This window comes from Styela clava, chromosome 9 (genome assembly GCF_964204865.1).
Source record: "Styela clava chromosome 9, kaStyClav1.hap1.2, whole genome shotgun sequence".
In the NCBI taxonomy this organism is placed as follows: Eukaryota; Metazoa; Chordata; class Ascidiacea; order Stolidobranchia; family Styelidae; genus Styela; species Styela clava.
This window is the reverse complement of record NC_135258.1, coordinates 16,329,394-16,617,751: the sequence shown is the minus strand read 5'-3', so window position 1 is coordinate 16,617,751 and position 288,358 is coordinate 16,329,394. Positions and strand designations below refer to the sequence as shown.

Genomic DNA, 288,358 nt, shown 5'->3' with positions numbered 1-288,358 from the left:
AGGTTTTGTTTTTTACTGGTAAAATATCCCACATTAAATTGAAATTGAAGGTTTTCATATAGTTTGCCAGAAAATCATTACTGTATGAATATTCTCACATGCAATATTTAAATTACAATTGCGGATTTTAAAGTCAGGAGACTTGATAGCCTTCCTTCTGTGACACAGCTATTTCTACACCAATTTTTTATTACTGCAATTAAATATAACTCCCATGAGTGATCATTGAATTATCTGTTTTATATTTAAATTTCCAAAACACAACTGAAAACTAACGAATATAGTTCAAAAACGCGAAAAAGGGGATAAGCTTACGACAACGCCTGAAAATCTATCTGAGTGAGTAAATTGTTTGAGCTGATGCGAAAAGGAAGCATTGTTAGGTCACTTTCTGCAACTTGCTGATTGGCCAATGTCACGAAGTAAACAAGGAAGTCGATGCTCGGGAAAAGGTCCATAGCCTCTTACACACTTGGTCTTTTACTACTCTATATGACGTTATCGCAAAACAATCGAAGCCATTCTCAGATTGAGAATTCGTTAAGGAATGTATATTATGTATTGTTTAGGTTACCAATGTTTTACATCCGAAAATAAAAGAGGTGTTTGCAAAAATAACCTGTCAAGACCAACGACTAACATACCATGTCGGCGAGCTTGAGAACTCTATAGCGGAAACTTCAATTGTAAATGCGGGAAGATTTTCATCGTATTCCTTGGCGCTTGACGAAAGCAAGCTGACATTAGGGTTGCCAACTATGGAAAGTTTTAATGAGGGACAAGGACCTTTCCCCGAGCATCCTTTTAGTAGCATTTAAGTAGTTACATAATTAATTTTATAATACGGTATGCATAGAAATAGAAAAACATTTACACTAATTAGATAGGTTATCGATCATGTTTGATCAGTTGAAGGGGGTGATATTCAACCCACCCAACATGAAAGTTTAAATGGATGAAACTTTTCAATTTTAAAACAAGAATATCGGTCGGAGACTGAAGACTTATCGATCGACCGAAAAAAATAATTAATAACTCGCTAATTATACGACATAATTAACCCAAAATCAATAGGCTTCTGGTCCGAGATATGATGCATGCACATGCAAAATTTGGAGCAGATTCAACTTAAGAAAATCTTAAGATCAATAAGTAATAAATATTAGTACTATTAAATACAGTTATAAATAGTTGAGGTAATTTAGTCAAGTTGAAACATATTTCTCTAGCAATGTTCTAACAATACTTTGCATGTATCTCTCTTTTTTGTATGATTCCCCGAGCATCCACATACTTGTTTACTTCGTGACATGTGTGAAGTAAGTGACGTAACAAAGCTCCATTTTCGCATCCGCTCAGACACTTTTCTCACTCAAACAGATTTTCAAGCATGGTCGTAAACATTACCTCGTTTTCGCGTTTTTGATCTCTATTCGTTAGTTTTCAGTTGTGTTTCGGAACCTTAAATATAAATCAGATAATTCAATGATCACTCTGTCTTCATGGGAGTTTTAATTTAATTACAGTAATAAAAAATTAGTGTAGAAATAGCTGTGTTGGATTAGGCTAATATTTTTTACCGGTACTTTTAAAAGACAAATTGTGGTATGCGATGAATCATAATGATGGTTTGAAACGCATACCCCATTTTACAGGCGCAAAAGCGCTCTTAAAATAGCCCCGAAAATTTTGCAATGGTAAAGTAAAAGAAGAATTTAAAACAATGAAATAACAATTATATACAAGCAGGGATGGCCAATTCGAATAAAGTATTCGAATACCTCGTTATTCGAATATCGGAATTAGCGTTCATAAGAATATCGGATATTTGTGTGACGTCACACATTTTCGACGCCGCTTCCAAGACGCTTCCGAAACTTGCGCATCAGCGTAATGTGTTATTTAGGCCGTAAACGCCTTTACGTTTGTGTTATTTTCTCTAAGACGAAAATTTTTCACAAATTTGTTCCACGATAACGATGACAATTATTTTATTTTTGTACGCGCACGGAATTGTGAATCTGGTAAATACGTCATCGGCGGCGAGTTTCTAAAGACAACGCAACTTTTTGATTGAAAAGCGGCAATTTAAAATACTGAAAATAAAACCGCAAACAATATAAGTTTTATTGAGGCCCGCGAAAATTTAAAAAACGCTTTTCTAGGCAGTGAAAATCGCAAAATTTCGTGGGCCTCCCGTACACATTATGATTGGAAACATATCGTCACGAATTGAGGGCGGGATTTGCCTGATTATTCATTACCGTAGCCTACTTTAAATTGCCGTCGAATATTTTCGTGTTAACATTATACAAGGTTTGAAACGCGACTTTTTCCCGGGTTGTGAGGATGTATATAATATAATTAATCTAAAGTATATTCAATCAATTTTATTGTGATGAAATAAATTTTACTCTCAGGTGTTACAGCAGATTTATGGATTTTTCGAACGGTTTTATCTAAAAATAATCAGAGTGGCGGCATTTCGATTGAGCGTTGTCACTGTTAACAAGTACATATAAATATCTGCCGAATTCGCAAAATACGGATCTGAACATTTTTTTATCGGGCAGTTTACCACACATTTTTATTCTTATGATTGCAATGGTATATAAGAGTGGTGAGTATTTTATATTGTCGACGCAACCGCAGTTAAAATTGAAGACAATTAAATTAATAAAGCAAGACATTTTAAATATGCCTGTATCGGTCACGAATTCACCACTTTGCACAACAGAAAAATATGTATTCGTTGACCGTTGTTATGTCATTTGTTGTAAAAGTCGACTCTTTTAACAGGTGGCATGATCGTGGCGATGAATATGTATTTTTAATTTACTGCTAAACTTTATATGTATATTCATTGTATGAAATGAATTATACACTACACTTAACAGGATTTTATATCCTTATTTGAGATTTTTCTAACGGCGATACCGAGTTGGCAAGATTGCAAAAATACGTAATAAAATTAAATACATCAGGCAGTTTATCTCGTACTTTTAGGTCACAGATCGCTGTGGACCGAATAATAATGATTTTTTTTTGGACGTAAGAAGAAGCAACCGCGAGTTACGTTGGACACATTAAATTAATATATAAAGCTATTTTAGAATCTCGTAGTTGTCATGGATTGAATATTTCATGTAACACGATGATCAATATACGCTGAAAAGACGGCTCTTTTAACGAGCGCGGAATCGCGGTGGGTGTTACAGGCGGCAATGGGAATTTCCGATTTCGAAAATCCTGGCTGCGCGGCTGGCAGTGGTGGTCATCTATCCTCTACTAATTTATTTCTAATTTCAAACACAACAATATGTTACACATAATAACAATATGGTTCACATAAATTAATATACAAATATACTGGTAGGTTGTAGAATACTCTAAGCTTAAATATTAGAATTTTTATTGACATAATGGATTTTCGATTGTTGTTGCTTGTTTCAGTTGCCTGTATTGCCAATAAATTTTATTACTCACAGAAAATATACACAGTTATCTGAATACAAGTAGTATTTTTGTCAATAGACTTGACTATTATCGTAATATCATGTTACCAATGATAGAAAGCGTCAGACAACTCCTTGGCTATCTTTTCATATGGTCATTTGGACAAAGTGAATAATTTTAATAAACTGACTGTGTCACAAGTTGCTATTATTTTTTATTGATAACTATCAATTACTTTGTGTACATATACTGTTGGTTTGTGGCTTTATTCTGATATTTCTATTGAAGCTTATTTCCTAATTTACTGGGTTTTAATAAACTAAAACAAAATGTGTTATTTTCGATTTTAGAATGTATTCGGAATAGTTTAGTATTCGGAAATGGCCATCCCTGTATACAAGCTTAAAAGATATATTATATTAGATATATTAATACAATTTTCATGTGTTTTTCTCTTAATGTTTATTTAACATTGACCCAAACAATGTTAATAAAATTGTTATTTCTTTGTCTGTTTGAGCCGGACCAAAGCGAAATTAAAAAGAATAATCAAGATCTTGCAAATACATAAACGAAGCAATTTTAAAAACGGAACAATATTAAACACAGTACTATAACTATTTGCAAAACGACGTTGGAAAGAATAGAGGACAATTAGCATGTTTTCTAAATTCTGAAAAGGACTAAGGACTAAAAAGCTTAATTAAAGGATTGTCATTTGAAATAAAAGACGGTTAGCAACCCAAACTGACATCAAGATTACTGCTCAGTTGGCGATCTTTTTGCGGGGAGTTAATAATGATTTTAAAATTACCGCAGAGCTCGCAGCCATTGTTCCTATTATGGGTACGACTGGACTAGAGGCATTGGTCTGTTGGAAGCTCTGCTGAAAAAATCAAGCGTCTTGGCTTGGCTTTGGCGAAACTTTCGGAAATAACTACTGATGGCGTCCCATCAATGGTTGGGAAACAACAGTTTTTTGTGAAATTTTGTTGTGCGGGTATTGTTTGTTTTTCATTAACCTGTAGTCAGTGTAGCAAACTTAAACAAAATGCCATGTTAATTGGCCCGCGCTATTATTAGCAAACTACATGTGGCAATTCGGCCAAAAAGGTTGGACGACCCTATTTAGGGCATCTAGGGCAGTCGTTCCCATCCTTTTTATATTGCGGCACAATATTCAGCTCTTTAAATATTCGCGGCACACCTATAACAATACATAAACATTTTCTACTCATAAAGAGTGCGATAGTGCAAATGGTTAGTAGCTACCGGTAGGCGATATTACAGCTGTTTTCTTACATTGACGTAAACGAGAGCATCTTCGGAACACCTCACATTATTCTACAAGTTACTAAGAATGATATAACACAGCTTAACGCCAGGGCTAGACATTTCAAACACAAGAATGAATAACGAGCACGCAAATAGATAAAAGCAAAAATATTCACTTTGTCACGTTAGGTTAGGTCGCTGTAGGTTAGCTGCGCCTTGGGCATCTGTAAGCTGCGAATTGCGATGTAGTTGCTATTATGAAAACGCAATTTTGTCCTTGATCAGGAAAAAAAAGAAAATGTATTTTGTTTAAGAATTATTCTTTAATTGAAACGGCTTACAAAATTAAGTACGGCTTTTATCCGAAAAATTATGTTGTTCTTGTTAGTATTTCTTTTTTTCTTGAAAACCGCTTTTCTTTTTAATTATTGGGCCAATTGCTTTGGAATTTTCAGTGGTTAAAGATTGTATTTTTTGCTAGACGGCTAGTAATTTTATTTATTTTACCATTCTATTTCTGTGGGCTCTATGTAATTCGTTTTTGTGAGCGATGAAAGCAACAAAATTGAAAAAATGCGCACTTTGTTCCGGTTCCGCTTCCTGGTGGTCACGTGGAGACAGTGATACCGGTAGTCTACTGTGAAAGATTGCATACCTGTATTACTTTTTTTGGCTTTAGTGTTCATATATTTGATCAATGCCCTCTTGTTTCAACGCCCGATGGACATAAAGAGCTATTTTATTAAAACTTAAAATGTAAGCTTACTTCTTCTAAGAATTTAATTATTTTGATCGTGCGCGTATTTAAAGATCTCGTTTGTACCTTTCCAGCAAAACACTTGGCTCATTAAATCAGCAGTGATAAGGGGATGTTTACATTAATTAAAACACACTGAATTTTAACAAAACAAAAAATTGACAATGACTCAACCGTGTGATTATATATATCATTTTAATTGCAAAAAAAATCACACTCATTATACTTTACAACACGTATTATAAATATTCAACATTTGCAAGGCTAGTATTCAAAACTGGTCCAAAAAGCTATACATAAACCTTCTTTCGTATTATTAATGAGAAATTACAAACCGAAAAAAGGCAACGCAGTTCGATCATTTACAAAAAAATGAATCAAAGTAATAATTTGAGCGTGTAAACTTCATAATTCAACCAATCACAATTAGTAGTTTTTAAATATTCGTCTTCTTTTACGTTCCGGATATTCTGGCCCTCGAGACTGCCCCTGATATGTTGTATGGAGATTGTAGTTTCTTGTTTCTACCTCCGACTGAGGCAAGTTTCTTTTTAGAGAAGATCTGCTTTGTGGCCTTCATCAATGTACTAATAAATCAAGAATGAACTAGTTTCAATGGTGACAAGAATATATAACCATCTCATTTCGTTATACCTAACTCATTTTTCGTACATTGGTCAAACTTTCATTATTGACAAATGTAGGACTCTTTATTTTGTGTGATTGAAACAGTCAATTATCTAATCGCTTAAAAACAATCTTTGCGAAACAGTTAACAGTCAGTTTATTTCGCACTTCAAGTTCATAAAAATTTACTTACTCAGAACCAAGGCTGTAGAAAACCGGATTTAGACATTCACTCAATCTCAGTAGCAGGTTACAAATAAATGTAAACCAACTCCTTGAGACCAGAGGAAATGTGTATATGGGCAACGATACAAGCACTCTGTTCACTAAAAATTAAATGCAATAGTCAAATTAGCTATCTACTCGTAACTCAAATGAGATATTGAATCAAGAGTTAGTGTAAGCATATTATGCTCAATCATAACATCCACATGAGGTATGATCTATTTAGTGAATTTTCTAACCCTCAATAAAATTACTCCAAAGAATTCATCTATATAATGAATGTACATAAACATCGACGTGTGAGATAAACAGTAAACAAAAATGCCATGCGGCTCTAAATCTACGTTAATGAGACCTGTGTGCCTGTTTTACTTAGTGTTTATGGGTTGTAGTAAGCGAATGAAAAAACTGAATTAACTTTTTACATCTCATAATTCCTCCCAATCATTCACTGTTAACACATTCGTGATGAAGCGAAGGTTAATACCAACCAGCGTTTCCTAGGTATCCCAGTAGAAATGAGAGAACAATGAGCGACACCTGAAGGATAGCTTTGTTTTCATTTCGTAATCTGTTGGGACTTGGTGTTCTCGAAACTGAAATTAGTTGTAGTGTGTTAAATCGAGGAAGACCATTTTATATTTAGAAAATGCCACACAAAAATGTTCTATATACATATAAGACTATTTCTATCAACGTTTTACATGAGTAGACTCACTATCACAATGGCGCATTCTGTAAATTGTTACAGCAAGATACACTGCACAACCTATTATTCCGAACATCGGTAGGAAAAACATGAACGGTACCGTGAATTTGTGCAGTTTTAAAGCTTCTTTCCTGTGAAAAAATATTAGAGGATTTCTCTATTAAAGACAGGTGGAAATTGAGATCTCTAGTAAATTATGCCATGTTTTGTAAACAATACTGAAGTGTTTACAAACTGAGATTGAATCCAACCTCGACTCATTATTGATATTTATTCCACATATATCAATCTTTTCCTGTGAAAGTAACATAATAAACAGTTTTACGTCTGATTTTCGAACTTGAAAGATCAGACATGGTACTACGTTTAATTTTTTCAAAGATTGCAAACATATTCCATTCGTACAAAAGCGGAGTTATAAGACTGCACCTACCAGTACTCTATTGAAACAAAATGAATTGATGTTTTAATAAATTAATTTCAATGAAATTGCTTTCTTGAAAAAACACATTTTGACCGGAAAATCGGATTATCGAGCACAATTGGAAATTAAAATACATGTATGTCCAAAATTCTTGGAATTAAACTGATGCGGCAATAATATTAAACAATATATATACATTGATTTTACAAAATCAGATTTATAAAATAGTTTCGTGCCACAACTCCACAAGGGATCTCATCCGAATTTAGGTATTTGTGAAATTTTCTAAATCCCCAAACCAAGAATAATATGAAGAAAATATGATTGTACAGAAAATTTCATTACATTATTACCATTCCGGTGGCACTGCAATGCAGCCCGAGTATTCTGAATCTGGTTGTACTGGATAAACAGTCGGAAATATATAGCGAAATATTGCTGCTGTTAAGAACACTTCCAACCAAATAACAGCAGCCGTAATCTGAAAATATAGATTTAGTAATATTCTTATGAAAATAGGTTTACGATTTAAACCAGTGGTCGGCAACCTTTTTCAATTGACGGACCGGTAAAGCCTGACCAAACTTTTGGCGAACCACCTTTATACAAATAAACTAAGCCTATGCAATAAATTATACGCATTAGGAAATTTACTAAAAACGACTGTTGTGCTATTTAATGCGATATCTGTATTTGTTGGATGGCCATTAACTGTTCCCATATTCGAGACATTGACACACGTAACATGTTTCTTACATCTGACCTACTTCGATATTATATCGTTTTTATAGTTATCAATATTGATAACCAGGCCTCACATTAAGATTTCGGGTTAACAATGCTTGCATCATATTGTTGGGAGATCTTATTCGGACTGATGAGAGACATTCTTATACGGGCGTAGAGAAAAAATTGACCCAGCAATATTGCGACATACTGACATGGCAATTGTTTATGAAGTCAGACTTGCTGCTCAATAGTGTTGTGCAGGGGTCGGCAACCTTCATGTTCTTGCGGGCCAAATATACACGTTTTCGGTAGCGCGCGGGCCGCAATATTTCCGCCTTCGAACAATCGCTACATTAATTAAACTTCAAATTATGGCGCATTCGCATTTCTGCCCTTCTATTGCTGTGTTGAAAGCCTGTCCCAATGAGATGTGTATGTGGCGTTTTTTTAATATATTATCCAACGATACATTGTTTCTATTTATCTATTATTAATGTGAAATATGATGTTTTTATGGCAACTCGTCGTCCAAGTGATGATCTGACAAGCGAATACGAAATTTAATCTAAGTTTAATGCATTTCAGATAAAGCTGCTCAAGGCCATATGTTCTTCCGAACGTGGACTTTACACTTTTTGCCCTAACGCACAGATGAGCTGTGGCGCAGTCCCGGGTTTCGGGATCGAATTTTCGACGACTCGTTTCGTAACGAGTTTAATTAAAACATTGAAACCCTTAATAACTGCGATGCTGACTGGGCATATCAAGCAAACTGGTTTTGTAATGCCCAAGAAAGAAAATACTTTTCCGTACAAGCACTTTGGAATGCTCGACCCTTGTCGCTCCGTTTTCCGGACATTTTTAAATTTTAAAAATCGAAATTAACTCGAACGACAACAACAGAAGCCACTTGTTACATAAGAAGCGCCGTACAGCAGCATTTGTCACCACATAAATTTGTGTAGAGACAATAATAAATTTGGGATCAATTTTTGTTTTATGTATTGAATGTCCAGTGGTTCGAGAGTCGCAACAGATTAGCTCGCGGGTCGCATTTGGCCCCCAGTTTGCCGACTCTTAGTGTTGTGTTTGTCTGGTTTACTGTTGGGTGCTGTTTTTTAGTTGTAGGGCTTGTGGTTAGATTGTAGAGGTTTTATTACGGCCTTGTCTGTTTTTGTGTCACCTCTCTGCGGACCGGCAGTAACCTTTCAGCGGACCGGCGATGGGCCGCGGCCCGGTGGTTGCCGACCACTGATTTAAACAAATTGACTAATTCATCTGTCTCAAATTGTGATAAAATCAAAACTCTATAAAATAAATAAATATACCGTTGCCAGGCTTGGTGTAAACACACGTTTGATACGCATTGGACACTTCATCGCATACAGACGAACAATGCTGAATATTAGGATATGTTGTACTGTAGCATATTCTGTCCAAACACGAACACTATGAGACAACTGAAACAAAGATAAAACATCTTGTTACAATAATTTTGAATATAACTATGTGCTAAGCAAGCGCAAAATCGTTAGGCGGATGCAGATGTGCCTACAGGCTTGGTATACTGTTCCCGTAGCAGCTGATGATACAAAGCAGTCCTTCTTGTTTCTACCTCGCCAAACTCGAAGCATCGGATTGCAAGATATGTCTGTATAGTTATCTGCGTGACATGTGATATTCTGCCAGAATACATGCTTGCGTTGAGATATTAGGGTGTAAAGAATTCCACGATTCACAAATCCAAATTTTGACCAGCGCCTATTGTACCTACAGTTTGTTGAACCATTGTGCCTGGTTTAGAAAAGAAACTTATTTCCACCAAAGTCTAATAAAATAACATTCTGAAATTCTGCCATTGTAAGAAATTAGTTCAAACCTCACGTCCATCCTACACAGTCCGATAATATCGTGAAACGGCTCATCTCGTTTGTCCTTAACGCAGGAGTTTCCATTTCACAAATTTCGCACAGTTATCATAATATAGATATTTCGACACGATTTCACAGGAACTCACTCAGAAATTAAAAGGAATGATCCATGCGCAAAGCTACGGGCGACCTCTAAGAGGTACTGACACTATAAAGAATTATAGTTTGAGATTGCGTGTTAGTGAATACTGATTAGTCGCGAGACTTGAAGCAGTTCGTGTCAATACGACCAGGAAAACAGCTATAAGGTAGAAAATTTATCTGGTACATTGACCGTAAACGAACTTGAGTTCACATCCAACCGTTTTTGGCGGCCGAAATCATTTTTCTGAGGGACAAGTTCCGAAAGTTTAGATGAACACAATTCATTATAGTATCTGTAAAATATGCGCGACACTCAAGTTAGATATTCATTTCAACCAGACAAAATTGGATGATTCTAGTTATCTTTCCTCCGATATTCCGAAATCAAACCGGTTTAAAAAAAATATATTTATTTAATTTTTTAATCAGATTATACCTTTCCTAATCATTGGGCCACACCTCTCTCGAGACTAGGAAAGGTTTTTATTACTTCGGGGTTTTCTGGTGCCATGAAGTTTAGCTTCGGCTCCGAGTTTTTGATGTGTTGTCGAATTCAACTTAATATCCTAGCCTGCCTGTAAATAAAATGTACCAATTCACGCAATTATAATTAATCAGGTATGGCGTCATAATGTATTTTACATAACTGCGAAGTACAGTTTTTCTCTCGCGTGTATAATATATATATATACACACAATATGAACACGGAAACTTTAGTCCTCGACACAACAACTTAAATGGAACATAAAAAATACAAATTTCGTATCGATTTTATTAAGAATGCGCCCAAAAAGCCTCCTATTTGGCAGCGGTGGAATTTTTCGTATGTGTGTGTGTGTGTGTGTGCATTTATCTGCATATTCAGAACCCATTCGTTTTGTGTAGGACCGTATTGCCGATCAGTCGATCGCGAGCTATTTCAAAGATTTTAGTCGATCTCGCGGTCGAAAGCAGATTGGCCACCTGTTATATTTATATACCATAGAATCGACCTTTTCTGTGTAGGAATCCGGCGTCCTAAATTCTATCAAAAGGTCAACAAAATGCTGGAATCCTCTTTGTCAGAATCGCAAAGTTTTCCAGTGATGAGGTATTCCTATTTAGTGAAAAGTCAGTTTATTTCACCCATGGACAATGCATCTCAGACTAGAACATGTTGTTACACGTACTGCAAAAGTGCTCGTCTTGTATTTGTGCAAAATATCGAGACTACAAATACCGTGCCGTGCGGTTTGTAAAAATTAGATGCAAAGCTATATTTGATACGAAGACAATTAACCTAAATGCTATTTGCTTTCATATGATCTAATATAAGAAAATGTGTACATTTGCTTTATCTATATCATTAACCATACTGTAACATTCTGGATAATCCTAACATTTCCTTCTGAATCTGCAGATCTAAAAGTTGAACTTCAAGATCAATTCATCGACTTGCAAAATTATGAAGAAACCAAAATAATTGTTACAGATATTTTGGTGTTAATTAATGGTCATCTGACAAATATTCACTCGTTTTTGACGTTTTTTTGACGACTCTTTTTTCACTCGTAGAACCGTTGAATACTTAATTTCTAATATATAGGCTATTCTATTTGGTAGAAAAGGGTGTTTCAGCCTTGGAGCTATCACTAGTAAATCAAAGAAATCGCTTTTGCATCAGCAGTTCATTTATATTGAGGTGAAAATACTTTCATTTAATTTATTTCTTTATAAAGGTTAGTTCTCTTTTTTTACGAATTCTGCATTGCTCCTGTACGTGGAGAAGGTTACTGGCGAAGGTACCGAGGCGATGTTGCAAAACAGTTTGAAAACTGTTGGTATCATATGACCTGATTGTACATTGATCAAAACCCTGATAACTTCATATATTCTCAAAAAATTACCTACTAGTTAGTACAGTATACTATGGCTCCTCGAGTAGCATTTATGTTGGTTTTTATTTGCAGTATACCATTGTGATTTGGATTTGAATTTACATATTTATCCCGGGGAGAGGAAAGCCGATAAGACGGCTTATTCATATGACGAACCACGGGCTCTCGTCCGGTTATCATTCCAAGTCGGGTATGGGATTAGTTATATTGTTTGTTTTCGGAAGCATGGACTTGGTGGTGGAGGAAGCCGTAACCGACCAGCGGTTACGTGAACCACCCAACGACGGCGAGGAGTCCAGCAATCCTCTCGCACATAACCATCCCTGCATGGGATTCGAACCTGCGAACCCACGCAGAGTAATTAGAGGTGCGGTGGCGAGCGTATTCCTAGCGCTTAGCCCGTTGAGCCCGTTGAGCCACACCGCCGCGCCATAATGATGCGCCGTGATGAAATAATATTGAAATCTTCACTGGCTTCTTCTGGGCAATTGCAAAACTCGATTAATCGACTGATTGTGCCCAAGTAATTTTTCTCAAAGTCATTCTTTAAATTTGTTCAAACATTACTGAATCTACTTTTACTGACTGCATGAAGCGTGCCATCATTTCGCTAAAAAAGCTCCTGTGTCAAACATTCAGACCCAAAAAGAATATCAATACAAGTCTTTTGACGTATATTACAACTTATTTGAATCACATGTATATCAAAATAGCCTAATACACCGTGCCTAATTACCATCCTCCAATAATTAATTGTGTTTCTTCAGTGAAATTATACACTACCGAATTGTTCACTTAAACAACCAAAGAATATACGTGCCCCGGATCGCCCTTATGCAGTCCGCAGCTTTGGAAAAAGAGGCGTGGACGGTCAGAGTTCGAGTGTCGAAATTAAGTTTGTGGTGATCATTTTTGCTATCCTAATTCAAGTCAGTTATCATTAGGAATTGTTGTTTGTGGTAACTGAGGCTCGAGAATTTGATTTAAAATCAACTTTCACAAAAAAATCTTTAAAACGTATGGAGTATTTCATTTGCATAGACATAGACGATAATCCATAAAGTCATAATTATACCCTATACGACCTGGTCTTAACTAAGTGATTAAGATATTGATGCTCAACAATATATATCTCATCATATATTTTGTATTATGATAATATATCCCATTAATTTTATTTTGAACGAGTAAAGGCTGACCAGATCGAACACAAAATTTTAGAATCGTCAGTGACCTAATATTGTTCCATCAAAAAAGAGCTAAATGTAAAATAAAGAAATCAAAAAGTGCATCTGCGAATTTTCTTACCTTACAAAAGAATTCTGGTCCAGTGTATGCCCTCAAAGACCATAACAACCTATAGGACTGAATAGAACTATTAGAAGCAGAAAGGAAATCCGAGATGCAAAGACTCACAAGAAGAATGTTGAATGGAGATCTGATAAACATTGAAAAAATCGAAAATCAGCTTTATTCTAATAGAAATACAATAGAAAATAAGCATAAAACATATAAGTATCTACTTATGCCACATATTAAACACGACTATTAAACCGTAAGGTTTTCTGTAATCTTCTGTTGTTGCCAAGGTTATTTATTGCACTCATCCAGTGCCGGTGTAGGTAGTGACTCGAAAACAAAAAATCTCCATCTGAATCCATAAATGTGTGACTACTTCTTTGAAAATTGAGAAAAACACACTTGAACTACTGTTTGCTCATGATTGGGCCAAAAGGTTTCAGTCATCGATGACGCTTAGCACAGAAGTTATTATTAATAACCCTTCGACAAATATTGTTGTCTGTTGTAACTGAGGCTCGAGAATTTGATTTAAAATCAACTTTCACAAAAATATCTTTGAAACGTCTTTCTAAAATTTATATGTCCCATTTGACTGTTCTATTTTTTGTTGTTGTTGGGGGGAAGGGGAGTGGCTGTATTATCATCGATTGTATTGTACCATATTCGACAAATCGGGAAATCACTGTAGCGATGGCTTTTATGAGAAAATAAGCCAGTAGTAAACTTATGACATTTTCGTATACAATTGATAGCAAGAAACTTAAATTTTGTCATAACTTACTTTTTAAGCTTTTCATTCTTCGTGATCACAAAAATTATTACCCCGTTTGCAAATACTCCAAACAGACCCAGAATGATAAATACAGAAAAGAATATAATACGTTGTGTGGGAGTAAATATCTCCGTTGAATACCTAAAAATTTCAACTTCATAAAAGTGGAGTTTATTATACCTTAGCTTAGTTAACAGAAATAAAATTCGACTTGTTCTAAATAATTGCTTGTCTAGAAAGAATACAGTTGCATGTCGAAAATGTATCTAACCCCAGATTCACAAGCTAATCATCTCTAAAAATTAATATTCATGGAAATATATATACCTGATAAAATTAAACCTATATACAATTTCGTTCCACAGAATATTATATTTCATTTTTCAATTAAAAGAATAGTGACACATACCAAGTGAAGGTATCTGAATCTTTTGTATTGGATTCTAGACTGCTTTCGAAGGTGTTCACACTTTCGTATGCACCGGTTGTATCCATGTTTTGAATGTATTCTTTAATCTTCTTTCACCAACACTCCAACAGCTTATTTTTTTTTAATTTTTTTTTATCTTCGTGGGTTAGTAGGATTTTAGTAGAAACTATAAAAACTTCTTACTATCTCAATAATAGTAGCAAGAACAGCACCCTGACTCTATCGTGGATACCAACATTTGCTGATACCTCAAAGATTCTTCGAAACGCTTAGGATTGTATGTACAGTGCAATACAAGAATAGTTCATCCAAGAAAGGGTTCCAGTATCATTTTCGTTACTAACACCCTACTTCAAGATATGGGCGAAATTTGTTTTGGGGTATTATGGGAGCAAATGTTAGCTATTGCTGCTGTATGAATTAACTTATCAATTTGTAAACGAAACGTACTACCACATAATAACTAATTGCTGAGTATATAATGGTACCTATCCCACGATGCTTAGCTAATTGAACGAAAGATATCGCTCCGATTTTATACACACGGCTGTACACAACTAAAAGCTAACAATTAGCATACATATAACATATCTTGTTTTCCATACATAACCATTACAGATAATACCATGTAGATGAGAAATAAATTCATTTATATATAAGCTCCCTAGTACCACACCTTTAGAAACTATCACTTCCTCGCCATTGTTATCTAAATATCACAAAATTACGCACCAATACATTCGAATTAACAAATTTAGAGGGAAAAATAAATACATCCATACACAAGCTCCCTAATACCACACCTTCAGAAACTATCACCTTCCCTCGCCTTAGTTATCTAAATATTACACAATTACGCACCGATGCATTTGAATTAACAACATTAATTTCGATGATTCAGTTGTTTCGGTCAAGATTACTAAATGGAAATCCTCATTATGTAATTAGAGGTGTAACATGATTTATGATACAGAGTTCGATATTTCACCCAAAATTTCATTGTTTTATTTTAATTCATAAGGAGAAATTTTGATAGTTTACTTGGCATTCTATTTCGACTAACCTGGTGCTCAGCTGCGGCCCTACCGGTACCAACATGAAACTATTATGGCAATTATTAAATTACCCGTTCAATGTCGATAGATAACCCGAACTGATACTTCGACCTGGACTTTGCTGATGACTTCGAGAAATCAAAAATTTAACTCTATAATGAAATTGCGTATATGTTAAACATTCTGGAAACTCTGTTGTAATTTTTAGCTTTAGACTTTCACTCAAAATACCCTTGTCCCAAAAATTCTCTTCTTGTATATTTAAGAATAGAGCGATGCGTTTTAATTTATTCCGAAAACAAAAATAACATGTTATGAAATCCTTATATGGAGAAAATGACAGACGGAGAGAGAAAACTCTTTTCGATATCAATGTAAGTACCATTATTACATTACAAGAAATATACATGATTATGCTCACGGGATGCCTGCACAGGACTGAACCTAAATAAAACGAAATTGTGCAGCATGCACCCCTCCATAGATAGGATATCTTACAAATTCCCATATCGTCACACTAATAACCGAATTGCGTAAGTCATTTTTGGCAATTTTGAATTTTTTTTTATTATAAAATAGGTATCTATGTAATGCTGCGCACCTGTCTGTTAACTCAGATTTTATTTTAAGAATTCCGAAGCCCATAAAAATGGAGATTTAGTATGACATGCACATTTGTGCAATTGTTTCGTCATAATGAATTATCATTGTTACCGCAGGACTATTGTGGCGTCACAAAGGCAAAAATAAGCTCGGCGAAGTATTTTCGAGTTTTTGCATCTCGGATTTCAGCTTAGCGCGTATTAATTTGAAATTATACCACAGTATAGGAAGACGTGTACTTGTGATATTCACTGTCCTAGTCCAATTCACCTTGGTTGGCTTTTATATTGGGTGCATTGCTGTTTTATTCTTTATATTTAATCTTAATCTTATCTCGGTGGGTGTGCAGAACGTGTTATATTGATGAAATATATATTTTTAAACATAAAAAATAATGTAATTGAAACTGATCAGCTATTTTGGGGATTAGACATTGTAGATACTAAGAATTACATTCGTTTTTGGAATGTTTAGTTTTCAGGACTGGTGCATATAGTAAAGTTGCAAAATTGCGTATGTCCCCAAGTCATAGACACATTTCTGTCTAAGTCACAGTGCGCCATTATGACGTCACTTAACTGCGTCATACAAATTAACTTAAATCCGGCTACGATCAAAAAATTGAACCATGGAAAACTATTGACTCTCAATGGCATAACAATATCATTAGAAAGTTTTTTACGTTTCTCTCAAAACTGCTAAAAGTGACTCACGCAATTCGGTTATTAGCGTGGCGATATACTGTATATATATATTTCTATTTTATCGATTTGGTCGACAACACGGGTCTATTTTTGCTGTATTTGGGCGACGGGAATTTTGGGGCGACATATTGCTGTAGCCCAAATAGTTTGGGCTTTATTTTCTCCAAGAATCCCTCAAGATAAAGGTCTGAAACTTTTCGTCATTTTCAACATTGCCCTCAACCATCACCACATAATGTTGGATAAGAAATTCGAGCAAATAAACTCTGTTTTTTGCCGACAGTTTCTAGGCATAGCTATAACCCGTGTTGCTAGTTTTGCTAAACTGTGGCTACAAAAATAAATCATGATTTTCTCTTTTCTAACCCGGTTATCTTTTGGCCAGAATTAGAGGATTAACAGAAAAAAAATTTCGCCATCGTATTGTATTCCAATAATTCACCGGAAACTTATCTGGAACTTGGTACACTGTTATGGTAAATTTCACCTTAATAAAATTGCAAACTTGCAGACGGGACTTATTACGTCATATATAGTCTGAGTCCGCTTTGTCAGATGCGATGGAGGGTTGATTTTATCCATCAAATTAATAATGAATTCAGTTTGTAGAAAGAATCGTGCTTGCTTTACCGTGCATAACATAGGTTTTCCATTTGTATTGGAAAAGAGGTCGATGGTTTGGTTGGCAGAAATGGAACACCTGTCGCTTTGTAGTACAAACGCTCCAAAATACGGTATACAAAGACATAGTTTTGGATATAACCTTGGGTAGACCTACCATACGTCCCTGTTTGGCCGGGACAGTCCCGGTTTAAACGCCTTTCCCGGTGTCCCGTCCCGGTTAGCAAAATGTCCCGGAAATTTACTTTAGTGAAATTTTCAAAATTAACTCTAACCTGACGCAAAATTATGAAATAATTCCGTCCCAAAGGGCATAACTTTGCTTTAAGTCGAGTCTTATTTTAATATCTTAATTTTTTTAGCTTATTAGGTTGAGTGAAATATCACACATAGCCTGAGAAATCTTTTAGTTAGGGAATAATGAGTGACGTTTATTGCGTCATTATTCTATTGAGTTCAATGAAACTACAGCAACTGCTGCATTAGAACAAATGTCTGATTTGTGACTTAGTGTTGCTTAAATTTACGTGCATTTTCCTTTAAATAAAGAAATAAAAACTTTTATTCAATCTAAGTAGAATACTTTATTATGCAATATTAAAGCTTATAAATATAAATATGGAATAAAAATTTGCCAAGATCAGGCCTTCGGCCTTTCGTCCAGTTATTTCATTCATAGTTTTGAGTTTGTCCCGGATTATGCCCAAGAAATTATGGTAAGTCTAACCTTGGGTATCCCACTACCTCACTATGGGAGCTTCAGGAATATAAGCAGCATTCGAGGCAGTACCTTCCGAGGCGGCATAACAAGTTTCGCATTAGCGATAGTTTCTTCGTAATAGTGAATTCAATATTCTGGGATAGTATATATGGGCACTGTTTTGAATAGCCAGCTGGTTGCGTTCCCTAAATTCTCATTGGCAGGTCGGTGGAAAATAACCGGATTTTATGACAATTACTTATGTATAATAACTTTATCATGTTGCTCTGTTGTGCGAAATAATAAATATAGTGAGTAGCATAATAATAGTTTTTTTTAAACAACTAGACAATATATATATATATTCCTAGTTCCTTTATTTGGTCGACAACGCGGGGTTATTTTGCTGTATTTGGGCATCGAAAATATTTGGGCAACATTTTTCTGTCGCCCAAATAGTTTGTGCTTTACCTTCTTTATGAATCCCTTCAGCAAAGAGTCCGGAATTCAACTTTGCTCTCAACAATCTATGACGTAATGTTTTCTATGAAATTCGAGCAAAAAAGCTCAACTGGACAATACTGTATATATATATTTATAGTTTCTTTATTTGGTCGGCAACGCGAAGTTATTTTTGCTGTATTTGGGCGTTGAAAATATTTGGGCAACATTTTGCATTTTTCCCACATAGTTTTGTGTTTCACTTTCTTTATAAATCCTTTCAGCAAAGAGTACAAATTTCAACTTTATTCTCAACAATCTACCACATAATAATGTTTTATTTGATATTCGAGCAAAGAAGCCGAAAGTATTTAAGCATAGGTATCTTTCCTGTAGTTGTTTTTGCTACATTGTGGCGACAAATATACATCATTATAAAATTGTTAAAATAGCCCACATAAATTCTATTTATCAATGTTTATAAATACTAGCGTATAAACATATTTATCGTAAAATTTCCCGATATAATACTAAATCTTCGAGGTTTTAGGCTTTAATTCCACGTTGCCCCGTCATAAGAAAAGCATGGGCCTTTCCCCAGTCATCGATTTCCTCGTTTACTTCGTGACATTGGCCAAAAGGCAAGATCCAAAAAGCGACGTAGACAACGTTTTTACATTTAAGGGAGGGGGAATAGGGGGGCGCGCATTTTCAATACGTCACCGGTACCTGATGGGGTAAACTATAGAAATACTTTGAAATACGGAGCAACAGCAGTATTTAGAATTCCTGTGACAAATTCACTACCGGTACCGGTATTATATCTGTATATTGAACATTAATATAGCTACGGTACTGACATAGTACCGTACTGTAGTAGCATTATTCATTACAACATTAGTAGGTCTGTAGGTACGGTAGCCTATTGTTCTAAAACAATTATCTTGTTTGAAATAGCACTATCCCTGTATCCCAACTGGCAGACTGGTCACATTCCATTACTGTGGACTGTGGTTGGCTATAATATAATTTCAGATCAACTCCAATGTCAGAATGTGGCGAAAAGATTAAAAGATGATAATTCTTCCTACAGTTCTATGCCACAGGTTGAATGTAATTGAAAGTGATAACGTATGTCTACTTAATTTTGCTCTCTTTCCACTGCCTGACTGTTTTATCACAATATCATTTATAGCTAAGTACCGGTAGCCTATTTCTTTTTTGGCGTGTTAACAAAATAATTCATATTGACTATATACAGATATATATAAATATAACTGTTCCATTGTGCTTCGCAATCTCCAGAGTAAGATCAGTACTAGTTTTATTTGTTTGTGTGGACATTTCCAACTATTACAGTATTGCCCGTGACAGAAAATGGATGACTCTCTACTTGGAGTTGAAGGTGGTTATAATTTTTATAACATAATATAGTGTTAATATTTCCACCATTCGAATAACAATATCGCTTTATATACATCAGCAGTGTCCAACCCGCGGCTCTCGAACCGGTCTCGTGCGGCTCTTTTCGCCTTGGTTATTTTATGGAAAAAATAAGTTGCAAACTACGATTTTTAATTTTTGATTAAACACATTATGAGTCATTGTGCATTCTTTTTCAACGTTGAAGATACACTTTCATCCACTTTACAATGCAATTGTTCTTTATTTGGTCACAATTAAATTCTTTGAAGACGTGAAATCAAAGCATTAATTTGTTATGATGAAAACCCATGTAAAAGAACTGCTTCGATTGACTACAACGACATATCATAATTCCCACTAAGTAGCATGCATAAAAATAAATGGCTTTCAAATTTATGTCATAATCATGTTGGTTAGTGATATTTAATAAAATAAACCAGCATTGTCGCACAGCTGAATATAGGTATATCTGATGTTCATGTATGTTCCGGTTTACAATGCGGCTCTTCGTGTTATCAAAATACGAAAATGCGGCTCTTCGTTTCTGGCTGGTTGGCCACCCCTGATATACATCTTGAGTGTAGTTATTGCAAAAGTGATTTAATTCGTTGAATTTGATATTTTTTTTTAATTTGCAATACAAAAGTTGCTTAATAGTGTGATGAAATATAGCTGAAGCCAAACCTTCAATTATCAGTTTCATTTATAAATGTATAGAGAGAAGATAGGGAGTTAGTCTTGTGCAACCCCAACTCAAAAGTTTCATTCATAATTGCCAGCAAGAATGCGGCCAAAATTATTTAACAAACTGATCCTGTTTATATCTATAATTGACTGAATCATACGGGTTAATTTTTATATTTCACTCTTCAGATAGTCAACAAGAAACTCCTGTTCGACATGCAGTTCAGATCAGACACTACTCACACGATACAGGTATGTATTTTATCAATCCTCAATAATTCATTCCTTTCTGGAATGAATTTAATTTTTGTTTCCATGTTAAGATTCAGAAACTGAAGATGCTGTTATCAGTGACTATGATAGTGAATTTGTGCCTCTGTCTTCCACATCTTCAAATTCGCCATATGATCTACTAATGGTCATTTCCGATAGATCAAGGAAAAGGAAATCCCGTAAGCAAAGAAATGAAGAATTGAAAAAAAAAAAAAGCCGAAGCGTCCTTGCTTATATTGTGGGAAACTACGAAGCCAGTTAACACGTCATTTGAGAATGCGTCATAAACATGAGGAAAGGGTAAAATTGGCAATGTCTTTGCCAAAACATTTACAAGCCTTTGAATTTGAGAAAATGCGAAAGGATGGTATGATTGGGCATAATATGAAGATGTTAAAGGAAAAAAAAAACCTTATTGTGTGAAAGAGGCCAGATGGAAGATGGAGTCAAAATATGTACTCAGTGTAAAGCTTTTGTGCGCAGAAGATATTTTTTTAGTCATTTAAAAAATTGTGGGAAAAAAAATGGTATACAGGGAACAAAGGGGTTAGCTGCAACATTGATCAATAATGATACAGATGGGTTGGAATTCACTGATTTGCTATCGAGGTTCAGCGGTGATAGGATTGGTAAATTCTGTCAGGGAAAATGATGTAATTAAACTGATTGGAAGAAGCCAGTTCAATAAACATAAGCGAAAAAAAGACAAACTGGCTGAATCTCGAAAGGCAGTTATGTAAAAAATGCGTACACTTGCTAATCTATACTTCCATTTTATCTCTTTTACAAATGATAAAACTCTGCCAATTGAAGAGATGTTTCGCAGGCAGAATTTCCCTGCTTTAGAAGAGGCTATACAATCAATGACAACCCATGAAGATGGAACACTTAAGGCTGGTCTTAAAGTGAGTGTAGGAAATTTGCTCAAATTGTCTGCGAAGGTCGTCAAGGGAAGTTATTTAATTGGTGATGATGATTCTAGCGCAGATTTAATCGACAAGTTTGTTGACGTACTTGAACTAAAATGGATCAGCATATTTGGCGATGCTGAGTATTTACTGCTGCAAAACCGCAACCATAAGCAAAGAGATCCTGGTAAATTACCAGACGAAGACGCTGTGAAAAAAATACGAAACTACACTGTAGATAAATTGCAACAGATTGTGAATAATCAGTATGATTTTTTTTGTCCAGAAACATTTGTATTTATTCAGGACCTCACAGTCTCTAGACTCACTCTTTTTAATGCTCGACGAGAGGGTGAGTCATGTAGACTCCAAATGAGCGATTGGTGTGATGCCAAAACGGAGAAATGGATTGACTCTCAAAGAGCCAAATATGTTAATGACGCTGAAAAAAAACTTCTTAGAACATTTAAAATAATGTACCAAGGAGGAAAAGGCACCAACCGTATGGTACCTGTTTTGGTGCCACCCGATTGTGATTCAGCATTAGATATGCTTGCAAACTCCGAAATTCGAAAGGATTCTGACATCAATATTCGAAACATGTTCCTTTTCCCAAGCACAAAACAATCCCTAGATCATTGTAGCGGATGGCACAGTGTGAAAAATGTAGTTGATGCTGCTGGAGTAAATTCACATATCACAGCAATGCGCCATCGAGCTTCAACTTTATATGCCAGCTTGGAAATACCGGAAGATCAACGCCTAAGTGTTTTTCAAGCACATGGGACACACAGAAGATATCAATAAGAATGTATACCAGTGTCCACTCGGTATACAAGAGGTTACGAAAGTTGGGAGTTACTTTGCATCATTGGATGGCATGCAAGTCGAAGGTGAGAAATTTGGTATGTTATTATAATCATGGGTTGGTATTGATGAAACTTTTTAATTCAGGGACGGAAGAGCCAGACATAACAGGAGATTTAGAAGAAGGAAATAGTGTAGAAGGAGAATCATCTACAGCATAGGTTCTCAAAGTGCTCCGTACGGAGCCCCAAAACTCCGCGGGAAGAACCTAGGGGCTCCGCGTGCTATTCTATTACTTTTCACAATACTGACCTTGCTAATTTGTATTTGTTCACAGAAGCAATAACAGTTTTAATAAAATTTGACAACAGTATAGCCTCGAAATATTTTCGCGCAACATTCTTCACAATTAAAAAAAAAAATTTTCAGCGGATAACGAGGTTTCTGTTGCGTAAAATATTCAATTCATGACCATTGCGAGCAACATTTAAAATGTCTTGTCATAATAATTTAATTGTGCTTATCGTTACTCACGTTTGATTCGAGATTACTAAAATAAAAGATTACTTTTCTAAAATAACATAAAATACGTGACAAACTGCCAACAATAAATAAATTGGAATCGTATTTCTGCGATCTTGAGATTTGTCAAACTTGATTTGTTCTTTCGCATTCGAGATTATTTTTAAGCAAGATATCACCGTTACAAAAAGCCCTAGGTTAACGTTAAAACTCAAAAAGTACAATTTGCAATTGTGCAATCTATGACCGATGCGGGCATATTTAAAATGACTTGTTCGTTGGGTTAATTAAGTTCAATGTAATAAATCATTACATCTCAAATTACCACGGCAATCCGCAGACATGAAATGAGAAACAAGGTTAAGTGAACGAAGTTCTTGTGGACTACCGTATATCCTGAACAACGCTGTTATCATAAGTCATATTGCCCACAAAAGAACATACCTACTACCGATGCCAGTAGTTTGATAAGATATTTGTGCCCTTCCTGATTAATTCATAATCGTAATCATGGCTGATTGCGTGGCAGTGTGGCAGATTTAGCAAATTCGACAAGTCTGAGCCGTTCTTACAACACTAACTCCTACCGCGCATGCCTGTCACTCATTCTTCGCAAGATATCACCGTTTAAAAAATGAAAAGGTTTGGGCAAAATACGAACGATGGAAATTTATGTTATTGCATGCGGCTCTGTCGGTAATCTCAGAATGGATAAAAGGTACATCGCGCGTATAATTGACTGTATTTTGATTTCAGTTACTACGATGAATAACCAAAGAAAACCTAACATAACACCAAACTTTGGGATTTACAATGTCTAAAAAAGCGTTAATCTGCCGTGAAACTGCTGAAACATAACTTATAGTGTTATACTCCGTTTTAGTTTTAATATTTCATAATGCCGCTTTTCAATCAAAGAATTTGAGTTGCGGATTTACCTCTTTATTGAATATTTCCCCCCTCTCCTCACCGATCAAGCAATGACTATAATGTGGTAACGATGTTTTCACATCGAACCAATAATTCCCCACGAGAACAAAAGAGCAATTATCGTCGTCAATGTGGAACAATACATGTATATGCCGTAGGAAATTTTTGATTTAGGGAAAATAAGCACCGACGTAAAGATGTTAAGGTGTGAAAAAAAACACGCCTCGCTGACGAAAACAATCGGCGATTGTAACAAAATGCATTTGCGCACGTTATTAGCGACCTTCTAGGTCTTTTAAAAATATCAAAAGGGACAAGATTCGACCCCTAATTTATTAATATGTTTGTGTCGAATTCACAGCCTTTATATATATATTTTATCTCTGAAATTTAGATATGTTTACGACTTGTATTATTCCCATTAAAAAAGGTTTAGCTTTCAAATTCGTAAAGTATCTTTAACTTAGTCAGGAATATGAATCGGAAAGTAACAATTTTAACATTTATTTTGGGGCTCCGTGAATAATAGTCAACCGCTTCACGGGCTCCGCAAGACCAAAAGTTTGAGAACCCCTGATCTACAGTATCACAAACGCCGGGTGTTGAAAATTTAGAAGAAGGAAATAGTGTAGAAGGAGAATCATCTGCAGTATCACAAACGCCGGGTGTTGAAGATGACAGTATGCCATCAGGATTGGGATTGAATACTGAATTTGAGATGTGTCATGGTAAGTATTTCTATCCAAGTCTTGAAAAGTGCACTAATATATGAAACTACGTATAAAAGCTAAATAGTGTAAATAGTTTGGAGTTGGGGCTAAATTTAAAAACTTAAACATGTAGAAAATCATTTAATGAGTGTGTCATTTATTTGGTTTCAGATATGCCAAGTACTTCAACTAAGAGCAGAAAACGACAATATGTTAGATGGTCAAGCAGTGACACTGCAGCTTTGTTAACTCATTTCAAGTCTTGTATTGAAGACACTTCTGGTGAAAATAATACCGGTAGCTTACCAGGTAAAGTTTATTTTTTGTCTGTTAATATCAGTCAGAAAATAGAAAGTTTGTTGGATGACGAGGACTTGAGCAGTTTACATTATTCTCAGACTAATGCGTTCTAAATTGCTATGCAGGTTACAAAGACATTGAAGAATTTCTCCAAAAGGAGAATATACTGTCAGGCGTTAAAGACAGGAAAAGTAAATTGAGAATAATTCATGCAAAGCTATTTAATGAGAGAAAGAAATTCAGAAGTGACTTTAAGAAAAGGCTTGCAAATTTAAATTAGACATCAGTGGCAGCAAATTTATCAGAAAAACAGCTGACAGCATTAGATTGCATCAAAAACAGATTTCTTTGCTCAAAATACAATATTGAGCAAATACATTTATTCTAATTAAAATACTGACAGCATTAACTTAATTAAAACGCTAACATAATTTTGGATTTGCCAGTAGAATTACAGAATGGATTATTCGAGGGGGAGGTTTATGTATTTAATTTCATAAATATACATTCATCATAATTTTTGTTGAACTTAGCTTTCTGTGAATAAAACCCTCTTCGATAGTTGTGAAAAACAAGTATCATGACTGAAAACAAAAAAGCGTTTTACACTCCATGATAGTGGTTCTCAAAATTTTTAAGATGAGCCCCCTTTTTAGAATTCTCAAGTTTTGCAACCCACCTTAAAAATAATTGTAGCTAAAATAAGCTATGAATAACAGATAGTAAGGCGTATGTATGTTTTATTCACAGCATGTGTGGATGGAACATATATATTCAAAATAAGGCGGGCAAATTCAAATCTCACATATTTATTCAATTAAGCTTTATACCCCCCTCAAAAATTGTCAAAGACCGCCAATTCCCCACCCCCATCGTTTGAAAACCACTTCTCTATTATATCATGTTCCGGTGGAATACTTAAATTATATCGATTATGTAACATTTCTTAATTTAGTTTTATAATATTTTTGTAAAATCATGTCCAAACATCGGACCTGTGTCAGTAATTTTTTTTCATATATTTGTATGCGAATTTCGTTGACGAATTAACTTATGTGTGACGAGTTCTACTCGCTTACTTATTTTTATTAATAAATTTGTAATTTCATTTTATAGTATTTCTGTAAAATCATGTCCAAACATCGGACCTGTGTCACTAATTTTTTTCCATATCTTTGTATGCGAATTTTGTTGACGAATTAACTTATGTGTGACGAGTTCTACTCGCTTACTTATTTTTATTAATAAATTTGTAATTTCATTTTATAGTATTTCTGTAAAATCATGTCCAAACATTGGACCTGTGTCAATAATTTTTTTCCATATCTTTGTATGCGAATTTCGTTGACGAATTAACTTATGTGTGACGAGTTCTACTCGCTTACTTATTTTTATTAATAAATTTGTAATTTCATTTTATAGTATTTCTGTAAAATAATGTCCAAACATCGGACCTGTGTCAATATTTTTTCCATCTCTATGTATGCGAATTCCGTTGACAAGTTAAATTGTTTGACGAGGTCTACTCGCTTACTTGAATTTTTTAATAAATTTGCTTACTGTCCGTTTCGTTTTGGCAATAAAATGCTTACAATGAAAAAATTGGTTGCATTGGAATCGAGGGTCGTTAGACATAACAGTCATTAAGTCACAAGGTGCACCACAAACAACATGTGTCCTTTTGCCGTTATGGTTTGAGGAGTGAATGATCTTGCGGAACGATGTTCAAACATGCAAATTTACAGTGACAGCTAGGGCATACATTGCAAACCGATTGATTTTTTCTCGTTTATTACCTTTGAATCATGGCTGGTACAATCCCAAAGGGTATCGGAGAATGTGGAGGTAAGGGCAATGATGGAGATTCTCGTTGCCTAAATAGAATTCTATGGAATGTTACATTCAGCATCTTTATGCGTATGCGCAGAAAATGGCATTGTGGTGTCACATGCATTTGCTCATTTTAAATAATCCTCTGGACTGCTCAAACGATACTTTATCTGCAATGTCATACATAAGCCGTTGTGCAGCGATTTTACAATTATTACTAAGCTATTGTCGAGCAAGCCAATGCCAAAAATCTCTTTAGGTAACTTGCAGTCACAATTGTGGTGAAAATATTATGCCAAAAAAGAAGACAGTTTCAGTGATTATTTCAGTGATAACAACTGAGATACAACTTGTTACTGAACTTGCATAGGACGCAAAAAAATATGACATGTATATGTCGTCGATGCTGATATCGTGTTACAGGGGAGTATTCAGAAATTTTCGAGGGGGGTTCTGAAATTTCTATTTGCCATGTTAAATCGAAACAACTAGCGGGCTCGACCAAACGCCGGAAAACGTGTGTTCTCATGGAGTCTCTGGGATATAAAAAGCTTTTCGACCTATGATAAATTGTTATGTGTAATACAAAAAAAAAACACCACCTGGCTACGTCCCCGTTGTATTACTTCGTTTTTACATTCTGTTTTTTTTTTTCGTATATTTTTTTAGATATCTTTATCGTGGTAACTCACAATTGAAAGAATATGGAATAATAGGTGAGCGAGCGCGTAATACCCTTTTAACAATACCTTTCCATCGGAAATCTGTGCGCTTTTAACCTCACTTGTGATTTTGTTAGCTCACCCGATCCTATATTCATCTCATTTATCTTGTTTTCATCAATTATCTTATCGTCCATTATGCGGATTATGGGCCAGTTTATACACCGCAGGTCAATTAACCCATGCAGATGCCAAGTTATTTCTTTTTCCACGTTCATTCCCTTTGTTCTCCAGTTTTAATTACATAATTATGCAAACTCACGGTCATCACAACAAGAAATATTGCATTAAATAGGAAAAGATATTGCCTTACTAGGCCGGTCTATTGGACTTAATTCTGCGGGAATTTGAGTTTTCATACGTCACCAATTCCTCTTCTCGTTCCCGATATGTTAACTATATTTTTTTAAGGAAGGGGTAATAATTCAGGTGATGGTTTGATTTAATATTATGAAGTACCAAAATACTAGGTATAGGTATATCCTGCTCAGATAAATACTTTCAATTGCTAATACAATAAATTATCGCAAGACAACTTAATAATTATGGCGAAAATTGCGTTTGCGAGACCTCACCATCATAAATCGATATTTTCTAGTTCCTTTACTTAGAAGTGGTGTAAAGCACGTGTAATGCACTCATTATAGTCAAATGTATTTGAATGCAACAAAAAAAAACGATATTGAAAGCATAAAATTGTGATAATCGATGAAACCCTAGTACCTTCAATACGCGTAACTTGTTTTCTAACCCCATTTATTTGCAAATTTCTAAATTCTCAATTTCTTTTCTAGAAATCCAATCTTATCGAGTAAAGTATCGTTGAATGCGTCTCTGAAAGACCAATTGAATGGCATTAACATTTTTGGTTTTCATTGTTTATATCAAAAGTTATGACCAAAAAACGGTGAAAAAAAATAAATTTTAAATTCAAATTTTCCAAAAACTATTCAACAAATTTTAATGATAATGACATTTTTAGCTTTCTTATGTCAAAATCTATCCGAATATACCAAAATTTTTAATCTAAATGCAACAGAAATTTTCTATGTTGAGGTCAAAGGTCAAATAGTTAATTGGAACCACTCCCTTAAAATATAAATACAAAATTCCCACATCGACTGATGCAAAAATTTTTAAGTTTGACTGAGAATTCCCTGATTTATATGTGTTTTAAGCTTAACTCACGACTTCCTAACTTTCAGCAATAAGTCATATATCAGACAATCCAAATTATGAAATTATGGAAGTTTTGTCATCTGTTATCTTCAGGTTACACTTTGGCCTACGTACATATATATATATATATATGTGTGAGGGAATCGAGAATTGAAGATACAGGCAATCAAAATCAGCGGCGGATGAATATCACATCGCTCAGCGAGCGATCAACTGTGACGCCAAAATAACAACATATCATGCTGTAAATAGTGTCAGACGCCAAGCCTCAGCCACGCCCTAAAACATGCAAACCACTGTTCTTGGCTCTTTCAGCGTACAAATTGTAACCGGGGTTAAATTTACCTTACAAGCAAAGCATTTAGCGGTAGCTGTGAACGATTTTAATGAGGGACAATGAGTAAATAATATTCAATGACTATATCTATTCCTTGCGGTGACGACCATATCCAATAATGTTCCTCATTCCCGCAAATAGGCTAAAAAAAAATAGTCTCTCGGAATTGGGCGACGACGATTGGGCCCCAACTCGACTATATTTTAAACAAACTGTATTACTTGCGTGAAATTTTGTCAAAACATTTCCCACTGAAAACCACCCAAATTAACGCTGTGAGTAGCTCACTATATGCCACAGAAAACGAGTGGCCCAAATGCAGCAAAAAATAATATGTAACCTCAATGCAGCAAATAGATATATAGATATATATATATACAGAAAATTTGAGCAATGCGAATAAAATATATTTCATTCAAACTAGTTCATTCAAATGTTACTGAATCAGGATATTTTATGTGGAACTGCCACAGATTTGTATCGTCACAACATGAATTGATTTTTTGCGTGTATCCTGTGCGTCCTCTGACTCAGAGAATCTTCACCCAAATTATAAACAGTTCATTTTGACGTAAGGTAAACATAGAAGGGTAGAACAAAACAATGAGTAATATTCTACTCAAGAACAATGAAATGAAAAAGGGCCTTGGGAGGCATAAAAGCAGCACAATAGAATATAGACTATAGCAGCATTCACATTGCAGCTATGTGAACAACAGTTCATTCTATTTTTGGTTGTTTCATTGAAATAAACTTCTAATTTTTGATAATATAGTTGAGATGTTTTGAATAAGGCGTTTTAAAGAACCTTTGTTTGATACATATAATACAGATGAACTTTTATACAAAGCAAACCCATATACGAACAACACGTTTTCCTATTTGTTACAGGTTAATTAGAAAAATCACGAAGCGTTTATGGTCATAATGAGCATGATTTCAATTGTTGAATTACTCTTACTATTTTCATCAATTGCACTGATAACAAATGCAAGTCAGTTACAGAAAAGCTGTATTTCAGAGGGCATGGAAATCGATGCTGGAAAGGTACGGTGGAGATGAAGATAACAACTCAAATTGAGACTAAATTATAGAAGTGTGTTGAACCCACTTGTTTTTGCTGATTTTAATGAAAAACATGACTCTTTAAGTTAATATTAAAGTAATTACTTCCAATCCGTTATTAGTCAAAACCATTTTTGTGTAACTAGCATTAAATTCTAAGAAACCAATGCTAACATACACCGTGTTTCCCAAATATAAGACAGGGTCTTATTTTAATTTTCTTTCGAAAAATAACACTAGGGCTTATATGGGAGGATGCCATTTATCAAAAACAAAATTACGAAGTAGAAAATTACGAGATTTTCAAATATACAAAATATGAAACCCGATATCCATTTACTTAAAAATAACACGTTTTTATTAAACAAAAAACTGCCATTATTCAAAATTGACCATATCATCATCCTCTGGAATGTCATGCCAGTCACTAGATTCATAAATTCCAATGAAGATTTTACTCATTGAACCTTTTCCTTTCTCACGCGTTTTAGTTTAACCATTTGAAACGTGTAAGAGAGTTTTCTTGCCTTCGATTAGGTCAAAACAAATTTCACGCTATCGGCTAGATCTTATTTTAAGGGTAGGGCTTGGATTCAAATCATTTTTAAATTTGGGCTAGGTCCTATTTTCAGGCTATAGGACTTATTTTCGGGGAAACACCGTAATTTAGGTTTTTCCCATTTTGTAGTTATCAAAAACTACGTGGTATTCTGGACTGATGAAACAACGTCTAAGGTCTCTTGTGCCTGATTCACTAATATCACGTCTACAGAAACTGGATTCCAAGCTGTTTCAAAGGAAAATGGGTCCAGGTAAATATATGAAAACAAAAAGCAAAATCTACAGAGTATAAATGTGTTACAATAAGTAAAATATTGTTGAAAATAGCTAAAATTAAAAATAAATTATTTACCTATAGTGATTCTTCTACATTTTCATATGTTGTTTAAATTACCAAATCTACCTGAGAACTCGTCCAAGAGTTACGAGTCTATTTCCTCGGATCTGATAGCATACTAATTAATAATGCTTTCCAATAAATTCTCGAAAACACAATTATAAAATTAGATAACAGGTTGCATAAAAGGACAATTTTTGTAACACCGTTTTATTTGCCAGATATGTTGAATTTGAATTTCATGTTGACTATGAAGGAGATGGAACTTATCATATTAGGAAATCAGACGATGGTATGTTGTGTACACAAAATGTATCCCAATTGAATGCTTTCAAAACGTTGTGGAAAGTTATTGATTAGCATAACAATGAAAAGTACTAGTAAACTCTTTTATTATTTTCCTTTTAATTTAAGACATTTGTTAATTTTTTGACACAAATTGAACGTTTGCAGAATTTATTCACCTCGAGCACGGAGAGGAAATGAACGGACTTGCGAATGAAGCGGTGTCAAATATGGGTAAAATTACTAATACATGTACATATATAATATAATATTCGATATATAGATAAATTATTATTCTTTTGTTGGTCTGCAGTTAAACTCATTTAATTCTATTTGTTTTAATCAGACAACCTTTTAGACAATGCAGCTATAGTTTTTCTTTCTGACTATGAAAATTATTTTGCGGCTTTGTTATGTCCACTCGACAAAGGTATGAAAACTTATATCAAACTTTTTAAGTACTGGAAGATATTGTAAATTAAATTACCAAGTCGAAGTATTTGTTGTTGCATCATGAACTAGTACAAATACCGGAATATAAATACTCCTTCCATTGAGTTCAAACGTTTGTTCTCTACCCATTGTGGACATGAACAGCAGTCTCGTTTTGCCTTAGCTATATATATATGCAAGGTCTGGTGATATCAGAATCTTATCGAAAAAACTTGTGTGCTTTACTTTGTTCAGATCATCAGGTGATTCGTGGATTTTTTCCAAGTCCAAATCCAACTTTGTGACAGGTTGCAGCCTTCATTAACGTCTTGCATGATGTCGCAATATCTGCAAAATTTTCTCCTTCAACATGTCCAGAAACTGACTGAAGTCATTATTTGAGCTAACCAACTATTATTTATCAATGTTAGTTACATATCTATATATATATATATATATATATATATATATATATATATACTAATTTCATCAACAGTCCTCGATGTTTGCTATTATTCAGAATATTGTATTTTAAAAAATAACGCTGATTACGTTGTTTTATAATTATCTAAATATATTTTATCACACCCGTATATGAATGAAAATAATGACTAACTCGTAACCTGTAAGATAATATCACTATTTGACAATTTAGCCATTGATAAAAAAAATGCTAAAAAATACGTTAAATATAATTAATATGACCAAATTTATTGTTAATTAGGTTTTGATTTGGGTATTTTGAGAATTTCGAAAAGTATTGATATTACGTAAAGCGAACTCGCCACGAATTAGCTTGGCTTGGGACAAGATTGTGTTGTCAGTTTAGTTCATGCGATGTGACTGCTATACGTTTCTTAATATAGACGCCGTCGGTAAAAAGTAATGTTCAGAAGGATTGGCAAGATTTACACACAAGCCATTCACAAATTCTCACTTCTCTTTTTATTCACGTTTCTATTGCAAAATATACTAATAGTTTTAAAAATTCGAAATCTTCTTTACGGTCGATAGAGTATAGTCAATAATTCGAGAAAATTCATTCCAGTATATATACATGCTCTTATCCTCTACGTTCATAATGGTCTCCCGGCAGCTTATGCATATACGTACGGTTTCACAAAACATTTTCATGCTTCCGAGTCTTATTCCTCTGTTTTAAATTATTCCTATTTTTACATGTCAATTTGTCGTACTATTTTCAACTTGACAAGCTGGATATTCATCAAGTACATCCGCTTGCTGTTGCCAACCTCCGTTTTTTTCAGAGCTCCAGACGTATATGCACCAAGATAGCGCACATCCTGAACATAGTATTTGTACCAGGTTATGGTTCAGGTTGTGCGCCATCTTGGTGCACATACTTCGGGAGCGGCGTTTTTTTGATCCTGCTTAAATATAATTTTATCAAAATATTAAACCACATTACAAAATATCATTTTGTTTTAAATTTTAGCATGAATATCAATCGAAAACAAATTTAGCATTTAGCCTTAGCCATGATCCATCACAATTATATATACCAGCTTGGCAACAGAATTTCGCAAGTAAAACCAGAGCCAACCTATTTTTAGAATGAGAGCTAAATAATGACAAAGTTATTAGTAGATTATCAGTAGCATTGTGCATTTCTTTATGTTTATATATTTATTGGTATTCGTTATTCACCATATACTTTCTTTTCCTATAGTGGGTAAATTCTTATTTATTGATAGCCTAATAAACAAATAGTGATATATAATTATCTATGATTTACCCTATGTGGGATACCTTGTGACATCAAGATGCCAAAGATCAGATGCCCAATCAACGAATGTGAATTTGAAACAGAGGATGAGATTCCCAGTCCACAGACGCCATCAGCTCATATCGAAAGGGGCGCATTCAAGTCAAGCCCACATCCGATAAGATGCAAGCCACATGTACTTACTGCGGAGAAACAGGACACGGCAAAAGTTCTCCACTGAGAATCAAATAACGTTCCTGTCCTGCTTTCAACCAGACTTGCTACCACTGCATGAAACTACACCATTTTGAATCAGTTTGTAGAGGCAAAACATCGTCAAAAATGGTCAAACCATCACAGGAACCTGATGACATGGAGAACTCTATGTCCAATCCATTACGCTCAGTTTACAAGAATTCATCCAACGGAATGGCTCTGGACCACCACCAATATGTGCCAAAGATGGGAAAAACGCAAGTCAGATCCACAGCTATTTTTTGATATTATGATCAACATACTGCCATCTGACTTTGCTAAATTGGGGTTTAAAAAGAATTTCAAACCCCAACAACAATGACTGCGACCAATAACAAATGGATACATATCCTTGGCGCCCTAGTTGCAATATTTTCAGGAACAACTGATAACGGGAAAATAGTTCGTTCCCGTCAGATCATTTACATTACCGACAGCTCGGAAAAGCTGTTCTTGAGCAGGAAAGCATGCATTGAACTTGTTTAATTTTTCAAAGATTGGCGGAGTCAACAGGGAAATGACATCAAATAACATGACGGACAAAACTTTGACAGGGACTAAAAATGGTGACATATAAATATGCACATGTCCCCGCCGCAAACTTCCCCCACCAATCCCAACGTCGTTACCATACTCGCCGAATGGGGAAAACCGACAGAAGCTACAGGAGTATCTAATCGAATATTACAAATCTAGCACTTTCAACACCTGCGAACACCAACCGCTCCCTATATGATGGACGGGCCGCCAAAAAAACTTATGATAGACCCTGAAACAAAGCCTGTCGTTCATCACACACCAGTACCCCTCCACTGGAAAGAAGAGGTAAAAGCCGGCCTAGACAGGGACACTTATAGGACTATAGTTAATAGATTACGTGTTTAAACTTAGTCACTCTAATCTTAAAATTAGAAGTAATATCTTAGTCATAAAATACGTAACAATTAGACGTACTGTAGGGCAGGGGTCCGCAACTACGGGGTCGCGACCCAAATTTGGGACGCGAAACCCCCCGCTCTGGATCGCGAAACAATTTAAATTTTCCATAAATATGAGCATTGCGTCTGTGTAGCGTATTTATGTATAACAACTTTATAAATCACTGATTATAATTATGAATGTTTCCCCGAGTATACACTTCCTTATTTACTGTCGTAACATTGGCCAATCAGCATAATTGCAAAAATGAAGTAACAATAAACGTTTCAGAAACGCTCAGATACTTTTTCCATTCAGATTTTGCAATGGTAGAGTGTAGATCCAAGAGAAATAATTCAAGAGATCAAAAGTCGAGGAAACATTCGTTACTTAGTTGTTCGCATTGTTACATCCTACTACGTAGACTTTAGGTTTTCAAAATGCTTCGTACGCACCCTCAGGACTCCGTTAAAGACACTTAGACCTCCGCGAGCTATTCGTTCACTTGAAAGCTGTCCTCGACCCACTGCCCTACATCAATCTACTTATCTATCCTCGACCCACTGCCCGACCTCCCTCAACTTTTCTATCATCCTCAACCCACTGCCCTATCTCCCTCAACCTTCCTAACCACGACCCACTGCCCCATCCCCCCACCTTCGCATCCCCGAACCACCACTCTATCTCCCTGAACCTTTCCCTTCTCGACCTACTGCCCTACCTCCCTCAACCTACCTATCCTCAACCCACTGCCCTATCTGCTACAACCTATCTATCTTTGACCTACGGTGCTATACTATTCAGTACTATTATTTACTACCCGATCGCCACACTGAACTTTACTATCTTGCGACCAACTTCCATGGGTTAAACTGGTCGTGTATGCCAATGAAATGATTCAATCGTACGTCGACAAAACAGGATTGACGGCATTTGTATAATATGTAGGCTGAAATCTCAAATGGTGAACAATAACCATAATTGACAGTTTAAAAATGTGTTACTAATTGGGCTACTGATGGTTTCTTGCTGGGAATGACAGTTTTCTAAATTTTAACAAGCCGTTTTATGCCCTTAATAATTGGCCATGTCGTGAGTCTTGTGATAATATGATGCCGATCCGAAATGAGCAATAGTGCTCCTGTTCGTATAAAGTATTTTTCTTTGACATTTTATAGTAAAAGCTGCGTCCTTTGCAGCTTCATAAGTTTCAGATAAGATAAGCTCAATTTTGGAACTACACGCTGGATTGGAGGGCAGTTGGCAACGCTAGCTACGACAAAACATTTCACGTCTTAAAAATAGTTTGGAAGAAATTACACTCACTAAGCGACTTATATTTTTGACTGTTTTTGACTATTCAGCCTCCTCAGCCACGTAAAAAAAATTTGTATATACAACCAGGAAATGGCAGAACATTCGTTGAAAAAGACTAAGCGTGCAAATATTCGATTACTCCCTCGTCGTTTTGCCCTGCACGGAAATACAGCCGACATTAAATGAGTTTCTGAGAAGGAACTCAGATATTTCGATATTGAAAGGCCTGTTAAAATTTTAAAAACAGTGACTCCAAGCCCGATGCCATCAGTAGCCTAATTAGTAGCACATTTTTAATCCACTAATTATGGTTATTGATTACCAATTGAGATTCCAGCCTACATTTACGAATGCCGTCAATCATGTTTTGTCGACGTACGATTGAATCATCTCATTGGCATACTCGACCAGTATAACACATGGGAGTTGGTCGCAAGGTGGTAAAGTTCATTTTGACGGTCGAGTCGTAATTTTAGCGCCGTTAGGTTAGGTACTCAGTGGTATAGCGTCGTGGGTCAAAGATAAGTAAGTTGAGGGAGGTCGGACAGTGGGTCGAAGGTGGGAAGTTTGAGGCAGATAGTGCAGGGGATTGAGGGTAGAAAAGTTGAGGGAGATAGGGCAATGAGTCGAGGATAAAAAAGTCGGAGGGGATAGGAAGGTTGGGGAAATAGGAAAGTGGGTCGAGGATAAGAAGGTTAAGGGAGATTGGGCGGTGCGTCGAGGATAGGGAGGTGGAGCAGTTGGCCGAGGCGAGGGAGACAGGGCAGCGGATCGAGGATAGGAAAGTGGAGGGAGATAGGGCAGTGGGTCGAGTATTTGAGTTGGAATGACTGTATAACTTCACTGGCTCTAAAGTCTAAATCAGAGGTCGGCAATCTTCTGTCGTTCGAGGGTCAAAATAAAGGTTGCAAGTCATTGGCGGGCCGCACGTATTTTAGAAAGTTAAAAACCAAAGGAATGACCAATGAATCACATTTTTTCACCCAGAAATTTCAAGCAGTGCGCGAAGACTGATTATTTGAATATTTTTAGCGTCATTAAACCATTTGCGCTCAGCATCAACTATAACAACGTATAATTTAGTTTCTCAAAACAAATTTTGACACGTAAAGAATATATTCGTCAATAAAGCTGTTTTGTTAATATAATTCAGTGAAGCGTCGCGGGCCGAATCCGAATGTGGTTTGCCGACCCCATATTTAAACCCTCCAATGGAAGTTTGATCATTTTACTGTGTCGGTCGATATTCGTCTCATCACTGCATCTAGAAATCACTGATACATTTATGCATAGACCGAATTCGATATGAAAGTATCAAATATAATTGGCTTCATAATCATAGCTGCAAACTCTGCCTTAACAACGAAACATTGCGATAATCCTAAGTGCTGAAAGAGCAACTCAAAAATACGATTTCAATCCATTCCTTGCTAGTAGACGGTTAAAAAAGTATTCCAGGTTCCAGGTAGTGTAGTATATTAGTCAACTCAAAGGCGAGCAACGATGAACACAATTGAATTGATATGACAAGACATTTTCGGCCATGGATTGAGCGATGAGTGTTGCTCGGGAATTTTCTATTCTGAAACCCCTCCCTTATAGACAGGGTTGCCATACCGTGCCTTTTTCTAAGATTTTTGCTTATTTTCTAGCCCGCGTCTTATAAAGTAACGATGTGCTTATTTCTAAGTAAAGTGCTTATTTTTGAGTCGCGTGCTTATTTGGTCTTAGAAACGTGGATGACCAATACTTGTTTTGCGTACAAAGCTTGCGTGGAAACGATGGACGAACTTTTTCTGTCAACAATGGGGTTTGCGGTATTTCCAGGCAAACTGTGACACACACAATAGTTGCTGCTAGTTTTTAGGAATACTGTTTTTAGGGACAAACTGCAATTTAGAGTAAGCGTAACCATGAGTTCTGTTTCAAACATGAAAAGAATTTTTTTTTATTAACTACGGCTATTGCGACATCGAGAAAGGTGGAAAACAGTAATCGGTGCCCACAATACTACCATAAAAACACAAGAAGCATTGTGGGAAACCAAAGTATGAGGACTTTAGGTTAGAGGTCGGCCGCCTGCGGGCCATATCCGCCGCACGGAGTAAAATAATCCGGCCCACAGTGCTCACTTAAACCTACGGATCGTTGTTATGTTATTCTTGTTCTTCATTAATAATTCGTTTTCCAATCTTTATGAAAAAAAATCGCTTTTGTTTTCAATTACTTAACCAAAATAAAATTTTCCTTGCAAAGAACTAGGATTAGTGATAGACATTTAGAAAATTTCGATTTTATCTAGTGTGTCACCTAGTGTCGCATTAAATATTATTTGTAAATATTTTGTATAATAAGACGACTTGAGTCAACGAGTTGTCGCAGTGTTCGCTCGCTATTAAAGTCCGAAATTTGAATTTCTAATCTGTATGAATTATGTGGTTCATCAGCCACCCGTTCAGTTTTTAACTTTATTGAAAAAATATGTGGGGCCCGCCAAGATTCGTAACACTTGGCTTTGGCTCGGGAGCGACAAAAGTTGCCGACCCTTGTCTTAGAGATTGCGTGTGGCAGTGACTTCGTCTCTTTCCATAGCTTTTTGCAATTTTAGAGCTGCGTACAACGTAGTAGTATATATTTACGGTACAACCATGTTCGAAGCGACTTCTAATGATAAAAAGTGGGAGACTCGTGTATGATTTCATGCCTATTTTTGGCTCTGGGTAGATGGCAACCCTGCTTATAGAAAACCATGGCTGCTGCGCCCTTAGTTATAGATAATGTTATATTTGAATCACTACCACATTTTGAAACCACCGTCGTCAAATTTTATTAGTGATGGTAATGCTTCTTCACAGATACAAAATTAACCAAGTCAGTTTTCCAAGTGAAAGAATAGCTCGCGGAGCCCTGAGGCTCCCTAGGGAGCACTTATAGCAGTGGGGATCAACGCCCGACAAATAACTCATCTTTTCACCCTCATCGGATAGAAATACATCACTCAAACCCTAAATATAAGCGGAATAACAGCGAATATTGTATAAAGATTGGTTCCACGTGTATCTTACAGCAAAGCATCCAAAATTCATTAAAAAAACAATACATTTTCCCGCCTATCAGCGTTTTCATACATAGAATACAATTACAGATCAAGGCTAGAGGTAGAAAAATATCTTCGAGTTGCTGTCTGCCAAATTAAACCTCGATTTGATATGTTGTGTATTATACACAAAGCTTATAATTTGCATTAGTCAAAATAAACGCTATTATTCACAATTTTATGTGATAAGTTTCATATAATTTTGTGCAAGAAAAATGCTAGTGTCGACAATAGTCTTAAAATCGATAACTAATTACATGTTTACCAAATGCTTGGGTCGCGAGAAGTTGAAATTTTTTTGGTCGCGCTAAAATGTAGTTGCGGACCCTTGCTGTAGGATACGATGACGATAATGCGTCATGCCCTAAGGATACCAAAACCAGCATAAAAGCGACCATTCGTTAGAAGAGAAAAAGGGGATAACGATAGACAAGTAATTAACGAACTCGGGCTCGCAGTGAAACTTGGAACCAGGAGTATGTCTTCATAAGATCAGATCAGAGAGCAACAGAAATAGCCAGAAACAACCGCAAATACAAAAACAATAGCAAATACTCATTAGTTCCCTAAACACTCAACTAGGAGTAATCGAACCTGTCCCTATCGATCACACGGTACCACGAAATGGTTATATGCGCAAAGAAAAATGGTAAGCCTCTACGAACTGTTGATCTACAGCCCCTGAACAAGTTTGCTACTTGCGAAACACATCACACTTTATCACCTTTCTACCAAGCTCACCAGGTACCTCGTATCACAAAGAAGACAGTTTTCGATGCTTGGAGCGGCTACCATAGCCTACCCATACACAAAGATGACCGCCATCTAACAAGTTTCATCACACCTTGGGGCAGATACCGTTACAAAACAGCCCCACAGGGATATATTGCATCTGGCGATGGCTACAGCAGACGTTTTGACGAAATCGCCTCTGATATTTCTGACAAAACGAAGTGTATCGATGACACATTATTATGGTCGGACAGCATTGAAAAAGCATTTTTCCAAGCTGTTCAGTGGCTCGAGCTTAACCGATGCCCGGTCCTGGTTTGGCATGGTGAACCAGGTATCATACGCTTTTGCATCAGATGAAAAGATGTTATCATTCCGCCAATAGCTCCAGCCGTCGACCAAATTTGTCTGGACGGAAGAACTCAACCAGCTCTTTGAGGAATCCAAAAAAACAATCATCAGAGAAATTGAATCGAAATCTATGACAAAGATAGACCCACATGCCTAACCACTGATTGGAGGAAAACCGGGATAGAATTCCGGCTTCTTCAAAAACACTGTTCATGTCCCACACAAAGCCCATTCTGCTGCAAATCAGGATGGAAAATAACACTTGTCGGTATCACGCTATGCGTCAGTAGAAGGCGAGGCCCTAGCTGTTGTTGACGCCCTTGAGAGAGCGCGCTATTTTGTTCTTGGGTGCGAGAACCCTACAGTTGCTGTTGATCACAAACCACTCTTGAAAATATTTGGAGACAGATCACTGGAGAACATTTCGAACCCTCACCTAATAAACTTAAAAGAAAAGTTGCTACGCTATCATTTCAAAATGATACACGTTCCAGGCCTAAAAAACCTAGCGGCTGACAGCATGTCAAGACATCCAGTTGGTAAAGCAACAAAGATGACATTGATTGATGACATATCTGCATTAGATAACGCAATCGAGCATTCTAATGATCATAATTCGATACCCTTTCTACCTGGTTCTTTCATTGCTAACATCTGCATATCTAATGAATCAGAGAAATTTCTCACATCCTGCGAAAATGCCACCACAATCCATGCTCTCAACAGCCTACAATCAGTTACATGGGACGACGTAAAAGTAGCCACTAATAGCAACCCAGGCATGTCAAAACTCATGACTATGATCAAAGATGGCATCCCAGAATTCCGTATGAACTCCCCGTGGAACTACGCGAAAATCATAGATTTCGTAACGACCTCCACACTTACGACGGGTTAATACTGTACAACAGGGGTGGGCAACCCCTGGCACGCGTGCCAAAATTGACTACAAAGAATTATATTATGACGTAACAAAAGAGTGAGGTCCCGAGAAATTTTGTCGAGAAGACCGCAGCATTCATTTGGCTACATTCTTACGTAATATAGTTCGTCTGTGCTGCCCCTTTTCTTCATTTCTGCCTAATTTATGAAGTATAGCTCATGTTGGTTAGAGTTACTATTTGCTACCTTACTGTTATAAATTGATTTCGAAAGAACTATAAGCGATTAGGGTAGGGAATACAAGAGAGAAGTGCAGAAAACGAATTATTGCATGATTGGAATGCCATTGCCAAAAATATTTCGTGTCTTAAAAACTTTGCAACTGCATTACTCATGTATGTTTTCATTTACATATGCTTGTGAATCTCTGTTCTCAGTTATGAACTTTATTAAGTCTCGTAACAGGAGTATCCCAAAAGATGAAACGAGTAGTTTGTCTATTTTTTTGAAAGTTACCAAATATAAAACCAATGTAAAATCTCCATCAGCGGTAATGCAGCAGCAGAAGGCTCACTGATATAGAATAAGAAAAGTAATCAAATCTATTTGCCGGACTGATATTTTACCGAATAGTGGATCTGTCTGTACATGTTTAAAAAGTTTTTTGTTTTGACAGTAGCAAAGCATTGTTTCTATATTGGTAGGCACGCGGAAGAATTATGTCGTTAAATTTAGCCGATTTTGGCACCCGAGCCGAAAAAGGCCCACCCTGCTCTACAAGAACCGGATTGTGGTTCCACCGTACCTCAGGGAACGCATCCTAAAATCCACTCATTCTGCCCATCAAGGGTATCTCTTCTATGTCATGACATCACGAGCAGAGACATCCGTTTTCTGGCCAGGCATCCCAATTGGTATCACAGCTGCGAGGACAAGATGCAAGCACTGCAATCGTATGGCACCATCTCAGCCAAGCAACCCACCTACGCCCACAATCCAACCAGTATATCCATTCCAATTTATATGTGCAGACTATTTTCGCTATAAAGTGTTTAACTACTCTGTCATAGTCGACAGATATTCACAAATTGAGAATTATACACGGATGCATTCCAGCGAGCGATGCTACAATATCGCAACATCCCAGATCAGGATACTAAAATGTCTCCGGCCATGAGGTGTTTGGTAGGCCAATTCGGGACTTTATTCCTATTCCACCCGGAAAATATGTACCTCAACAGACATGGCGAGAAACAAGAACAGCCAGGGAGGAAGCCTTGAGGAATCGTCACATGAAGGCTGCGGAACGCTGGACTGAACACATGCGACAACTCCGTGCCTTGGAAATCATGTCCGAATCCAAAATCGAACTGGCACACATCCGAATAAATGGGATAAGACTGGAATTATCATAGAGGTGAAACAGTTTGACCAATACATGGTTAAAGTTGACGAATCTGGTCGAATTATCATGAGGAACAGAAAATTTCTTAGGTGATATGTACCAATGTATCCTAGGAGCCCAATTATCGACCTCTTTCAAAATATGGCATCCCCATACATGCCACAAATTCAACATGGCCGCACGTCCAAAAGCGTTGACCGGTCACGAACAATACCACCTGATGATGAAGCAAAAATCCGTACTCCAGAAGAATAAACACCAGAGAGCAAACCCAACCACCCGCAGAAACCAACAACTGAGTCCCCGATGACACCAACATCTTTGAACTATAAGAAACTACCTAGAGCAGAGTGGTCCAAACCCAGCCCCGCCGCCGCTTCATTATCTGTGGCCCGCGTCACATTCGGAGAGTAATCAATAAATCGCATTTCGAGTTGTTTTGTAATAAAATTAATGTGAAAAACATATTGTTACATATTAATGATACATATATTTGACACTAATGTCACTGAATTGACTATAGTGTTATGGCTATCTGAGGCAATTGGCGAAATTGAATGATGTGCTTGGCAGTCTAAATTATTATCTGGCTTTCTATCTTTTTGGTCGGGAATATATGCTAACAATATAGGCATCATAGAAAACTGAAAATCAAATGCGGATTCTATTAGCCTGGGATGGCTATGTCTGATAACTATGTGTTTGCACAATAAAAAAAAGCGTTTGTTTTGTATTGCACTGTTTACCTATTCTCGGCACTATTGTGGCCCGCAAACAATAAAAAAATAAATTTGTGGCCCGCGGAGCCGATAACCTTGGATCACCATGACCTAGAGCGTTATCCAGGCTTCAACCTTATAACAACCCTGGTCTACACGAATAGCCACGAATAACTTCACACAGGCCTAATACCTTGCCAAATCAAGATCTACCACTTCGGTCATTAAGACACAAGAAAACCGACTAATGACACAAATTTAAAATAATTTGCAATTATTGATATTGCAAAATTGTGTCAAACATTTATTTGTCACAATGCTCATTTATATATCAGTCTTTGTCTAAACTGGAACGCTATCCAAAAACTTGGGAGCGCATAGTGGATTATCAGTAGCATTATGCATTTCTTTTTGTATATATATTTCTTGGTATTCATTATTCACCATATACTTTCTGTCCATACATTGTTTACTGATAGCCTAATAAACAAATAGTGATTTATACTTATCTAGTTATAGTCGTCAAACATCATAACTTTACTTGAAGCAAAGATAAAAAATATTCCGTAAGAGAAATATTGTCAGACAAGCCAACTCAATTTGAAAACCTGCATACATTTTGTGATTTTCATTCAATGCTTCGGTAAGATTATGGGTTGATGCGACAGAATGTGCAAAGAAGTTGACAAAATAACAAAAGTAAATTACCTTAGATAATTAGGTCCTCATAATTAGCGTCTATATAAACAGTCAAGAGTTATTTGTATTCATGTCAAATAGTCATGAGGCGAGTTTTATCATATAATAGACCATGCCCACAATGAACGAATTCATGAATATAAATTTCGAAAATCGAATGAGGCCGCAAAATGTAAAACACTGACTAGGTGAGCTACTGGTGCCACCATGTCTTTCACGTTCGCATTTTTTTTTTTCAATTTTCATGATATCCAAAGATGAAGAATTAGCCTTGCTGTTTCCGGCGGAACCTTATACATGCATGAGAATCAAATATTTCACTTTGGCCATTCATTTGCGTCCGATATTCAGATAATAAACATATATAGAATGGCCTTTAAATTTTTAGCAATTTTATCTATGTTCGATCAAGATTCGTCTGAATATAGAGGTTTCATCTGCGTCCGAGAATATTTTACTGATGCAATAATGGCACAATCTGAACTCAAGCTGTGAACAACCAAACCAAATGCGCAATTGCGCAATCTACCTTACGCAAAGCGTTACGCACGAAACGTCGCGTGAACGTTATCACGACAATGTCGTCGTCGCCCTTTGCGTTGTTACGCAAACTTGGCGTCAAAATAGTTGATCAATTTTGTTCACAAACCATTGGAATCGATAGCAAAAATTATGCGTAATTTAAGAAAGTCATCCGTATATCTCCTGATAGGTAATTGAGTATACTTTTCAAAATTTTATATAAATTGATGACACATTTCTAAAAAAGTTGTCAAATCTTACCAAAATACAAAAAATTTGTAGATGGGGCTAAAAATAGGCTTACACATCTCATTGAAACATCTCGTAAGAAATGATGCCAGTTATAAATAAAAGACTAGATTAGCTTTTATAAGACATATTACATACCATCTGATATCTGATGGTTTAGAAGTTACATTGATTTAAAATAGGGGATATTACAAATTTTTAACGCGTCGAATTGAATAGACGCCGTGGGATGTCAGGATGAGAGAGTAGCGTCGTTCTGGGGATTCAGAGTTCAAGGAGTTAATATACTGCACCAGTCTCTCTCGAATTTGGCCAGTACAAGGTTAGAAAGACACCATTTAGTAGCAAGCATACCGTTTATCAGACTTACCAAAAAACGCCTAAAATCAAGATGATCGTACACAATATCATCTTCATCCACAAATATTTTGCTATATGGCGCATATTCATCAAACTTCAAAGATATGTGTTTTTATGTTGTTTACAGTCGGTTCATGTTCAAGAAGTCGGCAATTGCTTGTTTAAACTTGTGGTTGTATCGCGCGAAATATCTGTAGTATTATCAAAAACATAAAACTAAATCTCTCAACATGCGACTGCGACTAATGATTCAACGTGTTACTTCAATACAAACTCAAACCAGAATTTGAGCTAATATCTGTGTTTTTATCTGTACTAATTTTATTACATTTAATTGGAAATACATAGCATACTAATATATACATATTTTGAGTTTTAAACTGCACCAGAGTATAAACGTTGTATTCATGATTTGAATATATTTTAACGCTCCAGATAATGAATATATTCGAGAGGGTAATATTAGCCATCAATTTAATTCTTTGGTATAATTGTCTAAGTTATCAACATAAACACATTTGCAAAAATGCAATTTCACAATTTCCCATCCATTCCCTATTTCAATCATTTTGTTGAAGACTCGCAACAAATCTTCTGCTGTCAGGTGCCGATTGCGCATTTGTAACCAAACACTTCTCGAGCTTGCTTCGATATCATTGTTAATAAGATTTCCCGTGTATATTATATAATTTTCGTAATCATTATGCATAGAACACATCAGCGTCGGAAAATCCTCTGCGACTTTTTCATCAGTTGTTTGCTGTTCCGACGAAGATGCGTCGATGTCTTTTGTTAATTCACTTTCAAACCTGTTCCGATCACCATTCATAATTCGATATCTGTCGTCTCCTATATAATCAGAGATTAGGGAAATCTTTTTAAATCTTATCTTTTTGATATTGTAATCTAACTGATAAAAGAATCTACCACGTTCGGTTGGTTTATATTCGTTTGCTGCAACACACCCTGAGATGCTGTCGATCCTTAGGTTAGCATTCAGAACATCGAACCATTTACCGTCCAATCTGCCCCAGTTTATCTGATACGCAGTATCATGTCCCTGAACACTTTCCTCATTGCCACACGTTGCTTTTCTTACAAAAAAAATACAAAGCCCTGTGTTACTTCAAGACAAACTCACCCCGAATTCGAGCAAATAGCTGTGATTTACTTATATCCGTTTCATTACATTCACATGGAATATATATAGAGTTACCATATTTTAATGACTTCAAAGCGGGACGCCTCCAAAGACCAAGACCTGTTAGCTGTGATTTTTTTGACTTCACATTTTCCGATTTCACCACATAAGCCTACATTTAAAGCCATCCCGGCAGTCTTCATTGACCATATTGTAAACGAGAGTTCATGCGCATATTCTCTGTCTAAATATCGGATTCAGTTCGAAAATAGCAAGGAATTGACTTTAACGATACAAAATAATTTGAATTTAGATATTTTTTATGTACAGCAAAAAGAAAAAGAATAATAAAATTGCCTGCCGCTTTCAAGCAATGAGAATTTACTTATTATACTCTATATTACTGTTTACTAACGATACAAAATAATTCGAATTTAGAATTTTTTATGTACGCTTTCAAGCAATGATAATTTACTTATTCGCCCAACCATATTGTTCTGTAGATAACACCTTTTTAAAAAGACGTTGTTCGATGTTACATTCTTGCGTACGACTTTTACGTCCTGCTGACTAGCAACCTCTCTAGCAACGTACAGGGCTTACACGTAACAAATTGTACCAATGAACCGCCAACAATGTTAGCGGAAAACAACGGAACAAACAGAACCGCCTTCAGTAAGTATAGGCTTCCGGCACGCTACACAGCAACAACAGTACCAAGAACATGCTAATTGGTAATGTTCGTGTATTATGCTGACTTAACGCCAAACCGGAACTTTTGGCTGAACGGTCGGGACGCCGGGACAAGACGTGAAAGTGGGAATGTCCCACTTAAAACGGGACGTAAGCCTAAATATAAAGCATATATATATACAGGGTGTCTCAAAAGTAAGTATACACTTTTAATTATGATTTTCTTTTCAGGTACTCATCATAGAGCGTTCATTTTATCAGGAAACATCCTAAAAGTAAAATTTAGATATTGTTTGCATTTTTCATCAACCCACAGAATGACAAGGAGATTGACCCAAGAAATAAGGTGAAAAATTGCTGTTTGGCAAGAAGCATATAAATTAGGAAGGCAAAGTATTATTAACTAAGAAATTCCCTAGCGACACACATCTTTTCACCAAAATGCTTTTAAAAACGTCTGTCAAGTGTTCCACTTGTGGGACACATTCGGACAGGCCCTGGGGACATTCAAAAAAAAACAAAAAACAATGATGTAATATTTAAAATAAAACCGGCATTTATATATTACCAAGCAAAATTTCTAATTCCGGCCAAAGGCAAGTTATTTACTTTTTCGAACCTGCATCAAAACAAATTGAATCTGGTTTACATTTCATATTGAGCTATGGGTCAAAAGGTAACCTAATAGTGCTCAAAACATTTTCTAGACTTCCAAGCACTTGATGAATCAAAAACTGTCAAATTGTGCCCAGTGGAGCATGTCCCACTGAACCCCGGTCCATTGTTCCCCACAGTGAACAAATATTTTCACTACCCCACGTCGAGATTAGGAATGCACATCGAAACGCCAACGTTTTGAATGTTTTACAGCGGACTGAAGCTGAAAAATATCAGCCGTTGGTTTGTCATGTTGGAAAGGCTATGGTAGAAAAACAATAAAACTTCAATGCTAAAATTTTAGTTTCAACCCTCCAAACAAATTTTATCCCATAACTTACGTCGCTCACAGCCGTTGTCCGTTTGCGAGGACGTTGTAACTCAACGAAGGGCGGATTCAAAAATTGAACCGCATACCTGATTTCGGGTATAGTATGAGTGTGAGAGTTGATTTTCTGTTGTGCCCCGTGACCCACCTTCCCTTACTTACTTTGAGGCACCCTGTATAATATATATATCAAGTATTTAACTACACATCAAAGATAAAAGTTGACTTGAATATATTTTAACACTCCACTGAATATTTTAGAGAGAGTAATGTCATACAACACATCGTTCTTCGGAAAAATTATTTTTATTAGTTTTCTACATATACAAATTTAAAATACAATATTATACGGCATTCCATCCGTTTCCTATTTCAATCATTTTGTTGAAGACTCGCAAAAAATCTTCTGCAGTCGGATATCGATTGCGCATGCCTACCCACCCCCTCTCGAGTTTCCTTCGATGTTTTTGTCAATATATTTTGCATTCATTATGTAATTTTTATAATCAGTATAGATAAATCTATATCTTATCTTTGAATAATTTTCGACAAGTTCTTCTTCAATTTTACGTTGTTTTGGTAAGATTACATCAATGTCGCCTTCAAAGCCTGTTTCCAATTTCTCCAAATTTTTATGCATAATCCGATATTTTCCGGCGTCTATATATTTGTAATGAACTTAAACTTTTTGTATTTTTCTTTTTCGATGTTATAGTCAACCTCATACGCAAATCCTTCGCGCTTGTAATCGTTTTGTAATGCATCCAGTAATGCAAAATCCATGATGCCTCTTCCAATCCATTTCTCAAGATTGAGAGTGTGTGCACTAATTAGATTCGTTCAGATTTCAGAATAAAAATTTATATTTGTAGTGCAAATTCCCGTGGTTTGCATGGATGACATAGATTATCCTATAGTTGCTGTGAGCAGGTGCTGCGTGTCAATTGATTAGCTACATACAAAATTATGCGATGATAGTGTATGTTTTTTGAGATTACAGACCCTGTACGAAAAAATGTTGCCGACAAATCATTTCACGTTTCTTTTGCAATCAATAAAACGCGCAAACAAGGAACATATCATGATTATGCCCTTCTTGTCGTAGCGACAGACGCAAGGATTCAACAATTTAACGTTGGTTGCTAAAGATGAAAATAGATATATCATTCACAAGTTTGCTGCTATTTATCCTTTGTCTGGATGGTACCCCTGTCACCTGCATTACTAAGGATAAAAGTATGTATGGCAATGGGCAATTACCAATCACCCAAGCGCGGAGGATTTGCTGATACGATTGGCACAACATCGAAAGAAAAAAATCCAAAAAATTCCAGTTTAATATAAATATATAGATGGCGGAAAATATCGGTTGATAAATAGAAATTTAGAAAAAATGGAAATTGGCTTTGAAGGCGGTATAGTTGCAATTTTTTCCAAAACAACGAGATATTGAAAAAGGACTTGTCGAAACTTTTTCTAAGATAAGATATAGATTTATTTATACTGATTATAGAAACTACATAATATACGCAAAATACGTTTGAAATATGCATTCAAGATATGCCCAAAATTGGTTCTATCATATATATGCCTAGAAAACATACATCAGATGGTCGTGTGAATTCACGGTATATCGATATACATTCCTTGCTTGAAAAAGTTTCATCCATGCTTGAATCGCACATAAAAAGCGAGATGTACTGTTTACCCTTAAGTACGTCTTCAATATCATTACAATCGGAATGAAAAAACACATAAAGCAAAACGACATGTTATTCTCTTGCATCCAGCAGCATTGAGTTTTCACAGGTTGCCCTGGCAAACAACTGTACCCGAATAATTACTAATCGATCTTAAGATCGGTAAGTATATTGATAGGTATTTGTCTGTATGTGTGTATGTCTGTCTGTTAGATGCATGCGATATCTCACGAAGGCGTGGTTGAATCTGCTCCAAATTTTGCATGTGCATTCATCATATCTCGGACCAGAAGCCTATTGATTTTGGATGAATTATGTCGTATAATTAGCGAGTTATTAATTAATTAGTGATGAAGAGATCTGGATTTTCACAAATCGAGAGATTTTCGAGACGCGCTGAATGTGTGTGTGCGTATCAGATGCGCAAGTTTTCACGCTAGTGAGTCAGAGCGAAGGATACACACCGCTAGATCGTATCTCGTGATTAATCTTTGAGCCTTGTCTATATCTCTCTTGTAACTTTGACGTCGTCGCGATGCGCAAGTTTCCTTCGATAAATTTTCCACACTATTGAGTCAGAGCGAAGGATACACGCCGCGAGATCGTATCTCGTTACTTATAATTACTCCTTAAAGTTTAAGCAATGTCCATATCCCTAAATCAGGTTCGGGGTTGCAGAATTCCTCACCAAAATATCGCTAGGCTGTGTTTGAATAGCCGTCGCAACCTGGGTTAGCGCCGTTGTATTTAACACAAACTATAGGATTGGTAAATACAGAAATAGGCTATTGGCTGGAAACTAATCGAAACAATCCAGTTCGGATTTGCAGAATTCTTCATAAAAGTATTTCCTCGAGTAGTATTTCGACGACATGGGGAGTTGGCTATTGTTTCCTACATTTCTGATATTAGCTGAAAACTAATCAAAACAATCCAGTTCGGGTTTGCAGAATTTTTTGAATCGAAACCGCAGTTTCTGTTTTGGGGGATCCCCTAACTTTCGATCGATAAGTCTTCGGTCTCTGACCGATATTCTCGTTTTATTGTTGGTTGGTGAAGATGGGAAGGAACATTTTATTTTTTGGCTTCATGTTCTCTCATGTTCTCATATTTTTAACTGCAACGTATGGCAGCAATGAGTAAAGTGTTCAGGGACATGATTCGGCGCATCAGCTGAACGGAGACATATCAAACGGAAAATGGTTCAATGTTCTAAATACTACCATAACGATCGACAGTATCGCAGGATGTGCTGTAAACATCGACTATAAATCAACCGAACGTGGAGTATCATCACATTTGTACGATTACAATATCGAAAAAAGCAGTTTTAAAACGTTTCTTCTACATTCTGATTATATAGACGGAAAAAAATATCGATTCATGAATAGAGATAGGAAGAAATATGAAAGTGACTTAACAAAAGATATTGACCGGATATCTTCACCGGAACAGCAAAAAAATGATAAAAGTTGTTGAGAACTTTCCGACGCTGACGTATTCTATATACACTGGGTACATGCGGGCCCCACAATTATTTTTGTATTGTTTGCGGGCCACAATAGTATCAAGTATAGGTAAACAGTGCAATACAAAACTAGCACTTTTATTGTCAAAACACATTGATCGTTATTTGTCATTTATCAAGCTAAAACATGCAAAAACTACCAAAAAACTCACTAAAACGTACAAAAATCTCACTATATCTACATTTAGTGTAAGATTTCACACTCATAACTGAGAAAGTTTCCGTTTTAGATTGTCCATTTCAATTGGTCAGCTTTATTTTCATTAATATTTAGTTATCAGGCATAGCCAACCAAGGCTAATAGATTCCTCATTCGAATTTAGTTTTCTATGAAGCCTGCTTTGTTAGCATATATTCCCGACGAAAAATCAACTTCTATTCAATATTTGTATAGAATATTGTCCAAACACATTGATCGTTATTTGTCATTTATCAAGCTAAAACATGCAAAAACTACCAAAAAACTCACTAAAACGTACAAAAATCTCATTATATCTACATTTAGTGTAAGATTTCAAACTCATACCTGTGAAAGTTCCCGTTTAAGATTGTCTGTCTCAATTGGTCCGCTTTATTTTCATCAATATTTAGTTATCAGGCATAGCCAACCAACGCTAATAGATTCCTCATTCGATTTTAGTTTTCTATGAAGCCGGCTTTGTTAGCATATATTCCCGACGAAAAATCAACTTCTATTCAATATTTGTATTTGCTGCCTCATTTAATCGCCGAAGGAATTCATTTATGATATATTCCTCATCGGCTGGGTCATACGAATTCTGGAAAATAACGTCATTAGCATCTTTAACAGGGTTGATGAACACTGACAGCATTATATAATTTTTGAAATGATTGAAAACGAATTGGATGGGACAAGTTCAAGAGATTTTCACCGCCAACAATATTTCTTCCCTGAACAATTTTGGTACAACACAGACCGGAGTTTTCAACTGTTTCACTGACCCATTGCGTGTAATATAAGATTATATTCTGAAAAACAGAAGAAATTTTCATTTTTTTGTTTGTTTTTCAAATTGAAACTCAATTCAAACTAAAAATGATTCAAAATAGATGTATTTGATAGTGTATAGCAAATAATAACAAAAAAATATTTTTTAGGAATTTATCAAGTCAAATTTATGGCTATTCAACGACAATATCCCAAATGTAATATTTTCCTTACCTTGTAAATTGCTCCTACAACTTTAGTAATAACTGTTATAGTGAATGATGCATCATTATTTACCTAAAATGAAATCTTGCTATTTAACTAAATTTTTTAATGTTGTTGCTCTGTAGCTGAATTTCACATTCTGAAGTTTGCAAATAACTCTTGCTAAGCATAAAGCCGTAAAGAATTCTTTTGAAAATCAAAAACTAATTGGATGATTTTTTTAAAGCTCCTCAATAATTCACAAAACAAATGGTGCTGTTTTGTTTTGTTCCTGTAATACATTCTTCATGTAATTTTGATTAATTTCGTTTTGTCTGTATGTCAACCGCAATGATACAAATATTGAACAAGATGTTGGAATGTCCACAATAGCTTTTTTAATACCTCGTTATATGCTAAGAAGAGTTGAACTATATCTCCAACCCTTTGCGAATATTTTTCAAGCCCATTTTTTCCCTGAAAGAACAAATAATGGGAAATATATATTATATTGTAAAAATCATAGTTACATACCGTGTTGAGTCATATCAGGTCAACTTAAAAGTAAAAAAGGATAATTCTCGCATTACAAAACTGAAATGTCAAAATATATATGAGGTAAAGAAAAGGCGGGATGCACGTATTTATTAGAAACTAAAACATTATAGTGCGTTTTAATTTTATCAAAAATTATATACGAAAATAGACAACTTCTACCTAACTTACAACGGCTCCTGTCACAAGTGTTAAAATTCATTATGCAGATCTTTGTACAGGGTAAATTACCCTTTTGTGAATTTGCTTAATTAAATATTGCCAAAGACTTATCTAACTTTCTAAAATTAAACGATTCTTGTTTAATCATTGAATCATCATGCCTTGAATCATTATATTCCGCGAAAAAGTTGGAAATTCAATGCTCGAATCTAGTCAATGAGCCTGGTCATATAGTTACGCGGTTTGGAAATATAATATACTTTCCGTACAGACTGTAGAAATTACGATATATATTAAAATTTTGATAATCACCGTTCTATATGCTTATGGCTTTTCTAATTATTCAAGACTTCGCATTAGGAACGAATAACCTGGGAACTATCTTTTTTTATTGATTCGGATTGGCGACTTAAATTAAACTTGGCCAGTTAATTGACTCAGCTATTCAGACACATCAAAGGAAAAGAATATTTTTCGAATTGCGACACATGAACAAAGACGAGAGTTTGAGGAATGTCAAACTTCTATAAATAAATGTGTTTCTAGATTTGATTTTACCCTGTGATAATATTTTTCATTATACGCCAGCGTTCTTACCATATCATTATTCCTTGATTAAGTTTGTCTGCATTGAAACGTCACCAAATTATATTATGCCAACACCAAATTAGAAAAGCGCCAACAGACTTACTCAACGTATGAGTCGCTCGCTATACGGAGTCTAGTAGAAATTTACTGCATTGTATACTTTGAAAGTCGATTTACTGCGATCTTTATTTCGCTTTGCACTTTTTTCATGAACAAAGCATATTGCCTACAGCCTATGCGCTCTAGAATGTGCCACTAGCTACCTCATTGCTTCAGCCAATACTTCCTTGCAGTATATTGCACCGTGGACATACTTACACGTCAGCAATTACTTTACCTCCTTCTATTCATCTTCACCATCAGACTATATTTGAAATAATAAAAGAACGATACTCAAATAGATGGACACGATAGCCGGTGCTCTCTAAGTATGCGTAACAAGATGGCGGACACCGGAACGTAGTATATGTACCACGTTGGGGTTAGGCCATAATTTCAAGTACAAATACTACGAGAGTATCTTGGCTAGTCCCCTAACTTGAAATAAAACAAAATAAGGAAAATTGGAATAAAATTATGGCCTAACCCTAACCTGATACACATAATTCGTCCCGGTGCCCGCCATATTGGTTTACATACTTCGGGAGTACCGAAGTCGAATACTTAGTCATATATTAGGTGCAAACGTTATGTGCAACACGTTATAGGCTTCTTGTAGAATGTAGATCCTCATCATAAGTACTAAGTCGCTTATACCCTACATATCATATTGACACACTCTGTTGTATTGCTCAACATATATGTACAAAACTGCGTGTCGAAATTGGTTGGTATGAATTGTCACGTTTCTGGTTTAAACATGGAGATCGTCGCCAAAGTGACCCTAGAAAGAAAATTTTCTATAGAAATGATCACTTGCACAAGTATACATGCGGAATGAGATATACTTGTGGTGGTGTCTCTCTTTTGTCAAATATAAATTTTATTGGGTCTCCTCAAGCACGACTCTCTCGTCAAATATTTATTTTATCTGATTCTTCCCAAGCACGAAAAACGAATCCCCCCTTCATGGTTTTTAACTTGCTATACTCCGTCATGCTAGTCAGCAATTTCTTTGGTGTATCTACGTTCACCCATGCATGAAGTTACAAAGTAAAACTGACTACGCTCACTCATGCATGGCGTTACAAAGTAAAACTGACCATGCTCACCTATGCATGACGTTACAAAGTAAACTGACTTAGTGCACTCATGCATGACGTTAGAAAGTGAAACTGACCACGCTCACTCATGCATGACGTTAAAAATGTGAACTGACTTCGCTCACTCATACACGACGTTACAAAGTGAAACTGACTAAGCTCACTCATGCATGAATGACGTTACAAAGAAAAACTGAATACGCTCACCGACGCATGAAGTTTTATATTAAAACTGAGTATGTTACAAGGTAAAACTGACTACGCTCACTCATGCATGATGTTACAAAGTATAACTGACTATGCTCACCCACGCATGAAGCTACAAAGTACGCTCACCCCATGCATGAAGTTACAAAGTACAACCCCATGTATGAAGTTCCAAAGTAAAACTGACTATGTTCACTCATGCATGAAGTTCCAAAGTAAAACTGACTACTCTCACTCATGCATGAAGTTACAAAATGCGTGAAGTTACAAAGTAAAACTGACTATTCTCACTCATGCATGAAGTTACAAAGTAAAACAGACCACGCTCACCCATGCATAAAGTTACAAAGTAAAACTGACTATGCTCACTCATGCATGAAGTTACAAAGTAAAACTGAATATGCTCACTCATGCATGAAGTTCCAAAGTAAAACTGACTACGCTCTCCCATGCACGAAGTTACAAAGTAAAACTGACTACGCTCTCCCATGCAAGAAGTTACAAAGTAAAACTGACTACGCTCACCCATGCATGAAGTTACGAAGTAAAACTGACTTGCTCACTTATGCATGAGGTTACAAAGTAAAACCGACTACGCTGACTCGCGCATGACGCTATAAAGTAAAACTGACTACGCTCAATCATGCATGAAGTTACAAAGTAGAACGGGCTACGCTCACCCATGAATGACATAACATTGTAAAACTGACTACGCTCAGCTATTCATGACGTTACAAAGTAAAAATGACTATGCTCACCCATGCACTCATGCATGACGTTACAAAGTAAAACTGACTACGCTCACTATATGTTACAAAGTAAAATTGACGGAATCTGACTACATTCATCTATGCATGAAGTGAAGTTCACTCCTGCATGAAGTTACATAGTAAAACTCTCACCCATTCATGAAGTTGCAAAACTGCTATGCATGAAGTTGAAGTTAAACTAACTATGCTCACCCACGTTTCAAAGTAACACTGACTATGCTCACCACCCATGCATGAAGTTGCAAAGTAAAATTCACCCATTTTCTTGAAGATCTTTCAATGCATTTCTTTTTGTAGCCTTTCGGGAACCCTCATCAATTGCGAACTTATAATATTTGTCTAATACAGACAATTGCTGGGTAGATTTATATAATTCAATAGCCCGACTAGATCTGACATTTCGATACGGAATAGAACAAAACAGTCAAAATCGTTATTTCATTAAACAGATCTATTTTTCCATTTATTATATATATGCAAAATACAACTAAAACATATTGCAAAGTAAGTGCAGTAGTCACATATTTAATGAAATATTAGGTAATATATATTCATTGCAAATAGTAATATTGTATTTTTTAATAATTAAAATAAAAAAGTATTTTCTAAATTGTCAAAATAAAATACCGATCTTCCATGTGGACCCAAGAGGTGTCGGTTTTTCCACTCGTTAGGACTTGTTGATGGGGTCCTATCGCGCTCCAGAAAAATCTGAAACGCCCTATGCCCATATTTAAATTCCAAACGAATTAACTAATTTGGGATACAAGACTTTACCAATATTATAAAAACCCAGTCATTAATGCATTATATTATACCTTATCGTGATTGTCTTCACAGATATTGTTCGGCTTCTTCTATTTCTTGGTAAGTAATCTTCTGAAAAAAATATCATTTATTAAAATATTCAATAAAATCGAACTTACTAATAAAATTCACCTAATTGAACTTCTTATCATAAAAAATATCTAAGCCTAATAAATTTGGTAAAAATATTTACATGTAATTTGTAGATTTTCCTTGTATCCGTCTTTTTTTGAATTTTTCAGTCCCTCCATAGTTCTATGCCTGAGAAGCTAGAATAACATTAAAAATATCTAAGCCTAATAAAAACCCTATTTTTCCTATTGGCGGGAATGGGTCTAAATCTATCAATAACAAATAAAATGTTAATAGTGAAAAAGCCATGGCGATCCCTGTTAATACTTTTCTTCTTTTGTCGGTGTCACAATATCTTGTTTCCTGTTGAAAATATCTCTAAAATAGAAGAGAAAATAATGATTATGACAAATAAGATAGGCAAATATGGATACAGCATATTATCAAAAAAAGCTTTATTAATAAATATTCAATAATGATAATAACATATTTACCGGTATTATAGATTTGTCTCTGGTTCCGTCTTTTTTCAATTTTTTCAGTGCCCTCAAAATTCTGTGCCTGAGAAGCTAAGATAATATTAACAATATCTAAGCCTAATAAAATTGGTAAAAAATATTTACATGTAATTTGTAGATTTTCCTTGTATCCGTCTTTTCTTAATTTTTCCAGATCCTTCATAGTTCTGTGCCTGAGAAGCTAGAATAACATTAAAAATATCTAAGCCTAATAAAAACCCTATTTTTCCTAATGGCGGGAATGGGTCTAAATCTATCTATAACAAATAAAATGTTAATAGTGAAAAAGCCATGGCGATCCCTGTTAATACTTTTCTTCTTTTGTCGGTGTCACAATATCTTGTTTCCTGTTGAAAATATCTCTAAAATAGAAGAGAAAATAATGATTATGATAAACAAGATAGGAAAATATGGATACAGCATATTATCAAAAAAAGCTTTATTAATAAATATTCAATAATAATAATAACATATTTACCGGTATTATAGATTTGTCTCTGGTTCCGTCTTTTTTCAATTTTTTCAGTGCCCTCAAAATTCTGTGCCTGAGAAGCTAAGATAATATTAACAATATCTAAGCCTAATAAAATTGGTAAAAAATATTTACATGTAATTTGTAGATTTTCCTTGTATCCGTCTTTTCTTAATTTTTCCAGATCCTTCATAGTTCTGTGCCTGAGAAGCTAGAATAACATTAAAAATATCTAAGCCTAATAAAAACCCTATTTTTCCTAATGGCGGGAATGGGTCTAAATCTATCTATAACAAATAAAATATTAATAGTGAAAAAGCCATGGCGATCCCTGTTAATACTTTTCTTCTTTTGTCGGTGTCACAATATCTTGTTTCCTGTTGAAAATATCTCTAAAATAGAAGAGAAAATAATGATTATGATAAATAAGATAGGCAAATATGGATACAGCATATTATCAAAAAAAGCTTTATTAATAAATATTCAATAATAATAATAACATATTTACCGGTATTTTAGATTTGTCTCTGGTTCCGTCTTTTTTCAATTTCTTCAGTGCCTTCAAAATTCTGTGCCTGAGAAGCTAAGATAATATTAACAATGTCTAAGCCTAATAAAATTGGTAAAAAATATTTACATGTAATTTGTAGATTTTCCTTGTATCCGTCTTTTCTTAATTTTTCCAGTCCCTTCATAGTTCTGTGCCTGAGAAGCTAGAATGACATTAAAAATATCTATACCTAATAAAAACTCTATTATTCCTAATGGCGGGAATGGGTCTGATAATACTTTTCTTCTTCTGTCGGTGTCACAATATCTTGTTTCCTGTTGAAAATATATCTAAAATAGAAAAGAAAATAATGATTATGACAAATAAGATAGGCAAATATGGATACAGCATATTATCAAAAAAAGCTTCATTAATAAATATTCAATAATAATAACATATTTACCGGTATTTTAGATTTGTCTCAGGTACCGTCTTTTTTCAATTTTTCCAGTCCCTTCATAGTTCTGTGCCTGAGAAGCTAGAATAACATTAAAAATATCTAAGCCTAATAAAAACCTTATTTTTCCTAATGGCGGGAATGGGTCTAAATCTATCTATACCAAATAAAATGTTAAAAGTGAAAAAGCCATGGCGATCCCTGTTAAGACTTTGCTTTTTTTGTCGGTGTCACAATATCTTGTTTCCTGTTGAAAATATCTCTAAAATAGAAGAGAAAATAACGATTATGACAAATAAGATAGGCAAATATGGATACAGCATATTATCAAAAAAAGCTTTATTAATAAATATTCAATAATAATAATAACATATTTACCGATATTTTAGATTTGTCTCTGGTTCCGTCTTTTTTCAATTTTTTCAGTGCCTTCAAAATTCTGCGCCTGAGAAGCTAAGATAATATTAACAATATCTAAGCCTAATAAAATTGGTAAAAATATTTACATGTAATTTGTAGATTTTCCTTGTATCCGTCTTTTCTTGATTTTTCCAGTCCCTTCATAGTTCTGTGCCTGAGAAGCTAGAATAACATTAAAAATATCTAAGCCTATCAAAAACTCTATTATTCCTAATGGCGGGAAGGGGTCTAAATCTATCTATACCAAATAAAATATTGAAAACAAAACAAAAAACATGGCAAGCCCTGTTAATACTTTTCTTCTTCTGTCGGTGTCACAATATCTTGTTTCCTGTTGAAAATATCTCTAAAATAGAAGAGAAAATAATGATTATGACAAATAAGATAGGCAAATATGGATACAGCATATTATCAAGAAAAGCTTTATTAATAAATATTTAATAATAATAATAACATATTTACCGGTATTTTAGATTTGTCTCTGGTTCCGTCTTTTTTCAATTTCTTCAGTGCCTTCAAAATTCTGTGCCTGAGAAGCTAAGATAATATTAACAATATCTAAGCCTAATAAAATTGGTAAAAAATATTTACATGTAATTTGTAGATTTTCCTTGTATCCGTCTTTTCTTAATTTTTCCAGTCCCTTCATAGTTCTGTGCCTGAGAAGCTAAAATAACATTAAAAATATCTAAGCCTAATAAAAACCCTATTTTTCCTAATGGCGGGAATGGGTCTAAATCTATCTATAACAAATAAAATGTTAATAGTGAAAAAGCCATGGCGATCCCTGTTAATACTTTTCTTCTTTTGTCGGTGTCACAATATCTTGTTTCCTGTTGAAAATATCTCTAAAATAGAAGAGAAAATAATGATTATGACAAATAAGATAGGCAAAATTGGATACAGCATATTATCAAAAAAAGCTTTATTAATAAATATTCGATAATAATAATAACATATTTACCGATATTTTAGATTTGTCTCTGGTTCCGTCTTTTTTCAATTTTTTCAGTGCCTTCAAAATTCTGTGCCTGAGAAGCTAAGATAATATTAACAATATCTAAGCCTAATAAAATTGGTAAAAATATTTACATGTAATTTGTAGATTTTCCTTGTATCCGTCTTTTCTTGATTTTTCCAGTCCCTTCATAGTTGTGTGCCTGAGAAGCTAGAATAACATTAAAAATATCTAAGCCTAATAAAAACTCTATTATTCCTAATGGCGGGAAGGGGTCTAAATCTATCTATACCAAATAAAATATTGAAAACAAAACAAAAAACATGGCAAGCCCTGTTAATACTTTTCTTCTTCTGTCGGTGTCAAAATATCTTGTTTCCTGTTGAAAATATCTCTAAAATAGAAGAGAAAATAATGATTATGACAAATAAGATAGGCAAATAAGGATACAGCATATTATCAAGAAAAGCTTTATTAATAAATATTTAATAATAATAATAACATATTTACCGGTATTTTAGATTTGTCTCTGGTTCCGTCTTTTTTCAATTTCTTCAGTGCCTTCAAAATTCTGTGCCTGAGTAGCTAAGATAATATTAACAATATCTATGCCTAATAAAATTGGTAAAAAATATTTACATGTAATTTGTAGATTTTCCTTGTATCCGTCTTTTCTTAATTTTTCCAGTTCCTTCATAGTTCTGTGCCTGAGAAGCTAGAATAACATTAAAAATATCTAAGCCTAATAAAAACCCTATTTTTCCTAATGGCGGGAATGGGTCTAAATCTATCTATAACAAATAAAATGTTAATAGTGAAAAAGCCATGGCGATCCCTGTTAATACTTTTCTTCTTTTGTCGGTGTCACAATATCTTGTTTCCTGTTGAAAATATCTCTAAAATAGAAGAGAAAATAATGATTATGACAAATAAGATAGGCAAATCTGGATACAGCATATTATCAAAAAAAGCTTTATTAATAAATATTCAATAATGATAATAACATATTTACCGGTATATTAGATTTGTCTCTGGTTCCGTCTTTTTTCAATTTTTTCAGTGCCTTCAAAATTCTGTGCCTGAGAAGCTAAGATAATATTAACAATATCTAAGCCTAATAATATTGGTAAAAATATTTACATGTAATTTGTAGATTTTCCTTGTATTCGTCTTTTCTTGATTTTTCCAGTCCCTTCATAGTTCTGTGCCTGAGAAGCTAGAATAACATTAAAAATATCTAAGCCTAATAAAAACTCTATTATTCCTAATGGCGGGAAGGGGTCTAAATCTATCTATACCAAATAAAATATTGAAAACAAAACAAAAAACATGGCAAGCCCTGTTAATACTTTTCTTCCTCTGTCGGTGTCACAATATCTTGTTTCCTGTTGAAAATATCTCTAAAATAGAAGAGAAAATAATGATTATGACAAATAAGATAGGCAAATATGGATACAGCATATTATCAAGAAAAGCTTTATTAATAAATATTTAATAATAATAATAACATATTTACCTGTATTTTAGATTTGTCTTTGGTTCCGTCTTTTTTCAATTTCTTCAGTGCCTTCAAAATTCTGTGCCTGAGAAGCTAAGATAATATTAACAATATCTAAGCCTAATAAAATTGGTAAAAAATATTTACATGTTATTTGTAGATTTTCCTTGTATCCGTCTTTTCTTAATTTTTCCAGTCCCTTCATAGTTCTGTGCCTGAGAAGCTAAAATAACATTAAAAATATCTAAGCCTAATAAAAACCCTATTTTTCCTAATGGCGGGAATGGGTCTAAATCTATCTATAACAAATAAAATGTTAATAGTGAAAAAGCCATGGCGATCCCTGTGAATACTTTTCTTCTTTTGTCGGTGTCACAATATCTTGTTTCCTGTTGAAAATATCTCTAAAATAGAAGAGAAAATAATGATTATGACAAATAAGATAGGCAAATTTGGATACAGCATATTATCAAAAAAAGCTTTATTAATAAATATTCAATAATAATAATAACATATTTACCGATATTTTAGATTTGTCTCTGGTTCCGTCTATTTTCAATTTTTTCAGTGCCTTCAAAATTCTGTGCCTGAGAAGCTAAGATAATATAAACAATATCTAAGCCTAATAACATTGGTAAAAATATTTACATGTAATTTGTAGATTTTCCTTGTATCCGTCTTTTCTTGATTTTTCCAGTCCATTCATAGTTCTGTGCCTGAGAAGCTAGAATAACATTAAAAATATCTAAGCCTAATAAAAACTCTATTATTCCTAATGGCGGGAAGGGGTCTAAATATCTATACCAAATAAAATATTGAAAACAAAACAAAAAACATGGCAAGCCCTGTTAATACTTTTCTTCTTCTGTCGGTGTCAAAATATCTTGTTTCCTGTTGAAAATATCTCTAAAATAGAAGAGAAAATAATGATTATGACAAATAAGATAGGCAAATATGGATACAGCATATTATCAAGAAAAGCTTTATTAATAAATATTTAATAATAATAATAACATATTTACCGGTATTTTAGATTTGTCTCTGGTTCCGTCTTTTTCCAATTTCTTCAGTGCCTTCAAAATTCTGTGCCTGAGAAGTTAAGATAATATTAACAATATCTAAGCCTAATAAAATTGGTAAAAAATATTTACATGTAATTTGTAGATTTTCCTTGTATCCGTCTTTTCTTAATTTTTCCAGTTCCTTCATAGTTCTGTGCCTGAGAAGCTAGAATAACATTAAAAATATCTAAGCCTAATAAAAACTCTATTATTCCTAATGGCGGGAATGGGTCTGTTAATACTTTTCTTCTTCTGTCGGTGTCACAATATCTTGTTTCCTGTTGAAAATATATCTAAAATAGAAGAGAAAATAATGATTATGACAAATAAGATAGGCAAATATGGATACAGCATATTATCAAAAAAAGCTTTATTAATAAATATTCAATAATAATAATAACATATTTACCGGTATTTTAGATTTGTCTCTGGTTCAGTCTTTTTTCAATTTCTTCAGTGCCTTCAAAATTCTGTGCCTGAGAAGCTAAGATAATATTAACAATATCTAAGCCTAATAAAATTAGAAGAAATAATTACATGTAATTTGTAGATTTTCCTTGTATCCGTCTTTTCTTAATTTTTCCAGTCCCTTCATAGTTCTGTGCCTGAGATGCTAAAATAACATTAAAAATATCTAAGCCTAATAAAAACCCTATTTTTCCTAATGGCGGGAATGGGTCTAAATCTATCTATAACAAATAAAATGTTAATAGTGAAAAAGCCATGGCGATCCCTGTTAATACTTTTCTTCTTTTGTCGGTGTCACAATATCTTGTTTCCTGTTGAAAATATCTCTAAAATAGAAGAGAAAATAATGATTATGACAAATAAGATAGGCAAATATGGATACAGCATATTATCAAAAAAAGCTTTATTAATAAATATTCAATAATAATAATAACATATTTACCGGTATTTTAGATTTGTCTCTGGTTCCGTCTTTTTTCAATTTTTTCAGTGCCTTCAAAATTCTGTGCCTGAGAAGCTAAGATAATATTAACAATATCTAAGCCTAATAAAATTGGTAAAAATATTTACATGTATTTTGTAGATTTTCCTTGTATCCGTCTTTTCTTGATTTTTCCAGTCCCTTCATAGTTCTGTGCCTGAGAAGCTAGAATAACATTAAAAATATCTAAGCCTAATAAAAACTCTATTATTCCTAATGGCGGGAAGGGGTCTAAATCTATCTATACCAAATAAAATATTGAAAACAAAACAAAAAACATGGCAAGCCCTGTTAATACTTTTCTTCTTCTGTCGGTGTCAAAATATCTTGTTTCCTGTTGAAAATATCTCTAAAATAGAAGAGAAAATAATGATTATGACAAATAAGATAGGCAAATAAGGATACAGCATATTATCAAGAAAAGCTTTATTAATAAATATTTAATAATAATAATAACATATTTACCGGTATTTTAGATTTGTCTCTGGTTCCGTCTTTTTCCAATTTCTTCAGTGCCTTCAAAATTCTGTGCCTGAGAAGTTAAGATAATATTAACAATATCTAAGCCTAATAAAATTGGTAAAAAATATTTACATGTAATTTGTAGATTTTCCTTGTATCCGTCTTTTCTTAATTTTTCCAGTTCCTTCATAGTTCTGTGCCTGAGAAGCTAGAATAACATTAAAAATATCTAAGCCTAATAAAAACCCTATTTTTCCTAATGGCGGGAAGGGGTCTAAATCTATCTATACCAAATAAAATATTGAAAACAAGACAAAAAACATGGCAAGCCCTGTTAATACTTTCTTCTTCTGTCGGTGTCACAATATCTTGTTTCCTGTTGAAAATACGAGTATCTCTGAAATAGAAGATAAAATAATGATTATGACAAATAAGATAGGCAAATATGGATACAGCATATTATCAAGAAAAGCTTTATTAATAAATATTCAATAATAATAATAACATATTTACCGGTATTTTAGATTTGTCTCAGGTTCCGTCTTTTTTCCATTTCTTCAGTGCCTTCAAAATTCTGTGCCTGAGAAGCTAAGATAATATTAACAATATCTAAGCCTAAGAAAATTGGTAAAAAATATTTACATGTAATTTGTAGATTTTCCTTGTATCCGTCTTTTCTTAATTTTTCCAGTCCCTTCATAGTTCTGTGCCTGAGAAGCTAGAATAACATTGAAAATATTTAAGCCTAATAAAAACCCTATTTCTCCTAATGGCAGGAATGGGTCTAAATCTATCTATCTATAACAAACAAAATGTTAATAGTGAAGAAGCCATGGCGATCCTTGTTAATACTTTTCTTCTTTTGTCGGTGTCACAATATCTTGTTTCCTGTTGAAAATATCTCTAAAATAGAAGAGAAAATAATGATTATGATAAATAAGATAGGCAAATATGGATACAGCATATTATCAAAAAAAGGGTTATTAATAAATATTCAATAATAATAATAACATATTTACCGGTATTTTAGATTTGTTTCTGGTTCCGTCTTTTTTCAATTTCTTCAGTGCCCTCAAAATTCTGTGCCTGAGAAGCTAAGATAATATTAACAATATCTAAGCCTAATAAAATTAGTAAAAATATTTACATGTAATTTGTAGATTTTCCGTCTTCCCTTGTTTTTCCAGTCCCTTTATAGTTCTGTGCCTGAGAAGCTAGAATAACATTAAAAATATCTAAGCCTAAAAAAAACCTAATTTTCCTAATGGCGGGAATGGGTCTAAATCTATCTATAACGAAACAAATATTTAAAAAAAAGCCATGGCAATCCCTGTCATTACTTTTCCTTTGTCTTCACGATATCTTGTTTTCCTGTTAAAAAATATCTAAAAATACTATAGAAAATAATGATTATAACAAATAAGATAGCCAAACATGGAAGTAGCATATTTTCGAAAAAAGCTCAAAACAATAATATAAATAATAAATCAGTAATATACAATAACAGTAATAAAAATATAAATATAACGTAAAACGAAAGAAATATTTTAATTTTTTCATACCAGGACGTCAAATAAACGATTGCATTACAGGGTGTTAAAATACAAATAACAATTGTATTCAGTTTTCTGAGCTATAATTCAATTTATTAATGAATATATAATCAAGAATTTGTTTGCAATTATTCAAATTACATAAATAGTTCTTAACGGGTCGAGCCATGTTGAACTTCCGCTTATAATCCTTTTACAGTGTGTATGGCATTTTTGTATAGTTTTAAACAACAGTCTTATTTGATATAAATACATTCGTGTGTACTGCCCAGTGCATTTGTTTGCGACCACATATTGGTAATCAGTGCACATGCATACGATCTCAAAGTACGTATGACAATGGGATACAGTTTCAAACCAACAGTCAATTTTTCTATATCAAAGTCTTGTGTGTGGACTTTGGCTAGCACATCTTAGTTATCTTCAATAAAACTCTTCTTCCTATTTGAATAATTGAGTTTCATTTTCTTTTGAAAAACAGAAAGAGTCGTCAAGTTTCATAATTGAGTAATCCTGAAAAAATATATATACATTTAGTTAATATGCCTTTTTATAGTAGAGGAAGTAAATTATGAGAAACTTATTACGTATGATGAGGCTCTACAAGGCGCCTATAACGTGTTGGGCGGTGACGCTGCGCGTCATCAACTCCCTCAGACTTATAACCTTCTAGTTTTACAATATTAACAACTCCACAACTTTGAATATGATTGTAGTCCATTACTGGCAATGAAATATCCAATCTACATGAACAATGTACGAGAGACGAATAATATGTGATGAAATACGACAAATAGTGTGGTCATAAAAATGATTATTGAGGTCGAAACGCATATTGTAGATGTATAGGGTTGCTAAAGTTTACGTCCAACCTAAGTATGTCGACAACATACTTAATTTCAAACAATAGCAACATTAATAATTTATGTAATATGAATGAACCTATTTAACCAGAATATAAAACAAGCAAACAATCCGTTTATTACGGCAATTAAATTAACACTACTTAAACGACAAACTTCTAATGCAAGCATTAACTCTTAAATAGCCGACTTGCAATGATCCGAAATACCGAAATAATAATAAACAAACAAGAATATGAGAAGACAAGACGATACAAGATTTTGTTTACGCCAACATGCTTATTTTCTTCCCACGAACAGGAGATTAAATTGCCTTAAAGGGAGTAGTCTATGAACGGTCATTCACCAAAAGTACAATGGCCGATAACTTTCAAAATAACCTCGGATCAAACATATATACGGAATAAAACAATTAAACTTTGTCTGTAGCTGAGGTAATGAATCTTACTATCAGTATGTGTAACCAATTACATGCTATTGTGGCATAATAAGGGATGCTATTCGATATCATACGAGTTTTTAATGTTTGCAGTAAAAGAGTACATTGTTTTACAACATATCATTTGATACAATAACGCATGGGATGGATGTCTATTTTAAACATAACATTAACGTCCATTACATTATACTAGAGATTCCAACAAGAGAGATGTACCGATACCACTTGTCGCCGATACCGATCCGACAACAACGATAAAACGCCGATATCAATATTTTAAAGCAGAAATTGCCGACATTTACATGCTATGTAATTATTATTTCAAGTGTGCAGTCCAAACTAGTTGAAGTAACAGTTTACAAGCATTATTCATGCCACACAATTTTTCAGTTTGAAAGAGACATATTTCAGATAATAAGAAATTAATATTTGAATCCTGATACGTTTTTTGGTTTAAATACATTGCACACTGACGCTAATAATATCGGTGTTCGGTTAGAAAACTCATCGGGTTTGGCTACTGTGGGGGGGTAAAATAAATAAATGTTTACTCACTCTATCTAACTGATACATCGAGTTGCGTGCGCAGAATTTTATGCCATTATAACGTCGTATTTTGTATTTTACAAATCTAAAAATCCCCATTTGATATATTTCCTCACAATTTCCATGTAATGTTAAAAATGTCAATATAAAAAATGGGCTGCAAAAATAGCCAAATTAGTTGGGCTGATAAATGGCTAAAATCAGGTCATAATCCTATTCCCGTTTCTATTCGCGCGGTTGGGAAACAGCATTGCTCATACTTAACGAGGCTAATACCGTGAAAAGCAAAAAATAATTTTCATATCAGTATTTCGAGCTACTTTTTAAAAACATGCGAGCTACTTTTTAAAAACATTCTGGAATTGATCAAAAAGTTACTTATCGTGGAAATATCAGTCTACATTTAGCCGATATCAATACGAATACCGATACCAAATATTATCACCGATGCCCGATATCTTTTACCGAAAGCCTTTTAATTTAGTTTTGACCAGCACTGACTGTATAACGACATTGATGTTTGTTTTAAGCAGAAGGTAGAACACTCATTTAACCACTCCAACCCGAAATTGAAAATAATGAAAAGCCAATATACCTCAATTAATAATGAAATAAAACAAGTAAACAATACACGATAGTAATATGAACATTCGTTAAAAAATTAATATTCAAGCCAGACGATATTATTGCAAAATGAACCTAGCAATTTGTGTTAGTTTAGCTGCCCTCAGTTAATATTTGGACGTGTTTCAACTTAAAATTATTCTAATTTGAATCGAGCATTAAAATTGGAACCAAGTTGAAGTAATAAAAACGAGACTATCAGAAGACGACCCGTAAGTTACAATTACATTATATTTTCATGGCATCGTGATTCCAGGACAAGTTCATAGATGACCTCTTATTAGGGGGAAAAGGAGAACAAACGATAAGCAAGAGACTCAAGTAGAAAGTGCGTGTAAACATTCACAATAAATGGTCTTTTTAAAACAGAGAGAAAAAAAAACTGTAAAATCAAAAACGATCTTGACAACAACAAAAAATGAATAAGTCTGAAACGCAAGGAGCTACAGAAAAAAATGTGGAATGGACAGACATTTTTCTTCTTTACATGTATTCCATATTTTCCTCTGCATGAAAGCAAGTAGAATCCGCATTTTTATTTTTTCAAATGCTCAAAGTAGTATAATTTTGTCACAATTACAACCAACAAGGCTCATTTACGCAACGAGCGTATTTTTATTTATTTTTTGGCGCCTCAAATTTCATTAATGTGATACGAAATGAATAAAAGCAAAGCATTTCCGTCGGCGAAATTTAAAACTATCCAACGCCAAAACTTTGTCTTTCCAAACACAGTTTAGCGCCCGAGCACATTCTGTCTCATAATCATTATTTTATCTCGGCTTTAAATTATGAATTAGTTTCCTTTTGTGTATATTTTTCAGTGCACGCACAAGTTTAACCAGTGCTAGGCATTTGTAGCAGAGGCATTATCCAGCATATTGGGTGAATATAAGCGCCTTCAGTTAACAGTTAGTTGGACGTGTTTTAACCTAAAATTAATCTAACACTATCCAACATTGAAATTAGAAACAAGTTAAAGTAATGAAAACGCGGCTATTTGAAGAACTGTATGGTAATACGATATTATAGTGGCATGCCCTTGGTATACCCAAACAAGTTTTTAAATGTCCACTTATTAGCAGAGGATCAGCTAAAATAGAATAACAAATGATTAAGCGAGGGCTTAATTAATATGACTGGGCATGTGTGCAGTCTAAATTGGATATTTTCTGGCCTGCCAGCCTGTTTGGAACTGTTTTCTATGCGCTCAAAAATATGAATATCCAGTGTAAGCGTCAAATATGCAACATTGCAGCCTTCAACAGATTTGGCAACCAATCACAAGAAATCACATTTCTTTGCTACATTAGATACCCGACAGACGGACTGCACCTTTTGAAAAGGAGTCAAAAACATCAACCGTTGGAATATCAAGCGCACAAACCCAGGATAAACAGATCGAGTAATAATCAAACACAACAATTTGATAACAATCAAAAACTATATGAATGTATGTATTATTATTCCTTTATTATCTTTGGTACACCCCAGCTGTTTGATTTACATTTTTTACCACCAAAACTATGTCGTGTCTGACATTAAAACTTAACGGTTCTAATGAATTTACTAATGGAGACAAAATCCGAAAAACTTTCGCTTTCAATTAATGTTTTCAGTCAAATATTTGCACCAATAAATTGGTCTTTTTCATGAATCTGTTGTTGTGCATGGCTTTCAAACATCTGATCAAGCTTTTTGTTATGGCGGAGATATAGTGTGGGGAATCTTGTATAAATAAAACATGGTATTAGGAACAAGAATTATGCAGTTCATTTTCATCTCTTCACCACGTAGCTTAAGATTTTTGCAAAATACCATTGTGTAATAAAGCATTGTTCTGCAAAAGTACTCGCAAGCTCTAATGAAAAACAAACTGATCAGTATCAATACGACAAAATCAGAAAATTCTAGAAAAATAAAGAAAAGTCCTCATGTTGCGTGTTTTTAAATCTACCAATTTATTACGCTTTATCAGAGAATTAGAGGTGACCATTTAATTTCTTTCTTAAATTCGTGGAAACGTTCAGCGCTTTTTTGTTGATACGTTTGCTTGCATTTCTCCAATATTTAGCTTAACATTATTACTTTCCATCTTTACTGTTTTACTTAAGTAAGAATAATAAACATCTTTGGGCATTTTCCAATGTATTTTTTTGTACGGCTAAGACATCCATGCGACAATGACTTAGAAATAAATTATTATTTATCAGAATTTTTTTCTATTTAAATAAAAATTCAAATTCACCAAACACAAATCTGAGTCGGGCATTTAAGATTTAAAGATTAAGATTCGACAGATTTAAATTCAATTCAATGGAAGAATTAATTTCAGAAAAAAAAACACATCCCTGAATAAGATTTTAAATTTTTGAATCATTCCTAACCCGATCCCAAGCTGAACAACTACTAATTTGTTATGCCGGGAAAGCACTTAGGTGCTCATAAAAATGTGACCCTAATATGTTTGTTGAGTAAGAGTTAATATCCTTTACGTATACGTCTCATCGTGCACTAAGTCAAATAAGTAAATCAAAACAAAAGCAATAAGAAACTTTTGCGTCGTTTTCAAGCATGATATATGCTTGTCCGATTGTTTGTGGCCACGGTAGCACGTAATTTCTCTTTATCATATTTTCAATTCTCCGAGTTTTATGTCTGTAAGTATTTCAAAGTTAGAAATATACAGAGGAATAGGTTATTACTTGAAAGAAAGTAATTTGAGCTAGCGAGCGATCGTTTTCAGCGCGTATATAAGCTAGTAATCATTACCCGCACAATAATAAACAAACATTAAATGCGTTCCCTCGAAATTACTCGCGAAAACATGCGCCCTTTGTTAATTGAATATTCACTTTGCTTCAAAAGCAAGGTTTGGGCTTGCCAGAACGGTGACGTAATTTTTTCTTCCGTGAGAGACTTTGTTGTCGAGTCGATTTCGCTTGTATTTATCAGAGCGGTACCAAAACAAAACTACTTTCAAAAAAATAAAAAATAAAAAATTTCTCTCATTTTCAATGCGACACGACTGAGCGAAAGGCACACGCGTATCGGGAAGCGTCTGGCACAAAGCGCCCTAATCAAGTTTTCCGATGAGATTTGGCACAAATGGAGGGAGGGTAGATTGAGTTAAGTTAATGACAGATTTAAATTCAATCCAATGGAAGCATCAACTTCAAAAAAAACACCCGAATGCAGATTTCAAATTTTCAAATCATTCCTAACCCGAACCATATAACCCCAGCTGAACAACTATTAATTTGTTATTTTAAAGCGAGCGGGGGTGTTTTCCGAAATCTCATTTTTCCAAAGAAACATTTTCAACTGTGGTAATATACTTAAATATTTAATATACAGTGCAAACGAAATTGAGAATGAAACACAATAGCGGGGGAAAATTTGAATATTTCATTAAATCGAGCACTAATATAAAAAACTTGATTCAACAAAAAGTTGTGGTGGCTCAATGTGATTAACTTTAAAAAAATATTTAATTAATTTGATCTAATTTCGGCTGGGGGGTAAAAATTTGAATGTACCAATAATTTTTCGAACTATGTCATTATGTGAACTATATGAACTATTTCAAGTTTTGGGTTTATGAATGACAGAAAATGTAATGTAATTGGATATATTAACAAAGCAGAAAAATTTATTGCATACCGGCTAAAACTGCACACATGCCCGTGAACGTAGTGGCGTAGCCCGGGGGTGGTTTTGCGGGTCGACCCCCTCCCCTCTTTTAAAAAAAAAAAAAAAGATTTTTCTGTATCATAGATGGCAATCTTCCGTACCTTGAAACGCTTTTTAGACTCCACAAAGACTGCTGAAACACGCGTATTCTAGCGTTCGATCGGACTCGCTAGCTTTTTCGATCTAACTTGGCGAAAAAAAATCAGAACTCCCCCTTCATTGTTGTAAACTGCTTGTCTGAGGAAGTCTGATTTTGGTCAGACGAAACGTTACAGAAATATATTTGTGTTAGTGTGCACAGCAGACTCTTGAATTTCATATTATGGTATTTTATTCTTGCTACAGCATCCTTGCATTACATGCATACGGATACACTAGAGCAAAGGCATAGAGAAAGGATTGGGAGTTAGTCTGGCGCAATCTCTACTGATCGTTATATTAGCCTTTCCGCGTGACTTCTGTATCCGAATGGATCCTGCCAAACTCCGGACTCGACAACTACCACAAGAAAAGAATTTAGAAGCAATACTAAAAAGAATTCAACGCCTTTAAAAGAATCACATTAAAAGGACCCTGGCTATCAAGATCTGAGCCTAGAACACATTGATAAATGTTAAACACATTGGTAAATTCCACTAGCGCAAAGGCATAGAGAAAGGATTGGGAGTTAGTCTCGCGCAACCTCTACTGATCGCTAATTTATTAGTTGTTGAACGTGTAAGTTCTAATGTCTGAGATGAACTGTAGCTAAATTTGCATAATTTGTAGACGATGTGATAGAAAAGTGCCATAATATAAAACTGTGTTAATTTGAAGGACCCTCGTCGAACCCCTGGAACAGCTCCAACGAACACCAAAAATTCGATTGAACCCAGGTAAAAAAAAACTACTGTTCTAGACCAGCGTTTCCCAAACTTTTTCGGCCACGGAACTTTTACACTTTTTATCTCGCCTCGCGAAACAAAAATGAAAGAGTAAAATTGATAAAGGAAAACGGTCTAATGTAGTGGTTTCCAATGGATAATATTTTGGACATCTTGTGCGATAATTGGAATATTTGCAGCTCTTCCTGACTAGCGGGATTGAACATGATATATATATCAGTTTATACGTGACAAAATATGAATTGAAAGATTATAAGATTACATATATACTTGCTCTTTACTCTTTAGACTATATAGGCGTCAATCTCACTCCGTGACGCACCAGACTATTAACAATGTCGATTCTGTTTGATGCAATGACTCTTTCAAGCAGTGTTTTAGAAAACTGAAAATAAATATATAGTTTCATTATCAAGTTTGGGATTTGTAGATCACAAAAAGTGCTGTTTGGCAGAGGTAAAGCAAAGGTAAACTTATATTAAAAATACATAAAAAAAAAATCAATCCAATGTTATGTTCATGTGTATACCGAGTCCATCTAACTTTAGGTGAAACTAAATTTTGTTGACCTAAGACACTATCAAGTTATTTAAATCACAAAAAATGCTATTTAACAGAAATACAGAAAAGAGATTTGGTTAAAGACATAGTCTTTTAAACTATGTCCTTATTAATCTTTGGAGTTGTAATTAACAGGAACACAGAGTAGCTAAGCTTATACTAGAAGTTTAAAAAAATAAAAATATTAATTTTTCGTTTAAATAAAATTATTTGCTGATTTGCTGCGTTACAGTATCGCCACTGGAAACGATATTTTATTTTGGGGCTTGCATGGCGTAGTTAACCAATGCCAAATCGTATAGAATTCACATTGATACACTCGGTTGGAATTACTTATTAGCCAGAAAAAACGATAGTTGTCCGAATCATGATATTATACAGTATTTAGACTAGAGGATTTTCCAAAATAAATTCCATTTGACAGACAAACCAAAGCTGAGCTTATACTCAATATAATAAAAATAATACTTTGTCAGCAGGTTTCTCGAAAAAAATGCAGATATTATTTATTGATAGATATACAAGTAATTTACACGAGACGCGAGATATTCCAAACTTGAACGGCTTAAAATGTTTGTGTACCACAGGCATTGTGCGTTATATTTACCTAATATTGAGGTCCTCTAAATTAGCCACAGGGATTGTAGACATTCTACATTCATTATAAGAACATAACATATTAATACTCGAAATAAACTATGAAGAAATAGGGAATATATTTCTAGATTTGAAAACTTATGGACATGAGGGGCAGGGGTTCTAGGAACACTACCAATGAAGGTCTATACTGGTTATAAGGTATTTGCGGCTATAGTATATCATAGGAAATTTAATTTTAGGACACGAATTTTGGGAGAGGGGATTAACAACTACATTAATACCCTCTGGTGAAAACTGGTTCCAAAATTAATAAAAAAAAAAATGGTATATGGTATGCAGAATGATAAGGACATGTGAGCTTTGGTACCTCATGATAAACGATTTTAGAGTCGTAATATTTGCAATAATAAAGCGTCATACATATTACATACACGCATGAATATAAGATATGAATACTCGCACTTAATAACAGCGCATTAGGAATATTGCCAGCTTCGAACACTTATCAACCTACTTCGAACACTTGAATCAATATGAATCGTATGGTTACTTGGACTACCATGGATTGTCAGCTTCGAACACTTATCAATATGAACCGTATGGTTACTTGGACTAACAAGAATTGCCAGATTCGAACACTTATCAGTATGAACCGTATGGTTACTTGGACTACCAAGGAATGCCAGCTTCGAACACCTATCAATATGAATCGTATGGTTACTTGGACTACCAAGGATTGTCAGCTTCGAACACTTATCAATATGAATTGTATGGTTACTGGTAGTACCGAGGATTGCCAGCTTCGAACACATATCAACATGAAACGTATGGGTATTGGCTACTAGGACTACCAAGGGAAGTATAAGTCGGGTGTGTAGGATTTACGGCTACATTTGTGCAATTGGCCTAATTTATATATTATCCTTATTGAAAATTTCAGTTTGGGACACAAATTACATGGTTAACCAGTACCGAAGTTAGTAATATTCACGGTTATATTAATGTACTTGATTAACCTCACTCCAATATTACCAGTATTGAAAATTTATTGCGATTCTGGATTGGAACATGAATGGCATGGTTATTAACTGTTTACTACCAGGTGGTATGAACCAGTGATTCCCAGAGTGGGCGGTTATAATTATATTATAACTTGATAATTTAGGAACAGTTAATCGTTTAACGATCCTACAATTTAAATATAATTAGACGAATGGGAACACGCTGCACAGGGCAGGGTTCCAACAGCGCAGAAAATATTTATTTCAAATGGAGCTCCATGAAATGCAATGAAATGAGGAAATAAAATCCATATGTTATATTTGAGAAATGCATCGATACGTGATTTTTATAAAGATGTATCTTTTTAATGAAAATCTCTCATAATTTGACAAACCATGCAAAAAAGGCAGAAGTCAGAAACCTGGATTCTTTCATTTACGAACTCGTTTGTAACAATGATACGAAAATGTCACCAAAAATTAAAGAAAAAAATACTCTCTGGAACAGTGATTTTTCAACCTTTTTTGTACCGCGGAACACTTTTTTCAATTTAAAATTGTGGCGGTACTCCAAACGAGATTTTTGAAAATAAACTATATTATGCAATTAACTGACGTCGATCATTTCGGCATGAAAATAAAATACCGAAATCAATAATATAGCTTGTCAACTTTAGCTGGGAAAGACGTGACACATTCCGATTCAGAGCTACAAATAAATGTTTTTGCAAGTTTGCTCATGAATACTATGATTACGGTAGCTAGAAACAGAAATGGTATTTTATTGTGATATTTAGGTCTGTTTCGATGATTTTCAAATATTTTATTCTGTAATTGTGGAGAGACAAACACGCAGCTCTTTCTCAACAGCTCTCAATCTCTCGCGTTTTTTTTATACGCAAAAGGAGTTCAGAAAGGAGGTCGGAGGTCGATTTGGAAATTATTAGAAACAATGAAAATTGGCAGCAAAGCGATTTTTACTGTTTAATTTCGTCATTATCGCTACTTTTTTTGCCCCCTGAACGTTTTCATATTACCACCTTTGTTGTTCTTGTGCGCACGTATTAATTCTTGCCGATCGGCGGAGATCGAAGTTTCAAATTTTTGTAGAATTATGTGCGTTCACATCGGCGACAGATGTTAATGACATTAAGGAGCGCTTTTAAATTCCAATTTTATTCAACTTTTATCTTTTGCGCTGGCTTGTATCTAACTCATCGCCGTTGGCAAATTAAACGTCCCAGTTTTAAGCGAATAATATTATCGCACACATTTATTGAGACGGTAATTGAGTTTCTTATGGTCCATACTGGTATCAGTGTTATTTCCGGAATAAATCAATTAGATACTGTGATAAGATAAATCTGTGATTACGTGAATCCTGAATGTTGATTTAAAAGCTGAAATAAAGGCATTTCTACGTGGTCATTAGGCGAGATGACGATGAAGAGCACTTCTTTAACGATATCTTACATGCGCGACCTGATGCCAAAAAAATTGCTTGGTGCTGAATTGCCCAATTGCTTTTGTGGTGATTAGAATTAATCAGCTCGAGTTTTAACGTTTTCTTTTCCAACAAAACAATACCGCGACCATTATCATAGGTAAAATCGTTACCGAGAAAGTCACAATTTTATTTACGGAATTTGCTAATTCAACACTTGACTTGACGATTTTGATGATGCCACGCCCTAATTATTACAGCAAGAAAAGCTTCAAAATGCAACGAATGTAATCTACTCCGATGATGACTCCATCCATAGTCGAGTATAATGGTCACATTTTTGAAACATTATTTGGTCAAGAAAGGAATGTATCACTAAAAAAAGGGAAGAAGATAAAGTCCATTAAAAGGGAATATGGCCTGTCATTTCTTATCTGATTACAAGTTTTTTATACCGACTTTCCAAAACTCTGACTCCCCGTTTTCAAATCGACGCTATTTATATTATTCAAATGACGTCATAATACCTCGAAAGAGCAATTTTTCGCGGAACACCTAGATGTCTCTCGCGGAACACCAGCTGAAAATCACTGCTCTGGAAGACCAATAAGCTAAAATATCTCGTTGAAAAAAACACTATAAACTATGATTTACCTTGTTTATTTGTTATCTGACCTCAAATGTTTTTGTAAACTGGGTGGGTATATATTACTTCAAATAAAAAGTTTAGGAACCACTGATATAGACCATGATAATTTACAAATACATTTCTGCGCTTAGTCGGATTCTTTTTTTAGTATGATATTATTTTGTGGAAAAAAACAAGTGAATTCTACGCAGAATAATCAGAACCATGTTATCAATAACGTAATACCCGTATAAATAAAACGTAAGAAATATAGACAAACCCGTGTATTTATTCTATTGCATCATTTATATAGATGTATACACATAATAACCTAACATATTAGTACCTGCAATCAACGATATAGCAATAGGAAATATATTTCTAGATTCAGACAGTTATGAACATGAACGAAGTATTACCAATAGGATTTACGGCTATATTGATACGTTACAGCAGTGGTTTTCAAAGTGAGCGTCGTAATTTTTTTTTTTTGCGGAATCTCTTTTGCGGCGCGTAGAAAAAGTAATAATACAAGCGTGAAAATGATACTAAACAATAAAAGGCTAAAAACGCAAGTATGACGTAGGCTACATTGACTTTGGATCGTTCAAGAAGTAAAGCTCCGTGATTTTTGTTGCAACTGGGAATGCGATGATACTAAATGCCGTTTGGGCTTATTAGATAACATGTTTCACTGGCCAAAATCTTGCTTCAACAATACATTGCTGCTTTTCTTCGCCGTTTTTGAACGGAATCGATGTAAAAAGAAATTTGGATTTTCTTCAATAAGGATTATCTCCTTCATTGGTAAAAAAAAAGCGTTGCGCACTCTGATCCCTTTTGCGACTTCGTATTCATGCGAATCAGGTTTTGCGACCATGGTCGTAATACGCACAAAATATCGATCTCGAGTGAGAGAGAAATGCGTGCGGCTCTCACAAATCTTACCAAGTAACAGTTGTAAAAAGACGCAAGTATTCCCATCCCATTAAATGCAATTTCACTGACTTTGAAAACTCATTGCAAAAAAGGTCCTTCATTGAAAGGTATTAAGGCGGTTTTCACGGGGAGTCGCAACTTAAGCATATTTTTCGGAGGCCGCCACAAAACAAAGAAGTTTGAGAACCACTGCGTTACAGTCGCCACTGGAAACGATATTTTAGTTTGGGGCTTGCAGGGTGTGGTTAACCAGTGCCAAATGGTATAGAATTCACATTGATACACTCGGTTAAACGTACCTGTATAACATCGTTATCGAGAAGCTAATGTAATTCTGGCTTGGAACACGAATAGCACGGTTAACTGGTTACTACCATGGTCATAGACCAGGGGTCGGCAACCCCTGGCACGCGTGCCACGGGAGGATTTCTCATGGCACGCCAAGTGATTTGAGGCAGATTCGGATATTTATTTTAGTAGTTCTACAAACATTCTACATTTAAACAAAAAATAACAATTCGACAAATACATTGAAAAAACATGCAATATTCAACCGCAAGAGACGAGAAGCTGAAATCTGTACGCGAAATCAGTGTAAATAAGCGTGTGCGGTGCGGTTTGCCACATTTTTCTACTTTCGGAAAAGCGATGGATCAGAGACCGAAATCTGTACGGGAAATCAGTGTAGATAAGCATGTGCGGTGCAGGTTTGCCAGATTTGGCTACCTTCGGAAACGCTTCGCTAATGAAACTACTCGTTCAACTACTATCGGCTTTTTATACTACTGTTGGGTTACCTTCTGCCCTTTAAAAATCGTGATATATCAAATATTATTTTATCAATTCATACTTGGGAAATTTGTACAGCTTTTCGCTAAAATCGCCCATTGTTTTTGTCAGCGGGACGTGTTATTTAGGCCGTAAACACTTTTAAGTTGGTTTTTATTCTCCCCGAATCACAAAAATTTTTTCACGACAACGATAATATTTACTTTCTTTTGGTACTCGCCCAGAATTGTGAATTCGCTGAGAATCGGCGACGCAATTTTTTTTTATGGAAAAGCAGCATATAAAATACTAAATATGGAACCGCAAACAATTTGTTGTAGGAGACCCGCGACAGATTAGAAACGCTTCTCTAGGCATTGTGAATCGCACAACTTCGTCTGCCTAGGGTACACATATAAGTTTGGGCTGCGTTGACAATAATAATGTCACTAGAATCAAATTCGCACAGTTAATTGTGTGCGGATTTTGCCTTTTTATCCATTACTTTAAATTGCCGTCAGAAATTTTCGTGCTAATATTATACGTTTCATATTACAAGGTTGGAAACGCGACCTTTTCCTGAGTCGTGGTGATATTTAAGATATTTATTTAAAATATATTCCACCAATTTTTACTGTACTAAAATAAATTTTACTTCATGAAATTTTATAGCAGACTTGGGATTTTTCTAACGGTTTCATCTTGAAAATAATCTGAGTGGCAGCATTGCGATAGAGCGGAGTCATTGTTGCAAATACAGCTCAGATTTGTCAAATTCGCAAAATGGCAAAAATATGGATCAAAACTAGATATAACCGGGAAGTTTACTACACATTTTTATGTCCGCGGATTGTCGTGGTATTTTAGGGTAGTGATTAGTGAAGCATTTATTTTGTCGACGCAACCGCAGGTTAAATTTAATACAAGTAAATTAGAATAAAGCAAGACAATATAAATATGACCGTATCGGTCATGGATTGATTACTTTGCACAGCAAAAAAATCCTTCCGCGGGACTTCGAGGCAATAAATATGTATTTTTGATTTACTGATATATACTTTAGATGTGTTTAATTGTACTATGTGGGATTTTTATTATAGATCTTGAGATTTTTCTAACAGCGACAACGAATTCGTGCGATCACAAAAAAAGTTTTGAAACTAAATACAATTACCGGTAGGCATGTTTATCTCATATTTACGTCAACAGATTGGGCGGTATTTTAGACTAGTGTAACAGCCGTTCTTTGTGACCTGGACGACACCGACTGCACACTAGATGTTTATTAACAGTTCAATAACGCGGTCTTCCAAGCCCCAGGTTTGTATCCTCAATCCAGAAAATCACACAACTCGAAGTATACAGTTGACACGGTTATCTTAATACAAACGTAAAAACAAATCAGCACAAATAAATAATCATACACAATTCGGCCTTTGGAAAGCCTACTCAAATTTATGAACACAATTATCAAACATAGTTAATTACCAATTTGAACCAAATTACCATCAAATAACTTGCAGCTTCGCAAATTAGATAGAATTACAAAGTATAACATACCGAATTTGTCTGCTATTCCAGGCTTAAATTATCATAAGTTGAACATGAAATCATTCGTCAATGAAATCCGAACAAATCAATTAATTAAACTATAACTGTAAAAACAATCACAAAGGCAATATAATGCTCATAAAATATCCTTGAACTAGGCCTATGTGGGGCAGCCATAATCTACATTATTCAATCGTCCTACTGTCAAAACAAAAAGTCAAGGTCGCTGAACAATTTTAACTTATTTACAAACTACAACGAAACGAGCGCCATTCTCTGCGCTATCTAAAGCAAATTACTGAAACTATCCCTGTCTAAGCGATACATGTCTGGGCAAGCAGTTGCCACGAAGACTCTCCCAATTGTTTTGTAATAGTGTGTGTAGAAGCACACTGTCAATCAAGGGAAATTACGGCGTCAATAATAACAAATAAATTACTACACAAGTTAAACGGACGCAATGTCCAAGTCAAATACAAAAATCAAGTGAATGCGATTCTCGATGTAACAACTAGTAATGTTTATATTTTGACGAAAGAAGACGCAACCGCGAGTTACGTTGGACACAATTATATCAATATAGAAGAAAGTTTTATAGATTCTCGTAGATGTCGTGAATTGAATATTTTACGCGACAGAAAAACCGGTATGCACTAAAAAAGTCTTCTTCCGAGCGCTTAATCGCGGAGACTGTTTCAGGAGGAAATGGAAATTTTCCATTTTTACGACCCTGCTTTTTGAAAATCCTGGTCGCGCGCCTGGCTGACTCGGTACCTCACTGAAGCCAAAGTTTTGATCATTTCAGCGTTCGCTACATGTATCCCTAACAAAAATGATGGAATAAATTTTCTTTTCTTTAGTATTGACGCGTTCACATCTTTTCTGGCTACAAAACTAATCGTGAGTGGCCTTCAAACCTAATAACTAAGTCGTGCAAAGACAGGTCGAAGGTAGAGATGCCGTATGCCGAAATCTCATGTTAGCTAATTTCCATGTACGTTATCCTAAAAAATAAATCTGTTTTACATCCTCTTACTATTCAAATCAGGTAGTTGACTATGCAAACCAAACACATAAAAATGTTTGGCACGCAGTAAATCCTATGCAGGATAATAATAACTATGCTATTAATGAAGGACGCAATATACTTATAGAAATGACACAGGATATACAGACATGCTTGTATCCGCAAAACTCAGTGTGTGCTCAATTTAATTCATTATACATAGAAATGAGTTGCCATGTTTAAGAATTAATGTAAATATCCAAAAAATGCCATTCCAACAAACAAAAAATAGATTTAATTATCTACATCCTCTCTCAAAAATTGTCTACGCCCATTTTACAAGGCGCGCCCCATCGTTTGAAAACCATTGTCCCAGTGAATAAATGCTGATACCTTTTTAATGCTAAATTACAGTCAGTTTTTTGGAGTAGAATATTAAGTTTCATGCCGACGTAGAAATGAACACGGGTCCGGTTCTAAAGACTTTGCCATATAAAACTATGAGAGCGCTTTGGTGTCTAAACTAACATCATTACTGCAAACACAAGGAAAAAAGTTCCTTCTCAGGAATGACAAAAATCTGACAAAATTTGGAACAAAGTAATGCAAATTTTAACCCGAATATTGGGCAGTAATATGACAAAAACACGATTTTATATTGCTAAAATTTATTCTTGGGCTTATTCGCTTATTAGCCAGAAAAAAAAACGATGGTTGTGCGAATCATGATATTATAAAGTATTTTGGGGGTTTTCCATAGAAAATTTCTTTTGACAGACAAACCAAAGCTGAGTTTATACTTAATATAATAAAAATAATACTCTGTCTGCAGGTTTCCCGAAAAATTACCAATAATATTTGTTGATAGATATACAACTTACAAGTATAATTCACACGATTGGAAAAAACAAATCAGTTTCAAAATGAATTTAACAAAATAAATAACAATATATGATTATGCGACACATGCTAATAAATATAGACATAAGCAGGCCTGTCCTTGGATCATGTTTTTTTGTCCCATTCCCATCCCATCCCATGGGATTCCCATTGTAATAAAATTCAATAAAAATTGTTAAATTTAGGTTTAGCGTCTAATAAATAGAACTACATGTAAGAAGAGACATGCAAAACAACTACATTTACGGACTTTGTTAACTTTATATTCATATCTATGTGTCAGCCCCTTCACGAAGTATATTGTTGAAGCTGTATAGTGTATATGTTTTGCTCTTTATACCTAACAAGAGGGCTATGCTCAAATATATGAACACGGAATCCATAATGAAATTTTTTACTACCATTTTCCCGAAAATCATACTGATTTCGTGTCCCACGTAAAATACAAATGTGTAGTGTCCCATCCCATGGGACGTTCCCATGGACAAGCCTGCCCATAAGGTAACTATCGCGATAATGCGTATCCATATTAAGTTTTTGGCCATTCGGAAGCGTTGCCACAAAATCCCAGTGAATATTTAATTATTAGATGCAAACAGCTAATTTTCAAAGAGATGCTAAAATTGTACAATATTCCGCCTAAACATCAGCTATTAAACATGTACAACGATACTTCAAACACTTTTACGAAAATTCTTCCCTGGTCTATTAAGGCATAGGTTCTCAAAGTGCTCCGTGGGAGAAACTTAGGCGCTCCGATTACTTAATAAAATACTGACTTGTCCAATTTTGTGACTGTCCAAAGAAGTAATAACACTAATAAAATTTGACATCAGTAGTGTCGAAATATGACAACGAGCGCAAATTCAAATGTGACATTATATATAAGTAAGATCGCAGAGGATAAAAAGTTATCTCTCGAGTAAAATATTCAATTCATAGCCGGTGCGAGCATTCAAAATATCTTGTCATAGTAATTTATTTGTGTTCTTCGTTACTCGAATTTTAGACGGGAAAACTTTTACGATTATTTAATAAATGAAAAAACACTATTTGAAAATTGCACGAAATACGTCCCAAACTGCCAACTATAAGTAGACCGGAATCTTATTTTGAAGTTAATCAAATTTGATTTGTTTTTTCGGCACACAAAATTATTTTAAAGATATCGACAAAATACGAACGATTGTAATTTAAAATATTGCAAAAAAAAAATGTTCGATATATTTTGCATTAATTAACTTATATATCGTCACATACAGAGAAAAAGTCGTATTGGGCTCCATCGGTAGTTTCAAAATAGACAAAAGGTACATCGCGCGAACAATTTACTGTGTTTCCATTTCAGTTCCTATATGGTATACATTTTGAAGAAATCCTAACATAACACAAATTTACAATGTCTGAAAAGCGTTTTCAATCTGCTGTGAGACTGCTAGAACAAAACTTATGGTGATATCTTCCGTTTTAGATTTTAGTTTTAATATTTTATATTGCCGGTTTTCAATTAAGAAATTGGGTTGCAAATTCACCTGGTATTAAGCCTATTAAAATGTTTAGCATTTAAATTAAGTAAAGTAATTTTAACTTATTTAGGAATAGTAATAGATACCAATTTTAAAATTGATTGTGGGGATCCGTGAATAGTGGTGATGAATGTAAATTAGAAAGATTCAAAAGATTTTAATAACATACTTGCTCTTTAGACTCGAGGCAGCCACGTCTCTCAGTGATGCATAATCGGACGAATAACCCCGCATGTCTTTTTATATTTAATGATGAATTGTCTTTCCCTCTTTCAAGAAGTGTTTCAGAAAGCTGAAATTTATTTGAGATAATGAAATGTAGGTAAATTTTGTATGATATTGATTTGAATTATATATAGATGTTCGAACTACGTCATTATTAAGTTTTGAGTTTATAAGTTACAGAAAATGTAATTTGACAGGAGCACAGAGAAACTATGCTTATACTTTAAAGTTTAGATACATAAAAATGAAAATATTAATTTTCAGTTCATTAACAAATTATTCACAGATTTTCCCCTAAATTTATAAATATTACTTTGGAATGATTTGTCAGCGTATAATATTGCAACACATCATATAAAATATATTTGTATTCATGAAGAGCACGTTGAAAATACGGCTACATATTCAAGAATTGAAATATTTGAAATAAGGCGGTAAGATAAAATTTTTCCTTTACGCCCCTCAAAAAATCAATAAATATTACTTATTTTGAATGATCTGTCAGTGTGCTATGTTGTATCTCATTATCTAAATCTTAAATAGTTAATAGTTTATTAGTGTGTTATATTTTACCTTCAAGTTCTCTATAGTCTTTCCCTCCCAGCAACTTCCTGAAAATATAGGTCAATAAATAACTTCAGCCACAGACATTGTAGACATATATATATATAAATAGGAACAGGACAGATTATTACTACGGAATAAACGATAAGGAAATAAGAATTATATTTCCAGATTCGAAAACTTATGAACATGGGACGGTATGATTACTGAGACTACTAGCAACGGATATATAGGCTGACTATAGTAGATTTACAATTTGGTGGGATCTCATGTATATAGTGATCTTTAAACTGGTTATCGAACAGCGACATCCAAGTTTCTAATATCTAATTAAAAAAGTAAGAATTCCAGAGATTTGAAACTACTATATCTTATATTGACGGTGTGTGCCGTATAAACGATTCAACTAACACCATTCAGTAGAGATTATAAACGAGAGTTTATATGAATTAAGCTTTTCACACGTGATTAGGCATAACACGACGTGACCTGCACCAACAATAGGGAAAATATGACATATATTTCAATGTCTCTAAATTTAAACAGTCATGAACATATGAATACTTAGCACTTTTACCAAGGGGATATGGACCAAAAAAAGTTTACACTTGGTTGAATATAATTTACACAGTATCGTTTTTGAAAATTTTAGTTGGGATACGAGTTCTTTAAGGTGTAAGATTAACGGCTATCTTAATACACTTAGTATGACTCACTCTTATAATATCATTATTGGAAATTTGGGGCGATTTCAGTTTGAAGTATAGTTGGGAACATCAATGACATGGTTATCAACTGTTTACTACCAGAGCGTGCAGGTCACGATGAGCTACAGTTAAATTTAAGAAATTAGTCTTGATTACCATTACCATTTGTGGCAAAAACGCTCATCAGATTAATAAAAAAAGGCCAGGACTACGATTTCAACAAATTAGGCATATTAGTGTGTATATGGGCACCCTATGATAAACAACAAGGTAAACAATAAGTTTTAATATTTGCATGGTTATTAAGTTGGGGTTGTGTTTAAACCGAATTGCACTCAACGAGGCATAGTTCAAATCCTTTCAGCATCTCTGCAGATAATCAGTAATCAGTAATTTATTTCTTCACCAAGCTGAAAGTACGAATTTTACATACACAAATATAGAAAATATAAAAGACCGCATTCCAGGGTGAAAGGAGACGCCGAAAACCAATTCTGGTTATCGAGCGGCGGCACCCACGGGGAAGTCTAACAAAAACGTGATAAATATAATTAAATCGAACAAAATATATTACTTAATAAATAAATAAAGAAACGCAATCGATGCGTCAAGGCGACCCGGTAAAAACCAAGCAATCGCCGTTTAAAAATAAGAAAATCGACTCCATGCACCACAGTCTAGGTAACCATGGAAATTATTAAGTGAACCAAACAGACTTGCAGTGTGGTCATGGCAGGTAAATAGTTCGGCTACAACACAAGTCGATTGTGTGCATATAAGTGTTCAGATTGAAATAAAACTGGATGTTAAGAGTACACAAATTGTAAAAGTATAGAATACCGTACCAATCAAGTATGCAATTAACAAAATATTGACACTTTGAGGCAGAAACAAGCTAGTAGTGTGAAAGCTAAAATGTTGACCTGGACTAACAAGTGTTTTGATGCTGGAGTCAAAGATTCACATACGGGAATTGTATAGACATGAGGAAAATATACATCGAAATATTCAGCAGTATTAATACAACACAATGAAGTGAGTATCATACCATAGAAGTAGACTAGGAAAATTTAAAAAAAAAAAATTAAGTTAATCAAAAGGATAAAAACAATTGACCTGGATCACTGTTACCGAGGCATTATAAATAGTAAAAACAAATACAACATTAGGCTTGACTGCCCATAATGAAAGTAATCAGAAGGATGCCAATTAAGTTTGGATCCCAGTTGAGGCATGTAAAATGGCATGGTAACAATAAGTGTATTTATGGGCATTGGACTGTAGGCATGAATTTGTCATTGGCAGTTAACAGAATAGATATCAAGAAATTACACACTAAATAGGAGACCAAGATCATTGAGGAGCGGGCTCAATAGTAGGGCAAAAAGCCTGCAATATTTTTTTGTTATATAATTTTAGTAATATAATTTTTGGCTTTACCTCAACCCACAATGTGTTGGTGACAGAAACACTTAGATATACACTGCTGGATTAACTTATAGTATCACTTTAAAAAAATTCACTGTTTGTAGTAATCACAACGTGACGCCCTATTGCGATGAAACGCCTTTTATTTATGCTGACCCAATGAACTTTACCTAAACTGACATTACAAGATAGTACTTGGTCTTTCGGTTTGGACGATTAAACGAAACAACAGCAGATGGGACAACACAGCAGTTAGCCCCTGAACGTGCAGCGCTATACTGACTACGCCATTAATCACCGGATATTGCTACAGTTAATTTGTAGTACAGAATAGTTAATTTCGCGATTATACTCAAAATATTAAAAGTAATAATTTGTCTGTCGATTTCCCGAAAAATACAACATTATTTATTTATAGACATGTAAATTGAAAGATTTCAAATGATATGATTACATACTTGCTCTTCAGACTTGATAGGCCTCCATCTCACTCAGAGATGAAAATCTGACACTTGACGAATTTCTTTTGGTGCAATGATAAATTGTTCTGTCGACTTTCAAGCAGTGTTTTAAAACGCTGAAAATCAATATATAGATCGTGATTTGCCAATTGTAAATTTGAATTAAACTAAATTTCGTTGAGCCAACTATGCCATTTTCAGGTAGTTAATTCCAACAAATGTTATTTGACAGAGACACTACAAAGCTATGCTTATGCTAAAGATACAAAAAACCAACTATGTTATTCAATTGAGGTCATTTTCAACTATGTCGCTGATTTCACCAAAATTACATCCTTCAGTTAAAATGATATGTTAGTGTATCATATTGTACCTCATTTTGTATTGTTAAAGTGAGACTCTTTTCTGAATATTTTCTTCTAAAAATATACGTAAGTTTTAATAAAATACGTAACGGGTAAATTTCGACATTTAATTTCATAAAATTTAAAATTTAGAAAATTTAGACGAATAGACGAATAAAATTTATTCAGCGATTGACATTAAATTTCAAATATAAACTCTATAACATATCAGGTGTAGTCTTCAAACTGCACAAATTGCAAATATTACAATAACAATAAAATACTCAATGAATTTATTTAACTCTTTCATGGAGTATATGACTAATTAATTACCTCTGATCAGTAATTTGAAGCATTATCACATTGTTCACGGTAGAGATCGCAAACTGGGGATCGCTATCCAGCAGGGAAGCGCGCAACGAATTTTAGGGGTCGCAAAGAGTACACCAATTTGATACAAGGTACTATATTTATAGTACTTTTTTGGACTCTGCTTCGAAACACAATTATTAAAACTTGTGCAAAATCTAAATCTTACAATTTCGATAGAATGCACAGGATCAAAAAAGCGGCATAACAATGTTCGGACCTCCTGAGGTATGCGCACCAAGATGGCGCACAACCTGAACTCAGGTCGTGTACCTGGTTAGGGTTCAGGTTATGCGACATTTTGGTGCGCATACATCAGGAGCACCCAATGTTGGCTCGCATCGAACTATTTAGCATTTTAAACCCAGTAGTATCTGACTTTTTTGAAATTTTGAATCGAAATACAATTAAACTTGTGAAAATATAAATCTTACAATTTCGAGAGAAAACACATGATCAGATAAGTGGCATAACAATGCTGACTCTGATCGCAAGACCAGAGACGCGGTGCGCTCGCATCGAATTTGTTAGCATTTTGAACAAAAACAGTGGTATACAGGAATCAATAGGCGTCGGAAGTCAAATAAAATGTTCAAATAATATTTACTTGTAATATTCCTCGTCCGTTCGTTCGTGTCTTTGAATCTTTAACCTTCAATATTTCTTCATCTGAAAAAAGTTAAGATATTAATAAATAAACTGTCGCAGAAATGTAGCTAGCATAATCAATGGACAGTGGGACTGAATCTATCGGATCTTTTGCACAAAGCTCCCGCCACGTTTTAAAATGACATATTAGTAATTATCCATTTGGGGTTAGGAATGATTTAAAAATTTGAATTTCCAGTGCAATCTGCATTCCTAACCTAAACTGGATAATTACTAATTCTCTTATTTTGAACGTTCGTAGGGTCTTTGTACAAAGATCCAATCCATACACAATAATATATTAAAGTAAAAAGGCTATGGCGAATCTCTATTAAACCATGGATTTTGCGCTGCATTTGCGAAAGTTTTGAAAGTAATGCATTACATTCATGTTAAGCGTACCATGTTGAATGCAGCTTACGTAGTTACGTAGATCAATGTGTTACGTTTGAGTTTCTTCATGATAAGCTTATGTATTGTCATATAGGTTTTAAGTTTGGCCTATTTGTGAGAAAACGATGGAACCCGCTGTTAGTGAGTTGGATGCAGAAGAGAATCATCCATCAATCTAGACTTCTGTATTAGTTAATAAGTCCAATTCGTATAGGCCCGAAAACCTCTAATTTACCACTTATACAATAGTAAATTGAAAGCAATATAATAGCAATGAAAACAATGGGTATAAAGAACATTTAGCTCACCTGAATATTGTTTCAAACTCGCTGTCCTAACCCAACAGTCAGCCTATCCATACATCCTACACAAAATCAAATCTTATCTTATCACGAACATTTGTGACTGACTGAAAGCGATGTCGCTTGTGGCTTCCCGCGCAAAAATATCTGACGAAAAAAGCTATCTGATTGTTGGTAATCAAATGTTTTTACCTGATTACTTTAATTACTCCAGGTTGTCGTTACGATCCGATCACGCTTCTGACGCATGATCTCAACGATGCAGAATGCAAATGGCGGTTGGATTTGCTTTATTCATAGTATAATACCTAGTTCACAGTAATATTCTCAGGATCTTTTGTACCAAACACCGCCCCAAAACAACACCCCGCCAACGCTCGAATTAAATAAAAATAGTACTTATTCAGTTAAGGTGAGGGATGCAGATTCAGCCGGAAATTCAAATTTTCGAATCGTTCTAACCCAAAACCCTAACTGCATAATTACTCATTTTTTATTTTAAAACTTGACAGGGGTGTTTAGCTCAGATCACACATTTTTGCATCAGTGACGGGAGCTTAGTACAAAGAATCCAGCAATTCCATTACATTTGTCTGTTTACATTTGTCGAGTAAACGCGCACGTGAATGCCATCAAAAATGTAACCGTCCTACAACTCAATGAAAGAATAACGGCGTGTACAGGTTCAGCGTTATATCAATGCATTCTCTGCATTGGCGTACAAATCTTAGCTCATTAACTGGCGCAGCCAAGAATACTTTTGAGTTTTCTTACTATAACGTGCGGGCGATGTCATTAAAAGGGAGGTCATAATGTGACGTTGTTTCGATGCCTACTATATAGTAATTTCTTCGCCCAAACCAAACGGCGGAGACATAACATCAGCAACAGGATTAATCACGGTTCTATGTAAATAATTGACTGCTCAAGACAAGAGCATACCGACGACAACAACTGATGATATATAGATCAACTATTCGAGACCATTCAAATATTTGGTGTTATGGAGCTCGTGAAGAGGTGGACTGTTATTGACGTAGCCCCACAATAAGAACGTAACAAAAACAAATTGCTACTTAGCGATCAATATTGATGGGTGAATTGAAATTACCCTATTTAATACCTCGGATGTATTTGCTGCTGCTTAAATTTTATTAATGCCATTTTGAGTAGACGAATAGATCGCGGAGACCTTAGGTCCGTTTGAAGCACTTTGAGTCTGTCTCTAGATTAGACCTCTTGGTAAAGAACGATCATGATACATGTATGTAAGGCCGTAAAGAACAATCCTGAGATTACAACACCCAGGGGAAGGGTATACACGTATTATAATGTATTTAGTATCTATGTCAGCCAGTGCACTGCAGCTGACTACGTTTGCGTTGAGTGGCGCATCGTGCTAAGCCCTAGGAATGCGCTTGATTTCTAACCTAAGATTACCCCGCTTAGATTCGCAGGTTCAAATCCCGTAGGGAATAATTTAGTACCAGAGGATTGCTGGCGGCTTCCTCCCGCCACCCCTACCCCAAGCCACAGAACACTTGCACTTTTTAGGTCGCTTCGCGGAACATCAAAAATGAAATTGATAAAGAAAAATGATGCAATGCAGCGAGTTGCTAAATGCGCCGCGAATACCTAAAATATGATTGGATATTTTTGTTTTGTTTTTTAATTTAAATGCTGGGTATATGAATTAATAAATTATTTCACCTTTCTATGTCGATTACTTTTCATTGCGTAGTGTGTGCCTTTAATGTTACGTAACAATGGAGTACTTTTATTTATCTGCTCAATCTATTATTATTTATCCACTGAATCGAGTTTAGCAAACATAAGTAATTTTTCCCGCATTTTAAAGTGTAACCAGGCAGAGGTGGGGGAAGAAAAGTCGACCTTTTGCCATTATCCTTTAGGCATGCATGTTTACCTACAGCAAAACCAAAGCTGTAAACTTGATATTGAACTTGACAATCAAAAAGCTAGGCCGACGGTTAACGAAAATGTCACCACCCGCAAAAAATTTGTCAGCTTTAGGCCGACGGTGACGCGATATTCAACAGTCGTTAGTTGGGCGACAACTTTACGATGACGTGATTGACATGGCGACCAATTTAGCCCTAAGCGAACGCCATATAAAAAAGATGTTTTCTTGTAGGCTTTCCCACTACCGGAGGAAAAAATCTCATTATGTATAATTTTTGCAGCCATAGATTAAACATTTACATAAAGTCATCAGCTCCACGAAACTAGGGCTCAACGTCTCAACTTCATAACTTTGGCCGCGAGTAGGGCTAGCCTAAATTTTACTGGTTGGCAAAATTGGCCCGACTTCGCTCAGTTGGATGATTCGTGTCAACCATAACATCGACTGATGGATTTCATTAATCATTTTGCACAATTTCATTGATCATTTGAAGGCTCTTTCCCAACTTTTCAAGCTAAGGAAGAACGCAAGAGAATCGATTCCGGCTCATTACAAGTTGAAGCAGTGAGAAAAGCTTACTTGTGCTTTTATGGGTTTCGCTTTGGGTAGGATCTTCATATAAGCGCGACTGGACTGAGGTCTGAACTCTGGATCTCCAGTTGGATAAAGTATATTTAATACACTGACTTGTAAAGATCCATTTGTACACTCAGTGTCCAATGAAAGGATGAGCTGAAAAAGCCTAACTTGGTAACATCACGCGCACTCACTCAGAAATACAGGAGACCGATATCTGAGCAAAGTTACAGGCCAACACACTAAACTGCCAGGAAAGACTATAAAAATACATGATATACTCGACATAGTCGACCACATGTTGGAAGTACAGTAAGTTGGTCTCGCGCAATCCAACTCGTAATCCATTTAGAATCGCCAATATTATAAAACTTACGACACTTGCATAAATATAATTTTGTGTCTCCAGTATTAGATTTCTATATGTAGCCTACTATTCAAACAACTGAACTATCGCACTATTGGATTCCTCGGGCCCCTTAAATGTTCCACTGGGATTATGCTTCACCAAAAAAAAAAAAAATTCAAAACCACTGGGTTGCATCAATAAATGATTCCATGTTTGATAACTTGACTAACTGGACAGCATAACCGATTTTCAATCGCATAACCCACACGAACTGGCAAAAGGGCGTGGTACTCAGGTTTGATTACGCAGTCATTTCGGCTTTCATCACCCCCACCGGATTGTGTGTGGAAATGCTTTTTATTAAATTTTACAATTTATTTTTTTTTTGGAACTTCATCGCTTTTGGCAGAATCCAAAAATCAAAAATACCTTAGAAGAGTGAGTAATTTGATACATAACATTATCACATTGCACCAAAACTTGTAGGGTCACATTTTTGCCAGTACAGCCATAGACCACTTGTAACACTATCACCCTTGTGTGGTGCATACCATATATGTACACACCCTTTAAACTTGACCATTTCCCCGTTTTATAGTATATATGTGGTATCATCACTCAATGGTATTGTACTTACATCCAAATTCTTAAACTTATTACTATATTTACATGCAGTGTGTTTCATGTTGTGTTGTGTCTGTATTTATATAGATGTTGTTTTGTTATACAAACTCCTTTGTACACACAGTTTTGGATACTCCACCCTTACCTCTGTTACCAAACCCACCACCCTCCTTGCACAACTGTCTGTATAAAGGACCATATTATACGTATTTGATGTACCGTAATATAATTCATACATATCAAAAAGGGGGTATGACGCACATTCGTGTTTTAGGCCAGTATGATCTTGTGCATACATACCGTATTCAGTATTTATAATTACTAATTCTTTTATATTGCTTTTACGAGACGAATAAACATACATACATACACCGGACCAATATGTGGATCCTATCCCTTTCTTACAAACTTTTAGTAATAATACACAATAAACATATATAACCGCACGAACAAACGCAGCATGTTAATTACCGAATTTGCCTCGACGAAAATCTGCCTATAAGAAATATTTTGACGGCGGTGTCCTCGTCAGTCACCGTAGCGCAGGGGTAGCGACTAGGTGCCGCTGAGCGTAAGTCTTTGGAGGATGAATTGATAGTAAGCCCCAAAACAGCCAAATATCAATGAATAGCTCTAGAATAGAGCAAAATAGTATTGAAAAAGACGTTCTTACCACTTTGTGTCTAACGTTAAATGACATGAAATCGTTTGTTTCAAAATTTCGGATCTTAGGGCAAAAAATAAACACACTCGCTACCACTCAAAATTAAAAAAAAAAAGATTGCGCAAGAAATTCCAATTTTCAAATTATTCCCCTAACACTAACTAGATAAATTTCAATTTTTAAACGATGCGGACCATTTGCGTGTAAAGCGAACGTGATGACCACTACACTACAGAAACGCATACGCCGGAGGGTCATATTAAAATGAACAATACTCTTGGGAGACTTCTATATAGGGAAACGTATACACCCGTGGTCGTGAAATCGGCTTGAAACCGACCCTGATGTCTTTCCGTAGTGTAGTGGTCATCGCGTTTGCAAACGGTCCTTCCAAAGTGAGAAACATGTTTTCCTGTTAACATTTCGCTCTAGCCTAAAATCTTTGACGGATATCGTTCATCGCCGTAAGAAATGGTGCATATTATGAACTTAGGTATCCTTTTTAAAGTATAAATTAACCCTTCGTGGTAGATTTTTACTTCCTCCTAATATCTCGAAATACTTTTAAGATGAAATGAATATTTGCTCGAACAATCGATAATAACCGAATGTATTTTTATCATAATTATCACATAATTATTTAGAAAAATGGGTTGAAATGCTGAAATGAATCAGTTGTTAAAAACATCTCAAATACAATGAGTAATTAAAGTTTAACTTCAGTGGGAAGTATTGCGGTAAACTTATAAATGAAAATAGTTGTCAAATCACCGACTTTTTTTTTAATTCTAGATAAGTAATTTTATCCGTTGCTAAAACGTGGTGATAATGAAGATAGACATTTCAAATGTCAAGTTGCTCAATTTAAAGCGTAAAAGTGTGAAATCGAGTAATATATGAACCGATTAAAATGAACAGGAGACGGATTAAAATATGCAGTGGATCTTGAGAAGACTTCGAAATTTTTTAAAAACCCAAATAACACGCATATGTAGTTACCACACACCCTGCTTCTATACACGGCTGTTGTGAATTAAGTATTTTAGGTTCGAAACCTGCTTGGTCTAGCAGTATATTCCTACCAAGCCGCAAGTTTCAGATTTTTACGTAAGAGTTACAGTTTCCGTGAAGCCTCGTTCTGAGTGGAAATACGAAACACCGTGAGAAAATGACCGCGGAGACTTATCATAACTACATTCTCATTCGTCACATATACAAATCGTTACGTTGTAAACGATCCATCCAACGTGAATCTAGACCGCTAGGGTTGATATCTAACTTTTAAGTGTTTCTTCTTTCATGTCATTTATTTTGCCGTCATATCCATTGTGCAAGGCTGGCTGCATTCTGCGTTATTGGACACGTTAGTGGACATAACGATCGTTTTGTTATTATGTTGTTGTTGTACTTGTTCTTTGTAGCAGAAAAAAACTCTTTGATTACTGGACTAATCAATTTGAAACTAAACTTTTCGCTAGAACGCTATTACTTTTATTTATTTCAAGTATCCCGGTGTGCTGTATGGGATTCGTTTCTTCGTGTGATATGACGTCATCACAATTTTGCCACTATGTTGCGCTATGTGCTCATAAATTTGAGCATAACTCTCTTGTTTATCGCCATTTGATTGTTCACAGCGTACTCAATTATAAATTTTTACCCACTGTCTAATGAACACAATTGCTACGACACCGTCACTCCCACCACTTCAAGGCAAACCATATGCTTATTTTGTCTCATATTCTTTTGAATGATGTATAGGACTGAAACAAGTGCAGGAACGAAACATTTAGGTAACTTGCAAACAGCTGTGAAGATTATATCTCATATTCGGTAAACGAAGGTTTAGAATTCGAAGTTTTATAAGATTTTCATATTCAGCAAACGAATAATTCAAATTTTACAATTGCGGTAAATTTTGAATTCGACAAACAAACATTTCAAAATCTAAGTTTTGTGATGAAGTTTTTATTTTGTGTTGCAGTCCTAACCAATTACAATTCTTATTTCTACGCCGTGATTATCTTGTTAAAACGTGTAAAAACAATAAAAAAAACCGTCAAAAAGCACTAGAAACCTTGCTAAAAAGTGCAAAAATGTATCAGAAGTTCGCTCAACTTCATTAGTCTCTTGTAACTTTGCTCAGAGATCATTGTTCTATATTTTTGAGTGATGCGCGTAACTTTGCTTTCAGTAAATTTGCTAATACAAACACACACACTTTGCTCTGATTGCATATAGAAGGAATGCACAAACTTCATGTGCGGCGAGCACCCTAATCATCATACACGAGTAGCAGACGTAAATTAACTCTTCGCTATATTTATCTCGGGAACTGAATGCCAAGCCCTGTATTATCCCCAAGATTAACAACTGAATAAAAAAAAAATATGGCTATGTATACTGATTTATATTCTTCGAGTAAAGTTGTAAATTGATGATGTTTTAGCATTTTTTGATATAATTCGTACACTTTACCACAATTTTCACATTACTTGAATTTCGAATACAATTTATTGGAATGGTCGTGATCACAAATGTACTGATTGACTCGACATGGTTTGCAATACGCTAATCATTGTTATCAGATTTCCTATTTCCAGAGGTAAATAGTATCTTGTGCTACTATAATAGAAACCAGTCGAACTTTACATATATTATTGCGATTTTGAGGAAAATTCATAACATGCACTGCGATTAAAACTTCAGCTTTCTCCTCTTATGGAATTAGTTTGAAACGAGCACGCCAAAACCTGACAAAAATAGCACGTGGTGACTCAGTATTCTAAATATCAAAATTATGTTGAAACCAATGCACCCATCGAAAATATTCATAACGGTCGGTTGTAAAATAGCAAATATGCAATTTATATATATGTGATCCTATTTTATCGATTTGATCGACAACACGGGGTTATTTACGCTGGGCGACGGTAATATTTGGGCCACATTTTGCTGTCGCACAAATAGTTTGGACTTTATTTTCTTTAGGAGCAAAAAGTGTGAAACTTTTTGTGATTCTGGTTCTTGTCGACAGTTTCTAGGCCCAGCTATCTATCTTGTAGTTGTTTTTGCTAAGTTGGGGCTACAAATATATATCATGATTTCTCTTTTTAGACTCGGTTATCTTTTGACAAGATTTTGAGGATTAACAGGAAATTTTTTTCGCTATCGTATTGTATTCCAATAATTCGCTGGAAACATATCTGAAACTTGGAGTACTGTTATGGTAAATTTCACCCTAATTGTGCAAACTTGCAGACTGGACCTATTACGTCATATATAATTTCAGGAACAAATACTACGGGACTCACTTGGCTATTCCCCGACCTTGTAATAGAACTAAGGAAAAAAAGAATACAATTATGGCCTAATCCTAACCTGGTACACATACTACGTACCGGTGTCCGCCATCTTGGTTCACATATTTCTGGAGCGCCAAACATTCATACCGGTACATTATTATATTTTCCCAAACCAAATCAACAAAATCATTTTTTTGCTGAAGATGCATTTTAGATCAAATAACGTTAGCGTGGTTTTCCTAATCGCAGATGTGGTGAATTACGATGTTAACAAGGAAACAGACAAAAAACAAAGCGCTTTGCTTCCATTTTGAGGGTTTAATAAATGAAAGACGTTAAAGCGGTTCAATAAATGATTGAAGAAATATGTGCTTCATTGTACAGTATATAAGATAATTCGGAGTCATTCAAAAACATGTGGAAGGAAAGATGGTATTTGGAGAATGAAGAATTCGGTGAGAATAAAACTAGTAAATATCGCAAGAAAAATCATATGGTTGATCTGAAAAAAGAAGTTGTTCAGCAAATATCGGAAAAAAGACATATTGGCCAAATATCCACAAACCGTTGGTATGATTGGAAAGTTATTTATCAGCCAAACCCCTCTTGTGCACTATAAAAGTTTATCTATTACCATTCATGAATATAAGTGATATAGCATTGTAAGCTGGCCTCTAAGTGAGTGTTGATTCTGAGTATGCCAACAAAACTACAATCGAAATCGGTGCGAGCCTGGTAAAATATGTTGGTGATCGACAAGGAATGTCTTTTTTTAACATCTGTATCTAATTCTCAAACTCAAAATTTATGTACCTATACATGTACCTTATGCTTTATGAGGAAGTGAATAAGCGATTGGTGTGAAACTAAAAGTAAATGAGAAATAAATTTACTCTTACATTCTCTCTTAAAGATACTCAGGTTATTTTCTAATATGTAATATCGCCCCTCTTTTCTAAGTTTCTGATAATGCATCTTTCAATTGGTTTTTAAATTCTTTAAAATTTCGGCACGAAACACGCGCACCAATTTTTGATCTACATAATGATTTTCCCTTATCTTAAAAATGAAACTGGATTCTGAAACCATGCCCATTTTGGCAAATGAATATAGGTTATTTTTATTTATTTTGTAAAAATTGTTCGAAATACCTTCATAACGTTTCTGGACTTTGAATCGCTGACAACGAAATACTAGAAAAAGTGTGGTGCGTGATATATAGCGGTCATCGTGATATTTATTCTCGATTACTGTGTACTTTTACTAGGATTTTTCCGCATTGTTGTAAACACATAATATTAATTACATTAACTGGCGTAACTATTTTTCGATTATTAAATAAGCAAATCAGTTAATGGCCTATACACTGTGGAGTGTGGACTAATTTGGACGCATCCCACTCAGATATATATATTGCCTGAAATTGAAATTCAGATTAAAAAGATCTACTTAGCTCTTGAAATTTTTCTAACGAACTGGAACTCTGGCATATTTAAAAGCTCATGTTATTCTTTTAGCGACAGCATTCCTAATTAAACAAATGGGGTACAATTTGTTGCTGAGACTTGTGGCAACGCAGGAATTAGGACACGTCTATGTACGGAAAGTCTGAATTGCTCCTGACGATGCCGAGTTATTTCGTTTTCCACCCCCGTTCCCTCTGTTCTCCCGTTTTAAATATATAATTATGCAACTTACGGTCATCAGAACACGAAATATTGCATTTATTAGGAAAAGTTTCTGGTAATGGTAAAAGTTTTCTGGAAATGGTAACTATATTTGAAAGAATATATTTTATTTCAAAGAACGGGTAATTATTCAGGTGATGGTTCGATTTAATGGTGGGAGGTACCAAAATACAACGTGTAGTTTTAACTTGCTCATATAAATACTTTCAATTGTTAATACAATAAATTATCGCAAAACAACTTAATAATTATGGCGATTTCAAGACCCTCAACATCATGAATCGATATTTTCTAGTTCTTTTGCCTAAAAGTGATGTAAAGCACGTGTAATGCACTTATTATAGACAAATACATTTGAATACAACAAAAAACGACATCGAACGCACAAAATTGAGATAATCGATGAAACCCTATAGTAACTTCGATATGCGATAATTAGTTTTCTAACCCCATTTATTTGCGAATTTAATGCTTCTCTGAAATACCAAGTGATTGGTATTGACATCATTGGTTCTCATCAAATAGATCAAAAGTGATGGCCGAAAAAAACGATACGAAAAACGATAATCCAATTTATGAAATTATGGAAATTTTGTCATGTGGTATTCAAAACTCCACTATGAACAACTTTCAAAATATCGCTATTAGATCTCTTTTCAGGTTACACTTTGACCTCAATAAAATAGTCTATTCTATTTTTGAAATTGCAATTACTTCGCAAAATATAATTTTGTAGACGATGAGATTTTAGTTCTGAACAATTCCTGAACAATACTTTTCAGTATGTATACTGTCAATTTATTATTTTTCCATGTGTGTCATCTATTACGAGTATAAAAATAATTAAATGAGTAGTCTCATATTTTCATGTGCATGGTCTAATATCGTCTGTTACACGAGAAACTCATTTGTGATTAGGCAACCGAGAGCACTTCAGTTCGAAAGCGCAGTCGGAGTCAGATGTCGTTACGCACGACGAAACTTGATACGAAAGTATATTCGGGGTTTCGGGAACAAACGAACATTTTACAGGGAACTAATCCGTGCCAAACTTGGCAAGAAGGTCTGTCACGATGTCTACAAAACCCACAAAAATGATCAGGCCAAAGGAGGAGGTTTATTTTTTGCAAAATCGGGTTTTTGGGTCTCGGATGCGAGTACCCGTCAATCTAGTCACACTCGAGTGATTTCAATGTTTACAGGTCATTGAGCTCTGTTTCCGGGCAGAGCGTTTTGCAGACTATATTTTTACAAATATATTCAACAGGTGGGCAGTGGCTTACAAGCAAAGCATTTAGGGGAAGCGTGAACGTTTTTAATGATGGACTATGATTAAATAGCCAGCTCGCGGTGTCGACCATATCCAATGATGTTCCTCATTCCCGCAAATAGGCTAAATAACGTAGTCCCACGAAATTGGGCGACGACGATTGGGCACCAACTCTATCAATATTTGTCATTTGACTCATTTATCAAGCTAAAACATGCGAAAATCACAAAAAAAAAACTCACTAAAACGTGCCAAAGTCTTTCTCTATACCTACATTTGGTGTAAGATTCAAAACTCTTCATAACTGAGAAAGTGCCTCCGCACGTGTTTTTAAAAACATTGCTTCCTAAAAGCAGTATGCCAGGAAGTCGCAATTAGTTTGGTTGTCGCACCTGTTTTCTCTCAGGTTTGCTATCGATTTTGCTTCAAACTTGGAGTATGGTATAGTTATCCATTATTGCCGAAACCGGAAAGATATGGCAGAAATTGTCATTTAAATTTGTAACGAAATTTATATAAGCCTATCCTTTGAGAATCTCAATATTAGAATGAGTAAACATTGTTTGAATATGAATTGTCATTTCTGTTGAAAGCTACAATTTTAGGCATTTACCACGAATGACTAACTTTTAATTCATTTGTAATTGATACCTACATTTTAAGTAATTTACGTCAATGCGGTGAACTGCCCAGTAGTTCATTATTTCTTCACCATACTTAAAATACGCTAAACAATCTTGTAGCTTTGGCAACGTAGGCCCGGATATGAGATAGCAAAATATGTGAGTGTTATCGGAAGAAGTAAACGACTAGTTTGAAGAGAAAGGTGTGAGAAAAGTGAGGGCACACGATGCACCTACCGTTGAATGGTTACGTCCTTTATTATCGGCTTATAAAATGTAGAAATACTGTCTATATTAGTATTTATATATATATATATATACAAATATAACTTTCTCATTCCTTACGCAATTGGATAAAGTACAGAAATAATATTCATATATATGAGAAACTTGGTAAAAACATACTACATAGAATGTGGATTCATCGAAAACTGCCTCGATGTAATACACTCTGATGTGTTGCTCATATTCGAAAACAATCTACCGGTACATCATCAAAAAGGTAGGAAATACATATTTAAATCAACCCAAACTACTTTTTTATACAAATAAAAAACAGAGTTAGTTTATTGTTTACCTTTTCATGCCCACAGTGTTGCATCTACAAATCATGCTCAGATATGTCGACAGCAGGACATCTCGATGAAAGGAAGAAGTTTGCTTTCACTAGCAGACTATACTAGAGAAGATCGTCTTCATTTATTGAGCAGTGCTGCTGACCTAAAGTTAAGGATGAAGCAACTGAACAAAAGGTATTACAAATCTTTCCCAATGTCTTCCTTTGTCGTGGAAGATTGAGAAGGGTAGGAATAGGGTAGGGTTTCTGTGTTTATCCTGGGAATCGAAAAGATGATAAGACAGCTCAGTCATATATATATGATGAACTCTTTGAATGAAGCTTTTTTGAATCCCTCTCGATCATACTCTAGGTCGATTTCATTGTAGCATATAGTTCTAGAATCTAGATGATGAAGGAAGCAATAACCGACTAGCTGTTACGTGATCCAGGAAAACTTTCATAAGTACACTTAAGCATCGACATCGCCTTTATAAATGTTATAAATAGCGGGGCCACAATTTATGCATTATGGTTTTTATAAATCTATTCAATTTGGTATACGCCCATGTATGCAAAAGTATATTAGCGCAAAATAGCAATTAATGTTTGTGAAGCTAGTTATTCATTGCAAAGAAATATGACAGGTACGCGGATTGGGAAAGCTTTGAATTATGTACAAACTAAAATACTCTCAGAATCTAACGGTAATAGGCTCGGGCTCCGGGCATTGTCGTTGTTATGACAGATGCTAGACATCAGGATAGCATTGATGAACCACTTCAAAAATTATGGGACTTGAACATAACCGTGAGTTAGTTTTCTCTTCATTTTCTATTCTTCAAAAATGATTGGCTTTCGAAAAAATGGTTAATAATTTTAACTTTCGATCTATGTTTCTTATACGTATGCTGTTTGGTTGAAAAAGAAATTGGAATGAATTTGTTAGGAGGACATTCTTGCGTCATACCATATGAAGACGTTCGGAGCAACGCTAATGGAGGGTCGGTAATTAATTAGAAGCAAGCTTTCGGATCTTCCGGGAACTCGTTTATGAATATTGATAAATCAATGAATTTAGACAATCGTTAATGTATCTGCTAACACTCTCGCTATAGTTCATATATATACGATGGAAATGAGCAGTGAAAAAAAATACTTTACTCTGTCGATATATATATATATATATATATATATATATATATGTTGATACAATCTATAATTATATGTATAGGCACTAAATTTGGCTGTAAATGCGCTGGCAACCAATTCAATCAATCCAAGAAAATTTGTAGGTGATAATTATTTACATATATTTATATATATATATAAATTATGAACTAAGAAAATGGGCGCTATTTAAAAATTCAATGTGTCGTCGTAGTCAGTTTATTCACAAGTCTGATATATATATAAAAGAGGCACTGTACAAGCACGTATTGAACTGTTCGCTATGGGCACTACAAAAATATTTTTTCGTAGCAATTCACATAGCTACTTGAAATATATATGTGAGAATCTGTAGATTCTACATGACGCACATTTGCGCTTTATTTTAAATTCTGTGCCGGCATCCCGTCAGCTTAATCATGTACATTTATTACAATTCATGACGAATGTAATAATGGTATTTACACGGATATATATTGAAAGAGTTCTTTCTCTCCACCTGACATTTTCTCCATATAAGTATTTATAACATGTTATTTTCGCTTTCGGAATACTTTAAAACTCATCGCTTTATTCCTAAGTTGGCTCTCAAATTGTTTTGTGTGGGAGTCGTTATTCTAATTCACCAAGAGACGAAAGAAAAAATTTGCGTCCTAAAAGTTTCCAGAATGCTTACCATACGCTAATACATTGGAGTTATTACATTGAATTAGATTTCTCAAAGTCATCAGATAAAGTGCAGGTTGAAGTATTCAGGTTACTTATTTACATTGAGCATTTAACTTAATAATTGCCATATTGAGAGAGTTTACTATAATATTGGCGCCTTGTCGTCCTAGTCTCTTGCGATGTTACCGTACAAAACATAGCTTTTGGTCTTCACCTTAAATCTAATGCTGCTATATCTGCACAAAGGTTATTCCCACTGTATCTATGGCTGGCTACTAACACGTGACACAAGTAAAATGATAAAAAAGGGTAAAAAATAAATGAATGAATAAATAAATATGAAATAACAAACTGCAGTTTCACGTGGTAAATGCACGTTCAACACATGACCCTAAACAAACATAAATTCCTATTTGAATTGCTTATAGGCTCAGTTGTGTAAAGTATAAATCAGTAAAATCTAAAACAAAATTGAAATTTGAATAATACTATTATTAAAGGCACCCATTTTCATTATATACAATGAACTTTGATAAATAATCAACTGAACTTAAAAAAAATCGGTTATGCGTTGAGTCTACAACACCTGTTGTCAAAATCAGAATTTGCATACAGAATGAAATTGAATCTGGCAAAAACATAATGATAAACGAGGTGTTGTTGACAAAGGCACAACTGAATCATCAAATATTTCAGAAGAAACAAAGATTTCTCTCTACAACGTCTCTCTCTGTGCTGTCATTGTCACAGGATCGTCACCAATCGGATGTAGTAACATAATATACATAGTCGACTTTGTCTGTAAGATCAAGAGAGAAAAGTGAGGTGTGAGTGTGGAAAGTTACTTTAAGCTGTGTTATTGAAAAAAAGTAATAAACAATACACTGTTTGTAATAAACAATACACTATCCTGATAAAATTATATTGTAAATGAAAACAACCCACCTGTATGACTGATAACAAGCTTATAGTTAGACTTTTCATTTTCGTCAAAATTGTAAAAAAAATCTGAATACACAATCTTGCACTTATTACTTCTGACAAGAGTATAACAAAATTTAAAAGCTTCCTATAATCGCTGTCAGCCAGTCAATTGAGTAAAAAAATCCAATGTTCCATTGCAATTCATTGATAAAATTCCTAATTGTATGTATTGAATTCTTGGAAATAAACACGTCAAGAATGTTTTCACAAAAAGCCGTTAAAGAATCATATCGCTCCGTATTTTCGAATTTGAGATTAAAGTAGAAAAACATTGTACATATGCAACAATGCTCCACTGCAAAATAAAAAAGAAGGCAAACCATGTAGTAGATCTAACTATAAATACTTGATAAATAATATATTCACGAAATTCAAAATCAATAAAATATGTAATATGTTTTATATGACAGGTTTCAATTTTGTACAATGAAACATAATTGATTTGCGCTAAAAATTAAATTACATGAAACGGGTGTTGCTAACGAGATATTTATAGTAGTACCAAGAATGATAAAAATACTTCTTAAAATATTGTTGGTCGCAATTGCGCGTATGAGAACGGAACCTATATACTGATATCGAACCGCATTATGAATGTGAGATATTACCAAATTACAAATGTTTACTGAAGTCAATAAATATACATATATAGACTAGAGTATAGCAGGCTTGCTGGGATGGGACAGCACACATTTGTATTTCCCATGAGACACGTGGTACACGAAAACCGTATGATTTTTCTCGGGGAAATGATGGTAAAACATTTCGTTATTGATTTTGTGTCCATATATTTGAGCATAGGCCTCTTGTTGGTTATAAAGAGCAAAAAATATCCAGCATCAACAATATACTTCGTAAAAGGGCTGATGGACACATGTATAATAGTTATGAATATAAAGTTAACAAATAGCGCATGATTGCCAGTAGGTATATTCATGTCAAAGATAAATAACGCACAACCGGTGTATAGCAAAACGATATAATTTGCCGACGTTTCGAATTTCTATTCAGAAAACTTCATCAGGGCATGATATAAAGAGTACACTGTCGTACATATATAGAGTAGAAAAATAAAAAAAGATAGTAAAAATTAAACGGCGTGAAAAACTGAAAAAAGGGGACAATATGATAATAGATCCTAGTGAATAAGCGCAAGTTCAAACAATTACGCGACTATCTAAACAATGATTTATATACATGCGGGAACAATGTAGTTTCTTTATCGTTCATTGAATTTTTCTCTTCGTTGATATGATAAGATTCGAGAAATAGTCTTTTTCTGTAGTGAATTTCATGTTCCAATATCCTGCTGTTATCCCAATCAATGCTGTGATCAGTAGAAAGGGCATGTTTCGGAAGGGCCGATTTTTCAAATTTCGCAGCAATCCTCTCGCACATAACCATCCCTACATGGGATTCGAACCTGCGAACCCACAGAGTAATTAGAGGTGCGGTGGCGGGAGAATTCCTAACGCTTAGCCCGTTGAGCCACACCGCCGAGCCTGTTTGAATGTTTGAATTTATTTGTGTATTTGGAATGGTTTTGTTGGTTGAAATAAATGAAAAGATATACTGAGGCATTAGGATAAAGTAGGGGGTCGTGGCATCGGCCAGTCATCTTTGCGTCGGTACAATAGGTTATCAAAGTGGAGTAGGAGCAGAGTAATTCTGTGTTCTGTGATTGCATTTATTGGATAGTAATTGAATATTTATACCAGGATTATAACACAAAAGTAGAAATCCAGTTTTCCCAGGTAGGGAGGGACGATTTGAATCCCCAGAACTCCGCCTCTTCGGCTCCGTATGTCAATTTTTGTATTTCGAATTTATTCTCTCGCGATTACACTTGTGTTTTCTCGCAAAGTGCCTGCAAACGCGTTTGCGGCAGACATCAAATATCGTTATCTCAGCTTGTATATTCAGAACGCGAAGACGGCGTTATCGCGCCATTTTATTATTGGTGCCGACTGCCTGCCCTCTTTCAGGCGTTTTTCCGATTGCAACAATCTCAATTTATTGAAATAGTGAAACATTCTTGATGTTAAATTAAATGACTTTCTAGTTCTTCCGGAAAATGATGAGTACCCGACGTTAGATGATAAAACATCATTTGCGATTAATTTAGGTCAAATTTTGCTTTCCACTACACCCGGTTTTCGAAATACGAAGTTATAACGCAAAACAGTGCGTTTTGTTACATTTATTTTGCGCTCCCAATAAAATACATATACCTTGAATTTCGTGCCGCTGATAAATCCGTTCCTATCGCCCAAGCGCGGCACACGCCTGGTCGAATGTCGGGCGGTATTTCAGTCGACGATAAATTAAAAAAGCCAGATAGCTGCGTTGAGAGAATACCATGACGCATCACTCAAGCGTAACGAGAGATATGTCTAACTTACGGTACACAATATATCTTTATTTATATTTCATTTATTTATTATTTACATATTGAATAATCCACATTGTGGATCCATTTAAAAAAAAAAAAAAAAAAAAAGTCGAAAAAAGCGTGAGCCAACTATATTAAGTTAACTATGGTCAATGCGACGACTACCATCGGCTTGTGCAACTGTAAAGACCACTGTGAAGCTAGTAGCACGCCTTCTTCTAATTTTACGCAGTAATGCGTTAAATCTCTCTTTTGTACTTGTCGGAGATCGGTGGTGCGTAATGCGGGCGAGTCTTCATTTCCACACGGATAAATGACTTTGGTTTATAAATAAATAAGTAATTCAACACTATAATAAGTAAATTTAAGTGTATTTCACAGTAAATTAAGAATATGAATTAATCGTCTGAGTGTAGTAGGGACTTTCGCTATTTTAAGCCAACTAAATACTATTAATGTACACATATTGCTAGGTCTGAAATTTTGCATTTTATGAGGTAATAATAAGACATCCTCGTATCTTAAATTCGTGCGAAAAAATCAACCAAATGACATTTGTTATTCTCTGTGTTTTCAATAACGTGTGCAGGGGCGTAACCGAAATTTTTCAAGGGGCCTGAAATTTCATTTGTTAGATGGAAATAGCTAGTAGGGGTTCGCGACTCAAGGGATACTTGGATGATAGTCGAGTTTTTGTATGATGCTGTTTTTTAATATCCTTTATTACTATCATGGGAAAATGCGTGCCCATTGAAACTAAACGCCAATTGAAACGTAGATTTTCCCTGAGCTTGCGTTGTCGTGATTTTGACGCAACAATGTGAAAATTCAAGGCTTTGTGTACAAACTGTGAAATCTCTAAAGACAGCGTGCTGCGAGCAATGGAGAAGTGATTATGCTTATTGTAATCTGGGAGATATTTTAATAATTCATTAGTTAAGCATGCGACAAGGGCAACAATATCAACAAGACGATTTGATTTAGTTACATATGGTCATTAAATTGGTGTTGCAACAAATTGCTAGTCAGTGTATCACAACTTTCTTCGGTGTCTGATTACCGGGGGTTCGCGTTGATTGTTTCGTGACTTGGGAGGTACTTGTCAGAAAAAAGGTGTGAGAACCCCTGAGCTAGCTGATCCGACCGAAAGCCGGAACAGGAGTGTTTTCAAGAGTCTTGGATGTTTAAAAACAGTTTCAAGCTACGAAAAATTGCTATGCAGCTACAGAAAGATGCATTTTTACCTTCCAAAACAGGAGAGGGCGGGGGGCACGCATTTGGGTAATTTGAAAAAAACAAACATTTCGCTTCTATGTGTATTCTGTTCCTGAAAATGCCCTATTTCACCGAAATCGACACAGGCGAAAAAAACGTAAAATTTCACAACTTTCAGGCTGCAGTAGGATATCTATCCGATTAAAAGGAGAGAGATATTAATTTTGATAATTATTTTAGTATATAGACTCTTCATACCACAAGTTGAGTTGTTGGAAACAAAATTTTGCAATTATGTACATTCCGGTACTCATAATTCCTCAATTCGTCGAAATCTTCATAGGCAAAACAACGTAAATTTTCACATTTTTCAAATTACAACAGCAAGTCTTTCCGATAAAGAGGGGCGAGATTTTATTATTGAAAAATATAATAAGATATACACTCTTCATCCCACAAGTTGAGTTTTGGAAACAAAATCTTGTAATCATGTGCATTCCGTTACTGAAAATGCCCTATTCCGTCGAAATTTGCATAGGCGAAATAACGTAAAATTTCACATTTTTCAAATTACAACAGCATGTCTTTCCGATTAAGAGAACGAGATTTTATTATTGAAAAATATAATAAGATATACACTCTTCATCCCACAAGTTGAGTTGTTGGGAACAAAATTTTGAAATCATGTGTATTCCGTTACTGAAAATGCCCTATTTCGTCGAAATTTGCATAGGCGAAATAACGTAAAATTTCACGTTTTTAAAATTACAACAGCAAGTCTTTCCGATTAAGAGGGGCGAGATTTTATTATTGATAATTATTTTAGTATATATACTCTTCATCCCACAAGTTGAGTTGTTGGGAACAAAATTTTGTAATCATGTGCATTCCGTTACTTAAAATGCCCTATACCGTCGAAATTTGCATATGGGCGAAATAACGTAAAATTTCACATTTTTCAAATTACAACAGCAAGTCTTTCCGATTAAGAGGGGCGAGATTTTATTATTGAAAAATATAATAAGGTATACACTCTTTATCTCACAAGTTGAGTTGTTGGGAACAAAATCTTGTAATCATGTGCATTCCGTTACTGAAAATGCCCTATTCCGTCGAAATTTGCATAGGCGAAATAACGTAAGATTTCACATTTTTCAAAGTACAACAGCAAGTCTTTCCGATTAAGAGGGGCGAGATTTTATTATTGAAAAATATAATAAGGTATACACTCTTTATCTCACAAGTTGAGTTGTTGGGAACAAAATCTTGTAATCATGTGCATTCCGTTACTGAAAATGCCCTATTCCGTCGAAATTTGCATAGGCGAAATAACGTAAAATTTCACATTTTTCAAATTACAACAGCAAGTCTTTCCGATTAAGAGGGGCGAGATTTTATTATTGAAAAATATAATAAGATATACACTCTTCATCCCACAAGTTGAGTTGTTGGGAACAAAATTTTGAAATCATGTGTATTCCGTTACTGAAAATGCCCTATTTCGTCGAAATTTGCATAGGCGAAATAACGTAAAATTTCACATTTTTAAAATTACAACAGCAAGTCTTTCCGATTAAGAGGGGCGAGATTTTATTATTGATAATTATTTTAGTATATATACTCTTCATCCCACAAGTTGAGTTGTTGGGAACAAAATTTTGTAATCATGTGCATTCCGTTACTGAAAATGCCCTATTCCGTCGAAATTTGCACAGGCGAAATAACGTAAAATTTCACATTTTTCAAATTACAACAGCATGTCTTTCCGATTAAGAGGGGCGAGATTTTATTATTGAAAAATATAATAAGGTATAAACTCTTTATCTCACAAGTTGAGTTGTTGGGAACAAAATTTTGCAATTATGTGCATTCCGTTACTGAAAATGCCCTATTCCGTCGAAATTTGCATAGGCGAAATAACGTAAAATTTCACATTTTTCAAAGTACAACAGCAAGTCTTTCCGATTAAGAGGGGCGAGATTTTATTATTGAAAAATATATTAAGATATACACTCTTCATCCCACAAGTTGAGTTGTTGAGAACAAAATCTTGTAATCATGTGCATTCCGTTACTGAAAATGCCCTATTCCGTCGAAATTTGCATAGGCGAAATAACGTAAAATTTCACATTTTTCAAATTACAACAGCATGTCTTTCCGATTAAGAGGGGCGAGATTTTATTATTGAAAAATATAATAAGATATACACTCTTTATCTCACAAGTTGAGTTGTTGGGAACAAAATTTTGCAATTATGTGCATTCCGTTACTGAAAATGCCCTATTCCGTCGAAATTTGTATAGGCGAAATAACGTAAAATTTCACATTTTTCAAATTACAACAGCATGTCTTTCCGATTAAGAGGGGCGAGATTTTATTATTGATAATTATTTTAGTATATATACTCTTCATCCCACAAGTTGAGTTGTTGGGAACAAAATTTTGTAATCATGTGCATTCCGTTACTGAAAATGCCCTATTCCGTCGAAATTTGCATAGGCGAAATAACGTAAAATTTCACATTTTTCAAATTACAACAGCATGTCTTTCCGATTAAGAGGGGCGAGATTTTATTATTGATAATTATTTTAGTATATATACTCTTCATCCCACAAGTTGAGTTGTTGGGAACAAAATTTTGTAATCATGTGCATTCCGTTACTGAAAATGCCCTATACCGTCGAAATTTGCATAGGCGAAATAACGTAAAATTTCACATTTTTCAAATTACAACAGCAAGTCTTTCCGATTAAGAGGGGCGAGATTTTATTATTGATAATTATTTTAGTATATATACTCTTCATCCCACAAGTTGAGTTGTTGGGAACAAAATTTTGTAATCATGTGCATTCCGTTACTTAAAATGCCCTATACCGTCGAAATTTGCATATGGGCGAAATAACGTAAAATTTCACATTTTTCAAATTACAACAGCAAGTCTTTCCGATTAAGAGGGGCGAGATTTTATTATTGAAAAATATAATAAGGTATACACTCTTTATCTCACAAGTTGAGTTGTTGGGAACAAAATCTTGTAATCATGTGCATTCCGTTACTGAAAATGCCCTATTCCGTCGAAATTTGCATAGGCGAAATAACGTAAGATTTCACATTTTTCAAAGTACAACAGCAAGTCTTTCCGATTAAGAGGGGCGAGATTTTATTATTGAAAAATATAATAAGGTATACACTCTTTATCTCACAAGTTGAGTTGTTGGGAACAAAATCTTGTAATCATGTGCATTCCGTTACTGAAAATGCCCTATTCCGTCGAAATTTGCATAGGCGAAATAACGTAAAATTTCACATTTTTCAAATTACAACAGCAAGTCTTTCCGATTAAGAGGGGCGAGATTTTATTATTGAAAAATATAATAAGATATACACTCTTCATCCCACAAGTTGAGTTGTTGGGAACAAAATTTTGAAATCATGTGTATTCCGTTACTGAAAATGCCCTATTTCGTCGAAATTTGCATAGGCGAAATAACGTAAAATTTCACATTTTTAAAATTACAACAGCAAGTCTTTCCGATTAAGAGGGGCGAGATTTTATTATTGATAATTATTTTAGTATATATACTCTTCATCCCACAAGTTGAGTTGTTGGGAACAAAATTTTGTAATCATGTGCATTCCGTTACTGAAAATGCCCTATTCCGTCGAAATTTGCACAGGCGAAATAACGTAAAATTTCACATTTTTCAAATTACAACAGCATGTCTTTCCGATTAAGAGGGGCGAGATTTTATTATTGAAAAATATAATAAGGTATAAACTCTTTATCTCACAAGTTGAGTTGTTGGGAACAAAATTTTGCAATTATGTGCATTCCGTTACTGAAAATGCCCTATTCCGTCGAAATTTGCATAGGCGAAATAACGTAAAATTTCACATTTTTCAAAGTACAACAGCAAGTCTTTCCGATTAAGAGGGGCGAGATTTTATTATTGAAAAATATATTAAGATATACACTCTTCATCCCACAAGTTGAGTTGTTGAGAACAAAATCTTGTAATCATGTGCATTCCGTTACTGAAAATGCCCTATTCCGTCGAAATTTGCATAGGCGAAATAACGTAAAATTTCACATTTTTCAAAGTACAACAGCAAGTCTTTCCGATTAAGAGGGGCGAGATTTTATTATTGAAAAATATAATAAGGTATAAACTCTTTATCTCACAAGTTGAGTTGTTGGGAACAAAATTTTGCAATTATGTGCATTCCGTTACTGAAAATGCCCTATTCCGTCGAAATTTGCATAGGCGAAATAACGTAAAATTTCACATTTTTCAAAGTACAACAGCAAGTCTTTCCGATTAAGAGGGGCGAGATTTTATTATTGAAAAATATATTAAGATATACACTCTTCATCCCACAAGTTGAGTTGTTGAGAACAAAATCTTGTAATCATGTGCATTCCGTTACTGAAAATGCCCTATTCCGTCGAAATTTGCATAGGCGAAATAACGTAAAATTTCACATTTTTCAAATTACAACAGCATGTCTTTCCGATTAAGAGGGGCGAGATTTTATTATTGAAAAATATAATAAGATATACACTCTTTATCTCACAAGTTGAGTTGTTGGGAACAAAATTTTGCAATTATGTGCATTCCGTTACTGAAAATGCCCTATTCCGTCGAAATTTGTATAGGCGAAATATCGTAAAATTTCACATTTTTCAAATTACAACAGCATGTCTTTCCGATTAAGAGGGGCGAGATTTTATTATTGATAATTATTTTAGTATATATACTCTTCATCCCACAAGTTGAGTTGTTGGGAACAAAATTTTGTAATCATGTGCATTCCGTTACTGAAAATGCCCTATTCCGTCGAAATTTGCATAGGCGAAATAACGTAAAATTTCACATTTTTCAAATTACAACAGCATGTCTTTCCGATTAAGAGGGGCGAGATTTTATTATTGATAATTATTTTAGTATATATACTCTTCATCCCACAAGTTGAGTTGTTGGGAACAAAATTTTGTAATCATGTGCATTCCGTTACTGAAAATGCCCTATACCGTCGAAATTTGCATAGGCGAAATAACGTAAAATTTCACATTTTTCAAATTACAACAGCAAGTCTTTCCGATTAAGAGGGGCGAGATTTTATTATTGATAATTATTTTAGTATATATACTCTTCATCCCACAAGTTGAGTTGTTGGGAACAAAATTTTGTAATCATGTGCATTCCGTTACTGAAAATGCCCTATTCCGTCGAAATTTGCATAGGCGAAATAACGTAAAATTTCACATTTTTCAAATTACAACAGCATGTCTTTCCGATTAAGAGGGGCGAGATTTTATTATTGAAAAATATAATAAGATATACACTCTTTATCTCACAAGTTGAGTTGTTGGGAACAAAATTTTGCAATTATGTGCATTCCGTTACTGAAAATGCCCTATTCCGTCGAAATTTGTATAGGCGAAATAACGTAAAATTTCACATTTTTCAAATTACAACAGCATGTCTTTCCGATTAAGAGGGGCGAGATTTTATTATTGATAATTATTTTAGTATATATACACTTCATCCCACAAGTTGAGTTGTTGGGAACAAAATTTTGCAATCATGTGCATTCCGTTACTGAAAATGCCCTATTCCGTCGAAATTTGCATAGGCGAAATAACGTAAAATTTCATATTTTTCAAATTACAACAGCATGTCTTTCCGATTAAGAGGGGCGTGATTTTATTATTGATAATTATTTTAGTATATATACTCTTCATCCCACAAGTTGAGTTGTTGGGAACAAAATTTTGTAATCATGTGCATTCCGTTACTGAAAATGCCCTATTCCGTCGAAATTTGCATAGGCGAAATAACGTAAAATTTCACATTTTTCAAATTACAACAGCATGTCTTTCCGATTAAGAGGGGCGAGATTTTATTATTGATAATTATTTTAGTATATATACTCTTCATCCCACAAGTTGAGTTGTTGGGAACAAAATTTTGTAATCATGTGCATTCCGTTACTGAAAATGCCCTATACCGTCGAAATTTGCATAGGCGAAATAACGTAAAATTTCACATTTTTCAAATTACAACAGCAAGTCTTTCCGATTAAGAGGGGCGAGATTTTATTATTGATAATTATTTTAGTATATATACTCTTCATCCCACAAGTTGAGTTGTTGGGAACAAAATTTTGTAATCATGTGCATTCCGTTACTGAAAATGCCCTATTCCGTCGAAATTTGCATAGGCGAAATAACGTAAAATTTCACATTTTTCAAATTACAACAGCATGTCTTTCCGATTAAGAGGGGCGAGATTTTATTATTGAAAAATATAATAAGATATACACTCTTTATCTCACAAGTTGAGTTGTTGGGAACAAAATTTTGCAATTATGTGCATTCCGTTACTGAAAATGCCCTATTCCGTCGAAATTTGTATAGGCGAAATAACGTAAAATTTCACATTTTTCAAATTACAACAGCATGTCTTTCCGATTAAGAGGGGCGAGATTTTATTATTGATAATTATTTTAGTATATATACTCTTCATCCCACAAGTTGAGTTGTTGGGAACAAAATTTTGCAATCATGTGCATTCCGTTACTGAAAATGCCCTATTCCGTCGAAATTTGCATAGGCGAAATAACGTAAAATTTCATATTTTTCAAATTACAACAGCATGTCTTTCCGATTAAGAGGGGCGAGATTTTATTATTGATAATTATTTTAGTATATATACTCTTCATCCCACAAGTTGAGTTGTTGGGAACAAAATTTTGTAATCATGTGCATTCCGTTACTGAAAATGCCCTATTCCGTCGAAATTTGCATAGGCGAAATAACGTAAAATTTCACATTTTTCAAATTACAACAGCAAGTCTTTCCGATTAAGAGGGGCGAGATTTTATTATTGATAATTATTTTAGTATATATACTCTTCATCCCACAAGTTGAGTTGTTGGGAACAAAAATTTGTAATCATGTGCATTCCGTTACTGAAAATGCCCTATTCCGTCGAAATTTGCATAGGCGAAATAACGTAAAATTTCACATTTTTCAAATTACAACAGCATGTCTTTCCGATTAAGAGGGGCGAGATTTTATTATTGAAAAATATAATAAGATATACACCCTTCATCCCATAAGTTGAATTGTTGGGAACAAAATTTTGCAATTATGTGTAATCCGTTACTGAAAATGAGCTATTTCGTCAAAATCCATATCATAGGTGAAAAAACCGTGAATTTTCACAATTTTCAAGCGAATGTAGTATGCCTATCCGATTAAGAGAGGCGACATTTTATTATCGAAGAATATAATAGTATATATGTGGAACATCATACAAGTTGAGTTGTTGGGAACAACATTTTGCATTCATATGTAATCCGTTACTGAAAATATTATAAATACAACACATGTGGTATATTAATCGGAAAATTCGAGTTGTTGGTAGGTACATTTTTTATTTATGTGTAAATCCTGATTGACAATGCCCTATTTTATCAAAAGTTGCTGACACCATGAAACGTTGAGTTCCACAATTTGAAAGAATTTTATACGTAATTGAAAACACGACTGAAAGTAGAACACGAGTTTCGATTTTGCAAAATCTCGGAACGAATGCAGGTGCGTACTTTTCTCAACCACCCGACTTCATCCTTATTTCTTTCTAATAGACTAGGTCAGCAACACAGTAAAATGCGAAGTCGTCAAATACCGTAACATAGATTGTACTGCACGGTAATATGTTTTAGTGGTTAAAATTTCTATATCCAAATGCTTTTAAATTTCAATATTCGAAGTTTCTTAAAAAATTTTATGTCAGGAAATTTTCTATCACGATTTTTGGTTGCACGCTTAGTTCTGTGAGTCCAGTAATAGTAATCGCCGGTTTATTCAATTGCAATAGTTAGTAATTGTGGGATAAAGTTGCACTAGCTTGACAATTTTTGGCATCTCTTTCATTGTGTACCGCATTTTAGTTCTCGATAGTCTCGCCGACATGAATGACGGATTTATTCGGTTTGGTTAATAATTCATTGTATATTTAAAGAATTTCAGAGAGAACATTCTGAGATATAATATATTAGTTTGTTAACAATATGGCAAAAAAAATGGAGGCAGGCTTTCGAACAAAAGTTGTGCCATGGAGACGAGGGGCAAGCGGGAAGCTAACGGAATATTTATTTTCTGCTCGATCGCACGAGAACCATGTTCTCTTAGTTACGGACAGTAATGGTCGAAATTTAGTGAATCCACAGGTATGTAAAAAGAATTACTTTAATATTTTAGGTGTCTTTATGTAATATAACTAAATATACTTGGCTATTAAGCGTTATATTCATATATAAAATCTGGGTGTGACACATTGTTCGTTATACTGCGTCAGGTGTAGAACCACTGAAAAAAGTTAGAAATTATCGGGCATCGTCTCCAACTCCAAAACAGGTAACAGGGCATATCACGGCGACATCCCAGGCATATATGGTTTGTTTGATGAAGCTTATTTACGGTTAATCTTGATGAGAAATTCGAAACGGCGTTTCGCAACTGCTTAGTAACTGCGAAAATTTGACTTAAAATGATTTGAAATTCGAATGTAATTTTAGATTCATTTTGTTTGCGGATTTTTGTTCGGAATCGAAACTCGCCTCCTATAAAATACTGTCAAAAAAAAACGAAAAACATCATTATATTTGTTTTATGAATGTCGTAGCTGGTGAAAAAAATTCATTTTTTATTTTATACTAGAATAAATTGTATTTTATGTTATTGCTGATATTCGGATTTTTTAACGGCGATATCTTAAAAATGATATAAAGTTGACGAATTAGCAAGCTGCGAATTAAAATTAATAATTCTATAAAGTCAAATTAATATGCAAATTCATTTTTAAAAGCTCTCATAGACCGTGGATTCAAAATTTTGCACAACAGTAAAATTATTATCCGCTTAGAAATTCGGTTCTTCTAACGATTCGCGTCATCTGCGCGACTGTTTCAGCAACCATTGCATGAAAATTTAATATTTTAACCCTTTTGAAGCTTTTGAAAATCTTGGCTTTGCCTCAGATAACTATAAGATATAATATTATTATATATTTAATATTAGGTCGAATTAAAGATTATTGCAAAAATCTTAATTACTTTATTCTAAATGTTCAGGTTGTCAGAGTGCCAAAAAAATGCAAATTCGACCTATCCGTGGTGGCCATTCCCGGTGGTCGGATTTCGCATGGGCAAAAAGAAATCTTAGATGGTCGTCACTTTGAAAAGCTTGATTTTTTAATTTGTGCCTTGGGCAGCAACAATTTTTCGAACAATTGCCAAGAACACACCATCGACATTTTGGAAGAATTGGAATCCTTTACAGCCGCTGTGCAAATTATTTATCCTCGTGTGAAGGTGATTTTTATATTTTTTTTAATTTATGTGAATATCAAAACAGCTTGAGAACAAAATCTCGTTTATCCTTAATCAAAGTTCTCATACTATTATTTCTGGCTTCAAGAAATTTTACACCGTTTACGATCTTATGTCATTTGATTAAAATATTTATACAAAAAGCACATTTAACAGATGTAACGTCTTCGTATTTGAAACATTATATATATTTGCATGTTCATTATCCTCCAATTTGGGAGTGATTGAAAAAGCTTTAGCATGAAATTTAATAATTTTGTTATGATTGAAGTCAATATATATCAGCGCAACGTATATTTTGTTCAATAATTTTCACTTTATCTATAGATTGTTTTTGCCAAAATATTGGCGCAGACTGGCAGGCATTCTAACTGCGTGGGAATTGTGAATGCAGAAATTCAAAAATATGCAGAAAAGAAACAAACCCCCGTTCTCGATTTTCAGAATTTAAATTATAACACTGACAATTGGAGCAGGGACGATGTCCATTTGTCGGACAAAGGACTGTTGTTTTATACTAATATTTTGATACAGCAAATGGAGGAAATTATAAGAAAAGGTGAGTTTCTTTTAACGACTTAACTATGGGACGTGTAGTTATGGCGACCGTAGAGCCTTCCCTTTGTCATTAAATTAATCTCTCTAGGCTCCAGTAATATATATTTTATCAACTCCACAAATCTGGTCATATCATATTCATAAAATCTAATTTTATTGATCTAGTGTTAGTAAATATATCACTAATAACCAGGCTTGTCCATGGGGCATATTCGTCTGTTCCATTCTTATCCCATCCCTTAGCAATTATGCCTGTCCCATCCCATCCCATGGGATTCCCATTGGATTAAAATTCAATAAAAATCGTTGAATTTAGGTTTAGCGACTACTAAATAGGACAACATGTACAAAGAGACATGCAAAACAACAAAATTAACTTAATATTCCTAACTATAATACATGTGTCCATCAGGCCATTCACGAAGCATATCGTTATTGCTGAATACGTTTTGCTCTTTATAGCTAACAAGAGAGCTATGCTCAAAGTAAAGATATGAACACAAAGTCCATAACGAAATGTTTTACCATCATTTCCACGTAAATCATACGGTTTTCGTGTCACATGGGATATACTTATGTGAGCTGTCCCATCCCATCCCATAGGACGTTTCCTATGGGAATCACATTCCCATGGACAAGCCTGCTAATAACTCATATTAATCAAAGTGAAAATTACTTAAGATCCGACCCATCTGCCTGTTCAACAACTGAAGGATGAAAGACAAACTACACCCAATATATCATCGGCCCACCAAGAAGTTCTAGATTTGGTAAAAAAGGAATTAAAAAGGTATTTGAATATTTTATTATACATATTGGTTAAATAGTCAACGTAAACACAAGAAACATGAATTACAGAAGGCGAAGGCTAAAACAATCGCCATCATCACTACTTCGGACTCTTTTAAATTTCACACTGAACTTCAATGCTGCAGAAGCTCGAATTACTGACTTGACTCGAATTCAACCTGAATAACCATTTATCAATGATTTGAAGCAACTCGAGTCATCAAAATAAAAATTACTCGGCTTTGTACTAAATTAATTTAGTGATTGATTCGAAAGGAATTGATTCATTATTTCCCGGCGACTAAGTCTACGCGGTAAATAAGACGAGGCCCGTTTTTAAGTCTCACTGCGTATAACCTCCCAAGTCGCTGCGTTTGCGAATTCATTGAAATAGTCCATAATGACGTTTTCTGTTTTCTTGTAGGGTAAGGTTCAATCTATGGCAGCCAAGGGAATTAAAACTATCTTTCAATTTTAATCTAATTGTGCTCAAGTTAACTTGCGATTGCGTCCAAAGACATTGCTGATCTAAAATAACCCTATAATCTGCTGACATAATAATGTGAAATAAACTGCTTGATTATATTTAGTTTTGATACATATTTTTGCGCTCTTGCGAATTTGTTATCGCCGTTATAAAAATCCCAAGATCTGGTATAAAATCCGAGAAAGTACAATTTAATTAAAGACAATGAATATACATATAAAGTGTATATATCAAACATACATCTTTATCACCTCGAATCTCCACGAAACGAAAGGTGTTGCTCCAGTAATTTAATTGTGATCAATTTAATCTGTGATTGCGACAATATTAATAGTAGCACTGCTCCAAAATACCAACGCAATCCGTGGACATAAACATGTACGAGTATATGTTGTTTTGATTCGTAATTTTGCAAAACAAAAATAGATCTATATCTGTCACTTCATCGCAATTCCGCCACTCATTATTTTGAGGATATCACCGTAAGAAAAAACCTTTAAGTCAGCGATAATATACCACAGAGTAAATTTATTTTAAAAAATGAATCAAATATACTTTACATCAATTATTATATATATATATATATATATATATATATATATATATATATATTATAGTCGTACAAATTTCATGGTCAGTAGTTGTAGAACACAAAATGTTTGCAATGTCTAAAAATCATTTATGATCTCTCACGGGCCATCCTAAAATAAATGGCGTTTTCCAAATTATATATTGCGGCTTTTCAATCAAGAGAATTTGGGTCACGTTTTCACTCCGTTATTTATCTTAGTATCTTGTCACACATGATGATGTAACTCGTATCTCACAAGTGCCATGGTTGTTTGAGAGCAATAAAGTAATTATCGTCGTCCAAAACATATCGAAGATAAATAAGGCACAACCGGTGTTTAGCAAAACGTTGGTTGTACTTTATTTATCTCCGAGTGAATATACTTGGTGGCAATCATGCGGTGCCAAAAACGTACGTTGAGAGAAATTTGTGATTTAGGGAGAATAAATGCTGACATGAAAGATGTTTACGGCTTAAATATACATCATGCTGACAAAAACAATTAACGATTTTCGCAAATTGCAATGCCACGTGTATCGGTAATAGCCCTTCACTCGTGATTCACAGCCACAAATGCGGCAACTTCAAATATGATAATCACAGCGTAGAAATTCCAGATTCACAGCGCGAGATCGCCGATTTATTTAATCTGACTTGATCGGAACGTTTTGGGGATGCTTTGACCCAAGGTATTTTATGGTCGGAATTGAATAATAAGCCGACCCCCAAAAAACGAAAATTAATATACCTGCCCAATAAGACGCCCCCCCCCCCCCCAATCAGGTCAAAAATTTAGGTCTAGAAAAGCGAGTTATTCTACGGGAAATACGGTAATTCATTCAAGATATTATTTTATTATGTCCAAGTGCACTATTAAACACCCCCCTATTTTTAAAATCTAAAATTTCTAAAATCCCACTCCGCTTTACAGTCAAATTGGGAAACTCCACAATATGTCATAATATTTAGTGCAGAAACGTTTAAATGATATTTGCACTATGTGTATCATTTATTATTCTTTTTATACGCAACGTTTAGTTTTGAAGATCGGATTTATGCGGAGATGTCGAGCCTTTTCCAAGTATACTTTGAGATATCAGACCATGTACTAAAGAAAAATTATGATGCTGCATTTCGCATGGTAAGATTGATGTATTAGAAGTTGGGCGAGTGCATTTTCAGCAGTGTCATATTTACTAGAATTTTAAATGTTAAAAGACTCTTGAAGAAACAGTTCAATAATTACCCAACTTTCACGTGGCGTAATGCAAAAAGTCGCCATCTTGATTAATTTAACAATGAATTACCCATAAGGTAAAAAACGCTATAAAATGGAATTAACGTTAGTGAGATGCTTTATTTTTTTTTCCTATGCAGGCACTTTCGAAAAAAAAACTTGAATTGTTGATTCATGTTTGCAAATTGGTAGATCCGTCAAAAATATTCTGCAACCCATCGCCATATCTACAGCAGTCAGTTATTTTATCGTTAATCCGTCAGCTGTCGTGCGACCTACATCACGATACACTATTAAAGTTCAGGTAAGTTCTTAAAATTCAACAGAATCACGCATCAGGCAATAGGACACTTTTAAATAATAGACTTTTTTGTCGGCATGCAGAAGTTATATGTTTACTACAAAATGCGCATGAATGCCTTAACATTGCCAGTTGCCTGTAACCTACGATAATTTATCCCTTTATCAGATACCTTATCAAAGCTGTTGCGAAGCTAGACTTTTCAAGGGAAGTCACAAAAGAAAGGGGTAAAGTGGTTCTCAAAGAGGTTGCTGAGACATTGAAAATACATATTGCAACCCTGGATATTCGAGCCGATGCCCAAATTTTTATCGAGGCAAGCAAGTTAGCCTCTGCTGTAAAGACAGTCATTTTAGTAACCTCGTTATAATTCTTCACGTTTTCTGTAAATAAACAATTTCTGTTACGTCATGTGATATTTTTTTGTAAATAAACAATTTCTGGTTACATTGTGAGATACTTTATTGTCTGCATCATTATGTTCAAAAATAAAACCAAAAGGTGCGGACAAAGCTAAACCAAAAAGTACATCGAACATAACACTATCACTAATAAGGACGTGTGCACGAATTTCTAGACCCAAATTATTATGGCAAAATTATTTCAAACTGAGGATATGGACTTGAAATGCGCTATGATTCTGTGACCTCATTTTTTCCTCATCAGATAACCATAATTCATCTTCTGCTAAAATTTTGTAAATCGCAACTCTTTGGATGAAGATAAAAACATGATTTGTAAAAGAAGTGTGTTGTAGATAAAAGAAGTGTGTTGCGATCACATGCCTAGATGGAAATTGTGCGTACTTCATAGTCGTAGATAACAGTATTATGGATATTGATACCAATCAGCCATTTGTGTGATTAATCTATCCAAAATCAATAGGCAATGAATGAATGCACATGCAAAATTTGGAGCAGATTCAACCTCGCTTTCGTGAGATATCGCGTGCATCTAACAGAAAGACAAATACCTATCAACTTACTTACCGATCTTAAGATCGATAAGTAATAATTGGGAGATAATGCGAAAATCTCAACAATTTGTTGTTACACCACACTACAACTGCTACGGCAAATAATCCTTTAAATATATTCGTTCAAAAATGTGCCAGGTATTCGAATGTGATCACTTTTTCACGGCCGATTCGCTGTAACTAGTATGAGCCATACGTCACAATAAACGGCGTGGTTCAAATTTATGATTTTGTAATTTAGAGAAAAAGGGAGTATCAAGCGCACTGTTCATTTGAAAATAGCAAAGTCTTTTTAAATTTGGCGCCGAGGAGTCAGATGTGCATAACCGTTTAAAAAGCTCGTTCATACAAATCATCTATATCTAGTTTTGAATCTGCTAATACCCACAGCCTTTTTAAAGGCTAATTCAACCGGCAGCTTTTTTCAAAGCTGAACAAACTTTGTTCTCAAGGGAACTCAATTTACTGTCAAGAAAGAAGTAATGGACTACGAAGCTCATGACAATGAAGTTGGGACGCATGCCAGCGAATGTAGCGGACCACAATGTGTCTACCGGGATGAACAAGGTGAGAATACCGCAAATTTAGAACTTTTTTGCCTATTTTAACAAATGTTATATCCATCAAATTGTTTCAAATTTATTTGTGCTGCTTGCTGTGGGCTCGATTGTATAAAGCTATTGAGTATTTGATTCGAAATCGCCCATGCTTAGTAGTGATTTGCCGCTTTTATGTTAACCATCATCCATAATTTATACTCTGAAAGACGTTTGGAAGACAGTAATTCAACGATGTTTGGTTGTACAAGGTTAATTAAGTAAGCGCGATTTTACTTTTAAACTCCAGGGCGTTTGACGTCGCCGCGAATTGCAAAATCGCGCTGCTTCGGTAGTCTACAGGGGTGTTTAAATACATGTTTACATTTTGAGAGCCTCTTCATAGGTTGTTCCTTTATTACCTATGCGCCGTGACTATGGATAGCAAATTTAGAATAATTCACTATTCTAGAATGGTTAAATCAAATCCAGAATACCGAATCCTATTTTATTTCCTTCTTTTTCAAATAGTGGAAATATTCCACATTGCTGGATTAAGATGTTAAAAAATTGTAAATGTATTACTATAAATGCATTATTTATTTGGAAATATCCTTAACATTGTATTTCATTTGATACTAAACAAGCATTTCCCAGGACAATAAAATCTAAGAATATTACAAGTACAACATTTTTTGCCTTCAATTGTTCCAAATGTATGTAGTCTCTAAATACTGATATTCTACATTGAGACGCGCTTTGCACACTTTGACCACATGTGGCCTGCCGCTTCATTATTTATGGCCCGCATCACATTCGGAGAGTAATCAAAATATCGCATTTCGTGTTGTTTCGTCATAAAATTAATCAGAAAAATCTTTTGACGTATTGTCATCACTATTGTCACTGAATTAAGTAGTGTTATGGATAGCTGGGGAAACTAGCAAAGTTGAATGATGTGCTTGGCGGTCTAAATTATATGCAAACAATATAGGCATCATAGAAAACTAAAAATCGAATGCAGATTCTATTAGCCTAGAATGGCTATGCCTGATAACTATGTGTTTGCACAATAAAGGTGTTTGTTTTGTATTGCACTGTTTACCTATTCTTGGCACTATTGGGGCCCGCGAACAATGCAAAAATAATTTTGTGGCTCGCGGAGCCGACAACTTTGGACCACTCAGGTCTAGTGTACTAAAACACACCCGCTGAGAATTAGGAATATGCAGCCGACAGGGATGGCCATTTCCGAATACTAAACTACTCGAATACATTCTAAAATAATGTTTTCGAATCTGGAATTCCAATACATTCTAAAATGGAAAATAACACATATTTGTTTTAGTTTATTAAAACCCAGTAAAATAGGGAATAAACTTCAATAGAAATATCAGAATAAAGCCACAAACCAACAGTATATGTACACAAAGTAATTGATAGTTTATAGCTATCAATAAAAATAATAGCAACTTGTGACACAATCAGTTTATTAAAATTGTACACTTAGTACAAATGATCATATGAAAAGATAGCCAAGGAGTTGTCTGACGCTTTCTATCATTGGTACCATGATATTACGATAATAGTCAAGTCTATTGACAAACATACTACTTGTATTCAGATAATTGTGTATATTTTCTGAGAGTAATAAAATGCATTGGCAATACATGCAACTGAATCAAGCAACAACAATCGAATATCCATTATGCCGTTACAAATTCTAATATTTAAGCCTATAGTATTCTACTACCTACTAGTATATTTGTATAATATTTAATGTGAACCATATTGGTATTATGTATATAGCATATCGTTATGTCTGAAATTAGCAATAAGTTAAGAGGATAGATGACCACCACTGCCAGGCGCGCAGCCAGGATTTTCAAAATCGGAAACTCCCATTGCCGCCTGTAACAGCCAAAACCGTTCGAAAAATCCATAAATCTGCTGTAAAATCTCAGAGTAAAATTTATTTCAGCACAATAAAAATTGATTGGATATTTTTTAGATTAATTATATTATATACATTCTCACAATCCGGTAAAAGTCGCGTTTCAACCCTTGTATAATGTAAACACAAATATTTTCTAAGTGATTCAAGAGTCTTGCTGCACACTAACACAAATATATTTCTGTAACGTTTCGTCAGACTTCTTCAGACCTTGGTCAGACGAAACGTTACAGAAATATATTTGTGTTAGTGTGCAGCAAGACTCTTGAATCACTTAGGATAGTTATCTTTACTCTTGCTACAGCATCCTTACATTATATGCCTACGAATCCGCCGACACAAAAGAATAGAAGAAGGATAAGTAGTTAGTCTCGCATAAACATATTTTGTTTACAGTTTTATTTTCAGTATTTTAAATTGCCGCTTTTCAATCAAAAAATTTGCGTTTTCGTTAGAAACTCGCTGCCGATATTTCGTGCGAGTACAAAAATAAAATAATTGTCATCGTTATCGTGGAAAAATTTGTGGAAAATTTGCGTTTTAGAGAAAATAACACAAACGTAAAGGTGTTTACGGCCTAAATAATATCTCCGCTGATAAAGCAATCGCGCGCAAGTTTCTATCGAGAATGTTTTCATTCAACGGAAACGTCTTGAAAGTGGCGTCGAAAATGTGTGACGTCACACGAATATCCGATATTCTTATAAACGCTAATTCCGATATTCGAATGACGAGATATTCGAATACTTTATTTGAATTGTCCATCCCTGTATGCAGGACCAGCGTGTGGCCACTGCAACCTATGCGGCCGGTGTAAAATATTAAATTTAACCATTATCAATTTAAATTTAACATTTTATTCTGTGCGAGCAAGACTTGCAAAGCAAGGTTTCCGTGAACGCGATTTCGTAGTTAGTTATTAGGTAATAACATCTAATCACGAATTCATTTTCTATTTTTATCGTTACATATCATTATCTACCCAGACTTGGCCCTACTTAAACTCAATACGTAACTATATTTTTATGAAGCCGATAGTTAATTATACTTTATATTTCTAACGCGTCTGTGTTATTTTTGCATTGGATAAAATATTCCATCGCCATTGCACGAATCCAAATACTATTCTGGGTTGAAATGCTGATTACACGAATGACAATAATGGCGATTCTACCGGCAAAAATGAAATTTCCCTCCTAAAATTCATCGAAAATTTTATAGAATATCTTATTATCTTGTTTGACTGAAATTTCACTGAAAAACTTGAAGCAGCTATAATAATTTGAAAGTGAAAATTTCTTGATCTTTGTAAAATTGTTTTTAAGTATGTCTTCTCATAAATTAGCTTGAATTTTCTCCCAAAATTGATGACCAATAATACTCAAAATGTTAATAAGACCTTAAATAAATAATTATTTTTCAAATGAGCGGTTGTTCATGCAATTCTAAAGTATTTCATAATCGTCCGCACCGAAATTAAATCAATGGTAATACTCAAAATGTTTGATTTCAACCATGATCTAAGCTTTTTCGCAACTAGTCGTAGTGTAGCAATGTGTTTTTGCGTCGCTATGGGGGCCGAGATTGTGAAACGCATTTGGATTTGTAAAAGATTAAAAATATACAACGAATTTATGCTTGTTTGACAAGGAAAGTAAACGACAAGCTCTGATATATGCATTAATATATCAGGTCTGGCTTGGCATTTGACTCCAGCTATAATCAGCTTGGCGAATTATTTTTTTTTCTATATTAATGACTTCCACTAATTAAAGCTAGTGATGCAAAAGTTTTTTCGTACAAGTAAGTGAATATTCGGATAACAGTTTGATTGCTCGATTACTTCGCGATGCTTGGCGTTGCTAAATTGGCACCGAGGTCTGAATGCTGCTGTGCATCACCTGGAGAAGATCTCAACGACGCATGCTTTTGTTGTGCGTCTTGTGGCCGCCTGCAGGGTCGCAACAAGTTCATATCACGGTGGATGTCAAGACGAAGCTCTTGAATATAATACTGTTCTTGACTGTTTTCTGGTTTAGGTTTTCTGGTTTAGATTTCCAGATTTCTGAAACTTGCGAGATTTGACGGAGCGCTTTCGCGATGAAACGGAACCGAATCAGCAAGAAGTGTGATTACTCGGCTCCAAGACGTCGCCGGTCGACTAAACTCCACTTATCAAAAAGTAATATGACGGTGGAGGAGTAATTGCGTAATAAACCAACTTAACATTGTCTTTTCGGCTTCGATAAAGCGATTGAGATGGCAACAAAATGAAATTTCTGGCGCACCGGCAAAAAGCTTCGCGGACCGACAGCGGTTCGTGGACCGGCGGTTGGAAGCCACTGCTCTCACTCTGTTGTGCTCTCTTGGAAAGTATGTGCACCAAGATGTCGCACAACCTGAATCCTAACCGATACACACATACTATGTTCAGGTTGTGCGGCTTGTGCCCCATCTTGGTGCACATACGTCTTTCAATGTCCCTAGCTCACCTGTTCATATTTTCAGAATGTTTTGTTTCTTGGCGGAATATATCTGGTGGAGGAAAAAGTCATCATCAAAAGACCAGAAGTGCAACAGGTAAAATAATTTTGACGTTTGTTTTTCATAGTAATAATCTACCTTGAAGTGCTTTGTAGGGCCTCAAAACTCTTAAATCCGCTCGCTTGTACATTCTAACCTTGAAATGCTATACGAAAATATTTTATTCCGCTAACACACCATGACCGAATCACAAGACTTTTCTGAAAAGACAAATATCATTTAAAGGTCCCTAAAAATAGTATTTTTCAGAGATGCAGTTGAGAGAAGTTCATATTGTTCACGATAGACACCCGCTAGCTCAGCGTTTCCCAACCTTTTTTGGTCGCGGACTATGTTCTCACTGGCGAAAAACTTTGCTGACTCAACGTGAGTTTTTTGCAACCGTACTCTGTGTGAAGAAGTAATAAAACCAAACACAATAGAGTTTTTCCGAATTTCAAAATCGGAAATGCTACGCAATTACGCCTTCATTAAAAGGGCCGACTCCTTTAGTGTATAAATGGTCTTTTCTGTCGTACAATATTCAATCCTTGACAACGACAAGAATTTAAAATGTTTAACTATTTTAATTTAATAGTGTTCATGGTCACTTGCGGTTGGGTTGACTTATGACAAGATGAAAGCATTACTTCTTTTAAATGCCACGGCAATCTGCGAACATAATAATGTGAGAATATATTGCCCGGTTATATTTAGTTTTGATTTAAATTATTTGCGAACTTGCGAGTTTGTTATCGCCGTTAGAAAAATCCTACTATCTGCTATAAATTTCTAGAAAGTACAACTTGATTTAATACTTATTAAAAATATAATTAGTATATTATTGAATAAAAATAAAGAATATTCATCGCCCTGATTTAATATTAACTTTATTGTGATCATTTTACTCTGCGATTCGTATTTTTGTGAATTCGACAAATATGGACTGTTCGTACAACAGTAAAGCCAGGAGTCGGCAACATTTTGTCGCTCACAGGCCAAAATTAAAGGTTGCAAGTCATGAGTGGGCCGCGTATATTTTTAGAAAGTTTAAAGCCGGGCGTATGGCCAATGAATCACATTTTTTCATACAGATCAGAAATTAAATTTTAAGCAGCGCCCGAAGACTGACCATTTGAAGATTGAATCAATTGCACTTAGCGTTCAACTTTTCTGCGTTTTGTTGCCATTGAATGTCTAATTATAATTGAATTATAGGCTCATTCAACGTGTAATTGTGAATTATATATATACTTGTTAGGTTATGATATTATTTAGTATAAAAGTGCCACAAAATAAATTCTGTCACGTAAAGAATATAATCGCAAGGAACAGCTGTTTTGTCACCACAATTCAGAGAAACGTCGCGGGCCTGATTATATTGCTCCGCTGGCCGTAGGATGCAGAGTGCAGACCCTGCAGTAAAGCAAAGAATTCCGAGAGAAATGCCCCGATACAAATACTACATTAGCACCCGAAATTTTGCAATTTGCAACATGTCTAAAAAAGCGTTTTTAAAAAACTTATGGTGTTTTCAGTTTTATTTTCAGTATTTTGTATTGCCGCTTTTCAATTTAGAAAATTTAGGTTGCCACCATTGATACCTACCAGAAAAATTATTCCTCGAACAACAGAATCCAGAAATTATTGACTCGATTAATGTTATATGAATAAACTTGCTTTTTAGGTTTTATGTAAATTCTGACGTAAATCGTGGCTGATGGTTAAGTTTCGCAAAAACGTTTGCGACCCGCAGTGAATTTTCGGCTCGTTGCGGACTCATTCAAACGCTCCGCGGACTCATTTGAAACCGCGGACTCGGGTTGGGAAACACTGCGCTAGCTAGATTATATTTGCTCTGTGCACTGGGGTTCGGCAACAATAAAATTTTTAATAGATTGATAATTTATATGATTGTTTTTTGTGTATATATATCACATGGAGAATATTGAACAAGTCAATCAAACATATATCTTATTTAAACAGAGAAGTCTACAGAACTTATGAACTGTAAAGAGAAAACTGGAGACGCATCAATGAAAAATAAAGCTAAGTGTTCTTTATATGTTCCCAGTTGTGAGGAAAACCAGACGTTGGAAAAAAAAACGGGCAATTCAAAGTTCATTTTAAAAATTTCCAAAGCAATAGCTCGATATCTGATTCTACATAGATTAAATGATTTGAATGTCATTTCTGATCAAACTAATTTTTTAACTTCTGCCACATTTTGGTGTAAACTTCAGCTAAACGATAGACTATCCTGCTTATCAAATTTCTTGGACAAAAATCAATCTTGTATTCACGATGAATTACTGCGCTTTTCCGAAAGAAAGCACGAGTGCCCTGTACAGCGGGGGATAGTATTAGAAAAACTTGAGCATTTGCATATGGCTCGTAGTAAAAAAAACATTATTAAGGAGATAAGAAAAATTCAAAATCTCGTGACTAAAAAGCCCGCTACTGATCTTTGCTTTGCTAATCAAGATGAACAGGCCCACAGTGATATATCATTATTAGATAAAACAGAGTCATATAATGTGTCTGAATATAGAGGCCAAAAATTTTGCGAATGCTTGAAAGAATGGACAGGCGATGATATGATGGTTGAGTGTGAAAAATGTAACGAGTGGTTTCATCCTGAATGTGTCATTCAAAAAAATTATTTGGAATATGTAGGCGAAAAAGACTGGCGTGATATATTACTTGTTTGCGCAGAAACAAAGGTTGCATTCCATGATAAAAACTCGCGTGGTTATATTACTGAGGGAAAATGGATAACTAAAACTGGAGATAGAATTTCAAATATTTCCCAATCTTTTCAAAATAAAAACACACAGACAGAAGTTTGTGAAATGCAGAATAAAATCCCTTCAGTAGGTACTTCTGAAAAAATCATTGATTTTGAAATTTTGCCCAACAATGTTTGTTTTGAAAATGTTCAAACAAATAGTTCATCAAGTTCACTAAATTGTGATTTTTCAAGTACTTGTATTGAGAAACCGAAAATACATTCTCAATCCGAACTTATACCTGGAAAACCAGCAAGTCCTTTTAGCACGTATTCAGATGTAAACTTGCACAGTGTTTTTCGTATTCCTTCAGAAATTTGGCATCAAGCCGTGAATGAACGAACGGAGCATCGCTTCAGTTCTAAAGGGTGTTTTCAAATGCGGGCTTTCATCCTTGATAAATTTCAAAGCATTTATAAAAGCTGCGTCCCTTCAGCTCGTTACCATTACCTATATAGCACCGAAATCAGTAGCAAACCAATAGAAGTTGCTCCATTACATTTGGGATATATAAAATTTCAGTGCGCTCATCACGCGTGTTGCGAATGCTTCGTTAATTATTTAGTTGATTTTCATGAAACATTACGCGGGATTGAAGCGTCTATCAAAATTTTTGGGCAGCGAAAACATCTTGTTGGCTGCAAACGCAGCCTTTATATCCGCGGAGATGCTAGAAAAAACTTTAGGGATAAAATGCGTTTCATCCCACCTTCTGTCCAATTCAATGAGTCCTATAATAAACTATCGCGGGAAGAAAGAGATTACGGTTCCCACACAAATGCCCCTTCAGCTGACGTTTTGCGAAAAATTAAAAGCGAAAAAAAAGATTTTAGAGCAACAAGGTATTCATCAATTAATTTGAAAAAAATGATGGAAAATGAGGGTAAAAATAAATATATCAGGTTTATTGGAACAGAGCCACCCAGTGTAACAATTGTCAGTAGAACTCAATTGAAGTATTATACAATGCGATCACAGGAAGACATTGTTTATTTTGATGCAACTGGTAGCATCATCAAGCGTGATAGCGAAGGCAGAGACTTTCAAATTTATACACTTCTAATTAGGAATCCGTACCGAGGCAACATTTCCCTGCCAGTTGCTACCTATGTAACATCACGCCATAGAGCTATAGATATTAGTTCTTTCCTTGATCAAGTACAAGCTCTCCAAGTCTCTGAATTAGGTCAGTGTAAAAAACCCCGCCAAATAATGATAGATGGCTCTATGGCGATGTGGAATGCTGTTTTAAAGTCATATTGTGGAGAGACGAGAGTAGATTATTATAACAGATGCTTTCGTATTGTGTCTGGCAACCCAATTCTACATGATTTCAAACTGCCTATTATTCAGAATTGCTATAGCCACGCCATGCGCGCTGCACAAATAATGTGTTTAAAGCACTTCCCTGTCAACGTCACAATTGCAATGGCCTGGATGTCAAAATTTTTCAATTGTAAAACACTGGGTGAGCTGGATATGTTAGTTGAAAATTTTTATGTTGTAACCAATCTCCGTAGAAACACCGAATATGTTAGAAATGCGCTTTCAAATTTGCTTGTTGGGGGAAAATGCACTATTGAACACAATGGAATTTTAGACAATGTGGCTACTGAATCTTGTGATGAATTTTTTATTGCAACAAAAGATGTTGACACGAAACAAGAGGAACGATCACCGTTTTATGTCAGATATTTTGCCATGTTGAATGCTTTTCATTCTTCATCAACGTATCTGACTCATAAAAATTGTGACGATATCAGTAAAATAAATCCTTTTTATAACGAAAATTTTTGCCAAGTTGTCATTAAATATGTTTTGAGCCGAGTTCCAGCTACCTCTGCTCTCATGATTGGTGACCTTTCCCGACATAAGAAAAATTCCTCCACTGATACTCAAAATGCTAATTTTATTGGATTTTCAAAATCTTACACAGAGCTGAAGAAGCGGCATGTGCAAAACATTACTTTGGACAACCGAACACAAGGCCCTATTGAACAACATTTCGGTTACATGAAAAAAACGTTTTTCAATAACTCTAGAGCTTCTGGCCTTGATGATTTTGTTCATAGATATGTTGACCAGTTAAAAATAATCGAAAAACAGTTTGAAGATTTGGTAAAACACATGGGTTTTAATCATAGAAAACGAAAACAAATTTCAAAAAATACAAGTCCAATGGTTGAATCAAAATATAAAAAGCGAGTTAAACGTCGTGGAAAGGGAGCCTATAATGATAATCTTCTGGCAAAAATTTTCAAACGCTATAGTTCCTCAGACAAGTATATATCGAATGAATTGAAAGATAAGCCAGAAACCGAAAAAGAAATCCAATTAGACAACTTTTCAAGTCGACCCTATAATTTAAAGAACTTTACCAAAATAGTGTCCTGTGATGTTGGCGGAATTACTGTTTCAAACCAAAGTCACGAAATTACTTATAAAACTGATGAATACGTCTGGAATTTAAGTTGTTCCAATATGAAAAACGTCATAACATTCTCCGATAATGTGTGGAAAAAAATAATAAATTTGGATATCATGTCAGAGTTAGCTTTTAGCACAAAATTTGGACCACTTTCTTGGACCGATATATGTTCAACTTGCCCACCTAATAACGAAATTATAATATCAGCTCTCAAAAAACAGGCAGTGCATTTGAATTATGAGCCTGGACAGTTAACTGAAAATGTTGTTAGTGCTTATATTTCCTGCACTGTAGCCTACCACAACAATTTGTTTAGAAGTACATTGATCGGATGCACAGACACTATTTTTGTAAGACAAGTTCTCAATGGTCAGCAGTTTAAAAATCCCCAAAAATCTATAAATTCTATTGGGAATATGAATTCAATTGAGATTATACTTTTTCCTTTGCGCTGGGGTACTCATTTCGTTCTTGCTATTTTGGAACTGAAGCAAAAGCGTCTCACTATCATTGATTCTTTGGGTGTCGTGAACAAGGATTTGAAAAAATGTATACATAATCGCTTTATACCATTTTTAGAAAAAAATGTTTGTAATGACGAAAAACTCGAATGCACTGAAAAATGTATGATTCGTCAAAAAGATAGCAGTAGCTGTGGAGTATGTGCTTGTATTGCTGCTGATATATTGTGCTCATTTCAAATTCCACCCACTTTTGATTCGACAGTAGTGTATCAATATAGGCATTGGCTAACATACCGATTGCTTAATACTGTTGGCAGTGAAAATTGCAATATATCACTAACATCACCTGGTATTTCGAATCAGAATGAATACACTGAAATGGTAAATAATTGGAACAATTGTTGGTTTAACTCCGTGCTGCAGGCATTCGCATCAATTGTAGGCAAACTAAATTTAGACGTTGAAGGAAATTCTAGCAAGAACTGGTTCGAAAAACATATCTGTGGTATTTTGGAAATTTTAATTGGACGTGAAAAATTGGAAAAAGATTTCCTGTATTTGGCCTTAGATATTGTGTGCACAGAATTTCAGTTGAAATTAGGAGAACATCAAGATGCAGCGGAGTTTGCTATTTTACTCATACAGCGAGGTATTTTGGAAATGTTTGGAATAACAACAAACTGTATTTATTCATCAGCTTCTAGGTGTGGAGTTTGTGACCATTCTGAGAAATCTGTCAATGACACATTTTTTTTCAAAATTTCAGTTCAGCAGGGAAGTACAATTTCTCTGCAAGAGAGCGTCAATAATCAAATAAAACCCGATAACCATACATGCAAAACATGCAGTAGCACAATACAGTATCAGAGCGATCTTGTATTTACTCCACTACTGCTGACTTTCAATATTATTAGAAATACAGGGTCAAGTAAATCAATGCAACCTATTGTTGTGAATGAACATATTACCCTGTACGATAGTTCATTGGATATCACCTATAAATATGAATTAACTAGTTGCGTTGTTCATCTAGGTCCTAGATTCGATAGTGGTCATTTTGTGACCTACACGTTCACTTCAAAATCTTCTGCTATGTTATTTGATGATTCTAAAATTGATATCATTGCGCGAGATAAGTGCGGCAAATTAATTGAAGACAACTGTGTTCTTTTATTTTACGCCAGGGTTTCATATAGTACCAAGGAACAAACACATTCCCATACACCTGTTCAAATGAAAATTGTCAAACGAAAACGCAATTTAGGAACCCCTTTTTTGGAAAAGTTCACCAAAATATAAAGTTGGTAGTAAAGATGAAAGAAAAGAAATCATTCCCAAATATGAGATTGATGAAATTTGGCAGTCTATAGAAAATTCTACATTAGAATCAATATGTACAAGTTTAAAAAAAATGATGAACCGTTCATTCGCAGAATCAAAACACCTGCACTCTGGATTTCGGCACTCTTTATTTTTAAATAGTTTCAATAGACTATTAGCTTCAATTAATTCGAAAATCAAGATGGAGGTCAATGAGGCAATATTTTTAATAAATTTTGATAAATATTTGCAATCCAAGTTTTGTGAAATGAAAATTACCGCATGGCCGAGTGCAATGAGAACACAGCCTTGTCCCCCCAAAAAATTGGTGTACAAATCAGACTGTTTTGAACCTGGATCAGAAATTCTGCGGCTTTTAGAATCTGGTGAACAACACATACATAATTATATAAAGCAAGTTCTTGTTCACGAAGCACTCATTTATTACCGTAACCTAAAAAACAATGATGGGTATTTGGCAACAAGTAAAAATCTGAACGTTTGTTACACGTTTGATAGTTATTTTAATCATCTTTAATGAAAGCACATTTTCCTTCAAATATTATTCTTGTTCTATCTGTCTCTTCTCTACAATTGCTCTGTCTTTTAATATAGCCACATTTTATTACTGAGCTTTCCTGTCGTCGTTCTCCTGTTGGTCTTTCTTATTTCTAATTAATTTTTTAAGAAGTTACTAGTTTGGGTTGGATATTTCCATCCACTGGGAGTAGAAAAGCATAAATGGGCAAACCTAGAATTACGTTCTCGGTTTAACAGTTCAGGTATCTCACCACGAAGTTGTGGTCAAAGTTGTTTTTCAGCTGCAGCTACAATTGTCCCGCAATTACGAATATAGTTGAAGTAATAGATATCAAAGTTCCGGATGCGTAGACGTGGTTCTGGAGGAGCAACCGTTCACGCTTGACCACCTCTGAGAAATCTTCACAACGATTTCGCGAAAAATTCCCATCGAAAGTAGCCTACATATATATATTTCTACTTTAACAATCACTTGCTCAAAAGTTGACATGTGGTGATGTGATCTGCACTTAGTAGTTTTCTTTTTTAATATTGTTCTTTCCCTAATTCCATATTCTTTCATGTAACTGAACTTACTTCCATCTCTACTCTGTTATTCATACCTGATGTTGTTTGTTTTCAGCGAGGCTAGATTTTTTTGTAAAATTTGGCTATGACATCATTCAATCTTCCTATACTAACACAAAATAGGAATTATATATCCTGTGTAGGGGTGGGCAAAATCGAATATTTTTTCGAATCGAATAATTCGAATATTTTTAACGAATACCGAATAGTCGAATAACGAATATTTTTATACACAACAGGAGGTCCAGAACGTCGGTCGATACCCCCTTTGGCATTGAAAATCGGCTACAAAGCGTTCTTTTACTGGGTTATCCATCGTCATAATCGCAGATTGTTTTTGTCACCGCGACCGTTTTTGCGGCGATATATAATCTATATCCACGCCCTTTCTGTTTTTTGCAAGTATTATCAAATCTTTCGGGTCGGTGGACATCGAAGTTTATATTCCGGGTTTACCCGTTCGTTCACATTGGCAACAGCTGTTAAAACCATTAAGGTTTGATTTCAAAACCCAAATTAATATTATTCTAATCATTTTCATTTGCGTTGGCTTTGATATTACTTATCAACGTTTGTAAATTTACCGTCACAATATTAAGCGAACGGATAATATTATTATCGATACCGGGATGCAGATATTTATTAAAGACAATACCGTAATTAACTTTGCTATACTTTTCTATGGTGTCTATGTTACGTTACAGATAAACCTCGCAAAGCTGCGATTGCGTCAATTCCGAATGTTGATTTAAAATAGTGACTAAATAATTCGGCAATAAAGGCATTTCTGCGTGGCCATATGACGAGATGACGTTAATAAACGGCGCTTCTTGAATAATAATTTACATATGCGACCTAATGCTGGAAAAATTTGCGATTTTGTACTTTTGTGCCTAATAGATGGCCAGGCGCTAATTATAACTTTCAAGTTCCGGCGTTTTCTTTCAACAAACTCCGCGATCATTAAAGCTAATATCGTTATCGAGTAATTCACAATTTTATTTACGGAATTTGCGAATCCACTTTTACTTCTCTTGACGATTTTGATAATGTCACGCCCTATTTATTAGTGCAGAAATGCTCAAATTAGAACGAATGTAATCATTTCCGATGATACAACAATTCGTAAAGGAGACAGTGCGCGTTGTTACATCGAAATTCACGATTGATTTTACGTTATACTCCTGTTCAGGATTTCTACACTCCACCAGCCATGCATGCCCGAGTAAAATGTTTACATTTTCGAAACATTATGTCGAAGGGATCACTAACGATATATTTGAAAGTACATTGTAAGAACTAGGTCATGTCATTTCTTTTCTGGTCATGGCTTGTTCGTGTTATATTATGTATGGTTTCATGCGAAAATTATTTCAACTTTCAATTTTCGCTAAACAAATTTATGTTTCGTTCATGCATGAAACGACTAATCACGTACTAAGTTTACGTCAATCATACTAAGTTTAAAATCTGGGATATTTATTTTAAATACCTCATCTGATTTGACGTTTCTAAATTTAGGGAACGGTGTCGGTACCTTCTTTTTTTGTAAAATAGGGAATTGAAATGAGCGATTGAAACGCAAAGAAAACAAATAACACCACAACGCAAAGACGATTTTTAAATTTGTCGCTTTTGTCTGTTAGCGAGCGTTGTAGGTGAATTCTCGGGCAATTCACGATCGGTTCAGTGACGTTCTGTGTCCAAGTGAAGCGGCGCAGATCACGTGGTACCCGATATTCGAATAGTGAAATGCTATTCGAATAATTTAATATTCGATTCGCTATTCGTTATTCGAATATTTTGCCCAGCCCTAATCCTGTGTAATTGAACAGATAAATAGGTTCAATATTTTGGTGAAAAATTTCATCTCATCCTTTTACCAGTTCAAGTTGATGTATTGAATGTCATAACTAGCATTTTGTAATCTTCAGCACAATGAGACAAATCAGCGTGACTTCTATAGTTAAATATTTTTTTTTATTTTCAAAAAGTCAGCTGGAGATTTGTCTGGAGTTGGATGCACTGTGCAAGCCTATTTACAAATTTTGATGCAATATAAAAAACAATAATCATTGTTTGAGAAAATTTTCTAAAGATTCTGAATGATTGAATTATTCTGACGACTCAAAATTGGACTCAGCTCATTGTCAGCTCAGTTTTTGTATTAGTAGGAAAATACGATAAATACCGATTGGGCACGGCATTTTTTATTTATCCGGAGAGAGGGAAGCCAATAACACGACTTGGTTATATAACGAAATAGCCCATATTATTGGATATGTCGTGTGGGAAAATAGTTTACAGCTTATCCATTTCAGATGCATAGGGGTGATAGCGGAGAACGCCGCTCTCCGAGCACCGGTTTCGTGCTATAATGGCGAGGAGTCCAGCATTCGTTTTATACGGGAATACGCGCTATATAGTACGAATGTCATATTCTTAACTTTTAGCTCGTTTCGTCAACTGTTGAACTGCAATTTAAACGCTAATTTAAATTTATTTAAATTACAAAAATAACTTGCAAAATGATAGCTACGGATCTAATTTTACTTATTTCTGTCGCTGATATTTACGAAGGTTACAAAATTTCTATAGAAAGAACACACATGATCTTAAATCAAGGTTTTTCAAACTCTTTCGAAATATTGAAATTGATACAAAAGGAAGTTGCGAGGCATGCGGTCTCATTATTACCAGCGTATATTTGTTTGTAGAAAAATGATACGTGATTTCTTTTTAAGGGATGAATAATTTTTGATGAAGATGTTGGTCATTTTAATGCAACAGTGATGAAATATCGTCGAATTATATCACCAGTCGCATTATACTAATGTAAGTTGAAGAATTTATTTTTCTAATTTTCTAGTATACATGCGCCACCAATCTTTCGCCAGAATTATAAAAGAGAATTGATGATTATGTAATTAATAAATAAAGTGCAATCACCACTCCATACTGTTTGCCCATTATTTAACGAAAAGCTAGCGGGAAAATAGGCTGTAAACGTGTTCACATGCATACTGTGTACATTATATTGCTCCTGAGTCTAATAAAAATATCAATAAGTTGACAAACCAACCGAGTAATTTTTTTTTCTTTTCAGAAATTATGTGGAGATGAAAGATGAAAGGGGCGTGGCTTTACTGTTGACTATCGGCATCAGTAAAGAATGGAGTCTTAAGGCAGCTCCATCCCTCCACAAGCCTGGGGGCTCACCTTGGGTAAGTGACAGCACCCCCTAAACCTCCCTAACTGGGGTAACAAGTGAAATTTGTCAACAATGTTTCTGCCAAACAACTTTTTGAATTTTTTTCTCATCGCATATTTTTTTTGTCAGTATGTAGCATTACATGAATATACCATTAAATTTGCTGAAAAAACTTGGTCAAATAAAATATTTTTAGATAAATGTAATTGTTTGTTCTATCTAATCATATAATAAGAAGTATATCGCATGGTCATAATAATATATATAGAGTATTTTTTCCCTCAGGAGCTCAGGTATTAATATGATGCGAGTTTTTATGATTTTGTTCACACAAATTTTGATCAAATATAGTATATTAGAAAATAAGTTGAATCTAAATGCAAAATTTCGTATTCTTATGGAGAATAGCGTGTACACTATTTACGCTTACATACAATAAAAGAAAAACTGTGAAAGAAATTTGTGTGTGTATCGGTCGGCTGGCATTATCAGCAATGTTCACAAAGCAACAGCTTGTATGATTTGAGTTTATATAAACCTTATTGGAATAAATAATAATTAATACCAGCTTTGAAAGATAAGGTTATGATGAGTATGTATGTATTATAATGATAACTGCAACTCCGCCTTTATATTGGAAATATCTGCAACTTCGTTTTTAAAGAAATAAATTTCAAACTTTCAGAAAATTTTAAAGGGTTTTATCGTTTTGGGGGAATAGGGCATTTTCAGTAACGGATTACACAGGAAAGCAAAATTTTTTTCCCAAAAATTCAACTTGTGGGATGAAGAGTGTATATCTTATTATATTTTTCAATAATAAAATCTCGCCACTCTTAATCGGAAAGACTTGCTGTTGTAATTTGAAGAACGTGAAATTTTACGTTATTTTGCCTATGCAAATTTCGACGAAATAGGGCATTTTCAGTAACGGAATGCTAATAATTGCAAAATTTTGTTCCCAACAACTCAGTTTGTGGGATGAAGAGTATATATACTAAAATAATTATCAATAATAAAATCTCGCCCCTCTTAATCGGAAAGACATGCTGTTGTAATTTGAAAAATGTGAAATTTTACGTTATTTCGCCTATGCAAATTTCGACGGAATAGGGCATTTTCAGTAACGGAATGCACATGATTACAAAATTTTGTTCCCAACAACTCAACTTGTGGGATGAAGAGTATATATACTAAAATAATTATCAATAATAAAATCTCGCCCCTCTTAATCGGAAAGACATGCTGTTGTAATTTGAAAAATGTGAAATTTTACGTTATTTCGCCTATGCAAATTTCGACGGAATAGGGCATTTTCAGTAACGGAATGCACATGATTACAAAATTTTGTTCCCAACAACTCAACTTGTGGGATGAAGAGTATATATACAAAAATAATTATCAATAATAAAATCTCGCCCCTCTTAATCGGAAAGACATGCTGTTGTAATTTGAAAAATGTGAAATTTTACGTTATTTCGCCTATACAAATTTCGACGGAATAGGGCATTTTCAGTAACGGAATGCACATGATTACAAGATTTTGTTCCCAACAACTCAACTTGTGGGATGAAGAGTGTATATCTTATTATATATTTCAATAATAAAATCTCGCCCCTCCTAATCGGAAAGACTTGCTGTTGTACTTTGAAAAATGTGAAATTTTACGTTATTTCGCCTATGCAAATTTCGACGGAATAGGGCATTTTCAGTAACGGAATGCACATAATTGCAAAATTTTGTTCCCAACAACTCAACTTGTGGGATGAAGAGTATATATACTAAAATAATTATCAATAATAAAATCTCGCCCCTCTTAATCGGAAAGACTTGCTGTTGTACTTTGAAAAATGTGAAATTTTACGTTATTTCGCCTATGCAAATTTCGACGGAATAGGGCATTTTCAGTAACGGAATGCACATGATTACAAGATTTTGTTCCCAACAACTCAACTTGTGGGATGAAGAGTGTATATCTGAATATATTTTTCAATAATAAAATCTCGCCCCTCTTAATCGGAAAGACTTGCTGTTGTACTTTGAAAAATGTGAAATTTTACGTTATTTCGCCTATGCAAATTTCGACGGAATAGGGCATTTTCAGTAACAGAATGCACATAATTGCAAAATTATGTTCCCAACAACTCAACTTGTGGGATGAAGAGTGTATATCTTATTATATTTTTCAATAAGAAAATTTCGCCCCTCTTAATCGGAAAGACTTGCTGTTGTACTTCGAAAAATGTGAAATTTTACGTTATTTCGCCTATGCAAATTTCGACGGAATAGGGCATTTTCAGTAACGGAATGCACATGATTACAAATTTTTGTTCCCAACAACTCAACTTGTGGGATGAAGAGTATATATACTAAAATAATTATCAATAATAAAATCTCGCCCCTCTTAATCGGAAAGACTTGCTGTTGTAATTTGAAAAATGTGAAATTTTACGTTATTTCGCCTATGCAAATTTCGACGGAATAGGGCATTTTCAGTAACGGAATGCACATGATTACAAAATTTTGTTCCCAACAACTCAACTTGTGGGATGAAGAGTATATATACTAAAATATTTATCAATAATAAAATCTCGCCCCTCTTAATCGGAAAGACATGCTGTTGTAATTTGAAAAATGTGAAATTTTACGTTACTTCGCCTATGCAAATTTCGACGGAATAGGGCATTTTCAGTAACGGAATGCACATGATTACAAAATTTTGTTCCCAACAACTCAACTTGTGGGATGAAGAGTATATATACTAAAATAATTATCAATAATAAAATCTCGCCCCTCTTAATCGGAAAGACTTGCTGTTGTACTTCGAAAAATGTGAAATTTTACGTTATTTCGCCTATGCAAATTTCGACGGAATAGGGCATTTTCAGTAACGGAATGCACATGATTGCAAAATTTTGTTCCCAACAACTCAACTTGTGGGATGAAGAGTATATATACTAAAATAATTATCAATAATAAAATCTCGCCCCTCTTAATCGGAAAGACTTGCTGTTGTAATTTGAAAAATGTGAAATTTTACGTTATTTCGCCTATGCAAATTTCGACGGAATAGGGCATTTTCAGTAACGGAATGCACATGATTACAAAATTTTGTTCCCAACAACTCAACTTGTGGGATGAAGAGTATATATACTAAAATAATTATCAATAATAAAATCTCGCCCCTCTTAATCGGAAAGACATGCTGTTGTAATTTGAAAAATGTGAAATTTTACGTTATTTCGCCTATACAAATTTCGACGGAATAGGGCATTTTCAGTAACGGAATGCACATAATTGCAAAATTTTGTTCCCAACAACTCAACTTGTGAGATAAAGAGTGTATATCTTATTATATTTTTCAATAATAAAATCTCGCCCCTCTTAATCGGAAAGACATGCTGTTGTAATTTGAAAAATGTGAAATTTTACGTTATTTCGCCTATGCAAATTTCGACGGAATAGGGCATTTTCAGTAACGGAATGCACATAATTGCAAAATTTTGTTCCCAACAACTCAACTTGTGGGATGAAGAGTATATATACTATAATAATTATCAATAATAAAATCTCGCCCCTCTTAATCGGAAAGACTTGCTGTTGTAATTTGAAAAAAGGGGAAATTTTACGTTATTTCGCCTATGCAAATTTCGACGGAATAGGGCATTTTCAGTAACGGAATGCACATGATTACAAGATTTTGTTCCCAACAACTCAACTTGTGGGATGAAGAGTGTATATCTTAATATATTTTTCAATAATAAAATCTCGCCCCTCTTAATCGGAAAGACTTGCTGTTGTACTTTGAAAAATGTGAAATTTTACGTTATTTCGCCTATGCAACTTTCGACGGAATAGGGCATTTTCAGTAACAGAATGCACATAATTGCAAAATTTTGTTCCCAACAACTCAACTTGTGGGATGAAGAGTGTATATCTTATTATATTTTTCAATAAGAAAATTTCGCCCCTCTTAATCGGAAAGACTTGCTGTTGTACTTCGAAAAATGTGAAATTTTACGTTATTTCGCCTATGCAAATTTCGACGGAATAGGGCATTTTCAGTAACGGAATGCACATGATTGCAAAATTTTGTTCCCAACAACTCAACTTGTGGGATGAAGAGTATATATACTAAAATAATTATCAATAATAAAATCTCGCCCCGCTTAATCGGAAAGACTTGCTGTTGTAATTTGAAAAAAGGGGAAATTTTACGTTATTTCGCCTATGCAAATTTCGACGGAATAGGGCATTTTCAGTAACGGAATGCACATAATTGCAAAATTTTGTTCCCAACAACTCAACTTGTGAGATAAAGAGTGTATACCTTATTATATTTTTCAGTAATAAAATCTCGCCCCTCTTAATCGGAAAGACTTGCTGTTGTAATTTGAAAAATGTGAAATTTTACGTTATTTCGCCTATGCAAATTTCGACGAAATAGGGCATTTTCAGTACCGGAATGCACATAATTGCAAAATTTTGTTCCCAACAACTCAACTTGTGGGATGAAGAGTGTATACCTTATTATATTTTTCAATAATAAAATCTCGCCCCTCTTAATCGGAAAGACTTGCTGTTGTAATTTGAAAAATGTGAAATTTTACGTTATTTCGCCTATGCAAATTTCGACGGAATAGGGCATTTTCAGTAACGGAATGCACATGATTACAAGATTTTGTTCTCAACAACTCAACTTGTGGGATGAAGAGTGTATATCTTAATATATTTTTCAATAATAAAATCTCGCCCCTCTTAATCGGAAAGACTTGCTGTTGTACTTTGAAAAATGTGAAATTTTACGTTATTTCGCCTATGCAAATTTCGACGGAATAGGGCATTTTCAGTAACAGAATGCACATAATTGCAAAATTTTGTTCCCAACAACTCAACTTGTGGGATGAAGAGTGTATATCTTATTATATTTTTCAATAATAAAATTTCGCCCCTCTTAATCGGAAAGACTTGCTGTTGTACTTCGAAAAATGTGAAATTTTACGTTAATTCGCCTATGCAAATTTCGACGGAATAGGGCATTTTCAGTAACAGAATGCACATGATTACAAATTTTTGTTCCCAACAACTCAACTTGTGGGATGAAGAGTATATATACCAAAATAATTATCAATAATAAAATCTCGCCCCTCTTAATCGGAAAGACTTGCTGTTGTAATTTGAAAAATGTGAAATTTTACGTTATTTCGCCTATGCAAATTTCGACGGAATAGGGCATTTTCAGTAACGGAATGCACATGATTACAAAATTTTGTTCCCAACAACTCAACTTGTGGGATGAAGAGTATATATACTAAAATATTTATCAATAATAAAATCTCGCCCCTCTTAATCGGAAAGACATGCTGTTGTAATTTGAAAAATGTGAAATTTTACGTTATTTCGCCTATGCAAATTTCGACGGAATAGGGCATTTTCAGTAACGGAATGCACATGATTACAAAATTTTGTTCCCAACAACTCAACTTGTGGGATGAAGAGTATATATACTAAAATAATTATCAAGAATAAAATCTCGCCCCTCTTAATCGGAAAGACATGCTGTTGTAATTTGAAAAATGTGAAATTTTACGTTATTTCACCTATGCAAATTTCGACGGAATAGGGCATTTTCAGTAACGGAATGCACATGATTACAAGATTTTGTTCCCAACAACTCAACTTGTGGGATGAAGAGTGTATATCTTAATATATTTTTCAATAATAAAATCTCGCCCCTCTTAATCGGAAAGACTTGCTGTTGTACTTTGAAAAATGTGAAATTTTACGTTATTTCGCCTATGCAAATTTCGACGGAATAGGGCATTTTCAGTAACAGAATGCACATAATTGCAAAATTTTGTTCCCAACAACTCAACTTGTGGGATGAAGAGTGTATATCTTATTATATTTTTCAATAATAAAATCTCGCCCCTCTTAATCGGAAAGACTTGCTGTTGTAATTTGAAAAATGTGAAATTTTACGTTATTTCGCCTATGCAAATTTCGACGAAATAGGGCATTTTCAGTACCGGAATGCACATAATTGCAAAATTTTGTTCCCAACAACTCAACTTGTGGGATGAAGAGTGTATATCTTATTATATTTTTCAATAATAAAATCTTGCCCCTCTTAATCGGAAAGACTTGCTGTTGTAATTTGAAAAATGTGAAATTTTACGTTATTTCGCCTATGAAAATTTCGACGAAATAGGGCATTTTCAGTACCGGAATGCACATAATTGCAAATTTTGGTTCCTAACAACTCTACTTGTGGGATGAAGAGTGTATATCTTAATATATTTTTCAATAATAAAAGCTCGCCTCTTTTAATCGGAAAGACTTGCTGTTGTACTATGAAAAATGTGAAATTTCACGTTTATTCCCTTATGTCGATTTTGACGAATTAGTTTTCAGTAACTCTGGCTGGCGAGATGCAGACTGAATATAATAAAATTATTATTAATAATGAAATTCCCAGTTTTTGCTTACAACAACTCTCAAATACCCATGTAATGTTGTTGTTAATTCCATTTGCGTATTTGTTTGGTGTAGCGAATTTGGCTCCGCCCATAATTCTGCCTCCATATTTGACCTTTTCGCCTGGTCGCATACAAAGGTCACCGTGCTACTAGCTTCACAGTGGTACTGTAAAGTGCGTGTTATTAACGTTTCAACATGTTTATTTAGATAGCTGCTGAACAGAGGACAAAATGTCATCACGAAATCCAGGAATTGAACTAGGTAAGATCTTAGATAAATGTGAAGTTTTCCATTATTTGCATTCCGTTTGTACATTGTGACTTTGACAGATTGGTTATGACGTTATGTGCAGATACCGGTAACAGGTATGGTTATTACAACCGATTACCGGTACCGTACCACAATACCAACTAAATTAAATGATGCTGCAATCACTCTGCCAGTACTGCAGTACCGGCATACCGGTAATGCATGCAATTGTCGGATTGTTTTGCTGTTCTTACAGCCCTATGTTAATATGTGGAAAATCGTTATAACTTTGGCCTATTACAGATTTAGACTGGGTTCAACGAACTATAGTAAATCTTCCCGCTGTAAATAGAAGAGCAGAAACGTTGCCAAAGAAAAGAACTGTGAAAAAAGCATGGCAGGTGCGTTTGATTATATTTTAAACATTTTTGGCCATAATTATCATTTAAAATCAATATCCACGTTTATGAAACTTGATATATTTACAAAAAATATTTCAGGAATCGAAGTTTTTGGAAATTTGTTCAAACACAATCATATATCAATCACATGATATTATTTTCCAACAGGCGGCCTGGTTATTACGAGCAACAACATGTATTGATTTAACGACTTTATCAGGAGATGACACTTTTTCAAATGTACAAAGACTTTGCTATAAAGCTCAACATCCAATCAGAGATGATTTGATTAAAGCGTTAGACATGCAGGATGCTGGTGAGATATTGCTTTGCAGTACTTCTGTTTCTGAAAATTCAATCTAAAACAGTAAAACAGGGATTCTCAAACTTTTTAAGGAGCCCCCTTTTTAGAATTTGTCTAGTCTCGCACCCCATCTGAAAAAAAATAGCTAACAATAATCTGCAAATAACAAATAGTAAGGCGAAAGTATGTTTTATTCAAAAAACATGTTGAAAATGCGTGGATGGAATGTGAATATACAAAACAAGGTCGTATTTTTTGGGATGATTGACTACAAATTATTGCATAGTCATTGTCATTCTTACTATTTATCATGTTCAGTAATTTAATGCAGGGGTGTACAACCTGCGGCCCACGGGCCAAATGCGGTCCCCAAGGAAAAATTGTGCGGCCCACGTAGAAGTACCAATTTTGAATGGTATGCGGCTCGCTAAACTAGTTTTATTTGAGTTTAGTCTGGTACGTGCGTGTAATTCCAATCCAATTTATTATCAATGCCTATGGCGTGACAATGCACTGACAACTAGCTTGTAAGAATCGTACATCACATGTCATAGGCTTATTAACCAAGATTTTTGTGCCTGGAACCACTAGAAACCTATGTTAAATAAAGGTGCGGCCGGCGGTCGCACAATGTTATTCGTTTCTGGCCCTCCTGTATTAACAGCTGCACACCTCGGATGTAATGAATTGGAATTTATCTCTCCAGGTATAGCAGTAGGAGCTGTGTGTGTCTACCCGGCCAGAGTGCAAGAAGCAGTTCAATGTTTGAAAGCAGCTGGAATTAATAATATTCCAGTCGCATCAGGTGAGATCACATTTCAGTTCAATGGTTCTAAAACAGTTTGCCTCTACGTCTAGAAACTTGATATGCTTTTATACAATATATTTAGATCATTTTATTTAGTTGGCATATTGCAGTATTGCTATAATCATTACTAATGCTTGCTCTTGAATCACTGTCTACCCAGCCTGGATTTGAATTACTTTGTTATATAGTCTTTACAAAATGACTATGACCAAATGAAATGGTCCTTTGTTATTTTCTAGTTGCAACTGGGTTTCCTGCAGGACAGACTCCATTAGAAACTAAATTGATCGAAATTAAGAGGGCAGTTGAGTCGGGAGCCTCTGAAATTGATATTGTGATTTCCAGAACAAAAGCTTTACATGGAGATTGGAAAGGTTGGTCGGATGAAAATGTATTTTAAATTTATTTGCAATGAGTGTCTGTGTTGCTTTGTATCGGACTCGCACTCTAGCCGATTTTTACATATTAGTAACTTATGCGCAAGACAGGATGGCTTTACCAAATAGTTTCCTCTATTCAAAAATTTTATAATTGAATTATTTTTCATAACCCATCTTGTTTTTGTTCAAAATTCTAATCACACATATGTCTCATGTGTACAGTTTCCCTCTGTTTTGTTACTTTGATCCATCTGCAAGTCTTTTTATGTCCATTCATTTGAAACAATAGGATAGTTACTTTCCTAAGTAATATCAGTCTGTGGTTTGTCACATGCTTCTTATTGGCTTCCATATTTATCCTAAAATATGATACTGCTTTCAAACAGCTGTACAAATGATTCTAAACATGCCGCTTCATCACTAATATTTCTCTTAGCACTCCTGTTGAGTGTAGAGAATAAAGAAAAAAGCACTCTTACGATCCATACATCATATCAGGCAACTGGTTACAACAAGGCCACGATCAGTTTTTGATTTAAAAAAGTTCGAAGAGCGCCTTATGGTCGGTAAAATACAGTAAATACGGTAAATCATACAGTATTTTCTATTTACGATTCAACATATTTTTCAAGATATTTACAACGAGGTCAAGGCATGTAAGAAAGTGTGTGGTGAAGGTGTTCATATGAAAACAATACTTGGTACAGGAGATTTGGGAACTATGACAAATGTTTATAAAGCAAGTCTAGTAGCAATGATGGCTGGTAAGTATTGTAGGATAGGATTTACATATTTATCCCAGGGGAGAGGAAAGGCGATAAGACGACTTAACCATGTGGCGAACCACGGTCTCTCGTCAGGTATCCAGTCCAAGTCGAATGTGGGATTAGTTAGTTATTTGTTTTCGTAAGCATGGACTTGATGGTGGAGGAAGCCGTATCTGACCAGCAGTTACATCTTACCACCCTACGGAGCGAGGAGACCAGCAATACTCTTGTACATAACTATCCCCGCATGGGATGAGTGGATGAACCCGAGAGCCCACACAGAGTAATCAGAGGTGCGGTTCCTAACGCTTAGCACAATCACGCCTAAATTGACTAAATTCCAACACAAACTTCGGAATAAATTAACACATAAATATACAAGCTTTTAATTTTTTAATTGATTCAAGTCGAGAGTCTTGCTGCATATATGCCAAGCAAGGTAAGGTAGTTGGGCTCGGGTAACCCCAACTAATAAAACTCAGTGGAGTCACACTGTATAACAAAAATTATAATAACTGTCAGATGGGTTACGCATATGCATCTACTCGTGCAAAACAGCAAGAAAAGTCTTGTGTACCCCATCTGATAGTTAATCTAATTTTTGTTGCACATTGTGATTTTGACTCACGATTTCTAAAACAGACTCCGAAATGTTCAATTTCACTCGTACTCGAAACTATCAGGGATTCAATTTTTACAAAAACCTAAAGTTTTTATTTTTACCATAATCACAGTACACAACCCTGGTCTCCGAGATATGCAATTGATTTCAGTTTCTGAAACTATTTCAGCCATTTTTATTTCTTCTACCAGGTTCTGATTTTATCAAAACATCAACTGGCAAAGAAGGTGTGAATGCAACTTTACCTGTTGGATTAGTGATGGTTAGAGCTATCAGAGAATATTATCAGAAAACAGGGTATAAGGTATGTTTTGAAAGTCATCTTTTGTCATGTGTTATATTCAACTCTCATAAGTTTGAACATCTTTTATCGTTTGCTTTTCTTTATAAACTACTGTGAAATGTTGAAACTGCAGTGGTTCCAAACCTTCCATATCCTGTTGCCCCCTTTCGGAGGCTCTCATCACTCATGGTCCCTGTTTATCATTTCAGTGGTATTTATTATAGTGTTACTTTGATTTGTAGATTCCAAATCCATTATGTTCAAACAATTCATGCGCAACAAAGAGAAAACACCTTGTAGAGTAACTTTATCAAGCAATGAAACTAGGAAGAAAGTTTTTTTTCTAATATAAGGAAAAGTGAAATTAGTTTTGCACCCGCCATGGTGACCCCCCTCTGACTGCTCTGTGGCCCGTTGGTGGGCTACGGACCCCCGGTTGGGAAGCACTGGTTTAGAGCATTTATTCATGCCTGACTTTGTTTTCTCAGGTTGGATTCAAACCAGCAGGAGGAATCCGTAGTGCGAAGGACGCTTGTACTTGGCTTGCCTTGATGAAAGAGGAGCTGGGTGATGAATGGATGAGAAATGACTTGTTTAGGATTGGAGCTTCCTCATTGCTCACTGATATTGAAAGACAGGTAAAAAAAAATTGAGAAAAATATTTTGCCAGGTGGTTCAACATAATGGTTCTCATAATTTTATCTACCTCACGGGAATATTCATTATCATCAGCTTTCTGCAATAAAAAAAAAAGTGAAGTTTGAAATAAATTCATTACAAATCAAAATAACGAATTAACGAACTTGATGATGTTTAATAAATGTTTCAATATTTGAAGACATTTCGGTCAGGTACAATCTAAAATCACCCTAGTTGTGCAAGTTCTAAGAACAGTCTTTATTATCACATCACAATTGAAACATATGTTTCATGGCCTTAGTTTAATGAATATTCCGTTGAAATCCTCAAAATATATAGTTTCCCGGGATTGTAATTGGAATTTTGATTGCCAAATGCGAATAAATGCATTCATTGAATAAAGATTATCTATATCAGTTCTCAATCTGGGGTACATTGAACGAATTTTGAAGTTGTTACTTGTTAGCAAATTCAGAGGGTACGTAGTATATTAGGTTCCATTACATTTGAACCCACGTACATTTGAACCCATGGCAATTGCACCTGCATACTATTGCACTTATGAATTGTTTTTTGTTTTACGGATATTTGAACCCATACTCACCCTAACCCATGGGTTTTAGCACCCGCATATAGATTGAACCCGCGGATATACGCATGGGTTCAAATGTACGTGGGTTCAAATGTACGGTCACCAGTATATTACCAAGCTATAAAGTTGTGCGGCCAAAAATATGATGATATGTAGTGGGTACACAAGCAAATTTAAATTTCCCAAGGGGTACCGATGGACAGAAATTTTGGGAAACCCTGATCTATATGATTCTATGACCACCACATAACAGCTCTAATTTAAATACTTAGCCACATATTCCTATTTCAGATATATCACTATGTAACTGGGAGATATGCAGCTGCTCACCAGCTACCAATGGCATGAGTTGTGAATGTGAAGATATAATCCCCTCTATTAAATTCCAATGTGAAGACTATTTTAGCAAAGCACTTTGGTTTTTGAGCCCAATTTGCGTAGTGTAGTAAGTAGTATGAAATGAATAACACAAATTAATTTTTGGTTGTTAGATATGTTTAATCATATGTTTTATTGGTGGATTTTCAATTGTGTGCAAATTTTACTCAATACAAGGTTTAAAGATGCAATAAATAATATACACACTTTATCATTTCTATCATTTTTCTCTGTTACTCATAGTCTTGTTTTGTTGAGGATTTTTTTCCATCACGGGTAGAAGTTTGTTGGTAGAATGTCCTAATCATACAGTCCACCACAGCCTCTCGTCTGGTAGCCTTACATCAGTGGTTCTCAACGTGTGGTACACGTACCACTAGTGCGGGCAGAAATTCTCAGCCATGAAGGCAATTAGAATCAAAAGCCAAAATTGCCTAAATGAGCCTGAACATCATTTCCGATGTGCTGTAAGTTGGTTCATACTCCGCATAATCCAAATAGTAGGGGAAAACGTCGCAAATCTCGCCTTAAACTATGCTTTCTTTTATTTTGGACTAGGTTCGGCTAGTCGTGACAGCGAATAACGCCGATTAAAGTGTAGTCGCCTAAGGTTTGCGATAAGCGATGATTAAAGCGTTTCAGCTCTGACGGTAGACGACACAAATTCTCCCTCGATTTTGCACGCAATTAATACTATGTTAATGCATATAATTAATACGAAACTTTGCTACTGGTTATGATTTGTCCCTACATGAAAGAATGGGATGCAATTGGATATTTTCCACAGTAAAGCACTGTCAAGCTTCGCGCGAAGTGGCGTTACTATTTGCAAAAAATTCGCATATGATAGAAGCGCTAGTAAAGCCCTGCACTTTGAAAATGGCAGAGTTGATTTTGGTATAAATTAGTGCCAAGAAGATTCAGCGGGTATCTTTATTGTGTGTGTGTGTGTGTGTGTTCGCATTAGACCCGATTCTAAATCAGGATTACAATTTATTACATTTGTCGCAATGTAGAGGTCCGTGACTACATTGGCGAACCAAAAGGCCACAAACAAAAAAGGTTGAGAAACATTTCTCTAGAGGTTTCCCCATGCATCGATGTCCTTGTACGGCCTACAATGAAGGATAATCAGCAATGTGTCATAATAAGTAATGTAGACATTGAAATTGTAGTAAACAATCAGACAAATTTTCACTCCGCTTAATTCAGGTACGACGGTTGATTGTACTGTACTAGCTTTTGCTACCTACTTATAAATCAGTTTTTAGTTTTGTTGCCAAAATGTGGCAATAATCAAATAACTTATAAATAGCAATTAGAATTTTAGTTTAATTGCAGTAATCAATAAAGTATTACCAAAAAACTGACAGATTAGACTAGAGTAGGATATTCGTACATTTAAATGGCATTCATTGAACATTCTGATTGAAAAAGATGAATATGAAACAAGTTTGTGTTCGCTAAATCTGGGAAATATTCTCGAATTTTGCATAAATTTTTTTGCATTGGCAAGATATTCGGGAAAACATCCATAACAGTGACTCTTGAACTACAGGATGACCCAGAAAAAATGGAACCAATACAATATGTTCCAAAAGGATTGGGCTCCGTTGCTTCTGGGTCACCCTATATAAAATGTGCTGCGACATAATGCTGTAGACCGAGAAGAATTTAGTATTAACAGTAAACAGTACAGCAATTCTGGTTAGTCCGGCGAAATATAACTACAATTATTCATGAAGCTTGGTTGGACATTTATTTTTTTTGATTTCTGAATATTTAACCTTTCGACTCTACTTGATATTCAGTTCTATCTAAAAGTCCAATAAACTCTTACCTAATTCAAGACCAAGTCAGATAATTCTGGCTAATTGCCAACTTTGACAAATTTTAATATTACTGTAAAACTGATAATGTTGTTCCCTATACCTAACATCAAAAATAATAACTCACTCCTATAACGTGATGCCCGGGGTGGCTGCCTCCATGGCCCTCTCTAGACACGCCCCTTTTATATTTATTGTCTGCTAAACTTTAAATAGGAAGGAAAATGAAAAAAAGTTATAAAGGTAAATAGTTATAAAGTCAAACTTTATAACTATTTGGAAAATATTAAAACACTTATGAAACACGCTTATGATTGGAACTTGTGTAGAAATCGCTCAGCAAAAAGCCTCGCATAATCTAGGAGAGACGCTAGTAAAGCCCTGTGCTTTGAAAATGGCAGAATTGATTTTGGGATAAACTAGTGCCAAGAAATTCAACTGGTATCTTTATTGTGTGTGCATTTTATGCATGGCCTGACTTTTTTGCATGACCTAATTTAGAATCACAATTTATTAAAGTTGGCGCTGTTGTAGTCCGTGGCTATGAACTGTTCCCCGAACTTTGACCCCTGGAAAATTCTTCCTATATTTTACCATTGCAAAATTTTCGGTGGTTATTTTAAGAGTGGTTTCGCGAGTTAGCGCCTGTAAAATGGGGTATTTGTTTCAAACCATCATTCTGTTTCATAGCATTCAACAACCTGTTTTTTTTTAAGTACCGTAAAGAATTTTAGGCTACTTTATCACAGATATATATTTCTACACTAATTTTTGATTACTGCAATTAAACCCGTAATAGTATATATTTACGATTAAACTGAAACTCCTAAGAGGCAAAATGATCATTGAATCATTTGATTTATTTTTAAATTTCCTAAACATAACTGAAAACAAACGAATATAATTCAAAAACGCGAGAACGAGGTAATGTTCACGACCACGCCTTAAAATCCGTCTGAGTGAGAAAAGTGTATGAGCGGATGCGAAAAGAGGCTTTTTTGCATCCTGATGATTGGCCAATGTCACGAAGTAAACAAGGAAGTCGATGCTCTGGAAAACATCCGTTACGTGACTGAAATAAAGTTCATAACTGAGAACAGAGATTCACAATCATATGTAAATGAAACAAGAAAAAGTAATGCAGTTATATAGTTCATACAATTATCAGCTCGAGAAAAGCCTCGCTGCATATAAAGTGACAACATCATCAAAACTTCGACAAAATAAACAAGTGGAAAAAATAAATTGACAGCAAAAAGTTGCCATCAAAGCCACTGATATAATATGGGTACCTGTTAAAATAGCAGAAAAAGACATCTGGAGAAATGAATACAGAATCAGCAGTATTAATAATATTGCATAAATATTATCCAAAAACGGGAGGCTCATACCATTGATACAATTATCTATTTTTTAGCGTTGAATAACTGTTTGAAATTTCAACTGGTGGACAAAATTTCACAAAATTGGGTTTGAATTCGTGTAAATAGAATGGTTTATGACAGTAATTCCCAAACTTTTCTTCTTCTGTACCATCCAGAGATTTTGTTCGGCGTTCGAGTACCACCTATAGAAAAGGTAAATAACACAAAGAATCACATTTTAATGAATATTGAGCAAAAGCTTTAGTTTGTAAAGATGTTACAAAAAATGAAAAAAAGCCTATCTGATTTGAATAAAAACACGTGTAGCCTACACGTGAATAGATTCCATGAAACCTAAACAAAACAGAGCCAATTTTGCGAAAAACGTGCAAGAAATATATAATGGAGGTATTGGCATTTTATTGTTTGCTCAGAAGGCCAATTTTATTAAGACATTAGAACATAATTTGGTGCGAAAAGATGTGAACAATAAACATAATGAAACAAAGTTTACAAATGTTGTAGTATGATTTTACGGAATGTTTACTTACTTAAAGTGATTATGACGCAATAATGGGGAACTGTGACGTGCAGCGTGAATACGTTGGTCGCTGGTTTCTTTGTCTGAGACTGTTGTTCAGTTGTCTGTGTGTTTATATCGTTCTGAATCTTTCTGTATACTGTTAAATAAATACCGTTCGTCCGACTGATAAATATTTGGATCAAGTTTATTGTAAGTGTATAACACCGGCCTAATCCTGGCAACGATAATAAATCTTGACAACAAATTCCCTTCGTAGAAATTATTCATGCCCAAATTTTTTTTCTGTACTTCCCCAGTGTTCATGTATATTCAAGTTTCATGAAAACTGCAAGCTATCGTCAGTCGATTCCACAAACAGTCCTCCGACACAGCTTAACAGTACCTGTAGCAGATGAGGTGCGAACATTTTATGACACGAAAAGCGGATTTGTAACATTATAGTTTTAGTATACACCCTTACTAGTGTATACATACACTACTAGAGTGAGCCGGCTTTTATCTACAATGGAGACAAGTTTCAACATCTTTGAATCCAAATATTTAATTTTCTATGAACATTTTTATGGTGCATGTAAATGGAAAAGTTAAAATTCACTTTAAAACACAATACTCTCATAATATTACATTCTCAGTTATGTTGCTTGAAATTTATTTTGTGTCGTAAACTCCAACATTTACATTCAAATAGGCGGCGAGATCGACGTCAACACTTTTTATTAATCATTAACCTGTTCATTCAATAAATTGCTTGCATTACAATATGCATTATTTCTTTGCGTAACCGGTGTACCATCGCGTAGAAACTATATTGTAATAAAAAACGAATTCGGGGTATATATATAAAATTTATGAATCTGCAATTGGTATACAATGAGAACGATAACGAAATTATTTCAGCGGGTATAGACTGTACATAAAGTGCCTAACCGTTGGCATTTATCAGTATTCAATGTTTAAGTCGTGAGATAGAGCGGAATGTTAACTATGAAATGCCATTACATTTACCTAAATATGAAACAACGATATTACGATGCATGATGCGATTCGACTGTACCGAAGAGTGAATAGGATTCATGTATATGGGGATTATTTTGTGATTGATATTTGTGAAGTGATTAATTATACCAGTGACGAATAGGGAAGTTCGTGTGTATATAGGGGTTCGATACAGATATATTCCAGAGCCTCATCGATAATAAAATTACTTAAATTTCATTAATCGACAGGCATCAAAGTAACTAGGAGACTTGACGAATTCATTCAGGCAGATACGTGTACCAAATGAAAACAGGTAGTTATGGAATATGAGCTGCGGAGAATAGGTAACAAATTCCGTTTATAAAAAGGTTTATAAATTTGGTGAAATTGGAGGCACCAACCATATTATCTATCTATATTACAAACAAATTTGTTACGGAATGACTCAGTTGGTGTGAATGTTTTAGAACAGGGGTGTGCAACCTGTGGCCCGCGGGCCAAATGCGACCCACAAGAAAAAATTGTGCGGCTCTGGTAATTTGGTACGTGCGAGTAATTTCAAGACTATACCCGAGTCCAATTTTTTTTATCTGTGCATATGACGTTACAATGCCCTAGCAGCTGGCTTGAGATACCAAAATTTTTGTGCTTGCAACTACTAGAGAGTCTATGATATCTAAAGGTGCCACCCGCGGTTTCACCCAGTTATTTGTAATTGGCCCTCCTGTATTAAAATTTGCACACTCATGTTTTAGCATAACGATTGATATCTATTAAAAGAATTTATATTTAACCCCCCCAAAAAAGAATAGGTTTTCACAATTTTGTATCCCAAACGGTAAAAAACAATTCTGTACGACTGAATCGCAATCACAAAACTGAGAAAGTTTTGTTTTCACTTTCTAAATCCAATTAAAATGTGCCGAAATAAAAAAAATACGTACATTAAAGATGGCAAATATGACGTTTGTATAACCCAACAAAAAAAAACCTACCGAAGCATATTATTTGAGTACGAATCATAATATCCTGTAATTTGTGTGCAACGAACTAAAAAAACACGTCATTTTAATAACGGAATAATGTAAAGGTTTTCAGTGTTCTCCAATATAGTCTAGTTACATTGATTCCAAGATATGAAAAGTAAGAATATGTGAGTGACCCAACAAACACTAAGGGTCTATTAGACTGATTACAAATTTTCAATGTAATATGGCGGATACTCAACCAACGACCGACACACCTGATGGACAAAATCCTTCCAGTCCGGAGAAAAACACAGATGGTGCGACGCCTCCAGCAGTTCCTAACAGAAAACGTCGGTCATCAATGCGCAAAGTGGTTAATGTATTTCGTGCAAGTTCTAGGCTTCGTGGAAAACCTTCCATTCAAGAAATTATCACAGAGGAAGAGTCTGGTTTGTCTGCCTATTTTTGATGTGTGATTTAGTGTTGAATAGTATGCATTTACATTGAAAATATAGATATAGTAGGGCATGCTCCATTCCGCAGTAAAATTATATATGTTGTACACTTCATTCATTTTTCTATTTATTTGTTTAGTATCTAATCAATGTTGTAGTAAAAAATATGTGGAAGACTTTCGAACCACCTAATATATATACTTTATAATTTTGTAAAATTTGAAAAATGGCCCATCCAAAACTAAGATTATTTTATGCAGAATATATAGAAATTTTAGTAACATTTTTAGTATTTTTTAAATACAGGCGAAATACCCGACAGTACAGAAAAAACTGTTGTTCAAAACAAATCTAATTCTTTGCGAAGAACGAAGACAAAATCGTTTTTGATAACTGGGAAAAAGAAAAAAGCACAAAAATTATTGGTATGATATTTTGAGCACAATAAGATTTTGAGCAAATCTGTAGCATTGGACGTTCAACGGCCCTGCTAACATGAGCTGCATCTTGCTTGATTGGTGAAGGACAAGAGCAATTGAAAGAAATATCGGGGCTTCCGAAGTATGCGAACCAAGATGGCGGACATCGGAATGTAATATGTGTACTAGGTTAGGGTTAGGCCATAATTTTAGGTATAAATACTACGGGAGGCTCTTGGCTAGTCTTCGAACTGATAATAGGACTAAAATAAGGAAAATTGGAAAAAAATTATCGCCTAACCCTAACCTGTTACCCATGTTACGTTCCGATGTCCGCCATCTTGGTTCGCATACTTCGGGAGCACCGAAATACCATTATACTAAAAAACTTTTAATCGAAATCGGCCTGGACACCGAGGTAAACGAATTGAAACTTGAACTCCTGTCCCAAATAAGGATGCTAAGTATGACTACTTACAAGTATTCGATTCTTATCCGACTTCTAAATTTTCGATTCCGAATATCGATTCCACAACATATTACCGTGAAAACATACCCACCTAAGCAATACCATATGAAATCAAACAAGAGAGCGATGTTAAAATATCTGGACGAACAAGGAGGCCAAAACTAAGTAGGCCTAGTATGTGTATCCAATCTGTCACAAGAGAGAAAATCGCACAAGAAAACGAACACTTAACAGAGATCACAGAGATTTTAGAAATAACTAAGCGTAAAAGCCTTCTAGCGAAAAATATATATATAGTGAAGTTTGCGGCGTCGTAATAACTCAACATAGCAGTAAAGCAGTTGATATATACATATATATATACGTGAAGGAAATGGCACAAAACGTTACACATTGCAATCCAAATTTTGACCGCGAGAATCGATTCCGCGAAGAATCGATTCTGTAATCGAATCCGGACTCGATTCCGCTTTCCCTAGTCCCAAACTACTGGATTACGAAATATTTAACTTTGGTGTAGCCTATGCTATTTGTAACTCAAACCAAAGATCCCAGCCCAATACTAACAACATGCGCTAACATCAGATTTAGAACGCAGAAATATATCTCATTACATTGATACCGAAAAGATTATGATTAGACATACCATACAAATAAATACAATACATCAAATCAGACAACTTATCGTAATTCATATAAGTTGTATCAAATCGGCTTCCTCCAACATCAACTCCATGCTTCCGAAAACAAATAATTGGCTAACTAATCCCATACCCGACCTGGACTTGTAACCGGACGAGAGGCCGTGGTTCGCCATATGATTAAGTCGTCTTATCAACTTTCCCCTCCCCCGGGATAAATATGTAAATCCTATCCTATCCTAAAGTAGGCTCGCCTTTATCATGTAGGCTAGTATCTTTTCTTCAACGCATTCTTTAGTAAGTTATGTCGAGTAAGTTATATTAAACTCAGTTCACTTGTCCAAGTCAATCTGTAGTTTGTAGTAATGCAATATATACCTTATCAATTATATATCTTCAGGTTCCAAAGAAGGAAAAGCAAGAAGAAGAGATAGTCAAAAATGAAGTTTCCGAAGGTAAATTGAATGAGCATTCATTGACATATTAAGACAGTTGGTCGCCTTATCCTTACAGAGATCATGTACGATAAATTGCATTAAAATATACTCTTCCATTTTTTAAGTTGAAATGTAAACTGTTATATAAAACACTATTGCTATCTTTCACTTCTCGCATACGCGATGGTATTTTATATACATCAATGGCAATTCCAGCATCAACAATTTAGTAAACGAGCACAAGTAGCTACATTTTGCGTCCTATTTAATACTTTTCGATTTACTTTTAGGCCACCTTGTATATATATAAGCACCATTGAGAATATTTTCTATACTTTCCCAGTGAGAAAATTATGATGCTTATTTTAAGGGTATTTAAGCGAGTAAGCTTGTGAACGGGTATACTTTTACAAAGGCACAATTTGTTTCAAAATATTGAAGCAACTGCCGTGAAAATGTAATGATATTTAGTTTAACCTAGTTTATCTCAACTCTTTCCGAGCCGTTTTAGTAAAAAAAACTACGACTGAGTGATTTGACTCACAACTATATTTACGGCACATAACAATAAACTGGCAAACGACAGTTAAAACAAAAAAAACGAATCAATGTTTACAACTAGACTCGAAGATCTGTCCCTGTGTCTGAGCGAAATGCTAAAATTTCAGTTATGCGTAACCGTTATGATGATTTGACCATGGTTAAACAAGGAAGTCGGTTTATTAGGTATTTCGAACGTTATGAAATTTTTAAATGTTATAGAATGTTTTCCGGACACAATAACGAAATGTTTCGAAACGATCGATACCAGTGTAAAAGAAGATGATTTCATGGCTGACATAGAGCAAGAGGAAGATACTGCGGAAGACTCCATGGTTAAGTTTGTGATGCAGGAAATTGAAGGAGGGTTTTTTGTGGGACCGGCGCTGAGGTAATTTATTTGCTGTATACAGGAGCTTTTAGATTCTATAGTTTACCCATAGAACATTTTGTTTGAATATTGTTTTACTGGCATTGACAACAACTTGGCCTTGGAAATTTGATGAAAGTATCTTTTTCTTATTTAATGGTAATGTCTTGTACCGGATCATGGATGATTTGTGCAAACAAAGTATGCTAATAACCCATAACTTAATCCGTATGAGTGCATACTAGGATAATACGGGATAGGAAGAAGAGTATTCTGATTGTGATGTCGAAATTTGGTGGCTACGGTGTTGTCTGCTTCTCCAAACGCTGCTTTTTTCAAAATATTCAGGTCCTGACAATAAAAATACTTCCAGCTTAGAAAATGTTCATATATAACCCAGATTCAGGCGCAAAAATTGAACAAAATTCTTTTGCTATCATTCTCTGCGTCTCCGTGGCGCAAGAGAGATGACGATTTTCTCATCTGCTCGGGGTTAAAGGTCACGAAAATATAAGATGGTCACTGCCCAAATCGTTTGTTTTTGATTAAAAAGTGGGTAAGTTGGCAGGCGTAAATTAGTCCTCCCTTAGTTCTGTAGTCGATCGGAGATCTGCCGTCTTCCACAATGTCGAGCTAGGCCTGGAACTGTTACTGAAATCAGGCTATGGATATCCTGGAGGATGATGTAATTTCAGGAGGAGATCAGGAACTTGATACTGATCGCGAACACGAGCGGATACTGAAGGAAATTGAAACAACTGACACAGCCTTCATCGGAGCATCGTTAAGGTGCCACATACAGACATATTTCATTAGACCACACACGTGTGCTTCTCTAACGTTTTTTCCCCATCGGGTGATTTGTACATACCGGTAACTTGCATAATTTTGGAGTTTTATACGGCAAGTAGCGCCGTTCAGTCAGTTTTTCATCAACTTCCTGACTTCTGGACTTCACTCTCAGCGACAAAAAAATCTCTAGCACTATTCTAATGCTAACCCTATGATTTTCACACCATAAAAAATGTCAGAATGTGAAACTTTTCCTTGAAGATACAATTTCTGAATTCAATGAATTTGCTATGTCTGTAGCCTATGTCAGTATGTCCAGAATTATCATTATTCAAACATTCAAAGTCGAAATTTTTCAGTCTCCAGCTCCCTAACAACCTGTCTGCATGCACACATTTGCACATTTCAGGGTTCTGTATACTTCTCTGCTGTGCCGAGACTACAAAAATTACATTGTTATATAGATGAGCATGGATGTATTTAAGGATTTTTAATTAGGGGAATAGGCTACCATTGTTGATGTATTATAAATTTATAAATAAATCAGATTTAACTTAACTTGGACTGTCATTACCACAAAATTACGAACTGTAAAGTCATGACGAAACTTTTGAGATGGATAAAAGATACAATATTCTGCCAAATTTCAGCTCATTATTTCCATTTTTTCTTAGTTTTTGACAAGAACATACGGTATGTTGCGCGATTGGCGATTTGTAATATATTTATTGTTTTTGCTCATTTTTTCTTAAATTAGAAAAATTTCTATTTACAGGGCCGTGTGTGAAGGAAGTGATCATGACAAATTTCTACAAAAGCTTGACCAACGAATCAAACAACATGATAGAGATATAGAACGTTTGTGTAATTTTCATTATCAAGGCTTCATTGAATCAATCACTGAATTGATAAAAGTTCGTGGAGATGCTGAGAAATTGAAGGTATCAGACCCATAGTATTTTTCATTTTATCATTCCAATGTGGTATTTCTTAGATTTTCAAATTTTATTCTTATTATTCTATAATAAGCTTTCAAGAGGTGTGTTGTAAAATTTCAAAATTTTAGTTACTGGGAACCTTATTTTGTGCTTCTAATAAATACAAAGACAACTTTTTTACATTAGAAAAAGTTCTTACAGTTCAGATTTCATTCCTTTAACAGTATTCTTGAAAGTTTTTTATAGCAAAATTGTGATGCTTACCTATATTTGTACCTGTATCAATGAAAAACATGTTGTCCAACTGTAAAGGGATTTTAAGGAAATATAATATAATATTCCCACATTCCAACTAGAGATCAAATTTAGCTTTGTAATATGATGTGAAATAATCATGCCATACCAATTGAAGGCTACCGCCAGATATATTCTGGTCGTTTCGTACATCAGGGGTTCCTAACTGGGGGTAAATTTATTTGTTTGGGGTTACTATGACCAACCTTAGTGTAAATTTCGCTAGTAAAAAATTTGCCTATTTCTCTGCTACAAGACTTGCAGCTGTTTGACTATTCTATCAATACAGAGTACAGAGTCTCTCTGTTTATCTGTTTTGAATGAAAACGAATGCTATTCATGTTTACTTGACAAAATCAATTGTAGACATCTGATTCCTCAATTCTTCATTGAAATTCATTCTTTCTCCGCTGATTTTGCCCAGGATTAATTGTAAGTGTTGGAAGAAGTGAAAATTAATTTAATAAAATGTATAAAAAATGGGGGTGAACTTTACTTCTGAAATAGGCATAGAGAGATTAAAGTTGAGAACTCCTGTTTTACATTTAACTTTGTGTATTACAATACGATTTCCTTTTCTTAGAATCAAGTTGTTTTGATAAATAATGAGCAGCAAGAGTCTGGTAAGGAATTATGCAGAAAATGTCAAGATTTAATTCAATGTAGATTGCAACAACGGAATATTGCTTCTGCCATTGATGAATTAACTATGTGTTTACCTGTTCTACAAACATATGGGAAAATGCAAGACCAAATAAAAGCTGGGAGGTAATATTAGGTTAATGTTAGAGTAGAAATGGTAAGCATTTCATTTGGTGTTCTTTCGATTTTAGGATATTTGCTGGAAATCAATTTTTTACTTAAAAATTGCCTATATGCAACTGGTTGCTAACAGCAAAATCATTATTCACTGAAGATTGGGCCTTGATATGGAGTGACATAATCACGGCGACTGTTTCAGAAGCTGTTACTCCATAAATTGGGATTTCGATTTTGAACCCCCTCCCTTTAAAAATCCAGCCTTTGCCCATGAGCCTAGTCTTATTTCATTGTGGATATCTGTAATTTTCTGGCTTTTGAAAAAATGCTTTTTAAGAAATTTTCATTGATTGTACCAACTACCATCTATAACTGATTTGTACTTTTGTACTTTGGAATGTTTTTGAGTATTACAACATCGATTAGTCATTGTTTCCTAGTTGTTCTTATTCTGAGTTTACGATTCTTTCCTGTCCTGGCACAGTCATTTATAACTCAATTCTTGGAATTTCACGACTATGTTTGCTTCATATAATTGTGTATGACAAAAACAATAAAACATGATTGTTTGGGATGTCCGATTTGAGACATTCAACAAAGAAAAAGTAACTGATATTTATAGTATTTTACTGTACAACTTGTTGCTACCACAAAAAAAAATTATATATGTCAAATTTTATGATGTTATATTCAGCCTAGATTATGTTTTTGCTGCCTAATTATGGTATCAGCTTGCATGTTATAGTCTCATATTCTCTGACATCTAATATTCATATTTTACAGGTACTACTCTGCTTTGAAAACGCTTGAAAAATTGGAACATACTTATTTGCCACCTGTTCATAGGTATAGATATTGTGAGATTATGATTGAAAATATTCCGAAAATCCGAGAGCATATCAAAGAAGTTTCAAAATCTGAATTGAAAGATTTTCTTGAAGTTGTACGTAAAAATTCACCGAAGATTGGAAAACTTGCAATGTGTCAGGTATAATAGAAGTTCAAAAATATATTTAAAATGGGAATTCCTACCTAAATTCAAACAATGGTAATTATTTTCAAATTGAAATATCTTGTTTTTCATTTCTTGCCTTCTGTGTCGACTCAAAAATCCAAGTTGTTGGTTTTTTTTGTTAATAGAATTTTTTGTGAAAAACTCTGTTAGTTTTGTAAATAGTATTATTAACTACAACTTTGAATTAGATTCTAAATCTAGATTTATCACAATAAATATTTTACTGCTAACTTTCAATATTTATTCTAAATAACAGTAACAGTAAGTAGGTCAAGATTCTTTCAATAGCAGTAATATCGTTTTCATTCAAGATAAGGGGCTCCCGAAGTATGCGAACCAAGATGGCGGAAATCGGAATGTAATATGTGTACTAGGTTAGGGTTAGGCCATAATTTTAGGTATAAATATTACGGGAGGCTTTTGGCTAGTCTTCGAACTGATAATAGGACTAAAATAAGGAAAATTGGAAAAAAATTATCGCCTAACCCTAACCTGTTACCCGTGTTACGTTCCGATGTCCGCCATCTTGGTTCGCATACTTCGGGAGCACCCAAGATAATTATTGTCATCTTAGTTGTTGCTTAGATTATTGAAGTATTTGAAATACATACACAAAAACTATCTAATACTTTGCAATAGAGATTACATTTTCTTGGTTTTTCTCACCAGGTTGATCAGGAAAAAAATTTCAAGTTATCTGAAGCAGATGGAGCTAGAACGAGCAACAACTTTCTACTCGGTCAAGAAAGTCTAACGGAAGTCGATCGACACCTAATGTCAAACAGCCATAAAACGTCAAGTAAAAAGAAAAGAAAAGCACCCAAGAAAAATCCTCCAGAATCCAATATAAGAATTAATCCTTTTGATCAGTCTTATGACGACTTGAATTCCTCGAATCCTTTCGCGGAAACTAATGGAATTTCTTCTAATCCATTTGCTGAAGAAATTACAGATGAAACTGATGGTAATCCATTCGCGGAAGGTGATGGAATCACAGATGAGCATGATAACGCCAAACAATTATTAAGTGAGAATTCCAAGGTCAGTATCTTTTTTTTTTTGATATAATGGTGGAATTTTCTATAGCGCAAGGAATTTTTTCGAAAATAGCTCTGGAATAATACATGAGATCAATCAATCTGATATAAACGTGTTCCCGTATGTCATATAAAAGTTTTCTCATAAAATAAAATAAAACAGGCAAAGTCATTTAGTGAAATACAATACACTGCAGGACTTCACCGTAGGAAAATTAAAATAAAAAAGATAGCTTTTTGGCGACTTCTTCAGATAATTTAAAAATCAATTGGTCTAGCCTAGTAGTTGGCGGAAAGCCTTTTTTTTCGAAACAACGACAACAAAATGATCCATAGGTGTCCAATAATTTGTAGTATAAAATCTGTGCGGGACTTTGTGAACTTTGTTCATAGGAAGATATACATATATTGAAAGGAAATGAATTAGTTGTTGTATGCTCTGTTTGAATCATGTTTTTGCAGTTCACAACCTCACAATAATGCAATGCCTATCATGTCCAAAACATTTTTATATATACAATATATTATTGATTTTTCTTGATTAGAATTTGAAACAAAATTCTAATCTATTAACAATAACTCTGGTTTGAAGACGCATGTTTTGGAATTGTTACAGAATATGAAATCTATAACGTTTTTGGGGGGATGCCATTCGACTGATTGTGGTCTGTAAAGAACAGTGCCAGCCAGAATTACCATTTTTTTTACAAAATTGAATTAATCTATGATAATAATTAGCAATATTTGTGCGATTTAGCACATACAGTTTCGAGCTTTGGCATCCTTCTTCTGGAATAATATATTACTATATTATATATTAGTGATAATTTGTCTTTACTTATTACACAAGCACATTAGTAGCATTACTTTTCATGCAATTTCAAGGAAAATAGTGTAGAAAGTGAGCAAACTGAAGATGATTTCACAAAAGATGAATCTGTAAATTCTGTAAAGACTGTTACAAATGCAAAACAAAAAAACACATCTATACTCGAATTGGAAAATTCCTTCAATGAAGCTGATGCAAGAGATGATATAGCTAATGAAACTGATCCCCAAAATTCGTTATCTAATGAACCTGAAGCCATTCAAAATGAAGCACCCTCAAATGCTGCACATAGTATGTCCAGTAGTCCACCTGGCAATGAACTGGCTCCATTTCCAGTCGCCCCACCTCGCCGTAAAAAGAAAAAAGAAAGAAAAGAAAAAAGCGGTCCAGGGAATTCGAAACCACCTGATCAACCTGCTTCAAATGGTTGTTTTAAAAGTGAATCGAAATCAAGTCGAAAAAAATTAGGATTGGATTTCGATACTCAAAATCATGTTGATTTATCCTTCGACTCCTATATTGGGTTCTCGTCCCCGATTGAATCAAAAAACAGATCAGTATCAAATGAAGCTCGATCTCAACTTCAAAAGCTCTGGCAAGACAAACCAACAGATGGATATCCTATTGTATTACAAGTGGGTCTTGACTAAATCGAACTTGATAATTCAAAAGAGTGTGATTTAATAATTATTTCTGTTGGTAATTAACTGTGATTTTTGTATGTGAATAAAATTTGAAAAATGAAATATGATTGAATATAATTCACAATTCTATGTCTGCTTTCTTTCATGTATGTCATCCTCAAAATATATAGATAAATATTTAATTTCTATAAATTGTGTGAAAAATTTTGATGTTGTGGGATAAAGTCGGAAATTATACATTAAATCCTTGCAACGAAAAGTATTTTTATATGTCGGTTGACTTGTGAAGTGATCCTATTTACAATCAAAGTATTTCCTTATTATTTAGCCTCTGTCATGTATGAGCAATTGATGAAGGGTGCCACCCATCCATGGTACGTCAATGTCATTTGGCAGATATAGTCTCTGATATCAACTATGCAAATATGATGACTCACTTTGCCCTTGACAAATAATCTAATATAAAACATAGGTTACTTGTTATAATGTTATTATCTTGTTCATTTATATATTTTGATCCATTCAATATTAAACACACTAGAGATTGAGTGGTGTCACTTATGTAAGATTTATTCCTGTGCATTGGTCAGCGATAGTTTTCTTCTTTTATTATGACTCATATTCATTGTTGACATTGGTTACTGACGGAATTTTCACGCATGCAAATATATGCTGCCGCGATCTTGTTATAACATAAAGTGCTACTCATCTTTTAAATTAGCATTACTGTATTTTCCGCAAAAATTTAAATTAATTGCGGAGATATGTGATGATATAATTTTCTTGATTTTATGAATCATTTTAAATAGTTTCATTAAAAATTTTGTTATTTGGGGACTTGGGTGTATAATTTTCTTGATTTTATGAATCATTTTAAATAATTTCATTAAAAATTTTGTTATTTGGGGACTTGGGGACTGTATCAGTCTGTCTGTAAATATGGTGGTCAAACAAAAAAATAAATGGAACAATGTTTATCTCATTCTGCCTAATTCATTTTTAGGAATTTACAATAATTTGTTCAAATCTCATTTTGAACTTCAAATTCATTATATATATATTCCATATTCCAAAATGTTAATTTACAATATACTTAGAATACTTTAATCAGTTTTTGGCCATTCCTTATTGCCTGGGACCCCTTATGTGAGAGTAATCACTTTCAATTTGGTGGATGAAAGTGAAAACTGTAAGTGAAAACACTACAGTGCTTTGAGATAACTTACATAAAATTTTAATCCGTAATTTGATGAAATTCTAGCTGCTTGTATATGCTGGACGCCGGTATTAACTGCCAATTCATGCAAAGTGCGATCATGACCATGAGGGCCAGTAAATTGATTCATTTATTAATTTCATTTTGTATATTTAATTTTCATATGTGTGAAATTTTCTCTGTTAATTGAAATTCTTTTACAATTGCCATAAAGTTTAAACAAATTACAGTATTTGACATTGCTATTCTGAAATCTTTATCTCATCTTGATTATTTAAAATTGTACAAGAAAATATAATTTGTTTCATATGCTTCATATGCTTTATACTGATAATAAGGAAAGACTCATTTTTATGTATGATTATAAAAAAATCATATTCTTCTAATACTAAAATATTTCATAATATGTATTCTTCCTTAAAATTTGAGAATATAATTGTATACTTAAATATTTTTCAGGACGTTTCACCTTCAGATTTGATTGACTTTTCACCAGTTTATAAATGTCTACATATATTTGGAATTCTCAAGTTTCGTGATCAGTTTGAAAAATATTATAGAATTCAGAGAAGAACTCAAGCTGAAATTGCATTGCAACCACCCAACAATATGCATGAAAGTTTAGAAGGTTACACATCGTTTTTCCATCAAATTGTTGGGTAAGTGAGTAGTGAATAGTTTACTTCTTAACCTGTAGCAATTGAAGTATACCTGTGGTGCTGTTCGATCTTTATTATATGACGCATTTACACTTCTTTTGCTCTGAACAAGGCTCTACATGACCAACCACTAATATGCACAGAGCTACTTTACTTTGGAAGGATCAGGTTGGCATTGCCTACTCAATTTATTACACTCTGTGTGAAGTGGTGGACATGGGATATGACCTGACACTTTCGATGCCATCATAGTTTAGTTTAGCAATTTAACCACTAGGCCATCACGCTTTAATGATATTAACTGAATAGTATTCACATAGTTAGAAAAAATTATTGTTGTATAAAAAGCAGTAAGAAGTTTGAACACAATTTCCGATAAAAATTTGCTGTGCATGTGCTGTGCTGTGCAAGTCAAATTTCCGATAAAAATTTGCTGTGCTGTGCAAGTCAAATTGCACGGCCTGTCGCAAGGTACATAATTTTGTTCCAAGCACTATTTTGAGGAGCCATCAACAGAAAAAAGAAACATTTACAAGCTGCTTAGGAAGGCAGTTTTATGATGAGGAGAGATGAAAAAACTTTGTGCTTTCGTAGTATGGCGCACAACCTGAACATATTATCTATACGAGGTGCGCCATCTTGGTGCACATACTATCAGAGCGCCAAAAGTATATAGAACCCTTATTAACATTGTACAAGCAGTTACTGGTATCTAATGATATGTAAAGAGCTTCTATTATTTTGGAAGTTTTGAAATCTTTTCGGTTCGGCTTTGACTACCCAAACGCTCTAACCGCCTGGCCTATCTTGATTTCTGATGTCCTCATGAAACCAGAAAAATGCTTTTCAGCAATGAAACCAAGTATAATACACATCACAATTGTTTCCTCATTTCTTTCATTTTTATTCCAGTTTCTTTGTTATCGAAGACCACATTTTACACACTGCAAACAATCTTGTTGATCAAGCCTATATAGATAGCTTATGGGACATGGCCCTGTCGGAAATCGTAGCTGTTTTGAGAACGGATTCTGTGAGTGATTACATTAAAACTTGTTTGTTTGAGGTAAAAAATAATAGATAAACTGACATGATTAACAATATGTCGGCAACACGTTGCTTTGTGTCTTTGATTGTAATGGCATACAGCGATGGCGAAATCGAATAATTTCTGCTTCAAGATGAACATTGATTTAATTGGCTCTCCATTATTTACCATTTTTGGAATGAATTAAAAGGTTTGTTACTGTAAGAATCAAAAGGGCTATTCTGAATCATTCCCAAAGTGGGTAATTTAAAGTATCAACATAACAAAGTTGATTTGAGTATTTGATTCATTATGGATATCCCTTTCACAGATTTAATTGTTATTCTTTTACCGTTTTCAATGCTATTATTTACTTTTCTCTGAAACTCTCAAAATTTTCTCTCTGAACTGTAAGTGTTTTTGTAAGGTATACACTATACAGTAATAGGATGTTGTGTCAATATAAAATACCTTTATGCCTATATAGGTACTCTTCCAAATAATTTACATCTTTAAATTTTTTTAACAGGATTATTGTGGAGATGCAGATATGTTGATGGCAGTGAAAAATCATATTGTTATATTTGCCGACACATTGAAGGTTTGTTGTTTATTTACTTAATTAGTGTTTCAGAATGTATTTTTAAAAGTGTCCTAAAAATAAGGATGGTATTGAAGATTAAGTAATTTTCTAATTTGATATCTTGATTGCAATCATGAGAATTCAAAAATGTCAATTTATGCAGAAGAAGCACTAGCTAGGATTATTTGGACTCGCTAGGATTATTTGGACTCTTAAAAACACTAATAGCATTCATTTTTGAAATTCGTTTTATCTGTAGTTTACCAAGCATCACTAGGACATAGTGAAACACCATAATGCATCTATATTTCATGAGTTTATTATGTCGTAACTCGTAATGTTGTTAAATGAACTAAGCTTATTTCATTTTGACAATATTTTCTTATTCTAACTTTTTTGACAGGCATACGGTTTTGATGTTGACCAATTATTTTCATTACTGATTGAAATGAGAGAGCAGTACAGTGATATTCTACTGAAGAAATGGTCAGGAATTCTTCAAACTATCTTCGATGAAGATAATTATACACCAATTCAAATAACCAGCGACACAGAAGAAATGGAATTGTTATCTTCATTTCCTTATGAAGGTTGGTTGATTGTTCCTATTTGTATTTCATTTTTTTTCCTGTCAAATAATGGTTTGTTCACACCTGTAGGATTGGGGTCGAGATTTGGAGTTTGGTTTGTTTTTATTGGTATTGCAGTCAGAATCGAAGTCATATTTTCAAACTTACCAAAGCTGGAATAGCAATTTTGAATTCTTCGGAGTCGAACTACAGACTTTAATGATGTTAACCAAATTCCAAACAGAAATTCAAAATGCAGCTGACCAAGTATTAAAAACAACCAATCAAAGAAGGATTGCAAAAAGCAAAGTTTTTGATATCAAAATTTGGTTTCCTCTGTGTTTAGTTAAAAAAAATTCAATCTAGAAAATGAAACCCGGGCTGTGTCGACAATTGTACCAACCCAAAAACAGGTCGTTTCATAGATGGTTTGGAGTCTTTCTCTATCTCTATATCCTATTAATTTTGTAGTTTGGAACAATTTCTTCAATTTCTAAATAATTCTCAATGATTTATGCAGTGTTTAGTTTACCACATTCAATTATATGGTGTTATTTTCTTTCCTTATTCAATAGTCAAGTTTCACTGAAATCTCAAACATTTTAGTCATTCCTCTTTGTATAATAATACCTTGGTACTATAACTTTTTTTTTCATCTATGAATCTATCAAGGTTTTCATACAAATCCATGCAGAGAGAAAAGTCATTTTGTCTTCTTCTCATGCTTTTTAAGCAAATTGTCGTGCGTTTTTTATTATTATTGCCATTGAAATCTAATATCTTGTAACGGATGTCATATATCAATTTGAAGAACAACAATGTTCACTCACATTCATTATATTGCAGCTATTTGGAGTCTTGTACTTATATCTAATCTATTTCTATTTGTTCTAGATGTTGAATTTATAAAAGCAAGTTTTCCGAAACAACTTCCATTTTCAAGATTTGTTCCGAGAGTGTTCAATGAAATCAAAAGTTTTGTTAAAGCTTGTCTTGAATATTGTGAAGACCTTCATCTAAGGTACATCTTATTATTACATTACCTCTTTATATTGCTACCAAGTTGTATACATCGTTTGCTCTAAGAAAGGTACAGCACACCAACTCTAAATGGAGACATCTTTGAGAAAATATATTTGCAAACATTGAAATACCTAGAGCTATTGATTAAAGGTGATGCATTACAAGCCAACAAATACTGACTGACTTACGGCTTAAAGCGGTTAAAGTCAGTAAAATCAGAAAACAGAAATTCGAAACACTAGACAAACACCATATGGATGCATGAAATTCTGATTTCTTACTTTTTCAGGTCAATGTAGCGTGTAGGCCTATAAGTTAGCTTTCCATAGCTAGGATGATAACATACTGGTTATCTTTTAAAAAAATATGATTCAAACCCAGGCCAGGCCTATAATATAATGCAATTTTTTAACAAACATCTAAGTTATTTCGATATGACTAAGTTTCTGTATCAGCAACACAATGTTGTTACTGCTGATACAGATCAAGAACAACTAAGAATGCCACCACATGCTGAAGCTTACTTTCAACATTGTTAGCCATTATTAAAATTCTAAGGTTTTACTTTATATCGAATATTTGTGTTTTGAAATTATTTTTATTAATTTGTAAGAGTCATTTTCATTACTTATTGACATCCACAATTCAATTAGTGAAATGTGCGATATTTTTTTTATGCCAAGCTATTTTACTCCCAAAGTGTTGCACAAAATTTCAGTAACTATAATCATTTTAGATTCAATCATCTCATTCAATCACCAGCACTTCCCTTTGCTTTGTTTCATAATATTTGCCAACCTTATCATAGCAAATTGCAATTCAGTGTTGGAACAATGACTAATGTGCCACTAACTGCTGAAACAATCATTTTTATACAATGATGTTGTATGTGTGCATGAATTCATTTCTATCAACAATTTCCCTTATCAATTTGGCGTTGAAATTTGTCTTCCGCTTTCCATCCAAATCAAATTGTCCTTTACTGTCAGCTGTCTGAAAGTGTACATATATGGTCTTGGATCGTTTTGCTAAATTTTCGTTATTGTGGTTGTTAAGGGGAAAATCGCCTTTTTTCTTCAATAAATAGAACATTTAATTTCTAATTTCAGTACTTCGAAGGCTAGTTTAGTTTTTTTTTTTTTTCAAATGTTCTCAAATTTTTCCCAAAACTACCAAATCTCTGTGTGCTGGAATATCAAATTAAACTCCTTGATACATTGTACATTATTACATTACTGCAGTTAAACCTAACCCAATTCAAGATTGCACATTTGAAAATATTATTTTAGAATGCATATATGAAAATAGATTGATTGGCCATCCCTGAATGATATTGAATTATTTATATTTTTTTGATGATTCTAGTTCAACAGAAGTGGATGACATGATACGAAAATCTACCAATTTGTTATTAACAAGAACATTGAGTACTGAACTACAGAAACTCGTACAGAAGCCAACTCTTGGACTCTTGGAGGTGTGTTATTTGAAATTTAGAAACCAGTTTTTAATTAGTACCTATGTCTTTTCTGTTTGTAAATTTTTGACTTTCTAGAAATATGTTTTGTTTCACATGGCCTGAATTGTTTTATAAACAAACAACTTTTTGAGTTTTAAATTTTGTTGTGTTTATGTTCCGTTGAAAGTCATGCATTTTCGAGGGAATTGCTGCCAGACAATGTTCAAAGTGGTGTATGTATTTCCTATATTTGTGAAGTTTTTTTCCAAACTATAGAGTTTAGGATCCGGCAGCCGAATAGTGAATTTTTGATATATTTGCCATTTAATTCATTAAAAGGGAGAGAAGCCTATATCATGTTTTCTTGCAATAATTATTCAAAATGTTCTGAATGAATCAGTGTGGTTTGGATTCTGGAGGGGAGTCCTAAATTACCTAACTATCGGTATATGCACAGAGTGCCACAATTTCTTAGTTTAAAATCTATTAATAAAGCGATCTGCCATGAGCGATTTAATTCTTTTAAATATATACTGATGAATATATTTTCATATTTTAGCTTGTACAAATCACAATCAACACGTCATACCTGGAGAATTCATGTAGTCATGTGGAAGAATTTGTTCATAGCATAACAGGTGTAGATTCCTCTGCATCACACACTGCTAAACTTGTTGGAGTATCTACTTTCAAAGATGCTAGAAGTGAAACTGAGTCTCAGGTGCGTTGTAGCAAAGACAAAGTTTATTTTGATTTTTTGATGTTTGGATAGGAATGCTGTTATTGTGATATCCATCTGTTATCTGCTAACTTGTCTCTTAATTGTTCAAGCAGTTATTTTGCTTAAGGTATCACATTCTGTTGTGATTTCTGAAAAGTGCTCTCTCAGATAGTTTCAAAATTGTATTTATTTTCTATTTCATTGAAATATGACAGTTTTGCATATGTTCAAATTGTCTGTAAAAACCTTTTTTGAAGCCTTTAAATTATGACTCTTCCAATTTTGACAGATTAGTACATTTTTCTGGAAATATGAATAGTTTGCCCTGTCTGATGCATCTTGAACTTGTGATATTTTCACTGTTTTTTCTATTTCTTTTGACCGAGAAACTTATATTTTTTAGATTTATATCAAAGTCAACAGTAAAGTCGATGAATTTTTTGAACTGGCTGAATATAACTGGAGCATGTCAGAAGCAATGGGAACTGCAAGCAGTTATTTATTGGATTTGATTGCTTATCTAAGACATAATTTCAGAGTTTTCAGTCACTTACCAGTAAGTACATTATTTATGTATGTGGAACAAATAGATAAAATCATATTGAATCAAGGCTCTGGAGTCTGGTGGAATATTTTATTCTGAGACATTCAAAGGACATTTCCGGCTCGGACTCGATGTTGTCAGAAATATTGAGACAGACACCACCGCTGAATTCCAAGAAAATGAAATTTTGATTACAAAAATCTGTAGTCACCTTTTTAGGTATGAAATTTCAAGTGTGACTGAACAATTCATAATTTCGACTTTAGCTTTGACTCAGGGAGTTTAAATTTATGATTCAGACAGACTCCAATTCCAACATTTATAAAGATATGTTAAATAACCACTGCCTAGTATATATTTAATTTACTGAAACTGTGTACTATGAATTAGATATCGATTTGCTCTGAAGTGGACATTTTTCAAATACTGTTTTCCTTATCTGAAATCAGTTTGACACCAATCTTCAAATATTGATTTTGTTTTTGTTTTTCCAAATTTTTTTGACTATCATGCAGTCCAATGATTTTTAAAAAGTAATACATACCGAGTAACAGACCATTTAATGTCCTAGAACCAATCGAAATAAATTGTTTGTGTGTGAATTTTCCACAATTTTTAGGAAGATAATGGAAGTTCTAACTATCAGAATAACAATTTTTCAAATAAAATCATTCTAAACTGTCGCTGAAATAAAAAAGTTACTGAATTGAATACACACAATTTCATATGCACTTGAAATATTTTGTTCTTAGTCATGGTTTAACTTTTATAACAATATATTGTTATCTTCAGGAAAAGGTGGCACAAACCGCTTGTATGTCTGCCTGCAAACACATTGCAACCAGGTTGATGGAAACCTTGATGGATCGAGATATTCGACAAATAACAATGGCGGCTTTACAACAATTTAATCTTGATGTCATGCAATGCGAATGTGGGTACAACATGCTAAGTTTTAAAATATTTTGTCAAACTTGCGCTAAAATATTTAAACCATATTCTAAGTAAAAGGAATTTCAATAGAAAGTTAATCTATTGATAGATATAGAACGAGTGCCAAATCCGTGCAAATGCCACCCTGGCATTTAATTTTGCCACTGTTATTTTTGAAAGTACTGGAATATTTCAGTATGCCAGACCAACAATCTATCCTGGCCTTGCGTTCTAGTACCACCTTCTTTTTTGCTATATTCCTCTCAGTATTGGTTCCCACGTGTAAATCTAATTAAATTTCCTAATATGTCAGTGCTTGGTTGCAACTTCTATCCGTTCAATTCACACTTTTAACTTAGATGCCTATGACCTTCCTACGAGCAAAGTTGTTTGAAAAACAATCATCAATATTAATAACCATTTAATTTATGTACTAACATCCATGTCGCAATGACTAACCTGGATGTAGTCTATAGCAATGGTTACCTGCAACTCTTTTCAGTTGGGGGGTTACATAACCTTGCTTCAAGCAAAGTTTTATAAATAACAATCAAACAATATATGATCAAATAAATTAATTGGTCAATTAATTCCAATTATGGAGGGTATATTACTGTATGCTGTCACGATTTCCTTTAATTAAACAATTAATTTCAGTTATTACTTCACCACTTACAAACGCTTTTTCTTGTTTTCAGTTTTTTCAAGTTCTGACCCAGTTCCAGGTTTTCAAGATGGAGTTTTGCAGATGAGTTTTCTAGAACTTCGTCAATTACTCGATCTGTTCTTATCGTGGGATTGGTCATCATATCTTGCTGATTACGGGAGTGGAAACAGCAAATATTTGAGAGTCGGCCCTGCTACTGCATTGTCATTATTGGAAAAGTGAGTATTGTCTCTTATTTTCGAATTAATTACATTGTATGTACGATATACCCAGGATACTATTTACTTTGAGTAACAGCATTGGATGAAGTATATCGGAGAGAAACTGCAGACAAGAATTTATTGATTTTTCCCATTTAGTAATCCATGGTTACTGTAACATATTAAATCTGCTCTTTAAAATTCAATTCAAGTAATATCAATTATGATTTTCTACTTTGCATATCAAATTGTCATTAATTAGATTTTTCATGTTTTGAACCATAAAATTTTTTTTTGTCATACATTTATCAAACAGTCATTATATTTTATGAATTTCAAAAGAACACTCTGTGTCCAATTTGTTAGGGCGAAATATATACCTTGCCAAAACATTGTAACATTTATGCATGGAAATTATTTTCTTACCTATTGTCAGAGATACAGATTTACTCATATTTTCCAAATGCTGCAAACCTCAGTACAAATCTTTAAAAAAAAAAATTTAAAGCTCCTCATGTACATGCCAAGCACTGTATAAAGATAAATTTATTTATCTGATGTATTTACTTAAAATATTTTTTCTTTAGGATTCGTGAGGACAGCAAACGTCGTAATATATTTACATCATTCAACAGACAAGAACGGGAAAAGAAAAAACTCCTGGAAACTGTTTTAAAACAACTCCGTAATATTGTCAATGGTATGTCGGTGTCGTAGAAAAAAAATTTTCAAATGAGCTTCATTTACTAACATTGCTTTGAAAAGCATCTTAACGTGGTGATAGGTTTTCCTGAATAACGTTTAGCAGATACTTATGTGTAACACTTCAAATGTTGAGCGATACCTACCAACGTCTATGGTGCCACAGTCTTACCTCGTTAAAAATGAATCAATTGGTCATATTTAGTTCCTAATTTTGTAACTTTCTTAGAGCAAAGTTATTCAAAAAGACTTGCGAAATAATATTGCTGATAGCAACAGCATATATATCCTTGTATCTCTTTACTCACTCACTAGAGTTTTGAAAATGTTTGTTTATCTGGTTCGAAATTACATGACCATTGAGCATTTTCAATGCAATATGATATTATTGTTTAATCTCAGTATTCGTGCATTTGCTTTTAAACATTATATATTCCACTTTTTATCTTTTTTTTCTGATTGTATTTTATCTGAGGAAAACTATACTCTTGTTTCATTGAGCTTATATATAACAGCATGTTGGTAGCAAATTTTTAATTTCGCTTCTCCGCTGTATGATGTTGCCAAATGTTATATCAGCTTTATTCTTAATTTGGTTCTATTCTTCTGCCTACTTATAATTACTTAAAGTAACTCTTCCATTATTTAGGGAACGTATCGTTTACCTTGAGGATTATCAAATTGTAAAATGCATATATACATTCTGAAAATATATATTTGAATCCTCAATTTTTCCTAAACTTAGTGATAAGATTGATTTATAAAATATAATAAATACAATTAATATGCCGAGTTTCTCGCACCCAGTTTTTGAATGAGAATATTCTAACTTACTTGTAAATCAAGAGTTTACTATACTGAATATATCTAATTCAGTTACGAAAATTGTTTTTCCCTCGAGTGGGTCATATATACGCAGGGTATTATACACTTATAAATATCTATATATAGTGAGGAGGAATCTTATTCAGTAAAATTGCGAACATATATGGAATATACTCGTATAATCGAGTCTAATCATTACTTTTCATGACCTTCAAATTAACATTCTGAATTTGTGAATTTTATCTGTGTGCATCTTGTTTTCTTTATCTTAACTGATTTTCCATCTTAACATCTGATGTTTTCCTGGCCCTAAACATAATTTTCAATATTCGAAGAAGTGATTTGAACCATATAATTTGTCTTCAATTGTATTGTGATCGTGCCGCATTCTGTACATGTATTAGCATTTTATATATAAAACAACAGAATTACGTTAAATTGTATTTCTTATTATTTTGATTTTTCAATGCTGCCATGCAATCTTATAGTTTTTCTCAATGTAGAAAATTAAAAAATAACAGATGCATTTCGTTATTATTTGTCATCCTTTCATAGTTTCAGTGCAGAATGGGATTTTACTCAGCTTGGCACACAGAAAAGGGTCACTAATATGAAGGACAAAGTCTCGTTTTGGTGTGGTTCAAATCACTGATAATACTTGCTTCGTCTCTTGCTTTTCACGCTTTGATGCCAACTTGTTTTACTTTTGGCAGATTGGACCCTTCTCTGTGTGCCATATAATAAACTGAACAAAAAAAGACAGGAAAGGTTGCAGTATTAAAAGTACGGTAATCAACAACAAGATAGCGATGATCGAATATATGAACATTAAGGTGATTCTGTTTCAGTAACATTACGCCACTCAGTTAGCAGAAGCGCAGCTGAATTTCTTGGTAAAACATGTGAAAATATTTTGCTAACAACTGACCATAGGAACAATTTGAAATCAGCTAAATATATTAATCTAAGAAAACACTTTGGAGTGTATAAGCCATTAGTTCAGTAATGAAAATTAGATTAACAAACGACAATGGGATTCGGGACTGGCACAAAACTGTTCTTGGAAAGTCGTAATAATCAGCGAACTGGATCTTGTTTTCACATCAATAACTTTGACGTGGTTTTCTGAAATGAAGAAACCTGTTTTTTGAGTTCGATACAAAACCGAACTGGGTTCCTAGCATTTCGAGTCCTGTCACTCGTTGTCAGTGATTATAACAATAAGACATGAATTTGTTCTGTGCACTTTTGATTTTAAACAACCAGTAATGATATATTTATTCTGGTGATATTGAAATTGCGATGTTAGGGTGGGCACTCCTTCAATGATATGCAATGCATGATGTACAGATGTACCACACAATAAAAACAATTTGAGCATCATTGTATATCTTGGATGATGCAGCCTTTCCGCGACAGAGTAAATAAAATGAAACAGAGTAAATGTAATATAATACTCTGAATGCAAAGCGAATAAGTAGTTTAGTGATAGAAACCGACCACCAATATGATGATTGGACAGCTGGCTGCTGTTCTGAAACAAATATTCAACAATAACCTACAAGAGATATGAACTTCTGATAATTCATGACAAGCCGGTTTCAAAGTGGTCAACGTTCAGTGTTTCATGTTTTATTTTTCAATTTTTATAGGTGTGCCTTTTATTTTAAAATAAGTATATATTCATTTGCTATATTTGTGATACTGGTGCTTACAGGAGCTAAGTTGCAGTCACTGTATGTAAATTTCCTCATGAAAAATAACTTTGATTTTCACAACATACATGATAAAATTTTCAAATCAAAATATAGTTTCATAGGGCATTGCCTTGATTGTATCACACACTTATAGATTTAAGGGGGCTTTCGTGTTTTGAGCATACATGAGAATATGTTGTTCTAGTTAGTAAAAATGCTTCTAAATCTGTATACAACTTGTCACTGATATTTTTTCAAAAAAATTGAAGTGCTATTTTTCCACTGACATGTCATAAATTTTCTGCTGTATATATTGCTTGGCAAACCGTACGTACTTACCATGCTATATAATCTTGAGGTGTGCAATAACATATATATGGACCAATTTTGTGATATCAATGTTTTTGTGTCTGTAATAGTACAGGTAAATATACCCATTTTTTCACTTTTATACATTTCTTCTCATTGTTGAATTAATCTGTACATTGTGATTGTTTGTATGAAATCAATATCATGGCCACTTATATGACTTGCAACCAGGGTGGTAAAACCAAACGAATTTTTTACTGAACACTTGTTTTAGAGGGGTTTAACATGTTGGGATTGTTTAATATATCTTTAAATGCATCTTAAAATTAGGAAATCATCATCTAAATCAGTGTGTTGCAAACATTCAAAATCAAGTACACCCAAATAAGAACGCATTAAAAGTCGAGGCCGTTTCTAATTCGACATGTTGATATGAAATTTTCCACAATCCAAATCAATGTACTGTATTTTACAGACCATAAGGAGCACTTTAAATCTATTTTTTCTCAAAACATAATCTATTGCTACTTAATCCGTTTGGTTTGATCATCCCTGTTTCAAGCATTGTTTTATAGAAAACCCTACTTGAATATTTGACCCCCTCTCTATCCCCAATTGTATATTGTTTGTTTTCAAATAGTTGCACAACAATACTTTTGTATATATTTATAAATAACCGTTACGGTACTGACTTATGTATTGTATTTTATAGACTGAAATTATTGTTTGTGTGAAATGCAGAATACTAGTTTTTGTAAATAATAACAGTACATTCATATAAAGGAGTGAATATATATTATAATCCATGCTATATCATTTCATCATTACTGTGTTTTTGTTAGAAGTGCAAATCTGTTTTATTTAGGGAAAACTACTGGTTCTTATACCTACCTGGTCTCAGAAAACCTTCCTAAATATATCAGTTGATGGAGTGAGAATATTACTTTATCCATTGGCTCTTTCATAATCCAAAACCATTAGCTTGTATGTAACATAATAGTAAGCAAATCTGTACTCTACATTTGATTTCTATATTCCTCCTACCACTCAACAACAGTTCCTCCTAATTCAAGACTAATCATGCAAGACACATTTCTAATGAAGAAAATGATCTGAAGCTGCTCACAGAGTACATAGTTTCTCAGAATATTCAAAAACATTTGCCACATCGGCCTTCACGGTAACTGCTGATCAAATCAGTGCTTTATGTTACACCATCCTCATACACAAGTGCTTTTCAACCATCTATCCTTGCCGGACCCTAGGTATGCTATTGGCTCATCACAGAACTCTCAACCAGTATATCAGTCGAATATTTTGAAGTTGGACACTCCGAGAATGTGAAATTGAAGTAATTCGACGACCCTTATGCTATTGCATTCCTCTCAAAAACTTCATAGCACCATGAAGTCTTTGTGCACATATCTACACTACTCAAAGGTTTTTCTTTATCATAGCTGACAAAGCAGAATTCAAATAGAAACTAACGGAACTCCTGAATATGATTTGCGGAACACTTACAGTTCCACGGAACACTGGTTGTAAAGCATATATCAATTCTGACCATAATGACAACACAGTTGCTACTAAGTGATCAACACACACATAATTGAATAGAGGATGATTGTCAATTTATTGACTTAATTGTGTATAAGAGAAATGAAGACAGGACACCATCGGTCGCAGTAACAGAATAACACAAGACCAGATTTTCGAGAGAAAAAAATAAAATGACAACTGATAACTTGTTTGAAAACAGCTTTGTTTTATTTATTAAATTCTTGTCAAAATATGCCATATTGAAGTCGGCATCAAAGCGTCAATCTTCTCCAAAATAAAAGACAGCGGTGCAAAAAGTGCCCCAACAAACTGAAAAAGAGAACAAAGTTGGCTGTTAACGTATGTATGTATAGTAACACTAATCCCCGCTTCAAGCACAATTGAACTATTTGACAGGACCTTGCAGCACCGCCACCTTCCCAAGTGACCTTTTTTCTAATTTCCGATTCAAAATTTATTTTCCGCATTATATCTGCAATACCCTTCGTCTCACTTTTAAGCTCTCGTGACCGGACTAAACTGTAGGTTGAATATATGTAAAACAATCTATTTACTATTATTATGAGGTCATTCCGTAAGCAATTTTACCGTAATCATAGTGAGAGTTTTAAAAAAGATCTACGTCTGTATCGCCAGTTCAGTGAAAAGAACGAGAATTTCTAAGAAATAGTATAAATAAAAACTAAACAAACTTACAGCTCTGGCAAATACTGCCATTAAATCAGGATATTGATGAGTTAATATTGCCAACAAAGCAGTAAACGTACAAAGTCCTGCAACAAATACAATGAAGAACGGAAGTTCTTTTTTCGGATAAACAGAAAGTTGATGAAATGCTGAAAATAGGATAAAATTAAAATTACTACGAATCAACATTTTTCAAACTTGATACAATTTGGAAAGCTCAGCCAAGCACATTACTGAAGGTCCTCAAATATATCTGCAAAATGTATAATATATAATATAAATAATTCTCAAAATTTAAAACTGAGATTTTGACTCAAAAGACGTAATTTCTTACAATACAAAATTGAAACTAATTATATGCTTATAAAATAAAATCAGTGAAAAATTATAAATCTCAAAAGTTAATTCTTCATCGAAAAAATATTACTTTAATCATACTCAACGGTCTCATGCTCAGTACAGTGTTATTGGACTATACATAGGACCATAAACTCGTAGTAACGACTCACAAGGTAATAATTCTCTGTCCGCTTGTTCAGTACAATTAGGATAAGGATAAAACAAATGTCCCTTTTCCAATGGATACGGTATCATACGAAACGCTGAAAGAAATATCATAATAATTAAGATACTTTAAAAAGATAAAAATTTCTCTCCCAAACAAATATCCTTGTATTTGTGTGTAAGTGAATAGACACATTCATACTGAAATTAACAAATCTCCAGTGGCTAAGTTTGCAACATTAATAGGTCGGATGGTGTAGTGCAGTGGTTCCCAACCTTTTATGGCTCGTGGTCCCCTTCCGGCACCTTTTTGCACTCGTGGCCCCCCTGTTCGCCATTCCAAAAAAAAAAGTATAGAATTGTATAATGTTTTTACGACCTTATATGGAATGCAGAAACAAACCACAGACAAGGTAGTATAAGCTTTTGAGTATACAATTTAAGGGAATCTTGCGATTGGGATGCTAGGCTTTTCCTTTGACAGAATCCCGAACGCCAATTTTGCTTTCTTGTCAAATCTAACCCGCCTGTCATGGTGGTTTTGGAGTTTAGATGAACGCATAAAGGCATTGATCACATTCTCTGTCATCTCTATTTACTTCGGTAGAGCCAAAGTAACTGTGGGCTTTAGAAATTTACAAATGGGTTTTTGCGTCTATAATATGATAGCGAAGGTTATCTCCCAGTCGAGTGAAACTGTTCGTCTGCAGGTATAGGACCTACTGGCAAACTATTTTGATTTGTAGATTCCAAATTCCATTATGATCAAACAATTTACGCACAAGAAAGTGAACACACCCTGTGATCGCAAATAATCTATTCTGGTAATGAAACTTAGGTGAACGCCTGAACGGGGAATTATTTTAAAGGGAGAGTATGCAAACGAAGTCGTTTTATGATCAATTATTAGCCCTGTGACGTGGCCCCCCTTGAACTGCTATTTACATAGTTTATAATAGGCAATAAAAAACACATACTTCCTTCCCATGTATAATGCAGTAAATTGAGGGCTCCATCGACTTGCTTCCATAAAGGCAAATGATGAAATGCATATGCGATTGCTTCTGAATCTCCGCGTTTTAAAATATGTTCGGGTGGAAGAATTAAACTTTTCATCTCAAGAAGATACTAAATTAAAAACAGCCAACCATAATAATATACACTCAGTAACACCATATAAAGTAATTAGCCTATCCATTGCATGTAGCATTGGAAATTGGCATAATATAGGTATGAGATTAGATTAGTCAATGGTATCAAACCATCTTAACCAAGGTTTTAATTATTTTACAACGACGTTGAACACTTTTACCGATGTCAAGTCGTTAATATGGATCCATGTCATATGAAAATATGGTGCATAAAACAGATTTCCCATGGGTGAGATTGATTACATGTGGTTAACAGTGGACCACCAAAAATGTACACAATTCATATCTAAAAGAGCAAGAGAGCAATGTAATGCCACAATGAAATGGAATAACAAAGCCCCATAACCATGAATGTCAGTCAAATTTTAAACTCGGAGTATCTTCATAACAAACAAATTTGAATAAATCAACTATCCAATACTGTACTGAACCGCATATGGGTTTGGAATATACAATTATTCAGCTATAGACCTATTCAACTAATTAGGAAACCACCATGTGATAATATAACAGATGATTATTATATACCCTCAGAGAAGAATAGGTCAAATAAAAGCATCATTATGCTCGTACAAAAGGGCACTGCCTGATTATGTAGTCCCTGTTCGAACTTGGTTTCAAACAAGAGTTCTATATTCTGCTTAGCAAAAACAACTTTGTTTCACAGAATCACGGTCAACGCTTCACGCTTCAGCAGCCAAAACTAGCATATTCAGGGGTGTTTTGCTCAAGCAATCAACAATTTATAACTTTTTAAAAGCAAGGATGCCTCACAAACTGTAATCCCCAGTTAATAAAGTCCTGGCTGCCCCCTTGTTGTACCTAAAGGTGTTTCAAAGCTGCTGCTTCAGTTCAAATAAAATAACAAAGCATACCTTGGGTACATGAGGATTAAATTCAACTGCACGATGAATCGCTTCAACAGCATTTAATTCCGCTGTAGAAAGTCCTCGTTTCGAAGCAACTTCAGGTGAAAATTTATCACAAACCCCTCGTGCTTTTAATAGAGCAGCAGTGTAGCATATTGTAGCAGATTTCGGAAGACTTATATCTGTTTTAGAATAGAGTATTTATTTGTTTTAGGTAATAAACAACAAAAGACGATATCGAATCAAATGGTATTTTGTGTTCCTTCACTGCATTTTAATATATTGTGCTATAACAAATAGAAGGGTGATGATCAAACAGACGCGGAGATCTGTCTGTGAGATTTGAGATCTGTACTAAATGTAATATGAAGGTGTGTACTGTATGCCCATGTGAATCATTGTGAAACAACAGCAAAATTTGGAGTGAAAAATCAGGCCTCATAGGACTTGGCAAAGATTAGAAAAGCGAGTCTAAATTACCCGTTATAGCCTTATGGCAACTCTTGAAAAAAAAATTTTTTTTGATTGGCCGATTTGATTTGAAAATCATTTTTGCTAAAAGCGTGTTTCACAACAACAATCACTATGGCTACATAAAATATGAATCGAAGATAAATAAAAACAATACCCACCATCATATTTAGATAATACTGCTTGGGCGTCAGCATATGCTTGTAGTTCAAGTAAAGCTTCCAATAAATTTTCATGAATATTTAAAACATTCAGTAACGGAAATTCTTTCATCAACTGAATGTAAATAAATAAAATATAATTTGAAGAAACATTGGAATCATGATGTACATTCTAGTGTCTTGCAACTGCTATCGTATATAATGATTGCATTAAATGTGTACGCATTGCATTACAGCAGGGGTGTGCAAAGTGCGGCCCGCGGGCCAAATGCGGCCCACGAGGATAAATTGTGCGGCCCGCGGAGAAGTGCCAATTTTGAATGGTGTGCGGCAAGCTAAATCAATTTTTAATTTAGTTTGATCTGGTTCCCTTTGCGTTGCGAAGCTTAAATTTGAGTCCAATTTATTATCTATGCCTATGACGTTACAACGTCCTCACAGCGAAGCGAACAACGCGATTCACAAGAAAGCTGTCTCTTGCCGAGCAGCGAACAATTGAAAGAAAAATGCGGAGCAGACGCTAATGAATTTGTAAGAACGGACAATTGAAGATTAGGCTACTGGAAAGCAAGTTGAAAAAATGTAATATTAAGAGATACAAAAGCTAAATGAGTTTTGGTTCCAGCCTATCAGTTGATTTTGTTAAAACCTAATCTAGAATAAGATTTGACAGCAAAGTATCTGGAATGAATCTTGGCGTATTATACCGAAAACATCTCAACCAAGATAACTTTCCACATTTGAAAAAAGTCATGGCTTCAAATATGGCACTTTTCGGTTACACATCTTTTTTTAAAATGGGCGTCATATCAAATTGCTAGCACTTCCATTTAAGCAAATTTGGATAAAAGTAGTCAGGAAAAGAATCCAGCAGCAAATTTCTCACCGAATTCGTTTAAATTGGGTGTTGCATTATATTTGGATTACAGTTTTAAGATGTTTATGCGTTTTCTGCAAGGACCCCTTGTGATGACAACATGAGATCAATAACAAAACGAAACTATTTTGTGCCTGCAACTAATATAAAGCCTATGTTAAATGAAGGTGCGGCCCGCGGTTTTGCCCAGTTATTGATATTTGGCCCGCCTGCGAAAAAGGTTGCACACCCCTGCATTACAGCATTCCATCAGAATTATAAGGGGAATTCCCCAAATTAAAAAACATAAGGAATCACTCTCACTGTGGTCATTTTGACAGATTTCATTGTAAACGAAACCACAGACAAATAGCTGGAATGGTCATTTTGCAATTATCCTGCCCTATTTGGGCAAAAACGTGAATATATATATATATATATAATTTATTTCTTACTGCGCTCTTCTGCCTGTATGGCAAATAAAAAAATGATTTAATTTGATTGATTGATATATTAATCAGTAACCTGCAGAATTATGCAAAGTTAGAATGTACACCTGTGTTAGGTTTTCAATTATCGTTTGACTCTTTCAGTCGTATTTACGATAGGATAGGATTTAAATATTTTTTGCAGGGGAGAAGAAAGACGATTAGACAGCTTGATCATATGGCGTACCACGGCCTCTCATCTGAATACCAGTTCATGTCAGGTATGGTATTAGTTAGCCAGTTATTTGTTACAGATGCATGGTCTTTATTTATGGCACAGGAAATGAATGATTGGCTGTTGTTTATTATACCACTGATATGGTGATGTTATATGATTAAAGCATCATTAAAGATTTAGCAAGTCTGTGAGGTCTGTAATGAAAAAATAGAGTATGGACCATTCACCCGACCACCTTGTTTGGCCACTCACAGACAAGGAGATAGATCACTACACATACTTTAACCATGGAATCATTAGTCTTTGCCATGTCAGGTGAAAAACTTACATCTCTCATCATTTTAACTGCTTCTCTCGTTCTTCCGAGCTTTCTTGCACACATCGCTATTCTTCTTTTAATATAAACAAGTACGTTCGTATCTCGCCCTATAAGAATAGATAGGATGTAAAAATAATAAACACACATTTCAGATTGACATACATATATGAGAAAGGGGCGTTTCAGAATCAAAAATCTGTAAATCAGAACACCGGAATCGTCACGTGCGTCAGATTATTATTCATACAGTATATTTATATGTCATTTTCTCTAAACGAGGCTCTGCCCTGTAAGATGCCACTGATATGGAAAAAGCATGTTTTAGTTTGGAATGACCAGAAACTCTCAGAGTCTCAGTCCAGCATCGTCTACCTTATTTACACTAGGAGCGAAGATACGATGATGTATTATCTGACAGTGTGTGAAATCAATTTTTAACAATGATAACTGGAGGATAGAATAGCCACTTTTCAAATTTATTGGCTGTTTTTACTTACCTACATAATCTAACCATTTCAGCATCATATTAGATATACTAGAGATTAATAAAACTAATTTGCATACCAACATATAAAGCATACTAAGAATGTGGCAAACAAATAAATTTCCAATAAAAATCTAAACAAAACATACTGTGTTCAGATTCAGCAGCAGCACCATGATGTTGAGAAATTTGACTTTTTCGATATCTCTCTTCACCACTTTTCAATGCTTGTTTGAACCTTTTCTCAGCCTTAAAAATGAATGCATCAATATCAGTACAAATTCACATGAAAGAGAATGAATTGGTGTGCGATTCGACTCAAGATATCTATTTAACTATCAATTGGTACACCGTAAACGGATATTCGCTTTCAGTATCCATCCATCAAGCGATCTAGTGCTCAGAATGACAGTTCAGATTTTAGTATTCTTAGAATAATAATCCATATAATATATGGATCTCTAACAAGGTAAATCAAGTAAAGATATCACATAAAATGTTTTAGAGCAGAGGTTTTTCAACCACGAGTGGGGCGTAGACAAGTTTTTTTTTTTGGGGGGGGGGGGTGAATCTAATTGAAAATAAAAATATTTGTTAGATTCGATCTTACCTGCCTTGCCCTCTTTGTTTTGTAGACTTTCATTTATTTCATTATTGAAAGGAGCGTGGCTTAAGAAGTTTGAGAACCACTGTATCATGATGATTTCAATGACATCCAATAGTAATACCTTTTTGAGTTTACTACAGACCAGTTCTTGATTTTAAGCACAATAAATATTAAACAGAACTCGGTTGGTGAGATTTTGGGAATTATTTCTGTAGGCATGACGAAAGTAACTGCGACTGTTGGTTTAGGAAACTCAATACCATAAGCTTACCTCAAGTATTGTTGTACATTCTTCTTCGCCTAGTAATATCAAAGCAGTAGCACAGCTGAAATATAGAAAATATAAATATAGAAAAATGGAAAAAATCAAATCATATAGAGGAGAAATATTATCTTCATGGATATAAGAGTAGGGTAGTAAGTAATTCAAGTGTTATTGAAAGATTCAGTAAGATCGAAAAATGAATATTATGAAAAGTCCATGATTGGGCCACACTGAAATCAAGAGTAATAATGAAAAGTTGTTTTATGTTTAAATGTAAAAAACTTCGGAAATGAAAAACAGAAAACACACAGGAAATATATGTCTATCAAGATATTCAGAAATGGCAGTCACAGCTCTTTGCAAGTTCCTAAAGCAACAATGCATATAGTATTATTGATTAATCAAAGTATTATAATCACAAGGTAAACAAAGATAAAGTATTCTAAACATCAATTATTGATTTAGTTAAACACCTGCTATTTAAGAAGTACATTATTAAGCAAGGTGCATTGCAAGTATATGTGCATATTGTGCTCATTGTAAATAGCATTATTTGTTAATCACACAACACAGAGCAAGATGTTAAATTACTTGTATTACGGATAACCAAATGAAACTATTTACTGATAATATTTTCAAATATGGAATATTCAATATATTCTAACATTTTAAAATTGTCTCAAGTTTAAGATAAACCCAAATTTTGATTATTGTTCTCATTTTGCAAATTCAGAAGTTCAACTGAACTAAAGTTTTTTTTTTTTGCATGATTAACAAATGTTAAAATGCAAAAAATGATAAATTTTCATAATGAGATAGTCATTTTCAAATGTTGAATAAATTATATATAAATCGGATATAAACAATTCCGAATGGATTGAAATATTCGATTCATTTTAAACATCTGACTTTTTTTCAATCTACTTAGCATATATACGAGTGTTTTGAACCAGCGCTTTGAAAAATCTTTTATATATTTCAACTTTGAAAGTAGCAGAAAATTTATAATATAAAATAGTTGAGCATAGTACTAAAGTAGCAGACAGCCCTAGTAGTAGTTTGCTTTCTCAGCATATGACTTGCCATTCAACAGCAGCCACACACTGAATTGAGGGAAGTTTGCTTGTAACTTCCGTTTTATCAATAGAAATTAAAAATGCTTACTCAGTTTCAACTTCTAACGCTTGGTGAGCAGCTGTTATTCGAGCTTTGGGATTACGTTCACGCCATGCTTTCTGCATAACTGTTAAAAATTAATTTTATGAATTTTGATAAATAAATATATATTGTAAATTGTCAATGTTTTGATTAGTAGTAGATTAATGAAATAGGGTGCTTGAAACCAAACAACAAGTGACTTACCTCAAACATTGAGACTTAAATAGGACATAGCCTCAACCAAATAATATAATATCGCTGAATGCTTGTATATATATTATATACATTTTTATTTCAGCAATATAAATTGGGATATAATACTTTTTGAATACAATTGCCATTGAAAAGTAGAAAATAAACACAAAAAATCTCCGGTTTTTAAATTTAATTAGCTTGCAAGCAGTTGGGAGAAACTTTTGTTTTGCTAGCGTACCTAAAAGCAATATAAAAACTTACTTGTGTCAGCCGGTCTAAGATGGTCCGTATCACAAGTAAAAAAAGTTTGGTGATCTTGGGCAGATAAATTCATATCATAATATGTAAGAGGTTCTATTCCAGTAACCCAATGATACCTGCAGGAAATTACACGATAATTATACAGTAATAATTGCCATTTGCTTGTCTCCTCTGCATGAGGCTATTAGCTGTCTATACAAACATGAAGCCACAACATTGATGAGAAAAATGTAACCCTACAAGCAATAAAAATCACAGTTGAAATATAGAAGAAAAAATTTGTTCCTCATTTCATTCTCAAGTCATTTTCTTAATCATTAAACAACTTTTTAATTTAGGAAAGAAAAAAAAATTGAGTTCCTTTATAATTGAAATAATTATAGCCTATGTAAATTTTAAATCATTAACATCATTTCAAATGAACTTCTTTAATTTAACTTCAAATATCAAATTTTTAAAAAAATAGTATAGGTAATTTATCACACCTGAAATAAATATTACAGCATTGGGACAAGTATTACTAGGCAAATAATTATTATATGAGGTTTAAAATTATAATCAATATTACCGATTATACTCCGCTCCCCGCAGTAGATTTAGTGGATTTCGCCACACTTTACATTCTGAAAAAGGTACAATAGATTTTACTAATTGATTGTAAAACAAAGATATTGAACAGCAGTCGATTCGGTTTCTGTGGGACTAACTATTCAAATGCTGAATACATTGCCACAGTGAAACCAAATTGGCTTTTGTCACATTTTACAGAGATGGACTTCTTCTTCTGTCACTACGAACCAAGAGCCACCATTAGGTCTGGGTTTGAAAGCTGTACCTGTTTGAGTTTTGATTTGAGGCAGTGCATTATGTCCATATTTAGGTTTCACTGTACAGATCTGAAAATCACAAAAGTGTGATTTTTTCAAAACCTTACAATGTGAAATAAGTTAATTTGGTTATAATGCAGTGAATTATATTATTACTATAACAAAGAAGAAATGAAATTTCCGGAAATGGCTCAAGTTTTAATTATTACCAGTTCAGGATAATTAATAATTTAGGTGATATGAAATTCAAGAGTAGTTTATTAAAAAATATATATTTCTTGTGTTAACGCAAGGCCCATGATGTGATTTTCAGCATCATAATCAATATGGATTCTCAAACATTTTTCAGTTCAAGAAGAAAGTTACTAAATTACTATCCTATACTAAATTACCTATGTTATTTATGCATGTTCACTATTTACATATACATCGGGACATGGGTGCAAGGGTGCATCAGGTACTTAGAGCATTCCTTGTGTCCTTGCGCAAGAAATGCGCGAGCATAAAAATACTCATACAAATTTAAAAAATGAGTTTTTGATCTTACTGAGGTTTTTCTCAGGATATACAACAAGTGACCTCCACACCAAAGCAACTGGGTAAGGGTGTGAGCAAGCAATACTCGTGGCCTTGATCCCTTACATTTGCACCTCTGACTGTTAGGAATTTTTAATTTACTCTGATTAATTCATTTACTTTGCTTATCTATAGCAGCAGCGGCAGATGTTGTGTCGGTTTCAGATCCACCAAGCAATGGTCCCAAATGATGAACTGAAACTTGTTCAATGAATGAGGCTCCATATTTTCTAAAGTACCACCATTCAAAAACCTGAAAAAAGAAAATTTCATAGTCAAACAACAATAAAAACAAAAAAGTTTCCAGGTATGGCTCACATAAATGACACCCATATTAGTGAAAATGAGAATGAATGTTATAAAACCATTTTAGAGTTCATGTTGACAAAGATATATCTCCCAGAGAAAATTTACCAATTAAGCATTGATGTTCTTTACGGAGAATGACATGCAAATGGAGCTTATTATCGATACTGAATCCCAACTGAAACTGTATCATTCAATCACTTTAGATTACGGAGCAATTACACATAAAAATGTACTGAAAATCTTCAACTTCAAAAAAATTTGTAAAACAAACCATGCTTTCACTGTAAATATGAATTTCAATTGTAAATAAACAGACAAATCTCGTTTTTACGATCGAAATTTGTAATATGAGAAGATAAACCAACAAGGAAAGAGCAAGCCAAGGTCATGCCATTTGATAAAACATTGCGGAAATCTGCCCAAGCCATAGTCAAAATACTGATTCATAATTTTTGCTTGGCTTTTCATAAACTGAAGATTTTGAGAGCAGTGACATCCAAATGAAGTGCAACTTACGAGTATAATTCCAGAAAGAACAGATGATGTTCCAGTCAATGCAACATAAAACTTTGGAGTGAGAGAGTTCAATACAAAACTCACTAAAACGAAAAAATAATAATATTAGAAACATGATATAGTAGGCCTATACTGAAAAACTTTTTCATAAGCAAACTAGATTTATACAATTACATTATGACATAGAATTTGATAAGCAAATTAGGATTGACTTTCTAATTTCTCTCACTTGGATCATGTATGCTATGGTATTACTGACCCCAAAAAATTTGAGCTTGTAACTTCACACTGTAATGAACGTAGGACTAGGTTTACACTGACTTACTACTGAATATAGCAAAACGCTATATACAGCAAAACGCTGTAAAATGCTCAAATTCGATTTAACCACTCAAATGATTAAATGAACCAGTTGAACAGCTGATTTGCAGTCACACACTTCAGCAACAGATATTTCTCTGCTGTGCAGAGACCATCAAACGTGACCTCGCATGCTGTCCAGTATAAATGAATTTGTGACCACAAAATTGTTGACAACACATATCTGAACATACACCAATGAAAAAATTGTGCTCTGAATTCCTTCTTTTATACATAAAGACACAAAACACTGTGGATGATTAGCATAATTATATATGCATTACTCTGACTGCATTGTCGAGAGTCCATTTTCTCAATTTTTTTACTTGTGGTTGGATTTTATACGGGCTTTATGTTTTTTGGGGTATACTTCACTCTACAGAAAAAAAGATTAGGTACTATAAAAAGAGACACAAACATACAGTAGTACAGTATTATACTGGCTTCGCTACTACCCCTGCTAAAACAATATGGGCCATGTTCATAACACGACGTAAGTCAGTAAGTACTTCTAGTTGGCATGGCACAACAATTTTTGCATATGTTATTCCTAACCCCCACCTGACTATGTCATTTAAAAATTATGTCACTATGACGTCACAGTAACATAATAAAGTCCTCCAAATTATACTAACTGCGCAGACCACCCAAAACAGACTACTTTTCTTGTTTCCTTGTCGTAACGATCATGATATGAGAGAGATCGCTCGTGAGTTCGTTATCGTTGGCGGAGATTCCATTTCAGGCGATCTTAGCAACTTTGGCAAGCTCTTTCTGTGTTTGGTGTGATTGTGAGGTCGCAGTGACGTAATCTTTGGATGACGAAGTCAGATAGGTGGGGGTTAGGAATAACATATGCAAAAATGGTTGTGCCACGCCAAATAGAAGTACTTACATCGTTTAGTGAACATGCGCCAACAATATCTACTGATTTATGCGCCCACTCCAGAATCTAAAAAGTTTCGACCAATTACAGAATTAACTACTGCACTCTGTCAGACTGTCACTGACCCCAAAAAATTTCATGAACTCATTAATTACACTCTAAAGGAGTAACAAACACAGGTACCCGTATACTGGTATAACACGAGAAATATCAATTAGAATAAATAAACAGAGCATAACAAAGCCTGAAGGCTAAATTATTCAAACGTTAACATAATTGCGTTACGGTATTAGCTTATGTTTATTGATCTTAATTTTACATAAATACTGACTTGTTGCGAATAAGGCCAGAAAGCCTTTTTCTCCCATGCAGCACCGTCTCCAGCGCAGCGCCTGCAAGATGTTTTGGACGAACACGAAACAACGTAGCAGCCAAACAATCCGACGAATGCGTTAACAATGCGAGAGATACGTAAAAGTTATGCAAATACTTGTCAAATTGATAGTGGCATGCCGAGAATGTCACGACGTCAAAAATGCCATGCCTTCGGATAAGTGCGTTCAGTCATTAGTATTTATTTATTTACGGTTTAGGTATGTTTCTTGGCCAGAGCAATGGTGTTTAATGTCATTGGCCAGAGACAGTGCATAATAATGACATGTAACATTTATGTTTTGGCCAACTGTGATGAAAATTCGGCTCAACCTGACTGCGTTTTAAAATTTCTTTCTTCCATTAGGAGCATAAATATCGATTGTGGATGTCTTTGCGAGCCCCCAACTCGGCAAATTCTTTTTATACTTAACCATTGTAAAATTTTGTCTACAAGTGTTTTTGCAGGTTGGCTTATGCAAACTGGTTTAAATATTCCAAATAACCAATTCGTCATGCAACAAACATTGTACATATAAACAAAAAATGATAAATTGAATATATTCATCGAAAAAATGTTCCAACTGCAATGGACAAGTGGTCGCGAAAAGACTATCAAAGTCATCAAGTCAGCGACATCATAAAATAACAGGAACTCATATTGTTTCTTCGTAAAGAATGGCAAGTTTGAATTGGGGACATTTTAAAGCTTCTCGGCCAAGAAAAATGATATTTCACCCGGAATAATGAATCATGTGTACACGCTTGTTGCATTTTCTATAATAGGAAGTTTAATTACCTATTGCGTAGGTCAGATTTATAATAAATAAATCATATAGTCGCTCTGGAATTTTTTTTTGTAACTTTTCCCGGATTTCTGTCTTGTTTGCGAAGATCAACAACCTAGTTCGTTGACGAACATCACTCCCACGTCACGTGGTGTGTCAAACTTTGTAGCTGCCAGGGGCGAGTTTCTGATAATGCTGTCCCTTATACCTAAATTCAAAAACATTTTGAGTAATAAACAAACTATAGATGTTGTTCTCGGATCAGAAGTCTATTGATTTTGGATGAATTATGTCGTATAATTAGCGAGTCATTAATTAATTAGTGATGGGACACAAGGTGTCACTATGGAGTGAGAGCGCTGTTTTGGGGAACCCCCTAACTTTCGATCGATAAGTCTTCGGTCTCTGACCGATATTCTCGTTTAAATTTTTGCTAGAAAACATTTATTTCCTATAAAAACACATCTTAAACATGGTCTGCCGCGTAGTTTCTGCACTGTTGCTTCATAAAATTAGAAATCAACAATCGTAATGATACCAATGAAATCACAGGAAATAATTATCAGCTCACCGACAAGCGCATGATACTGCCCAAGGCTATATCGATGAGCACGACTTTGTATTTTAATTGCTACTTGAAAAGTGTTTCTACCACAAACCTTTGCATGCATATTTATTATAATTCGTGGCTATAAACTTGGAGGCAGTGAAAGTTGATCAGGAACAAGGAATTTTTTCTACACTTTGAAAGAGAAAGATATTCAGTAAACTCTGTTTCTAAAAACATTATTGACGTTATTGAGACGTAATGATTCTATCATTACATTTCTTGTCGGTAAAGAAACGACGGTTAATCGATATAAATTTATAATTAATCGTCATCAGGTGAGCAGAAATGTGTTATGCGTGATTGATTACTTTTCAGTTTGGACGAGAAAAACGTGCTTCGTTTGTGGTCTGATTGAATCTATTGATAAGTTCTGCCAACTATATTAAAGCAATAATGATTGCTTATTGCATCTGACAGAGTAATGAGGGTATAACGTTATTTATAGAAGCAGTTTTAGGGTAGCGTTTTTGCACTAATGGTTCTGTTCAATAAAATAGTGCTTCAAAGGAAAGGGGTCAGTGATTTGTTGAACAACAATGAAGGTTCCTGATATATCTACTTTAACGGATTTAGGATAGTATAGAATGCCTGAAAATATTTGTTTGTGATATATAGAAAATGCAAAAATATCCTAGCTGTCTCTGCGATGTAGTTTGTGTACAATTATGCTACGAGTTTCAAACAGCCATAGTCAGCATGATTAAACGACAGTATGCAATGACAACGCTAGTCATTTTGTTTTGATTTTACAACATGGTGTATAAACTCTATCCTTCAATATTTTCATTGTTGGAATGCTTGAAATGAAAGCACATTACTTGAGCTTCGGCCGTTTTCATGTTATTTGGCTTGTAACGTTAATTGATTCACTGACACAAGCATTTTCACAAACTTTTTAATATGTACAGTACTTTGTCAAACGTACCTTTATAAATATATATTTCAATCGACGTCACGGTATGCGCAATTAATAGAAAACGACGAATCTATTTTTCGCTCTGTTCGTGACGCGTACCAATTAATACCAATTCACTTTTCTTATAATCACATTTTGAATAAAAAAAAAATAATAGGCAAAAAATTTCATAATCTGATCATGAATTGCTAATGTTTGTGTGGCTACGATTAAATGCGTTGTTAAAGTGCAGTGCTGATGATTTACATGAACTACGCTTGGCGTATGTATGTTCATAGTATGTTGGTATAGATTCAATTTGCAGTTTATGTATATATATAAATATATTTAATCGTATTATCGAATTGGGTAACATCCTAATCCAAATACTTTTTGAATTTTATCTATTTTATACATTACTTTGTGATTCTTTAATATTCTAGTATATATAGACCTATCATTTGCTATAAAATTGTTTAATTAAAATTAGAACAATTTTCAAACAAATTATTCTTGCGTTTTATACTTTTCGTTGATTCTGCCATAATGGACGCCGGATTTCATTTAAATCAAAAACAAAACGCGGAAGACAAGAAAAATGATGTAATTTCAAAATCACCGACTAGCGTTCAGGAAGTATTGAATGGAAAAGATGCAAACACCAGAAGATCGAAACTTAATTTAAAATATCCTGTGGAAATGGGAATTGTGGTTAACTGGAATGATATGGACCTCATATGGCAAAATGAAAAGACGCAAATGGTACCTTCTGGAATCTAGAAGTATTGACAGACCAACAGCACCACAAACCTAATGTTCAAATAATGATAAAAGGCAGTAGATTTGTGCTATTGGAAAGTGGCAATTGCGAATGAAAACTCTTATAACGAGATGATCAATAAAATACACCTAATTTGGACGATTTGCTGGTTTGTTTTGGATCAAAATGAGCGAAAAATGCTCAAACATGCCGTATTTTGACCTCATTATTGACACAGTTTATATAACCAACGCAAAATACTGTGCTACACGCATGATAATTACATGCATATTAAAATGAAAACTAATTGTAAATTTGCACAATTGCCAATTCACACATGTACTTCCATATGTGCACTTTCACGTGTTCGAGAAACTTTGTATATAGACAAAGATGAATGGAATTTCAAGTGGTAATTTGACAGTTCGTGTAAATCCAGAATTGTAGTTTTTTATGACATTTTTATATCTGTAGCAATTCATCTGTCGATCAGAGTTACCTCTGAAAATAGATCAACAACAATTGCTACATTCGATACCCAGAAAATAACCACAATATACATACATCTATCTCACAACTTTTTTTAAACGAAACTCAATTAAACAGAATAAACATGCATCGATGTACCATGCCAATCATGTTGTTACTTCAGACAAAATTCAGACGATTCTACTGTCCCAAGAATTTTATCCTTGACACAAATCGGATAAGAAAAAAAATTGATAGTTGAGACAATCAAGTCAACCTCAAGTTTTCAGCAATTCTCAATAATTTCAAGTATCTCCATAAAACATGTCGACATGCATTCAGGGTGTCATTAACTGTAAGCTGTTTATGTGGTTTTGTTTGTGATGTGTTTTGCTTTCTCTAACCTCGATCTGTCAAGCCATACCTACCGACATGAGTTTGTTTCAGTCAAACTACCTAGTTTTGATTGTCGATAAATAAATTCTCAAACATTTTCAAAAATAAAATAAAAACTGCTAAACAATTGCATAAATTGATATTTATATTAGAAATTTTCGAAAATAAACTTTGTTTATGTTTTATTAAATTTTGCAATATATATACTTGGAAATAATTTGGATCCATTTTTTTTGAAAAATCATGATATATCTCCACTAATTTGTTGATCAGTTTCCGCAACAAAAGTACCGTAAGTAGTACAGTTATTCCCATTAGTTATTTCCACATTTGCTCCGGCCACAACTGCTGCCTTATGTCGGTGACCATAGCACAGGGCAAATGCAAACATTATAGCAGTAACAACACAGGCACCGAGAATCATGTATACCTAAAACAATTTTGTAAAATTTGAGGACATTCAAGGAGTGGCGATTCAAACAATGTAGAAAGTAAGTTATTAAAACTCAAGATTCTATATTCGGAATGAGGTATTAATCTCATCGTTTGGCTTAAGCTGAAAAAAATAATGAAAGCCTAAGCTATGGATGTTTACGAGGAACGTTTTCGTTTAAATATTTTTAATAAAGGAGATTAAATTAATTAAAAAATCCAAATCCTAAATTAAATGAGACAATGTCTACGAGATAAAGAAGTATATACTACAGGCAATTTGACAAAAATAAATCGATATATATACTAATTATGTTAACATGTGATTGTAAGTCTGAAGAAAAACGAAGACTTTAGTTCAATATATATTCAATTGGGCACTAGCGACCGGACGATCGAGTTTCACTCACCACACTAAAGGGGTCAATGGCGAAAATGTAGCCTCCAACAGGTGTCATTACTAAATTTCCAATTGCATTCCCCACCTCTGGCACAAACATATATTTTCCAGATATGTCTGTTATCTCCGAAACCCACGACACTCCTGTATCAAATAAAATTAAATGAGCTTTCTATGGTACTCGAGTCCGACATTTTCTTATTTTCTGTAGTTGGTGTCGATGTGTTCAGCTTTCACCGCCATTTTAAATTAAAAAAGGTTCGCAATGATCAATGTTTATGGTGTCCCAAGGTTGTCAATAAAAGAGTTCGCAAATAGTGTCAAAATCACTGACAAGTCGGATGTCAGTTGTAATAAGTTGGAAGTAAGTCGAAGTCGAATACTGGGACCCTACTAAAAAGGTAGGTATCACAGGTATCATAGGTATCACTCCATAAAAAGATAGGTATCAGTAGTAAACTAGTAAATGACTAAAAATGTAGGTATCAGTAGTAGATGACTAAAAAGGTAGGTATCAGTAGTAAATAACTAAAAAGGTAGGTATCAGTAGTAGATGACTAAAAAGGTAGGTATCAGTAGTAAATAACTAAAAAGGTAGGTATCAGTAGTAGATGACTAAAAAGGGGGCTCCCGAAGTATGCGAACCAAGATGGCGGACATCGGAATGTAATATGTGTACTAGGTTAGGGTTAGGCCATAATTTTAGGTATAAATACTACGGGAGGCCCTTGGCTAGTCTTAGAACTGATAATAGGACTAAAATAAGGAAAATTGAAAAAAAATTATCGCCTAACCCTAACCTGTTACCCATGTTACGTTCCGATGTCCGCTTAGTCATTTACTACTGATACCTACCTTTTTAGTCATTTACTACTGATACCTACCTTTTTAGTCATTTACTACTGATACCTACCTTTTTAGACACTGATACCTACCTTTTTAGACACTGATACCTACCTTTTTAGTCATCTACTACTGATACCTACCTTTTTAGTGAGTGATACCTATGATACCTATGATACCTACCTTTTTAGTAGGGCCCGAATACTGTGCATTTAAAATTCTCTTGGTCTTTAACGCTTCTTTGAGCGGACCCTGTAACTTGTTTAATATTCAAACCCCACTAACCTGCGGGAAACAGCATCGATGTTGTATATCCAAGACCGACTGAAACGATCCATGTTATCCAAGGCAGATTCTGACCGAAGCTGGACATCAATACCTGAAGTGTACAAGACGAGTAAAAGTGTGCACTTAGGAGAACGAGAGAAAGCATCCGTGTTAGAAAATAAAGCTAAAACAAGATCTTACCATAATAATAATGCTTCCAAATACACCAAACAAAATGATATTTCTGGGTTTTACAAAGTTAGATACAATGACCCCGCTCATTCTGCCCACTCCATTTCCGATGAAGAAAACAGAACCGATTTGTGCGGCTTGACTAACCTGGAAATATTTGTTAGAAATTTTCATAAAAAGGGCTATATATATCTTTAAGAAATGTATGTCCTATCCAAAATCTTGACTGTAGTAAAAAATTTCTAATTTTTTTTACACTTTCAGGCGTGTGGTGTACAACTTATAGATAATCGCACTCTTGGCCAGATCGTCAAACCACAACTAGACCTATTGTTAAATTATTGGTTTAACCTCATGAGATATATGAAATAGCAAACTGACTTTAGATCCCATATATGCATTAGGCAAAAAGTTGTAATGTTTAAGCAATGTAAAAGATAACAAAACATATAGGTTTTATTTGAGTGTTCAATTATGTAAAATATTTCTGATTCACTCACCGAAAAACTCAATTCGGAACATAGAGCAACCGCGTATATGTAGTTTTCAAACAATCCAGAATCCGACCCAATGAAACAAAAATACCCGATTACACATAAAAAGAACCAAATTAGATTCCGAAATGGTTCCACCATCCTTTGTTCAGCTGTATATCCACGGTCACTAATGCTGGCCCTTACTTTATCTTGAAAAATATATAATTACACACTTTTTGTGTAATAATGTAAAATTTGTGTACCAATGTGTCGTTTGAGTAAATCTGCAGTAGCGCGATTCTAAATTAGAAGCTGCAATGGCATAAATTGCGAGCTAATCAACATCATTAACACGTCACTTGAAAAATAAATTGAGTGAATATTGCAAAATACGTTTATTAGGGCCTTTCAAAAAAAAATATGTGACGTCCTTAATCGATATGGATAATTACGGCTAAAGACGGCTTTAACTGTTGGTCGTTTACTCCTACCCCCGACTTTTAGTCCATTCATCTGACCCCCCCTAAAATAACTATTCCCATACACTACATGGAATAGTAACTTGGCCAGAGGACATCTGATGAAATCGTTTTGTCTTTTTCCTCCCCCGGAATAAATATGGGAAATTCTATTCTGAAATTCTAAGTTCATCTTGAATGAGATATAATACCGAGTATCAGTTTGAATATTGAGTTGTGACTCAACGTATAGTTACTTACCTGGAATACTTGTTATAGATATAACCGCAAACAAAATTGATATGAAAAATAGGTATGATGCGACGATTATATAAGCCATACCAGTTTGGTCGAAACCAGCCTGTATAAAACAATGGGAAATTTTTATATTCAAACTAATGAACAGATACATGACAATGTGACGGATCAGAAAGTGTAACAAGTCTGGGTGCTACAAATTGGATTGATATTTTTTGACCCCCATACATACTCACCCATACATTCATTACTTTTTGATCTATAATACACGCTCCTAACACTATGGTGCTCAAATCAGTAATTACTAATTACTATATATTATTCTAATTACTATTATGAAAATTTATGGTAGTCCATGTAAAAGTATAATTGCTTCGCAAGATAAAATAAATTTAAAATTGCAATCCATGCGAACAAACAAATACAAATCATAACAAACATCTCAAATGTATTTGACATAAGAACAATATAAACTTACTGGTAACGAGCTGGTCGTGCTGATATTCGGTGCAGACGTCGTAATTATGGATATGTTGATTATGGAGTTCGGACAGCTGTCCTCTGCTGGCTTAGTTTTACTCGACTCTTTCAAGAAAGGCTCAGCTAAAGTAGAGCAATGCAATACTTTGATATATATTTTTCCTTTTATAAACGTTTCGCGCTTCGGATACTAATTGAATAGTTGTAAGCAATCCCAGGCGCGCGAAGAGCTATTTATAAATTCACATTAAAGTAGCGATTAAACCAGGACTCGAAACAATTCAAATTCGTACTGCCAGGGAAATATCAAAGCAGAAGGGAATTTGAAAAAGTAAGTTCTTGGGGGAAAAAATATTTAATCATTGAAACTTCTTTGACAAAAATAAACCAACTTCACTACTTTAACAACTACATATTATATGACGACTTTCAATCAAAGACATAATCCTACTTTGACTGTCAATATATCATAAAAAATTCCATTTTTAGATGCTCCAAACACTTCCACTGAATATTTGCCATCATCTACCAATTTCAATACCGTAATGAATAATTTGTTGCATAAAGTTGTTTTATTGCATGCAATAAAAAGAATTACAATAGTTACCCATAAGAGGTGTCACAATTGCTCCGACGGTGTACATTAAATGGTAGAGTTGTATATGTGTTGCTGATGATTTTGCTCCCCAAGTCTGTAATACGAATGCTTGTAGACCTGCGTGAAATAGGTTCTATATGAAAAACTACTCACATGGAAAGGGCAAATATATTCTTATAGTAACAAATAATGCTTTGAATTCAACAGTTAAAGATGAGATATGAATCAACACGAAAACGCGAAGAGACTGCACTCGAACCGGAATGGAAAGCAATTACTAGATGTAAAATCATTGAACACAAACTGGTCCTGTGGATTGTATTGCAAAATTGTTGTTGATAGTTTTTCTGCTGGGGATTTGGGGGTTGTTGTTGTTGTTGTAAAAAATTGATTTTTTTCGACAAATATTGGTTCAATCGATCTCAAACATCCAGAACTAAAAAAGGGGAAAAGGTCTTTAGAGGATATTCATTTTTCCTCTCAGGTCCCCACTGCGACTCAATATTTCACCCCAAAAAGAAATTTTACAAAACATCAAGGAATAACTGAGACGACGTTTTTCCTTACGAAGAGCATTAAGTATATGAGATTCAGAATGACCTAATTAGAACATTATTTATGATATTAAAAAAAGTTTTACTTGTTGAGAGATATCCAAAGAAAATTCCTGCAATTATATAGTTTACAGCAAGAAGCCAATACTTGTTAATCCATGGTATGGATAGATATAAAACTCCAAGGATAAAGAATCCTCCACCTGTAACATATTATATTAATTTCATCACTTGTCACAACCACCAACTTGTCAAAAAATCTAAATATATCTCTTTCATAATAGCTTTTCTCAACTATTTAAAGTAAGATCATGGTCATTCGGTAGACTTATTTATGTTAGGCATGTACGAAATTTTGAATAGATGTAATATTTTTTTTTTAATTCGCGGGTTTTCTTATATTAACTCTGCTAACCGCAAATCTTTTTGTATGAACGTTTTTTTACGTGCAAATTGATCATACTATATTAAGTAGTTGTGGATTACGAAGTTATGTTTGAACGGTACATATATATATATATATATATATACATTGTTGAATTATTACTTGTAGACAACTTCAACTACCAAATTGAATAAAATGATAATTTTATGTTCTTACCGTGCAGAAGTAAGTGCTTGAAGTCTGAACCAGTCATATTTTTTAGAATTGCTCCGATAACAGACCCGAACAAACGCCCAATTGATTTTCCAGTCGTTATCATTGAAATATTCGTTACACTCGAATCAACTTTATCGGCTAGGTAAAGTAACGTTGGACCGAATATTGATTGAAAAGCTCCCTGAATAAATGAGAAAACAGCAACTGAGAATATTAAAAAAATAGCAAAACTGATATTATAAAAGTATAAATTCATTCACTTGCTTGCATTGCATTGCATTTTATGACCTTGCGCTAAAATGGGTCGCAGACAATGCGCTATAGTCAGGGTTGCCATCTACCCAGTGCCAAAAATAAGCACGGGCGTCAAAATGTTATCTTTCAAGGGGAAAAGTCTTAACAACGGTAGAAACGCAGAATAAGAATGAGATCATACACGAGTCTCTCACTTTTTATCATTAGAAGTCGCTTCGAACATGGTTGTACGCAGCTCCAAAATTGCAAAAAGCTAGGGAAAGACACTGAGTCACTGCCACACGCAATTTCTAAGACAAGGGTCGGCAACTTTAGTCGCTCCCGGGCCAAAACCAAGTGTTACGAACTTGGCGGGCCGCACATATTTTTTCAAGAAAGTTAAAAACTGAACGGGTAGCTGATAAACCACATTATTTATACAGATTAGAAATTCAAATTTCGGACTTTAATAGCGAGCGAACACTGCGACAACTCGTGGACTCAAGTCGTCTTATTATACAAAATATTTACAAATAACATTTAATACGACTCTAGGTGACACACTAGATAAAATCAAAATTTTCTAAATGTCTATCACTAATCCTAGTTCTTCGCGAGGAAAATTTCATTTTGGTTAAGTAATTGAAAACAAAAGCGATTTTTTTCATAAAGATTGGAAAACGAATTATTAATGAAGAACAAGAATAACATAATAACGATCCGTAGGTTTAAGTGAAGCACTGTGGGCCGGATTATTTTACTCAGTGTGCCGGATATGGCCCGCAGGTGGCCGACCTCTAATCTAAAGTCCTCATACTTTGGTTCCCCGCAATGCTTCTTGTGTTTTTATGGTAGTATTGTGGGCACCGATTACTGTTTTCACCTTTCTCGATGTCGCAATAGCAGTAGTAAGAGTAGTAGTAATAGAAAATTTCTTTTCACGTTTGAAGCAGAACTCATGGTTACGCCTACTCTAAATTGCAGTTCGTCCCTAAAAACAGTATTCCTAAAAACTAACTGCAACTATTATGTGTGTCACAGTTTGCCTGGAAATACCGCAAACCCCACCGTTGACAAAAAAAGTTCGTCCCTCGTTTCCACGCAAGTTTTGTACGCAAAACAAGTACTGGTCATCCACGTTTCTGAGATCAAATAAGCACGCGACTCAAAAATAAGCACTTTTCTTAGAAATAAGCACATCGTTATATTATAAGACGCCGGCTAGAAAATAAGCACAAATCTTAGAAATAAGCACGGTATGACAACCCTGGGTATAGTCGAGCATGTATACTCTGTGTTAATTCTTTATAATCACGATTGGCTAGGCCAAAGCGCACAACCTTAATATAGTATGTGCGTACCGGTTAGGATTCAGGTTGTGCGACATCTTGGTGCGCATACTTTTGGAGCACCGTTTTTAATAAGCTAAATGTTGGAGTTGGGATTCCAACTCAAATCAGGAATTCCATGTGTATATACCAACTCGGGTAGTTTTTACACAAGTGGTAGAGCTAATGTTGCCGTTCTATAAGAGTACTGGTGTACCTGAGATCCAACAAACAATCGCTAAGTTAGTGGCTAGTGAATAATTAAGGAAAAGGGACCAATGGGTTGTTGTGGAATGATAATATACTATTCACACTTTTAATCATTTATGGCCTGGAATGCATTTTTGCCATTATATATTATCTTTCCCTATATGGTAACACCAACCCTTTTACTTTGCGGGCTCAGGTTTTAGAAGCAGCGGTAGGGTAAACCTAAATTCATTTTAATTATGCATAATCTTTCAATGTATGACTCACCATTCCAATTCTTGCAAGGCATATGGATGTAATCAACGTTAGTTTACAAAAAATCTCCATGCTTTTCAGTTTTAATAATTTCCGCTTTGCTTTACCTATTTCACCCAACACCATATTTCTAGCGAATATACTTACCACAGCACATGCTCAAAACACATTACGCCTAACTGCATTGCGATATTCGACTCTGCATTTCATAATGTCACGTAGTCTTCAGACTTTTATTTGATCGATTAATCAAGAGCGTTATTGATACATGTGACAGATAGCTTTAATTTATGTGTTGTTGGTTCATAGACGCCACAGATTTTTCCAATTTCACGCTGATTCGTTGTATGACAGTAGCCTACTTATAAGGCAGCGACCAGACTGGCGCTCGGAAAGCTTGTAGTTACGAAATCCGGAAAACACAGTTATTGATCTTTCTCAGTTGCATGTGCCAAATCACGGACAATTGGTTACTATCTGTAATCTTTGAACTAGCGTGGACAGGTACTCATTTTCGTTAGCACGCCCGAGATGAAGATATGGCACCGAGCCTATACTTGTATGCAGTATTGGGATTCAAATTTTTTGTCAGCCGGTTCCATCACAAAAGTCATATTTTTTTCAGCCGGTTCTGTTACAAAAAGTCATTAAAAATAACCAGTAATGCAAACCGGTCGGCTGATCGCAAAAAATTCCGTGAGACCGTTCAATAGAACCGGTGCGAACCGGCTGACTCCCACCACTGCTTGTATGATGCTTGGAAGTAGCTGTCCTTCGTGGTGTTTAGCGGCCATGAGCTATAGTTCAAAAACGACTAGTGAGCTGTACTGAAATATACAACTCATTAAAATGCAACGTTTGTGTTTATTTGTTTAAATACCGAATTTTAAAAACTGAAAAACTAGTCTAATATTGATGAAATTAAATTGGAAAATAGGAAAATTTAAAAACATTTTCTGTGAACAATTGATGGACCAGCTTCGTCATATTCTTGTTTCGAGATCCACATTTGTTGGAAGGTTGAGAGAGAAGCCAAAATTGACCCCCCAATCCAAACAGAATATTTCCTTTCTGGTGGCGCGATGATCTTGATTTTCATTGTGCTTGGTGCAAGAGCTGTAATTTCTTTTTGCATACGATCAGCAATACCTGGATACATGGTGGTACCTCCAGAGAGAACGTTGTTGGCGTATAAGTCCTTGCGGATATCGATGTCGCATTTCATGATGGAGTTGTAAGTTGTTTCGTGGATGCCAGCAGATTCCATTCCTGAAATGAAAAAATGTGTGTTACAAGTTGGTTTAGGGCTATGTTTTTATAGGCTGCTTCTCGAACCTCGTGCGATTTGTGGCATGGCAATAACTTTTAAATATATGAATGACACCATATTAAAATCTATTTTTGACTTGCCCATAATAGCGATGGAATTTAGACTTAGATAAGGCATAGATTTTTCGCACACAACGGGGATGAAATGAAGTTTATAGTCAATAAAAACCTATCTTACCTATAAATGACGGTTGGAAAAGAGTCTCGGGACATCTGAATCTTTCATTTCCAATGGTAATAACTTGTCCGTCAGGCAGTTCGTAGCTCTTTTCTAAAGAAGTTGAAGAGGCTGCAGTTGCCATTTCTTGTTCGAAGTCAAGAGCGACATAGCACAATTTTTCTTTGATGTCACGAACGATTTCACGTTCAGCGGTTGTGACGAAAGAATATCCTCTTTCAGTGAGAATTTTCATCAAGTAATCAGTGAGATCGCGACCAGCCAAATCGAGACGAGCGATGGCATGAGGAAGAGCATAACCTTCGTAAATTGGTACGTTGTGTGAAACACCATCTCCAGAATCCATGACAATACCTAAAATGTCAATATTGAACATTTTAAACGCACATCAACTACAAGACTATAGATTACTTGAATACAGGTAGCCTAATTGATTAATTATTTAATTAAAGTGCTGAGATGAAAAGACCAAGTTATAGGGCTCAATGGAACCATCCTTCAACCTAAATTGAAATTATTTTTGTGGTGTTTACCTGTGGTTCTTCCTGAAGCATAGAGTGATAGTACAGCTTGAATAGCAACGTACATTGCGGGTACATTGAAAGTTTCAAACATAATTTGAGTCATCTTTTCTCGGTTAGCTTTGGGATTGAGTGGGGCTTCAGTAAGAAGAGTTGGGTGTTCCTCGGGAGCAACTCGAAGTTCGTTGTACATAGTATGATGCCAGATTTTTTCCATGTCGTCCCAATTAGTAATAATGCCATGCTCAATTGGGTATTTGAGTGTCAAGATTCCTCTCTTGCTTTGTGCTTCGTCTCCTACGTAGCTGTCCTTCTGTCCCATTCCTACCATAACACCTTGATGTCTTGGTCTTCCTACAATAGATGGGAACACAGCTCTTGGAGCATCATCTCCGGCAAAACCAGATTTTACCAATCCGGATCCATTGTCGCAAACGATGGCGGTTTGATCTTCTTCTCCGTCAGACATTTTGTTGAATTTGTATTTCTAGCTGAATGCTGGATGAAGTTGTAGAAAATTGTACTACAAGATGAATGGATGATTGTGTGCTTACAATTCCCGGTTATATAGCGAAGTAATGTACAAGGTGCGAAGCGCATATGTCAGCTCGTTAACGTTCGTTCAATAATATTTCGCTCCATGTTTGGTGCGACAGACTGCTCGGCGTGATGGAACGCTGTGTTGTGTTAGCACTTATAAAGATTATTAACATATTTGTCACTTTGTCACCAATTCAATGACTTCTGTTATTTTCGTGTAATATGTTTGAATAGTATTTCATATATATCCTTTTTTATGGACTTTGGGCCTTACATAAAAATTTGAAGTTCAAACCAAAATTCTGATTGCTGAGATCTTGCTTGTTTTTTAGAGTAATCCAGGGTCTTTATGTACTTTTCTATGTTTCGAGCATCTTTCATTGGGCTTCAAGATTACTTTCTGCGCAACGTACTGCTCAGCTTGGCCTTGATGTTTTGATGTATACGTTTTTATGTTTGTGTATAACCCTAACCCTATAACATGCCTCGCCTTTCATTTCAGTTATAAACCAGCCGTATTTTATACGAAGTAAATTTATTAATAACAATAAAGAAAACATAGTCAGGAACTGTACAATAATAAGCTGGCAGTATTACAGCATTTAATTGTTGTATACTAGTTTTTTCAGTATTCTGAAAGTAAATGCTCCATAAACGGTGGGTGTTATAAAGCAGCTAGCAAGGAATTAGTCACAAAATGAATGTTTTCAATGAATATTTCAGTTACAGGAAGATGATGTGTGTAATTGGACCAAGTTGAACTGTGGTGATAAGGTGTAAGTTAACCCAATCAATAGACATTGCGCGAATCAATTCTCAAATACAAAAAAAAACTGGCAAGAAGCATAAGTATTCTTAGTGTGGGCGCTGGGTGAACTAAAATACAGAATAAGTGGCTTTTCCAGTCTTGGATGCGCGACTTAAGTTGTACAAAGTATTGCGTGCAATTTTAACCATTATAGAAGTTGAAATTTATATTACTTTGCGGCAAACGAAAGAAATGTCAGTGGGAATTAAATCTAGATGCGGCGTGGAAATTGACTACCTTTGACTATTGCAAATACACAAGACAATGTAACAATCTCATTTGATAAAGGGATCAATGGCTTACTTGAAGGCTTTCGTTCAATTTATTTTTGGATTTTTATTCTTATTATCTACTATAAAAGCTGATGTTTTGAAAACTACTTGCCCAAAAATATCGGATAAAATTTTTTTGTTATGTTGGATTGAATAATTTGTAGGAAAATGCATTATTTATCATTTCAATAAAAAATATTTACTTTGTAGCACCTTCATAAACAAATTCTAATGCTTAAACTAAAAGCACTTGTACAGAAACAATTTTTGGAAAAATAGCAATAAAAATGAAATTTCAATGTAGCAAAATAAAATAATGAGCGTTGTTAAAATAATAAAATATATATTAAAGCGCAGAGAAATTTTCTTCTTTCTCGGAATGCATTATCGTTCAACTTCGACAAAATCTGGAAAATTAAATACAATGCATATGATATATATAAATAACATAATATTAAAAAAAATTAATGCAGCTTATTGCTAGCAATAACTAACTAACTATTTATAGTGCATTTATTTCATCAAGGTATTCATTTTTTCTAGCTTTTGAGTTATATATCGTTATACAGTAATTTTGTTTAGAACATAAATTAGATATATGCAAAAATACTTGGCTACCTTTCTTTCAATTCGAATAAATTATTCTTGAATTTTCGGAATCAGATTAAATTATATAATACTTATATAATAATTAATATATAGAAATATTGTATTAAAGAAAATACCTACCTTTCATACAAATCACCCTGCGAGCTTTATTACATGGAATTAGCTGCCATTGATTTGAACGAAGTGTTGTTTCGACGCAATATTTTCCCCTGAAAAAATATAAACAAAATCATATACCGTTAATCGCAATGTCACATCAAATCATAACTTATTTGCAAACTGAAAAGTTTTAAAAGTTGTTAATATGGTGAAGTTTAAACAGATTAACAAAATAATTTTGAACAATTATTTCAAATGCGGAAAAAGGTAAATATTCATTTGTGCCGTTTATCAGGAAATACCAAGCATACATAACTAAAAACTTGTAAATAAGCCACTTACTCGTTGGATAATTTTCCCTTTTGACCCTTTGAAAACTTGCGAGCTGCGTATGGATTAAAAGTAGATCCGTCGTCTGTCCATATCATGGTACCATTGCTATGTTTCTGTAGCCCAATCCAATAACGTTTTCTTGGAGCAAACTTTTGTCCTATTTCGTATATGTATCTGTGAACATGTGAAAATTCGAATAAAAATGATTTTCTAATAAATGACATCTCATTGAAAATATTTAGAATAGGGAATCTTACCTTGCTTCTTCGTCGGTTTTCATTGTTGCCAAAACGGCGTTGTGTGTCGAACAGTATTTAATGGCTTTGGCGTTGTTTGAAGATGTTCGAGTAAGCAAATACATTTTTCTGGTTGGTTCATAGGCAAACCATTGGGTTTCTCCACAACCTCGTTCTAAATACAATTTTGAACGTAAAAATTTGGTTTTGATTTCAAAGTAATTCGAAGTATATAAATATTTTGGACAATAATAGGCCTTTGTCACTTACAAATCAATCGGCAAGAGGAATATAAATGGAGCATTACAAAATTTGTCAAAAAACAGTCAAAAATATAGAAGAATACAATTCTTTTTAGTTAGTAAAACCCGATAAAACTACCCTCGAAGTAAAACCGTTTACATACCTATATAAATTAATATAAAAATATAAAATAAATATGTTTTATATAGATTCTATTGAAATTTTATCATAAACAATTTGTTAATATCTATCCTTAGAAAATGTTAAAAAAAATCTGCTGATTTTTGTCTTTTTTCAATCTTAATATTTCTGTTTCATAGGCAAAAATTTTCGACAATTAGTTTCCTCTACGAGGGAATCGCAAATCATAATAGTAAAAAAATTATTACCTGGAAGTGCCGAACTCAATTTCAGTCTCTGGTTTTCTTCTTTTATTTGGTTCATTTGTTTTTGAAGTTGAGTTTTTTCCTTTGTCATATTTTGTTTAGTCTCGTCTAGAAGATGAATTCGTTGCTTCAGTCTGGATGATCCGGACAAACAACTTGCAAGAGTATTAACGTTCGTTTTCTTCTCTCGTTCCAATACTTTCATGTCATGACGCAGTTCTGTAGTTCGTTTGAAATAATACCGTTATTAATTTGTGAAGCATAAAGTTTGTGCGTAGCTTATTTGTGGCTGCGAACTATGGAACTTAGCTTGACTTGTCCAATACAGGTGGTATTTTGGTGAGAAAAACAATGATCTGGAAAAGGTTTATCTGCTCTAATTCTTCTCTGAGGCCCCGATTCTTCAGAAATATCATGGTTAACACTGACCCGCCATTTCAATCAGAGGGTAATCATAGGTGATAAAACGATATTATATTTTATAGCGTTTTACGTATAATGTGGTTGCTTATAAATAACCATGCTCAGGCAAAAATGTAGCTGATGCTGCTAACTTGTTTAAAACATTATTGAATGGGATGCTAATCTATTGCTACATACAAAACAAATCAATATAAAACAAATAACAAACCTCTTATTTTACTCGCATATTCTTCTTCCTTGTCGCAACGTCTAATACCAGATTCAGATTCATCTGTAGCCATTTTCTCCAATGTTCGTCTACCACAATCCCTATTAGATCTATTCGCCCCGACGCCCTTCTGTCCGTCAGATGGTCGATCAGCTTCTGCCCTCATCTGATCTGCTAAGGCGGCTTTCTTTTGAGCCAGCAATCGCCTTGAAAGAAAAGTTTTAATCCTACTTTTAAAGATGTAATTAATTAATTGTAACGTGAAAACAAGCAATGTTTGTATTTTGAAATTTCTTTCACGTTATGTACACGCCTAAAATATTGTGTTTAGTCAACTTACGATGTCTGTGTCTTTTCGTGCTGACAGGCATGTAGAGAATACACGGTATTTCTATATAACTGAATGACTAATTTTCTTCTTGCATCATATTGAAGTAATAAAGTCGATAGTTGACTATAATTTTTTGCCAGAGATGATAATTCATACATCGATTCAGATAATTTTGCGGTCAAATAGCTGTTCTTTTTCTCAAGAAGATTTATAGATTTGTTTTGCTCTTCATTTAGGAACTTCAATTTGACGTTTTCTTCTGCAATCATGTCGAACTCAGCATTCGGTTTGTCGTAAATATCTGTGTATATCATAGTATTTATAACTTTGATTCAATTTATAACGTTTTAAATATCGAATTATAACAGTACTAAAAGCACAATATTATAAGATTGTGTTTTGAAAACGGTATTAGTTTCTAATGATATATATAACATCACATACGATAGAATGTTATCGAGGACTGTCATTTTTTAATTGAAATATTTTAATGAAACTTGAAATGTTATCGATAAAATTTTAATTAACAATGGCTCATTTTTTCTATGTGAAATATAAATAAAATTTACCATCATTATCACCACTTTTCTTGTCAGCATTTAATTCTCCCCCTTGTCTACATTCGCTTGTCGGGTTGATATCCTTCAGTATAAGCAAGTTTATTTTTGATGGCCTGTAAATAGAAATGACAAGGATTAGTAGAGAAACAAATTCTCCCTGAGGATTCGCTGTTTAGTAGCTGACATCATCTTGTAAAGTACCCGATATATATTTTTAACATAAAACATTTCACGGATTTTTTTTGAGTAAGTGTTATGTACTTCTGAGCAGTTTTGTGATATCACATTAAAAATATTCTGGATACCCAGAATGATAAGTTGCGCTAATTGGCTTCAGCTACTCAAATTATTTGGAAATGCGTGAAAAAGACGGCGGATATATGATTCGAAAGCGAAAGACCAGCGAAAACAAAAAAAAAACAGATTGTGCATAAGTAGTTGTATTGATATCAGATGTAATAACTCACGTGTTGAAATCAAATAGTTCACATTTTTCTTCCACATCATTCCAGTTACAATAAGGATCGTTTGCTGCTTTACAATCGTAACAACCTTTGTACATGGAACAAGAAGCAACCGGAAGTTGAATGGCGGAAGCGTTAGTTCCAATGTAAAAATGTCCATTTTCAATTTTGATTGTGGTTACTGTGTCGGAGACTTCATCATCCTGATAAAACAATGTGTGGTATTCTGATTATTGCTTCCAAAGATCTATAATGTTGATTGCTGCGACGCAACCTTTTTGTCAAATGATCTGAAGTTGACACATTATATCAAATATAATGTTCTAAACAGGGATATAAATGAAACTTTTGTCAAATTGATAATGTAATCATTTACTGAAGGGTTTTATGGTGCACTAGAATTATCGCAAAAGCCGCCAACCAATGCATGTAAGCGTTTTACTAAATTATTAATAAAGTTGTAATAGCTTCTCAAATCCCATGCCTAGCAATGAAACATTTTACCTTTCTCGTACACTGAGAAAGAACAAGCATGGTAAGACTCGTAGTTAAAATTATAGACAAATATTCATTTCTAATACCTTGAATATATTTCTTGATGGAATCTCCCAGAATTGACTTCTGTCTTCGACAAAGAATACTAATCGTTTCATAAAACCAGTTTCTGAAACGGAAAAATCATCATTATTTTGATTGTATCTTGTTTCGAATAACTGGATAAAAAAAAATTAAGCGGTCATTTAGTTTGTGCAAACAAGGTCAATCTATTTGGGAGTTCACCTGATATGTAATGTACCACATCATATTGACGATCTACCAATTCGCTTCCCTGTCTCTCTCTCCTTGTTATTCTATCAACGACAATATGTTTGTATCTAGTTCCTGTGTCTTGATAAATTGCCGATTCATCCTTAGGTTTGATGATTCCATATTTGATAGGATGTTCACCTCCAAAAGACAATCTGAAATCATATGTTATCGAATTTAAAAGTTGAAAGAGTAGTAATGAAATGCCAGTGGTTCATTCATTCAAGAAAATGCGTAAGTGTGCTGTGTGCATGATAACATAAGGACAATATTTGTGTGACCTAACTACCTTTGTGGTCGTTCAACAAAAACAAGTACGTATTTTCAAATGTTTCAGAATGCTCTCTTGATCCTAATTACCAAGTAGAGAATTTTCACATACCGATTAGTTTAGTCGTAAATACTGTATCAAAAAAATAAATTAGCAACCTTTTTCCCGACATGGTTGAAGTGTCCGGTACGCATTTCCCCGGTGCAGTTGAAGATGGTCCATCGTACGTTGAATATATTGACGAAGATGACTTTCCTGGTCGATTCCAATATTTATTTGTTGAAAAATATTTTCTGATGTCATTCATTTCGAATACACATGTCGCAGTAGCTTCAAATGCACCACTGAAAACATCACATTGAACATTTAGTAACATAATGATTTTAGACATTAGCATCAGAAAACTTATATACAATGATGGGATTTAAAGTTTTAAAAACTGGTTCTCTTTTGTATCTCACTAACAACATGTTCCCACAATACAGAAAATCTATGTATGTCAATACGTAAGCTAAATTAGCATGACACGCTTTGCATAAATCTAATACATAATTTTGAAAACGCCAAATATAGCGCTAGTCGTCAGTTGTGGGACATGTTACGCATCTGTTGCGATCGTCTAAAACATAAAACAAAAAAGGGTTCGCCTATTATTACGACATTCCAAGTACGGGTTCGTGGAAACACGCTGAATCCTAACACCGCTGAAACAGTTTTCTTCAGAAGTTGCGAATTTGCTTGCGATAGTATTTGACAAGTGGTTGCTCTTAAATTCAAATGCAACAAAGTTCAAATCAGCTAATCTTTAAAATGGCGCCAGTACTGAGGTGGGGCACATGGTACACCACCAGTTGTCATAAACTCTTTTTATATAGAGTGATGCTTATCAAAATTGTAATCTGATTTACCAAACAGAATTTACCAACATAGCTTATTACTAACCCAACTTATTTTAAGATAATGTACTTTCTCAAAATGAGTATTTTGAATGTAATTCTGTTTATTAGCACATTATATTATTATATGAGCACCGATACTTACTTCGGTGTAGTGAAGATCGTATATATCGTCGGATTGCTTGGTTCTTCCGGATTAGGTATAACATAACTGCTCTCTGTAAAACAATATGAAGAGATATAATATCTTAAAATATTGCAACGGAACTAGTTTCTATGTATTTAAAAAGCCCCGAGGTGTTTATTTGAGCTCGTTTTCAGGTGTAGGTTTCGATGTCGGGTTGCAACATTTCAGAATTTAACAATAAGTTGATTTATCGTTACATATCACCACCTATGCGTCAGAGGGTCGGGACAACCGTTTTAAAAGCTTTGGTATCGTTAGTTACATGTTTTTCGAAACGATTAAAATTCGTCTAAAACGATGTCTTCTTCTATATAGGTTTATTATCCAGAAGTGACCACTTTACAATTTTAAGACATTTCTAGACATGTTTACTGCAAATTTGACCACGAAACAAAAAACAAGGTGAGATATGTGGGCAACATATCACTTATAAATATGGATTAGACGAGGTTCATAATATTTATTTAATCTTCTGGCATGTAGTTTTATGGTTTGAATACGAGTCACCTTATATTTTGACAATCATAATAGCTATTTCCACAAACTATAAATATTATTTCAGATATGAAAAATAACAAATAAATGATACGATATGGTTATTGAACAATAAATAAGTTTTTTTTAATAACTATTAGACCAAAATGGCGGATTTTCCGACAGTTATGAGTTTTTTATGACACATATTTTTATAATACGTATATAGTGAGGCTTATACTCGGCAGTGTTTGAATTTCTACTCGGTACAATCAAGCACTTTCAGTCATCCAGTGAACGATATTTAGTAAAACATTCATTAAATATATTAATTTTGAGATCGTATCACTCGCAATTTGTCAGAGTTGTTTATTTGTCTACGTGTGAAGAGCATTACGTTTATTCTTATATTACCTTTCACGATATAACATTACCTGATAAAATTTTCATTATATTCTGCGTTAAAAAATAAAATAAAAAAAATAAAAATATATCTCTTACGTATTTCATCGTAAAAGAACGGTATTGTAGGTCGATTCCTTCCTCTGTTTATTTTTACTGGACAGGCGATCCTCATTTTAGTGAAAGTTGCAAAATTGTCTTTGAGTACCCATAAATTTCCACCTCTGTCGTTCTGGAAAAAAAAATATTTAACAAATATTTTGGCCATTCTAAATTCTAATTGTTTATAAAGTAAAGCTGTAAAATAAATATAATTATAGTAAATTTGTAGTTCTTTTGTATCGTTAACATATTTTCAATCTAGAATCTTCTTTTATACGAAAAAATCCTAAAAAGTTTTCCTTATCAAAAAATCCTTTTGAAATAGATAATAACCAGTTGACAATATTTTCTTAAAACATATAATTGTGCTTTATATACTTCTACTTTTTTTGATGGTTTTTAGTCTTAAAAAGATTTCTATTTTCGGTTTGTGATGTAAAAAAGCCGATCTTCTATTGTATTCGTAGATAATTTCGTTCAACAATGATAATTTATGCGGGCGTGGTGAAAAAGATAAAAAATAATAGTTGAAACTGAAATGGAACAATAATTTTGTCACGATAGTTCAATTTGTGTTTGTGTCAGGTGTTTTATACCTCAAATATGTTTTGTGGATGAAATATTATGCTTCATGATGGGCCATTTTTCTCATTTTGACGCCTCATCAACTATCAAGAGTTTAAATCTAAATGCCATATACTCCATTTTACTAACACATTACGTCGAAGATCTGCGATAGCGATTTTAAATTCTTTTACTTACTTAGTGAATATTTTCATGAACTGACTAAATCAATTACAGATACCATTTTTATTTTTCAAAATGTCGTACAACACTTTTTTTTCATAATCGGTATAAAGTATTGAAGGCCAAAAGTTCAATATATATTTCACACAGCTCGAGTTCAAGACTACATTCCACACAATCGGTACGCATGCGTTGGTCGATATCGAAGATTTTATCGATAACAGCACTTACAGCACAAACACAAGCTACTCTTGAGTATACAAGTCCAAGAGAATGGTCGCTGTCCTGCGTTAATATTTCAGTGGGTATTTCTTCGGCATTTTCCTTCAACAAAACGATAACTTTTTCTTGACCTCTTTCATCTGGAACACTAAATGATGACACGAAGTGTGGATCTAGAAATAAAAATACCAGTCAAGGATTGGATCGGATAATCTAGCTATAAATTTTGTAGAGTCTCACTTGTTGTGTACTGTATTTAGTTGTCATATATTGGGTCAAAAATCGATTTAATATAAAATCTTCATTGTTTATATATCTAACCGCTCCACCGAACTTATTAGTACATGTCAGTGTATAAAAGACGCGAGTCGTAGACTCGGACTGGATTCGCGTTTTTCAAAGACCAAAATCGACTCTAGTTATCCAAATAAACTATTCGAACTAGAATTGGACTAAGCACCAAAGAGACTGGGTGACCAGAGAATTAATTTCGGTGAATTATGATGTATAATTTTCTCTATTTTACTGTCGTTCTGTTGAAATTTGTTACAACTGAGAACTTGACATATGACTCGGTACAACAGCGATTCGATTTGACCTGTGATTATGGATTAGGTGAGGGGTTTGACTTAGGATCTTTACGTGAATATTAGATAAGAAATACTCGATTTTAAAGTAAAATTTTAGAATGAGAAATGAATTTGGAAAAACACGTTTTACTTGATATTATCAACTCTAACAATGAAATCATTTGCTGTGCGGGCAGTTCCATTTGATTATACGTTATACGTAAATTGTATTTTTTATGTTACTTTTATGAAAAAAAAATCGTGAACACGTCAACATTGATTTATTATTTACGCATGAAATGTCGCCTGTGGGCAACAATTTATTATAACCGATAAACTTTTAATAGTTGGCATTGGTATAAAAAATGAATAAAATGATAATATGCATTATTCCACAAAGTTAAAGTGAAATACCGCTGAGCCAAAAGTTGTCGTTCTCATTGGTACGCAAGGGAGTTCCACGGCTTGTAGTTTTTGCAATGACTCCATTTTTCATCGAAGATGCTAAACTTGTTGCTGTGAACAATGCACCTTCTGAAAAAACAATAAAAAATAGTTAATCTACAAGAGTTTAATAGTATTATCGGTTTTATATCATTTTATATATATATTTTTCATATTTTTGTCCGTAAAACACAGTTCAATACGATCCGCAGTTAAATTGATTTCTAATCCAACATTTAAGAGATTTTTGGTCAAGATGCGTGACAACTTAAAATATGAAGTTCAAAGTTAAGCCATGGTTTCTTGAATAAACCAATCGAAATATTTTATCCTGTTTAAGCTTTTCGGTTTTATTTGAAGTTTAGAATCATTTATGTGAAACATTCAAAAGTTAATAATTCTGAATGCCGCGTTTGATGTCGATTGTTTGACTGCATTCAAGTATGTAACATATTGTTAAGTAAACCAGTATGGTTGCTGTTCGATACTTTGCTATCTGAATTTAAGCAACGTGTTTGAAGTAAGACAGAGGTCGACTTTGCCGTCCCTATTGCGACAGGGATGTGTAGAAAAACTCCGTTGAAAATCAGTATGCCCATCACGTCGACAATTGTTGAAATGACTGTGTGCGATTAACACTTGAACAAATATCCGCGAATGGTTTTTCTGGTGCAATTTTAAGATAATAATCTAGACGTCTCGCAATTAGGCCTCTTTTTTAAAAGATAATCTCATTCATTATACTCCGATGATAGAGGTTTCAATATAAACATACAAGTTTCAGTACAAAGGCTTATGAAAAATCGTGAACGCCAATACAAAGGCAATTATAACCATGGGCGCCCTAATTGACTAAAGTTACGTAGAATGGAGGAATAATAATGTATATACACTACAGAGTGATATATTGTTTTGAATCTTTAATATATTTATTATTTAATATTATTTGGTGGTTATAATTTACATTATGTCCAAGATACACATCAAAAGATAAATATACAAGCACAAATAAAGTACCTGTCATTGTAGAGACGGTTGCTGACAACGGATCTTGAGGTGCCCGCCATTTTCCACGTTGACCTCGTCCTGGAGCCCGTTGAAAATCCTAAGAAACGAACAATTGTATGAAATTGAAGAATTGTGTATCAAATTGAGGATTTTAACCTGTATTATGATTGTCGATTTTGTTGTCTTGTTGTCACGCGTTTTTATCCCAATGGCCTCACTTTTGACCCAAACTTAGCTCTGGAGAAATCAGCCACTTAGCTCAGACAATTGACCAAGTTAGAAAAAAGAGAATAACATTTCCCAAAATTATTACATCTTTGACAACTATTCAATATTATTTATTGCTATTAGTAAGACGGGTGTCTATATTCCTTCAATTGTTTGCTGTCCAAGATGATATATGAATAACTATAAAACTTAATATTGATAATCTTTGTAACTTTTGTATGGATGTAATCCACATCTAATTTTTTGAAGAATATCTTGAATTGTGCAGTGGGAAAAGATGGACACTCCAGACAAATCCAGTTCTCCTCCAGCACCACCTAAGCGCAAAAGTCCAACCGATCGACAAATGCGTTCGACTGCGTCAATGACCTCCACAATTAAAGTTGACGACATTACCAATCTGGTGTCTGTACTAGAAAGTACAGTTTTAAAGACACTGCGTCTCGAGATCCCTACCATCATCCAGCAACATCTTGAAAGATCTTTCGATGCAAACCAGGCCTTCACCAATACTCCAAATTTGGAGAATTCAATAACATCATTGAAAGAGTCAATAAACGAGATAAGATCTGAAGTAACATCCTTTACTGAAATCAAAAACGAAATCCATGAAATCAAAATAAGCCAGGATTTCGTGTCGAAAAAATTCGACGAGTTGAGATCAAGCCAAATCGAGCTCAACAAAACTGCAACCAAAACAAAAAAAAGAGTTATGGAACTTGAAAAGCTTGTGGAAGAGCTAGAGGAAGAAGTAGATATACTAACTGAGAGACAACAGGACCAAGAACGTCGTTCCAATATGACTTAGCTGGCAAAAAAGAAATTCGATTTAAATCTCTAATTTGAATTTAAGGTGTGAATCAATTTGTCAAAGGACAGCGATATTAACTTTATTGCCTTCGTTTCGGTACGAGTCTGTTACTAAAAACTTTCGGTCTGTTTTAGTCTTGGCATGAAGCCCGCAGCATACTTACACCACTAGCGCCAGGCGCAGGTTTACACAAGTCACCAAAGTTTGTTTGTGGTATTCAATTCGCAAGATGGTGGGTGCGACGCTACAAGATAATATTTCAATTGTGTATGGTACCCGGTATACTGGAACATAAATATACTCGCCAACGTCATTTTGAAAAGAATCAAAAGTCAATCCAACTTTTTTGATCCGTAATTATATTCAAAAATCAAACGACTAATGTTGTACCAGACATGATTCGCGAATGACACGCGCTATCCACAGATCACGGTATTTTACATTACATTTTTTATTTAATATCCAGTTATTCTGGTTTTATGTAAAAAAGAAACAAACGAAAAGAGGTTGATATATCAAATCAATGGTGACAAGTTACATTTAATTCGGAATAGAAATTCAGAAACTGTGTGTACAAATAATATTTAAACTGAACTAAACTATAAACACAAAATGTTTGTTTTTTTTAGGCAAAATGATCCTAAAAAAAGTTTTATTCTACATCAATTTTGCAAACACTATTTATTAATTTGTATTATTTTTTTTCATTGCGCCTCGGCAAACTATTGACTATTAACTATACGACAAACTATTCTCCACACCCGTAGTGTCCAATTCTTTTTTTTTTTAATTTTTTCAACCAGCCCCCATGTACCTTCCTTGCGAGTTTTTAATAGTAACAACAATAGACTAAGGAAGTAGCCTTGTCACACTACAAATTCTTAAAATTTTTGGAAGAACTAGAAACTTTTTGGCTCGATAAAGTCACCTATCCAATTAATTACATTTGGGTGAGGTGGTGGGCATGGGGTTTCATTTCGAGATATATTAATTGGCGAAGCATGAATTTAGTCATGTCTTAGGCTTTTGCCATTCAGTAATGCCGCCAATTCGGGGGTCGTTCCACAAATTTATTCAACAAATTTTTAACAGCGTTTCACGAATGGACTTTTTCAAGTTTTGATTCATTATAAAAATCACTATACGTTACCTTTTTGTGAATGTAAGTGCATGTCGGGCTAAAAGCCATTGTTCCACAAGCGTAGAGATGAGTTCCATTCACTGAATGCAAAACCCGAATACTGTTTTGACATCTTGCCTGCATATCAAAATAACAATACTTTAAATTTAATAATATTAAAATAGAATAAAAAACTTGGCTGAAACATACATGGACAGTGATTAAGATACTTCTGATCTAATCAAAGCTTAAGAATGATTTTGACATCTGGGGCCTATATGTCACTCACCGCGTCCCCTTTGAAGTTGAGGCAAGTTTGAAGTTGAAAAGGCTCGGGAGCCCAATGAATCTGAAAAGGATGTAATCATATTAGATGTTTTATTTTAATCGTTATGTTTTTTTAATATGAATTCTATTTTTGACACATAGCGGTTTTAAGGAATAAGAAGTGTAAGGAGAAATTGGTGTTGTTTATTCAACGCTGGAAAGTTATGAATGAGTTTTCCGAAGCATTTTTTTATATCATTATTTAATCAAAATATGGAAATGAATTGATATCTGATTAAACCTATTTTTGACGAAAAAGTTGAAACGCAAAGTGAAAACGCGAGGGGTGTGTATTTCATACATAATATACTGAATTTAAATAGTTTTATCCGCCGTACGCTATAGGATTGAATTAAAAATTTTAAAAATACTAAAAAATTTGCAAAATTTCATCTTAATATGAATGATGTGTACTTTATATATAGTTATGAAAACGTCAAATCTCGACAGAACTTTGTCCGGCCTCACACTTTACGATCAGCGACTTTTACACTCAGGGAAGATTCCTAGAGATTTATACAAATGATGAATACGATAGCATTTTAATGACTGTTGATATAATTCTTCCTTTTCACACCACAACAAGAAAGAAGTGAACAAAGTTTCAAAACTGATTCATCATATTCGAGATGACAAATTCTCAAGAGTATTCGTCGCAATACCAATCATTTCGTGTGAATGTCCAGAAAAAGTATTCACAGATATTCGATACCTAATCGCGGAAGGAATACAAAACGCCACTCTTTGTTTCGACATACGCCAGTGTCAAATGGCACTGTCGTAAAACAATGTCTACCACAGGAATTAAAATCCAACTGCAATTACCTATCATGTCGTCTACATATGTACTCAAACAATTGAACATTAACTGATAAGCGACGGCAGTTAGAACGATCGAAGTATTTTCATATTTGCATATTACATTATTTGTGTTTGTTTGCGAAATAAGATAACAGAGACAGGATGATATTTGGCTCAACTGGAAAGTGAATCTGAACTAATGTACATGAGCATTATAAATACCAAATCCTGTTATCGGTAATACCAACCAATTCTCGAAACAGAGGCACTGAAATGTTACAATATCAACTTCTTATATAAACGGAAAATTGATCGCTGGTTTAGTTACATAAAGGCCACCTATAGCCATTTGAACACTGGTGAGAAGAATAAAAAAAATATTTGTTGATCTTTGCGGATGTAAATGACAATCAAATGTCATATACCGCAAACATTTATCAACCCAATGTAGTTTATAAAATGATATTTGAATTACGGGAAATCTTGTTTAAACTGTCTTTAGAAAATTTAATGTTTTCGTAATCTTACTTACCTCTGCCTTTTTTATGGAAATGTCATCAAGATCCATTGCGTAAAGAAAATTAACTGCTCCAACGTATATCAATTTTCTGTCGTTATCAATAATCATGTTACTCAGGTCACGTGATTGCAAAGGTCTGAAAAGTTTTCGCCGCGGATCGATGTTGTCAATATTTTCTGAAATAAAATTATTTTTTATATAAACAATGATATATATGTATAAATTTTTTTAAATATTTTAAATTTTAAATTAGTTATATACAAATTACACAGCATCATATCAACAAACTGATTACATTTATGTCAACCAGATACATGTACGAAAACATCACATTGGAGAAGGTAGATTATGTACTGTTATGACCCGAGCCTAATCAAAAACAATAATTCCTGTAGGTCATCATTATACGTCATCTTAAAGGTCAGGGGTCAAAAATGAGGTCTGGTCAACTTTTCACCTCAATTGACATTGATAACAGAGCCCCGATAACTGATATGTTTGATGTTTTGGCTATTATTCATAATATTTCATTTACAAATGAAATCATACGTGGGCCAAGTTATTATCTCCTTTTAATGAACATAATAAGGGAAAAAGTGTTTAAAAATGGATACAATTTCATGTTTGGCTGGATATTCTAGCATAATAATTTTCAATTATTTATAATTTAATCTTGCAAATGGTGACTTTTGATCCATTTGTTTAGAAATCACTAAAGAGAAAGGTTTTTCTTCCATTTTAATTATAATATTTACAAATATTGGGTTTCGCTTCCTATTTCAGATAATTTGCAACTTAACAGACTTTTTTTTATCTAACATAGTTGTCAAAAAAATTGCAACTTAACCACAAATATGAAAAATTATCAAATATTATGCATAAACTTTCCTTGCAAGGCATTTAATTCAAAAAAAGAAAAAAATATATATATTTGTAATGTTAAGGACTAAATTTATATATCCAATATTAACTTAATAGTTAAAAGTTTGCAAGCTCCAAAAATTCGTGAAATGGAAATTATCTAATTCATTCTACTCACCATTACTGATTTCATGAAGGTCTGATTTGACAGAAGTATGAAGACAAGCAACGACAAAATAAAATAATACTATTTTGATCATTTTATCTATCTTTTAATACTTTCTACCTCTGTGAAATTAAATTAACATTAATAATGTGTACCGGTCATATTCTCAACATTAATTAATGCACTTCCTTGCACACTTTTTATACTGACATATTCTCAACGCCTTTTATCTATTTTTTTGGTTTTCAAGCTTCATATTCAACGTAAAATATGTTAAAAGTATTCAAATATATTGACAATATATGAAATATTAAATAAATGGCCAATCTTTGATTTATTTTAACAATGGTGGTTAAAACTTGAACTAGACGGTTTCGAGCGTTCGGAATACGGAAACAAATAAATTACTAACTGATCTTATACACGCATTGTGCCCGTAACTGGTAACCGCCGTATTATATATTCAAACTTTTTAATTATGCATTTCGCATTAAAAAAATGAATAAAAATGTTAGTAATATAACGCCGTAACCGTCCACATCGGAGCAAGCGCCTGGATTTGATGAATCTTATTATCCCTACCAGATAAACCGCACGTTATCCACCTCTGATGCCAAAATATACCTTTGTTGTTTATTAGCTGACTCTCAATGATTCCTAATGACTGCCTGAACGCGTGCTTGCAAATTCATTGGGGAAAACTTTACCAAATTTGCGGTCGACGTGTTGGACATAGGCCTTACCTAAGTGGAATTATTTTACATATACTTTTTATGAAGCACACACGCATCTATATATAGAATCATTAGCAGAAAACATTGGTAAAATTACTAGGATTTTAAGGTTAATATAACTGATTTTGCTAGTCAAAATTGCATCATATGAAATAAAGTTAGAGTAAAATTTAAAAAGCGGGTTAAAACCATTGAGGTGTATATAACACACTTCAAAATTTACCTTTGACCAAACCCATGAATTTTGCTGATCTCAATCAAACAGATTTACTTTTAAATGCAAGTAAATGCAACGAGTATTTGTAACAAAACTTTATTCCCCACGGTAAAAAAATATACATGAGAAAAAATATTGAAAATTAAACACTCGACAAAATGTAACTGTCGCGACGGAGAAGCAAAAAGGCGAACGAAAACAATTTGAGAACAGACATACAAAATGACTTTTACGACTGGTTTTATAAAGGATTATGAAATTAGACCCAAACCGGTGGTACAGCATGTTTCTTCGAAATTCTACGATCTCAATAGTTAGGAATAATTATCTACAGATTAAATATCAAACTGCCCTTTCAGATAAGGTCGGGTCTTTTCACCGTGAGAGGATGCACCTTTTTATCGGGAAAAAAATCGGTGAAAATTACCAGGAATTACCAGAATTAAAATTCATGATATCCTGTCCTAATAATAACTTTTTAATATAGACCTCGGTGCAACAAAATCATGATATAAATCAAGATTAGAGGCTAAGTGTTTAGACGGACCATTTTGTTAAATTTTTGTTCAACTCTTCAACAACTGGATGAATCTAAAAGGCGGAAAAAGTCGCTATGAGGCTACTACTTTCATATATTTTTCAATTTTCCCTGAATCTTACGGGACCCTATATTTCATCAAAATTTTCTCTTTTGTGGCGCGTGGGGATATTTTATTCCGCCACGATTGTCCGCACAAATTCCCGGCAAAGTTGGTACTCAACTAGTATCAGTGCGTGACCTACATGTCCATATGTTCGAACATTCTCCCCTTCCTTGGAACAGCACTTTAAATGCGAGAGTGAATAAATTTGAAAAAAAAATTACTTATAGCGACTCATAAATGCGCCAATAAGTCAAGTTCAAACGTGTGTTAGATACCAGTCTCTTTCAAAATAGAAATTTTTTTATTCTAAGTCCCAAATCTACCCTTTAACTAAGTCATGAAATTCAAATAAATCTACTCCACTCGCCAGGCTATTTTTACAAAAAAGAAAGCGCGAAGCGAATTACCGTAACCCGACACCCTAAAAGTCTGATTTGTACTGATTTGTAGAAGCAATTTGTAACCGATATAAATCGAAATATGGGTAGATGTATGAAAAAATTGACCGCAATTTGAATGGCCCTATTACATGTTACTTCCTACGATTTGCGGCGAAAAATATATTTATGGTTTTTATTATCTGTTTTATTGTCATATTTCTTGGGGGCATATAGTCGCAATAATTTTTATAAGTTTTGTAATTTTTATTGCTAATGAGCAATTACATTGAAATTTAAATGTTAGGTCGTGTGGCCAAGTCTCGTATTTTTTCTACATGGTAGCATAATCTCAATTTTTACATATCCTTCCAATTATAGACTAAACTGAATATTAATTGCGAGGATCAAACGTCGTCATAAATGCGTCAATAAGTCAAGTTCAAACGTATTTTACATGTAATTAATGATGATAATGACAGCAAATATAATATTCGTTACAATTGGTAATATAAATTATGTGTCATACGAGTACAGTTTCAGCTACAACTAGATATGTAATAACTATACTATTTGAAAAATTCATTTACTAAATTGTTGTTATTGTTGTTGCTACTGTCGTAGTAGTAGTGAATAAAAATCTCTCATTTCGGCAACTACTGATCCAATCCGTTTTAAATTTTCAGTACTCAAGTATGAAAAAAGTAACTAGGAAGCTGTTAGTTTAATTTTATTTTATTCCAGCCATTTTCTAATCATATGGCACCCGATATTTCTTCCAAACTTTGCTGTTTATATTTCAATTCACGGAAACACTCTATTTTTCGCAAACAGTCTGCCCAGGTGGCGCTGCAATGTACTGGCACGGATATGCAACATTCTTTTCCATAAATTTTGTATTTGCATTACTTTCATGTTTTACAATATTACAAAAAATAGGTAACCATTATATATATTTGAAAATAGTTTGAAAAGTATATTTCCTAAACAGAAAATGGCGAAATTGTAAAAACCATTTACTCTATGAAACTTTCAGTTAATGCTATCTGATTTTGTCTTCCCTATATCTTGTTTGTTCTTAATAACTAGCGACATCCGCTCTCTACCATTCAATAAGCGAAAGAGTCGTGAATCTACGATCAAGATAACTTTTAAGCCTCGTAAATATTTAGGCGTAAAAATTGTCAGATATTTAAGAAAACACGTCTTTATTAGAGAACTTAATGCCTCTAGCATATTTGCAAGATACTTGCGGTTCGTGATTCATCGAATATTGTTTATTATATAAGTTGAAAAATGAAAAAAAATATGAATTTTATTCTAACTTAAAATAAAAAGATAATTCTTTTCGTTCGATGAGAAAGTTTCTGTTTGAATTTTAAATATAAAAACATAATAAGACAATAGAAAAAACAAAATGTTATTTACTTGATGCAAAATTAATATTTTGGTAATAATAAAAGTTTAAACATTAGCAATACCAAATATATTCCACATAAGATAACAAAATAATAGCAATAAAAATTGAAAAAAGGCTACCAGTCAATTGAAAACAATTTAAACGCTTTATGTATCCACACCAACTGATATATATAGTAAAATTGATGAAAGATTGGTAAAAACGGCCAGGCTTTGTAATATTTTTTTTTTATTATTATTTTTCTAATATTTTAGATACCAAAAAATGAATGGATATCTTCAATCAACCGGATGTGAATATTGTTTCATAGTGACGTCATCGTTCCAAAAAATAAAAACACATGGTTCAAAATAATGACACCCAGAATAATAAAAACATGATAATTTTCGCGTCGTATTCTATAGATTTGTGTCGAAATAAAACTGAACGATGATTGTAATCTTTTGCTGTAAAATCGTGAAGGTATAAAAACTATTTGTTTTGCCTAAAAAATTCTATTGTGTGTTTGCATTATGAAACTTTATTGACATCAAAACACATGACATGAATATGTCAATAGTCAATACCACGGTCTTCTTTCGATTTCATTTTAAAATTTGTGAGCGGGGTACATGTAACAAAGCAAATATGTGGGTGCTCTAATGCTAATCGTTCTTCTTTCTATTCGCAAAAGTAACAAATAACGAAAGTAGAAATGGATTTGCGCACTTCGCACCAAAAATGAAGCTACAGCCAAATAGCCTCCGAATCTGTATTTTCATATTATTACAATCGGTGAAACTACTAAGAAAAGTATGAAACAACAGCGTTAACCTTATTGAAATTCAAAACATCAAATTTTTTCTAAAAATAGAGCTCAAATTGACAAAAGGTATTTTTATATTAGAATTCTCGTATACCTACCGATATTGCTTATGCTTATTATAGCATGGTGCTGTTATATATGCTTATATGTCAAAGCGAAACCAGAAGTTATTTATATTTTCCTGTCATGTTTTACGTGTTAAATAGATAACTCTCGTACTTTTAAAAATCATCTTCAAATAGGTCAATTATACAATAATAATATTAGTTTGTTAACGCAATCAATGAGTTATATTTGTCACGATTTACAGCGACAATCATTTTCGTCAGACAAGATCCAAATATTTGTACATCTGAGGCTGATGAAGGTTAAAGCCAAAGGTAATGATGCGTTTGCTATTTTATAATTTGCCATTAACTGAAAATTCAAGGTATTAGTCTACATTTTTCCAAAGCGTATTGAGACACGTGTCATTTTGGCGCGCTTTCATACGTACCTCATATTCGACATGTAAACGCAACATATTACATGCGATCCAATTACACGGTATCGCAGTTGCAAATGCTACTCATCATGTTAATTCAATTGCTTTACCCATGTGCCCGAAAACATGGCCGTTTGATGGCGACGAAATATCATTCATTTGACCAAGGTCGAAGAAGAAAATTCTGTCTGACGATCTGTGGAGACTTACAGTCCATTTTAAACAAATAAATACACTCGGTATTGAAAAAGTTTCCAAAAGTATTTGCTATTTACAATGCTCTACCGGCAATTTTCCAGGCTGTCATTTACTCAAGATAATATTTGAACAAACTTTAGTATTCTTCACGTTGACGTAAACTTTGACCACACCAGGGACAGCGATAGATATATATTTTGTGCTAAAATATAAATTTGAATATTCAACTTAGCGTTTGTCACAATGAAGAATATTAAACTAAAGTTTCTAACAAAGCTGAGCTGCCCGAATACATAGCAACATCTACTGCTATTTATAAGTTTCATAATAACGTGAACATCTGGTTCTTTGCGCCAGTCATAAAACAACTCGAAGATATTTGTTGCGACGATTCTCACAGAATAATATCTCTGATCTATGAAAAGGACTTTAACGTCGTAATTATGAAACATATTAACATTTTAGATGAAATGAAATCAGCGTTGCATTTTTAAGTTCTTTTTAAACCAAGTGACTATGATCTACATTTGGCTAAAATCTCAAATAAAAAAATGCCGATAAGTTAACTGAATTTTTCATCTGTTTCGTGTTATACTACTGCACTCATTTTGCTAAAAACACTGAAACTTGCTAAAAATATGAAAATGATAATTTGTCATTTCAACGGAGCAAAAACAAAAAATGCTCTAGTTTTCTGATATTTGAATATTTATTACGACAATTATATCTTAGGTACTTCCCCTCACTTCAAATGAATATTAAAATAAAAATTATGTGTAAAATGTTTCACTTGGACTTACTAACTAAGAAAGATTAAACCACGATTCTAAACTTATCAACAGCATAACCCAACTTAAACTGCATGTCGCGGCACGCTATACTTAATGTCATATTTCATAAATTTATAACACGCGCGAAGCTGCGTCTTTCTTTCTCTTTTTCGTGATATCATAATGAAGGATGAAAACCTTTTTCTTTTCCCCTTAAATTTGTGTGATACTTGGCTTCAGGCGTTTGATCACAGTCTGTGATCTGACATAAATTTCACGCCAGACGATTGCTAATTTTTATCGGATCGCAATCTTTTCAGTATAATGAAAACATAAAAGCGACATAAAAAGATTACGTGCTGTCTTACACTAACCTTTTTCAAAATTACGAGCAGTGATTCTTAGTTCTGGTATTTGCCTATCGGCCATTGGTCTACCTAGTGCAAGAATTTTTGCTGATTAATCGAAAATAAGGCGGGCAATACAGCTCGAGAAATATCAATATACCCTGCTTGTTTAGAATGACTTCGCCCACATAAAACTTAACACTTTCCAAACATAGAGTGCCGTAAAGTATTTAACAATATATTCTCTTATCAATAATGATCATAACATTGAATGTATTCCTCAGAATTGTGATTAGTAATATTTTTCGAGTTCAGTAATTCAGTAACGCATTTCACATTTCATTCAAAACTAATCCTATTAGTAAATTGTGATCTTAAGAACAATTAGAACCAAATTGTTTTGAAATCACCGAACTGCTAGACCTCGGTGTCCTTAGCCTTGTTACTTTCGTATGAAAATTATTTGAATCATACATTATAACAGATAGCATTTATCAATAGTATTTGACATTATAACGCTCACAGGCAGTGTTTATAAATATACATTTTGAGAAACAAGCACATCTGGCTTTTGTGTGTTTAGTTGTCGCTGATAAAGTCAGTAATCCCCGACGAGATGCCCAAGGGCTGCTTAAGTTTATGATGTTTATGAATATTTTTTGCAAAACACATTCTTGGCTCATTTATTGAGGTGAAATTACGTGTATGGTCGATAGATTACAATACCTTAAGCGATTTTGTGTGGTTGATTTATTACAGAAATACTGGAGATTTAAAATTCATCATTGAATTTACAAGTGGTGTCTTCGTCATCAAAAATATGCCGATGTTGATTGGTCGATAGAGCATGCGAACTGAATATTCAAGCAAATTTTGGTATAACAAAATCGTTAGGAATGCAATTTCCTACTTGAGAATATTTCCCGGTTGAATATGAATAAATCCAAAGTTACACATCTCGGGTTCAAATTCCAAACCCGCCACCCGACCAGGGTGTAATCAATTTAAAAATGACGAATTTGAAAGATTCCCGTTGTGCTGAAAACAATAGCTTCTTCCATGTTATCGCTAGATATCAGTCGTTGCTTGTATAGGAAATTGCTTGAAGCGAAAGATGAGAATAATCGAAGTACTGACAAATTTGACAAAACTCCAGTATACAAACCGCGATTTTTTAATAGTAGACTAAATCAAAGTTTTTTTGTTATGAGTAACAACAGAAGTCTTTAATTAATATTAATCGAGTATTTCGAAATCGAAAATACAATATTCAAAAGAGATTATGATCAAACATAATCACGTCGTATTGATGTATTTTAGTAGATGCTTATCTTTATCTTAAGCATAGTTTACTTATTAGATTAATTTAATTACTGACAAATGCAATTAATACCAACTAATGTACTACTATCGGTTCGCAAGCATATTAGGTTAAGTTTATTCGCCATTTGCATTAGTAAAACATTTAAATTTACTTTAGATTATTTATAAATAGAATTCAGTCCTTAATATAGATCTCATATGACGCATTGTGCAAGCATTCATCTCAAGTCTTATTTGAAATAAATGTTAATTGATTTGTATCGTTACATTGATATTTGAGTACAAAGAACTTCACAGAAATTATTATTCTCTCTTCGATTTTTGACTTGGTTCTAAAATATATTATACAAGTCACAATAATACGATTGAAAACTTTCCCGATATTCTGATCTGATTGATTGAATCTTGTCGCAGGTAGTTTTTATTCAAACCTTGTCCAATTGAAAATTAATTGAATGTACTAACAGATATGCGTTTTCGGTAATTCACATATAGCTACACACACTATGCACAGCAAGAAAATAACTTTTCATCAAACTGTATTGAATCTTTGCATAGTACATCACTTGATCGAATCAAATCAAACCCATTTGCTATATGACTTCTCAATATGTCCTGTACGAGAGAGGTCGTCACCCAAATGGCAATTATGGCCATAAATACATCCCTAATCCAAACTTAGCTATCACAGCATACAGTTATTAATTGCTGGGCATTTATTTAATGTAAAGTTTAATACTTAATTTGCTACATAGGGAGAGTTCAGATTTCAAAATTTAAATTCAAAAGATAAAGATGAAACTCATATGCAATTCTTACGTAAAGAGCATTGGTTCAAAATCGTTCTATACCAAGTTCCTAACCGCCGTGAGTGTGAAACTACTTTTGATTCAAACAAACAAAACTTGATGACAGTTTATGCTCATGTAAACGAATATTTTGCATAAAAATAAATTTGGAATAAAAATCGACACATTGTGTTGATTCAACTAACTCATCAATTTGTTGAAAGGTCTTACTTGAGATAAGAAACATGAATCATTCTTTAATGAAATTGCATTTATTGTTTTCTATATTAACAATCATTTCTTGAAAAAACTTTTGCTGAGGGTTTTCGTGTCGAAACTAAGATCAATAATCGTGACTAAACTAACTACACTACAATTGTTTATACACGCTTTCAAATTTGTCTATTATACACAAAAAGTAACATTTTATGAACAAGTGATCATACAATATAATGTGAAAACAATATAGGCGGTGATCACACAAAAAATATGGGAAACTTAGGTAGAGTTAAAATATATTATTTAAGACAAGTTATTAATTCTACAACATAATAACAATCTTGCAAAACAGTTTCTAAGATAAATTTAATAAAGGCGTTGGTGATGCCGTTCAATTGTAACTTAATTAATGCTATGGGCAGTGAGTGTATGGCGATCTTGCATCTTCCAGACGTGTTGTCGCGTAGTGAACAAGGCCAATTATTACTAACCGCAACAGATAAATTTATGTAAAATGACTTTAAGCTTGCTCCACATTTCAAAACGTTTTTCAACTATTTTGAATTCTATATAAAGTCTAAAATTTTTTGCATAATAATGACATGTTATAAATTATTTTGAAAACAACAACAAAATCAGAAAGATGCAAAAAATCAACGGAAAATAATTATTACCTTTTGATGCAATGATCGATTTTCTGGAAAATAACACAAATATCGTGATTCTAACCAATTGACGTCAGTAAGTTGTTTCAAAATATGTAATGTACAATAACTATTGACGATTTCTATAATTTCCTTTTCTTTTTAAAAATTAATAAAAATAATCTCATATTACGTCAATCGAGACGTCAAAACCCCCCGCACACAAGAGTTTAAGCAAATAAATCCACTGGCAAATGAATACGACACGATAATGTCAAGAAAAACAAGTAAAATATGAATTACGAACGATCATTTCGCAGTTTTAAAGTAGGTAAAGTGTCGAATGTAGATAGCAAAATACCATACTTAATGGGAGTTACTTTTTGCAGATTCAGATATATATTTTCAGCTTGAAAGAATCAATTTATGATAAAAAGCAATAAAGTAGACGAAAAACATTTTAAAGCTAGAATGCCTGGCTCGCTAAATATGAGAATTACAATACAATAAAAAAGCAGATTTGTCTAATAAATAATAAAGAAAATTCTGTCTTAAATTTTTGTCTAATGCCTCAAAGGGTCTCGAAATAACGCCTGTCACAATCACGTTCATTTTAACGGATAACTCCATTCCCTGGACCACGTTGTTTTACAACAGTCAGTGCGCTATAAACTAATTTGAACTTGAATTGCAAGATACATATTTTTCATGATATCTAAAGCATGGTTTGACATTGAATTCTAGCATAGCTGATCCCAGCTATGATAGCACACCAATGTTTTCATATACCTAAATAGTTCACATTTTACGAGCACAATTTTCTAAGAATATTATAATATGGTATCATAGTATATTCATAATGATACAAAAAGCCCGAAATTCAATTAGTTCGTGTTTATAAGGCAAATGCTAATATCGAAAACGAGATTTGATTGAAAAACATGCATAATTAATAGATAACGATCATACTTAGCCCGAAAGTGAACTACACATGGACATATGCACTTGTATCCAACGCCCACGAATAATCGACCGCGAAAAATTTGTGCATTGATAAGTTCGTCCGAGTTCTTCAGAAGGCAGTTAATATCTTTGCTACGTTTGCCAATTATTCTGAAAATTTACATTTTACACGGTAGATATCCCCGCACCATATTTTACTCTTACCAACTACAAACACCGAAAGTATGTGTGAAGTATGCATGTAATGTCGCCCACTGTTTCATTTGGCTATAATTCAATTAAACAAAGCTGAAACATTGATTATCTATTTTCAATGACGTATAATTACACTATTCTTAATTGGATTCAAGACAAATTATTGTAATTATCACTAATACGTATTTAGAAATTTAGTAAGATTGACTAAAAAATTCGTTGTCAGGTAATCTACGACGCTTTACGCAGAAGTTATTTTCTCTCTGAAATATTAACCGAATGCACTTGATGTGTTTTGAGAGGCAATCCTGCACGAACGCATATTTTGACCACAGAACTCTCAATTTATGATACATACAAATGGATGATCAGTATACTAAATAAAAGTATACTAAACCAAAGCACGCGAATCAAATATAAATAAATCTGTTGGTTTCAACACCACGAATACAATTTAGTTTATATTAAGTCACGCCTGAGTTATTGTCATTGAGGAGTCTCGTATTCCATGATTCTTTCATCGAATGTACCATTTTATCAAAATATATATTTTCATTTCCGCCCGTTTTACGAGGGCGAGAAGAACTTGTTGAACAATGATTCTTGTTGTCTATTGTCAAATCTTAGCAGAGTAATGATAAATAAGTTTGATATGGTTTATATCCAACAAGGATTTGATATAGACATGACCGGCTAGTGATGAATTCTAGTTATGGAAATCTTGAATAATAATAAACGTTGCCTCTCTGAAAACCGGAAAAATTATTCACGGCTTGTGAAATTTATTGACCCATAACCAAAATGAATTTCCATGCATTTTCTGAAGCAACAAAGCTTTTGTATATAAATCGAGTAAATAATGAACACGTAAGTATAGGTTTAAACAAAGAAAAATTAAGCCCGAACATGCAATCAATCACACCCATGTATTTATCTGACAAACCGTTTAGAATTGACTTCGGATATTTTGTTTAAAATTCAATAAATTATTACGTAACAATAAATCACTAGGGTATATTAAAAAAGAATATTAAAAGAGGATTCGAAAGGCAAAATAATGAGCGAATTCCATACAATTTTGAAAGGAGTTGAAAGAAAAATAAAACAATATTTTAGGTTCAAATTTAATTAAATTAAAACTCACACGGTTCACAAATTGTTGAAGCACAGTCACGTCCGGATTTCTATTGTCTCGAATAAAAAACTCCCTCGCCATATCCATGACACATAATTCTTGTACTTGTACTTGGCAGATGGTGGAACTTGTTTTTCGTATGCGATTACTCACAGTATAAGTTTTCATACACGTCTAATCATAAGACCTATCAAAACCCAAGTCTACAACCTGCCAGTTTAGAATACCTATACAACGTAAGAGTATCTACGCGACAGGTATATCAGTACAAATATGTCATAATTGTACCTGTCGAAGCTAATTTAAATCTAGTTAGACATGTGAATCCGAAACTTGAAAACGTTCAACATCTTAACAGCCTAAAATAGGCGTAAATCTATAAATTGTTTATGTCTGAATATACGAAATATTCACAATCCCCAATATCACCATCAAATAAGTACTATACAAATATTTCATTATTTAGAAATATAATGCCAAACTCTGCTTTTGTACTTTTCTTTAACTACCAGATTATAAAACGCCCAAGCCCTCCCACTTTGCGAAGGACACAAGGGTATTGTCAGTCTTATTCCAGTCGTTCTCAACCTACAATGAAAAATGACATTTGAGTTTTTCCAAAGACTGGTTTCTCAAGTGAACTTTAAAATACAATCATCTACCTAGCACGTATAACAGATTTACTGTGTCTTGTTAGAGCGGGCCATCTGATGCCATGTTTGACAAGTGCCATTTTGAGTTTTATAAAACGCTATCAACCAGAAACTTGGAGTTGTTATCTTAAATATATGGTGTACCGGATATAAGGTCCTTCAAAGGTTTAAGCGAATTTAAGCAATATTAATAAAAGCACGTGTTGTACGACGGCTATGACGTAATTTCTTATCTTATCAAGATGATATCTTTTTTATGTACAAAACAAAAATATAGAAATATATTTAGTGACTCCTATATTATTTTATGGTACACATTATCGTCATATATTAATTTAATGAAAAACTATTACGTCTCCATCGATAAATACTGATTATGACGATACAAAAGCTTCGCAAAGTGATTTTTTTTAGTCCTTGCTGTGTGACGTGTGTGAGATTAAGAAATATTCATTTGTCTCACTATGTACTCCGCAAACGAAACACTTTAATAATGGAAATTCAGTTAGATCAAGGCCACACGCATCGCTTCGAATGTATAGATTGCGTATGACTGTTACACAGCAACAGGGATGCTCCCATTAAATAAAAACTCAGTGTCCTAACCAAGACTAATTTCATTTTATGGAACCCAAACCTTCGTTTAAAACAGACATGGGCAAACTACGGCTCGTGGGCTAAATCCGGCCCGTTGGGTAATTCAATCTGGCCCGCCTGATGCTGTCACAACCAAACTAAAACCAAATTTTGCTGTTTTAGCAAAAAATAGCTCAAGGAATTTTGTGGGGATTGCGATCAAATTGAGCTTTGGCAAGAGGCTTGTCGTTTTCCACTTGCTTTTGTAACACTGTAAATATTGTCCATAAATGTAACTTTTACTTCATACTTATATGGCCCGCCAGTCTAGATGGGCAAAACTTTTAGCCGCCGGTCCGAAAACCTTGCCCGCCCTGGTTTAAAACAACATTGCTAGGTACAGGTAGTCAATTAGGCGTTACAAGCTGATCGGCCTTTTTATTTCGATCTAACATGTCGAATTTAATACATTCGTAGGCGAACAATGCACAGTTCGGGACTTGGATAGACAAGTACATGAACTTCAAATATAATGCACAAACAAACTACGGCATTTGCTTGGCTATACTCCATAGGCTTCCAATAAAAAATCGCTCAAAAAATTAATTCTGACAGACGAAACTAAGTCTTACAAACAACATCCATCAAGTATCGCCAACCGCCAACCTCAATGTTTCTATAACATATAACATAGAATAAATAAAAGTACCCTGCGCTGGGTAATTCATACACTTAAGACATCATTTTATATCCATTTTGACGCCTTCATTTCACACTCTGACGCACCCTGAACAATCACATCCTTTAAGCTTTTCATGCTTTATGTACTTATGCCATTTCTGAAAATTCCGCGGTCGTTTGTGTAAACAATATCACTTTAATGTAATTCGAAAAAGATTGTAAAAAATGAGTATGATAGTATTTTTTAAACCGTGAACTTTAACCTTTATTAAATAAACGAAATACTATAAAGGAATTTTGGCCAAGCGTTAAGGAGAAATGGACATGGGAAGGGAATCAGACAAGCGTGCAAATAACGACATATTACAAAAATTGAAGTATCAGCATCACCGCACACCTTACAGCACTAGAACTAACATGGGCACGAATAAACTTTCTGCTGAATGTGTGATTCAACGTTAGCCTTGGCTGATACTTGGTGATCGATTCTGAGTGTTTGTCTAGATTCTTTGATGAATAATCTTAGTCTGCTTTCACACTGTTTGAGTATATTGTCATACCTAGTGGGGCGTCTTGGGGATATGAGTGTTGATTTTATTGCCTTAGTTTAGGCAAGTCTATCATAAATGTAATTGTGAGTCAGTCAGATTACGGTGTCAAGAATTACAAAGACGATATGCCGATGACCAACGCCCCATTCCAATGACATTTTGAGCAATATTGGCAAAGGCGTCGCTGTAAAGATGAATAACACTGTTTATTCAAACCATGAAACGTGAAACTAAACTAGGTTCGAAATCGTTTTAAATGTCGCACATTTTACTGTTTTCGTGGCAGCATTTACTAGAAGATTTCGCACGATCTTCTAGCCTAAAAACTTCAAAAAGACTTCAGAATTAAAAATGCTTATATTACGTTACTAGGGGGGATTTTAAGTTTCGTGATTTTTTTTATCTATTGTCAGCATAACCCATAGTCAGATCATTTACGAGCTAATTTTGCGATGTTGTAACGCAAACATGGGCAAAGTACGGTCCGCGGGCCTAATCCGGCCCGCTGGGTAATTCAATCTGGCCCGCCTGTTGTTGCCACAACCAAACTGAAATCAATTTAGCTCAAGAAATTTGTTGAGATTGCGATTAAATTTAGTTTTGACACGAGGCTTATTGTTTTCCATCTTTGCTTTATAACACTGTAAATATTGTTGACAAAATGTAACTTTTTACGTCACACTTACATGGCCCGCCAGTCTGAGTGGCCAGAAATTTTGGACCCTGGTTCAAAAACCTTGCCCACCCCTGTTGTAACGTGTATAATGCAACATACATATCACAAGAACTTCAAATGAGTGAATAGTGAAGAGGAAAGTTATTCCCCTCCATTTGTCTTTTCCAAACTAACTCTCAAACTAAATTGTAAATCTATACTTAAAATGTAGACATGATACATCCAATTATCGTTACCTAATACTTTCCTGACCTCAAGTTGCTTTCGTACTTTACTATACTTGAATAATTCAAGGGTCGTCAATCGATAAACGAACAAAATGACCTCTTGCATCACAATTTATTATGTACGTCTACCCTGCCTGTCAATCAATCAACTAAAAGCTGTAAACAAAGCGCGTACCTGAGACACTGCAGTATAAACCCGTAATTAGTGTCGATTACATTCAATGCATGTTGCCATTAAATCATTATGCAGCTATCTGATAGCTCAAATTACCACAATATATCATAACATAATATAACAATTTCGAATCTCTTCAGCCCCTCAAGCTCTTTACTCGCGTCTCAAGTTTCTTAAGTAGCATTTTTCGACCTGCGATCGAAATTTATTTCATCATTAGGTACAATGGTTAAACTATTTTGTTTCACAATTTGTCACCATGTCTGACACACACCTGAAAATTGAAAATGGCACTAAAACGACGCAAAAAATGGTTTTGCATTCTAGTCACCTCAACCGTGAAACGAAGATGTATGACACGTGTGTTGTGCCATCGATCGAAGAAATATATGACCATTATTTCAAATCATTTGTTGAAATAAACTATTGATCATATCAAATATTGACCAGGATAATATTGACTTAAAACTTAGATTTGATTTACTTTAAATTAACAGTAAATTTAGGATTTTTTTTAGTCGCGCTCAACGTCGCAAAAAATTGAATGTTGCGTCCGGGGACAATGTTTGCTTTGATAAAAGCCTATTAAAAATTCAATCCATCTTAGTACTCGACAGCATGCATAAAGGATTCCTAATCCCCGCTGAAAGCATTATAAGTTACCAGTATTCTCTGTTGCTTCATGGCTTATAAATGATGTATTGAATGTGGTATTTCATCTAAGGCTACATATACGCAAATCGTGGTTTTCCAATGGAAAGAAATTTAAAAAAATGATTATACGGCCGTTCGTCAAATTTTAACCGGGAGCGATCCATTTTATCTCTTCCAGGCGTAATTGAATTGCAAAGTCATTTGCATCGGATACCCGCATTTTTCTCAAACAAATTTATGTCACATACACTATTGTGTTACAAGTTGAATGAGCTATGACCAACGTCCCCAACTAATACAGTAAGCTATGCTAGCAATGTCACTTGTGTAAACAATAACATCTGTTTTCACAACCCTTCTTCGACTTGAGTTCGCAACGTCGTAAATGACAGTAGTACCACTTGCACTGCACCATACAAGTCAATCTTCCATTGCTTTATTATATTGATAGATTTGGGCTTATACTAGCAACAGTGCTCAAATACCTACGTGGCTGTATTCTACTTCGGTCATATACTAACTAAATCTTTATATTGAATGTCGTCTTGAGATATTTTTCAATAGCAAACTTCAGAAGATTAAAGAATATATTTTAGTATCTCACTCAAAAGATAAGGCAAAACTATAATTTTATTTTTCTACTTCTTATAGGAAGCAATTGTCACCTTGTACTTCCACTGTCTAGCTTCATTGTCAGACAAACTCATTTGGTGGAAAACCCAAACTAGTCTGGTGTAAGCAAAGTGAGCGGTTACGTAAAAGCATTGCTATCCATCTTACTGTCAACAGACCACATGCTGAAGTATACAGTTCCACCTTTCTAATGGCCAATTTCAAGCGTATCTAGTATTATGTTTCAGATATTACATTGCCAATAATGGGCAGTTAAAAGATGATGGCTTTGCAATGAAATTATATCGTCCGTATTCTATCAAATTTGTGTAAAAAAATAAACACAAACGCTTATTTTTATTGCAATATTTAAATTAATATTATAAACAGATAATATGCTGACGCTAAATATTATTGCGAGGATCTGATCAGACTATGGTACTAATATGAAATTCCATGACGCATTATTGATTGTTACATCGCCACTATAATCCTATTTATCTATATTTCCAACTATCTATCAACAATTGATGGCTGTAATTTCTCGATACATTATAATTGGCTTTATTATATATATATATAAAAGATAAGAAGCTTTCGAATTTGTGAGATCATAATCCTCTTAAATTGACTTGCCAGATTATACACACGTACTTTGTTTAGAGAATACGGGGGCGTTTACTGGGCCAAGTCTACAATGTTAATATCGCGGCGGTGACGGCCGAAAGTCACAGAAATAGGGGTCACATGCACGGGTAACAATATTGATTATAAAAAGGGACAAGGGTGCGTTTCGACAAAAGCACTTATCAGTTTTGACACTCACTTATCCGATTCTGAGATAAATCGCTTCTTTTTTCAAAACCATGGAATTCTATATTAGAGATAAGACACATTTTCACAGACAATAAAAATCGATGCTCACATAGAAATACTTGCATGAAAATTAGTATGTTGAGAAAGGAATAGTTTATATTCTCAAATAACAAACAATCAATATAGTCAAAATTCTTCAAGGCTTGCAAAGCGTATCAGGCGCCATTAATACTGTACTTGCTTATCTAAAATATTCTCGACACACCAGTACCTATTACCTCAGTACCACAGTCTGTGCAAAATATGGAATAATCTGTTACATTTTGGTCTGTGATACCATATTTATATATTTTTACAAAATACCAAAATCTAAGCAATTCTTGGTATCTTGTAGGCATAACTTTTCCAGACGCAAAAACAACGACATATGTCGATTGGATGATCCTTTTAAACGCCCAAGCTGTCACGTCGTAAACCACAAACTGATATTGCCCTTACTAACTAAATCCCAGTCAAAAGAATTTGTTGATAAATACGCAATTTTGTGTTGGTTCCAAATGGAGTGAAACCTTCAAGCACTCTTCTGTCACGATTCTACTCAAAACCAAGGACATTTCGCGCTTCTCTCACTTGATAACACAATTTTGATCGATTGATTAAACACTGTTTAAAAGCAAGAAAGATTTTTGATAACTGCGAAATGATTTTTTAATTTGTTTGTGCACAAGGTGCCAATAAACCAGCAACATGTTAAACTGTAAAATACGTCCCACAAAAGTAATATTATACACCTTGGAAAAATGTTCCATAGACAGTACATATTTCAACTAAAAATAAATCACGAATATGCAAACGAAATATTAGTTAAATCTACTGTTTTCTGGCAGTTCATATAGGCATTGTCATTCGCAATTGCCAGGTGTGGTGTACAATGGCAAACAATAGACATGTACAGGGTAAGACTTGAACGAAACGTATGGTTAATGCCACCTAAAGAGTGAAATTAGCATAACCTTAGCGGAGGCAAATATCAATATATATAACACCCACGTGAAGTTATCCTATTCGGTAAATATATTCAATGAGCAATATACCGAAATTACCCTTATAGGTGGGCATGATGGAAGTGCTAAGTCCGTATTAACGGTCAAGCTTTGGTTACTGCAAAAAATGAACAAAGACAAGCAAGATTCAATATTGATGCTTCATAATTTTTTGTTCTTGTCAAGTCAAGAATCAAATGAATTGTATACCAATGGTCTATTTGTGATAAAACTGTCTACGAAAATACCATACAAGCAAAGCCTACAAAACCTATCCATTCGTACGACAGAAGTTATTTTTACTCATTTAATGAACTTTTGTAATTAACGTCAGAAAGATCACCAGCCTTGTCTCCCGGCCTGCTGATTATTTTACGGTTACTTTATTTTTATTCGTTGAGGATTATTTTGACAACAAAATATCCTTTGAGAAAGTCAATGGAAGGTCACTCGTCATGACTTCGTGTGGGGTCCGGATATAAGAACTATAATTAGTTCTTTCTAATATAAATTAGATGGCGTTGAAGATGTAAAAGAATAGAATCATATATGATGTATATATATATATAAATCATGAAAGTATACTTTTAGTGGTTCGTAAGACCAAGTACATACTCATAAAACGAGTACATTTTCAATTTAACAAACTTAGTTTCCGTTCTGTCATCTCGACAGACATCCGTTTTCGGTTACGTTATCAATGTATCACAAAATTATGTTACTCTATCTGTTACATTTGTTTTTGAGAGATACCAAAATAATGGGTCAGGAATGACTGTGAGTTTGGATTTTTGCTATCGAGTATGTAAACTTTTGCCACAATACTTAAGTTTGCTTGCCTTGTAAATAACTCGATTCAGCTTCGACACTATCGCGAAATCGTAATTTTTTAAATATACTTTAAATCAATATCTGATAAATAAATAAAAGCTGCCCAACTAAAGATACTCAGAAACTTCGGTTCAAAAAGCAAATATTTGTTCGCTTTCCAGTATTACAAACAATATCACTGGACATTTGCCTTCCGATTTCTATTTATTCACATGAACAACTGACCAACAATTGCAAGACCCTCCAAAACAAACACACAAGAATGTGCGTTAAGATGAAAAACTAGTAAGTTTACATTAAATTTCTACGTTATTTGCCTTTACCTGAATAACATCTCACTAAATGGAATTTCAAGTCAAACTTTCGTTTGTTCAAAACCTCAAAAAGAGTTTATTTGGTGCGTAATAATGAATGGTATACCGGGTTAGGTGAGGACCATGGATGGTCGTGCTTGAAAAATACTCGATATATATCGCCCATGATAAATAAAATACAAAATATAATTTAGTATTTCTTTGCACGGTAACAGCAAACGAAATAGATATTAAAAAATTTTCAAAGATCTATTCATACACTGGGGCAGATAGGACAAAATACTCTCCTAAACGGAATGGTCATTGCTGACCAGCCGTAGCACTTTTCACAAATCGACGCCAGTGATACTACTGTACAGAAATAAACGCGTTTATATTTATATGGCCAATTCGTGAACGACGACGTGCCTAAGCAAAATTGATAACATAAATTTATTCCATGTTAACGTGTAATGTCAATTTCATGTTCAGTGGGTATCGATAAATTGTAAAATTGTCTCGCCTTCTTTAGATAAGCTATTGCTGAACAACATTCTCTGTCTGAAAGCAATGCCGCAGATATTAGTCATGTACCTAGTTCAACTGTACAATTATAGGGAGTTGTTTTATATCGGTGGATTGATATTGCGCTTCGTTTCCCACACTTTCAGATCTTCTGATTTGCTAATCTTATCTTAAAATCAATTAGTAGCAGTGTTTGCAAAATCTAATTTGACCTTAAATATTCAAAATGTTCAAGTTACATTAGTAAGAAACCAAAAATAGGGCGATTTTTCAATTTTTTTTTTCAATATTACCCCCTCGATTCCATGGGATATCAATAATTCTGTAACTTCGTGGCATGGTCAACTTTTTCATTCTGCTGCTTCCACAAAACCATCAACAATATGAAATTCGCAAAACAAATAATGAACACAAAAAGCTTTAGACGAACATAATAAATAAGTAAAACAGGTCCCAAATACTTATTCGTAGTATTTATATTTCTTTATTTCATTTCTGTAGTTGAAGTACATTTGTACCAACGAAAAATATTCCTTTCCAACCGAATCTTGCAACAAATGCAAAATAATGAAGTCTCAAATCGGACTACGTGCTTTGTTTGTCTGAAATCCTATTTTTATAATAGTAGCCAGATGTCAAATCTACTTAAGTTGGCTTTCTGTGATCAAATATATAAATCCTACAAACCAAGATATTTGTAAAATTTTACAGTTAACTGAAATGTCATATTGAACTCAAAGCTGAGTTAACGCGCAATTCTCCATGGTTAGAGAATATGCAATTCTTACTCTAACTAAACCATGCCACTTCCTTGAACAAATCCTTCACGTCGCAAAATGTAGTCTCCTCCATGTTTTGGTTGTAAACTGAGAACTAATGCTTGCTGTTGAGCCGTGTAATTTCTCATTAACTGTGAGGAATGCGGATATCGCAAATTTATCGGACGAATTTTAATTAAAATGTTACGTTTTATTTTTAGTTAGTAACAAAAATACTAATATATATGTAATCAACCGGTCAGTTGATATTTCCTGTTATCGAAATTTTTTGCTCCCGAAGTTAAAAAAATGTTGTCGATATGTAGTTGAATATTGCTATAATTGAGTTTGTAACTGTATTTTTTGTTGTTCTGGGTTAAAAGAGTATCACAATCTAAAATCTTTAACTCAAAGATCTTTTTGACACGCATAGTTTTCCTTTAAGTATTTGCGCGAACAGGAAATAAATGTCAGGCATTATCGTGGCCTCTCACGCTGTAAATTTGCAAAACTATTTAAATGAAGGGAAACTCAAAGTTAACAAAGTTTCGTCATCCGAAAAAGTCATTCCAAAAAACCTAATTGATTGTAGCAAAAAGTACAACACATTATTCTACAGAATTGATATGTAGGTGTAGGATCGATCTATTGTTATAAAAAATGCCTTTCTTTAAACTTTGGTATAAAATTTTACTGCGGAGTTGTGTCACTGTGTGTCACTCCATCTATGTAAATTTATGCATCGTCTACCTCGTACAATGCCAGTATTTACGCAATTTGCCGCAGTTTGTTGCTAATGACTTCAGTCGTTTACCTAAACACCGTGTTGAAGAATGCATGTGAGTTAACACATTTGTTGCCAAAATTGACATACAATATGTCTGTATGAGTCATTTTGTTTAGCGTTGCAAATAGTGAATTCCTACAATTACAAAGGTGCTCACTCAGGTAAATATTTATTATAATTACACTAACTAACCACACAATATCAGGAAATTACAATAAATACAAAGTAATATTTCAGTATTTCCTACCCTGAAAGAGCAAAATTTTTATCTGCGGGGAAAATTTTCCCTACGACTCAGCGGCCTCGGCCCAGAGACTCATTTGGAGAAAATATATTCATAGAAAACTGCAATTCATTAACGATTAAATAATATATTCACTGAAAATGTCTGGAACTCGTTTAAAAGACTATGAGACGAAAAACGCTCTGTATATATTGCATGGGCGTAAATGCTGGTACATTTTAGAAATTTGTAGAAAAGAAAAATTTGCAAAGTATCACGTTATATTAACACATCTTTATGCAAAACAAATAAACACACACAACTGGACTGTTCGTGTTTTATCTTACAGGCTCAGTTCTGGAAACCGTGACTTTTTTTCTTCATTTCCAATAAACGAAAAGGCGGAGCAAACGTGACACGTGTCAGTTAGACCGGACGTTGCCAGGAAACTAATCTTGCATTTTAAAATGCAATAAGATCATTCGTGCTTTAGTTATGGAACTGATTCAAATTTCCTAAAGGTCTGCTATGGGAACCTAGTTTTCCAAAATGCTGCTAGTTGTGAGATACCCCAAATAACACACAAAATTATGACTGAAAAGACCCCGAATACCAAGATGTTATATTCCAACAACGGTTACTGTGTTTTAGTCGCACCAACTGTTTGAACACTGAATGGAGTTAGAAAGTTTGATTTAAATGAAATTTGGTGTTTTTATAAAAACTACTGAACTCGTACAATGCTATTAGTCATTAAGCTAAAATGCGAAAAGTCCCGAAATGATGTTTTTCTAGACAAAGAAATTGAAACTAAGTAGGCCAATTATCGTGATTTCAGTAATTATAATGATCAAAATAAAATAAAAACAAAAATGTAATTTTCATATTCCCATATTGCGAGGTCGGAACAATATGAAATGAATAAATATATAAAATATAATATAGTCAATTCGAGCTATCAAAATTATCTGTGTTGAAATATAAAATTGATATTAATAATCAGGGATTATTATTAGAGACTAATGCTGAACAATCAAAATTAAGAAGAACAGAGTTTAATTATTGCAAAGCTGTGCAGCCCTTAAATTCATTTAGTTTCAAATTACTAACTCACATAACGCAAGGTCTGATAAAATGATATTAGTCACCGAAATGATTACTTTTTGCTGCGCAGATTCAATACAATTGTATGTTCTCTTATTTATTTCTAGTTCTTGGTGTAAATATGAATGGAGAGTCACAGCAACGTTTTTAAGTTTACCCAGAATGGGCTTCAAATTTGAAAATAATTAATCAGAAAGCGAGAATCACCTTCAGGTATGAATTTAAAACGTTTTGCAATACACGGTTTGGCTTATCAATAGGAGCTGGTAGCGGCAAGGGTTTCTCCTATGTCGCGTGTAAAACAAAAATGATATTTTTGTTGATATTTTCGATATTTGCACCACCCACATAAAACAAAAATTCATTTTTTAAGTTATGATACACCAAAATCGTAATGTGCTGTTCGTTAAAAATTGGCAACAACAAATATTCGTGATGTCAATATCTTCACGATGTTTTGCTAGATAAAATATCGTTTAATGGTAGCAACAACAAACTTTCCCGCGCTAAGTTTGACAAAACACGCTGCCAAATGTCAAATTCTGATTTTATATTTTTGTTAATGCTTTTGAACAGAAGTATGCATTGCATAAAAATACTATTGCTTCAAATTTATATCGTAATCACATGGAAAAAATGAGGTTTACAAGCGTTAAATTCAGGGTCATATTTTTGTCACATACGTTATGGCTTTTTAAAATTATTTTTTGGACTGTAACATCTGATGGGTTTAAATCGGCTGTTCAGTAATTCCTAATCATTCACCACTCTGTAGTTTTTATTTGGCATATCGTCACGCTAATAACCGAATTGCGTAAGTCATTTTTGGCGATTTTGAGTTTTTTATAAAATAGGTATTTATGTAATGCTGCGCACCTGTCTGTTAACTCAGATTTTATTTTAAGAATTCCGAAACCCATAAAAATGGAGATTTAGTATGACATGCACATTTGTGCAATTGTTTCGTCATAATGAATTATCATTGGTACCGCAGGACTATTGTGACGTCACAAAGGCAAAATAACCTCGGCTAAGGATTTTCGAGTTTTTGCATCTCAGATTCTAGCTTAGCGCGTATTAATTTGAATTTATACTACAGTATAGGAAGACGTGCACTTGTGATATTCACTGTCCGAGTCCAATTCACATTGGTTGGCTTTTATATTGGGTGCATTGCTGTTTTATTCTTTATATTAAATCTTAGTCTTAATTCGGTGGGTGTACAGAACGTGTTATATTGATGAAATATATATTTTTAAACATAAAAAATAATGTAATTGAAACTGATTAGCTATTTTGGGGATTAGACATTGTAGATACTAAGAATTACATTCGTTTTTGGAATGTTCAGTTTTCAGGACTGGTGCATATAGTATAGTTGCAAAATTGCGTATGTCCCCAAGTCATAGACACATTTCTGCGTAAGTCACAGTGCGCCATTATGACGTCACTTAACTGCGTCATACAAATTAACTTAAATCCGGCTACGATCAAAAAATTAAACCATGATAAATTATTGACTCTCAATGGCATAACAATATCATTAGGAAGTTTTTTACGTTTTTCTCAAAACTGCTAAAAATGATTTACGCAATTCGGTTATTAGCGTGACGATATATATCTATTTCACAATCGTTATCTCTCATCTTCAAACAAAATTAGGAAAAAGCAAATGGGTCGCTTTCAGCTAAGAATTAACCACTTGAAAAGAAGTTGATGACAGTACAGAAATACATCATATAGCAAAAGATCCTGACAAAATAAACATGATATTTTCAAATACTCATTAATGAAATCATGTATTGCGCATTTTGCGCTGAGTCGTCAAACTTCCTTATGATAAAGAATACCAAATATTTCAAATATCCGTTATCTGTAAATACAACATTGACGTAAAAAATCGTATCACATAATAAGTGATCTTTCCTCCGCCTTGGCAACGCCTTTCGTTTTTATCCAATATAAGTCTATAAAAAATTAATGTATTAAAACTATCATTGATCACATAGTATTGTATTTAGTTTTTATAGAGAAAAAACCCTAGAGACTATATTCAACAAGGAATTTAAATTAAAAGGTACCCATGTATATATGAATTTTATTAACAAAATTGATTGAATAGAAAAGATTTTAGATCTCAGATCTGCGCTAAAGCCCGCACCTAACCTGAAGGCAGATACAGGGCTCTGTGCTTGTTATCAATCAGACCTTTGTTCCATAGTTTAGGCCGGGCTACTCAACTGGCGGACCGCGGTCCGGACCTTTTGAGTATTCCCTTCGGACCGCACCTGTTTCTTTCTATTGGACCATTGGCGCCATTGAATTAAGATATGTTAAAGTTTCCTTTTATTAAATAACTTTTATTTATAGTTTTAAAGTTAGGTTTCATTATTTTCTCGTATTCGCACCAAACTCTATACGAAAAGAACTGTGATGCCATAATAAACTGAACTACAATAGTCTTCAAGCATGTCGGCCTCTTACATCTTGCGGTTACTCAATTCAACATGAATTGCTTTTCCGTTAATCTTCTGACTTAACAGTTAGAGGCACTATTTCGGCTTCCTGTGAAATATATTTTCTGAAAAGACTGGACCCCGCAAATTTGGAAGTTTTGTATACGAACTTTCAGTAAAAATAGTTGAGTTGACCCGGTTTAGACGATGCTGCAATTTACGCTGATAGTTAAGCCCTTCATGGAAAGTTATCCATATGCATATATATATCGGGTTGTTGACTTTGCAACAAAAACCTTTCGCTGTGAATATAATTCTAGCAATAACGTATTTTGAAAGAATCACTGCCACTGTGATCACCTGTGATTTTGTTCAAAGCTGATTCTTCTTTGTTTTTGAATGAGTTTGTGTGATATTGCAGTGAAAAAATGTTACAAACTGCGTAATCAAAAAATCTCTTGGCTTTTTGCGAAATTTCGTTTTTGAAAAAGTTCGTTCTTGCGATATGAATTTTCTTATATCCTCTTCCGCAAAAATAATTCGGATTGGCTTGTTCACCTTTTTAGTTCACTTTTCTGCTAAATTGTTTTGAAGATATTTTGTTTTACCAGTTTAAAAGTAAAGTTTTTGACAAATGTTACGTCATCCCAAACAACAATGCTTGTTGACTTTCATTGGTATATATGTAGCATATATATGCCCGCGCCCGCCCCATGTATTTTCAGTTATCCGCCAAGTCACGAATAAATGCAAAAATACTAACATTTCAGTGATACAAATTTATATTAAAGGCGACTTTAATGGATGTTTCCCCGATCCCAGATTTCCCTAAACCCAGAAAAATTCTCCCTATACTTACTCCACTATTGCAAAATTTTAACATCTTATTTGGCGAGTGTTTTTTAAGAATTGGCACTTACAAACTGATTTGCATGCTCAAAATCATCATTTTTATTGAAATATACAAGCAAGTGTCGCCTATAGATTATGGCAGCTAATTTTGGCCGAGTCAATCGTGCAAAACCGCGAAAACGAGGCAATGTTTACAATCATGCTTGAATATCTGTCATAGCTAACGAAGTGTCTGAGCGCCTGCAAAATTTGCAATTGTTAAGTCATGGTTGACCTTTGCTGATTGGTCATTGTTATGGAACTAAACAAGGAAATCGATGCCCGGGCACCATCCATTAAATCTAACAATTTGTGGACTACTGTAATATAGCGGTACTTATATATAGCGAGTATAGATTTTTTTTTTGTCAATTTAACGACCACTGAAATCTAGAATAACGACGAAGCAGGATGGTAATGACTTTAAAAGCCGATCGAAAAATGTAATCCTTTAAGAGTCGAGTTTCTGATCTTCTAGATTGGAGTCGAATCTATGATTTTTAGAGATCTTGATTGCTGGTAGATATTCATGCGCATAGTCTTGTATCTGTATATAGCATATTGTGACGTCAGGGGATTTCCCTGTCTATTACTCATTCTAGTGTTTTCTGTTAAGCTTGCTGGCTGCTTGTTATTTGATCTTATACTGTTCGCCGTTTCCTTTGTTTATATTGTGTAATATACTTCGTTACTTCAAACAGTAGTCTCCCTGCCTTGTCAGGACATAACAATTGCGATATCGAATATATGTTTATTTAAACCCTTTTTCGATATTTTTACTAAATGGCGCCGCCTGTGTTATGCGTCTTTGCCAGTGAAGTGCGGTACAAAACAATAACTGGTCAAAATTATGTATTACTTTAGCTTTTTAAAAACAAAACGAACTTTCATACCGAAGTAAGCTTTCTAGATTTCAGTAATTCAACGTTATATTTAAATGTACTCTTCCGATATGGGAGTAAAATTTGTGCCTTCCAGCAAATGAACTAACAGAATATATGTTTGCGCAATATATTTATGTTTTTGCTTAGTGTAGAAAAGAGTATTTATCCTCATATTGTTATAAGAGAAATTAGCAAATAAAACAGGGGGACAATTTTACTCAGAGCAAGAGTAATCCGCGTAGATCAAAGGCAGATTAACTCAGCAATGGGTAAATATAGAATCAAAACACAAACTATTAATCGCTAGTAGCTACACGAGATTGTGTGGACAAGCAACTGATACGTGACAGTGAAATCAATGGAAAAACATTTATGCAAATTTACTCAAAACCCCAGACAATTTTAAGAATGGTGGTTCTGCATCATTTTTTAGGAATTGCAATCTGCATACCACTGAATTCAAAGAAAACCTTGTACAGTCTTGTCCACAATGAAGTATAATTTTGGATCCATCGATGGAAAAAATTTCGCCATCCCTGGTATATAGTATAGATCAGGGGTTCTCAACCTTTTCTCTGTTAAGTACCCCCCGAGTCACGAAACAATCAACGCGAACCCCCATAGATGTTATGTATAGATGTTGATGAAAAACTAACTTCGATAACTGACAGTAAATTTGTTTTGTTTATCCAAGCAGTGAGATAATAAATTTCTTCGAGTATTGAAATGTTGCATTGCGTGATAAAGTGAAGCTAAGCTTAAGAATTTCAAATGCCTTATGAAATCTGGCCAATATATACCCCAATTCTTTCCATAACAAATATCACAAGAGACCAATGCCCAAATATTGGGACACAGAGACTAAAACGAATTATCTTACCCAGAAGCCTAGCCTAGTATATACCTATTATAGAGTGCGTCAACGGTACTGAAAAACTCCGACTTTCGCGTAGCACGAGTTCGCAAAATCAAAACTGGAGACAGTCGTCACGATTGGCGGTTTAAAAAGCGTGTTTCCTTGAATAAAAATAATAATACAGCAAATTTTGGATGAAATATCAGTTCTCATGGGATTCATAGAAAACTTGGGAATAAATAAAAGTATTAGCCTTGTAGAGACAAAAACAATCTTTACTCACTGTAAATTTCAAATCAATTGATCTAGTAGTTAAAAAGAAAGGTAATATTTCCATAACTCAAAACAACAAAAACAAAAAAAAGAATTCTAAAATTAATACAAGAGAGCGATGATAACATATGTTGACACGAAAGCCAAAACGGAGTAGTACGGGTATGCAATCTGTCACGGTAGACTACCGGTACAGCAGTTTTAACAATTTCGCACGACTACTAACACGAACGCTGATCCGCCACAGGGGGCAAAATTTTTTAATTTGGATGACATCATTGTTAACAAAAAAAACTAATTCCACAAAATTTTTTGAAATACGTAATAGTAACATACTTCTAGTGAATAATACAATCTTTACCCACTGAAAATTGCAAAGCAATTAGTTACGTAATTATTGAGAAAAGTGATTTTTTCATGCGGTAATAACAAGAATAAGAATACAAAATGACAAAACGATCCATAGGTTCATTTCGCGTCCCATAAAGAGCATGTATGATCGTACTATTTTTAGAATTTACCATATTGTATCATCCAATAAGTCTGAGTATATATACATATTATCGCTTGAATGAAAAGTTTTGTTAATTCCAGATTACCAAGAACAACCGTATGGATGCTGGTACACAAATTCGTATTGCTGAAATATATTTTTTAACTATCTGTTGTTCATTTCAAAAAACAATTATCTTAAGATAGTAAAATAACTTGCACTTGATTTCTGTATTTTATAAAAAGCATGATTCGGTATTAAATCTTATCGCAACCGCAAGATATATTAACACACCTGTCTTATTGTGCCAAAATAAATAAATATTTCTTTTCGACGATTGTTATCTGCGAGATGGAGAGGCTTATTGACTGCGAATGGAGATGCTGCCGAGGGTTATCACGCTGATTTAATCGTAGTGAGCATTCCAGTAGGTGACATTGGGTTGAATTCTTATGCTCAGTTCCTTAAACCGTAGATGCTTTTCCAATGCCCCATTTGACGTCATAATACGACAGACATCCGCTACATTTATTTTTAGTTAGCCTGTTGTGTTCTTAAGTCCCTTTTATTTGTCAGAAATACACGAGTATAGACGTTGTAGCAACACCCTTTATTGACCAACTCAAACCATCGACTGGCCGGGAACTCCGGCCAAGGACATAACGTGTTAAGTAAATCGCATGAGCAGTCATGCGATTTATGACGTAATAAATACACCACATCACCTCCCTCCTAAAACTAAGAATTGTTAGTAACATGATTTAAAGCTGACAATGATATAAAATGACGTAGTAACCAGAGTTTTACATTAAAACAATTTAAAATTGAAATCTATCTGGTCTCCTTCTCTGCCGAAGTGGATAACGTCGTTCCATGTCAGTTGTCGACTTTGGAGTTGGTGTCGGATTCTGCGATTCGTCTGTTTCCGGTGTCTGATCGATGGGAGAGTTCGGTGGTGATAACTCTATGTTTGGAGACGGCACTGGACTTTTAGATACTGCACTGTCTGTTGCATCTAGATCCTTACTTGCAGGCTCGTCATGTTCAAAATGATCATCTTCAGATTCAAGCAGTTGCTCTTCATATCTATGTTCTTGCTCGATCTTCAAGTCAGATTTAATAATCTGGTCTATATGCCTCTTCCAACTAACATTAGGAGCAACACTGACCATATAAGTCAGTGGACCTATTATTTTTGTTATTTCACCACGTTTCCATTTCGAATTCCCACGGTAATCTCTAACGAGGACTGTTTCACCAACGCTAAATGATCGCAGAGTTTGGTTACTCTTCGTCCGCACTGTATATTCATATATTGTATATTGTTTTTCCATGAGCAGTCATGCGATTTATGACGTAATAAATACACCACATAGCCAAATATTATTTTTGGAAACGAAATGTGCATATGGATCGTTTTGTTATCACGTCGTTGTTCTTATTCTTGTTGGTATTTTTCTTCTTATTGTTAAAGTCGCTTTCTTCATTAATTACTGGACTAATTGCTTAGAAGTTGCTTCAAGTGGTTAATGATTGTAATATTCTATATAAGTCTATTGGTTTTTTTTTCATTTCAAAAAGTTCTGTGGGCTCTATGAGATTTGTTTTCTGTGCAATAACGTAATAAAAAATTCCGCACCTTGTGGCAGTTTTGCGTTCGCGGTCAGGCGAAGAGACCCGGAGGATGCCATACCGCCAGTCTGCTATGACAGATTGCATCCCCGTACTACTTCGTTTTGGTCTTCGTGTCCATTTTGTTTATGCATCACTCTCTTGTTTATTTAGAATTCTACTTCTGTGGAGTAATATCCAATATAAAACTTGTAGAAATGGGGGGCCTGGTGTGATTTATTTTTATACCGGTGGTCATAATAATTTGATCAACGTTTCACTTTGGTCAGAAAACATCCTTATCATACTTTACACATACTATTACAGCTATATATTTGTTATTGAAATAGTAGAAGCCGGGAACAAATTACTAGGCATGGGACGAGTCCGGTATTATAGGGATTCGACGAATTTGAGTAATAGGTCATGGACATGAATCGAATCCTCCGAATCCGTGACGTCACAATGGAAACGACGAAAAACACGTTTTCGACTGTGTTAACCTCGTATTTTCTTGCCTAATGACGCCGTAAGTACCTAATGAACTATTTTAGAAGTATATTTTTCTTTTTCAACCGCAATACCAAGGCCGAATGTAGGACAATGTTTGTCTTGGCTGTAAACTTGCCTCCTGGGGCCCCATTCACAAAGCTTCGTTACTGCTTAACGTGTTAGTTAAGCACCGACTTTCTCGTAAAAAGCAAAAATGGTATTCACAGAGCTTCGTAAATATTTGAGAGAAATTATTCGAGAGAGTTTTTTGGCGCCAAATGAGACGTCTCGTAAAGTGCCTTCTTCTCACATTTTACCGAGAATTGGTATTCACGAAAGTTCTTTAACGCGCTGAAGTGCTCGCTAGCTAACGAGGACAATCTTCGCCTCGTTGACAGTTCGGATTGCTCTCAGCATTGATTCAAATTAAAATAGGCTCGTTGAGACGTTAGCATACTTTGTAAAAATTGGCATAGTATCAAAAGGTCTTACTCGGGTAAGCGTGTATGTAGTTTAGTGCCGTTGACTTAGCTGTGGAATATCTGCCGCATTTACAGATTAAACTAGGGTTGAGATTCACAGATTTTTCAGTTGTTGAAGTCATTGTTTTTTGTTTATTCTAGCGTTGGCCTACAGTAATATAAACACAGATTCACAAATGGCTACCTATATTGAAGCTTGCAGAAGAAAAGCCCAACAATCTCTCCATGTTGTATTTGAAAGAAAAAAAATCCGCTGGATGCAAGTGAAAGGACCTTAATAGAGAACTATAGACTCAATGAAAAATATGGAATCTTAACAAGCTTGGCAACTCACTGATTTTATTGTCTGTTACACAAATAGTTCACAATATGTAATTTGTTTTGTGGCAATAAATCTCTCTCGCTCTGTAACTTCAGCATTCATTCCATGTAGCCTATCCGTCAGTCTATAGATTACGCCACTGCTATATGAACAAAATTTCAAAACGCAGGCTGCAAAGGTGAAGCAGAGAAAGCCGATAGGTTACCGCGAAGGCGAAACACGCTCGACCGTGAGCGGCGACAACTGATACGGCTGAGTGATCAGCCAGTGCATTTTGTTCAACTGCGACCGTGCGTAAGATTTCGAGAGAATGCTAGTGACCGTGCGTCAAGTGCTTAGGAGGTCTTTGGTGAATCGCATTTAACGAGATATCGCTATCACGATTCTGAGAGACACAGTTACGAGATCGTAAACCCGGCTTTTTACGAAGTTTAGCGAATGGCGCCCCAGGTCTACCGGCTTTCGTTAATCCTTAGCGGCGATTCAACACAGATGATGTTTTTTTTTTTTTTTTTTTTTTTTTTTAAAGTGAAATAAAAAGCACTTCGCAAAATAGCATTTCGTGCTGAACAATGGAAAATCTGTCACTAAAATGTTGTGAAAAAAAAAAAAAAAACACTTCACACTATTCAATGAATATATATATATATGTTCTTTGCACTATTCTATTGCAGTAAAATTGCACACACTTTACCAATTCGCTACAGCCATTTTTTGTCGTCATGGCGTGAACCTGCTTGTCAACAACTCGGTTGTGCTTTCAGTTTTGTTTTAATTCTCAGATTGGTAAGTATAGTATTTTGTAATGTGTTCAAAGTTTTCCTCCAGTTTGAATGATGAACCAATTTATGGCAATTCTAAATTTCACCTCATATAGTATGTTTTCACATGTAAATGGTACATTTTTTCTTCTGCAAAGATTTCGAATGTTTGTTCGATATTGTTCATATTTTGGACAGTGTATTAAAAAATGTTCAGTGTCTTCAACTTCCCTGTTGCATTGGTCGCATATTTCATCTACATTTTTATTGAATTTCGAAAGATGTTTATTTAGCATACCATGACCTGTTTGAAGTCGAAAAATATTTCTTGTTTGTATTCTTGATTCTTTTATTTTTTTCGAGTAATTTGGTAATATTTCCGGAAATATTCTTTTATAGTATAGTCCTGATATGTTTTGTTTATATTGTATATTCCATCTTTCTTGTATATAATGTTTTATTTGGTCTTTATTTTCAGGTTTTGACAAGTCATTTTCTTCAAGCTCTGTTATAGTTTTGAATGATACAAATTTATCTCCCACATATTCATGTTGCCAGGATTCTTCGAGTACTTTTGCTGAGGTAAGTTGAACCGAGTTTTGTAATTTTAATCGGTAATTCAAGCATAATTGTTTTCTTCTTAATGCCAGTGGTGTTTCTGAGCATGTATTCAATACTGCATCCATTGGTGTGCTTCTCATAGCTCCAATGCAAATGCGAAGGGCTTGATTTTGTATTGTTTCCAATTTTGTTAGCAATGTTTTTGATGCTGTGCTATAAATTTGGGTTCCATAATCGAACAACGAGCGAATTAAGGAGCGGTATAATAGTAGCATTGTGTGTAATTGTGATCCCCATTTGGAACCACTAACATATTTCAAAATATTTAATCTCTGCGCTGCTTTTGTTACGATATTTTCTATATGTTCTTTCCATGTCATTTTCTTATCAAATATCATGCCCAAATATTTTACTTTGTCAAGTATTGGTATATTTACTCCTCCAATTTGTAACTTAATTTCTGGATTTCTTCTTTTGTTGCTAAATAACACAGCTGAACATTTACTAGGAGATATTTTCATACCCCATGTGATACACCATTCCTCTATTTTTTTCAGATTTGATTGAACGCTTCGTTCCAAAAATTCAATATTTTTTCCTGTTTTGTATATCCCAAAATCATCAGCAAACTGTCCACAATCTGTATCTTGTAAAGTTGATGGAAGATCATTTACAAAAATGAGATAGAAATAAGGAGACAGAATTGAACCTTGACTAAGTCCTCGTATCGGATGGTATGTATCAGATAACTTGTCTTCAACTCTAACACAGAATGATCGGTTTTCTAAAATATTATCAAAAAAGTTGAACATTTTTCCATTTATTCCCATGTCTGCTATTTTTCCTATTAGTCCATGGTGGCATACAGTGTCATAAGCTTTATTAAAGTCAAGAAATACAGCTAAAGTTGCTTGTCTTGTTTGAAGAGATTTTGTGATTGTATCTTGAAGGGTAATAAGTGTATCAAGGGTGGATCTTTGTTTGCGAAAAGCACTTTGAATATTGTTGAGTTTTCCATTCAATTCTAAATATATCATCAGTCTGTTGCCAACAATTTTTTCCATAATTTTACATAAGCAAGAGGTTAGAGAAATAGGCCTGTATGAGTCTGGGTCTGATTTCGGTTTACCTGTTTTATGGATTGGTATCATGGTTGAGTGCTTCCATGCTACTGGTATTTGTCCGGTATCCCAGATGTTGTTAAATAAGTTAAGGACTATTCCTTTGCATGGTCCTGGAAGTTTTTTGATCATCTTGTATGTAACCTGATCTTCCCCTGGGGTATTATTCTCTTTACAATCTTTCAATGCCCTCTCTAGATCATGTATTGTTATTCGTCTATTATATGATGACATAATTGGGTTTGTGCTTTGTTGAATTTCCATTTTAACTTGGTTGTAATACTGTTGACGAATATTTTTATTTGTGTTATATACATCATCTTGACTGTCTGAACACATGGTTTGGGCAAACACTCCGGCAAGTACATCAGCTTTTTCCTTGTTGTTTGTTATCTCCCTATTTCCGGATTTTAGTTTATAGTCATTGTTTTGTATATTCCCCTTCATTTTCTTTATAGTATTCCAAACAATTTTTGGATTTGTTTTGGTATCCCACTTTATTTGAGTTTGTTCCCAGTATTCCCTCTTTTGCTGTAGTATTACTTTTTTTGATGTTGCTACCGCCTTGTTAAATGCCACTAGATCTTGGGGTAGAGAACTTCTTTTTAGTTTCCTATATGCTTTCTTTTTTTCTTTTACAGCCTTGCTGCAAATTTTATTCCACCATGGTATTGCATTTTTCAATAAAGCAATCACATTTTGTGGAGTACACGATGTGACGCTGAGAATTATGCCCTGACACAGGTTTGTATTAAAAAGTTCAACGTCATCGTTTATTGTTGAACCATTTATGTGATTGAAGCTTTCAATTTTATATTTTTCCCAGTCTGTTCTTTTAGTCGAGATGTATGGTTGCCTTGTTGCCTTTGAAGTGTTTTTATATGAGTTCAATGACATCCAGATTAAATTATGGTCACTTGCTAAATTTTCATGTAATATCTCCATCATGCATAAGTGGGCAATGTCTTTCGTTGTTATGCATAAATCAATGACAGAGCTTTCATTCCCATTTCCCACTCTTGTAGGCATTTCATCATTTAAAATAACTAATTCATGGCTTTCAATGAATGACTGTAGAACCTGTCCTCTTGAATTTGTCTGTGAACAATGCCAAATAGTGTTTTGGGCATTGAAATCTCCACATATGATTACTTTTTGTCTGTGTATATTAAGAATTTCATTCAAAACCTCCTGTGTGATATTTACTCCAGGGTTGTATACATTGAACAAATAAAATCCATTAATTTTTATTGCCTGAATTTCAATTTGCGTTGTCGTAACCTGTATTCTTTGGAATGATAAAGAAGTTTTCACTGCTATTAAGCATCCTCCTCCCCTTCTTCTGAGCCTGTCTTTCCTATAAATTTGGTATCCTGGTATGTCTATTTCGTCTTTTGGATTCAACCATGTCTCTTGTAAGCAAATTATATCTGGTATTTGATGTGTATGGTATATAAATGTTCAAATGCCGTCGTTACGTGACCGTCTGAACCCAGAATACGTCGGAATGCTCTTGTGTCAATAAAAAAAAACACAAGATTTCGACTACGACTCGTCCCCGTAATTGCAATAAGTTTTAGCTGTAGTCTTACCATATCGGATCCGCAATTGGTAGAGTGATGTCACTCGTTACTTACTTACTAATGTTTCATTTTTACGTGGACCGAAAACTCAAACACACTGCACCAACTCATACGGTACTTCTCCATATATACGTACACTAATGAGGATAGACTATATATATGATTACGTCAACATTCCTAAAAATAGCTTTTACCTTGCGTCATTTTTTCGGGATATCTGTCGTCGTTTTTAATATATTTCAACAAAGATTTATAGAGCTAAAAATACATAACGAAGGCGTCAATTGATACAAAATTGACTGAGGACTCGGTAAAAATGACGTGGATCCGAATCTCGGCCCATCTCTACAAATTAGAAATTACACACTTATTTTTTTTTAATTATTAATATTATTGTGGTATATATGTTTTTTATCTAACTTGTTTTAATTATCTTTTTTAAATCAACTTTTCCTATTTATTTTTCACAATCGTCTTTGTGACCTAGGGAAACAAAAGCTTATATCAAATAAAATACTGACTGAACTGGATTTATTTTCCAAATAAAAATTCCAGAAAGCAAATATATTGTCCAGTTTTGAAATTTGAACTTAAAACTTGCAATTTAACCGGGTACTTTTTAACCCACCTAGAAGATATCAATTGGAGCAGATGTCAGCTCAACTACACATGGACTAGATTCTTACACTGACTATACAACTAAACATCGACGCTCATTCGACTCGAAGTGGACCTATGGATCGTTTTGTTTAATAGATGTTATTAGTCATCTCCTATACTTCATGGTATTCTCTATCTTGATGTTGTTATTGTTGTTGTGAAAAATCGCCTTTGACTTTAACTACTGGATTAATTAATTTCAGATATTCTGTGGGCTTTATGGAATTCGTCTCATCACTTTGAAGTTCTGTGTGATGACGTCATCAAAATTAAAAATTGCGCGCCTAGAGGCGATTCCGCGATCCCATTCCAGTGCTCCACGAAGAGAATATTTTGAGAAGCTGAAGGTAGACTACTGTAAAAGGTCCGATCCCACAGTTGTAGAGGAATACTTCATATAGCAATTAATCCTGGAAAAATAAACATGGCATTTCCAAACATGCATGAAAACTATCATTGTAACATAGTATTGTATTTTGAGTGAAACAAATTCTGACTATTCAGCTAGAATTAAAAGATAGCGAATGGTACCCATATATATATATGAATTTTATTAACGAAATCTATTAAATAGAAGAGATTTCAGATCTGAGCTAAAGCCCGCGGTCTAACCTAAAGGCAGAAATAGAACTCTATGCTTTTTATCAATCAGATCTTGGTCGAATAGTTTAGTTTAGTCGATACTGCAAATAACGATGATAGTTAAGCCACTCATGGATTATCTAGATGCATATATACCTCGGGTTGTTGACTTTGGCACGGAAACATTTTTGCTGGGAAAATATTTCTAGCGATAGCGTATTTCGTAACAAATTTTATATAAACCCAAACAGCAAAGCTTGTTAACTCACCATCTGTATATAGCATGTGTGGCGAATGAGCCGCAGGTCACAAAGTGAGCCGACATGTATTTTCGGTAACCCGATGACGATTTGTTGCAAAAATACTAACATTTCAGTAATACAAATTTATAATAAAACCGGATTTAAAATATGTTTCTACAATTTTTGTCCCCAGAAAAATTCTTCCTATTCTTTACTATTGCAAAATTTCGGATGTTTTTTTTTTGAGTGTTTTAGAGAGTTGTCACTTACAAACAGATTTACATGCTCATTTTTATTAAAATATACAGATGCCGATTACATTTACTGATAGCAAATGTTAGCCCAGTTTAAAGCTTTTCAGAAACCAATTTTTGATTATTCCAGCTCAACTAAAGTTGACCGGAAGACATAATGCTAATTAAACTACTTCATTTAACTAATTTTTTGAAACACAACCGAAAACTGACGAATAACACTCAAAACCGTGAAAACGAGGCAATGTTTGCAACCATACTTGGATATCTCTCCGAGTGAACAAGTGTCTGAGCACATGCATAAATTGCAATTGTTACGTCGTTGACTTTTTGCTGAAACTTCCATTCAATCTGACAAGAGAGCTATGCTCCAATATATGGACACATAGCGTCACATAAATTCGATGACGTCATAGCAAAAAAAAGTAATAGCATTCTGGGGAAAAATTCCATCGTTAACCACTGAAAATTTTAAAGCAATTGTTCCAGTAATCAAAGAGAAAACGACTTCTTTGAAACGTGTCAAAGAACAACAAAACGATCGTTATGTCCACTACATGTGCAACAATATCCTATGTGAACTACTAAATAACTATAACACAGCGGTAGGTATACGAACAAATGCAGTTCCAATGTTTATGACATAACAATACAATCGAACCATTCGCTTCTCCCAACTGGTTTGGTAACAGGGATTCTCCATTGTAGGTTCATTAATAAAAGAAAATGTTTGGGGGGTATAAGAGCTTGGAAAACAAAATTTTATTAACTTAGCGACCACTGAAATCCAAAATAACAACGGAGCAGGATGGTAATGACTTATATAGCCGATCGAGAAAATGTAATTCTCCAAGGGCCGAGTTTCCGATTTTCTTTATTGAAGTCCAATCCATGATTTTGGGGACTTGGTTGTGATTTCGAATTTATGTCCCAAAACCAACCCTTATTCAATTCTATTTCTACTAACTGACGCCTCCTATGATATGCACGTTTCCCAGTAAAGCACAGTACCAAAATATTTGGTCAAAATTATGTATTACATTAGCTTTTAAAACAAAATCAGTTCCTTCGTCGCCAATGACCCTCATATCGAAAAAAGGTCGCTAGATTTCAGTAATTAAACGTTATATTTACATATCAAATATGGGAGTAAAAATTGCGCCTTTCAGCAAATGAACTCTCAAAATATATGTTAGCGCAATGTATTTGTGTTTTTGCTTAGTGTAGAATCGAGTAATTATTCCCATATTGTTATAACAGAAATTGATAAGGGATCGACCCAAGGGTATATTTTTACTCAGGGCAAAGAGAATCCGTATAGCCCAAAGGCAGGATAACTTTAGAATCAATACACAAACTATTAAATCGCTAGTAACTACACGAGATTGTGGGAACAAAACTATCTGCCACAGTGTTCTTCAACCTTATTGATGCCGCATACCACATTGACTATTTGTGGTATAGACACGTGTCGCTGAACTCAATGAAAAAACATTTATGCAAATTTACTCAAAACTGCAAAACCACAGAAAATTTTAAGAATGGTGGTTTTGAAGCATTTTTTTAGGAATTGTAATTCAACAGAAAATATTTAATGCAAATTCTCTTGAAACCACAAACAACAATATTGAGTGTAATACAAAAATATCGTAACTGATGGGTTCGCCATCCCTGGTATAAATGTTGATGAAAAACTAGCTTCGGTAATTAGAAATGAATTTGTTTTGATTATATTTGAAGTGAGTATTTTAAGAAAAATGTCTTCGAGTATTGAAATGTTTCATTATATGTTAAATATATAATAAATATAAAATATCATTTTATTGGGAAGTTCTGGTGACTTTTTGCTGACCATCAATGCAATTTCCGTAGTTTCAATTGTCACAGTAGATGAATGTTGCTACTGTGGTTGTGAATGAATCCGAAAACTCAAGGGTTCCGGATTGGTTGTTTATTGTACGGCAACTCCAATATACCAGTCAAACAAAATATCACTGAGGAACTGAGAACACAGAAAAACACGACCGACCGCCACCACAGCGACCGGAGAAAGAGAGCGAGAGATATAGTTTTTCTCTCACCAGTAGTGAGTGGTCGGAGTCCAGATCCGACAAAACAGCATTGAATAAGGGTCATCATACCAGTTTATGAACATAAAAATATATATAGGCCTACACACACAATATAAACGCGGACGCTATGGTCTGCGACAGAGCCCCTTCCTTGTTCAGAATAAAACACAAGTTTCATTCTAAAAAAAACTTCTCTGCACTAAATGTGAAACAAATATGGAAACCGCTCTAATTAAGATTCAAAAAACACCAAATATCAAAATTTCGTGTACCTCCCTTAAACTAGAGGAATATTTACCCGAGAAGTTCTAACATGGCAGCATGAGTGAAAGAAAATCAAAGTTGGCACAAATGAAAGGAAACACACTATACCACAAAAAATTCAATCAGAGTCGCAATCCCGTTAGTTTAAGTCGCTTCCAAATGTAGCCAGCAAAAACTACACCCAGATAGTTTTCTTTCTATATCCCATGTTCTTCATCTCGGCAATGTTCCGTCTACGATTTACTCCACCCCACATGGCTCCCGCTCCGATATGCAACGGTTACTGGCTCATATTGACCACACGCAATAGGATTCTAACACTTCAGGGCTCCACCACTGAAGTCAATACACCTACCTAATCCACCTTCCGAAAATCGGTCACCGAAGTCCAGACAGCCTCAACCGCCGTATACATATCGAGCCACCACCATTACTCGAAATCTCACTCATGTCCTCAAAACAGCATTTTTCTACATCAAGGGGGGACAATTTCATTTCCCAAACTCTGCTGCAACTTGGAACACACGGTCTTTCCGGTGACCGTACATTTGAACCCATGTACATTTGAACCCATGCGTATATCCACGGGTTCAATCTATATGCGGGTGCTAAAACCCATGGGTTAGGGTTAGTATGGGTTTAACTATCCGTGAAACAAAAAAAAAATTCCACAGGTGCAATAGCATACAGGTGCAATTGTCATGGGTTCAAATGTACGTGGGTTCAAATGTAATGGAACCGGTCTTTCCACCACTAGACATCTTCGTCCGCTCACTTGTACGGAACATGGATGTACGGTCGCGTTCAACAAAACAGTCCAGGCCCAAAACGGCCTATGAAATATTCTCGTCAGCCATTACCACACGGTTTCTCATCACCGCAATCAATCAGTGCAAAACAAATAAAAACACAATACACAAGGTATCCAACCCGAAAGTCTTAACTTTAAAGAAATTTGTTTTTGACATCATATTGGTCCATAGTGTACTATACTGGTCATGGACTATACCGTGCATTCACTATTACCACCAGATGAAAACACAAGCCATGGTCCTCTTGAACACTGTTCCAGAAGTTGACGCTTCCAACCAAACCTTCCGTCAATAATTCTGTCCAAATTTGTTGCCGTGCTCGCCGTTGTCACAGAGGAAAGATGTAGGCCTAATCCTGGTGTGCTCGCCATCGTTACGGTAGAAAGATGTTGCTACTGTGTGTAGATAAGTCATGAGTCTCAAAGGTTCCGGATTGGTTGTTTACTGTACAGCAACCTCACAATTAAAAGCATTTAACAGTCAAACAAAACATCACTGAAGGACTGAGAACACGAACGACCGCCAGCGCGGTAGCCGGAGAAAAGAAAGCGAAATATGTAGTTTTTCTCACACGTGTAGTGAGTGGGTGGTCGGAGTCCAGTTCCGACAAAACAGCAATAAGGGTCAACATAACAGTTTATAAACATAAATATATATACAGACACAATATAAACGCGGACGCTGTGGGCGCGACAAAATGGCTCAGGAAATATACTTTAATTCTTTCCAAAACAAATAACATAAAAAGCAATATTGATAGTATTTTCTTTTGAAAATCATAATATATCATACATTGCTAGCATGCATGACACGCACTGACACGTGGGCGCTTGAAAAGGGTTCTAGTTATTGTTGGTATGCCGTTACACCACAGCTTTGCATTCAATTTCAGTATAACATAAGGAGTATGGTTTGAAAATAAGCCTTATCATATCCGCAATATATATTACCACACCTGTCTTATTGTGCCAAAATAAATGAAAGTTTTCTTTTCGATCGTTATCTGCAAAACAGAGAGGCTTATTGTCTAACTCTTAAATACTTCGCGTGTCGTCGCAATGGGATCCTATGGACATAGTATGGAGGGTTGTGTGACTATGGAAGACGCCGATTCAACGGTGTAAGTATTTCAGTTGGTGACATTGTGTTGAACCCCTAGCTCACGGGCCGACAACGTTTAGCATTGATTGAGTCATTTGGCAACATTTTCATCAAACTCAAATCTACTGGGAGCGCAACATGTACTCTGATCAGGGTTGCCAAATGTTCGAAAATAAAATATTCTAGAATCTCAACGAAAAAATGTCTAAAATAATCTAAATTTAAAAAAATAATAATCCAAACATACCAAAGTTAATTTTTAATAAAAAAATGAAAATTGTAATATAAAAAAAAAATATTTACTTACAGTATATCAATACGTCGTTTGGAACATAGTTAGGGTAACTTAAGTATTCATCATGAGAAAAATTGAAAGCTTTTTGCCTCCTGACCGGTGTGTATGTATTTTTCAATTCAATTATTGCCAACTTATAGCTGCTGTTCATAAGTGGAATGAATTTTCATATTTTACTTCTACATTTGAAAGATCTATGGGATGAGATGCTGAAGTTGACTGGCTCTGGTATTCGTAGACAGCCATTGTTTCTATCTCCGTAATGACTTTCGGTGGATACTTGTAAGTGAAGCAGCACTCTTCTTTTCCTATCAATCTAAATTTTACAGCTAAGATGGCATTCAGCAGCTGCAGTGACATTATGTTTCTTGGTTTTGACTTGACATAATTCATTGCACTAAATACTTTCTCAATTTTAGCATTTGAATGAGGTAGAATTAGGGCTAAAATTGTACACTGGAAAAGTTCTAAAAACGGATTGAATCCTGAAGCATCCCTATATTCAGATATCCACCCACTTCACTTCAAAAAGCTTTTGTATGGCAATGCTTGCCAATATTTTGGCAAACCTCCCTCATTGTTTTGAGCACTATTTAACCTCGATTGGAAAACTTTTCTGTATTTTATCTTATCTTAGTATCTTTTCAAATGTACTGTTAGGTACCTAGCCACGAGAGAAAAATGCAAAATAACATTTGTCAGAAGAATCTAAATGAATGCTAAAATAATCCAACATCTAAATGGGTCTAAATCTAGAAAAAAATAACCCAAGTGGGACTCTAATGTCAGTGGCAATCAAAACTCTTGACAAATCTCTTATGATGCAATAATCTAGTTCTTACTAAGAAGAAATCAAATGGAATGCGAATGATGCAATAATACTGTCTATGATGAAATGAAAAAGTTTGTTTTGACAAACTTGAATCGCCTTATTGCCACTCTTTTATTGCCCGCGACTTATACCTTGGGAACCGCTGTAATGCGTAATTAGTCAAAAGTTCAGAAGTATTTAGCTTTATGCCCTCCCTTTCATTTAATCACCTCCGTATTTAACAAAAAACTGCTGTGACCACTTTGATTCAAGGCAACCAGATCGCCGGAGCCGCAGGTTGCCGATCGCTGCGACTTAGTATATCTGATGGGTCACTAGAATAGAAAATTGTTGTATACACTTTACAGCTTACGAATGGAAATGTTTGACCTATTATTTCTTTTGTAAATAAAAAGCATCCTCAATAATGACGAACGCATTTCTGATATTAATTGGATATGAATTTATTCGAAGTTTTGTGAGATGACGTCATCAAAATTAAAAATTGCGCACCTTGTGGCAGTTTCGTGATCGCATTCCACGATGTGGTGATCAGCGAAGGGAATTTTTCAAGACTGAATGTAGACTACCGGTACGGTAAAATGTTTGATACGACAGTTATGACTCGAATACTTTGGTATTTCGATTCACGGTTAGACTGGACGCATGTATCATCATCCTCACAAGACCGGGGAAAGCTAGGACAGTCCGGTTACCGATACTCTGGTTCCGGTACTGGTAAGTTACAGTAGCTGTTCCACAGTTCCAGCTTCGTTAATTAAGGATATGATGCCTAAGGATTCATGTTCCAACATATCCACAAAGAGATCGTGTATTATGTATATATTGCAATAATAGATAGATATAGTCCGGCAGATAAGGGGCCTTTTTGGGCTCAACCTCGTTTTCAGACATAAAGTTTTTTTTATTTGTGATTATTCATCTTGGGGTTATTGCCCATCATTTCTACATGGGTGTGGAGTTTGCAGCCTTGAGCAATTTTTTTTACGGCTCGATATTTGTATTAGTGTTTTTCATTAAATCTGTGCACCATAATGACGCACAACCTGAAACCCAACCTGTTACAATACTATGTTCAGGTTGTGCGCCATCTTGGTGCACAAACAACGGAAGCACCAAATTTACTATGAAATAAAAATCAATAACTTTTAGGTATTTTTTGAACCCAGCTTTGGGTCGCGACCCATATATATATATGGAAATACTGTTGTAACATACGCGTAAAATAAAGAGTACTATTTAAAAATACCCGCTCTTGTTGCAATTAACAATACAAGCCTGCTAATGCAGCAGGCAGTGGTTCAAGTGGATATATACCCGGTGGAGAACAGTCAATTATTTGTTAGCGAGAATTGTTATGCAGCGGGATGATCACGACGATGCAATGAAAGATAATACTATCACGAGAACAAGAATGAGATAATTGCTACATTTTATAGTATATCCCTGGGAAAGAATGTAGTTCATTCTTATGTTCCATGCCAATGCTTTTCAAACTACCAAAGACTTTCAACACTTTTGCTTCTTCTCTTCTATAAAAATACATTGTTATTATATATTCGCATTTCCATCTGTTTGTTCGTGCTCCCAGATAACCGATCAGTGGCCTCCAAGAGGGTCGGGGTCCCCTCTTAGGAAACCCTGTCGTAAACTATAAGAGGCTACCGTGCTTCTCTTGCCTGTTGTCATGCTGTCCCTCGAATTCAGCTACAACAAAAAAATCACGAAAAGAAATATTAGCGATTCTCAGATATATTCGCGCATTCCCATCTGAACAGCGCGGAAAAGATTATACCTTTCTACACACTTGAAAAACTATGTCAGATGAGCGTCATATTATTGAATATCAGTAAAGGAATAGTGAGTGCAATGGGAAAAGACATAAAAAGCGTAACTTTCAGTAATATGCATCAAATAATCTTATTGTGGAATATATATTTAAAAACAATTCGTCACGCCAACCGCAATCCGAAACTTTTTGTCTCTGGCTGAGCTTAGATACCAATTGGCACTCATGTAAACTGGTGAGCGGCACGCGATGGAGCAGATAATATGAGTATCCACCCCCCAGCTGTCATTTGAGTAGGTACTGCTGTTTTTATTGCAGATGATACTGATTTTTTTGTATTAAAGATTTACTGGCATCACCGATTTAAGGATGTCAAGTAATGGATATAAATAAACCATTTGAAAACCAACACGCGGTATTACAAAACTTACTTCCAACACGCGGTTTGAATGAATAAAAAAGCTGAAACTAGTATTCTTTAAAACAGCATACAAATTCTATGGAATGAAATCATACACAAAAGCTCGTCCAAAACCTATAGCTCAATAAACAAGTGGAATTTGATGCATGTTCGCAAAAATGTGCGCGTTATTATGTACCACCGAAGCACGCAGGAAAATGTGTGTGATGTACTAGTGATCAAAATGTTTGACTTATCTATGTTGGCATAACAGGTGCACATCTCGGTTTCGCATACGCATACCTTCTATCTCCACAAGGATATATTAATTTGGCCAAAGTCAATGCTGCACCTGAAAGGTTCCGGTTCTTCCAAACGAAAACACGTTACACATCGTTAGATACCAGTGGATGGTTTTGCATGGCCTTGTTCGGAGTGAGAGACGAGGTCGAATATTCCAATCCATTTCAACTAATCAAATATTTCCTAAGTCCCGAAGCTTTAATCAGGAAAACGAAATGCCCGCAGCAACACAAATGTAGTTTGACGAGCGCAAAAGAAAGTGGCTAGATGCTGTCGATAGATCTTGGCTTATGTTGGTGAAATAAACTACCATTAATCTACTAAGAATGAATTTCTGACTTTGTAAGGAGATGCAATGTTACTATGTATTCAAAACTAACCCGTGTAGTTATGAAATAATTGTTTTTAACGAAAAGGTGCTCCCGAAGTATTCGTCCAAGATGGCGCACAACCTGAACATTGCATGTGTATCAGGTTAGGGTTCAGGTTGTGCGTCATCTTGGTGGGAATACTTAAAATCCATTTAAAAAAAATTGCTCAACGTTATATACTCCACACCCATCTGGGTATCATTATTTATGTCATCGACATTATATCTAAACAATAAAAAAAACTTTATGTCCCAAAACAATGTTAATGCCCGATTCTGCCGGACTAATAGCCACAGTGAAGATTCTACGATTTTCAATTCGTTTCATTTGTTCTATCGTTGAAAACTAAAACAATTTACTGTTAAAAAGTGAGTGAAAGAACTCTGATATCGCGGAAGTTGCAAAACAATCATGTTCAAGTTTATCCAAATTGAATAAATATGGGGGCATGAGGTCTTATATACAAACATAAATTGTTATAGAATTGCTTCGGTCTTGATAAATGATATACAAAGGGTTGTGCTTTTAAAATAATTTTTGTTTATTTCTACTTGAAAAATCATCAACTCATAAATGTGTATTTTATCTTCTGTATCGTCTGGCAACTCTTCCGACTATCACATCAGTCACGGAAAGATTTTCAGTTATATTTTCCCAATTCAAGATGAACAAATCTTTCAATACGACAGCAAGTAACAATGAAATAGTTTCGGCACTGATTCCGGGAAGACTCAGCCATGATAGATGGCGAATGTGTGCGGTGAAACTTGTTCTCGGATAGTCCGTGATGTAAGCAAATAAATTTCTGTAAAAGCAGTGTATTATAATACAGCAATAATGATCATTTTATAAAATCATATTTCCTCATGTGGCGATCTTCGACTTGGATTCGGCAATGTTCACTATCTGTAGGATGATGTGCGAGGATGTGGCACTATAGGCCAATCTATAATATCAAATAGCGGTATATATATATGAGATGGAATTCATAGTTATGTACCGCTTCACAGAAACTGTCTAACAGAAAATTTAATCCTGATCCAAAAATTTGTTTACCTAAAAACAGAATGGAAAATTAACATACACAATAAATATTAAATATGATTTGTGGCAGACACGAATTTGAATGAATCATATTTTATTTCTACTCAATATCGACATAAGTCCACACACCTCTTTCAAACAACAATTCATACTTTATTATGTTAAGTTCATTTAATAAATATCTATTAGTTAGGTTTAATCCGATTGCACAGGTAAGATACTCAAGAATAAACGACTCCTTGCTATTATTCTCAACATTTTGCTCCTTATTGTTATATTATGCATTCAAAGCTCACTGAACACCAAAATGTGCGACCTAACAGGAGTATGTGAGTGTTACAAGGCTTTGGCGGAAGTTGTGCGTTTTGCTCGCTGCATTCCCCCGTTGCATATTGTTCTATCCCTGCGTATTTTGATTGAGATACTTAGAGATTTATAGCTATGAATGAGATATTTTTCAGGAATATCCTACATTCATGATTCCAATGATCACCTATTCCTATGGAAATGCAGATTGAAAATTGTTCAGTATACTTACATTATTTCTGCATCAGTATCTTTGAAATACGTCCATACACAGTTGACCAGTGGGAAGATAATAAGGTAGACGAATAATGTGCAGATGATATGAAATACCAACAAACGCTGCTGATCTTTTGGAAAATGTGAATACAGTGAGCGAAAATTAGTGACTGGTCGCCCGTGGAATTGGTCTGGATGCCTGAATGAATGAGTTAATACACGGTTATCACTGTTATTAAGTAAGTTGAGGTAAAATATATATAAATAATATTTCAATTCACCGTGGATGTGAATAGCATAACAATAGGCATCGCACGTTCAGATACACTGTGCTATCGAAATTTGAAATTCATCAAAAACGGAATAAAATAACAAATTTCTTGAGAAATTCAAATTTTTATTGTTTTTGGTTATATTCAATATTAAATATGATAAAAATTAATGCAAAATTGAGTTGAACGGAGGGAAAAAACGTGCCAACTTAGTTTTCAGAAGACAAAGTATAAATTACATGATCATTAACACGATATAAAAATGTTATTTTAAACACGCAAAACCAAATGGCCCGGAATTGAGAGCGCCACTCACCATTTCGATCTCCAGCTACCGCTTTTATCACACCCTTGCGAAATGTCTGATCACAATATCAGAAGCGATCACCTCAGCGTGTTCAGAACAAATTTGCATGACATAAATTGGAAAGTTGTAATCGGTCGGGGCCGCTGCGATCAATTATATTCAAGCCTGAAATTACTGAACGTTTTGTTTCCCTTGTTTGATTGTGAAGAAATAATAAATACTAAACTTACCTCCTGCATTTTACACCGCAACTTGTGTCCCACGCGCTATAAGAATCATTTACGTTTTCCTCTTTTGATGTATCTGCTTCTAAATCAGGTATATTGTCCACATCGTCTACAGAAATTGTTTCAGATTCATCGGAATCCGAGTAACTTGGGGAATCTCTGCGACGTTTGGTCCGAGGTTGGGGTGTTCGAGATCCAGATCGTCCTTTTTCTTCTCGACTCTCTGATCGATCAGAACGACGATTCTTCCCCTTTCCTCCTCCTCTGCCTTTGCGGCCTTTCATGCTACTACAATTAACAGTGTCGCATTCCTAGCCGGTTTAACACAAATAAGAATTTAGAAATCAAAAGCTATTTGATTGTACTATTACGTCATAATAACCTGTAGAAAAATCGCTCACAGTTCTAACCCCTTGGCGAGGGTGATTGCAAATGAGATGTGAGATGAAAAATAGCATTTCAAATATTTATTGTCTGTGACCTCACAGTCTATACTCAGATATCTATTTGAGACGTAACAATGGTCAATATTTGCTATTCTGATATCTGAAAAACGTAACTGCGTTATGTGAAAATTTTGCGAATGTCTCTGATATAATTTAATTAAATATGCGAAAAATACTATCAATAATAGCAGAAACATGCAACAACCCGCAATGTTGGCATTGATTGCGCTTCTAACATTGTTGTCGGATGTGGGATTTCAAGTAGCCTTCATTTCTGAGTGAGCGTAGTTTCGTTGTGCGAATTCAAGATGACAATATTTGACCCGGAAGTGAAGGATAAGCCCGAAAATATTGAGTAATTCGTGCGGGTTTTGAGAATCAATAAGATTTGGCTCTTTTATGCCACGATAATTGACATTCTGGTGAATTCGTTCATATGCGGCGTCTCGGTTCGTTTTACCCTATATAATACAAAAGATGAAACGCTATGAAATTAGTTACTGAAAAAGATATAATGATCAAAACCGTATGACATTCTCATTCAATCATTTCTTCTCAGCTGCACTGATGATTGCGAATCCTTGCTATATATTCATATTTGTGTTTAATATATTGATTTTCAGTATTAGCGTTTTAATATTTCTTCCACGAATGAAAGCAAAAAGATGTTTTCCCCAAACAGAAGGTTTGCTAAAACCAGACATAATGCTATTGACAGTAGTTTACCAATATTTTGAGCATATTCGATATAGGATTATTGAACACGTAGTGGACATAGAGATCGTTTCAATATTATTGGACACGTAGTGGACATAACGATCGTTTCAATATTATGTTGTTGTTGTTCTTGTTCTTGTTCTTGTTCTTGTTCTTTGACACGTTTTTAAAAAGTCGCTTTTCTCTTTGATTACTGGACTAATTGCTTTGAAATTTTCAGTGGTTGAAGATGAAATTTTTCTCCAGAAGGCTATTACTTTTATTTATTTCAAATATTTCTGTTAGCTCTGTAAGATTTGTTTTTGTTTGCTATGACGTCATTAAACGTTCTGCGGATATCGGACGCCATTTTGTGTCCAACGGACCATCTTGCAATTTCAATTCACGCTGTCACAAGACAGGACCTTCTAAAGATAGAGAAGTTCTGGTACCGTAACACAGCGCGGTGACACTGAACTAACTCGTAGCTGTCAAAAGCTTGAAAATCCATACAAATATGAGAAATAAAAAGATGAAACTTGGCAGGTGGGTAGAGTTGTGTTTCTTTTAACCATATTTGAAAGTTTCGCGTTTCTACATTTGAAGGAGGGGGAATAGGGGGTGTGCATTTCCGATACGTCGATAATATCTTTGTCAACCAATTTGCGGCCACCGTGTTTTCGTCTGTTTGGTTGCTGTGATGGGGTGCTTTGTTTATAATTTAACGAGTTTTGTTCGAAATAACCGTGTTCTTGAAATATATGACGGTCAGAAATGCAATTAGAAGCCCAATGTTTTCACGCTGTCACAAGACCAACAATTGTCAACCAATTTGCGACCACCGTGTTTTGTCTGTTTGATTGCTGTATGGCTGCGTATGCGATAGTCTCGACGCAGCAGAAGCGATGATCAAGGCTTGAAATCCGTGGTCGCACACTGGTTCGGTCGCAAATACGTCTTTCGAGTGCCGTACTTTGGGGATTTGTATAGCTTTAACCCTTTGTCGTAGAAAGTTAATACGAGGTTTAGCGTGTAGAATAAATGCCGCCAATGCACCCACGGTGAAAAAATTAACGGGTTAGATATATTGGTTTTTGTTTTATAGCGGTTTGAATGAAATTGTCCGCAGACTGGCTACACCACCCTAGGCCTGGTGAGTTGTCCGTGTAGTCGAATTGTCCATCAGCCCTAAACGGCTATGACAGTCACTGTACCAAAAATTGTACCCCGATTCGGCTGGTGTTAAGTTGACGCATGTTATTTAGTAACGTTTTTATGTGAAATGTTTGACTGTGGTTCGGTACCTGATCCGATAATACGGTACATAATTGACTCATATCACGAGATATTTCAACTGATGTTTCAATTGTCACAGGACCTAAAATATCTATGACAGTCCCTGTACCGTCACGGTACCCCGATACAGGTACTGGTAAGTCACCGCCGGTATGTTAGTCGTTGGTCACCGCATATGATTTTGGGGAATTGTTCTGCGTGTCCATATATTTGAGCATTGCTCTCTTGTGTTGTTGTTGTTCTTGTTTTTGACACTTTTTGGACACTTAGTGGAAAATCTTAAAAGTCGCTTTTCCCTTTGATTACTGGACCAATTGCTTTGAAATTTTTAGTGGTTAAAGATAAAATTTTTCTCCAGAAGGCTATTACTTTTATTTATTTCTAATATTTCTGTTGGCTCTGTGAGATTTGTTTCTGTTTGCTATGACGTCACCGAACGTTCTGCGGACGCTTCTGTTCTTCTGATCATGTGCCATCGAACGTCGGTGGTTCGTAATGGAATCCTTACTTTGCCAAGATTTGAGGAATGGTGAATGGCGAATAGTGCCGTACAAGGTGTTATATTACATTAGTGACTCGGATCGTTGGTGTTACTACAGTTGTGAGTCGGACCATCTTGCAATTTCAATTCACGCTGTCACAAGATAGGAACTTCTAAAGATAGGGCAGTTCCGGTACTGTAACACAGCGCGGTGACAACTAACTCGTAGCTGTCTGGTAAAAGCGGGGCTTGTTTTTTTTTTAATTTTGTTCCAATAATAGAGAAGGGAATGAAACGCATTACTTAGTATTTCAATTCATGTTGCAATTGAATGGAGAAGAGTAAGTATATCATTGTCACGGGACATGTGAAATGGGAGACAGACAACTCGACTACACACGGACAACTCGACTACAGATAGACCTGGTGAGTTGTTCGTGTAGTCAAATTATCCATTAGCCCTAAACGGCTATGACAGTCACTGTACCGAAATTTGTAACCCTATTCAGGCGGTGTTAAGTTGACGCATGTTATTTAGTAACGTTTTTATGTAAAATGTTTGACTGTGGTTTGGTACCTGATCCGTTAATACGGTACATAGTTGACTCATATCACGAGATATTTCAATTGATGTTTCAATATAATCAAGAAGAATGGATCATTGTCACATGACCTAAAATATCTATGACAGTCCCTGTACCGTTGCGGTACCCCGGTCCCCGATACAGGTACTGGTAAGTCACCTCATATGATTTTTGGGGAATTGTTCTGCGTGTCCATTCAGCATTGCTCTCTTGTTTGTAAAGGGTGTGCGTTAAACGAAAATTTTATACATTTGTAGGTATTGCTGTTTTGAATACAAGGTGAAAATTTAATTAAGAAACCAATAAACAATATATGTATGAATTTTGTAACATTCTTTCAATTACTTTGAACAAGGAAAACGGAATAGTAAAACGTGCTTTTATATTGTTATAGGAATGCATGTCGATATTTCTCAAAAAATTTAATATTATGTAATATTATAATAATAATATTATTCCTTCATTTTATCATTCTCTTTTGTTTGCAAAATTCACAATATTTTTGATGACCAGTTTAATTAAATCTATTTTCGTTCTATCATCCTCCACTAATTTTCAGTCTGCATTGTAATTGGCATCTCAAGCTTTCCCCGACAACGTTTAATGTGAATTTAGTCATAAAGGCCAACTTATACTTGTATGTGGATGAACAAGAAGCAAAAATAATTGTAGTTGAAGATTGCCCGCTTAGCTAATGGCGCAACTGTTCCTATTTGCGATTCCCGTTTCTCTGCTTTTGGTAATATTACAAAAAACTGCTGATACAATAGTTATAAATAGTCATTTTTCCATATGCTAGTTTTATATCTTTTCACGTGGATTTGACGTATGATCCATATTGGGGATGATGCTGCGTGAACAGGTTTGTGCATAAGTTCAGAGTTTAAATCTGTAGCGAGGCTAATGAGTGAAGCAGATGAATGATTCCCCTTTTTCGAAGTAAGCTAAACATTGCAGATATATAAAAAAAAAGTGAAGCTTTTCTAGATTGACGATGGGCGGAAGAAACCTTCATAGGAAGTGAGAAGTCGTGCAGTCACCTTTGTGATCGTATGTTTGGCATTTAGTTCGAAAATACCAGGTGACGTGATTCTCATTTACGGTGTTAAGTTAAAATTATCGCGGTGTCTTGAAGCAGATGAATTGTTTCCTGTTTTGAAGTATGGGGAACATTGTTCATATATATATTAAAAAAGGCAAAGCGATTCTTGAATGACAATGAAAGGATGAAACCTTCATAGGAAGCAAGAAGTCGTGCAATGATCCTTGTTGTCAATTTCTTTAAAAATATCAGGCGACGTGATTCTCATCTATACGATGTTAAGTTAAAATTATCGCAGGTTTTTCATTTGAGGCAGCTACAATATAGAGGATTCATATCAATGCAGGATGAACCGAATCACAATATACCGTCAATTTAAAAAATTTTAAGCAGTAATAATGAATTAGAAATCCGAGTTTTCCAAATATTTTCCCGATTTGATTTTGCTGGTTTTCCATAAATCACACACATTCAGTACATGTGATATTGGTATAATATTTTAACAGTTGAAGACGTCATGACGATATTAGCAATTTGGGATTGGTGGTAGATATTGTGAGATTTGCTATCTTGTTTTTGTTGGTGAACGTAAACGATTTATAAGTTTTGTATTATACCATGCATTATCAAATAAAAATTATATCAGAATATCATATTATGCATTCTATAGTAGGTTGATCACAAGCAAAAGAGTTACAAGTGTATAATAGTGATTAAGATCACGGGGCCGCAAATGAGTTTTTTTGCAATCTCAATTGTTCTCCTTATCCTGACTTATGACCCACAGTTTGTGAATTTACACTTTTTGATTTCTTCGCGCTTTCATTTTGAATATTATTTCAGTTTGTAAACTCAAAATCATGATAAGTCTTTAAGGGTTCGATTAGTGCTTTTAAATGCGTTACCCTATAATTCCTGTCTAGAATTAAGTATGAGTAAAAATATTCAGATACACCACCGATAATATAAAATATTTTCATAACAAATAACTGATTTTCAGACAATGATACATTTAACCGAGATTACATAATGGTAGATTTAGAGCAAAATTGTAGCACGCATACCGTACCTATTTGAGTTGCACACCGCTGTGAAACTTGTCTATCAGAGCTACTTTTTTCATTTTTTTTGCTATACATTGTTTACCATACTTTGAATACAGGAAGTGCTTCATATACTGCACAGATCAAACGAGCCTATTTGTTCCACGTTTGTCTTGCACATTGTGATCAATAGTTTCCGTGCTGTCAACCATATAAGCCGGAGGCATCGAGCTGTATTTTCACTTTCAACTTTCTTGTTCTTGTGAATCTTGACAGATCCTCCTTCACAACAAAGGTAAGAAATTTGAAACAATATCTGACGGTGTGAATAATATTTCGAGTCTCATTTCAAACTACCCGTCGGATCAGTTCTTCGCAAGCCAATTTGCCCTTGAAAATTTTATCAGATTGTGAACTGATGTATACAGAACCGTTCCGTAAACCAGTCCGTGTATCATGAACAATTGTACTCATTTATCTTATATCATTGTTTCAAATTATTATAGATAACGATTGCGATTTATTTTTACCCAGAATCACCATGCAGATGAAGGCAACCATTTTGATTGTGCTTGTCGCACTCTTCATGATTCAGCAAAGTGAAGCTGGCTGGTTTGGAAAAGCTTTCAGATCAGTAAGCAACTTTTACAAAAAGTGAGTGAAGAATATTTCAAATTCTTTTTAAGTACGCGAGAACAAAAATGTTATCAATAATTACTTAGTGAATTTAATTCTTTTGATCATTGAATTAACGAGAAAGTTCAACAATCAACAACATTATCGTTATGTTTTATTCAGTGCGTGTGTGATATTCTAGATAATTTTCTAAATGAACTGCTTCGATATCAAAATATTCAAACCGGAACTTTCTTTTTTTTAACAACTTTTTAGCTCCTTGATAGGGGTTATATCAATAGGTGAAGTGAAGTCTCTCAAGGAATTTCTCACAAAAACTATGTCTTAACTGAAGCGAAAAATATTATTGCGGTTTAAAATTTTGTCAAATTTTCTTCATTTTCAGACATAAAACATACATCCATGCAGGACTTTCAGCTGCTACAATGCTTGGTGACATGGTAAGTTATATAGGCCGGGAAAAGTTTGAAAACCACCAAGTGTCATTCATTCAACCATAAAAGTGAACTTATTTTGCGGGCAAAATAATATGATGATCCGATGATGTCGTTTACATGTTTCAAACCAATCTATGTATCTTTTCACAAGTTGAGTTTGGTATTAGTCTCTGTATTTATTCCGTTAATAGTATTCCATGACACTTTCTCAGATATCTTGCCTATGTATCTTATATTTCAATAGTTTACAATGCAATAGAAGAAAGATTAACGCAGATCATGTGCGACATTTTTTATTATTATACCCCCAAACACAGTCAAGAGATAAGACAATGGTGATTTTAAAAAATTGCCTACTTTAGTATAACCCAGTATGACAATCGATGTTCAAAACTTTTCAATCCTTCAATATGGGTATATATATACATTTCTAACCACTGTCACGTGTCTACTTGCGAAATATGCGTTGAATATATTGCTAATTCATATATTATATATAATTAACTATCATTTTTATATTGAAATATTAACAGACTGATGAGGAATTTCAAGAATTCATGCAGGACATCGAACAAGCCAGAGAGGAAGAGGTTTGTGTGTTATTATGTAGAACAAGAGGTTGAATATTATTCACGGAGTTCCACAAGAAATTTCTAAAAATAAAGACGCATTGTTATTTACCGATTAATGTTACTGGGTAAATTAAATTTACCTTATTTGATGACTCCGATGTATTTGCTGCTTTGTATTTAATACAAGATAGAAATAAATCTAAATTCCTCACATAAATTGTATTAACGCTGTAAATTTGACACCTGACAAGCATATATATTAATACAGCAGTGTCGAAATGTGGTAACAGTGCGGTAATTAAAATATTTTATTATCTATTGTCATATTTGAATTACCGCTTCCATACTTCGACAATAGAGATGTTTATATTGTGTTATTGCTTTTTTAAACAGTTACAAAATTAGTCAAGTCAGTACAAGATTTTAATAAGTGAACGAATAGCCCATAACGGAGTCCTATGGCATTTACGTATTTTTAGCTTCGCTGTTTATAATCTTAATTTATTTTCATACTACCAACTCTGGTGTAGAGTTTTTCATTATAATGAACTATTCAATTTTTATTTGATATTATTGCAGCTTCTCAGCAGACAGTAAACATTTTCGAAGTTAAATCAAAGAACGATCAAATGGAATGGATATGAAACGACATCGATTAAAGAACATTTTCTTTTTCATTTTAAACGGAAATGCATAAAATAAAAAAGGCGCCAAATATCTTGTTTATTTTTTATGAAATAACATTTAGATTATAATAGCAGATATTTGAGGAAATTGGAAGACAGAATGTTATAGCGGATAACCTGCAACACGCGAGTGTCTAATAATTGTTTCAAAAGTCTAGTCTAACATTAAATTTACTCTGTTTTCACCGCTGTCCTGCCAAACACTCTTGTTCCAAAGAAAAATTGGCACTCCCATAGTATGTATAGCAGGTTAGGGTCAGGCCATAATTTTGTTTCGATTTTTCCTATTTTAGTTCTATTACGACTTCAGGAATGTCTGTGTTAGCCAAGTGAATATAGTCCCTGCCCATAGGCTTCCGACCCTTTACACAACTTGATATAAATTAAGCGAAAAAAAAATAGTTATACCTCCATATTGGTATACACAATTCTGGATCGCCAAAAATGTTCAATATTATATGTGAGACACTTATCTGGTACATGCGTCTAATTTATTCATTGAAACAATAATTAGTTACTAAATATTTTTGAGATGGCTATCGAAATTGAATGATTCAAGGCCCTTTGGAATTTTTGACTTGACATGCTTAAGGTTTGACTTCGAAAAAAGTCGTATGTAATAAAAGTTTAACAAATGCTATTTTTTCGTAAATGAAATGTTGGAGTTATTTTTTGCCTCATCCTGTACTATAATGTTCTTCCAAACGTTCGGAGATAGTTCTTCTAGAAAAACTTGAGCCGTGAAACTGGGTTTGGCCAATCCACTCTCAATATACGTGTCTAAAAAAAATATCCGCCACCACTTCACTCGTGTTTTCTTGATCGTATTGATAAGAACTGCCAAGTCTCGCGTTCATGAGTATTTACTAAAACGCAATTCTACACTATACTGATTCATATTCTGAGTAGCTTCTGGCACTTTAGTTTTAGACTGTAATTTCGCTTAGGAATTGATATCTTATATTTCTGATTGAGATCGAGTGATGTTGCTTTGGGAAAATTTTCTATGAAAAAAATATATTTACAAACAGATTGGTAATGATAATATTTTTAGCTTCGAAAAGACTATTCCATAGTCATGTGTTAAATTCCCTATAATTGGCTGTCTACTGATGAAGATGGCGACCCTGTTTTACATCCAACTGCTCATTTTTTTTATTCAATTAAGGCTTGAAACGTTGAGACGACCCTAAGTTGCGACATCTATACGGCCTCTTATTACTTATCGATCTTAAGATCGGTAAGTATATTGATATGTATTTGTCTGTATGTCTGTCTGTGTGTCTGTTAGATGCACGCGATATCTCACGAAAGCGAGATTGAATCCGCTCCAGATTTTGCATGTGCATTCATCTTATCTCGGACCAGAAGCCTATTGATTTTGGGAGAATTATGTCGTATAATTAGCGAGTTATCAATCAATTATTGATATAGTGATCTAGATTTTTGTAAAGCGAGAGAATTTTGAAACCCGCCGAGTGTGTGTGTGCGATGCGCAGTGCGCAAGTTACAAGAGCGGATGAATCGAAACTGCAGTTTCTGTTTTGGGGGATCCCCTAACTATCGATCGATAAGTCTTCGGTTTCCAACCGATATTCTCGTATATATATCAATATATATATTAGGACATATTGTGCCCTTCGAAGTCTTTTAAAATGTATTATGGCACCAGTATATTTAATGCACCGTGATACCACCACAGTTTTTTTTAATTCAGACAATTTTATTTATTTCACTGTATTAAATTTTTCAATCGTCAAATAGGTAAATATTTGGGACAATAAATATCAACAAACATATATCGGTCATGAAATTTTTAACCGGTTTTATTCTGGAACAAGTTTTAACCCTAAGCCTAAGGCCTGAAGGACCTAGACTTCAGCCTAGCTTGCCTAATGATAAATCGGCACAGACTTCGACAATGATTTCAAAATTAAGATTTCTCTTGTCTATTGACTTTGCTCTATAGTTGTATAAATTCTTTTGGTTGACGAATAGTAAAATGTAATTGGATACGATGTCTCTGACTTCGACAAACCGCGAAAAATACCGAAAAACACGGTGATCTTGCGATTCAAAATGACAAAGATCAAGTACTTCAGATATAAAAAAAAGTTTGCCGTTTGTTATACAATTGTCTATATGTTTTAACAACTTGTCTATATGTTTGCCCATATGGTTCGTTTCGGTAAATTGGTTTTTGTTGTTGTCGTTGTTATTGCTGTTGTTATCAACAGCAAGAATTATTGCTTTTGAAGCGACCTTTCCTAGCATCAAAAATTGTTTTTTTCATCATCTAAATTCTAATTGCGCGTTCAATTTCGAATTTTCAGTATCTAAAGAAAGATGAATTCTCTTAAAATTATGCTGTTTATTTTTATCTATGGGTACTCTTATTTATCCCACAATCCACAATTGGGCGTCGTTTTGCTCCGCGATTTGGATTAATTCCATTTCCGATATTTTAATTATATTCGATATATAATATATATGATTATTTCAAAGTGTGTACGTTAAACGAAAATTTTACACATTCGTAGATATTGTGCGTTTGAATAAAAAGTGAGAATTCATTTACAACCCAAACAACCAATATATGTATGATTTTTGTAAATATCTTCCAATTAATTTGAAGAAGAAAAATGAGAAAGTAAAGCGGGCCTATTGTTATAGGATGGCATGTCGATATTTCTCAAAAAAATTAATATTATGGTATTTACTATCCGACATTTTATCATTCTTTTTCGTTTGCAAAATTTACAAATTACTGATGACCAGTCCAATTAAATCTATTTTCATTCGATTATCTTTCACAGATTTTCAGTCTGCATTGCATTTGACATCTCAAACTTTCCCCGATAACGTTCAATGTGCATTTTGTCATATAGGTCAACCTACATTTTTGTGTGGATGAAAAAGAAGCAATAATAATTGTAGCGTCAGAATTTCCCGGTCAGCTAATGGCGCAACTGACGTTTTCCTATTCGCAATTCCTATTTCTCTGCTTTCGGTATTATCACGAAAACCAGCCGATTCAATAGTTATGAATAGTCCAGATGCTAGTTTTATATCTTTTCACGTGGATTGACGTATGATCTATATTGGAGATAATGCTGCGTGAACGCCCTACAGCCTTTGTAACGAACAGGTTTGTCCATAAGTTCAGAGTTTAAGCCTATAAGGAGGCTAATGAGTGAAGCAGATGAATGATTCCCCCTTTTCGATGTAAGCTGAGCATTGCAGATATAAAAAAAAAAGAGTGAAGCTTTTCTAGATTGACGATGGGCGGAAGAAACCTCTATGGGAAGTGAGAAGTCGTGCACTCATCTTTGTGATCGTATGTTTGGCATTTACTTCAAAAATACCAGGCGACGTGATTCTCATTTACGGTGTTAAGTTAATATTATTGCGGTGACTTGAAGCATATGAATCGTTTCCTGTTTTTGAAGTAAGGTTTACATTGTATGAATAGAAAAAATAATAAGTAAAGAGATTTTTAAATGATAATAGAAAGAAGAAACAAAGCAAAAAGTCGTGCAATGATCTTTGTTGTTTTTTAAAACATCAGGCTACGTGATTTTAATTTAGGATGTTAAGTTGCGTTGTTTCGAACCTATGAAACATTTTCTGTTTTGAAGTAAGGTATAGCCTACATTGTATGAATAAACAAAAAAAAAACGAGTATATCGACTCTTGATTGACACTGAAGGGAAGAACTTCCATATGGAGCGACAAGTCGTGCAATGATCTTTATTGTCCTGTGTTTTGGTAACTTCTTTAAAATAAATAGACGACGTGATTCTCATTTACAATGTTCAGTTGAAATTATCGCGCAGTTCTAATTTAACCAGCTCTAATTTGGAGGATTTATATCAATGCAGTAACATTTCAGGATGCACCGAATCATAACATCCGGTTTGCTTAAAATTTGTAAGCAGTATTTTTAATTTAAAAAATCGAGCTTTGTTTTCCTAGATCACACACACACACACACACATCTTTATATCACATTTACATCACACAGTACTTCTGATATCGGTATAAATGTTTTAACATTTAGCAGGAATTTATTTCCTCGTGCGATGACGATATTAGCAATATGGCATTGGTGGGTAGATATTGTGAGAATTGCCATTTTGTTTTAATTGGTGAATGTAAACAATTTATAAGTATTTATTAGTGCTCTCAAATGCGTCACTCAACATTTTTTGTTTATTTGTTAACATTCATTGTAACGAGAAGTATAGCCTACCAACGAAACGATAGTAATTAATTGCGATGGTGGGCTTACATTGAAATGTTTTCGTAGTTTTGAGTGAAAATATTTCCAGATACATTATCGATAATATGAAAATATACTTTGACATATTTTTGTAATGAAAAATCTGATTAATTTACCAAGCTTACACAAGGGTAGATTCAAAACAACCTTCTTTTCAGACTGGGACAAAAAAATACTTTGAACATCAATTCTGATAAATTTCGAAAATGTATACCTGAGAGCAATCAATTAGATCTATAATAAGGAACTGCTGTCGGTAATATTTACTAAACACTTCAACATCACATCTTTAAAAGAAATCGTCAAAAATATATCAGCAAAGATCATAGCACGATTTCTACCTTTTTATAAAGGTCTATCAAAGCTACTTTCTCCATTTTTCTATACATTGGTACCATGCTATAAAATTCTATAAAACATTGAATGTTGAAAGTTTGCATCTGAATAACCACACGACAAAATCAAGACGTTACTGTCATTTTTAATGAATAATTTGGTTTTGCCGGTATCGAGTCAAAGAAGACACTAATGCAAGTATGGTTTAAAAAAACGATTTTTACTAAGATTTATTTACGAAAAATATATTCCATAATTGCTGTCGTGACAGCACATTTGTACCTATACAGAACAGTTAAACCCATTCATTTTCCACAAATTTTAGCATACAAATAAAACGCATGCAAATATTTTCATAAACGTATACCTCCATGAAACATCTATAGGTTGAAATGACGGCCTCTGCAAATGTATGGGTACAAGACAACCACCATGGTTGTAAATGTTAGTAGGTGCAAATGTATGAATGCGGTCACCATGGTTTCGAATGTCCGTAGTTGCAAGAATATTGGAGGTAGTTGTAAGAATATTGAATTCGGATTTTACAAAATAATAAATTCTTTCTAACTGGACTATATATATGTTATGTCTGAACCGTGCTATCTGTAATACTGAAGATAATTTTCACAAAACATCTTAATTCAGATCACATTGAAACATGGATTCACGAGTTTTTGTTTTCCATTCTTCTTATCATAAACCTTATTCATGAGAAACTTCAAATTTTACAGCAGCTAATCAACCAAATATCTCAGATTTTCCGTCTTCCGCGAAATCTACACACTTATCTATTTCACTGTGTTATCTGCTTAATCATTTCGAATTGTTTTTAGCATATGCAGCTATTAAAATCAAAATTAGAATGTAATTTTCAACAATAAACATATTGACTCAATACGTGATCATATTGGCTTAAGTTTTTGTTGTTGAAATAAAGCATAAACACGCGAGCTTACTTCTTGTAAGTATGAAGATAAAATCAATGTTTCTAATACTTTGGTATATGATTACACAACTGCATTTTATGGTTTATAAACTTTATAGAGCAAAAATAATTTTTCTTTTGTAACTAATCTAACAAAACCGCGTTCGTTATTCAGAAATGGACAGCAGGAATGTTTTCAGAAACTAATCATGCTCTGATTAATTTCCGGCCAATCGTCTTCTTCTGCCATGTGGTATTAAAATTGCAAAGTTTATTATATCAAACGATCCCATCTGTTTTGAGTTTAACATACTGACCACTAGTTTCCGTGCTGTCAAGCATAAAAGACGGAGGCATCGAGCTGTATTTTCAGTTTCAACTCCTCGTAGAATCCGACAGATCCTCCTACATAACAAAGGTAAGAAACTTGAAACAAGATCTGACGGTGTGAATACTATTTCAAGTCTCATTTCGAACTACCCGTCGAATCGGTTCTTCGCAAGCCAAAAATTCTATCAGATTGTGAACTATGTACTGTATACCTAACCGTTCCGTAAACCAGTCCGAGTATCAAGAATAATTGTACTCATTTATCTTATCATTGTTTTAAATTATTATCGATATTGATTTTGATTTATTTTTACCTAGAATCACCATGCAGATGAAGGCAACCATTTTGATTGTGCTTGTCGCACTCTTCATGATTCAGCAAAGTGAAGCTGGTTGGTTCAGTAAAGTTGCCAGTTCTGTAGGAAGATTTTACAAAAAGTGGGTGAAGAATATTTTAAATTATTTTCAAGTACGCAAAAGACAAAAATGTTATCAATAATTACCTAGTGAGTTTAATGAATTTCTCAAAAAAACTATGTTTTTTTGTTTTACTGGAGAGAAAAATATTATTGCGAATTAAAACTTTGTTTTATTTCCAGACATAAAACATACATCCATGCAGGAGTTAGAGCTGGAACGATGCTGCTTGGTGACATGGTAAGTTATATAGCCTCGGAAATCATATCGGTTTGAAATGCATCAAGTGTGTCAACCGTAAAAGTGAACTTATTTGTGGTTTAAAATATGATGATCCGATGATGTCGTTCACATGTTTCAAACAAATCTATGTATCTTTTCCCAAGTTAAGTTTGCTATTAGTCTCTGCGTTCATTCCGTTATTAATAGTATTCCCGTACACTTTCTCAGATATCTTGGCTGTGTATCCTATATGTCAATAGTTTACAATGCAATAGAAAAAAGATTAACGCAGATCTTGTGCGATATTTTTTATTATTATACCCCCAAACACAGTCAAGAGATAAGACAATGGTGATTTGAAAATATTGCTTACTTTAGTATAATCCAGTATCGATTGATCAATCGATGTTCAAATCTCTTCAATCCATCAAATACTATGGGTATATATATATATTTCTAACCACTGTCACGTGTCTAATTGCGAAATATGCGTTGAATATATTGCTAATTCATATATATATCATATATAATTAACTATGGTTTCAATATTGAAATATTAACAGACTGATGAGGAATTTCAAGAATTTATGCAGGACATCGAACAAGCCAGAGAGGAAGAGGTTTGTGTGTTATTATGTAGAACAGGAGGTTGAATATTATTCACGGAGTTCCACAAGAAATTTCTAAAAATAAAAACGCATTGTTATTCACCGATTAATGTTCCTGGGTAAATTAAATTTACCTTATTTGATGACTCCGATGTATTTGCTGCTTTGTATTCAATACAAGATAGAAATAAATCTAAATTCCACACATAAATTCTATTAACGCTGTAAATTTGACACTTGACAAGCATATATATTAATACAGCAGTGTCGAAATGTGGTAACAGTGCGGTAATTAAAATATTTTATTATCTATTGTCATATTTGAATTACCGCTTCCATACTTCGACAATAGAGATGTTTATATTGTGTTATTGCTGTTATTGGTTTTTTGAACAGCTACAAAATTAGTCAAGTCAGTACAAGATTTTAATAAGTGAACGAATAGCCCATAACGGAGTCCTATGGCATATACGTATTTTTAGCTTCTTATTTTATTTTCATGCTACCAATTCTGGTGTAGAGTTTTTTATTATAATGAACTATTCAAATTTTATTTGACATTATTGCAGCTTCTCAGCAGACAGTAAACATTTTCGAAGTTAAATCAAACAACGATCAAATGGAATGGACATGAAACGACATCGATTGAAGAACATTTTTCTTTCTCATTTTAAACGGAAATGCATAAAATAAAAAAGGCGCCAAATATCTTGTTTATTTTTTATGAAATAACATTTAGATTATAAGAGCAGATATTTGAGGAAATTGGAAGACAGAATGTTATAGCGGATAACCTGCAACACGCGAGTGTCTAATAATTGTTTCAAAAGTCTAGTCTTAGATTAAATTTACTCTGTTTTCATTGCTGTCCTGCCAAAAACTCTTGTTCCAAATAAAAATTGGCACTCCCATAGTATGTGTAGCAGGTTAGGGTTAGGCCATGATTTTGTTTTGATTTTTCCTATTTCAGTTCTATTACGACTTCAGGAATGTCTGTGTTAGCCAAGTGAATATAGTCCCTGCCCATAGGCTTCCGACCCTTCACACAACTTGATATAAATTAGGCAAAAAATTTTTAATAATACCCCCATACTGGTATACACAATTCTGGAGATGGACTGTAATTTTGCTTAGATATTAATATGTTATGTTTTTGATTGAGATCGAGTGACGTTGCTTTGGGCAAGTTTTCTATGACGAAAGTATAGTTACAAACAGATAATAGAGATAATAATTTTAGCCTTGGAAAGACTATTCTATATAGTAATTTGGTAAACTCCCTATAAATGGCAGTCTACTGATGAAGATGGCGACCCTGTTTTACATCCAACTGCTCATTTTTGGACACGTAGTGGACATAGCGATCGTTTCAATATTATGTTGTTGTTCTTGTTCTTTGACACGTTTTCAAAAAGTCGCTTTTCTCTTTGATTACTGGACCAATTGCTTTGAGATTTTCAGTAGTTGAAGATGGAATTTTGTTCTAGAAGGCTATTAGTTTTATTTATTTCTAAATATTGTATGATAAATTTGATATTTCGTCCAAAATTTCTTAAGTTTTTAGATTAAGATATCTCCTGTCTATTGACTTTGCTCTATTGCTTTTTTTAAATCTTTTGGTTGATGAATAGTGAAATGTAATTGAATACGATAGATCTGACTTCAACAAACCGTGAAAAATACCGAAAAACACGGTGATCCTGCGAGTCAAAATGGCAAAGATTAAGTTCTTCAGATATAAAAAAAGAAAGTAGCCGTTTGTTATACAATTGCCATATGAAATTTGAAACAACTTGTCTATATGTATGCCCATATGATTCGTTTCGGTAAACTGTTTTTTGTTGTTGTCGTTGTTCTTGCTTTTGTTATCAACAGCAAAAATTATTGCTCTTGAAACGACTTTCTTCGCATCAAAAATCTCTTTTTTCATCATCTTAATTCTCATTTCGCGTTCAATTTTGAATTTTCAGTACCTAAAGATAGATGAAATCTCTCAAAATTTTGCTGTTTATTTTTATCTATGGGTACTCTTATTCATCCAACAATCCACAATTGGGCGTCGTTTTGCAAATCCAATATATATCAATTTGTTCATAGATCTTACTTCCAATAAATTTTTTAGCATGATTATATGATTATTTGTGATTACGCCTTTAGACAGAATCGATATTCATATATATTTTATGATTGTAAGTGTTTCAGGTGCTTGGATGCAAGGATAACCTCTTACATTGTCTGTAACGTTCACATCATCAGGGTACTTCACTGTCATTTTCTGGCATACTTGCCTTTAAACCAGGGTTGTCCAACCTTATGGCCGAAGGGCCACATGTAGTTTACAAATGATTGCGCGGGTCAATTGATAGTCATTTTCTAGTTTTCACTACACCGACAGGTTAATTAATGAAAAAACAAACAAAACCCTCACACCAAAATTATAAGAATCATGAAAATACGAAGATACAGTAAAGTCAAGAGTTTTTATCACTGATAAATATTTCAATGTGAAGTATAACCCTGCATTTATCCAACAAGTTTGTCAATATTCGGTGCGATGGGCGATTTAGCAATGCGAACTTTTTATATGACTGTCAGAAATTAGTTATCTCACGGGGGATTTGACATGGTTCATCCGTGAAAAAACTTGCTCACACATGTAAGCGCCGCCAAGTATTGAGGTCATGAAAACTGCCTCTTTTATCTTCACGAAAAAAAAAGACAGGAAAACAGATTGAAAAGCATAGCAGACGATAAAAATAAATTCAAATACCTCTCTACAGCAATAACACCCGCAAGGAAGCTTAAAAATGAATCCGATAGCTGGGTGGTGCTTCTCGTGCGTTTGAACAACAAGGAATAATGATTTTATTGGAGGTTTCAATAATGGCACAGATTTGTGACCGACACGAAGCATTCTCAAATGTTATATTGAACTATGACATATTAATGAAGTTTATCATTTCTTCATTTCGTAATGTCATTTTATTTTAAACACTTTCATGCAAACGCTAAGTTGCCATATTTCGTAAAGTTAACATAGCTTTTAAAATTGAGATATCTTCACGTGATATGAAAGAGATAGCCAGTATATTTTTCCGAGCCTTACAAAACCGACATTTAATCCCAAATTTAGCTTATTTTTTCTTGACAACTTTTTTTCCATGACAGAGTTATTTCCCCGGTTTGGTTTGGTGGAATAATTGAATTGAATTCGTCTTGGCAAAGTTTTTTGCAAAAACAGAAGAAAATATACGCCCAGATAAGTCCGTTTATTCTAAACGTTGTTAGTGGGGCTGTCTCTAGTGTTCATTTTACAAAATCTATTCATTGTTACACCGGTAAATAAAAACCATGGTTTTTTGAAACAGTGTAACAACGAATGTGGGCCAGAACATTTTGAACCGATGTATAGGGCATAAGCCTGCTTCCTACACTCAACCATAATTATTCATCTGTTTTCTGGGTAACATTTTGCTCCAAGGCTAAATACCAGTAATTACTTTTCCTTCAGGCGCTTCAATAACGAATCTCTCAACGGATTCATGCCTACTTTGCTGTCGAAGTTATCCAAT

The 288,358-nt window shown here is 34.3% G+C and overlaps 15 protein-coding genes and 2 long non-coding RNA genes across 23 annotated transcripts; 10 read left to right on the top strand and 7 right to left on the bottom strand.

The window, feature by feature from the left end:
- Positions 1 to 5,737: 5,737 nt before the first annotated feature.
- LOC144427422 (galanin receptor 2b-like) lies at positions 5,738 to 14,956 on the bottom strand. The gene is made up of 9 exons (XM_078116610.1): positions 14,579 to 14,956; positions 14,179 to 14,310; positions 13,404 to 13,533; positions 9,531 to 9,662; positions 7,827 to 7,954; positions 7,059 to 7,180; positions 6,832 to 6,936; positions 6,309 to 6,441; positions 5,738 to 6,075 (listed from the first exon to the last, which is right to left on the bottom strand). The coding sequence occupies exons 1-9, from the start codon at positions 14,662 to 14,664 to the stop codon at positions 5,943 to 5,945; spliced, it is 1,101 nt and encodes a 366-aa protein (XP_077972736.1). The 5' UTR covers positions 14,665 to 14,956; the 3' UTR covers positions 5,738 to 5,942.
- Positions 14,957 to 20,003: 5,047 nt separating this feature from the next.
- On the top strand, positions 20,004 to 21,460 carry LOC144427137 (uncharacterized). The gene is made up of 3 exons (XM_078115859.1): positions 20,004 to 20,128; positions 21,022 to 21,084; positions 21,156 to 21,460. Exons 1-3 carry the CDS (start codon positions 20,101 to 20,103, stop codon positions 21,365 to 21,367), a joined length of 303 nt encoding a protein of 100 aa, XP_077971985.1. The 5' UTR covers positions 20,004 to 20,100; the 3' UTR covers positions 21,368 to 21,460.
- A 388-nt stretch (positions 21,461 to 21,848) lies between these two features.
- On the top strand, positions 21,849 to 22,820 carry LOC144427399 (uncharacterized). Its single transcript, XM_078116580.1, has one exon. The coding sequence runs from the start codon at positions 21,849 to 21,851 to the stop codon at positions 22,818 to 22,820; it is 972 nt and encodes a 323-aa protein (XP_077972706.1).
- A 7,186-nt stretch (positions 22,821 to 30,006) lies between these two features.
- LOC144427335 (uncharacterized) lies at positions 30,007 to 32,653 on the top strand. Of its 3 annotated transcripts, XM_078116395.1 has the most exons (5): positions 30,007 to 30,397; positions 31,104 to 31,227; positions 31,767 to 31,832; positions 31,945 to 32,028; positions 32,286 to 32,653. In XM_078116395.1, the coding sequence occupies exons 1-5, from the start codon at positions 30,269 to 30,271 to the stop codon at positions 32,333 to 32,335; spliced, it is 453 nt and encodes a 150-aa protein (XP_077972521.1). In that variant the 5' UTR covers positions 30,007 to 30,268; the 3' UTR covers positions 32,336 to 32,653. The 3 variants fall into 3 exon arrangements, 2 of the variants coding, with proteins under 2 accessions (XP_077972521.1, XP_077972522.1); XM_078116396.1 differs by lacking the exon at positions 31,945 to 32,028; XR_013477898.1 differs by lacking the exons at positions 31,767 to 31,832; positions 31,945 to 32,028; positions 32,286 to 32,653 and adding an exon at positions 31,535 to 31,757 and having other exon boundaries at positions 30,296 to 31,227.
- Positions 32,654 to 87,017: 54,364 nt separating this feature from the next.
- Positions 87,018 to 89,334, bottom strand: LOC144427424 (uncharacterized). Its single transcript, XR_013477967.1, has 3 exons — positions 89,084 to 89,334; positions 88,342 to 88,403; positions 87,018 to 87,137 (listed from the first exon to the last, which is right to left on the bottom strand). It is a non-coding gene; the product is annotated as an uncharacterized LOC144427424 (long non-coding RNA).
- Positions 89,335 to 105,760: 16,426 nt separating this feature from the next.
- Positions 105,761 to 149,853, top strand: LOC120339038 (deoxyribose-phosphate aldolase-like). Of its 2 annotated transcripts, none has more exons than XM_078116423.1 (10): positions 105,761 to 105,882; positions 144,427 to 144,480; positions 144,772 to 144,869; positions 145,038 to 145,185; positions 145,880 to 145,978; positions 146,221 to 146,355; positions 146,994 to 147,125; positions 147,942 to 148,054; positions 148,522 to 148,671; positions 149,556 to 149,853. In XM_078116423.1, exons 2-10 carry the CDS (start codon positions 144,450 to 144,452, stop codon positions 149,610 to 149,612), a joined length of 963 nt encoding a protein of 320 aa, XP_077972549.1. In that variant the 5' UTR covers positions 105,761 to 105,882; positions 144,427 to 144,449; the 3' UTR covers positions 149,613 to 149,853. The 2 variants fall into 2 exon arrangements, with proteins under 2 accessions (XP_077972549.1, XP_077972547.1); XM_078116421.1 differs by lacking the exon at positions 105,761 to 105,882 and adding an exon at positions 106,002 to 106,059 and having other exon boundaries at positions 144,393 to 144,480.
- Positions 115,159 to 133,400, top strand: LOC120329920 (uncharacterized). The gene is made up of 8 exons (XM_078116579.1): positions 115,159 to 115,327; positions 116,231 to 116,470; positions 116,816 to 117,047; positions 117,728 to 117,836; positions 119,932 to 120,034; positions 121,860 to 121,974; positions 126,406 to 126,477; positions 128,407 to 133,400. The coding sequence occupies exons 1-8, from the start codon at positions 115,169 to 115,171 to the stop codon at positions 133,398 to 133,400; spliced, it is 6,024 nt and encodes a 2,007-aa protein (XP_077972705.1). The 5' UTR covers positions 115,159 to 115,168.
- A 5,599-nt stretch (positions 149,854 to 155,452) lies between the features above and the next one.
- Positions 155,453 to 159,137, top strand: LOC120340129 (uncharacterized). Its single transcript, XM_039408387.2, has 4 exons — positions 155,453 to 155,774; positions 156,087 to 156,205; positions 157,710 to 157,764; positions 158,509 to 159,137. The coding sequence occupies exons 1-4, from the start codon at positions 155,570 to 155,572 to the stop codon at positions 158,679 to 158,681; spliced, it is 552 nt and encodes a 183-aa protein (XP_039264321.1). The 5' UTR covers positions 155,453 to 155,569; the 3' UTR covers positions 158,682 to 159,137.
- A 32-nt stretch (positions 159,138 to 159,169) lies between these two features.
- LOC120340127 (exocyst complex component 6B-like) lies at positions 159,170 to 178,847 on the top strand. Of its 2 annotated transcripts, XM_039408383.2 has the most exons (17): positions 159,170 to 159,445; positions 160,224 to 160,389; positions 161,264 to 161,448; positions 162,223 to 162,427; positions 163,124 to 163,495; positions 166,640 to 166,839; positions 167,752 to 167,872; positions 168,396 to 168,467; positions 168,853 to 169,039; positions 169,913 to 170,039; positions 171,407 to 171,518; positions 172,060 to 172,221; positions 172,625 to 172,777; positions 173,558 to 173,699; positions 174,397 to 174,583; positions 175,153 to 175,265; positions 176,806 to 178,847. In XM_039408383.2, exons 1-17 carry the CDS (start codon positions 159,321 to 159,323, stop codon positions 176,871 to 176,873), a joined length of 2,697 nt encoding a protein of 898 aa, XP_039264317.2. In that variant the 5' UTR covers positions 159,170 to 159,320; the 3' UTR covers positions 176,874 to 178,847. The 2 variants fall into 2 exon arrangements, with proteins under 2 accessions (XP_039264317.2, XP_039264319.2); XM_039408385.2 differs by lacking the exon at positions 176,806 to 178,847 and having other exon boundaries at positions 175,153 to 176,618.
- Positions 178,848 to 179,712: 865 nt separating this feature from the next.
- On the bottom strand, positions 179,713 to 192,281 carry LOC120340128 (suppressor of tumorigenicity 7 protein homolog). Its single transcript, XM_039408386.2, has 15 exons — positions 192,118 to 192,281; positions 190,541 to 190,623; positions 189,836 to 189,968; positions 188,881 to 188,935; positions 188,313 to 188,428; positions 187,863 to 187,941; positions 186,705 to 186,759; positions 185,976 to 186,075; positions 185,352 to 185,449; positions 183,502 to 183,616; positions 182,876 to 183,051; positions 181,827 to 181,977; positions 180,855 to 180,947; positions 180,355 to 180,494; positions 179,713 to 179,967 (listed from the first exon to the last, which is right to left on the bottom strand). The coding sequence occupies exons 1-15, from the start codon at positions 192,152 to 192,154 to the stop codon at positions 179,872 to 179,874; spliced, it is 1,527 nt and encodes a 508-aa protein (XP_039264320.2). The 5' UTR covers positions 192,155 to 192,281; the 3' UTR covers positions 179,713 to 179,871.
- A 1,359-nt stretch (positions 192,282 to 193,640) lies between these two features.
- LOC120339591 (sodium-dependent glucose transporter 1-like) lies at positions 193,641 to 204,365 on the bottom strand. 2 transcript variants are annotated; one of them, XM_039407750.2, is made up of 11 exons: positions 203,674 to 204,365; positions 201,635 to 201,815; positions 201,120 to 201,236; positions 200,489 to 200,596; positions 199,880 to 200,004; positions 199,405 to 199,504; positions 198,710 to 198,894; positions 198,219 to 198,356; positions 198,036 to 198,129; positions 196,918 to 197,051; positions 193,641 to 196,505 (listed from the first exon to the last, which is right to left on the bottom strand). In XM_039407750.2, the coding sequence occupies exons 1-11, from the start codon at positions 203,785 to 203,787 to the stop codon at positions 196,317 to 196,319; spliced, it is 1,485 nt and encodes a 494-aa protein (XP_039263684.2). In that variant the 5' UTR covers positions 203,788 to 204,365; the 3' UTR covers positions 193,641 to 196,316. The 2 variants fall into 2 exon arrangements, with proteins under 2 accessions (XP_039263684.2, XP_039263685.2); XM_039407751.2 differs by lacking the exon at positions 201,120 to 201,236.
- A 140-nt stretch (positions 204,366 to 204,505) lies between these two features.
- LOC120339878 (actin, muscle-like) lies at positions 204,506 to 206,227 on the bottom strand. Its single transcript, XM_039408108.2, has 3 exons — positions 205,702 to 206,227; positions 205,169 to 205,522; positions 204,506 to 204,930 (listed from the first exon to the last, which is right to left on the bottom strand). The coding sequence occupies exons 1-3, from the start codon at positions 206,156 to 206,158 to the stop codon at positions 204,605 to 204,607; spliced, it is 1,137 nt and encodes a 378-aa protein (XP_039264042.1). The 5' UTR covers positions 206,159 to 206,227; the 3' UTR covers positions 204,506 to 204,604.
- Positions 206,228 to 206,749: 522 nt separating this feature from the next.
- On the bottom strand, positions 206,750 to 222,319 carry LOC120339877 (semaphorin-3E-like). Its single transcript, XM_039408107.2, has 21 exons — positions 222,177 to 222,319; positions 221,150 to 221,313; positions 219,779 to 219,838; positions 219,520 to 219,627; positions 217,340 to 217,427; positions 216,293 to 216,412; positions 215,319 to 215,482; positions 214,338 to 214,470; positions 213,321 to 213,393; positions 212,438 to 212,623; positions 211,982 to 212,163; positions 211,783 to 211,865; positions 211,205 to 211,404; positions 210,747 to 210,850; positions 210,187 to 210,478; positions 209,847 to 210,052; positions 209,219 to 209,434; positions 208,608 to 208,761; positions 208,360 to 208,524; positions 208,039 to 208,127; positions 206,750 to 207,716 (listed from the first exon to the last, which is right to left on the bottom strand). Exons 1-21 carry the CDS (start codon positions 222,256 to 222,258, stop codon positions 207,694 to 207,696), a joined length of 2,892 nt encoding a protein of 963 aa, XP_039264041.2. The 5' UTR covers positions 222,259 to 222,319; the 3' UTR covers positions 206,750 to 207,693.
- Positions 222,320 to 253,901: 31,582 nt separating this feature from the next.
- On the top strand, positions 253,902 to 261,273 carry LOC120337736 (uncharacterized). 2 transcript variants are annotated; one of them, XR_013477897.1, is made up of 6 exons: positions 253,902 to 254,158; positions 254,612 to 254,715; positions 255,252 to 255,428; positions 256,457 to 256,559; positions 258,031 to 258,183; positions 258,262 to 261,273. It is a non-coding gene; the product is annotated as an uncharacterized LOC120337736 (long non-coding RNA). The 2 variants fall into 2 exon arrangements; XR_013477896.1 differs by having other exon boundaries at positions 253,904 to 254,158; positions 258,034 to 258,183.
- Positions 261,274 to 267,892: 6,619 nt separating this feature from the next.
- Positions 267,893 to 270,175, bottom strand: LOC120339512 (uncharacterized). The gene is made up of 3 exons (XM_039407657.1): positions 269,751 to 270,175; positions 268,958 to 269,140; positions 267,893 to 268,180 (listed from the first exon to the last, which is right to left on the bottom strand). Exons 1-3 carry the CDS (start codon positions 270,029 to 270,031, stop codon positions 267,958 to 267,960), a joined length of 687 nt encoding a protein of 228 aa, XP_039263591.1. The 5' UTR covers positions 270,032 to 270,175; the 3' UTR covers positions 267,893 to 267,957.
- Positions 270,176 to 275,455: 5,280 nt separating this feature from the next.
- On the top strand, positions 275,456 to 277,695 carry LOC120339361 (styelin-C). Its single transcript, XM_039407468.2, has 5 exons — positions 275,456 to 275,630; positions 275,870 to 275,989; positions 276,357 to 276,411; positions 276,942 to 276,998; positions 277,560 to 277,695. The coding sequence occupies exons 2-5, from the start codon at positions 275,877 to 275,879 to the stop codon at positions 277,575 to 277,577; spliced, it is 243 nt and encodes an 80-aa protein (XP_039263402.1). The 5' UTR covers positions 275,456 to 275,630; positions 275,870 to 275,876; the 3' UTR covers positions 277,578 to 277,695.
- A 5,777-nt stretch (positions 277,696 to 283,472) lies between these two features.
- Positions 283,473 to 285,492, top strand: LOC120339360 (styelin-C-like). The gene is made up of 5 exons (XM_039407467.2): positions 283,473 to 283,627; positions 283,858 to 283,977; positions 284,139 to 284,196; positions 284,742 to 284,798; positions 285,356 to 285,492. Exons 2-5 carry the CDS (start codon positions 283,865 to 283,867, stop codon positions 285,371 to 285,373), a joined length of 246 nt encoding a protein of 81 aa, XP_039263401.2. The 5' UTR covers positions 283,473 to 283,627; positions 283,858 to 283,864; the 3' UTR covers positions 285,374 to 285,492.
- The last annotated feature ends 2,866 nt before the right edge of the window (positions 285,493 to 288,358 follow it).

Excerpts from the sequence above, each read along its gene's own strand:
- LOC120340127 (XM_039408383.2), top strand. The coding sequence starts at position 159,321 with ATGGATATCCTGGAGGATGATGTAATTTCAGGAGGAGATCAGGAACTT. Across the intron at positions 159,446-160,223 it reads TTCATCGGAGCATCGTTAAG|GGCCGTGTGTGAAGGAAGTG; the intron begins GTGCCACATACA and ends TTCTATTTACAG. Across the intron at positions 166,840-167,751 it reads TTTTTCCATCAAATTGTTGG|TTTCTTTGTTATCGAAGACC; the intron begins GTAAGTGAGTAG and ends TTTTTATTCCAG.
- LOC120339038 (XM_078116423.1), top strand. The coding sequence starts at position 144,450 with ATGTCATCACGAAATCCAGGAATTGAACTAG. Across the intron at positions 144,481-144,771 it reads AAATCCAGGAATTGAACTAG|ATTTAGACTGGGTTCAACGA; the intron begins GTAAGATCTTAG and ends GGCCTATTACAG. Across the intron at positions 145,186-145,879 it reads GTTAGACATGCAGGATGCTG|GTATAGCAGTAGGAGCTGTG; the intron begins GTGAGATATTGC and ends TTATCTCTCCAG.
- LOC120339360 (XM_039407467.2), top strand. The coding sequence starts at position 283,865 with ATGCAGATGAAGGCAACCATTTTGATTGTGCTTGTCGCACTCTTCATG. Across the intron at positions 283,978-284,138 it reads GTAGGAAGATTTTACAAAAA|ACATAAAACATACATCCATG; the intron begins GTGGGTGAAGAA and ends TTTTATTTCCAG. Across the intron at positions 284,197-284,741 it reads CGATGCTGCTTGGTGACATG|ACTGATGAGGAATTTCAAGA; the intron begins GTAAGTTATATA and ends AAATATTAACAG.
- LOC120339361 (XM_039407468.2), top strand. The coding sequence starts at position 275,877 with ATGCAGATGAAGGCAACCATTTTGATTGTGCTTGTCGCACTCTTCATG. Across the intron at positions 275,990-276,356 it reads GTAAGCAACTTTTACAAAAA|ACATAAAACATACATCCATG; the intron begins GTGAGTGAAGAA and ends CTTCATTTTCAG. Across the intron at positions 276,412-276,941 it reads CTACAATGCTTGGTGACATG|ACTGATGAGGAATTTCAAGA; the intron begins GTAAGTTATATA and ends AAATATTAACAG.
- LOC120339878 (XM_039408108.2), bottom strand. The coding sequence starts at position 206,158 with ATGTCTGACGGAGAAGAAGATCAAACCGCCATCGTTTGCGACAATGGA. Across the intron at positions 205,523-205,701 it reads TGCTTCAGGAAGAACCACAG|GTATTGTCATGGATTCTGGA; the intron begins GTAAACACCACA and ends TTGACATTTTAG. Across the intron at positions 204,931-205,168 it reads TTTCCAACCGTCATTTATAG|GAATGGAATCTGCTGGCATC; the intron begins GTAAGATAGGTT and ends TTTTCATTTCAG.
- LOC120340129 (XM_039408387.2), top strand. The coding sequence starts at position 155,570 with ATGGCGGATACTCAACCAACGACCGACACACCTGATGGACAAAATCCT. Across the intron at positions 155,775-156,086 it reads TATCACAGAGGAAGAGTCTG|GCGAAATACCCGACAGTACA; the intron begins GTTTGTCTGCCT and ends TTTTAAATACAG. Across the intron at positions 157,765-158,508 it reads CAAAAATGAAGTTTCCGAAG|AATGTTTTCCGGACACAATA; the intron begins GTAAATTGAATG and ends TAAATGTTATAG.
- LOC120339591 (XM_039407750.2), bottom strand. The coding sequence starts at position 203,787 with ATGGTGTTGGGTGAAATAGGTAAAGCAAAGCGGAAATTATTAAAACTG. Across the intron at positions 201,237-201,634 it reads CAAGCACTTACTTCTGCACG|GTGGAGGATTCTTTATCCTT; the intron begins GTAAGAACATAA and ends AATATGTTACAG. Across the intron at positions 200,005-200,488 it reads AATTGTGACACCTCTTATGG|CTGAGCCTTTCTTGAAAGAG; the intron begins GTAACTATTGTA and ends GCTCTACTTTAG.
- LOC120339877 (XM_039408107.2), bottom strand. The coding sequence starts at position 222,258 with ATGATCAAAATAGTATTATTTTATTTTGTCGTTGCTTGTCTTCATACT. Across the intron at positions 213,394-214,337 it reads GTTCTTTTACGATGAAATAC|AGAGCAGTTATGTTATACCT; the intron begins GTAAGAGATATA and ends ATTGTTTTACAG. Across the intron at positions 210,053-210,186 it reads CACGAAAAGACACAGACATC|GCGATTGCTGGCTCAAAAGA; the intron begins GTAAGTTGACTA and ends TTTTCTTTCAAG.
- LOC144427335 (XM_078116395.1), top strand. The coding sequence starts at position 30,269 with ATGGTCATAATGAGCATGATTTCAATTGTTGAATTACTCTTACTATTT. Across the intron at positions 31,833-31,944 it reads TGAAGCGGTGTCAAATATGG|ACAACCTTTTAGACAATGCA; the intron begins GTAAAATTACTA and ends TGTTTTAATCAG. Across the intron at positions 32,029-32,285 it reads GTTATGTCCACTCGACAAAG|ATCATCAGGTGATTCGTGGA; the intron begins GTATGAAAACTT and ends TACTTTGTTCAG.
- LOC120329920 (XM_078116579.1), top strand. The coding sequence starts at position 115,169 with ATGGCAAAAAAAATGGAGGCAGGCTTTCGAACAAAAGTTGTGCCATGG. Across the intron at positions 117,837-119,931 it reads GTAAAAAAGGAATTAAAAAG|TTTTGAAGATCGGATTTATG; the intron begins GTATTTGAATAT and ends CGCAACGTTTAG. Across the intron at positions 120,035-121,859 it reads ATGATGCTGCATTTCGCATG|GGAACTCAATTTACTGTCAA; the intron begins GTAAGATTGATG and ends TTTGTTCTCAAG.
- LOC144427137 (XM_078115859.1), top strand. The coding sequence starts at position 20,101 with ATGGATGACTCTCTACTTGGAGTTGAAG. Across the intron at positions 20,129-21,021 it reads CTCTCTACTTGGAGTTGAAG|ATAGTCAACAAGAAACTCCT; the intron begins GTGGTTATAATT and ends TTCACTCTTCAG. Across the intron at positions 21,085-21,155 it reads ACACTACTCACACGATACAG|ATTCAGAAACTGAAGATGCT; the intron begins GTATGTATTTTA and ends TTCCATGTTAAG.
- LOC144427422 (XM_078116610.1), bottom strand. The coding sequence starts at position 14,664 with ATGGATACAACCGGTGCATACGAAAGTGTGAACACCTTCGAAAGCAGT. Across the intron at positions 14,311-14,578 it reads GATTCAGATACCTTCACTTG|GTATTCAACGGAGATATTTA; the intron begins GTATGTGTCACT and ends TGAAATTTTTAG. Across the intron at positions 9,663-13,403 it reads GACCAGAATTCTTTTGTAAG|TTGTCTCATAGTGTTCGTGT; the intron begins GTAAGAAAATTC and ends TCTTTGTTTCAG.
- LOC120340128 (XM_039408386.2), bottom strand. The coding sequence starts at position 192,154 with ATGGGAGAAAAAGGCTTTCTGGCCTTATTCGCAACAA. Across the intron at positions 189,969-190,540 it reads TTCTTTCTGGAATTATACTC|GTTTTTGAATGGTGGTACTT; the intron begins GTAAGTTGCACT and ends TTCTTTTTTCAG. Across the intron at positions 187,942-188,312 it reads TCTTAGACCGGCTGACACAA|TTATGCAGAAAGCATGGCGT; the intron begins GTAAGTTTTTAT and ends AATTTTTAACAG.
- LOC144427399 (XM_078116580.1), top strand. The coding sequence starts at position 21,849 with ATGCGTACACTTGCTAATCTATACTTCCATTTTATCTCTTTTACAAAT.
- LOC120339512 (XM_039407657.1), bottom strand. The coding sequence starts at position 270,031 with ATGAAAGGCCGCAAAGGCAGAGGAGGAGGAAAGGGGAAGAATCGTCGT. Across the intron at positions 269,141-269,750 it reads TGCGGTGTAAAATGCAGGAG|GCATCCAGACCAATTCCACG; the intron begins GTAAGTTTAGTA and ends TCATTCATTCAG. Across the intron at positions 268,181-268,957 it reads GATACTGATGCAGAAATAAT|AAATTTATTTGCTTACATCA; the intron begins GTAAGTATACTG and ends CTGCTTTTACAG.